At 41.5% G+C, this 266,177-nt stretch overlaps 4 protein-coding genes and 4 long non-coding RNA genes across 12 annotated transcripts; 6 read left to right on the top strand and 2 right to left on the bottom strand.

Annotated features, from left to right (window-relative positions):
• Positions 1-14,268: 14,268 nt before the first annotated feature.
• LOC121071081 lies at positions 14,269-18,014 on the top strand. Its single transcript, XR_005820373.1, has 3 exons — positions 14,269-14,306; positions 14,814-14,892; positions 17,634-18,014. It is a non-coding gene; the product is annotated as an uncharacterized LOC121071081 (long non-coding RNA).
• A 6,938-nt stretch (positions 18,015-24,952) lies between these two features.
• On the top strand, positions 24,953-38,069 carry LIN7C (lin-7 homolog C, crumbs cell polarity complex component). Of its 2 annotated transcripts, none has more exons than XM_040558706.1 (5): positions 24,953-25,080; positions 30,009-30,127; positions 31,222-31,293; positions 31,636-31,845; positions 34,506-38,069. In XM_040558706.1, the coding sequence occupies exons 1-5, from the start codon at positions 25,071-25,073 to the stop codon at positions 34,659-34,661; spliced, it is 567 nt and encodes a 188-aa protein (XP_040414640.1). In that variant the 5' UTR covers positions 24,953-25,070; the 3' UTR covers positions 34,662-38,069. The 2 variants fall into 2 exon arrangements, with proteins under 2 accessions (XP_040414640.1, XP_040414639.1); XM_040558705.1 differs by lacking the exon at positions 24,953-25,080 and adding an exon at positions 25,388-25,498.
• A 7,161-nt stretch (positions 38,070-45,230) lies between these two features.
• On the top strand, positions 45,231-120,042 carry LGR4 (leucine rich repeat containing G protein-coupled receptor 4). 2 transcript variants are annotated; one of them, XM_040557392.1, is made up of 18 exons: positions 45,231-45,444; positions 75,977-76,048; positions 91,052-91,123; positions 92,598-92,669; positions 103,242-103,457; positions 103,985-104,056; positions 105,777-105,845; positions 106,439-106,510; positions 106,597-106,668; positions 107,357-107,425; positions 107,673-107,744; positions 108,872-108,937; positions 110,183-110,254; positions 111,162-111,233; positions 111,548-111,673; positions 113,101-113,198; positions 113,861-113,935; positions 117,069-120,042. In XM_040557392.1, the coding sequence occupies exons 1-18, from the start codon at positions 45,254-45,256 to the stop codon at positions 118,343-118,345; spliced, it is 2,835 nt and encodes a 944-aa protein (XP_040413326.1). In that variant the 5' UTR covers positions 45,231-45,253; the 3' UTR covers positions 118,346-120,042. The 2 variants fall into 2 exon arrangements, with proteins under 2 accessions (XP_040413326.1, XP_040413325.1); XM_040557391.1 differs by having other exon boundaries at positions 45,232-45,444; positions 113,101-113,222.
• LOC121070359 lies at positions 120,036-125,315 on the bottom strand. 2 transcript variants are annotated; one of them, XR_005820024.1, is made up of 3 exons: positions 123,822-125,315; positions 121,274-121,416; positions 120,036-120,954 (listed from the first exon to the last, which is right to left on the bottom strand). It is a non-coding gene; the product is annotated as an uncharacterized LOC121070359 (long non-coding RNA). The 2 variants fall into 2 exon arrangements; XR_005820023.1 differs by having other exon boundaries at positions 120,036-121,416; positions 123,822-123,884; positions 124,118-125,315.
• Positions 125,316-125,323: 8 nt separating this feature from the next.
• On the top strand, positions 125,324-147,440 carry CCDC34 (coiled-coil domain containing 34). Its single transcript, XM_040557395.1, has 6 exons — positions 125,324-125,519; positions 128,798-128,933; positions 130,198-130,305; positions 144,199-144,357; positions 145,198-145,339; positions 146,983-147,440. The coding sequence occupies exons 1-6, from the start codon at positions 125,383-125,385 to the stop codon at positions 147,195-147,197; spliced, it is 897 nt and encodes a 298-aa protein (XP_040413329.1). The 5' UTR covers positions 125,324-125,382; the 3' UTR covers positions 147,198-147,440.
• A 6,323-nt stretch (positions 147,441-153,763) lies between these two features.
• LOC121070358 lies at positions 153,764-242,492 on the top strand. The gene is made up of 14 exons (XR_005820022.1): positions 153,764-154,590; positions 155,030-155,083; positions 169,757-169,909; positions 171,286-171,413; positions 172,956-173,180; positions 174,196-174,354; positions 180,483-180,582; positions 181,036-181,160; positions 199,617-199,756; positions 204,620-204,741; positions 235,099-235,212; positions 237,818-237,919; positions 240,170-240,314; positions 241,631-242,492. It is a non-coding gene; the product is annotated as an uncharacterized LOC121070358 (long non-coding RNA).
• On the top strand, positions 208,105-218,786 carry LOC121070360. Its single transcript, XR_005820025.1, has 3 exons — positions 208,105-209,719; positions 210,250-210,325; positions 217,987-218,786. It is a non-coding gene; the product is annotated as an uncharacterized LOC121070360 (long non-coding RNA).
• BBOX1 (gamma-butyrobetaine hydroxylase 1) lies at positions 225,486-265,757 on the bottom strand. Of its 2 annotated transcripts, none has more exons than XM_040557393.1 (8): positions 265,561-265,757; positions 259,235-259,625; positions 257,455-257,569; positions 239,618-239,816; positions 232,314-232,419; positions 230,412-230,608; positions 229,463-229,629; positions 225,486-227,605 (listed from the first exon to the last, which is right to left on the bottom strand). In XM_040557393.1, the coding sequence occupies exons 2-8, from the start codon at positions 259,589-259,591 to the stop codon at positions 227,445-227,447; spliced, it is 1,302 nt and encodes a 433-aa protein (XP_040413327.1). In that variant the 5' UTR covers positions 259,592-259,625; positions 265,561-265,757; the 3' UTR covers positions 225,486-227,444. The 2 variants fall into 2 exon arrangements, with proteins under 2 accessions (XP_040413327.1, XP_040413328.1); XM_040557394.1 differs by having other exon boundaries at positions 265,600-265,695.
• Positions 265,758-266,177: the final 420 nt, after the last annotated feature.

The raw sequence follows: 266,177 nt of genomic DNA, 5'->3' as shown, positions 1-266,177 counted from the left end.
GCACACTTCAAGTTTGAAGTGAAGGAAAATATGGGCTCCAGACGTCGTTTCTGGCCTGGCAAGCAAATGCTGCAGCATCTCACAGTGAGGCCCCTTGGTCCTCCTCTGCATGGGGCTGGGCACATCCTGCAAATGCAGTCTTGCGCTCTGGTGCTTGGACGGGACCCCTCAGCCAGAGCCCGGCACTTTGTGCCTTCCCTTCCTGCAGATATTGGGGCCTACTTCCCAGGGGAAGCAGTCTGAATTGGGTTGGGGGCAGGCCACGCCGGAGGCCCCAGAGCAGTCAGACACCGTGGCCATGATCCTGATGTGGGGATTTAGATGTGAGCGGCCTCCGCTCGGGGCTTGTTCGTGCTTGCGTGCTGCCGGCGCCTGAAATGGAGGCGCCGCAGTGAGGAGCAGATGTTTTCACTGCGTAGCTGTTACGACATCCTTTGGGGCTCCCAGGCCGTGCGTGCAAGCTGCCATCCCCACCCACGCCCCCATGCTGAATGCCGTCCCTAACGCGCGGTTGTGCAACGGCATTCACTTCGCACCGCTCCTCAAAGTCTGAGATATCTATAGAAACCGGAGCTAAAAAAAAAAAAGAAAAAAAAAAAACTGCTGCTGCTATAAAAGAATTGACATTTCTGGTTCTTTGGGCGCTCAGCAATCTGTTACTCAAAAGCCCAAATCTGGGATTCCCAATGTGCTGGCTACCTGTCTGGCGGTCTCCTCCAGCCTGGGTGTGGAGCTGCCGTGTAAGCCCCCCCAGGCTGTGCCCAGGCACACATCGCCATCCGTTTCCCCCAGCTTTCAGCATGGCAGCTGGCTCAGCGACCGGCTGCTTGGGGGCAAGAGGCGTTGGGGTAGCAGAGAGCGACGCAGGGAAAATCATTCTTGTAAACCATGAGCACACGTTGCTTTTGTGAGTGCTATGACCAGTTATGAAAATCCTTTTGGAGACCCCACCGCCATATGCGTGCACGCAATCGATGCAGCAATCAATTAAAACCGATGGTGGAGGCGTTGTACAAAGGACATTATTTATGCCGCATCCACCTGTAAAGCAAAAAACCATCCCTGTGGGTTTTAGATGGTGCGTGCTGTAATGGATGGCTTAATTAGACAGTACCTGAGGCATAGGGCTGATCTTTTCCATTTTTCTGGAAAAGTCTGTCTCAGTTTCTCATTTATCACCTGAGAATTAATGTCTCGCACAAGCACTGCGGAACGTGGCAGAGCATCGCTTCAGTGCTAACAACATTTTCAGGAAAATGGAGAAAATAATAAGTGCGTGTTTGCTTTTCCTAATGGATTGGTTGGCCTTTTAAGAGATTACTTTTCTCTACTAATCTTTTCTTATTTAGCTATGCGGTTGTGTGGGAACTGCTGCAGTTTCTCATACTTTGCTTTCAGCTTTTGAGTAGTGTTTCTGGCCCATCCTAATTACTGCTACGGTTTGTGCCTGGGCAGGGATGAGCAAGGCAGGAGGAAAGCCCTTCCCTGGCGGAGCAGATGTTTGCATATTGCCTAGGTTACCATCTGTGTGGAGGGGAAGAGCTTGCAACTGCAGCATCCTGGGTCTTTCCCAGCTGAATGATGGGCTGTGGAACACATGAGATGTGGAAGAGAGCATCAATAAGTAATAATGCTCTTCCCTGTTGGAGCAGCTCATCCTCCACACTCCTCAATTACAGTTGTCTGTGGAACACTGCTGTGGGGTGTGTGGGCGTTTTATGGTCAGGCGAGCTTGGCACGGAGTGTTTAAGAGACTTGCTCAAGTCTTGCTGTAAGGTACTGGTGTGGTTGGCCGTGTTGTCTTTATTTGGTGTGTCATCTTTCATTTAAAACAACTGAGAGTCCTCGCATCCCCCTTTCCAGCATTGCAATGAGGAATTGTAGCATTGCAGGAGGATCTGAATAGGCTGGACTGATGGGCTGAGGCCAACTGTATGAGGTTCAACAAGGCCAAGTGCCGGGTCCTGTACCTGGGGCACAACAACCCCAAGCAGCGCTACAGGCTGGGAGATGAGTGGTTGGAAAGCTGCCTGGCTGAGAAGGACCTGGGAGTATTGGTTGGTAGTCGGCTGAATATGAGCCAGCAGTGTGCTCAGGTGGCCAAGAAGGCCAACAGCTTCCTGGCTTGCATAAGAAGCAGTGTGGCCAGCAGGTCTTGGGAGGTGATTGTCCCCCTGTACTCGGCTCTGGTGAGGCCGCACCTCGAGTACTGTGTTCAGTTTTGGGCCCCTCGCTACAAGAAGGACATGGAGGTGCTCGAGAGAGTCCAGAGAAGGGCAACGAAGCTGGTGAGGGGTCTGGAGAACAAGTCTTACGAGGAGCGGCTGAGGGAGCTGGGGTTGTTCAGTTTGGAGAAGAGGAGGCTCGGGGCGACCTTATCACGCCCTATAGGTACCTTAAAGGAGGCTGTAGCGAGGTGGGGGTTGGTCTGTTCTCCCACATGCCTGGTGACAGGACAAGGGGGAATGGGCTAAAGTTGTGCCAGGGGAGGTTTAGGTTGGATATTAGGAAGAACTTCTTTACTGAAAGGGTTGTTAGGCATTGGAATGGACTGCCCAGGGAAGTGGTTGAGTTGCCATCCCTGGAGGTCTTTAAAAGATGTTCAGATGTAGAGCTTAGTGATATGGTTGAGTGGAGGACTTGTTAGTGTTAGGTCAGAGGTTGGACTAGGTGGTCTTGGAGGTCTCTTCCAACCTAGATGATTCTGTGATTTACAAGGGAAGTGCTTGCTTTTGGGTGACATAGGCACTCAGCGTCGCGATTGGGAGGAGGTGAAAGCAATGTGGGTGGCCCAGCCAGAGATGCTGAAGCAACCTTAACCTTCTGAGGCTTGCAGGATCCACTACCACTTTGGGGACATCTGAAGTCCCGGCATGGGAGCAGGCAGCCTGGTGGTGCTGGCTGCAGAGCCAGGGAGAGCAGGAGGCCCGGCACATAGCAGTGGGCATGGTGCCGTGGAGGCTCTGCTCCGTGGAGGAACCTCTGCACCATGGAGGGATGTGTGTTTTAGCTCTCGACTGCGAGTGGTGCCTGATGTGTACTCGCTTTGCAGTCTACGAGGCTCTTGTAGTCATCTCTCCTGATGCTGAATTAAGGTTCCCACGCAACGCGTTCAATAAAGATGATCTTTTATGCAAAGCAACAGCATCCTGTTTGCAAGGCTTGCCGCTGCAGTGATTGCTTGTGACATTATCCTTCAAGCAGCTAAAGTTCAAACGAGAAACAAAGCGTCTGGGGAATCAGGCGGGGGAGGCCTGGAGCTCAGCGTGGTGGAGATGAACAGAGCTGATGAGGGCGAGGAAGGAAGCCAACTTATCATAGCAAGGTGACAGCCTTGCCTGAGTTGTTGGGGTTAAAAGGTTATCGGGTGCACAAATAACACCGCTGCGGTTAAATTAATCCTAGCTCAGTAGAATTGAATGCCTTCCAGAGACTTCACTGGCATTACTGAGCAGGGCTGAAGCCCCAGGTTCATGGCAATGCCTGGGAACACCCTCCTCCAGCTTGGGGCAGGGGCCCCATGGGCTAGCTAGTCAGGAAGAGGGGGCGACTGGGCCATTTGCCCCCTCGGCACGTAGCAGTGTGTCTTCCCACACAGCCACACCACCTGTAATGTCCATAGTTATGGGTGCCTAAAGCACAGAGCTGAAGCTCCTCTATCTCTTTTCTCTAGCAGTCAATGTTTAGGTACCTCTCATTTTCTGCAGGAGCCTCTGGAATTGCTATTTTCTCTGTAGCCATCGGAGCTGGAAACCTTTATTCCCTGAGTAAAAGCTGAGATATTCACATAATAACACAGTTCTGGTAACTAGAGCTTTAAGAAAAAGGTCAGATAATGTGACACTTGCAATAAAAGCTCAAGATTTGACAAAGCTGTATTTAGTGCAGTTCCCAGCTGAATGTGGATTTGCCATTAGGTGTTCAGTTTAAAGTACACTTACATTTATTCCAGGAAAGCTCTAATGCAACCTGTTCCTATTAGCTAAATAAAAGATTAACTTAATGCTGCCACTTATTTTAAAATTTACTGAAAGTATCAGTGGGAGAAAAAAAAAAAGTGGCAAAGACTTCTGTAGACGAGTCGCTATAGAAATACTCAGTGTTGGCAAAACTCTGCTGCTCAGCGTTATTCATTAATATTCACAGTAGACTTGGCTAATTATAGTCTGAAGCTACACATCCTCATTTTCTTTTTTCCTTTTTGCTAATTTCACGGAATTTCTGTTGCTTTATCGGTCGGCATGCGTCTGTCCCTCTTCCTGAAAGCCTCTCAGCTGACGTGCAACAGGAGTGTCGGCTCCCAGCTGGGGCTCAGGAGGGGATGTGCTGCTCAAAGCACGGCCATCATGCCTGAGGGTACCGGCTTTTGGGACAAGTCCCTGGGCAGCAGGGACCCCCCAGCATCTCTCAGCGTGCACGCCTTGTGGAGGGCGAGAGCTTTGAACAGGGACATCTGCCTGTGGGTGCTGTTGGTCTCTGTCCCGCCAGGGGTTTGATATCAGTGCAAGGCTCTCGTGGAAATTCAATGTCCTCACTCTTGTCACAGGGAGCAGTGCCCTAGACTGGCTGTATGTGGGACACCTGCTGCCAGGCTTTGTTGTCCAAGTGCTTCCAGCACAAGTGTGCAAAATGCATGGTGACAAATAACACGAACACAAATTCTGCCAAGGAATTTACCTTGGCCCAGCTTGGATTAGGAGATTTTCTGTGCTTTGTAATGGATGGCAGGCCTTGGTGCCCATGGCACAGAGCACTAATGAACACATGGATTGAAAAAGCTTAGAAACAATCTTTTTTTTTTTTTTTTTTTTTTTTTAAAGCTAAACCGTATCTTTCGCCTCAAAAGACTTTACAAAGGCACCTATAACCCTTTCTGTGATGGAAAGGATTCTGCCACATGCTGCTCTTGAGAAAAGCAGAGAAATATGTCAAAATCGGTCAAAAAGAAGCTGTGTAAATAATGTTAGCTATTGTAAACAGGAACATGAAACCATTTGTGGCCAAATTTCTGTGTATACTATATTCATAAAGACTCCTCTCAAAGGATGTTTTATTCCATTTTCCCTTATTTCACTACTGAACAAGGTCTTATTGCTTCTCATATACGCATTCTTGCTTTTTACCAGCACTGCTGATGCATAATGTGATTTCACATATTCTTGCATTTGTTTACCAAAATGTGTTTAAATTATTGAATCTAGTCCTGTATTAGCCTTTCAGCATGGGCTTCATTAAGCAGGAATATCACAGGATCTGACTCCTACCCCTGCTCCTTCCTTTTCTCTTGCTAATTAATCATTTTCATACCATTGATCAAATTTTGATGGTGAAAGACTGTTTTCCTGTATTCTGAAAATGCTCAGAGAAGCATTGCTGTAAAGGTCTGGTGTTCAGGGAAGGAGTGATTACTGGCTATGGCTAGCATCTAGAGTAGAGTAGCATCTACTGGAAATTAAATGAAATGACAGCTCAGAAATGCGAATTGCAATCAAATCTTGGAAATACAAAGGTGTCCACATCTACTCCTCAAATGCGAGCTTTCTGCAGCCTGCAGGACAACGCGATTGGCAGAAAAACAAGCTGGATCAGTTCACGTAGCAAGTCTCTCTGGCATAGTCGTCAGCCATGTTGTTGAGGCACCCAAATGGAGGAGAAGCCCTCCTGTGGGCCAAGTCCGTGCCTGGTCCCCATGGCCAGTGGCACTCCCTTTCCCACTTTTACCAAGCCCCACAGTGAGAAAGGAGGAGGGGGTGGCCAGAGCTCCTGTATGGGACGCACCCCAACAAGTGAGGTGCAGCCCAGATCTTTTGGCGTCGTTTCACAAAGGGAGCTTGTACCACGTGTCTGAAGCAAAGGAGGGAAGGTACTTTCACTAAGTGGGCTGCCATTGATTTTCATATGTTCATAGGTATTAGAGAAGGAAAAGACCTATTCAATCATCTAGTCAGTATAATCAGGGCAGAACTATTCCCTACTGGACATTTACTGGTGGTTTGTCAACTCTAGTTCAGGAAATTGAGTTGTAGTGTTCAATATAATGGATTCTAAATTTCCATTTAATATCAGTTTTCTTTGGTTTCTGCTTTTACATTAATGCATTGATGTGCTCTATATTGATTGACTTTTCTTAGTGTAATGAGAACAAAATGCCACTTATCATTTAAGTCATTTAACTCAAACTAGCAAGCTATCAAGCTAGCTCCTCCCAGGGGAAAATCATAATGGCTATAGCAGAGAGCCATGTCGATACAGAAGTGTTGGTAAGATGGATAATTCTACAAATGTTTTAATTTATTTCAAAACAAGGGTAGAGTTATACAGCTGAATACAACATCAAAAACTATTCAAACAATTACTTAAATCCTCAGCACTAATCTTGCCAGTCCTACTTGCCTTCCAGCTTCTTAATAATTTTATACATCTTATTTGCTCAACTGCCTTTTCAAAAACAGAGAAACTCTTCAAAATCATGTGAAACAATGCAAGCATAGTGCTAACCTTTGAGCCAAATCCCAACTGGGTTATAACCGCTGCACCATGGAGATCTGCTAGAGAAGGGCAGAATGAAGAAGAGTATAGTATGCCCATTGCCGTCCCTCAGTTCATCCAGTAAAATGGATGCTGCTTGTAGTGGATTATTCAGAGATGTCAATGTAGCAGCAGACACAGTGTGAGAATAGGTGACAGAAGTAGGTTTTGGTCTTCACAAATGGGTTGTTGAAAAGATGCTGTGATTACTGCCATGTTACATTCACAAAAATATAGGTTGTTATTTAACGTGAGAAATATTACACCCCTGTAGCACCAGGCTGTTATAAATGTGTTCTGGATTTTGCGCGCGCGCACACACCCCAGCTGTTCCACAACTGTTAGCCACTGGAAGAAAGCTCTGCACTTACACATCTGTAGAGCACAGATGTGGTGCAGCGTGAAGTGTAATCCAAAACTGCCAGAAGGCAATTAAAATGTTCCTGTTTTTACTAAGACATCACTGGAATTATTTATAGCATTAATTTTGTATATTGGGTAACAGCTTTCCCTTTATGTTGAGTAAAAAATGATCAAACTGGAAATACTGTATATCCTGTGATACATTCTTTGTGCTAAATTTTTATGAACTTTTAATAAGTTTGGGGTAACAAACTACAGCAGATGATACAGTGTTTCTCTTTGCAGTATGATGCAATCTTTTTTAATTATGAATTCGTGGGGAGGTATGAGGAGGAGAAAACATCCAGATCCTCTTGTATTGTCTGCCATCACACTTACTGTATTGCAGTGGTCTACATCTAGCCTAGAGCATGCAATTATTGGCAAGAGCTTAGTTCTTATGTGGTGTTTCTCTGAGGTGTTCTAATCCAGGCTGAAAACATAAAAGCCTTAAGACCAGTTCTGAATGTTAACAGATCTGTTCTCATTCTGTGCCAAAAAAAAAAAAAAGTTCGTTACAGATTAGACTGTTGCAAGAGAATCTGAAGTGCAGTTAGACAAAACAGACTGCTGTCAGTGATTCTCTGCAGAAGGTGGAGAATCAGAAAATTTCCCATGGCTTCAGGCTATTTCCCTGGAAAGGTGTCAAAGACTGAACTGAGGAGAAGGTGGTTGGGAGCACAGCTAAGTCACGCTCCTCATTTCCAGAACTAATTATACTATTTACATATGGCTGCTCTCCAAGGAAAACAAATCTAGCCATGCTTTCTCCAGCCATCTTTCTTCCTTTCAGAAGCTGCTTTTGAATCATCCCCCACAGTCTTATAAACAAAATTGGAAGGAAAAAATCAGAGCAGCCAGGCTGAAGGTCCCTGCAGCCCAATAGCCTCTTTCCAGCAGCGGCATGAGCAGGCTATGGAGAAATAAGAACAGCAAGTAAATATTGTACTTTCCCTGACAATGGCTTTTTCAGATTAGGGAACTTCTTGAGCTGGTGCTGGCTGAACCTCCTGTTGGCCCAGAGATGCTGATGCTAGTAGTGTCCTTGGACAGGCAGTGCCAGGGGCTTTCTGTGGAGGACCATATGTTAGTGCATTTTTTGTTTCTGAATCCTTTGCATGCTTTCAGTGGAAGACGCGTGGCAAACACTTGACCCTGCTCTGGTTCCTGCTTCAATCATCTGGGACCTCTGGCTTACCTCCTTAGCTAACCCATTTCCAGAAGGTAGAGTCTTAGCCTACCACATTGTTTGTTTGTTTTTCTACGTGTGATCATGCTCGTTGCCATATTTTGACTTTTTTTCCCCATTTCTGCCATAGCTGTTTGAGACCAGAAGTGCATACATAACAAGAACATCTTGTCCATTTGTCCATGCTAAGAGAGTAAGCTGATAGCAGCAACATTGACCTCAGGACTAAGATTTAAAAAAATAAAAAAATAAAAAATAATCACTTTTTGTTCTTTGTTAAGTGGAGACAACAGACATAAAATTAGAAGACTAGAAGCAGCACCTGCGCTGTGTAGCAGTCACCAGTGCTGAGAAACCATCTTCATGTGTAGACCATCCATTGCTGGTCTCCTTAAAATAAAAAGGATCTTCTGCTCCCATTCTTCATCCCCATTCCTGTCAAGAATCTTTCTCACAACTTTGTTATTTTGGGGTTAGAAACCTTTTTTCTTCATTTTTGGTCGAACTTCATTTGTACTCAGCTTATATCACTTGTTCTTGTTACCTTTAATCAGACTGGTATATTGAACTCAGCTCTGGTTTTTGTTCTCCTGGCTGGTCAAATCTTTAGAAAGAGTGTCTGCAGTTATAAAAATGCTTCCAAATTTGTATACAATTGGCAAACTGCTATATCTTTGTTTCTGAAAAAAAAAAAAAAAAAAACCTTTCCTGCTTGACATGTCAAGGGCCATTTTTTCCAATGGCACAGGACAATCGGTTTCAGCTATGGTGATCTTCTCAAAAGATGATGTAAAAACTTCTTATACCCATGAGCAAAATCTGAAGTTGCCTCCTCAGAATATGAGTACATTTGGGATTTTTTTAGTACACAAAATCTGTCGCCCTGTGGTTTAGCTGCTACTGTTGTTATTCTAGTAGTACTCTTGAGTCTGTCTATGAGGAGTCTGAGTTCAACCTCTGATCAGAGATGGCCAGAGCACTTCGAGAATGGGGGCTGTTCAGTTAGTTTAATAGAAAATAATTCACTTTAATACAAAGATTTTCATCACATGAGAAATAGATGCTTTTCCCTGTTGTCTCTGGTTTGTCGGCAGTAGGCCCACACTCACAAGGAAGTTTGGGGCAAGCCCTGTACCACTGCCACCTACTCAGCCCCCTCAGCGTTGCTCCAGGCCAGCCGACCCCAAGCAGACATTTTGGGGACTCGCTGTTTACCATGACCCTGCACACAGAAGACGGAGCCCACCCGTGTGGCACGTCCCCCAGTGCGCTGGGCCCTGTCGGGGCTGTGACTGCAACGCCGCTGGCTGGGCCCATGCCAAAGGTGGGTGGCTGCTGGCGGGCTGATCCTCGGGGGTGATCCTCCTGCTCTTGAGGCGGCTCACTGCTTTGTCAGATGCCTGGTGATGTGGCATTTATGGTGCTACTGCACCGACATTCTCCATGAAGGACAAACCCCAAGTTTGCGCCTGGCACAAAACACAGGTAAAGCCTCTGACTGGTGGCGGGACGTAACAGGAGAAACAGAGACAACTTTCCAACTAGAAACACTTAACCGCCCTAGAAACCTCCAATGAGTGTTTACACTCTCTCCTTTTAGGCAACTTGATCTGCTTATTTTAACCTCAGAGTTAGTACAGACAAGCCCCGGAGAGCCATCAATCAGAGCGCTCTGCCTGCCTGCCAGCACAAGATGGATGCCTGCTCGGCCTGAACCACTGCTCAGACTGTGCCCGGGCCCTGAGGGGCAGCACGGTGTGAGGGTGCGTCGCCTGCCTCCCCTCGCCCCGCGGAGCGCCAGCAGCTCGGCTGCCAGGCCCTGGGGGAGCTCCAGGAGGCTCTGCCACTTGTCCCATGCCTTGCTGCTCACCCGGCAGCCTCTCCTCACCACGATCCCCCCGTTGTCTTGGTATGCTGAGCGTCTCCTCAGGCTGTTCCCCGATAAGATCGAGCATGTGCTGGGTAATGATGTGGGGCAGGCTCGTTCATCACCTTTCCGAAAGAGATGAAGCTAGTGGAGGTTTTGCAATGTGGTATATAACGCAAAAAATATGCCAGTGGGTGGCAGAGAGCAGTGCTTAGTCACTCGATATTAAGCAATGCAGGGCAAGACAAGCGATGATGACCAAGTTTCTGGGGATGCCAGGTTAGGTAACCACGTGGAGGCAGGGACATGCTGTGGCATGGGAGCCCTCAGCTGAAACACACGGGCACATGTGCTTGTGTCCACAGGGACACTCTGGCCCTGGTCAGAGGCAAGAAAGATAAGCTCTTCACACTGACAATGGGTAAATGCACCTCAGCGGTCTGGTTACTCACCTAGAAAACATAAGTAACAAGACAAGACTGTGAAAGTTTATCTTAAAACAGAGAGAGAAACGTAGCTGGCTATTCCAACAAACCCAATTTATTTTTCCTGTACTTTCTTAAATAAGGATATGTCTTTTATTAAGTAAACGTTAATTATCATTCCGATTTCCATCAGCGTTGAAACTTTGTTTGTTTTCTTTTAAGACTAGTAACAGATACTACATTGCTAAATTTCAGCTCAGGTATTTAAAAGCAATCTTTTGTATACCTTCAGCTACATATTTCTTTTTCCATATTCCCTTCCAAAATAGTACTGTATTCAGGCATGGACAGAGGATTTCCTCAGATGTCCTTATCAGAATACACTAAAAGCAGAAGGTAGGCAGTAATTCATTCATGCTTAGAGAATTTCCTATAAAGCTGTTGCATAAAACCAAAATTATAGCAGTTGGAATTACTTGAGAGTTGATTTGATTATATAAAAATGCATCAATGGTTTCAGATTTTCTATTCCCGGGGACAGAAATAGTCAGAGTTTTAGCTAATCTTTCTTACCTGTGATTTTGGAATAGCCTAGTGTTACAGATACTAGAATCAAAACTAAGGTTGTGGTTAGCACCGAAGCCAGGTAGCAGAGTCTTGGGGGCGGGGGGGGGGGAGCATATTGTGACAGGGAAAAAAACATATTGTGAGAAACTGTGAGAGGGTCAGATGTGTGAACTGTCAGTCTTAGGTGGAAAAATACACCAAGAAAGCTTCTGGAAGTAAGTTAGAGATGGTTTTAGTGCTCCCTGGGATTGTGCATGTGGGGTCCCATCCTGTGTCACCTGAGCTTGCGAGTAGTTCAATTCCAGGCACCTGGCCGCCAGAGATTTAGGAAAGCATGGTCTTTAAAGAAATGTTAACAGTTATTGGGAACACAGAGTAGAACTGTTGACTTCTTTCTCTACTTCTGCCTAGCTTTTTTGGTTTTGCACCTTCACACTGAGCTTGTCTGCTTTAGCTTACTGACTTTACCTTTCCTTTTAAAGGGAAATAGTTTGGAGAACATTTTGGTAGGCATGATTCTTGGGTCTCAGCAGAAATGGTAGATTAATCTTTGCATGTAAATGAGAAAAAAAAAATAATGCTTTATTGAACAAATGTTGAGTAGACACCTCAGAAATGTGTTTACCACTAGGCTGCTGGGCTCAAACGAGAATTTCTAGTCAAAATGAGGTATGAGAAAGAGGAGAAATGATCGAGCTGTTCCAGACCAGGCAATATCCTGGTTACGTTATTCACCTGGAACTAGGTCATTTAGGATCCTAATTTGGAACTAGAACTGGTTGGGGGCTATAGATATTTATGATTTACGTAATAATGCTATAGTTACTTTTTTCTTTGAATGGAGCTGTTTAATTTTGCATAGATGCATCAATATTCATTGAGCCAGAGACTGCAAATTACTCTATTCCAGTTAGTTATTTTTGCCAAAAAATGAAGACAGAAAACTGCAATTCTCATAGTTGGTTTCACTCTGCACTGAAACAGAAGCAAGCATTTTAAGGGACAGTGAAAATTACATAAAAGACAGTAGAAGAGCCTTAGAATAAACTCTGTCCTGGGGGTGAGTAGTGTGCTGCCCTCAGACACCATAGATTCCCTCCCTGCTTTCCACCGCCTGTGCAGAGACTTGAGCGTGCGTCTCCTGGGGACTTCCCTAGCCACAAAACTCCTGGGTATCCTGGTGTCTCTCTGTTTCATTCTGGCTTACCATTAAAAAATTTAGATGTCTTGGTTTCACCTTGCTTCAAGTAAAACCAACTGCCAAGCTTTGTGTTTCTTTTTTTGTTGTTCTTAATGAAGTTCCATCTATTTATTTATTTTAATGAAGCCTGCTTCTTTGCATTTGCTTCTAAATGCACCAGGATCTTGCTGGAGTGACAGAGACGGGTTCTGGTTTTTCTGGTTTTTCCCCTTCTAGAAAATCCTTCACACTTAAGCACGAAAAAAACCTGTAATCTCTCTTTTGGCATTTGAAACATCTTATGTAACCTTTAATAAAAGTACAGCTATAGAAATCTGCACAATCCTGCTGGACTTGAGGGTGATAGATTGGGCTAGGGCTTCTTGTGGTTCTCCTCCACAGCGATTCATGTACTGGTGCATGTGCGTGTGGCATGGCATTTCCACCATCACAGAAGAAAATAATTCCGTTTTGAAGGGGAAACTGCTAACTGAGCAGACTTAATGGTGAGTTCAGGAGAAAAAGCTACAAGAAAAAGACCAGGAGGTGAGCTTGCTAGAGGACAGGAAGCATCATTCCTCGTTGTCATCAAGATGCTTGCACAAAGGGGAGAAGTTGAGCCTCAAGCAGCTGGCGCAGCTAGGCTCCAGCACGTGTTATCACTGAGGAGGAGCAGCTCAGGCTTTGTGCTCCGGGAAAGTGTCCCTCAGCAGGAGGGACTTGCCCTTGATTGTCTTAAGAACGAAATCACAGAAACAAGGTGAAGTATGTCGCTGAGTATTTTGGACTCTGTCCTGCCTTCCTGTGAAGCAGAGGGTTGGTGCATCCAGCTACTGATAGACTCATCTTGCTCTGCTTTGTGCATCACCCACTCCATAAAAAACGTGTTGTTAATGCATAAGAATACTCTTTCACCTGAAAGACATCATAGAATGTTTTACAGCCATCTGTTTAGAATGATGATTTTGAGGATTATTACACCTTCAGAATATGGGATGTTTCACTATGTGTTAGAGCATTCTGTATGTGTTAATATATGGTGAGATTTAATGTTTGAAGTATGTCTTGACTTTAAAAAGAGTCAATTCTCAGAATGAGAACAAAGATAAAACAATAAATCTCACCATTATGGTTATGCTTAATATTAATTTTTCTTTTTTATTCCAGCTAACTCACCTTTTCCTTTTTTTAAGCTAGAATCTCTGTAGCAGTAGATATCTAAGCATGCTGCTAATGAATATAATTGAAATGTCCTTAATTAAACTTTCTGAGGAGTTCCCTTCTTCTCAGGAGATAAGCTTTAGAGAGAGGTCTCTAGGCACAGCAAGTAACCTGCAGAAAAGTAGGACTTTTCGCATCCACTCCACTCAAGTCCCTGTGAGTTTTCTAAGACAAGCATAGCATAAGTAGAAAGCAGCCTTTTGCCTTTGTGAGATTCCCACCTGGAAAACAAAGGAAAATTCAATGGATAAATATGATGTTTGACTGCTGCTGGTACATTCATCATTGACCCAGGTCAACCTCAGTGAACAGGTTGTACTACAAAACAAGGCAAACTGAGTGAGTTTAGAGAGACACTGTCTCCAGTTGAATGTTGCCAAAACAAAACAAAAAAGAAACAACAAAAACTTGCGTTCTAAAATTGATGCTGTTCTTTAATAGCATGCGTTAGCTTTAATGATGCAGTTCTCTCAGCTGTGGAGGAAAAAAGCAGCAGTTGGACAACCTTAGCTGGCCCTTCTTCAAGTTTAATATTCTTTCCTAGTTTTCTTGTGTGGCTCATTGCAAAATCCCTATTTATTTCTCACTAAACAGAAATGGCAGGGCGCGGAGGAGAGGCAGTGTGTTTGCACTCCAGAGGACAGGAGCTGGCTGTACTCTTTTTGAACTACCATAAATTATAGCAGCACAGGAATGAGATGAAAGTTACTCGTAGCCCTCCCTGCATAGTTAAGAGAGAGGTTTTTATTTTCCCTATTTTATTTTATTACGATACCAGTCCCCCATATTTGTTGTCACAACACCTGAGTAAAGGGGATAAAGCCTGGATCTCATCAGGGTTTCTCTATGTAAATCCATCCTGTGTGTTTGCCAAAACAATTCTAGAGAGGGGATATCTTTGGGTCCCAGATTTATTCAAGATTCCAGGTCTGCTCGTCTGCTTATTGTTTTTTCATTTTTATCATTTTTATTTTCCTTTGTGTTCTTAAAAAAGCATTTTACTATAATTTGCTTCCTTACTTTTTGAGTATATTTACTTGGTATACAAAGAATTTCTAGATGTTTTCATAAAGTTCACTTTCTAACTGTGTAAGCCAAAACCAGACAACATGACAAATTTGAAATGTAAGTTCACATAGGTCTTTCTGAAGAATAAAATATATTATTAATTTCAGTGGACTCTTGTATTTCAAGGTCGTTTTAAAAAGAAGAGAGATGAAAGACTACTTTTTGCAAGAGTATTTATATCGTATGGATGAGACTATATGGAGAAATATTTTCAAACTAAATAGTTACATAATTTGACAGAGACAGTTGCATTGTACCCTGTAGAGTGTTGTAGCTAGGATTAGGTAAATGTACAAGTACATGTAAATTCTTTCCTATTTGATGAAAAGGATAAAACTAATTGGCCTTGTGTCTGCTCCCTTGTAGAGGTCTTTGCCTTGCTGGGCGTACCCACTCCTGCTCTGCCATCGTTCATGTAGTAAAGCTCAACTACTTGTGGATGAAGGTAAGGCTTGGTGTTGGAAAGCTTCTAGAGCAGCTTCCCAGAGGAAGTGTTGGAAATTTGTTTGAAAATACTGGAACTGAATGTTGACAAGGCAGGACAGATGAGAAGCTCTGACGTCACAAAAAGTAGAATTAAAACACAGGTACCAGTCTTGAGGTTCTATCTGTTGGAGACTTATGTAGCTTAAAAAACAGGTGTATCCAATTGAAAGCCAAAATCTCCAAGGCAGAAGATAGACTTAGATTTTCTGAGGTGAACAATTAACTATTTTAACTCCTGTCCTGCAAGGAGAAAGGGAAACTATGAGTGAAAGTGAGGCTGATGTTTATGAGCCTTGGAAGTATTAGCTCTGAGGCTTTTTGTCAGGAGAGGAAGATGCCAAAGAGAGAGCCTGCAACACGCTTTCTTTCAGAAGTACAACGGGGCTATGGGAAGAGCTTGTACTGAGCTGCAAGCACTCCTGCTTTACCGTGGGAAAGGTTTTTCTCCCAGGTCACTTCTAGCAGCTGCAGAAATACAGGCACAAAGTAATTCATCCTAGAGAAAAACGGATAGTGTGGTAAATCAAATTTGATTTGCCAGAACTGAGGTTATGATGAAGAAGGAAGGAAAGCATGTGATTACCATTACTGATGCTTTCTGCTCTGCAGAGGGCAAGGGAAGCATTACTGCTTGGTAGTGACAGTGGTATTGGGATTGCTGCTTTTGAGAGCCCACCTGTCACGCTGTGCTACATGAAGTGGCTAAAGACAGACAAAAATGATGCATGATGCAGCTGTCTCCAAAGCCACGGTGGTCTTGCATGTGGATCAGGAAATCCAGTCTCTTGCTATTTCAGGAACCATGTCCTAACCCCTTTCATAAATGAGATGATCTTCCTTGTAAAGGCCTGTTTCTGTGGGTTTTTTTTTTGTTTGTTTGTTTTTTCCCCTCTCCTGTTTCAACTTCAAAGCTTATTCAGAATCAGATTTTGGTAAGGACAGAGAACTTGTTCCTAATTCTTAACTTTAGTACTGGTACTAATTTGCATCTATTTGTTGTCACAGTAAGATTTCCGTCCCTTGACCCCCAGTATACACTCAAAGAAAGTAATTCTCTTTTCCGTGCTCCTTAAGTTAGGCTTTTCCTTCCCCTAATCATCCAAGCAGTCTTTGTTTCCATCTGTTACAAATCATTGATTTTAATATTTGATGGAGCAAGAGACACTGGAATTAGGTGAGTTTTTTTCTTTGTTGGTGTGGTTTGTTTTTACATAGGTTGAAGGAATGTAGTTTCCTTGCTATTAAAGGAACTCATCTCTCAGTTTCTGGTATTAGAATCTGACTTTCAGCTTGTTATTGCTGATACTTTTTATGTGGGTGCTCCTCAGAAGGCCAATTTCATACAGAAATATTTTCACTGAATTGCAAGGCTAAAACCTATGAGGCAAGCATCACTGAAACCACAGAACAAATAGGACTTAGGGAACACAATCCCAGTCTGTAAACACTAGCACACCACTCTGGTTAAAGTATTTCAGTTCAAAGGTGCAGAAAAACATTAAAATGTTTCAAAAGTGCCTAAGTCTCCAAATCTTGCTGTCTTGCAGCTGTACTCTAGGTTCCTTCATCATTCGTTTTTGGTTTTAACTGAAGTTCTAAATTTCATGAATTTACAAGCTGTCATGGAAATTCACTTTGTCATAGGCTGAAAAAAAGTAGCAGTTGAATGTATTCATAAACCCCTTTTATTGGCTTCCTACACAAATTCAATTTCAGTCCTTCAGCTGAAATGTAAAACATAAGGAAGTACACTTTAAGAAAACTAAAATCCCCTGTTACTACAATGTACACATGCAAAAAAATGAATGTTTCAAATTTCATTCTGTACTTACTACTAAAATACAGCTTCACAAATCATATTACGAATTGAATCGCTTCTTCCGCTGTTTAACCGAAACCATAAAAAATAAAATGTCAAATCAGTTGTAATCCTTTATTCCTTGAGCATGAAGAGCACTTTTATCACCAAATTGCGAAATATTTTCCCATGTGCATAACGCTCTCCCCATATGTGTAACTACAAAGCAGATCAGGAGGAAACAGGAAAAGATAAAATTGGACAAATAAGACGTATTTCTCCATTCAAAATGCATTACTAAGCACAGAATCTGGAATAATTAGCAGGTTTTTACACTCAGAAACAATTTTAATATAAATTATATTGTAAGCTGGGGCCCAAGCATGAAAACATTAAAGAATATGAGGTTATTTTATGCATGTGAGTAATTCCTCTTGAGAATATTTGCAAGATTAGAAAACAGAATAACATGATAAAATAATACGGGAGGAGATCATATCATTTCTGTTCAGGCTTATACCAGTTAGCTACTACTAATGTAGTCTAGTTAACATTAGTCAAATTCACTGGCTTCATAAAGATGATAATAGATACTTTACGAAAACAAAATTAATCTACCTGTAGTACTATCAGATTGGCACTTTTGATGGGGAGAGGAAAGACTGGCTAAAGACTCCACTTTAGGACATGATCAATATATATTCTTCAAAATATAGAAAGTAATTCTGAAATTCTCTATTGATAGGGAGATAATATACTGATGGTATATAGCACTGTCCATGCAAAGAGGCAGCATACCTACCTGATACCTGGTCAGAGTGGTCCAGTCCTATTGCTACTGCAATTAACAGCAAAACTCCTGGGACCACAGGAACTAAACCCTGTTTATGTTGCTCCTGCAGTGATAGATACCAATGAGCCAGACCCTTGGAGAAAGGAAGACTATGTAGAGCTTCATCAACAAGTCCTCTGGCCCTATGCAAGTCTACAGAAAGATAATGTTTTAACATCTGAATGTTTTAAAAGGAAGTTACACATTTACACATTAAATGCTTATCTCTGAGCTTTAAAAGTGCAGTGATGTGTGTTAGCACACTTCTTGGAGCTCATTACATTTCAGTGATATTACTAAAAACACAGTCAACATCTTTGAGACTTGCATTTCTTTCTGTACAAAAGGACCTCATTATGTGGAGCTAGACAATCTGCTGGAGATCCGAAATGGTGTATGCGTTTTTGCAAGCATAAACAGTTTGACAGTAATTTCACTTCAATGCTATGTTTGTAGTAAAATGGATACAAACTGCTATCAGACCTTTGAGAAATGGTATTTACAAATCATTTTTTGGTCAAAAGCATTTGGTGAAAAAAGTCTCTTTACAAAGCCAGAAATTTATTACGTAGCACACAGGCAAATCCATCTGCTCTTCAGTTCCAAACGTATATCTTAATTGTATTCAAATTTTCTCATTTGCACACAAGGAGAGCAAGAACCACCTTAAGGAACTTGAACGATCTGCTGGGGTTTAGTCCAACTCCCACTTAGGTCAATGGGACGCATTTAATGACTTACGCAGAGTTGTACTCCATGTTTAGTACACAGGATGTAACAGAACACTTTCAGATCTTAGGATTCAAACCAGTGTTTTCTAGAGACTTTTCTCATCCAAGAGAGGTTTGTTCTGAGATGGTTCATCTAAAGGTACTCAGAGGAATGGTGCGTGGCAGAAGAACTAGCTGAAGAGCACCAGAGTCACCAAAAGCCTCAGATGTAGCCTGAGACAGCAGAGAAATTACCACAATGCAGGGAAAAGAGCCAAAAGGTGAAATTAAATTCCAGTTTGGATGCTTACAAGGTCCTGAACTGCACAGATGCTTATTCTGTACTGTGACCCTTTGCTGATCATAACAGTTCATCTGCTCAGGATAGCTATTCTCAAAAGATGTGAAATAGCAAACTTTGTATTTCCTGATGAAGATGTACAATGTAAGATTTCATATAACTCTAGTGAGCTGAGGTTCCTGCTCAGTTGTTTTCTTCTGTAAAGAAGAAAATCTTTTATACGTACTGTAGAAAAAATATATTAAGTCTTGATAACTTAGAAGTCTACTCTGTTTTATAAAACATTGAAAGCATTGCATATTACCAGTGATTGTCTAATATGTCATAAAAATATTTTTGCCATGATTATTTTGCAGGTATGATTATATATTTATTGTGGTAATTGGGATCTGGAAAGTTTTCCTTAAGTCTCTTTGTAGACGTTTTTATTACATTTTAGGGGGAAACTATGACCTACTCCCTTACAGCACAGTCTAAATTCAATAAAAGCTGATCCCTGGAATTCACTGTTAACTCACGCCTGTATTTGTGCAGGACACACAGTGAATTTGCAGCTTTCACCCCTTTCCTATTCAGAAAGCTCTGCCAAGCTGAAGTGAGAAGAAGAGCATACTGCAGAGGCAGAGTTTCTTCTTTTGACCACCCTTCCCACAGGCTGAGGGCATGCGTTGCTGCCAGTGATGAAAGCAGAGGGAGCCTCAGCATGTTTATTTTCTTGTTTCAAAAGGCTGTTCTGCCAAGTCTATTTTGGGTAGTTTTAGTTCAACGCTCGTTCTTTTTTAAAGTACACTCAAATCTTTAAGGGTTCAAGTAACTTTTTATAAAGTGAAATGAGACATTTCTAATGTTGCCGTCTGTTTGCCCATCACTTTTTCTTGTACGGTACTTTAAAAGGACACTAAGCAAAGCTCTTGAAAGGCAGGCATATGTTGCTGGCGCAATCTTAACTCTATGACTGCAAAGAACAACACAACCTGATAGCAGTCTTCCTAAAAACCTCCCTGTCCCATCCAAGCTGAAGTTAAACAGCTTGTGTTTCAGCTGAAATTTGCTGATTAGCACAATTTCATTCCCTGGACAATTTCAATTGCGTACCACTGAAAACGTACTTGTAGGTGTGCCAGCTTAATTACTGCCCCATCACCACTTGCATATGGGAAGTGGTAAATTATGTCATGTTAGTGCTTGAAAGGAGTTTTTGGTTTGTATAGAATACTAAATAAAAAGACAAAAAAGATAAGGTTTTGTTTTGCTGTCACAGATGAATTTAGTAGACAGAAGTCTGCTGTCCTTAAGAAGTGATGGTGAAGGGGTTCCTGTGAAGCGGTACGGTGCAATGTATGCTTACTAATGCTTACTACATCATACAACAGGGTGAGTCTGTCTTATCTATATGAGGCCTTTCCCAGCCACTTTACATTTTACTAAGAAGGAACATCTGCAAGATCAAGTACTCTCCTGTGGAGGAAAAAAAAAACACTATTTGTTTTGGAGTATTAATGTTAATTAGCATCTAGACACATTATTGACTTTCCAGTTTGACTCTGCTTCCTCTGTCAACGTTGTCATCAGTAAATAACATTTTCATCTAAAGACAGGGCCAGGAGAGCAGGAGGGAATGAAAAAGACAAATTTTCCAAAAAGCAGAATAACAGACAGGGCTTTCTTATATGTCTTGTATATGCTCCCACATTTTCCAGGAGTGACTAGCAAAATTCTGAGACAACTCACGTAGTCAAGTTTTATGTGGAAAAAATAAACGGCATTGAGATTAGGTGGCACTTGCCAAAATGCTGGGCTCTGTCTACATGCTAATCAACCAGTGTGTGAGGGAATAATCAAAATGCATACTTTGTAATAGGTAACAAAGCAAAAATCTGTTCTGTCGTGTGAAGACCGAAAAAATTGCAAGCATGTGCATGACCGAAAAGGTACCAGGTTCTTCAATATGTATAAACCACTGAATTTTGACAGGGACAGCAGCAATCAATCACAGTGTGTGGCAGACCATGAAACTCACTGTGGACTAGGCCAATGAATCAAAGTACTGCTGAAATTGCAAATACTAATGCAACTGTCAAGGACTTAAAGTAATTAAATTCAGTGGTATTAAAGCAATAAAATTCTACCAACATGGTAGTCCTGAGGCAAAGGAATGTCTTAATAATCTAAAAATTGAATTTGCACTCTCTTCACTGCCCTGAATCATAAATAAATGTCGTGGTTAATTCTGCCTGTCAGGTTTCCAAGGCAGACATTGTTTTTTTGTGGACGACAGATTTCTCTGCAATTTTCCTAAGCATATGCTGTGTCTTGATACCCATTTCTAGCCAATTTTTTTTCACTCCACATCAGTGTACTGTGTTACATGATTGCCATTTCCCCTTTAAAGGCAACTGGACACATATGTACTTTCTATAGCGATTAAGTAGGTAGCTATTGGAGAAAATACGCTTTCAGTTTGGATTTAACATTTGCTTAATAATGCTAGTACTTTGAGATCATCCTTGGCCATGTGCATTTGAAATACGTGCATAAAAGCTGTAGGTATGTGATTTGTATCATCTGTTCATTAAAACAATGCACTAATTAGACCTGTTGCATTTCTAAAGTTGTTATTGGGACTACAAGATTTTAGAAAACTGTGCTCTAATGTTTTCTGTGGCATCTAAACAATCTTTGAGTCCCTCCTTGTGACCCAGTTCATATCAGCAGGATGAGAAGGAGAATAATACCTAGCTACAAGACCACTACGGACTGGTCCTGTTAACACAGGTATACCTATACACGTGCATAAGTCTATACACGTGAAAAGTAACTTTCCAATATAACTAAGGCATAAGTTTACTCACTGGTAGAATTGTAATAAGACAAAGCTATCTTTAATCCATGTGCATTTTCTTATTTTTATGATGGCTTTTTTGGTTTAGTGTGTATAAGCTAAAGGTAAATGAAGCTAAACCAAGTGAAGCTGCTCTTGAATAAAAAAAGTTCACATAAGAGATGTTCATGAGAATGACCTCTTGCACAGTTGTAAATAGCCTCTTTCTCTTGAGACTCTTCAGCCTGAACCTTGCAGCTGAGCAGAAGCCTAAAAGAAAGTGAACAAAGTTTCTTGAACCACTCATATTCCTGCATTTTCCCTAGATAGTCACAGAGCATATTCCATCATATTTGCATTCCCTATCCACCTGCGTCTAATGCCTTGAATAGAATAGAAGGACTGTCTGTTAGACACTATTATAAAAATATTATGACCTTACTAATTAATTTATAAAGAAGGCTTATCTTCTTACTCAGTTATGGATTAACTTCTTACACACTAAAACCTCTCACCTAAAATAAGCTGCGCATTCATTCCAGGTTAGCTTACACTGGAGACTGATTTCCATTTTCTTTCGGACTGCTAATGCAACCGTTTTCCAATGAGGATTTGGGCTATATTGCTTGATTATTGATAGTCCTTCAACAGTAGTGTTACTGCATACATAAAAGACCTGCAGGATGTGCTTGCTCCCAGGAGGCCTGCTGACATATGCTAACACCTAGGCTAATTCATCAATGACAACAGAAGTAAAGTAACTCTGGTACAAGATTTCACAAGCTTGACTGACACAGACAATGGGGTCTAAACTAATAATTTCATTACCGTTAGCAAAATACATCAATTGAAGTTTAATGCTTAGGTTTTCCATGTTCCTCAGCCACTACTGTGCAAATGCATTTTCCTAGTTATTCAGGTGGACCAGACCCTTGCTGTTTGAGAATCACTTCTGGGACCTGTTTTTCTTCCGGAAGCTTACCAGAATAAGGATTTCCTAGGATGGCATGAATAGTTTGTCTTGTTAATGCAGAATCTGCCAGCATCCACCTATGCTTTTAATTTCTCTTGAGAAAAATATAGCTTGCTAAAGACTCAGCAGTTCGCTCCCTTCCCCCCCTCCCTCCTTTTTTTTTTTTTTTTTGGGGTGGGGGGAGGCAGGGGGATGGTCAGGAGTAGAATTCTGACTTATGTAGTGGGTATTTCTTTGATTCAAATACATCTTGTTATTTTCGAAGACAAACATGCACTAAAATACTTCTGTCATACTAATGCCTAGCTTTGTAACTTAGGCCTCACTGCCAAAATACAGCACTGTGCTAAAATGTTGCCTCAGAAAGGAAAAAGCAAGCAAGTGGGTATGCATCCTTTTATTTTCCTGTATAATCTGATAATCTGAAGCTTTATTTTCCTCCCCTCTTTGTGGTCCTCCACTGGCATTCCATTTCTTCTTCCACCAGAATATCAAGCCTGCCATTCTTTGGCTCTACTGAAAAACACAGAAAAGGTGCACATGCCAGCTTTTAGCTTGCTGCTTTTTTTTTTTTTTCTTCAGAAAGGACAGCAATGTCAAATTTTATACAAGTTTTCTCTCTCGGATATTTTTCATTTGGTTGAGTTCTGTAGGTGCTATGAAAAAGCAAACACTAAAAAGACTAAGACACCACCTCAACTGCTTCTTTTCCATTCTTGTGTAAGATTATAACCCAACTCATTTTCCCACTAAACACAGGAATTTTGTGGAGAAGCGACCTAGCTTTCTCAAGGAAAAGACAATCAGAGAAAGTAGTTTCCCTTTTGGGAACAAAGAACAAACAGAAATAAGTAACTAGTACATCATTGGCACTCTTTATTGGATTACAAAATAAAAACTAAAACTTCTGTTCTTTTGCTTGTTTTTCCCACATGTATTAAATCAGTGCAAGGTCCTAGAGCAATATGATTTAAGCTTGACGGTGTTATGAAGAAGACAGCGGAAGCACTGCGTAAAATTTGCTTTTTCACAGAATCACAGAATCGTCTAGGTTGGAAGGGACCTCCAAGATCATCTAGTCCAACCTCTGTCCTAACACTAACAAAACCTCCACTAAACCATATCACTAAGGACTACATCTAAACGTCTTTTAAAGACCTCCAGGGATGGCGACTCAACCACTTCCCTGGGCAGTCCATTCCAATGCCTGACAACCCTTTCGGTAAAGAAGTTCTTCCTAATATCCAACCTAAACCTCCCCTGGCGCAACTTGAGCCCATTCCCCCTTGTCCTGTCACCAGGCACATGGGAGAATAGACCAACCCCCACCTCGCTACAGCCTCCTTTAAGGTACCTGTAGAGAGCGATGAGGTCTCCCCTGAGCCTCCTCTTCTCCAGGCTAAACAACCCCAGCTCCCTCAGCCGCTCCTCGTAGGACTTGTTCTCCAGACCCCTCACCAGCTTCGTTGCCCTTCTCTGGACTCCCTCGAGCACCTCGACGTCCTTCTTGTAGCGAGGGGCCCAAAACTGAACACAGTACTCGAGGTGCGGCCTCACCAGAGCCGAGTACAGGGGGACAATCACCTCCCAAGACCTGCTGGCCACACTGCTTCTTATGCAAGCCAGGATGCTGTTGGCCTTCTTGGCCACCTGAGCACACTGCTGGCTCATATTCAGCCGACTACCAACCAATACTCCCAGGTCCTTCTCAGCCAGGCAGCTTTCCAACCACTCATCTCCCAGCCTGTAGCGCTGCTTGGGGTTGTTGTGCCCCAGGTGCAGGACCCGGCACTTGGCCTTGTTGAACCTCATACAGTTGGCCTCAGCCCATCGGTCCAGCCTATCCAGATCCTCCTGCAGAGCCTTCCTACCCTCGAGCAGATCGACACACGCACCTAACTTGGTGTCATCTGCAAACTTACTGAGGGTGCACTCGATCCCCTCGTCCAGGTCATCGATAGAGATATTAAAGAGGACCGGCCCCAGCACTGAGCCCTGGGGGACTTTTTGTATTTTCTTATTCTCATAATGTCTTATTTTAGACCACAGAGGTCTGAATCCATTGTCACTCACTAGGCCTAGAGGAAAGTTAAAGCAACTGCCCTAATTTCTGAATCTTTAGTCTTTACTAAAGTCAAAGTAATGCCAAATTAAATATGCATTCAAATATGTATTCTTACCAGCCATCTTTTGGAAAAATGCTATGTTTTTGAAATATTGCTTAACACTCAATTTTCTCCATGGGTTTATCTGTCCGAAGTCAGAGCAAGCTATTTAAAGTTTCAATCACTTGTAACTGAGTGGTAGTTTCTGCACCACTGTGATAGAAACATCTGGGTTTTATTCCAGAAATATTCTACAGTTCCAGCTGCTAAAACACTTCTTGCTGGAAACAAGTCTGTGAGGATTTAATTTTGTTCACCTGCAGAATTCCATTCGCGTGACCTTTTCATTGAAACACGCACACAGCATCCTTCAAACTGAGAGGACCTGCCATTAAAATGAGTTACAGAGCGGAGGGAGCACATCACTGCCACATCCGCTGACACTGAGAGACCCGTGGGAGCTATCTGCTTTCAGAGCAGAGCGCACAAACCGCAGCCGACATCGAAGCCAGGCAGCAGGCAGGGTTAGACCCTTGGAAGTGGTGGAGTCACCGTCCCTGCGGGTGTTCAAGGAAGGGTTGGACGCGGTGCTTAGGGATGTGGTTTGGTGGGTGACATTGGTGGTAGGGGGTGGTTGGACCAGATGAGGTTGGAGGGCTTTTCCAACCCTAATGGTTCTGTGATTCTGTGTCTGTAGGCAAGCCACTTTCATGGGGAGCTCCATGCCCGTCGCGGGTGTTGCGGGGCTTTGTACACGTTCCCCACAGGCTGACTCGGGGCGCACATACGGATACGCTCCGTGCTCGGTGTTTTTGCGCTCAAACGCGCCCCGGCTGAGGTTGGCGGAGGGGAACACAGGCGGGGGCGCTGCAGCCCAGGCGGCCCCACGGAGCCACCGCCCCCCACGCCTCGACCCCGCCACCTCCCTTAGCAACGGCCGCGCTTCCGGCAGGCGCGTCACTTCCTGCGGGGCCGCGGCGAGGACAAGATGGCGGCGCTGGGCGAGCCGGTGCGGCTGGAGCGAGGTGAGCGCGGCCCCGGCAGCCCTGAGGCAGCGGCGAGCCGCGGGGCGGCTCGGCCCGGCTCGGCTCGGGGTGCTCCCCTGGCTCTCCCTCCGTGGTGCAGCCCGCGAGGGTTTTTCTCGGGGTTCAGTTTGGTTCCGCTCAATGCAGGTCTCCCGTAGGTGTGCCTGCTTCGCCAGTGCCCGAATGCTGCCGGCTCCTCGCTTCTGTCACGTGAAGAGTTAAAGTTAAACGCACAGCCTCAGTTTGGGCTCGTTAGGTTGTGTCTGGTAGCAGCGATCGGCCTGTCTCTGCGGGAGGCAGCTGACACACGTAGGAGCCGTCAGCGCTCGTTCGTGAGTTCTTCTATCGCAGCCTGACGCTTCTGTTTACATCCCGATTTTCCACTTAGTAGCTTTGATTTGTGTTGTTCATGCTGTGTAGTGCCTAGCTAGAGCTAGCAAGGAGAAAGATAAAGTCCATTTGTGTCATCTATCCGGTGCTTTTAAGAGCATGAGGTAAGTCTCCGCCAGTGTGGTTCTTCCTGCCTTTGAAAAGGAAGGCGATTACGTGGAGGGCAGGTGACCGAACGAACCGTTCCCCTGTTGCCATTCCCTCTGGGTCCACTGGCTTCGCTCAGAGCGCTAGGTGCCTCTCTGTAGGCGCATAATGCGCTGTATGTACCCACTTTATTGTGCTAGCTGTCGTCACATGTTACCTTACACAGAATTCAGGTCTGTTTGCCCAGCCCTCCTTCCCGCTCCACGAGTAAATCACTTGTAATGTGTGAGGGAAAGCCTGTGAATAGTGACTTATGTAAGAACTTTACTTCCCACACCACAGCTCCAAAGCTTCTTAATTAGGGCAGCTGCTTTGGCAGTGGATTAGTTGCTCTTGGTAGGTCTGCTGAGTTAAACCTCAGGCAGCATCCTCCTCCACCTCATTACCCTGCCACTATGCTCTATCCATGAAAACAAACAAATCTGCGGAGTTACTTGGGGATCGGTGGAACAAAGGAGCTATTCATTCTTCTGGCAGATTGGTCTTTTTAAGGAAAAGAAGAAAAAGGGAACACAGTGTAATGGACCTACAAAAGCAAGCGCTCTATTTACAGAAATAAACAACCTCTGTTAATCGTGTAGGGTTGACTGCAGATAACCTTGTGATGAATCATCGTCGGCTTGAAAATGAACATCACTGATGTTGTTAGCATATAGCATAAGAGAAGAGAGAATAGTATAGAAAATGTGCTGATTTAAAATGGTTACCATATGCTTACCATGAGGGCAATTGAAAATTCTCCCCATCTGTTCTTTCTTCCAAGCTACATTGCAAAAGACACCACCCAAATTTACTGGAGTGCAGGGATCCAACAACGTTTATCACTTAGAAATTTTTCTTACGTTTTGGTGGTGATGTGTGGCGAATCTGCATATTCCTTAGGCGTCCGTGCTGTTTGAACATAAGCAGCTAAAGTGGTTAATCAGGAGTGTCTATGAGGACACAGCATTTTCCCTCTTTGTTTGATTCACACATGCATGGAGTGGTGGCATCGCACTGTAGGTTTGTTTTTGTTTTTCCCAATGTTATTTTAGTTTAAATGCATTTTCCTTTCAGGTTTCCAGTCTGGTAACCTGTGATCAGAAAAATAATTCCTGAAGAATGGGCAATTAATCTAAAGAGGCTGAAGAGGTTAAAAGAAAATAAAATTTAAAATTATTTATGAATTCTGTTTTGCAGTGAGTTTTATGGGGGTTGTTTGTTTGTTTGTGTTTTATCACATCTGGAGTTACTTCTACATTGTTCCTTCTTGAAATCCTTCACGGAAGCAGAATTCTCTAGTGTTCATTTCTGTCTAATTCTGAACGGTTGGCTAAACTATAGTGTCAGTACTATGAGGAAGACAGCTTTCAGACAGCTTTTTTTTTTTTTTAGTAGTTAAAGTGCATTTTTGCTTTAGTTTTGTCTAAAATAAAACCTCCTCATGTGCAACCTGTGTGTATCACAGTAACTTTTTGACAAGCTGAATCTGTGCTCTTAGTTTGCTTTTTGAATGACCCAGCTGATTCCCAAGCTAGCTGATTTTGCCTTAAGGTATAAAACGCTATATAGTTAAAGTCTGAGCTCTTAGGAGATGCAGGTAGGAACTGTATCGAGTTTATTGACGAAAGATCCATGTTATAAAAGAGAAATTAGCAAGTGGAGTTCTGGAGTCCTGATTACTGCAGCTACTCATCGGATCAGTAGACTGCTGTCACTTTTTAAATTGATTGTAGTATCCTAATCAAACTGTTAGGTAAAAACTTCACACACTTACAGCATAACACGATTCAGGGACCACAGGCGTGAGAACTGCTGCACGGAACGGTGATCTTCATATGCACAAACCATGCATTTGTCTGCAAACATCTGCACGTATTTGATAGTTGTATTGTAATTTACATAATTACCAGACTTCTGTCATGAATATATGGAGTGTTGCGGGATTGCAACTGCTGCTGTTGCCAAGGGAGGTGAACAGCTTCTTCCTTCCATTTGTTGATCGTTCCACTTCAAGCTGTTCGGTGCGAGACTTCGTGAAACAAAGAGAATTTGTGCTGCTGATGCTGAACATAGAGATTCCTGAGAATTTTAGTCAATTTGCATCAGTAAGATAAAGAGATTAATAAACAATCGCACCTAGAGTATCTTCAATTTCATTATATATTTTTTAGTTAAAAACAAATCCAAGTGTGTATTAGGAAATTAAAAGTTTTAGGAGCATTTTCTTCATTTGTAATTTTTGTACAAATAGCAACTATGCAGTGCCTCTGTGACACTAGTTCCCTGCAGACTTGCAGTTAGTAATAGCTAGAATGTAGGTTTTGACATTTATTTGTGTTAGGCACCTGATCCTCTTAAAGCTTGAAAGAGCCAAAAAATGCGTAGTTGTCTTGGCATGTGGAAACTTCAACTCTCATGTGAAATAATGTGTCTCGTGGCTGTGGCTGTGATACTTGGGTGCTCTTCTGTGAATGAATTTTTTTTTTCCAGTCCATGGCACAAACACAGCTTTAGCTGTGCTAAGGGATGACCAGTCTGTTAAGTTGGACTTTGTTTAATTGACTGTACCACCTGATAATCATTGTGGCAGTCTGTAAGACCTCTGACCGATACCTTACAGAACTGGACAGTGTTAGCTGTGGGTTGTCTTTTGTCAGTGCATTTCACCTTAATTTCAGAACATAACTATCAATGTCTTTCCATCCTGTTGTGCCTCCTCACTTCTTACACTCCTGTGCTCTTGCAGACAAGTTTGTGGCTGTTGAATGTCTTCTGTGCTGGTACAATGCCATCGAGTGGACGTGCATTCACGTGAAAAATGATTGCCTAAAGGTTAATTACTGAAAAAAGAAACTAATACATTTGGGACGTAGCCGTGTCCCAGATTTCAGCCTTTTCTAAAATGATCAATGCTTTATTTGTATAGTAGATTAATCACCGCTTCTTTGTGCCTTTGTGGTAATGAAGGCAATCCTTTCTATCTGCTTTTCTGAGAGATTGTTCTACTTCTGTTCAAGGACTTACGTGATTCAGAATCGTCGCTAATGTAGCACTCTGGAAATACAAGTGAGGAATGTTAATCCTTTCTACTCTTGAAGAGCTGCCTGCAGCATATCACGTAGCATTTGATGTCATGTTTGATGCCCATCTTAATTGGTACTGGTCTGAAATCAAATCCTTCAGAGGGGAGTTTGGTTTCACCAAACAGCATGTGCATTTATTAGAATATCAACAGGGTGATCTTTAGGGACAAACGTCTAGGATCTGGGAAAAAGGTTTGGGATTCAGGATTCTGGGCTACAGAATGCTCAGCTGAGATTATTGAGGAGTTTAGGTCGTTTTTCTAAACGCTTTGATAAATTAGATACATCAGAGGTAGAGGAAATAAGAAAGCATTTCAAACTGGTAAAAGACCTAGCCAAGCTTTTATGATTCCAGACTGCTGTCTGGAATCCCGTTAATGTAATTGCAGGCTAGCGGTGCCCGAATAGGCCAGATATTACTCAGCCCTGTTGTGGGGAAAGCATTGGGTGTATGCTTGTTGAAGTAGGTTTTGAATGTAAGAGGAACATCAGCATGCCTGACAGCACTCTAGGTGGTCATAACAAAGTGATATCCACGCGTTAGATAGATTGTGACATTCTGCATGTGAAATGTTGGTAGTATATATTATCAAAGAAATATTTCAGCCTGATCTCAGCTTCAAGGAAAAATCAAATTCTTTAAAATATGGACATGGTAGTGTTATCTCCAGATTGTTTACAGGCTTGTATTGCTGTGCTTGACCTACATAGTCTGCAAATAAGGTGCTTTATGGTAACATTTTTAGATACGTAGAGGTATGGAAGAAATGAAACTATAACATAGTCTTAAGATGTATGCAAGCACACACAGACTGCTCTATTAACTCAATTTAAAAACAAACAAAAGAAAAGCCACCACTAGAATCTCCTCAGGCATTCCTCTTTACCAGTGCTTTGTTTTTCTGTAGACATCTGCAGAGCAATTGAGTTGCTGGAAAAATTACAGAGAAGCGGAGAAGTGCCACCACAGAAACTACAGGCTTTGCAAAGGGTCCTTCAGAGTGAATTCTGTAATGCTGTAAGGGAGGTAAGTTAGCTGCGCACTGTTACCTTGCATTAAGAATGGTACTTTTCTTTTTATGTTCAGTTCAGTAACCTATTGTTTTTCTTTCTAAAACTGAATTTGACTTATGGATCTTTTTGGAACAAGACTCGTTTTTAAAAGTTCAAGAGAAAATAATTTGGGATCATATAGGTGTGCTAAGTAATGGCTCAGAAACAAATTACTTACTAGAGGTTATTTTGAGGGTCTGCCCTTACCGACAGCTAGCAGTCTGTTATTCTGTTGGCAGGTAAGAATGGGTGAAGTACAAATGGCCTCTGTTTCTTTTAAGCCAAATCAGCATCGTAGCCTTGCACCACCTCTTCCTCATTCCAGATACTCTTTCAGAGATTTGAAGTGATTGAATGCGCCCTATAATTGCTGTTGGTGATGGTGCTACCACTGGTGTTAACACCTGCAGTGATTTAAAAGATCTCTGTAGGCACGGAAGTTGTCAAGGACCGTGTGTTTATTGCTTAGCAAATCCAGATGATTGGCAGGTCAATGTGAAGATGTGGTTAGCTCTAGGTGTGAGCACCTCCCTGGCATTAGTGTTCTTATTGCCTCCGTGTTTTCAATACCCTTTCTTTTCTTAAGATACTCAGTCTGTTGCATCAGTTGAAGGAACATAAGGATTTGGGGGGAGGGGCAGGGGCTGGATGTTCGGGAGGGCTTTGAAGAGCAGTCCTTAAATTAATTTTTCATGCATCGTTATGGAAGAGTTCCAACTCGAATCAAACGTGAGAAGGTAATCACCCATATCTCCAGTCAGGTGTGTAACGCTAGCAATAAGCATTTCTAAATTGACGATGAGGTCTGCATGCCACAGATGGAGGGAGTATTTGGGTTAAGACCTAGAAGATCCATGGTTTAACCAAGAAATAAAGATGCTGAGAGAGTTATTTTCTCATAGTATGGGAGATTCTCACTTGGCACCTTGCAGTGAATTGGAGAGCAACTTACTAGAGGTGTAGGTTTTTTTCATCTACACAGTTTTAGTTGTAACTGGTATTTTGTTATATTGTTTAAGCGCAAAAATAACTGTTTTCACCATACTTAAGCTGTTTTTTTCCCTAAAGGTGTATGAACACGTATATGAGACCGTGGATATCAGCAGTAGCCCAGAAGTCAGAGCTAATGCAACAGCAAAGGTAAAAGCCAAACTGTAGATTAAGTAAAATTCAGTAGTTTGTTGCTTTAGAAGCAGAAGATGGGTATTTAAAATTCAGAAGGGTATTATCACGATGTCTGATAAAATGGATAAGCATAATGGGTCATTAAAAAGTATAATAAAAGACTTGTTATTTTTAATTTTTTTACATTGGATTTTATTCTTAGGGTTCTAAATTTTTCACACTAGTGTTGGTATCTAGGAAATTAATCTCATTTGTCTTGTGCTTCGGGATAAAAATAATTTTTCAACCTGCTCACTGTGTCTAGCTAAGGGGTCTATATTTAATTTCTTATAAATAGGAAAATCTTATTTCTTACAGGCCACCGTAGCTGCATTTGCTGCTAGTGAAGGTCATTCCCATCCCAGAGTGGTTGAACTACCAAAAACTGAAGAAGGTCTTGGATTCAATATCATGGGAGGCAAAGAACAAAATTCTCCGATCTATATCTCTCGAATTATCCCTGGTGGTATCGCTGATAGACATGGAGGCCTGAAACGTGGAGACCAGCTTCTTTCTGTAAACGGAGTGGTAGGAATTGGTTTTCACTTTACGTAGCAGTAACTACTTGTTTCCACTTGGGGGCATACAAAGAATATACATGGCACGAGCTCAACGTCCTCTTCTGATCTTGGCCTAATTGGTTCTTTTTGTCCTTGCAAGAACATCTTGCTTAGGTTTCTGAACTTAAGTGTGTGCGGTGAGAGGCCTTAGAGTATGCTTTTGTTATCATTCTCTACTGGGAACTGTACTATTTATGTCAACATTTCAGATTTTAGAGGTGGTGTAAGTCTAGTCAAGGTGTGGTTTTCTGAAATAACAGTGAATTGCCATTGTGGCTTCCTGGTTGATCCAAATTTGATGACGCAGATTTTGATTAATAGAGTTTTCTGTAGCTTCTAAGGTAAGTAGTAAATTAGGTTACATTGCTCTGGACTGAGGAGAGGTTCCTTGACATCATTATCCCAATAAATATGCTAGTGCATAATGAAAGCTGTATTAAGATGGAAGAACAAGGTGGTGTTACCTTTGGTTGTGTGATTTATTGTCTTCGCTTAAGTGTACTGAGCTCCAAAAAGAGCCTTTCTATCATTTGAAGGAGTATATGTCTGATGTGCTCTGTAGCTATTTATTTTTAATAAGTATCTTCTTCTGATGAGTTACAGTACAAAAAGAAAAACACAGGTTGACTGGAAAGAGGAGGCTGCGGACAGGATTTGATTTAAGACAGCTGCTTGTCAAATGCGTCTAAATCTCTCAAACTTTTGGTTTTATTTACAGAAGCTTTTATCATATGGTAGCTTGACATCAATGTTCTCGTAACTACATCTGCCAACTCAATTTAGCTCGACTCTCAGTCTTGAAATAAATTTCTGTATAGCCTGAGTGTTTTTTGGACTCACAGAAGGAATGGAGACTTACTGGCTGTCTACTGTGGGAAATTCCTGCTAGCAAGGACCTGACGTGCTTGTCTCCTGACTGTTACCTGGGAGTCCAACTGTTCTTTTCAGGAAACACACCTGAAATCATGGCCAAAGTGCTGCAACTATCCCTGTCCTAGCTTTCCTAGTACTTCAAAGTATCAAGGGACAAGTCTACTGTCCCTAAAGTATCAGCTGTCCTCAGATGAGGCCTTCCCCACCCACAGACCCTCCTAAAGAAAAAGCAATCACTCCACCCCAACCTGATCCTGATCATCAGACAGTTGTCACATCCAGCAGTGCCTGAATCTGTGTGCATACATGTATATAAGTATATAGAGACGTCGTAAGAATACAGTAAGTGCATAAAATACTGTGAGAGTGCAAAACCCGACTCAGAGGGAGAACCTTCTGATGTTTACAGATGGATTACTGTCATCTTAATACATGACAGACATTATTGTAATTGTCATTGCTAATTTAATACTTGAAAAGTAATTTGCCGCAGCCAAGACTACAATGAATGTGCCTTAAAACAAGTTGTGGGGTGTTTTTTTTTCCTTTCCCACTGGGAGATTTTAAGTGTACTTCAGAATTTTAGGTGTTTGGATATAATTAAGAATAAAACTTTGCCAGCTTTTTGTTACCAGTTTTAATTGGAACAACCTACACATCCACTTGAATAACAAACACGAAAGCATTCAACTGTATGTGTTTGAGTCTGAGAGGAGAAATATCTTGGGTTTTTTTAACTGTTGTCTTTCTTTCTGTAAGTAACTTTATAGTAACGGGGAAAGCCTCCAATCAACAGGTACATCACCTGCCTTCTAGCTTCTAATAGCACCAGTGGGAGGTAGGCTTGGGGTAGTCCCATCATTGTGTTTGATAAGTTTGGAAGAAATAAGTTGTGCTGATAGAATGTATACTATCCAGGAATGTATATTTGGATGCAGTTGTTGAGAATTGTTGCTTAAATTTTATAATAGGATGAATCTAGTATAACCTTAATAAATTGTGAGAGTTGTTTTAGGAAGGGTTTTTGTTGTTTTTGCTTTGATTTGTGTTTTTTCGTGTGTGTTTTTTTTTTTTAATCTGTTCTTGTTTATTTGGGCTATGTTGTTCTTGATCAGTCTAGAGGAAGTTAATCCCAATACCTTGCAGTTACGATTAGACGTATATGGAGTGCTAAGACAAGCAACGTGCAGTGTGTTAGCTGTCCCATTGCACCTGCCCAGTAGATGCCATTTTGCCCAACATAGGATAGCATCCAGAAGGCAGCTACCTTGCAGGGTTTTTTTTTGTGGGGGGAGAGGGGGGGGGATTGCTTGTCCTTAGCTAAATGCAAGATAATTTGAAGTAGCTTATTAGGTAAATTGAGGTACACTACTAAATTTAAAATGCATGACAAAAGAAGAAACAAATTACAAGTGTCCTCCTGAAGTTGTCGATTTTTAAATATAATTTCATAATTGCCTAATACTCTCCTTATTTCACTTACCGTATGTAGATGAGTAAATGTATATAAAGGCTCAGCATAAGCCTAACCAGAAGTTTTGCACTACTCTTACTAATATTGATCAGTATATTTATTATCACTTCTTAGTGATATCCTGGAGAAAAAATCCCAAGCTTGGGTGACGTTGTTCTTGTGAAGTCTTCGAACTAGAATATTTTAATATTTCATTATATAGAAGTTGTAAAAAAAAAAAAAAGTCTTTTTTTCTGTGTTTGTCCTTACTAATATGATACTTAATGCTTTATGCTTTGCAGAGTGTCGAAGGTGAACACCATGAAAAAGCTGTAGAACTGCTGAAGGCAGCCCAAGGAAAGGTTAAATTAGTTGTACGATACACACCAAAGGTCCTGGAAGAAATGGAGTCAAGATTTGAAAAAATGAGGTCGGCAAAACGCAGGCAGCAAAACTAACGTTTGTATGCAATAACTTAAAGAGAAAATATATTCCATTTACATTGTATAGTTTGCTTTGTGACTCAGTCGATGCAATTCCTGGGCTGCAAAAGATACTGTCATTTTCATAGAATCGCAGAATGATTGAGGTTGGAAAGGGCTCCTGGAGATCATCTCGTCCAACCCCCCAGCTAGAGCAGGTTGCTTAGGGCTGTGAGAAATTGAATTCTGAGCATCTCCAAGGATGGAGACTCTACAAGATCTCTGGGCAACCTGTTCTAGTGTTCTGATCTCTCTCACACTAAAAATGTCCATTTTTATGTGTAAATGGAGTTCCTTATATTACAATTAGGGGCTGTTGCCTCATGTCCTATCACTGTATGCTACTGAGAAGAGTCTGGCTCCTGTTTTTTTTTTGTTTCTTTTTAACTCTCCACGTCAGGCATTTACAGATATTGGTAAGAAAACCCCCGAGCCTTCTCTTCTCCAAGTTAGACAATCTCAATTGTCTCAGTCTCTCTCCTTGTCTGTCAGATGCTCCAATCACTTAATCATCTTTGTGGCCCTTCACTATATGCCCATGTCTGTCTTCTACTGGGGAGCCCAAAACTGGACCCATCACTCCAGCTGTGTCTCGTGGGGGCTGAGCAGAGGGGAAGGATCACCTCCCTCGCCTTGCTGGCAGTGCTTTTCCTAACGCAGACCAGGAGGCTGTCACCTGTCTTTGGTGCAAGGGCGCATCGGTGGCTTGTGACCATTTTGGTGTCTTTCTCTGCAAGCTGGTCAGCCCCCAGCCTGTACTGGTGCATGGGATTGTTCTTCCCCAGGTTCGCACTTTCCTTTGCTCAGCATTCAGATTCTTGATTGCTCATTTCTCCAGCCTGCCAGGGTTCCTCAGAATGGCTTGCTGGGAGCGTACTCAGTCCCATCACTCGTGTTATTAACCAAGATGTTAAACAGTATGGATCCCAGTAGTGACCCCCTGGGGTACATCGGTAGTGACTGGCTTCCAGCAGGACTTGGTGCCACTGATGACAGCCCTTGGCAGTTCAGCCATTTTTAGAATGTTTTCAGTTTCCATGCATTTTTCACATTTTAAGAAGAATGTGTACTTTTAAAATAGCCTAGGAGACCCTGAAAAAGCATGTATATTGATTTTTATAAATCTTTTTCATGTCAGACCTTTACGCATGAAAGTGAATTTACAGATTTTTGAAAGGCATTTAATAAGACCTATTTCTACAATTGACATCACTTTTTTTTCCGTATTTTATTTTGGCATTATTTAACATTAAATCTGAAGGTTTTTTGCTGAATTATTTTGGAAAAAAGATTCTTATGTAGCAGTATTTTGGCACTTTTCTTAAGAGCATGTTATATATCAACTACAAAATGTAATCATGATCTACTATGTAACTGATAACAATACCAGATTTTGTAATGCTTTGGTGAGTACATTATTTTTACACTTCTGCTAAATCGTAATTCGTTATTCTGAAAATTTTATTACCTCACCTGTAAATAATCTACAGTTGGTGTTCTCATATAATGACTTTGTAATAGCTGACATTAACAAATTTGCAGCAATCAGTCTTTCCTGTAACTTATTTTGTACTAATTTTAAAGCAGTTAGGGGGAAAAGATGTAATTGTTTGCAGTTCTGGATTAAGTCTCTATATGTATTTTTATATTCAAAAACAGAAGATATGTTAATGCAGTGAAAAAGAATTCCAGAAGTTTCCATGACTTTCTGCTGTTTAAAAAAAAAAAAAAAAAAAAAGCTGAATTTAACTGTCATACCTCTTTTGTGTTCTTAGTATGTCCTATTGTAAAATCTTACATACAGAGTGACTGTACAGAACTTGGAGTTGTTAGTATCTAAATTACTGATTTACTGATTGTTACATTTGTTAGGGTAAAAAGTTCCGAGGCTTACATGTTGAGTAACCCTAACGTGAACTTGTCTGGGGTTAATTGCTGACTACTTCTGATTTGGAGGGTTCACGTTTGTACTGCAGAAGGAGTAGCATCAACATCGCTGTAAAACCTTATATGGAATGGTGCTGTGGTGGCAATAAGGAAATCTCCAGGTATAAACAATGTCTTTTTCCAAGTGTGGTTGATGATGGCTCATTTTTTGTGTGCCATTCTAAAGAACCTTTTTCTGGACAAAAGTACACTTCTGTGAATCTACCAGGTTTGAGGCTGTACTTGTGTAGCTTAGTTTATTTTAAAAGCTTCAATTTTGGGTATATATCTATAACTAACTTGATTGTCTACTGGGTGTCTGTTAACTTGTATGGCAGCTATGAGTGCATCCTAATTGACTCTTGGTAATAAAATTCTTAGAGACTTAAAAGTGTAGTTCTGACCGTGTGGCTACTCCCTAATTTTTCCACATGGAACAGTACGATCGATTGTGAAATAATTCAGTATGTGAAAGAAAGTAAGAGGTTAAAGATCTAAAAATGACAGCATGAAGTTTGTACTTCTTCAGCTAATCTATGGGAAAAGAAAAAAATGGGATTGCTACAGGCCAGTGAGAAATGTGATTGCTTTCTGCATGTTTGCAAGCATGGTCAGCCTGCAAAGAGAAATTGAGATTTTAAAGATACTGATAGTTTGAAAACGCAGTATAAATATTTATCAGTTAGATGACATTGAGCACTGAAATGCATGGTTGATTATCTGTCATAGGTCTCTATCTAAAGGCCTCATGTCACTGATAGGACCATGTTGTTGAATTGTATATTTTTATGGAACAACTAATGTTTAAAGTATTGAGACCAAAATCACTAGTCAGATCAATCGTGGATGTGTTTTAATTTAATTGTAAAATAGTAGATATTTGCTTTAGAGCTATATATAAATATATATATATATTAAAGAAAAGTATGGATACAAGATAGAAATGTGCATTTTAAAACATGTATCCCTTGGTGTTACTGAACAAAGCAGTGGTTTTTGTTACTCTAAGGAAATAACTTTAGTGTAGCTAGAGCTGCTAAATGCCAGTAGCGTTGTCATTCTGAGTGGAAGCATTTGGATACAGTTTGTCATCCACTACAAAATGTGGGGGAGTGTACCCGGGCATATAAATTGTACGTGTAGAATTTAATACCAAGTTTTTTTTAATTGCAACAACAAAAAACATCCAATAAGCAGATAACTTGTTAATGGTCATCTTTTATTACTATGAAACCCTAGTATATTGAGGAAAGGGTGGATTAAAATATGCTGAGAAACTTGATTTCTTTTACTACTGAGCAGTGCCTGTACTGTGTTAATATGCAGTCCCTACACAGTTGACATACTTGGGTATGCAAACAGATTAAGAAGAGATAACAGTTCTGCAGGTAACTTCTGCATCTATTGCTGCTGTGAGGGATCTCTGGGTTTTATCAACAGAAAAATAAAAGGTGAATTTCATGTGCATTGTGTTTGTGTGGTTTTTTTCTGACTTTCCATTTTTGGTACTGTTTTCAGGCAGCTGTAGTTGGGTGTTTATAATCTCTGGGGCATAACATAAACAGTGCATGTGTGTGGGCGTGCAAAGAAAACTTTAAATCCTGGGTTTTAGTTTGTTTTCCTGGTTGCTTATGAATCTTGCCTTTTCTGCCCTATGTTTTGTGATGTGTTGGAGAGACGAGGAGAAAATTAGAATGCTATAAAGGGCATGTAATATTGTGGACCTCCTGCATTTTAGAGGCCTCCTTAGTTTCAGCTGCATGAACTTACATGATGCGTATTATTCTGAGTCTGATATTATCTTCTAATTGTTTGAAGCAAGTATCTCCAGTAATGAGATGTTAAATATCTGTAATTCCTAGCTTAAAGACCTTGTAAGGTCTTTTAAGAAAAATGTGCCTGAAGTTATGAACTGAGATAAAGGCAGGAGAAATGCTTCAGTTCTGAATGCAAAAAGATTTTTTTCATATAGGTAGGCTGGAGTGGGAATTGAAAATATATGCAAAAATATTTTTATATTTTTTTTATTTGATACAGAAGACTGGTATCACATGAATTGGAAGTATGAGTTTTCAATTTAATTTTAAAAAAATCAAATAATTTCCATGATCTGGCTGTGTTCTTCTGAATGTAATCCAGATTCATAGAGAAAAGCTCTGAATTGCATTTTAAGACTAAAAGTGAATCGAAGACTGAATAAAGGTAATGATGTTTCGTATCTTAAAAAACATGAGCTTATCTACCTCGTGTTTTTTATTGAAATTACAGGCATAACTACTTTGACTTTAAAACAACTGGGGAAAAAATGGTAAAACACCTATTTCTACTTGACTTCTGATGTCAACCATGACCTAGCAGTCAGTATCCAAACGAGCTGGAAAAGTACTTTGTCAAAGTACATATGCCTTCTTAAAAGTGCATCCACTGAGCAGAACCAAACTTTTACACATAATAGACAGAGCAGCTGTTTCACTGAAATTATTTTCCCCTCCCGATAATTTCTCATGGAGGTTCGTGCTGGGTTTGGTGCTACTGTGTATTTTCATCTAAGTTTAAAACAATGCTAATTGGAAAAGGCAAAACTTGTATGTATCTGAGACTGGCTACATATTAACCCGATGAACCCTGCCTGCTGCACTCCTAACAGCTTGTCGTCCTGAGTTTGCTTGCTGGTGCTGGCACTCGCTGGTTTCTGCCCACGTACTGCGCCGGTTCAGTTCAGTAAGCTAGCAGAGGCCGGTGAACTGTGTCTTAGTTCTTTGAGTTTTTCCGTTGCCTTAAGCGAACTCAAAAAGTGCAGCGTATGGTCGAGGGAACTGTGTTGGTGCACGGGAGGGTGTGACCACAGTGGATAGACAAATGGGGTGAAGTGACATGGAAGCCCAAGAGTTGGAGTCAGCTGGGCTTCTGATTAATCCTGATTAGAAGCTAATTTGAGAGCTATGTTCCTATGCAAGATGTGTGTGAGTTACTTAGAACCAATTGTGTGGCCTGATGAATGTAGGTATCAGGAGACAAAGTTGTTTTAATAGGGTTAGCAAAAAATGGTTTTGCCCAGCCATCTATCTATCTATATATATAGAAGGCATTTGTGTAACGTCTTCTGTCTGTAGGGCTGTTGGTTATTAGCAATGCTGTGTTAATGACCAAGCAAAAATACTGTAACCTACTTCGGGCATGATAATTGTCCATAGTCCATAGTTTGCCTCTTCTTGAAAAACACTTCTGCTTTCCCCCTTTAAAAGTGAAGGAGAAAAGCCTACAAAACTGAGTTGTATTCTAATACATGCTTGCCAAAAAAGCCTTCAGATTAGACACATGCTAATCATTTCTTCCCGCTCTTCAAAGAAGAAAGGCGTATTGTTGCACTTTGCAAGACTTGGGGAAACTTCCTCTACTAATTTCAAAATGAGCTGTCCTCAGATACCTATTATGATCTTAGTATCTGTTTAGTTCTGCCGCTTGATGTATTGACAAATCTTTCATATGTAGAAGCGTTTCTGTTAATACAAAAAACAGAGTAAAATCAATACATTCTGATATTGCTGGGTGATCATCTTCAGTTTTAGAAAATACTGCTTTGAAATGTGTCTTGTTGAGAAATTGTGATGTTTAAATAGTAATTTCCTCCCTCTTACAATTAAGTTCCCTCCCCTTCTTCCATCATTTTAATAGTATTTTATTTTCCTGGCTTGTTAATGTGATTTGATAGCACAGAAGGCAAATATGATTATCCAAGTTAGCCAATTTGTGTGAAGTTACTGGACTTTTGTCCGTCATGTGTCTGATGATCTAAAACAGATGATAAGTTCTTCCAAGTTTCTTTCTGATTTCTCCTTTGCTATCTAGAAAATAGATCTGTGGAGTGCAAGGGAAAAAGAATAATAAAAATAAAATAAAATATTAATAATAAAAAATAAAATTAAAAAATAAAAAATAAATAAAATGTCTTCCTGAGCAGTGTTGGGCTTTGTCCTGTGTACTTCAAAAGGTGAGTAAAACCACCTGCACGTGGTTCTTATATAATCACAGCTCGGCTTCTCTGCCCGAGCAGCACAGTAGTATTGTCTGAATAAAATCTAATCTGTGTTGAAGACAGGCTGGCTAGCAGCAGAGCAGTCCTCACAGCTCTCATCTACTCCAAGTGGCAGTAAGTAAAATGCAAAGGTTAGTGATTTATTTTATTACTTGCATTTCGGTAGCACCTCGGAGTCCCGGTTTTGAATCAGGATCCTATTGTATTTTGCAATGTAAACACGGTACAAATAGTTTGGCTCCAAGGAGCCTCAATCTATTGCTAAGAAATCATAGGTTTAGTGACTGAAGAGAACCAAAGTGAAAACACAGTAGGCAATTACAAAAACTTTTTTTTCCCCAGTTTCTTCTGTAATTTAATTTTGAGCTTTTATTTATTTATTAATATCTCCGAAGGATACAAAAGTGAGTCTGGCTATCAGCACAGACAGGCAGCTTGAGATGCAAATACCCATGTCACCTGTGGTAGCCTTTTGTTTGTTTGTTTGTTTGTTTTTGTGGTCCCAGGCACACTCCATAGTTAATGTGGTGTTGCTGATGCTTTGTGAAAGTATGAGATGTGTACAATGTGTCTGAGTGGCTCCCGGCAGTAAGTGTGTCACATTGCAGTTCCGTAACTGTGTGCAGGAACAGCTTTAGGTGAAGGTGAAGGCATAGTCAAAAGAAAAGTCCAAAGTAACTCTCATTAGACAAGGAGAATGCTACTAGTTAAGTAATTTAAAAATAAAAAATAAAAAAGGAAGATCAGGATAACACGTGACAATTACTTCTGGGAAGTGATACTTGTCTTTGAAGATTGTGATACCTGAAGCACTGACGAATAATGTCACTTGGTGCCTAGTGTCCCCAAAAATTTGCACATTAATTTCCGTGTCCCGTCTGGCATTTTTGGCATAAATGCCATGCTTTTGGGTCATTCTTGCAATGATGGCTGGTGGGTATATATTCTGAGTGGCAATTCATCAGTGACCGGTCCATTTGCTCTCCTTCACCAGAACTATATTTGCAATGTGTCCAGACCCCTTGGAAAGCATCAGCATTAATGAGTGTCAGATCCTGAATCTGTACCAGACCCTCTCCAGTGCAAGTATCCTCTGACTTTTAGGCCTGGTGGTGATTTTAAAACTTAAAGATGTTTTTCCAGTTTTTATATAACCTCCTCACTATTTAACAACAGAGGCAACATCATAAAAAATGTTTCCAAAAATTTGACTGCTGGCAAACAAAGCTGATCTCCGAGGTGGAGAAATGCTCGTGGCCCCTAAGGGGCTTACTTGTCTGGATTTTGCCCTGCAAATGCTGAAGGGAGGCCTTGGATAAAGCTCTGCTGAGCTAGGGCTACTGGTTGGCAGGAGAAACGTCGCAACCTGTCTGCTGTGACCAAAAAGCCAGTATGTTCTCTTGAGGAACAATAGTTCTGTGACGTTTTCAGCTTTCTGGTTTGCTTTGCAGGTGCAGTTGTTTTTGCATTAAGCTTATGCTACAGAACACAGCTTGAATTTCCCTGCATTGCAAGCCAGAAGGAAATTATAGGAAGTAAATTGTTAGTGGGGGAAAAAAAAAATAGAGAAGGATAAAAAATTAGCAGAGAGAAGAAAATAGTCCCAAAATAACTAGTGTACGCTTATGCCCAAATTTTTGAAGATATTTTAATAGCTGATAACTCAATTTGATTATAAAACTTAATTACTGAACAGTTACTTTCCATTCCTCCATACAAAAATACAAACTACTTGAAATAAAGCTCACATTTAGCCCTTACACCTGGTTATAGGAAATCTGAAGCCTGTCGGGTTGGGCACCTTCTCAAGAGCTTTTCAGGATACCAACTTAAAGTTAGTCCTAGAGAAACTAAAACACCTTCAGATGAATAAATTCTTTATACTGCTTCAAAATATGAATCAACTCAGATCTGCTGTTTCACTGCAGCGTTTGAGGGAGTCAAGAGCAGCACGGGTCCTGCCTTGTTAGATAACGATGAGGAATTACTTGCTGTAACAAAACAGAAATAACACTTGTGTAGATTTTCAAGGCTCCAGGTACAGGAAGAAATCAGGCTTATGGCAGTTACCTAGTCATTTCTGAGAACACACCAAAATAAGATATTTGGCATGTACACAACCTGACTTGGATCAATAGAGGGCATCTGGGAATGTTATTGGGTTAATTTATACTAATAGAAAATCCAACTCAAAATCTATGGGGTGCATATCCCCTGCAACTTCACTGGGTATGTTCTGTTACCTATGGCCTGAAAATAAATAATTTGCCTTGCTAGTGCAGCCGAATGCTTTGGTAATGAAAAGAGCAGAGCATGTAATTGCTCCCTTACAAGATTCAATGTGTGATTTTTTTTTTTTTTTTCTTCCCAGAGCATTAGGGTTATTCTGTGATGATGACGGGAAGTTTATCAAGGGAGGTTTGTTCAATAAAGACCTTAATCAAAAGGATTCTATTCCTTTAGCAAAATATTATTACAGCTCCCACGTTAAACAGCTTAGGATCCACATGCATGTTCTGAGACTAACTTTGGTGCAAAGGCTTTATCATTGAAGTTAGGTTTGCTCTTTCTCGTTACTTAGGCCACATTATAATTCTTCAAAATAGGGCTAAGGTGGGATTTAATGCTACGCAGTCCTTAAGCTGGCCCTCTGCAAAGCCAGATTTCACCATCAAAATGCTTTTCTGGTTTGGTTTAATTCCTAGCGTAACATCTTGCCTTAAATATTGTGGAACCAGCCAGCCCTTAATAACGACGTCTGTGCCTTCACCGGGTTGCATGTACTTGTTTTGCAGCCCCTTGGGAAAGCCCATAGGGCCTAAGGACTTCAAAGCTGTGCCCAGAGGAGGGCAAATGAGGAGTTGCTGCTGAAGGGATGAAGGGTTAGGGGAGGGCCAGGCGAATGATGGTCAGGTACCAGCTGCCAGCAGGTACAGCGCTGTCTCTGGCATGTGTCTGAGCAGTGGGACACCTGATGAAGGCATAAAATGAGTCAAAAAAACCCAAACCAGTGGTGATGGGAGGTGACTGAACCTCTCCATCAGCAGTGAAAAAACATAAGCGCATGCTTGGTGAGCAGAAGTTTTTCACCTGTGGTTTTTCACTGATGGACCGCTTTGGTAGGGGGGCTCTGGCTGTAAAAGGCCCAGTTAGCACCAACCTTATGCATGGGGTATTTTTGTGGGGAATCACAAGGCCGGGTAAGGGCCAATTAGCCCGGTACAGCTCAGGAACCTATTGACTTACTGCCAAGTACATAAAAAGCCAGGTGACGCTCGGATCCAAACCGTGGTATCGGGCAGGGAGGGAGGGTCGGTGGCAGGAGAGCTGCCTGCTGATCTTGTATTTACGGTACACTACCCTCTTCCTACGCACAGCCCAGCTCACGGGTCCAAGGGTAGCTCTGGGGATACCCCAACAAGAACCAGGTCACAGGGCCAGGCTGCAAAGTGCTCGCGCTCTGTGCAGGCAGTCCTTGCTGCAGGGGGTGCCACAGGCCCTGTGCCTTTGGAAGTTGAAATACCATTTACACATACAGGTAACATTTAATTATGAGCATTTTTTTAAAATAAAATTCCTTTTATTCAATATATGAGTAGTGTATCTCTTTCCTTCGCTCTCCATGTGCTGTTTTTAAACTGTGAACCTCGGGGGCCTTGCTTGTCTGCATCAGCTTCTCTTGTGAGATAGACGAAGGTGTCATTAGGGTCGCTTTCTGGGCAAGCCTTTGGCCTTACCAAAGCAAATCTCTTTTATTTATTTATTTATTTATATATTCAGTGTAACCATTCTTCTGAAGTCTCAAATTGTCCTTGTGTTTCTGAGCCGTGTCGAGGTTTGGGTTGTCGCCTGCGTTATCTCAGTAAACTCGGTTTAGCCTCTCTCAAACCTGAGGCGTTATTCTGACGAGACGTAGGGGTTTCCTTGCACCACCTCCCGACCGCACCTCCAGGACGGTGCAGTGCGGCCGGGCCGGGCCGGGCCGGGCCGGGGTCGCTCCGCGGCGCTGCGCGGTCGCGTCCAGGCCGCGGGGGCACGGCGCGGAGCCAGCGCCCGCCCCCCCTGCGCCCCGCCCCCCGCCGCCCATTGGCCGCGCCGGGGCTGCGCTTTGCATATTCACGAGCTGCGGGCCAATGGGGGCGCCGGGGCGGCCGCCTCATTAGCATATGCACCTCGGCGCAGGGCGCACAGCAGCAGCAGCAGCCGCCGCCGCGGCTCGCAGCGACCCAGGGCCGGGAGGGGCGGGCGGCGCCCCGCAGCCCCGCCGCAGCCCCGCGCCGCTCGGCGGCCGCGCTCCCTGGGGACCGCCCCGCGGCAGCCGGCGATGGCCGCCCCCGCGCCCTACCTGCGGGGCTGAGCCGGGCCGGGCAGGGCAGGGCAGGGCACGGCGCTGCATGGGGCGGGCGCGCCGCTGAGACAGCCCCAGGGCCGCGCCGCGCCGGCCAGCACCGGGCTGGCGGCCGGAGAGGGCTTTTTTTAATTATTTATCGTTGGTCGTTTCCGTGCTTTTAATTTTTTTTAGCTATTGTTTTCATTATTCTCGCGTTTTTGCGGGGGGCCGAGCCGTGCCGTGCCGTGCCGCGGCGGGCGGGCGGGGGGGCCGGCGATGCGGTGCCTCCTCGCTCTGCTCGGCCTCGTCGCATGGGGCCCGGGGAGCTCGGCCGGAGGGCCCGGCGGCGGGGCCTCCCCCCCGCCCTGCCCGGCCGCCTGCAGCTGCGACGGGGACCGAGGAGTGGACTGCTCCGGCAGGGGGCTGGCCGCCGTGCCCCCGGGACTCAGCGCCTTCACGCACGCCCTGTGAGTGGGGCCGGGGGGCGGGGGGCTGGCGGGGGGGGGCTACGGCCCCTCCGCCTTTAAACCCCGGGTAGGGGGCGGCGGCAGGTGGAGGCGGCCGGGGACGGGGGGGGAGCGCGGCCGCGGACCCCCGGTGGCGGCGGTGTGCTGCGGGCCGGCCGGCGGAGGCCCCGGCTTCCCCCGCGGGCCGGCCCCGGGAGGGCAGGGCGGGGGGCTCCCTGCCGGTCCTGCGGCACAGCCTCGCGGCAGGGCCGGGCGGCGGCCCCCGGACCCGCGGGGTTGCTCGCGAGGAGCCGTGGGTCCGGCCCCGCTCCCCGCGCCGTGCCAACACGAGAAGCGCGTCTGCCCTCGGACGCGGCGCCTCGCTCCCTTTGTTTGGCAGCGCCTGGATCTGCCTGCGGGTCACCGGAGGCTCCGGCCGCTGAGCGGGGTCCCGGTTTCCCCACCCTGCTTGGGCAAGCACCAGGCCCTGCTCCTGTCCGCGGGCACCGGGAGCCCTCCTGCGAGCCGCCCCCGTGGGGTGCCCGGCTGGGGGACAGGGAGGGAGCCCGGGGCTGGGAGGCCTCAGGCTGGCCGGTAACGTGCCTTCTGTGGCCCCCCAGGCGAAGCGGGGCTGCTGCCCCGTGTCAGAAGCTACTTGGAGAGTATTTGGCGGAAGCCACGTTTGAGCGCTGGGTTTTATGGCTCCTGCGTCGTCTGGCTGCCTTGTGAAATGGGATCGGTACATCCCTGCGTGCCTGCAACATGGCATTTGCCGGCTAATGGGTGCGAGTTGTCATAGCCAACACCCATTGCAGATAAGGCTGCCAAAGAGTTTCAGGTGTAGCTTCCTACTTTCCGAGCAGGTAGGTTCCCAGAAGGCTTGTGCTCCAGCTTATGGCCAAATCGAGAGGGGACACACACACACACGCACACGTGGAGGGAGGGGTGTTTGTGTCTGCCTTGGTTGGCCCAGTTTGAAAGCGAGCAGCAGCTTCGTGGCCATCTCCTGCTGCGGCTGTGGAGGATTCCCATTTGTGTCTTGGCTCTTGTTTCCTCATTTACAACATGAAAAAATGGGTGCCTTCGTGGCACTTCTGCACTTGAATAAGCCTCTGTTGCAGCACGGCTGCTGGAAGTGTAGGGTATGCACAAAACAGTTTTGTAGGGCATAGAAAACTCACCTCTGAACCTGCTCAGGCTGTGTAGCGTGTAGCTTTGCCAGAGAAGCTGAATTAGCTTGTGTGGAGCAAAAAAAAAAAAAAAAAAAAGTAATAAATAAATCACACCCCCTAGCTGACACGTTGGTGTCACGGCCAAGCGTCTTAGCGACACGAAGAGAAGAAAGCTTCCCCATGCTCCGTGCCTGGCAGCACAGCTATGCCAGGAAATCCCCTTTGCATTGCTACGGGGCTTTTTTTGATTATAGCCGTAGCAGCAGAGAGTCCGTGGCGTGGAGATGGCTGAAGGAGGGCTGCAGGGAATGGGCTGCAATACCAAGGGCCAAGTCATGCCTACATTTTTGGCTTTGGCCGGGAGAGAGAGTGGGAGCTGTTGCTGACAATTAACCCGAGCTGGCAGCCAAGGACTTCCAAGGCAGCGGAGAAGCGTGGAAGGGAGCTGGCATTTCTGTTTTACTACTCGTGTTTTAATTTCCCTGTGTTCATTTTAATAACTTAACGTAACCTCCACTCGCGTTGTTAAGGCAGCGCCGTGTTCCTGGGGCCGCAGCGAAGGGCCAGGCGGTGACTCCTTCGGGGCCTTGGGAGCGCGTCCCTCGGGACTCCCGGTCTCGCCCTGCGTTTCCTTCAGCCTCTGACCATGGCATTGCACGTTCCTGCCCTTCGGTGGCTTGTGGAAGGTCCAGCAGACCTCTGGGGGGATGCGTGCTGAGCAGGGAAGCCTGTGGGGATGGCCATGGGGATAGCCATGTCAGGCCCCACAGCGCTGAGGGACGGGCTGACCCGCTGACAGGGCCTGAGGAAAGGAAGGCAAAAGTGTGCCCCCAGCTGCCGGCACCTCGTCTCGGTGGTGGTGCTGGGAGGTAGGAGAGCCCTGGGGAGCTGGGGGGTGGCAGGGGGGTGGTGGTGGTGGGAGGGGAGGGATGGGGAGGGAGCCGGGAGGACACCGCCGGGGTAATTGCCTGGTGCTTGTGCTGGAGGTGGCCATTGGCTTTGTGTAATTTAGGTGGGTGTTTATGTAACGCTTAATTACCAGCTGCCTGGCTCTCTGTTTGTGAAGGTTGTGATTTTACTTTGTTGCAAAATAACTGCCGTCTGACAAGTTGATATGCCTATGCAATAATGTCCAAGTGTTTGTTTGGCTTTGCTAATCAGTGCCATACGTTTCCCATCTTTGCTGTGACATTTCACGTCCTGTGTGCTAGAAAACTTCCACGTTAATGGAAGGAAGTTAGAGCAGGGCATGCTCATGGTGCTTCTGCTTCCCATGGGTGCCTGTCTGGGAACTGAAATCCCTGTTTTGGGAGGCTGATGCTTGCGTGAGTGCTCTGCAGGAGACAAAAAGCAGATAATCCTAGATAATGGCTTCAGGGATGTCTTAAATGGGCCTGGCTGTTTCAGGGGCTTGCCTGACAGCCGTCGGTGATGCAGTCCCTTCGCAGGGCCTGCAATTATATTTTGGGCACTTTAAATATGAAAACTTTGCAGATAACTTTCTTTTTAGTGCCTCTGATGAACTTGTCCAGGATTTCCCTCCCCCCACTGCTACTCTCATATTTTCCTAGTGGCAAGGTCCATGGCTTTAATTTTTCTTCCCTTGAGTTGCGAAGGGAGTGCTTTCAAGCCCCTGGTGGCCCTGAAGTCTTAACGCTTCTACACAACGCTGGGCACAAATGCTAGAAACGGCACACTTGTTTATACTCTCTGCTACCCTCCCTTTGTGAAGCAAGCCCACAATCGCTGCTTGCTTTTGTTTTAAAAGCACTCCAGTTTTGCTGGCCGTGTTCTAGTGTTCCCTCCTTCCAAATCCATTGCCTCTCAAAAACCTCAAATCTCCTTTATCCACTTCTCCCATAAAGGATAGTCCTCTGCGGGATGGAACAGTCCTCTCGCCTTTTGTTTTTCCTAACCCATCTAGCTTACTTCTGGCAGCCTTTCTGTGTGCTGTGTTATGCAAGAGCTCCGTACGATTGAGGTGTCCATGTTCAGAAGGATCCTGTTTTAGTCATTTTGTAACATAGGCTGGTTCAGCAACTGTAGAGAGCTGATTGCCTTTTCAGTATACAGACTATGTAGAAATACCCCCGCTGTTTCACGTTTGAGTTAATTTCCTGCTGTGTTTATGTATAAATGGCAAAATTATATGGTTCTGTTTGGAATCAGCAAAGCTTGAGTGTTTTTGTGTCTTCCTTTCTGGCACTTTTATTTTTTGTAGAATGGTGATGCAACGCGGTGGGTGGATGTGAGATGTGGCCTCCTCATATACCAGGCACCAACACGTGGGCATTGAGCATCCCGCTGTTGTCAGATAAGCATGGTCAAGACCTGGCTGATGTTCTGCGAATGCTGTCTCGCAGAGTGGTTATGGTGAAAAGCAGGGATGTCCAGACCTGGCCTTGAGTCTGGAAAATGTAGCATAATTGCTGCCCTCCTGAGATAGAGAAGCCTTATCTAATTAGAAGGTTTCACAGTTGCACTTTCTAGGTCTTTGCTTGCATTCGCTGTATACTGGTGTTAGGATGGCAAGTAATAAAACACTCATTCTGTCTTATGAGAAACATGCTTTCCATAATTCTTCAGGAAAGGTACAATCATGCCATTTTAATGCCCGTATTTTTGTTAATCAGCAGAAACGTTGTTACCCTGCTTTACTAACCCCTGGTGCTGGTGCAGCCCCACTTCCCTGGCTGGTGCAAACGGACAGAACCCGGCCCTAAAACTGGCAGGGGCTTTACCTGTCCCTCATCTCGGGGATGCTGGAGGTGTGCACCTTTCAGCCATGGCACCTCTCCGGTCCTGGTGCTGCTGCCGTGGCGTGGTGACGTGCAGCTGGCACGAGGGGACTGGCTCCATCTGCGCGACGTTGGGCTGCTCCGGGGCGTGCGAAGTGGTGCACAGAGAAGTGAGGTTGTTGTTTCAAAGCCCGTTGCATATTTTTGCCCTTTTTATGTTCTCTGTTGGCAGCAGACTTCGTGTTTGGCCACTACCCCTCTTTTCCTTTTCTTCCTCCCTGAAAAAACCCAATGCCCCACCGTAACACACAATTTGTCAGGTATTTGGCGTGTGTTTGATATGTTGAGCTCATTTATATCAGCAATATGTCATTTCTTGTTTGGTGCTTACTGGCAGAGGCTCATAAATGTGACTTGGGGGAGCAAATACTAAGATAAGTCTGCAGTGTGGAGAAAAAAAAAGGTTGGACTTTAGTGTAAGCAGGTTTATGCCAGTAAATAATTAGCTAGTTCTCGAGAGGAATTTACTAGTAACTATCTGCTTGAGATGGAAAATATGGAAGCTGTAATATAAGGACTCAAAAACAAAACAAAACCCAAAGAAACCTCCTCCGCAAGGATCTTTATTTGTTTTGTATTCTACATCTAAGCCAGCAATTTTTGCAGAACACAAGCTCTTATTTACCCAGAGAAAATTACTGGCCTAGATTTCGGAAGGGCTGAGCACCCATATCTCGTTTTAGAGAGGGTGGGAGCTGCTGGGCTCAGGGAGGGTCTCTGAGCGTCAGTCGTGCTCTTCCCTTCCCTCTTCTCCGCCACCTTTGTGCTTGTTCCTAAAGATCTCCCTTGTGTTGGGAATGGATACGAGCTGATGTGTTTATGTGCTGGGGAATTTGCAAACAACTGGGATTTGCCTGCTTAGTGTTTTGCAAACAAGCAACGGAGTGAAATGGATGAGGCTCTTTAGCTTCGGTGCTGTGTGTGGGACTTCATGGCCAGCAGCTATCCCACCGGGATCCCAGTGGGGTTCAGGCTGCGCTCTGTGCTGTCGGGCCCTGACTTTGGGTCTCTTCAAGGAGGAAGTCCAAAGTCAAACGCAGCCTGGGGGAGAAATCTGCACGATCCTAGAAACAGGAGACAAAGGTCGGAGAAGACACACAAGAGGATAAGTCAGGAGAAGAAGCCATCCCGACATGATCAAAATGATGAAAAGAAACCTGTAAACAGAGGCTGAGGATTTAAATGTTAGGAAGCCTGTGTTAGCAGAGGTTTCGAGAGCATTTCCAAACGTTAGAGGTCCCTGGCCACCCTCCCTACCTGGAAGACTGCTGCGGTGGTGACCCAGGGTTTTGCTACAGGGAAATTCTCTTCTGTAGTTTTTCATACCTGCCTTTCAAGTACTACTGCAGTTTTCTGATAAGATATTCTGAAACTGTGGTCAGAAAAGAGATTTCTGCTCATGTGATATTGGTTCTTAATTATTTCCCACTGCGCAGTTGCCCTACAGAGCCCTTTTGGGAACGTGGGCGCAGCTGTGAACACTTCCTCTGCTAACACAGAAGCAAACAGCTCAGGGGGTGTGGGACAGTGGCTTAGACACAGGAGAGGAGGACGTCGACATCACTGTGTAAGCACCGTCCTCACTAGGAAATTGTGCGAAAGCCTTTCTATCAGAATAGGGTCCAGATTCATTTGAGTTTGGGAACCAAATAAAGCTGTGAAGTCCAAACGGAGAGCATCTAGCGTTGTATGTGTTGGTGCTTGGAAAGTGTAATTAAATGATGCAGAAACGGCATGTGATCTACCTGGCAGAAGAGTGGACTTTATTTTTAAAAGTGCTGAGTTACTGCAGCTGTCAGCGAGTTTCACTGAAGTAGAAAGTTTCTAATATTTTCAAATCTTATGTCATGTATTTTAAAATACATAACTGAAATAGTTGACTGCATTTCGTTTTACTGTTGAATAATTTAACTGTTCCAGGACTGTAGCAAGGCCAGAACTTGCAGAAATGTACTATAGTGGCTGAGAGATGGGGGGGGGGAACCAAACTGGGTTTCAGCTTTATCCTGAATTTGACAGCACATTCTGCATAGTCAATAAAATGACATTGTTACTGATATACATCTCAGAGAGAACAACGGAGCACTGTATTGGTCTCAAAATGAGCACTTGAGTTTGGGTGTGTTCAAAAAAAAAAAAGAATTAGAATACATAACAGATAACTGATAGCTTTGTGCATAGTGTCAATCGATGTGATAACATGTTTGGGGAAAAAAGCAGATAGCTACTCTTGAGCAGGTGATATCTGCGTGTGTGCCCTGGTGGAGCGGGGTCTGACAGCTGTGCAAGATGTTTGGCTTTGGAAATGAAGAACATCACCCGATGAACTGTTGCCTGCCTCGTTTTCCAGGTGCTTTTTATATTTACTCTGCATACTCACTGAATTACAGGGGGGTCATATTTTTCTTAGGTGGGCCGTTCACTCATACGATGTGCCTAGAAATTAGTAAAATTCTCTTAGGGAAGAGAATTTCAACTGTAATTTTTTTGTAAACATGTTAAAAAACATGTCTGGATGATTTCATTTGGTATCTTGTCAGATGAAAAATGATCTTCGCTGCATGGCAGAAATAAAATGACTTCCTTACAGGCTTTCATTGTTTGTATTTTGCATTCCCAAGTAACGAGTACAATTGGCTAAGGACACCTGAAAAGCAATGAGCATGTGGAACATAAGGGCAGTGCGTTTTGCACTGTTGAAAAATGTTTCTCTTGTTTGTCAAGCGATGCCACTCTTAAGCATAGCCAGATGTTTGGTACTATAACACAGGGTAACTCCTGAAACTTAGAAGGTCTGTTGCTGAAACGTGATGCACAGTATGACAGTAGATTTTGTTGTTGGCCAACTGTTACCGATAACTCCACATTTAATTAAAAGTTCTGCTCTATAACTTTGCCTGTAAGTCCTTCAGACAATGATCTGTGATTTTTGACAACTCCGCCTCAAGGTTTTGATACAGGGAAGATGAGTATTAAGCAATTTTTCAGTCTGACTTTTTTATCACCTGAAGTTGAGGAAATATTGAAGATAATTGTGTTCAGGAGTAAGAAAACTAATGAAAATGGAGGAACTCTTTAAAATACAGAAATCAATTCCTGTGAGTCTTACATTAACGGTGCAGGAGGAACCTCAGACCGTCTCTGTGGTCTGGAGGGAGGGAACAGGAGTGATACAGACGGTGGTGTGATTGGGGAAGGAAGAAAGACACTCGCCATGAGAGCAAGTGCTATTTCTTAATCTTGAGGAAGAAATCAGGAGAAATCCCAAAGGGAGGTTAAGTTGTTGAGAGCGTTGTGAGGAGTGCCCTGAGAAATCGGGCCTCCGGAGAGCAAACAGCTGTCTTTGCAGCTCTCAGTTGAGCGCTTTATTATTTAAGTATGATTATTTAAGTGCTGTACTTCCTTCTTTCCTCTCCCCCCGCCAGTGCTGGGGGAATGCTAGGTCTCACAAGGGCTTTTCTTCACCCTGAAATCTTTGAGAAAGTGTGTTGGGGCTTTCGAATGGTGCACAATTAGCAATGAATCATAAATGGATGTGCAATTTCTGAGGTATGCAGGGGAGGCCTAAACCTGTTTAATTTAGCTTAATGATGCTGCAAGCACAGTTGTGTATTTTATAACCTTGTCCTGTGAAAATGTGTTGTTGTTTGGGAGTTCTCCCATTACCTTCTGACATCTGCATAGCTGCACATGAATAGCCTGACCCGGTGTCTCAGCGGGGAGACCCGTGTGGCTGTGCTTTCAATAGGCGTGTTACTGACAAAGAAAACATATGGGATGTTTCATTGCTGTCTTTGCAAGCAGCACATGGGGCTGTGAGGGCACAGGCCTGGAGGCTTCGGCCTCGTAAGCTGGCCGCGAGCTTTGTAGGGAGCTCACAAAACACTCCTGCCAAGGCCGTCGTGCCTCGCGTGGCCACGTGTGGCTGAGGGAAGGGAATCCCAGGTGGACAACAAACCATGTCGGCAGCCAACGTCAGTAACGTGGCCGTGTCTCTGAAAGCAGAGATCTGGGTGTGCAGGGCCAGGTCTCAAGAGCAGCTGATCTCTCTGCACAGAGACCTGCCTGTGCTTCTCGGCTTGGCAGGGCTGGTGGATCCAGCTTGGCTCAGCTCCAGCATGCGCAAGCTTTGAGAGAGCCATCTTCTTTTTCAGGAGGCACGGTTGAAGGCGAGAGGAACGTATTGGTTTTGAACCAGAGGAGACCTCCTTTGGACCAGGAGTTGTGCCTGCAGCTCTAAGAGAACTTCACAAAGCTGCAGTCAGCAATGATCTACAGGCTCCTTGTTCATCTCTCCTGGTTGCGGTTCTGCTCACGTGGCTGCCCATCTGGAGCACTGACTGCGCACCCAGCTGTGGCCTCGCTGGGCGTCTCCTTGGAGTCCCCAGTGGTCTTCATGGAGGTTGCAGTGGGGAAGGAAAGGATAAGATCCTGAACAACTTCACATGCTATGGGGCTGTGCTTTGAAAATGTAGCTGCTGCTGGTTTGGACCTGGACAGGCTTCTGCCTTCTGATAGTTGTTACTGCTGGTGGTTTTAACACTTGGATTTGGGAAGGGGAAAAAAAAAAGAGAGAAAATGCATGTGCTAATATTGACCAAACTGTTAATATTTTACAGAACTAGTGTGAGTCTTGTTAGGTGTAGAAAATCCATGTCTCTTCCAAGGGCAAATGTGCTAGCACTATGAGTGTTTAGTGGAGACATTACATCTCTTGAATATCTAGGTCAATTATTTATTTAGAATTGACGTGCTCTTCCTTGAAATCTCATTTTCAAAATCTCCAACTAATTTCTTTACATGTTTTTTGTTACTGTTTTTTACCGTGTTTCCAACAAAAACAGCTCTCTGGTTTCCAGGTCAGAAAACGTGCAGTATCCTGATATTTATTTTTTTATGCAGGTTTTTGATCTCTTGTGAGGATAATAAATAGCAGTTGCTCACTGCTTCAGCAGAGACCTCTGCAATGGTGCAGCAGAGCCAATTCTTCCTTTAAAAAAATACTCCTGAGTAATTGTACCAGTAAAAAAAAAAAAAAAAAAAGGCTTTAATTTAAGCAACAACATATCAAAAATCCTGCTCAAGAGTAGGACTGCTTGTACTGTTGTCTCTTCGTTTACATAAGACAAATTTTTGTGTCCTGATATCATCATCGGGGGAGATTCCATCGCACATGGGGTTGACATGTATATCCAAATACCCTGGGTATTTGTTGGACTTATCTAACCAAGCACATTCCCCAGTTCCTTCAGGCAAAGTGCATCACTGGGTCTCAGTTCATTCAGTGCCGTCATGAACAGAAAATAGGGAAATAACAATATTGAACATCAAAAATATCTTTCCCAATGCCATTTTTTCATCAAGTTGAGTTCAGTAATGGGTTTCCCGTCTTGCTAGAAAAGGACCAGTTGGATTACATAGGCCATGCTGCTGTGCAGGTTGCTCTACACCCAGCTTGTCCTTCGCCATCGTCTCTTGGATTCGACAGCTGCTGTTTCAGCTCCCTGCCACCCAAGCCCCTGGCAGGGGACAACACTCAGGGCTTGCTTCTCGCTCGGGTCTGTCTGGCAGCACCGAGGCCCTTGGGCTGTGCGATGTGGGGCTGGCAGGGAGCTCTGTACAGTTTGAGCCCCTGCGATCTGTTGTCTTAGCAAGTGTGCCAGCAAGTTGCTCTTTGTATGTGTAAGCTCAGTTGGTATAATAAATGTAACAGAAACAAATGCTTCCAACCATGAGGCATGTAATGTGCATGTAGCTTAGTAATCACAAAGTTAAGAAATTCTGCCTTAGCAGGGCAATATGAAATCATCTTCCTCCATGAGCTTCACTTGTGCTAGTGCAGAATAGGTGGTCATACGTGCCTCATGCTACCGAAACAAAATGTTTAGCTCCCTTGCTTTGCTCCCTGATGACCACAAGATGTGTACTTGAAAGCCTGGGACTTGAGCATCATACCCATCCTGTCTGACAGTCTGATACCCAAAGCACACGTACTGCCATACGTTCCCATTGCTTTTCTGGTTTGGGGCTGTTTTATAGAACATCACATTAATTGGCAAACATCTGTGGATGTATTAATTTTGCTATGTCCTCTAAAGCCACCTTGCTCTCCCTGGAGTGGAGTCCCCTCACTTGTTGACAGTACAGCTCAAAGAAGTCTGAGCTTTTTTCTACAACTTTAGAGCAGTAAATATTAGTCATGACAAAAATGATTATGCGTTTGCCTGCATGGAGCTGGACCTGTTGAATGGCCAAGTACTCAATGTGTGCTTTACTAAACTCTAGATGACTTTTTAAAATGACTTTTTTCACTGTCCTGTTTGTGTGTTGCAGCATTGAGGACTGATGGCATTGCTGGGTTATCCCTGTTCTCCAGCCTACTTCTTTTCAACAGGTGCTAGTTGAACATGACTTCCACCTGTAGCTCCTGCACAGTCAGTCCCTGCTGGCTTCTCACACTTTTGAGGTACTGGCGAAACCAAGGATTCTCCATGGTATTTATCGCAGAATCATCTAGGTTGGAAGAGACCTCCAAGATCACACACATGTTGTAAAAAACAAACAAAAACAGAAACAGAAGCAAAAAAAATCCAAAGATGGTAAATCAGAATTCATTTTGCTCTTATGGAGAAAAAGGACAACAAATCTGTGGTGCCTACAATTGCTCATCTCATTTTAATTAAGTACATTTTTAATTGTGGGTGCCCTTCTTGAACTACTGTGCCAGGTTGAAAAGTGGCTTCTGATTTTAAGACAACAGGTGAATCACGGCATGAATCACCAGCAAAGATGCAGAGTATTTTGTATGTGACCATCTTCAATATTACAAAAGTCCCTGCACCTCCGATTTAAAAAAGAAACCCTGGAGTAGCAACACGTTGCTTCAGGGTTGGAGTCCTTCCTGTGTGTTTGTAGTACAGAGCAAGGTGTACGTGTGGTGGTGGGGATCGCTGTGCAGACGCTGTTTGGGTTAGCTCTGTACCTCCACAGAAACGTATTGGTACGTAGAGGTACAGTTTGGAAAGTTAATCTAAGGGATTTGCTGAAGAGGTTAAGAGGCAAGCAATTATGAAGTTGTTAAAAGTTTTGTAAAGGAAGCAGAACAGTTCTTGCAGCACAACAGTGTTAGCAGACACTTCTTTTGAGGCCGATGGCAGATCTCTTAACAATGCATATCTCCAAAAATAGTGGGAAAGCCTTAAGGTTTGTCTACTGTAAACATTTTGCTTCTCTTTTGGAGCTCAGACTCGCAAGCATGGGTTTATATGGGATTTTCTTCTTAACCTTTCATTACTGAATAGTCTCTTTTAGATTTCCCTGAACTGTATAAGAGCGCAGACTCTGTATGTGCTTTATATTTTTAAAAGCAGTTAGGGCATAGTTTATTTCCAGAGAATATATGCAGATCATCCGAGAAGCTTCAGTGAATAATAACCAAGTGTTTGTGTAATTAAAAATGCAAGCAAAGCCTACTCTGATGCTGTCTTGCCAGCAATAAGGCATTGCTAATGCCTTAGAAAGGCTCTTTGCCCCAGATAACGCAACTCGCATAGAAGGAGGAGATTCTGTTGCAGCTTTTCTTCACAAATCTTTTTGGGTTGTTCAAATGACTTTCATTAGGTTTTTGCACAATAGCCCGAGGCTTTTGAGGAACTGCTAGACTAGAAGCTCGTCACACTTGTTCCCATATGTTGCAGTCATTTGAAGAAGGCAGTTTCCAAAACACAATGGTGGTTGAAGCACAACAAGCATCTTAAACGTTGAAAATCTCGGTCACATTTTAAGTATTTTTAACTGTTGAAAAGATGCTATCTGGGGAGAGATTAATGAGCAATAAGTAAACTATGTTGGATCCGGGCTTGCAGAATGCAGTTTAACTGCTTTAGGTTTCAGCACACTCGTTTAATTACTGGGTTACTGCATGTTTTCTCCAGGGGGTGGAGGGACATATATATGTGTGTGTGTTGGGGAAGTGTATACATTTATACAAAGAACACGAATTAACTTTGGGGATACTGTGTTTGTGTTGCCTAAACAATCACACTTTAGATTACCACTGCCTTAATTTCCTTTCAAGAAAATTGTAGATAGGTCTTGCTATCGCTTACACTTGATTACTTCAGTATTAAATTCCCCTGTGTGATTTAACATGCATGAGCTTAATTATTCTTTTCTGGCCTAGGGAGAGATTTCCTTCCAATAATTACCTTCACTGCCCTTTACCCTTCTGCACAGGAGTTTGTTTGGAGAGCCGTAGTTGCTCGGTAAGCAATTCCAAACACGGCAGTGCCTGAAGCTGTCTTGAAAACATAATTTATACCTTTTACATTGCGTGTTAAGCTTCGTTTCGCCGAAGCACAACTACTAGGTGGAGAGAATTAGTGAGTTTTAAATGTTTCTCTCTTCACTGAAGGCAGTACGTGTTCACCAGAAAAACACTAGTTTGCACCTCCCTTTTATACTGTGGTGGGGTGATTCAGGTAAAAAGGAAAGGAAATATAAATTAGTGACTAACATCTATTAATTCAGCCATTTCTTTTTACTAGCAACTGCTGTTTAGTCATATACTATTTAAATGTCAAAAGAGAATGACTCCTTATGAGCTGGATGTGATGCAATGTTGCCAGACTGATTGCTCCTGCGATAGCAAAGAAATACATATTTAATCTGGTGGAAATTCTCAGGTTTATATCTTTCTGATTGCTCATCATACTGCCCTTCCTGGTACGTAGTGTGGAGGAAAAAAAAATACAAGTGGTAAAGATGGGCAAAAACAAAGCAGAGAAGTTCTTTGTTAAAATCTTTTTATCTTAAGTCAGTGGTAGTTGGAGGAGGCACGACTTCTTGATTGTTTCTTGGAGTGGGTGGTACAGAATTAGTTCTAAGAGCTTTGTCCTCTGCAACTTGTATTAGTCTGTACACTATACAAGATACAGCCTGATCTGTCCAAGGGATGTGGATGCTGCCTTCTCTGCCATGGTTACTGTTGTAGTCCGTACGTAACTGTTTTGTGGTAAATAGAGTAAAAAGCAGCAGAAATACCTTTCAGATTTGGTGGTGACTCTGAGATGTGTTGGTGTTTATTGTGGGATCTGACACCGTAAGTGCAGAGTGCTAGTTCAGATCTGGTTTCCAACTTTTATAACACTTAACAAATTAAAAGAGAATAGGGCTTACCAGTCCCAATAAAACCCTTTCACCCTCTTAACTTTTGGGGGGGGTTAATTTTTTAGTAGTATCTTTTCGCAGTTTTGCTGGCTGTAGATTGGAAAAGCTGATGGTAGTAAGGGATGAAATTGGTAATGAGGGAGACGGTGCGTTGCTAGCCCTTAGGTGTCCGTACCTGGGGCAGGTTTTGAGCTGCACGACAAGTTTTGCTGGTCCCAGCTTACTGATTCAGTAAAACAGTCTTTAAAGGGAGAAGAAACCAGACTGGATTGAAATAAGTGAGAGCAAGGAAAACCAGATGTCTTTATTAATGGAGCTTGGGGTATGTGCTTTGTCCAGCTCGCATCATCCTTTAGCATTCTGTCTTAACAATAACATTGTTTTTTCATCAAAACATAATTTATGTTGATCAGTGGCCTTGAGGTAAGAACTGGGGTGTGTTTCCCTGCCCATGTGATAGTTATCATGGAGCAGGAACACGGCCGTGTTCTTTGTGTGGAGAAAGCTGAGGAGACACAGGTTTGCAAGTCCAATTTTCTTGTTTGGATTCATCTGCCAAATGCATGCTGCCAGGAAGATGCACATGCAACTTCTGTCTACAGGCAGGCTGGAAATACAGACAGATTACTTGATTGCCTTTTGTGGGTCTCTTGCTTTTCCATCACACGTGCATTAGATGTGTTTATATTATAAAAAAAATAAAATTGATCCTATGTACATGATTAAACTTGACAAGCCTTAATCTCTGTTGCAAAGTGTGGGCTAGATAGTTCATGTGGTAGGTCTTTGTTTCTCAGGTAAATACTTGTGATGTTGTATTTGCATTAAGTATGCTGTTTTTCTCTTGACAGTTTAGTGATAAAAATCTACTCAGTTTTAAATATAAGTGTAGTCATGTAAGTACTAAGAACAGTGTTAAACTGAAGAGAGAAATTGACCTTTTCAAGAAAATAACTAGTAATAAGTGCTTCTTTGACCTCATTTATTCATGACAGGGACAGGCAGTGGCTGTCAGTTTTTGTCTGAGAGTTTCTGAGAAAGATTTCATTTGCTTTTATGATTTTCTTTTAAAGAAATAGAAAATACGCTAACAGTTCTTACTTCTTTAGATTCTTGTGTCAGCAGTAGTAAGTGTTATTATCTTTTGTTGATATTAGGGGAGAATCCAGAAGTGCAGAGCTCTACTACTGAATTTGGTTAGCACAGCTATTCAGTTTGGGCTGCGATTCCTGACCAACCAAGTCCTGCTGGCAGTTTCCCCCGATGTGCGGACAGCTGTAGCAGCAAACCCTGCTCGTGCTGATGCAGCTCATTCTGCTTGGGTGACGAGACACCGAGCAGGGACGGAGGGATCCTGTCCTGATACGAGGGCAGCTTTGCCAGTGTGAGCAAAGGGACAGTCTGCCAACCTGTGCTACTGCTGCCACAATTCCACTAGCAAAGTGTGCCTTTTTATTTATTCTATTTGTTCTTTTCAGGCCGTAGCTGTGTGTAGGTAGTGAGATCTATCTGTGTTGGATGCTAAGCCATGCACTAGCAAGAGGCAGGTCTTCCCCTTTGTGCTCTACCTGTAGAAAAATGCTCCGAGTCTGGGGCTTTTTTGGGGGGCCAGGCAAGAGGGAGGGGGGGGTAAGTCTTGGTTGTCTTTTTTACACTATATTGCAGTGGCATGTGTTACTTCCAGTGAGAATCTGTGTGCCTCGCTATGCTGTATGACGTGTAGGGGATTACTTGGGGTGGTTTGGGAGTTGGTTTTGAAATGTGTTATATCAGAGGCTCTCATTGAGATATTTTTTGTAGCTGATGCATTGGATGCACTCGGGATGACACTTGATGTGCATTGTTGGAATTTAAATTGCTGTCCTTTCTGTTTGCTGCTGCTCTTGAACTCCTCTGGTAAATAATGACTGGAATTGCCAATAACACAACAACGTGAGAGCAAACTTCTGCTTGACCGATGTTGAAATTCTGTCAAGGCCAGTGCTATAACAAGTTGTGATAAAGGTTTGTGGGCAGGCTTCCTAAAAATGTATGCTTGGAGTTAGGCCTTAAACCAAATCATGCATATATTCTTTCTTTTTTTTCTTTCTTATCTTTTGGTAGAGCTATGTCCTATTTTCCTGCAGTAGAAGGAAGCAAGAACGCTGTGGGGAACAGGTGATAGTTGTGTATTATTTGTTGGGCCTTAAATCAGCCATCTAAGGCTGATTTAGATGCCACCTAAGGGCTGAGCAGCTCACAGGACAAGCTTTGTTAGCTTGTTGGGTCTACCTTCTGCGCCTGCTGTCCCTTCCCATCATCGCCTCGCCACTTGGTGACCTGCCAAGCAAGCTCCCATGTTAGCTTGTCACTCGGGCTGGTTTTGGGTGGAAATAGGCTGGTTTGGGTGGAAAAGGGCTGGATGTCCTGCGCAGCCTACACCCACGAGGAGGATATTTTATAGGGGTTTTCTTAAAGCTTTTATGTTTGCTGTTTGGGGGAGAAGTCCTTTAGGAAATGAGCTGCTGTTTGGTCTCACACAGTAAGTTTCTGTAGCTGTAAAGAGTTAAAGGGGCTGTTTAGCAGAGACTGCCTACGTTGCTGCAAAGCAGCTGCGATGTGCTGTTTCACATAGAAATGCTGATACTCCATCGGTTCGGTTGTAAGTAATGGAATACAGATGACCTTCATCTGTATTATATACAAGCCCGCACTGAATCGGCTGCGAGGCCACCAAAACCAGCAGGGTGTACCCAAGTGTGGACAAGTGCTGGTTTTTGGGCAATGCCAGTGCTTGGCGTTGCGGTCGCCACGAGTCAGCATCCATATCGCAGCAGCTTCCTCATCTGCCCGGGCCCAGGGATGCTTCAGCCGCATCCCCGCCGGTTGCCTGCCTTCTGGGAGCTGCTGTCTTGTGGTGGATGTGGGCGAGCTGCTGTAGCTATGTCACGTTTATGACCGGCTGTATTTTTTTTCCCCCTTAAAATAGCAAGGAACATAGAGCCAAGAGGGGACGCAGTAAACTTGAACTTCTTTTTATTGCCGATAATATTTAAAAGCTGAAATGTAACAGTATTTCGGTTGTGAATACATGGAAATTGTGTATACTGCTTAATGTGTTTCAGAAATCCCTGTTACTTTTCTTCCTTAAATACAAGAAAACAGGCGTGTAATGCCTCATTGAAAGGAGCCTGTAGGGGTGCTTTGTGAGGGTCTTAATTAAGGGCTTTGAAAGACTAAACAAAAGGAAAAAGAAAATGCTACAGGGTTATTGTTATTCCAGCCCATTGGCTCAGCTAGCTGCCCATCCATTGGTGCCTTCTGTCCATTTGGAAGCTGAATGACACTTTTGTTCGTGGTTAACAGAGGTGAAAGAAGCCAATTATTGGCTGTCTTTTCCACAGGGCAGCTGCAGACGGATTAAACTGCAGGCAAATATGGACTTTTCTGCCACAAGGATGGTTGTGATGACAGTTAGTTTTGTGGAATTGTATGAAAGAAAACAGATTTTTTTTTTCCCCTCCAGTGACTTGTGTAGATGTTTATTGAAAACTACTGTGAATATGCTGGCTTGGAGTGGGATTGTGTAAATGGATGGATTCCCTCTGCTAACAGTGTACTCAGCTTTTTCTCTGTGTGTGAGAGAGTGGGATTTTTTGTGCTTCTTTTCTTTTTTTTTTTTATTTTAACTGTAGTTTTTTTCTTTTCCTTTTTTTTTTTTATTTTTTAATTGCTATGCAGTATGCATTAACCCTCTTATAGCTGCTAGCTCAGAAGCCGCAGAAGGACACTTGCAGGTTAGCAGGAAGTCGTAGGGCTGCAGAATAACTTGGTGTATGCAACTAGGGACCTCAGAAAGTATCTGTGTGCCAGAAACTTGCCACCCCTGCTCCCATATCTCTTATCAGTTGATCCAAAATATTATCATATCTTTTCCTACAGCCCTTGTTTTTATAAAAAGCGTACTCCTTTCCCCCAGATCTCTCTGTTTAAACCTATGGTCGTAGTCTACATGTGTGCAAAAGGCTCAGTTGAGAATAAATCAGGTTCACTAACTGTGTTGGTTCTGGAAAAGTCTTTTCCAGTTGGGGACTAATTTTGATAAAGGACCCTTGTTGCCTTCAGAGTTTATCTATCTTAGTTTATTATGCTGAACACCGTCTCAGCACATTAGCTGCTCAGAAGACCTGTTGGTGATTATAGTAGGTTGCTTGTGGCCTCTTTGCATAGGCACCCAAATCTGCCTTATGGCTTAGAATAACAGTATGAAAAAAAAAAAAAAGCTGTGGTGATCTCCTGTGGCTTTCTGCTGGTGGTGAGAGGAGTTGTCTGTTGTCCTCTGGCTGTGGGAGGTGGCAGTTGTGGGAGGTGACTGGTGGTTCATCCTGGGGTGCATAAAGCAGAGGTTTTGTGCTTTCAGTTGTTTTTATTTTCAGCCTGGCTGGTTACTTTCTGTTACAGACCTTGTCACCGGCTGACTGTTTACCTGTAGCTGTGACTGCCTGATGGCCAGCACAGGCCAATGGCAATCAGCCGTGTCCCCTTGGCAGGGCGCAGGCAGCCTCCTCTCAGGCCTCTGGCCTGTCTGAGGATGCAGCTCGCCGGCCATTTGTCATCTGCTGGCTGGCGTCAGCGTAGAGCCCGAACTCTGCCAAGTTCCTGAAAACACACAAGATGTGTATGTGAGCAGTGCCCTGAAGTCGTTTGTGCAGCCTTGGCAGCAATGGCTGAATGCACAGATGCGCTGGCAGTAACAAGGGTGACCAGCCTGGAGGCCTGGCTAACCCTTCCAAGGGGGCGAGGGAGCAGCACATATCCTGTGAAGCAGCTTTTTTCTTAGCCTGAGGTGCCAGCAAACGGAGGTCCCCAGGTGGGGGCTGAAGGTCCCCAGGTGTGGGCCGCCCGCTGGGGGGCAAGTGCTGGTGCTGACCGCCCCCAGGCTGTGCTCTTGAAGTCCAGGCCTTACTTGCACGAGAAGTAGAACTAGTCTGCCTGTCATTTGGAAAAGAAGAACAGTTTGTGGCCAAGTTTGGAAAGCACTAATGACTTGCCGTTTTTTCCAAGTGTTTGTAACGCTAGCTAATTTTTTATTGCAGGCTTTATGGGAGGGAACCCACCATTATGTATACAAAGTACACGGACACGAGTACTGCTGTCACTGTAGGTCCTGGACTTTGGTGCATGTCATATTCAAATGGAGTTTGGGGGAGGAAAAAAAATAGTTTAAAAGCTACACAGCTTTCACCACCGACGAGTTATGCTTTTCAAAAGAAGGCAAAGCATACCTGAGGTTTTATTTCTTGAAATGTGAGTTCTGTGTTTAGTCTGATAGGAATGAGATAATTCTTGACACTTTCATTATACAAGAAAAAATAAAGCTGAATTGAAATACTTGTTTGACGACCCTTGGTTACTAAAGTAATGACGAAGTAGAAGCTGAACCTGTAACTTGTTCCTAAGAGTGTCCTGGCAGGCGCTTTGTGCAGTTTTCATTTTGATTAGTATCTAAGGTTCATTGGAAGGTAAGAGTGGATGTTCAGCCTGCATTTTCATGTGTATTAGGGACTAGGCAATACATCTCAAATGCAAAAGAGGAATGTGGCTGAAACCAGTATAGCTCAAAAGGGATAGGAAGCTTTTTCCTTAAACTGAAAATTAACTTGTCTGTTAAAGTGTGGTAACTGATGACTAAGAATTACCCAAACCTAAGTTTTACATCTTATCAAAACTGGCTAGCTCATGCTTCATCAGCTAGTTTAAGATGCCTTGCAAATTGCTATGTAAGAGCACATTTAGTGCTATAAAGGCAATTCCAGGTGCTGCCATGAAATCTATTTTGACACTAGAAAGCGGTACTGTGTGCTTTTCGTTTTCCCACAGTATATAGATAATTATAGTGCTGTAGTGCAGAAAAGGCTTTTTTTGCCAGAAATAATTTTTAGTTACATCCAAGTTATGTGTTATATGCAAGTGAAAAAATGGTAAATGTTGGCACCGTTATGTACAGGTTTGGCCTGATTGGAATGTTTATATTTTGTGTTCTTGCTTAATCCTATCAGTGACCGTGTTCATACACTAATTTTGTTTTGCTTTTTTGCTTTAATCTTCTAAAAATGTAGGGCTTACCCAGACTTTTGAGGCTCAGGTTGCTTTCTAAACATTGGGTGGGACAGACTAGCAGACCAAAATAAACCAGAAGAAAATGAATAAAATTCAAAATACTCAGAGTTACTCAAGTTGGCTTTTTTATGAAATTGGATTTGTAGCTGTTTGTGTTCTCTCTCTCTCTCTTTTTTTTTTTTTTTTTTACAGAACAAAAATACCAAGTGAAAATGCAACAGAAGACTTTTATAGGAATATAAGCGTATAACAATAGTACTGCTTTTCTATTGGTGTAAACAGATTTAAGTGCCGGGCTCTGTCTTGACAGCTCAAAAACATCAGTAGTTTTATCCCCCCCCCTGCTTCTGAGATGCAGAAAAGATTTTTCTTCTTTGAGTAGGGTAGCAGGGGCTTGGAGAGAGGGGAAGCAACCTGCCCAGCCCCACGGCGTGAGTCCGGGTGGGGGTAAGGTGCTGAACCTCCATGGATGCCTGCCTTTAGCTCGGGAGGCTGCCATGCTCTCAGAGGAGCGTTCAGCTGGAAGTGTTTGTTGTAGTAAGTGCACTGTTGCTAGGTGGAGCGAGACGTGGTGTCCTTGGAGTCCAAAGGGTGAACGTGGCTCCGTACGCTCCTGTTGGGCGGTTTAAATTTTATGGAATTGCCCTTGGAACTGTAAGATGGAATGAAACATTCACTGGACGTGTTTATGGCTGTGAAATAGGGACCTGAGAGTGGAGGTGGGAAGGGGAAAAAAAAAAAGACTTTACTAAGCCGGTTAGATGCATAGTTTGGAGATGTTCTTAATATTTCAGCACTGGTTGTTCACAGAAGCTTTTGGTAACGAAAAAATACTTAGAAATTTGCTCCACAATAGTGTGCAAAACATTGACTTTTTCACATTTGAAGTGTCTGGGTTAGCAATATGTGCTTTAAGTGAAAACTCCAATATGTCTCTAACCTGGGACTAATGTAACTCATTGATGAAAATACCAAGTTCTAGAGTTGTTGTGTGGTCACCTTGCTGGCTGATGGTATGATGTGACTGAGAGATGGCAAGGACAATTGTCCCTACTGCCTGTACTGTCCTGTTTGAAGGTGGTTGCAAACATAGTGTTAAACTTAATTTATTTAAAACATGACAAATATCTTTCTGTCAAACTCCTTTAGGGAATTTGGTGTTCATTTCACTGGAGATGTAGCTGCTATGTGTCATGTTTTCTTTTGGTGGAATGTGTATTGAAGCCTTAAGCCTGTAACCTGTTGCCGTTCTCTTTCCCCTTGTGACAAGACTGGTGTCGCATTTGTGTGTGGAGACCTGTGGATTAACAATGCCTTCCAGTTGGCTTTACGGGCTTTTACAAATAATCTCAAGTCTTGCCAGCAAACGCTGGTTGTTGTGAATGGTTTGGACATGTGTCTGAGCTAAGGGGATCCCAGGTGCCAGCCCCTGATGTGTGGAGAGTTGTTAATCCAGCCAGTTTGATGGCATTATTGTTAACTGAGATGAAGGCATTAAAATATTCCTCATAGTTCCTTATATCTAGAAGATACCTTAGTAAAATATGAAAATATTGGTAGCACGAGAATAGCATTTTGAATGTTTGTACCCCAAAATTCTGTCGTCAGGTTTACAACTTCTCTTAGCTCCGTGCTTAGACTGAGCTGTGGTGGCTGGAGGCAGGACCCTAGCCAGAAGGAAACGAAGTGGATAAAGCACAGAAGATGCACAGCAGGCATCAAACAATTACATGGCTTAGATTTGACCCCCCTCGCGAACAGCCTGGGTGGTGGCGGGATGCAGGGAGCCTGCCTGGCGAAGGTACTTGGCGGCAGTGCTTGGGAAGATGTCGGTCCTCACAGGCACTAGATGCTGCATGGTTCTCCCGAAATCCCTGTGCTGCCCGGCACAGCACGACCCTCAGCGTGAGGGGATTATCTGCCTGGCATTCTGAACCACGGGTGGTCTCGGAGCCCTGGATAGCAGTGGTACTTTTTATACAGAGTTTTTTAAAAACAGTGAAGTCAGAGAGTAGCTGTGGTAAAACCGTGCTGAGAGCCCCTCTGCTAGGAGTGGGGTGGCAGCAGGACGTGCCAGATCCCACACTGACCTGGGACACAACACGCATGACCCCAGGTCCCGCTCTCTTCCATCCATCCACGGACTTCTCCACAGTCAGCACGGACCAGTTGTTCCTGCTTTGTGACGGGTCCCGGTGGGTGTACGAGGAGCGTCGCGGGCTGCTCGCCCTGCACAGCTGAAGCCTCCCTGCTCGGTCCCCAAGTCAGAGCGTAAATGGTTACAGACACCTGAGGAACGCATCATTTTACTCCCTGCTGTAAATAACCGCCACTTATGTGAGGGAAATGCTCGTACCCACCAGCCCGTAATCTGCACCAAACGTGTGGCTCTTCTTAAGTGAATGGAGGGACGTAGGAACTCGTGCTATATTTCTATTCCAGGCCACCATCCCTTTCCTAATAATGCAGTGGAATTTTTTCGTGGTTAATTCCCCACCATGTGTCAACAAAGACCATTAACGGTACGTGCGATTGCTTAATGGCTGGCCTGCAGTGACTCAAATACCAGTCCAAAATAGGTCTTTGCATACAAGTATTGTTCTCTCCAGGATCTTGATGATGGCTTGATTGGCACATGAATAGGGTACATTAGAGCTAGTTACTGTGTCTGAAAGAAAGCTAAGACATCATGTTGGAGGAAAAAAACAGGTTGATGTGACATGGGAAGGAGAAGGAAGGAGAAATAACTTACAAATATGGTGGGGGAAGAGAGGGACGTTGCTTCTGTTGCAGGAACAGACCTGTCTGGCATTTTTTAGCCTTTCTGTGGCTGTCAGTGAAAATGTTGTAGGTCCTGCTTCAGCAAAATGCTCAAGGCTCACTGGCATCAACAGAATGTGTATGCGTTTTTGGTATTTTCACTGAAAAGAGCTCTGTGTACCCAGTTTATTAAAGCTTCTCAATGTCTAAGGCGCCTCTGGTAGCCAGGATTTGTGGCTGTTTTGAAGGGTGATTGCTCCCTGAAAAAACATGTTAAGTGCTTCATCCACAAGTGAGTGTCACACAAATGTTCCAGTTAGATCCACAGAGAAGTGGATGGAAATCCTGCCCAAATAGCTGAACGTGTCGTTAATTTCCATCTCTACGAAATGGACAGAACCTACACATCTAGCAAACGAGAAACCGTCAGAGCACCCTCCCATCCTGGTTCCTTGCTTCAAAAAGAAATAGAAGGAAAGGAATTTAGTCTCTATGTCTGCTCTCTTTTTGTTTTATCATTTGGATATCTTTACTTCTGCAGGTGTTTTGAAAAGGCCATTGTAGGCAGTAGCTGGGTGCAGTGGATGAGAAGGGCGTCGTGGGAGCTGGAGGGGCATCCAGGCTCCTCCTGGCTTTGACAAGTTGCTTCGCCCCGGTGCTCCTGGCTTCCGTCGTCCCGTGCTGTTTGTCTTGTCCACTTAGGCAGCAAACCCTTCCAGGCGAGGAGTGTCTCCAGCTGAGTATTTGTCCAGTGCCAGTCACACTGACACGTTGAGCCGGGGCTCTTAGCTTCTTGTTGCAGTACAAACAATGGTGATAAGGCGTTGTGCTCATTAGGGAGATAGCGTGGGTACTTGGGAGACGACCAGGGCATTTGCTGGGTGGGAGGGCAGCAGTGCATTAATACCTGTGGCTTGTTGAGCCAATCGCAGCAGAAGTTGACTAAGGCTTTGAGTATTTGGATATTTCCTTTCTTACAAGAACAGTACCTTAGAAGAAGTGGAAAAGGAAACATACACATAAGTGGCATGACTGATGTGCTTATTGTGAATGCAAAATGGGCTGTGCATAAAGAAAGGTTTCTGCACTTTTTAAGTGCTGGAGGTCTCTGATCGTTTCAGAGGCAGTGGGACCATATTTAAAATTAATGAGGAGGGATGGAATCACGAGCAGAAACATCTGTAATAATGCAAAAATGGTTTCAAATCTTCTGCTTCATTTTATCATTAATAAACTTGTCAGTGTGAAAAGGAATAGTAAATTAAGTCTGCGAGGAGAAAAATGTGCTGGGGCACGGTGGTGGGGACTTGGGGATATGGGACAGCTAACGCTGGAGCAGCCAAGGGTGCCCTTGCCTCCTGCTGGTGCTTGTGCAGACCTTGACAGAACACGGAGAACTTAAATTGTAAATGCAATGCCAGTCAAACGTATTGGGGCATCAGTATGCTATTACTTTATAAACGTTAAATAATAGTATAGGCTGAGGTAGCCAAACCTTGCAGTAGTGAAAGTACGTAGTATGTAAAAGGTAAGAAATTAATTAGTCGGCCTATTACTTTATCATTTTTGAAATTCAGGCACTGTTGCAAGCTCACTTTTCAAGCGTAGGCTTCTCTGTAAGCGTCATCTTTCCTTTGCCTGATACTTGTTTTCATCATGTTCGTGATTTTTAGCTGATGGGCTTGGCATGTCTGCATGTAATATACCCTTGAGATGTAGCTGCATTAATTGGATTCACAGTCCAGGCAATTACTGTTCAAAGTAGTAGTTGTGAAGTGATGGTTCTGGGAGATAATTGTTTGCTTCTTGTTATCAGGAAGATGCAGTAAAACAAACAAAAACCCCTAGTTTTTTCTTTTTAATTGAATGAATTTAATCAGAATTTCCTTGCTGATTCTTGAGGTTTTCTGCACTTTCATTACATACCAAATACGACTAAGACGCGGGACAGTGTTAATGCAAGCTCATTTGCTCTGTTCCTTGAGAGTTTTTATTTCCATCCTGAAGGAGCTGGCTAAGGGGGAAAACAGTTCTGAAATGGGGATGGAGTTGAGCTCTCGGTCTCCCCTGAGACTGTCTGCTGGTATGTGATGTGGTTGAAAATGACATTGGTTTTCATCCTGTGAGCATGTTCCTGCAAGGCATTCAACGCTGCATGTGCTTTTTCAGGACCGTAGCACCACAGTGCAGCTTAGAGCAGCCGAAGGTCAAGTTCCTGCCAATCTCCCTCCCTGCTCACCCTCCGCTCCAGCTCCTGTGCCTCTCTGTGCAGCTTTCTGAGCCCGTTCACCGTGGGTTGAACAAGCACCGATGCTGGCACAGCAGTGGAGAGGAAGGAACCCAGGATGAAGTGTGCACAGAGCTCCTGTGAAACCTTTAGTAGGCAGGAGTGGATTTTTCTTTGTATTATTTTTGCATTTTGCTATTATTTAATTGCCGTTCTGTGTAGGATGTAAATGACTAGCAGTAACAAAACCTGAAGTATCCTTCGGACTTGCACTGACTTATGTCCTCAGAAAGGCAGTGCCATTTTTAGCAGTTCTGTTAGCTAATGTGGGTTTAGCCTGGACTCTATTCAAAGCAATGACCACTGCTGTACAGCTATGTATTTTTCTTAGTATACCAGTATATGAACAATTCTGTGTCTGATTGCCAAAAAAATAGGAGGGAGCAGAGGGTACAGAAAAAAATTGTTGCTTTGTGTTGGTGATCTTCACCTAAGTTAACATAACTGGACCATTACCCAGGTATTAATGTCCCAGTCATAACGGACAGCTCCTTGTTGTCGAGTGTTTCCCAGCATCACGTTGACTTACATTTTCAATAATCTGGTTTATTTAATGGGCTTTTAAGAAATATTAACAGCTCCGGCTTTGCCTAGTACTACTAAACTGGGTCAGGGTTACTACCTGGGGAATTTTACATAAGACGAAGACCTTTTACCTAATTGTTTTTGTACAAGTAGGTGGGAGGGCTTTATTCAAATATAGATAACTCTGCCTAAATCATTTTGTAAGTGTTATAATTAAATTGTTCAGTGGCAGAGGGCCCAGACCTTGGAAAAGACTGAATGGAGCCTACAGTATTACATGCTATTATCTATCAGCAAACAGGTTAAGCTTGCTCAGAGGGAGTATTTTATAGGATTTTAAAGGTGCCTTGTTGAAACATGATCTTTCCTTCAACAAACACTCCTCTCTCTCTGCTTCCCTCTCGCCTGTCCCTTCTTAGCTTCACAAAAGATAGAGGTGAGGTGGAGGGACAAAAAGTTGGCTGTTAATGAAGTGTAGGGGGAGCGCAGGAGTATTTTAACTTTATTTTTTAAGCAACCCGTCTTGACTGGCTTTGACCGAGATTTTCTGTAGCTAGCTCTTGCATGTCTTTTCAGGCTTAAGGTCTTTTTATTTTTCTAACCAAGCAGAGTGTTTCAGGCCATCAGCATGTGCTCAGATGCAGCGCACAAGCGTGGTGGGAAGGAGTGTGTGCAGGCTCAAGGGGTGATAGCCGAGCCTACGGTGCAGGGTAGGAACCAACACCAGCATCTCCTGGGAGTTTGAGGAGACATACCTGCACACCAGGGCTCGGGGGGAGGAACGTTGCTCTGTCTAACATAGGAACACCTTTCAGCTGGGAAGATGCAGTGAAGAATGGTACATTTAGCCAGAAAAAAAAGAAATAAAGAAAAGTTGTTGCAGGTAGATGGCCCTCAGTTCAGACAGACTGGCGTTGTTTTCTTTTTCTCTGCCCATTAATTACTGTGGCTCTTTAGCTTTCATTCCCTGCCTCTGTCTTGGGCCAATTTTTTGATCGCTTTTGTGTGTCCTTTCTGTAGTACTCTGCTGGAAGCCTTTGCTTTCCCATGTTGCGTTCCCTCTTTGTTACAGCTTTTCTTGCCATGCAGGAATTATTTGTTGTTCCCCCTCCTCTGTTCGGTCACCTTCACTCAGCCATCCTGGCTAGACAGAATCCCCCTGTAGCTGTCAGCAAGGGGGACATTTAGGACAAGTCATCTCACAAGGGTCGGGCTATTTCACGGTACAGGCAGTAATTTAAAGTAAGAGAGAAGGCTCTCTGTGCCCTGCCTGAGACTGAAAATGCTGGGTGTGCATTTTTATCTAATTCTTCTTCGCGTGATCTCACCGATGAAAGCCTTGACTTAAGCCACGCTCTAAGATAGATAAATGCAGTGTTTTTATTTTTAATGCGAGAGAATTAGTTAGGTGCCGTTCAAGATACAAGAAGTGGTGCAGAGTTCGGTGCAGCAGAGGTGGCCAGACTGGGGGGAGGGTGGTTAAGGGACTCAGGAGAGGCACAGGATGCGTGAGGGCTGCTGTGGGGCTGGCAGGCCGCAGCAAGCTGGGAGCGCTGGGTCCTGAGAGGAACGGGAGCTGTTGGGGGATTGGGTGGGATGCGAGTGCTTCCAGCTAACCGCCACGCTCAGGTGTGGTGTTCCTGCTCATCTCGGAGCCTGGGGGAGTTCGCCCAGCGATCGATCGAGCAGCAACCAGAACAAGCCGGGGGGGCCTGCTGGAGTGGGCTGCAGGCCGAGGACAGCGAGTAGCCGCTGGGGTGCTGCTGCTTGGCTTTCTTTCACCTTTGGCCAGGAAAAGTTAGACTGCCGTACCCGGGAGAGTGAGATAACATTTCCAGCAGTTTCTGCGAGCTACCTGTTTGACTTGTTAGTTTGTTTGCTTTCTTCCTTGGTGCATTCCTGGAAGAAGGATGAAACCCGTGTGTTACTGGGGTGGGCGGCCACTGCTGCGGCTCCTCGGTCCGGGCACGTGAGCCTCGGTGACCCTGTGGGCGTCCGGCCCAGGCAGCAGCACTGTTGCCAGAGCAAGCACCGCGCTGCCTCCATGCTGCTGCCACGGCTCCTCTGCCTCAAGTGGCGAAACTCACGGCGGCGATAGGGCCGTGATTCACCTTATCCCCTCGATGCGGCTTACTCTCGCTGAAGCGGTTGCCACCTTGGGCTGCTCATCCCCGCGGTTTCGGTGCCAGCTCCTTGCCTGCTCACGCCCCAGCCTGTCTCGCTTTGAGGCGGTGAGGGAGCCGCGGTGCGCTGCAGCTCCCCGGCGCAGATAAGCCGAGTTAATGGCTAACTGCTGAAAGGCACAGCTCTGCCCCGCGCCGTGCCTGCGGGACGGGGCGCTTGGCTCGCTGAGAACAAGTCATTTAAGCCTTTCAGATATTTAGTCTGAACTTGAGCGTACCAGGAAAATGTAGGGCAAGGTTTTTTTCATAATGGTGGCCACATTCTTTAAGTGTTGCCTTGTGTTGCCTTGCTGTCACATGCAGATGTGAGTCCCAGAAGGGATGCTTTGGCATGCTCCTGCTGAAGTGTGCTGCACCTGACCCTGCTTGCTGCTCTTCCAGCTTTGTGGCAAAGCATCAGGACACACTCTCCCCAGGTACAGAAAGAAAATAGAGGGTGTCTATTTCAGTAGAGCTCATGGATAGCGTTGATGCTTCTCAAATCTTCACTTTTAAGGTGTTCTGATTAGTGCTTACATCCAAAGAGTCTACTCCCCATATTAAAATTATAGATGCTAACGCTCAGAGCTACAGGCAAAACATTCTTTGCTAATTTCAGATCCCAGAGAAAGCTGAAATTATGTCGAGTTTGGATGTCAGCCATGCGAGATGTGTACATGATTTCCACTGACTCCGTGGACAATTTCATGTGAAGTTTCTGAGGATCAGGCATTTCTGGCTCTAGAAACTTCAAGGCTACTGCTTTCAGATGGGCGGGATAACGTATGTGTGTCCTGAAGAGCAACAAATGCGGTTGCACGCAAAATCCTTGACGAGGTGATATTGATTTGTTTGGGAAGTGCTTTCTGAGGATGTGTCCTGCTGCCCTGTTTTCACTGCCACCGTTTCATACAGTATACGACAATAAGGATTTTATACCACCTGTACGGGCTTCTGAGAGGCTTTCCAGGAAAAAAGAGAGTTGTGCTTTCCATGCACACCTTACTATTTCTTATGATTCACTTAGGGGGTCTACTCTCTTCTCAGGCTCTTGCCCTACTCATAAATGCTTCCAAATGGATAGTGGAAAGGCTTGTGTGGTCGTCTGGAAGGGAAAGGACTAGCCTGGTTGTGAGAAACGCGTGTGTTGGTGACAATTTGAAAAATGTACGTGTGTGTCAGGGCAGGGGGGCAGAGAGAATGAATGTTGCAGTCTCCTGTGGAGCAGACAGCTGACGATTCATGCATCTGATACTTTTATTTGCTTTTCTGCACAAGAAGAAAAATGTCCCCCCACAGCAACTGCAGCATCTTGCGGTACCCAAGCTGCTGGTGAGATACAAAGCGCCTTTTAAAACAGGCAGACGGCAGAACTCAGAAATAAATCATCTCTGATTCAGCTCCTCCTGGAGCGGAGTGAAGGCGCCTCTATTGTGCTGCAGTGAATTTTATTTTGGTCATCTCTCACAACTGGACTTATTTTCAGTGTGCTAAACCTTATTTTGATCTCCATTGATACTGGTTTACATCAGTTTACCAGCTGCTGAGGAGTAAGTCTCTTGGCTTACATTGGTGTATGTGTAAATGAAGATTTGGTCTACGTAATGAACAGCTAGTTTAAGGAAATAACTGCATCCAGATTTCATGTAGCAGGGTAATGTTAGTGCCAGCGGCAGGAGGGCTCAGTGCTGCTCCAGAGGGAGAGCAGGGAGCAGCATACCAGATAGATGCCAATTATTTACCGATTTCAATAAATTCACTGGCATCAGTTGACTTTGTCAATTGCTGTAGAGAAAAAATATTTTTCCCAGTAACTGTGCTTTTTTTTTCTTTGTATGGTACATTCTGTTGTCAGTATAAATACAGAAACTTTTTTAATGAGCTAGGTTAGACATTATGGTCTGGCAATTGGAGGAATAATGTGGGCATTCTTCTCAAAAGGCGGTTTAATTAGCTACTGCAACGACTTTGATTGTAGATTATATGGTACTGACATGGCTTTTGGTTCGTCACAGCACGAAAGGAGGCACAGATACCCTGAGATACCATTTCCTTAGAAGCAGCACCAAGCCCTTTGCACGTTCCTTGCTCTCCTTTCAAGCCAATTCTGCCCTGTCCAGCACCGAGTCCTCTCCTGGGTGGGAACCATGGAAGAGTGTATCCTAATGATGAGCCTGTTCAGTTTCGTGACTTTTTTTTTTTGCTGATACAAAATGGTTCTTCATGGATCTGTGCAGTTAGTGCGCAGCAGGGAGAGTCTAAACTGATCTTCCTCTGCCTCACTAGAAGAAGCAGATGTTTGAAACACGGTGGAGGCTATGGCCAGGCTAGGAACATCCATACCTTGTGGTAGTTTAGGGCTGGCACTTAATTGTGAGGCTGAGCCTTTGAGGTGACAATCAGTCTGCTGGCTCGCATGCAGTCCTTAGGCCTGTGGCTCTTCATGCGAGAGCTTCAGGGTACTTGCTGAATATGGGTGAGAAGGAAGGGGTTGTTTGGTTTGGTTTGGTTGCTTTTTACCCAAAATGCATGGGGAGGTGACACAGATGCTAGAGGACAACAATAGTGTTCGTTTGGAGAACAGCAAACAGAAGGAGGTTGGGAAGGCTGTGCTAATGAGCATCACTGGATCTGTCTTTAAACTACATTAAAAAAAAAGAAAGTAATAAAGTAGAAAGTAAGAACTTGGGTTATGTCATGAATTGTTAGGCAGTTATTAGTTTAATTATCAAACTGAATTGGTTTTGTGCTACTGTTACTTATATTGAGTAATGGCTTGCTTTAGGACGAGATTATCCGTGGTGCTTACGTAGATGTGAACTGAGGTGATGGCACCAAGTTTGCCACTTACTGCTTATGTGGAAAGAAAAAAGCTGAACAAGTCTGCATACCTATCATGTAAGCACTTGCTGCTGGCCTGTCTCTGCTCATGGACTGAAAATGAAATCTGCTTAAAACTATTACCTTGAGGACGTCTATAGGTTTTGTAAAAAAAAAAAAAAAAAAAAAAGACTGTGGTAGAGCTGGGACATGTTTCTGCTCTTCTTGTCAGTTGCTCCAGAAGCTGTTTGCCAGAAGCTCTTTATTAAGTCCCAATATATATTTTTTGTTGGTGGTGGTTTTTTTTAAAGACATTGTGGGGTGAAAATTTGCATGGTGGGTGGTCACAAGCTTTTTTTTTTTCTGTAATTTTTTCATATGCTGTGGTTTTCGAGCAGCCTTAATTGTGTGTTCAAATTGTATACACGTGCAAGTTGGGAAAAACTAGTGCTGGGGATAACAGTACCATAGAGACTGTTCTATACATGTGTACCGTGCAGTTTACAGTCATTGTTTTGCTTATAGTTGTCAGAAAACATTTTTATCAACATTGCATTACATAGGCCTTTGCTGCGACCAGAGTCTCAAATTGCTGTGCTTTGAAAGTTTAGCATGCAAATTTCTAGAAACAGATATTACTGTTTGATGATAGATTTTTTTTTTCTCCTACTGTCTGGTTAGGCTTACTTTTTTCTCCTCCTTTTTCTAGAGTGGAAAAATCCCTTACTGTTTATTGACAAATCTGTGTTTCTTCTTCCACAGAGATGTGAGCATGAATAACATCACAAGGCTACCAGAGGATGCATTCAAGAACTTCCCCTACTTGGAAGAGCTGTAAGTATTTCACACAAGTTAGTTTTGCTACAACATCAGATGGCTGTGTAAAGTGGAAGGTGGGTGGGGAAATAATATTGAGTTGAGCTGTGAACAGAGAAAGCAATTATACCTTAAAAATCCTCTACATGTTTGGAAACCGGAACAGTAAAAGCTACCTACAAGGGACTTTTTACAGTAATTATTTTAATCATGACTAGAGTGATGACACATCTTAATTACAGCGTTATCCAAAGATAACACAAGAGGTGTGTAATTACCATTGTTTTCGATGGAGCTGCAGTGTATCTGTTGCATAACTTCCATAAAATATATGTTGTTTCAGTTACTGAGCAGCTTGCTCCCTTTGCCCTTGTAGGCTGCAGAGACAGTGTTCACAAGCCCAGCCTGACCCTGCTTCAGAAACTGAAGTTACGTGGTACAGGACTTGCTCTTAGTTTCTCTGGCAGAAGCTCTCTCTCTAGCTCCCGCTTACCTCCTGTCCCACTTGCTTTTTAGCTTTAGGTTTTGCTTAGGTGGTACTTGCACTTCTGAACTCTAGTCCCTAGTTTGTGCTTGATTCGTGTGCCCAGTATTTTGCTGAACCCAAGTCTTCACTGGGATGCCTTTGCAAAGGTGAAACCCTTAACAACACAGCACTAAATGAGATTGGGTTTGAGAGCTGTCTGTTTTCAGAGTCAATAAACAGGGAGGAGGCTTTGACTTTGAATTACTACTTTCATAAGTACTATTATGTGACAAGTAACTTCTGTGTGCCTTAGTTTCCTTATCTTTAAAAGAGGGCAGTGGTTCAACCTTTCCCCGAGAATGTTGAGAACTTGGAATCATTGAATATCCCGAGTTGGAAGGGACCCATAGGGATTGTCGAGTCCAGCTCCTGGCACCACACAGGTCTACCCAAAATTTCAGACCATGTGACTAAGTGCACAGTCCAAACGCTTCTTAAACTCTGACAGGCTTGGTGCAGTGACTACTTCACTGGGGAGCCTGTTCCAGTGTGCGACCACCCTCTCGGTAAAGAACCTCTTCCTGATGTCTAGCCTAAACCTCTCCTGCCTCAGCTGGACACCATTCCTGCGGGTCCTATCACTGGTGACTAAGAATAGATCGGCACTTGCCCCTCCACTCCCTCTCATGAGGAAGCTGTAGGCCGCGATGAGGTCCCCCCTCAGCCTCCTCTTCTCCAGGCTCAACAGGCCCAGTGACCTCAGCTGCTCCTCATACGTCTTTCCCTCTAGGCCCTTCACCATCTTCGTCGCCCTTCTCTGGACACTCTCCAACAGTTTCACGTCTTTTTTATACTGTGGTGCCCAGAACTGCACACAGTACTCGAGGTGAGGCCGCACCAGCGCAGAGTAGAGCGGGATAGTCCCTTCCCTCGACTGACTAGCAATGCCGTGCTTGATGCACCCCAGGATACGGTTGGCCCTCCTGGCTGCCAGGGCACACTGCTGGCTCATATTCAACTTGCTGTCAACCACAACTCCCACAACTTCCAGTAGTAAGCAGTAGAGAAGCAAAAAGCACTGCAATTTTCTTTTCTTTTGCATTTTCACAGTATCAAAGGAACATTTCTCATAGCAAAGAACATTTAAAATACAAAGTGAGGCTGTCCCTATTTGTGACTTCATATAGCCTGAAAATACTAATTCTGTGTTAAGAGATTTCTTTCCCCAAGGTGCTTTTATTGAAGAAAGAGTTCAGTTTCCAAAAAGAGATGGGTCCTTACGAAGTAGGGAAGCATTGTTCCAAGTGTTAAAGAAAAGGAAACTGAAGCAAAAAAAGGAAAGGCATTTGTAGAGGGCAACCCGATAAATTAACCCCATAGCAAAACTACAGATAAAACCTGAAACCTTTTAATTCTAGTTATCTGCTATAACTGCACCTCCTTGGAACAAAGGTGCTGAGAAACTGATAGAGATGGCTCAATTGCTCCTGAAGAAAGGCTTGTGTTTCTGAAAGCTTCTCTGTGTTTGTCCCTTGTGCCGCAGCTACACTGATGGGTCTAATAAGGTGTTCTGTCTCTACTTAGAATTTTGGTCTCTCCTATGTCCTGATAATATAGCAGCTACCATTCCTGATACACTTACATGTCTGATTTCACTGTGCTTTAAGAGACTCTGGTTCAGGTCATTACAGTTGTGAAGTGTAGATGAATGTCAGATGAACTGTGTGTGAGATTCCTCATTTCATGCTTAACAGGTTCTGTTTCCTTGCATATTACTTTAAGCATTGCTTACTTTTACAATATAGTCTAGAAAACCTGGCAGAAAACAGTTTTACCAGAATTTCAGATGGTTCATATGCACAATTGACGTGATTTGAGAAAGGCTGCGGTATGGCATGAGTAACCAATTCAAAAAAAGGAAAGGAAAAAAAAAAAAGAGAGGCCTGGGGGAAACTTGCTTGGCTCAGAATTTGTATTGGCCAGCACTCCCTATGTGCTTTATAATATGTGCTACTGTGTGGCTGTATCTTATTTTGTTAGCCTATATTTGTAGGCCATTTGTTTTCCAAATTCTTTAGCGGTATTTCACACCAAAAGTAGAAAGAAACAATTCTGTTTTCTGAACTCCACCCCCAACTTCAGATGACTGTGGGAGCCTTTATTTTTTCACTATAAGTAATTAAGCAATAAAACCTAACTGGTGGGTGTGCATATTGTGTAACTTCCATAAACCCAGGGGCGTGTCAGGAGGTAAAGAGAAAAGGCAGAGCCTTCAGCCACCATCTATTGTGCTTATTGCCCAAGAGTCGTTTGCTACATGCACCTCATTGTCCCCTTAAATTTCAGCATTTCATTTTGTAAAAAAATAGACCGGCATTAAGAATTAGATGTGAACACCCAAAAGCTTTAAATCATTCCTAGCGTGCTGACTTCAGGGTTAAATCAACTTCTGAAAACAACAACAACTTTACAGTAAAAATTAGACTTGCCAAAGGTTCAGACATACTTGAAGCAATCATAGATCCTTAGTACAAAAGAAAAAAAAAACACCCGATATTATTTTATGCTTGAGTTACCTCTTACAAAAGGTACCTGTTTGAAGCTGATGTTCTTACTTTGGAAGATTTGGGGAAGTAATCATGTATATCAGAGTACGTGAGTCAATCTGTTGCTTTACCCGTAGTCTCTTCTCCCCTCAGAAAAACCAGCCAGTAGAATTATGCTGCAGAGGTAGGAGAATCTCCAGAAAGAAAAGTTTTTGTTTTTGTTTTTGTTTTTAAAGAAAAACTCTCCAATTGACAACCTGTCACGTGTAGGAAGACAGGAAGGTTGACCAAGAGAGCAGAAGATAAATACGCTATATCTACATACTCTTCAAATTTTCTCACTTGAAAACGATGAAGTGAGACTTGTGAGTTGTTAATGTTTCGCAGCAGCAGCCTGCTTACAATTGGAAGCCTGCCTGCAGAGCCTCTGGACCTCTCCACTGGCAGTGGGAAGGTTTCTTCTTGTTGCATAAGGATCTGGTTATGGTCATAAGGATCTGGTTATGGTCATCTGTACACAAGTCAGCTCCAGGTTCCCTCGCTTCATTTCGTGGTCTTCGTAGAGAGACTATAACAGCCTAAAGTAGACACAGGGAAGTTTACCTCCCTATCAGAAATAACTAGTACCAGACATGGCACGTTTTGGCTTCATTCTGCTGATTCCCTTTTCTCTATGGGAACAGGGTAAAGAAGCTTCTAGCCTTTACTTTTCCTGGTTGTTACTAGAACAAACTGTCGTACTTCCCAGTGTACAACCACAATTTTCCCTCTCCACTCAAAGATGATTTTCAAACTTTCTTCCTGGATTTTGTTTACAGTTGAACAGATCCAAGTTCTGACTGCCAGGCGCTAGCAAATTTGCTTTTTCAGCACACAAACCTGGGTGTGAGTCTCCATGCCAAATAAAGAGAGATGGAGTTAAAGCAAAGTGGTGTTGAAATCTGTGCTGGAAGCAACTTTTCCATCTAGACCTTTTCCCAAGAATTACATGCCTAAAGCAAATGAGAATCCCACAAACTAATGTGAATGCAGTAAGTACCACACCGCCGTGGACACTAGTAACTGTCTTCATCCAGGAGCTGAGCCCCACACACCTTTTTCTTTATACCATGGGAGAGCATGGTTCTCTCTAAAGCGTGACTTTAGCCCTGCTGTTTGTCAAATCCTCCAGGAGATTAGCCCCTTGAAAGAGTTAGTTAATATTGCAAAATAGTATCACAGAATTTAATTGAATGTAAATGGGAGGCAATTAAATGTATTATGTAGGGAACTGAGTCTTACACAGTACACATGTGGAGAGGATGGGATTAAAAAATGCATTAGGAGTTCTTTAATATGGAGCTTGTCATCTCCTTAATGCAATTTGGTAGTCTCCAGAGATTTCAGAGGATCGTTTTCCAAATCCTAAAAGGAATGATCGCAAACAAAAATGAAAGAAGTAGCATAACAGATTTGTAAAAGCTGGCTGCTCCATTAAAAAGTGTCTTCCACATCGCTAAAAGGTGGTTGATTTGGGTGCCTAAACACCTTCATCCAGTGCTGTTCTTAGGTGTGCTAGGTTTTCTGACCTAGATGCAGATGGGAGACTGGTGGCCTCCTGGAATGGCAGTGGGAGGCCGGCTGGAAGAGGACATCTAACGTGACACTAAATGGCCATGTTTAGGGAGCCGACTGCCTGGTGAAATATCATATTTGCAGGTATAATCTGAGGTTTTGTGCTGCAGAGGTACTGTCGTACGTGAGTCTTACTAGGAGGTACAAAGAAAGGCATTCCAGCTGTCTGCAAGCCAAATCTGCCTGGTGGGTTATGTGCTCTGTGTGCCCCTGCTCACAAGCTCGTGCATGTTGCTGCACAGTGTACTTACCACGTGTCTGTAGGATTCTTGCACTATTTATAAATGTTATAAAAATTCTCCATTTCTGTGTAACTGATACCCATCTGGAAGTAATTTGCAAATGATTGAAACAGCAATGGTCAGAGTCAGCGAGGAGCAGACCACCAAGGGTTTTGCCACAGCAGTTAAAGAAGTGTATTCTCCAGAAAATGTTAACATAAATATGCTACAGCCCTGAACTTGATATGGAAACTAAAAATCCTTGAAGAATTCGGCCACAGTTTTCTAACCACACCTCAAAGTATTTATAGAAAGCTAGAAGGGGAAAATATAGCTAGCTAATGCAGTGTTTTTAGAAAGCAGGACCCATTTTCCAGTGTGAATTTTTAACTAGAAGAGCAAGGCTGTGCCATGTTTTGATGCTTTTCTAAACTGTTTTAGTTCCTTCTAATATTTAAAGTTATCTGAAGGAGTCTGAAGGGTTTTGACTACACAGTTTCTATTCACTGCATCGGTGGAAGATCTGCTGGATTAATTAAAAGGTGCTCTCTCATCAGGGAAGGCAAATTGAAATGGTTTTTATTCTTGGCAAGTTTTCCAGTTTGACTTCAGAAACGTGAACCACTCAAAGAAAGCAAATGTCTCCTTGACTTCATGACCTTTTTACCATGGCTTGATTTCTGCTCTTAACCTTTTAAAGCAGTGTCTTCTTATCTGCCCTGCACTGTTGAATAAAGTTTTGCCTCGCTGCCTTCTGGTCAGCGTGAGCTGGTGGGGGAGGCAGAGCAAAGTGTGCTGCTCATCTTCAGGCTGCCGGTGGCACAAGCGTGTGGCTGGCAGAACAAGACCATCGCTCACCCCAAGCCAGCCAGCCATGGGCAGGGCTCTGCACTTCCACAGAGGTCAGGGAGGATGCTCACTGCTCTCCGACTGCAAGTTTCAAAGAGCGTATCATGCCCAGTGTTATTGAGAGGAAAATCATTGCTCCTGAAGGCACCAAGAGACAGCAGTGCTTGGTTATCTTGCAGGTGTGTGCTGATGCCAAGGTCTGTTTTGTTTCTGGTTTTTGTTTAGACTGTTTCACATGACATCTCTCTTCTGCGACACTGTCCTCAGATAGTTTTTATTGGTCACGGGCAAATTTGATTGAGATTTTTGTTTAATAGCTGGTGAAAGTGGTTAGGGAATGAAAGTGACAAAAAGAAAATTCTGATCTAGAAAAGGTTTCTCTTTTCTGAAAGACAACACGTGTCTGCTTTTGGAGAGGTGAATAAACAGCGAGTGAGAGAGCATGCAACTGTAGTTTTTCAGGAAAAGAAATTGGAGGACTGAGAATGGCTTGACTATTTAATTATATCTATGCTGATTACAGCACTAAAAGGTCTTACTGAAACATCTCACACACCCCTCCCCCCAAGCCAGAGCTTCTGATCGTGGCTTCTAATTGACAAAATACATTTTGAGAACGTAAGGATTAATTAAAACGCATACAGGCAGTGGAAAATGAGGTGTTTTGGCCATGAGGTTGTAATCAGGAAGTATCTGCAAGGGAAATGTCTCGAGTTATTTTTCCTCTTGACTGCAGCTGAAGATGACCACCTGGCTGAAATGGCACAGCTGCTTGCTTTTGTAGTATCTGCTTCAGCGTGTAATTGCGATGGTCCCTTCCTTCTAATTTCTGCATCGGTACCAAGCTGTGTTATCCTTGAGGAGGGAGGGGGAGCGTCGGTCTGTTTTATTACTTGGGTTATATGAATAAGACACGTCGTGGAGTTGTGCCAAGGCCACCGAGGCTGAGCTGGTAGCTCGGCATGCAGCGGCTTTCCTCACCTGGCTGCGGAAGCATTTGGTGGAAGGAGGTCTTCGTCCTTCGGTGCTCGGGCTGTTCATACAGTGCTCGCAGGGTAGCCTGGGGATGTTGATAAGGTGGTGTCATTCCTCTCCCTTCCATAAATACAGCTAGCCCCGGGACTGGTAATGGGAAGCTGGAGACAAAGGGCTCATTCTGAGTAGAAAAGGAAGGATGAATCTCCATGAGAGAAGTCGTTCTGCTGACATGTGCTAACTGAGGCTGTGGTTGAGCATCCTCTTGTGAAACTAGCTGGTGCGACTGGAGACGTCACTGCCCCGCACCTCTCCGTTCAGCTCCCACAGCAGAGACGGTGGAGCAAACCAAGAGTTCTCGTCAGCTGCTTTATTGTCAAGGCAGCCTGTTGAGCCATCCTGGGTCGGTGTTTCAGAAATAGCCGGCTGACAGTGGGTTGGAAGCCGATGCGCGCCCTTGGTCCGTCTGCCAGCCCTGAATATTTGAACAGCTGGAGGAGGCAATTTCTTCACTCTCTCCCTCCAGCTTGAATTCCGAGAGGTGAAGTTCTAATGAAGAAAATGTGAGGTGTAGGTTTCACGTGTGTTAGCAAGTTAAAAGCCTAAGCTTCAACTTGACCAGCTAGCATACATTAGAAACTTTTGCTGCCTTGTGTGTGCTGGAGCTTCAGACAGTGCGCTGGCGTGTCACAACTTGCACCTTCGCATTCTCGTCAAGACAAACCTCTAGGCGAAGACTCCCAAGTAGAATTAACCACAGTCAGCTAAGATATTTTTAAACATCACCTACTTGGTCTGCACTAGATGCTAAATGATGTTTAAAAACATGTTGGCCAACCTGCGTTTAATTAATGTTTTCTTATCTGTGTGAGTCCTAAATCAGTTTGATTCTGGATGAGTTTCAGTCCTGCTGATACAAGAACAATGCTTCAGTGGCTTAGAAAGTTCTCACTGTGCTTCACAATCGCGTATTGTTTTCTGTCTGAGGGCTGAACCTTACAGTGTCAGACTTGGAGACCTGTCTCGCAAGCCAGAATTGATTATGCTGCCTCAGCTGCCAGGCTGGGGCTGCCTGAAAGTATAAACTAGGTAAGAAACTTCTGGAGGCTGAGTGGCAGCCTCAGAACCTCTCGGGCTAGGCCTCCACAGTTGCAGAGGTGTCTGCATAAACTAGGTATTGTATTTACCCAGTATGTTAGAAAAATGGTAACAGATTTAGTTGCCAAATATATGTTGATTGAATCCACTTCGACATTTTGCAGTGTCACTTGCTAGATGCATGGTCATTCAAATGATCCCATGCCTGGAAAATCAATAAATGTCAGGGCATGAGACAGGCTGTATGGACAGAATAAAGCAGCTTTGAGGATTTACTGTCTCAACTGACTTCTTGTTTTCACCTTCTCATGTCTAACTGTCAAAGAGTTTTGTGATCTTGGAAACCCGAGCATCCGAATAGCAGTATCTGCCAGTAGTTGTTTCAAGAGCTGCATCCTAGCTAATGAAAACATATCTTGGTTGCCTTGATCTCTGCATTTCTGCTTTACAGACTTGGTAAGTGAAATGGATCTATAGCTAGGAAGGAGTGTGTTGGTGCTGGAAGAGCTTCCGTCAGCTCAGTGTAGCAGACCACGTGCTGACCCACACAGGCAGCAGAGGGTCTGTGTCCATCTCGTGGCCTGTGATGAGGTTGGTTTCAAATCCACACATCCAGCTTGGAAAGTCCAAGTCCTGTGAATTGGAGCTGTCAACCACAAGTCCTCTGAGAACATCAGAGACCCTGCTCAGCAGCTGGCCCACCACTGTGGAAGTCATTCCCGTAGCACAGCGAGGTGCTCCCTATCTCTCAGTATCCACAGTGAAAAGGAGAAGTTAGTGCTCAGACATGGCTTTTGGAATCAACAACAAGAAAAAAGAAAATCCCCCCAAAAAGTCATCTCTCTCCTCTCCAGCACTGCCTTATTTAAGTTTGGCTGTCATGGCGAGGAATGTGGGATGTTTGTCTCAGGTAGCTCCTTCTCCTATAAACATGATGGCATCTGTAATAGTGCCTGTTTGTGCTCAAAGAAACATAGAAATCCAGAGTGGCAGAACCTAGATCAGCATGTACAGACCCACCCTAGTGCTTTGGGGCAGCTATCCAGGGAAAGGTGTAGCTGGGAAGGAAGCTACTGCAACTTCCCAGCTTACAGCTACTTCCTACTGCAAAGGAGGGTTAGTTGCCATGACACAGTGCAAGACATGCAAAGGCAAATAGGGAGAAGATGTATTTTATAAAATAAGTTCTGCTTTCAAGGTAGGAGAAATTGAAGTTGTTTACTGCAACAACTTGTCATTATGACTGCAGAATAGTTGTTACCAATTCTCAACGCAGCACGTTTTTACCGATTTTTAGAAAATTTCTGCAAATTTCTGTTTTTTTTTTTCTGGTGAATACTAATTGGGAGTACTGTGACAGCAACTCATATTGTGTAATAACTGTTTTAGGTTATATGTATTTCTTTAAGTGCACATGGTGGTCCCTGATGGTCACCACTTCAAGGAGGTCTTGCCCAAATATTAGGCATCATTCAATTTGCAGGCAGTATCTCACAAATTAATGACGACTCATATTTTGCACAGAGGGAAGTGCTCGCTTTTTTCGATATCAATTATTTTCCCCTTAACAAGAAAAGAATATCACTATAAATATTCTGTGATAGTCCTTGAAAAGGAGTATCATACAACCACATTTTGTTTTGCAGTAGGTGCTAGTGACTCTTGCCGAATATTTAGCATTAGAACTTATGGAGAGGCTGTAGACTTTCTTTTGATCAATTTAGTTTACTTTGTCATTTTAAATTTCAGATCAGGAATGCATTTGGAAAACAAACTATTACCTTGGAGTTCACTATAGTTTATAGACAACTGGAGATGTGAACAAGTCTCGGGATGGGAAGTGCCTACTCAGCCTGATGGAGCTGGTGCAGTTTCAGTGCTGGTTGTAGTTGTAGACCTCCTTTTTTGGTTCCTGATGTGTCTTGGCGTATGTAATCAGAGTTTTATAAGTAATGGTTGAGATTGTAGAATACAGAAACCAGTGCAAGAAAAGGAGATGAGGATGAATGCATTTTCCATTACCAGAAGCAGAATAAAGTATCCATTTAGTTACGCTAAACTGCCACGGAAGAATTGGAGTAATCTGTAGGTTATTGATTTGCTTCACAGCAGTACAGCAGGCTGTAGCTGACAGAAGTCCCAAAGGGGCCGTTTGCTTCTCACAGATAAGCAAAGTGAAGTTTAGTCCAGCAATACTGCTTCCACTTAAAAGTGTCCCCCCTTCTGCAGCTGCCGAGGATGGGCAGGAGCTGCCTGCACAGGCGTGTGCCCTCTCAAGGGATCGCTGCACGGGAGAAGCAGTGAGCCTTTGATACTTTCCTGCAAGCGTCTGTACCTCTTTTGTAAAACTTCAAACCTTTAGGAATAAATTGCAGCATGTAACTATGGATCTCCAGCGCTTTTCACTTGTTGAAGTTAGAAGGTGGGTGTAAAATTGTCATCTTCTGCCTTTTCTGTATGGCTTAAAAAAAGCAGATAATCATACATTTTATCGATTCTTTGCACTTAAGGAAACAGAATTCCATTCCAAAGTGGATACTTTGCAGGAATAAGTGGAGCATGAAACTCTTTTTCCTAGGTCTGAGAATTTAATCCATATTCTCCATTAGGAGTATCTGTAAGGCATTTTCAAAGGTTACTCCTGTAGCGGGAGAACTTGAAGCAAAATTCAAATTTGTGCGTGAAGCACAAAGAACCCCAGAAAAGCTGATGGTAGGGGTATGGACACGTATGTAAGGATGACAGAATAGTCTGGTGGAAGACAACAAAAATGTAAAGAAATTGCTAAAGTGTAAGTGGGGAAGCAACCAAATGTTTTCCTTTAAGATGAAAGTATGTAGATAAAAGTTGGAGAATTAAAAGGGGACGGGGAGCGGGCAGAGAACCAGTGACAGACGGTCTGAAAGGAACTGTGAAAGGTTGACTCGATCTTGAATAGGAGTCTTGGGTCTCACTAGAAAGCAGCTAAGAAATAAAAATAATAAAGCTTGTGATTTCTTATGACATGTAAAGCTTTTATTCTGTGTCAACATATGAATTTTCAGTTGAGAAAGGCAGATTACAGTTGATCCATAGAAAAAGTAGCCTATGTATTATTATGGGAGACAAAGACTGCCAGGTAGAGTTAGGAACACACAAAGGTGGAAAAAAAACAACAACCTTAACTAAATTAAAAAAAAAAAAAAAGGCAAAACCTCTCTCTCTCCTAGTGTGTGTGTGTGTGAGAGAGAGAGAGAGGTTTTCAGAAGGACAGGAGGAGATCTATTCTTTGCTCAAGTAACTCGGGTTCACCACCATCTGGGATGAAAGACAAGCAGAGAGGTTTCCAAGATGTTTGTGTTGCATCCTGTCAAGATGAGAGTGATGGTTTTAATTGTTATGGCCAAAGATGCATCCGTGGGACATCCTCCCTGATTTTGGAGTGACATGAGTGATTAACTTGGCTCGGTTACCATGCAGCAGGGTTGCCAGACTCATCATTGCAGAACTCTTAATTTCCCAAAAGACAGCAGTCTTTGCTGCCTTCAGAACAGTTTCACTGCAAGAAGTGATGCTTGCTGTGTACTCTGGGAATTAGATACCATGGAAGATTATTCCCCAGCCAGATTGTATCCCGATTTCTGTAATAACAACGAGGTGTTGTCTACATCTGGAGATCATTTACTGTGCCACTTAAAATAATGATTAGAGTGTATCGGTCTCCTACCAGAAACGACAGGATAGCAGTATTTTGTCCTCCGTATGTCCTACTTACTTTATTATGCTAATACACTGAAATCAGTTTTGTCCTTTTGGATGTGTCCAAAATTGCAAAAATTTTATCCCAACAGTAGTCTATTAAATTACATTTTTACTGTTTGTCTCTGTAGACGGATCTATTTTATAGTCCTAGGCCTTTTGGAGAAAGATCTCTCTTGAATGTTGATGTGACTTGGCCAGCCTAACTATGGACTGACTTTCAGCCTAGCTCTCTTAGTCTGTTTCCATTCAAAAGGAAGAAAAGGATGGGTTCTCAGTTCCTGACAGCGTAGATGTAGGGCTGCCTTCAGGTGTCACTTCGGAGCAGCTTGGAGTTGTCCCACCGTGGTGAGGAAGTTTCCAGGACTGGGCCCGAGCAGACCAGGCAGGCTGCTGGGAAGAGGTTAAGCTTGCTTCTGTTCTGCTGGGGTTCTGAGCCTTGGTAATGCTGGGATTTTCCTCAACCCACTTACCCCGTGTGTTTGTGAGAGAGAAACGGAGGTGCGTTATTTTTGTGTGTGTGTGTATATATATAAAAATTATACTTTAAACTCTGAATGTGTCTATTTTTCAGACATGCTGTAAGGAGGTATGTGGAAAACCCAACTGCACTATTTCAGTGACATTTCAATGCATGTGCTGTATATGCGCTACGTTGTGTGCCATTATTTGCTCTTTTCTCTCTTTAAAATGAAGCTGATTATGCAAAGAGAAATCCCTCCATCCGCCCAGCTGCTGCGTGCTGCAGCAGAGGGAAGTAAGCGTGCTGAGAGCGGCGTCCAACACATTCGTCCTTGCCTACTGGAGAGCTGCAGCTCCAACCTCCTAATGAGTAGCTATGCTCCCCAAGGCTAGGACACGAATGATAAATGTATATTTGGCAAACTGATTAGTAAAGCCTTTGCACACTTGGCTAGTTGTATCCTGTTTCATGGAAGGCTGCCAGACGGAGGAGAAACGGAAATGTATTGGATTGCAGTTTTTTTCTGCTGGTTGGTTGCAAAAGGCTGAATAAACAGGAGTTGCCTTGAGGTAGGCTGAGTCTTGCTATTTGAAGTCACGCAAGCCTTGCTTTGGCTAAGTTGTATTTTGTTTCCAGTGCTCTGTAAATTGTGCTAGGGACACTCGGTGAGGCTGGGGGAAGGTTGTTCAACTGGCTTTAGTTTAGCTTTCTAAAACAAATCATAATGCTGAGTCTCTCTGGGAGGAAGAAATTACAGCAGATGCCTGATATGTCACACACCAGCCCATTTAACTGGAAACCTCAGCAGAGCTGGAACCAGAGCTGCTTGACAAACATTCATCAGGACTGCTGCGCTCTGAAGCACGCGTTAGGTAATCAGCATCCACTATTGTTTCAGTGCCAAAATAATTCAGTGCTGAAGTCTCAGTTAAATTTCTCTTGATTTAAGGATTTCTATTTTGATGTTTTGAATGCTTTTTAAAACAAACGTGTTCTGCAGATCACTGCCAAAATTACTGGTGTAGAGACCCAGCATGTTTAATCTATTTCTTTCAGTTTACAATGACCTTCTTAGGAAAATGTTAAAACGAAAGCCATGAAATACTGGAGAACTTCTCTCCCCACCCCCCCCTTTAAGGTGTAAAAAAAATGATTTGGGGCAGCTACTGGCAACAAAATGAATTTGGGGAGGCAGATATTTAGTTGCCATTTGGAATTTTTCATTCCTGTTAAAAATTCAAAGTATTTGAAAAATCATATCACAACTCCCAAGTCCTGAGGTTCTTTGCAGATGGGGGATTTCAAGAATAAGTGTATGTTGTTTCTCCTTTTCTTCTGGTTCAAGGCCACCCAGTTATATACAAGCCACACGAGCTTTTCACAGCAGTCAGCTCTCTATTTTTTTATTATTATTATGATGATTTGTAAACAGCAGGTGATGAACTTTAAGCATGCTTGAGATGATGTTGGAGCCGAAGCTATGGCGACTGGGGTGTGCATGGGAATGAAGGAAACTAAAAGCAAGTTCTCTAAAAGCAAGTAGGATCTGCAGCTACCATCCTGTTCACTGTGAGCAATCCTCTTCTCCCTTTGCTCACAAATGAAATCGTCTGCCTTTGATGAATGGATTTAATAAACATAACTGTTATGCTCTCTATTAGGCAGCATTCGATTAAGCCATTAATTCTGCTATGAGCAGACTGCTATTGGAATCAAATGCTCTGGGTGATCGCTGCTATGTAGTTAGAGGTAGAGAGCAAGATAAAATGTAATTGTGTTGTTTTGTTAAGCTGATACTTTAGATGATGCCACTTTATTTCCTTATTTTCCTGTTAGAAATAATATTTTCTCCTAGTGTGGCTGTCTCACTTCAGCTCCCGGTAGCAGTGGTGTGTTGTGATGTTCTCTGAAGCACATATACTGCTTCCCACTTATGAACGCTGTGTTGTACGTGGTACTTCCACCAGATAATTTCATTACACGACCTCTTCCAACATTGATTTTGCTTAGCTTGGATATGAAACCAAGTCTGAAAGCAAAGACTTGGCCTGAAATGATGGCGTCTTTTGGCAGCTATGGATCACCAGGTGTTCTGCGTTGTTGTCCTTACCCCTAAAACATACACCTCGTGTCACAGCTATCCGCAGCTCAGCAAAGGTTGGACCACACAGGGTCTGCTGGTCGGGATGCGGGCAAAAAGGTCGTCGAAAAAAGGAGAGGGGGATGGGAGGAGCTGCTGGAAAGCAGCTGTTGGGGCTGGTGTTTCTGCTTTGTCTTCTGCGGTGCCTCCTGTATGTATTGCTGCTGGTCTCACAGTTGTTTTCCCAGTTGGGTTGTGTTAGCATCTAGCAGTCCAAGGCTGAAAGCAGCCTCGGTTGGAGGCAGTGGGATTACTGCTGAGGATGCTGTTCCCTTCCTTCTTTCTCGCTTCCCAAAACAGTTTTCTTTCTGAAAAAAATATCCAAAGAGCTGACAACAAAGTGAAAGATGACCAAGACAATTGTCTTGGTGATGTTGGCAGGCTTTCTGCCAGCTGTCAACGCTGTAAATGTACAGCCTGCTTGCGAGTACCGTTCACGTTTGAGACTCCAGTACAAGCTTTTCCCTCCCTCTCCTTAGCATCTAGCTATTTTTACTTCACTGCAGTTTCTTTAGAAACTGCTGCATAGATTAAAACCACATGTATATCAGAGCATGTGTTTCACTGAAGCAACGCTGAAAGCCTGAGGAATTGCACTGATAGCGGGAAATGAACTTTTCTCAAACCTAGTACCATAAGGAGATTCCTTATTGTTCTGTAGTGCTTTTTTTTTTTTTTTTTTCCTAGCATGTGTTCACAAGTATATCTGTGAGGCTGAGTGTATCCCGGTTGTGAAAAGCGTGTAATGACTGAAGTAACTGATACAAACTTGGAAGATCATAAATATAGCATAAGTGGATGCAAAATACCTCGTTGCTTGTAAGATTTCTTGTGTTGGTGATTTGTCTTGTTAGATGATTGTAGAAGTACTGTATTTTATGACTGAAATTATTATTACAATTTTTTTCCAGGCGACTGGCTGGCAATGACCTTTCTTTTATCCATCCGAAGGCCTTGTCTGGGTTGAAAGAACTCAAAGTTCTGTAAGTAATCGGGTTTTAGAGCTTCGTAGCTAGATGTATGCTTTCTTATTGCATAGTCAGCCTATTTACTGATGGGCTGCCTTGAGATTTTTTTTCCTGCCTTTCTCTGCTAAAACAGTATTGTGTCCCCCCCCCCCCCAAATTTACAGAGCTCCTACATTTTATATAAAGCCTAAACAGAAATTACTGCATCCAGTTAGAACACTGAGTTTTTTTTTTCCAGACGTATAGCTTGTAGCAGAGGAATCCTAAGAAGGAAAAATCCTGAAAAGGGCATATAAAGCTTTTTTGTTGTTCTCCACCCCCACATCTTATTGCATCAGGTAGTGCTAGTGCTTACAGAGATTTATGATACCGGTTGAACTTTGCACCATAACCTACCGGAGATAGAAGTCATTCTGAGAGTTTCGTGCTGCTTTAGGTGGAAATGACTTACTGTTAGAAAAAAAAGTTCAACTACTTTTCCATAGCTAAGGATAAAAACAGCTTTTTGCTCTTTGGGGTTTTAAAAGCCTCTTCCCAGAAATTGTTGCATTTATGCAGATGTAAATATTTCCAATTGCTGGTAGGGTAATAGATAGTTAATTAAACAGGTATTTAAATTACCTAATGACAAAGGACTTTGAGGTTTTAAAGAAAGAAGCATAAACACACAGCATAAGCAGGATGCAGATTAGGAAACTGCTGATCTGCAAAGATGTTTTGTGAATTGAATGCACAATATGAAGGCCCTTGAAGGTATCTCTGTTGGGATACTCAACTCTGGAGAAGCCTGAAATTCTCGCAGTTCCTGAAAAAATTGATGTTTAGATATTAATTAACAGGTAACCTTACATGTCCAATTACAGTTACCCTAATATGAACCAAAACCTAATAATATTTTATAATGTTTGAGAATCTTAATTATTTAAATTCTCTTTATATGAAAATACTCATCATGCCATGCTATGGTGTCCCATAAAAGAAATTCTAAAAATACAGCATAACTTAATTCCGCTTGGCTCTAGTTTTGTTCTGTATCTTTTTAATGTTGTGCCCAGAGGTGCTTTGTTGTGAATAAACTTTGTAAATTAGATCGCTAACACATTGTGTATTGATGCGGCTTTAAGAAAAATTAGAGGTTTGTGTATTTTGTAGCACGTATAGGAAGATTTCACAAGAAAATAATAAAATGTCATTCGTTTTAGCAAATTTGTACTAGCATTAAACTGTTTGGCCTCTTCAGTGAGTTCTCAGGAATTTCAGTGTATTATGTCAGAACCTTGTTCTCTGCAAGTTAATACCATTAATGAGTTGCAAATGCAGCTCAAATAGACCATTTTCTTGTTTCATCGTCTTTTGGTATGTTGTCTTGATAATCGCACGTGCTCTTATGTGCATTAGAAGTGAACCGTGGGCTCTTCTGTCCGCTCTGCTGTTTGTATAAAGATGATTGTCAAAGTCTACTACACTAACACACTGGAAATTTTTACAGAACCCTACAGAACAATCAGCTGAAGACTGTACCTAATGAGGCCATCAGAGGATTAAGTGGTTTACAGTCCTTGTAAGTTTTCTTACTTGGCTTTTCTTCTTGCATTGTTCTCCAAGTTCCACTTTCGGTCACTTCGTACAAGTTTGCTTCATTCTGTAAATTTCTGAGGTATAATCGTTTGTGTAATAATGTACCCGGACTTTCTGATATTGCTGTTTCAGTTGAGGCAAAGTTTTCCAAGTTCACAAGGTATTGTATTCATTGTCCTTGGGGTGTTCCAGACCCAAACTCTTTCAAAACCCAAACCCAGGTACATGATTGCTGTATAAATGTAGAGGTGGTGGAGTTAAGTATTTATCATTCTTATGCATGTCCTAAGGTGTTTAAGCAATTTTAAAACATTGTGCAAAAATGAATCATGCCCGAGTCTTTTGTATCTGGAGGAGGAAAAGGGGTTTCTGGGAAGGAGCATTGCTTGAGACATGCATAGTATTGGTTTTACTGGAAGGTGTTGAAATCACATAGACAGTTACGAACGCCTCAGCCATTATTGCTAGTTGCTCATAAGGTATTTCGTATGTGCTTATGCTATCTCATGGCTTATTATGTTTTATAAAGCATCTTAATCAGACCTTAATAGTTAGCTACAGCTCTCTAGGTGGTAGATACTTATCACTGATGAGGAGGCGGAGGGGGGGAAGGGTTTCAAAATTTTTCCTCCTTTCTGCTTACCTACAGAGAGAGGGCAGATTATCTATTCCTTCTGTGCCAAAACTCAGGTTTCTGGCTAAGATCCTGTTTCTTTGTGTTGCATCAGATTACGGAGTAGTTGTGCAACTCTTGCAAAGGTGCTTTCTGCATTCCCTGAGCTTGGATCTTGGCCACTACATTCTCATGGTTGCTCCTGTATTCCCGCCTTTTCCATCTCGAGAAACCCCAACAAGCTGCACGGGGCACTGTGAGACTGGCTGCAGGTTATCCCACGGCGGAGCAGGAGTGGGACAATGTGTAGTGCATGCCATGGGGGGCTGCTGCTGCTCATCTCAGGACTGCAGTCTGCTTGGTGCAGAGGTTGTGCATCGTTATATAACCCCTCCAGATGACATGATATGAATAACCCTGTAGTAAGATTTCTAAAGAAGAACCGAAATGCCTCCCTCCTTGCTTCCAGCACTTCTGAGGTGCCAAAGAAGAAACTGCTTCAGTAAATACTTGTTGTCTAAAAATAATCCATTTCATTTTCGATGAATATGCTTTTGTCTCTGCTTATTTACAGTAACGTTTGTTCTGTATTTGAAGTTCAAAATATTTAATCTCCAATTGTTGGTTTGGTAATTTTATGGGCAGGAGAAAAAGGTCAAAGTTAAGGGGAAAATGATAAAGCCATAATTTCTCTCTCTCTTTTGAAATTAATATACTTGGATATGATTAGAAACAAGTTGTTCAAAAAAGCGGATATTTTAGGTTTAAAAAAAAACACACTGATTATGCAATACCAAATAATATAAATGATATAATCGTGTGATACAGTGTCATTGATACTGAAACATAAAGCCACAATTCCAAGCGTGGTGATGTTTGCTGTTCTGGGAGCTTCGGTGTTCGTAGACAAATGATAAACCATCAATTTTAGGAAGGTCCAAAAGGAGGAAATTGGATTAATAAGTAGCTAGATGTTTGTTTTTCTTTTTCTGAGGAAAACCAGATTGTGTTTTCAAGAATTACTGTGAGAAATACAGTGGACAAATCCAGTCTGGAAGTCACTGAATATCAGTGTCAGAAAGTCAAAGAGTTTTCTTCTCTTTTTAGAAAAGCGTAGTGAGAAATGTGAAGCATTTTTCCTGTGTGATCAGTATACTTCACCAGAATGCATTTCTGTCATTTTCACATTTCAGGAAAACTTCCAATTTCTTGTATCACTTGTAAAAATTGCAAAATAGTTAGGAAGATCCCCTGCTAATATAGACAGCACCTTCTGGCAAAAGAATATTGGACTGGTCCTCTGAATTTTGTGTGAGCATGGAAACCTGAATGCCAGCATGCTGCTTTATTTAGTAAAAAAAAAAAAAAAAAAAAGGCAAACAAAAAATTTTCGAAAGAATGTGTCAAAAATGGATTTAAAGCTCCTGAGCTGCTCTGACCTTCTAGAACAAATAACTTGTTGCAGAATATATGCTTCTACCTATTTATATATAATCTCAATCCAAAAACTGCAAGTTTAAACATCGCTTAACTGAATGTCTTTTGGCAGTTGCCCAGTTTGCTCTAAAGGTGGCTTTAGGGGGATTTTTTTTCTTGGTGAAGACACAATTTGCTTGTTCATAAAACTTTATACTATATTGATAATCTGAGCTTGGTTTGCAGCTCCCATAGAACCCTGTCTCGTTTCAGTCTTAATGTGCTCCAAGTCCCGGCTGCGTAGGAAGGCAGTTGCCACATTGTGTGCATTAATGAGCCCAGTAAACATACCTGGGTTGAAATAAATGAGATGGTTACAGGAGCTTCATGATTCCTAGTGTTTATACTATAGCTGGAGAGTAGCCAGTGTGGTTCAGAATACTAAATGACAGCTCTTTATTTTCTGTTTATATTGGATATTTTCCCAGCTCTGGCCTCCTAAAGAGAGTTAGAAAAGAGTTATTATTTATGAAAGTGAAATTTTACCAAAAGGAAGAGTTCTGGTGAGTGGAAACTCACTTTTTAGCACCTCAGAATAACTTATCTGGCAAGATATGCTCTCACATTGCGCGATGCAGCGATACCTGTGGGCAGAAACTGGGACCGTGGGACTGTGCTGCTGGGATGGGAGCCGCCAGCTGCTTCTGCCTGCAGCTTTTGGGAGCAGAGAAAGCTGATGAGTAAGGAGCTACACACGGAAGCAATACTGCCAAGCACTGACAGTGTATTTTTGTTACTACAGGGTAATGAAGTGGCATCTTACATTGTTTAAGTCTGGGAATGGTGTTGGTGAGGTTTTCCGGCAGTCCAAGGGTCACACGGAGAGGGGCAGCAAGGTGGTGTGCCACTGTGAAGGTGTGTGCAGATACTGAAAGGACTGGGAAATAACTTCAGAGGGTCACTTGTTTCAGTGTTTTAGTGTAAGGTGTGTATTTGACTGCAATAACTTTTTTTTGGTAATACTGTTTATTCTGGGATTTAACCCAGAAATGGTTCTTTAAGCTACAGCAATTTCCACGATTCCTCTAACTCACCCCCAGAAACCCAGATAAATTGAATTCTTTGTCATAACACAGAATTTTCTAGTACAAACCAGAGCATGATGAATACTGAAACTACTGCATTAAAAAATATATTAAAAAAAAATCAGGTGCTTTGGAAAAGAGAACTGTATTCCATCTGAACTCAGAAAACGGATTGCTGCTGCTGTTGTCGGGCATTTGCCATCAAACCCGTGAGTCATTTCTGAAAGCTGGTCAATGGCCACCGACCCGTCAGAGACCACGTCTTGTAATTGCAGCCAGGGAAGCGCGGAGCTGTTGGCCCTGCACATGTGCACACACGCCCGCGCGCAGGGAATGTTCGAGCGTTCTCCAGTACCAGTTCAAAGCACCGCAGCCTCGGTGTTGTTCCAGATTCCCAAACGGTGGTGTTGGGACAGAGCCAGTGCCGCACTCGGCTGTGGTAGCTCCTGCCTTGCTCCGTGTGTGGGCGTTCACCCGAGCTGCAGGTATGTGTCCGCATGCGCCGGGCCAGCCGTGAGCATCCGTGGTACCCAGCCAGCTCCGAGCAGCGTGGCCCCACCAGGGAGGAGCTGAGAGCTGAAGGCTGGGGTCCTGCTGCGGGACGGAAGGAAACGAGAGCGGCACCTTGCTTTGCAGGGCAAAGGTGTACAGTAAAAGGGTGGGAACAGGGGATGGAGGCGTATTTCGGCCACATTTTAGATGTGCTGTAGCACATACCTGCTCTAACCTCGCATCTCTAACATCCAGTCCATCTGTGTCTGTCTGGCTGTTCTTGGAAGGATCCCTTATCTTCCTGTATATACAACAAACAACAACAAAACCCACAAATCACTTCTAGAAACATTCTGCTAGTACCGTAATTAAAACACACAGCTTCAAGTGGTAGTTCGCAATGATGACAAAAATTTTAGTAATGTAACACATACAAACTGAAGCACGTTGACAGGTGTCACAAGGGAAGATCCCTGAATTTGGAGAGGACCACACAAACTCTGCTTTATATTAAAAAAAAATTAAAATGCAAGTTTCAGCTTGTTCCTTTAAAAAAAAAAAAAAAGTCTTAGAGCTTCTGTTGATAATTTTGTGTTTGTGGATTACCAAATTTTGAAGGACCAGGGGTATCTGTAAGGATAATCTTCAGTGGGAGACTGTAGAAGATGTTGATTAACAGCAATAACTAGATGAAGTTAGCAACCATCCTGTCTCGGATGATGCACGCTCCTTCAACAGTTGTAGATTTTTTTTTTTTTTTGAATGAATTGACTTTGAATGGGTTTTCTCTAGAGGTTTTTCATTTTCCTTCTTTGCTGTTACTAAAACGATAAAAGGAACCAGTCTTCAAGTGTGTCTGTTGTCAGCTGAAGAGTTAAGCTCTCAGCGTCAGAATGGGAAAGGGAGAAATCTGCGCACACTTTACATTGTTTTTGCAGGTTAAAAACAAATTTAAATGTTCTGAATGTGCTTTTCCCTTCAAGAGCTCTCCTCAGCATGTTTGGTTGTGCTGAAAAATCTTTAAATATGCAGAAGTTAAAATATACTGCTTTGGAAACTTTGCATACTTGCTGTAGGACAAAATAATAATAATAAAAAACATTTTTCTGTGCTATGTGCACCTTTGGGAGCTCCTCTGATTTTCTTGTACGTGAGACATGGGTATTTCATGTGAACCTCAGGATTCTCTGGGCATTTTGTATCTTATTTTTTCAATGTCTAGGCTTGTTTAAGGCACTGCTAATGTTTAAATAACAATCAATAAATGATTTAGAAACAGAACGCATCGGAAACTTACCTGGAGTGGTGGAAATTATCACTCTTCTGCTTATCGGTTGTTTTTCTTTTCCTTTACACAGCATATAGGTAAAGATCAGCTGAATCTTCTATGGGCAATTGGCAGCAAACTCGGTGTAATCTCTGATTAGTACCATTTGAAGCATTTCAGTGGGAGAAATATACGTGTTGTCAGATCAATACTGGTGATTGAAATACCTTTGGCATGTATCATTTGTTTCTGAGAGCTGCCGTAAATTTGTCTTCAAATAAAGCAAATCCTTGTACTGATGTTCACAATACGCAAGGTGCAGAGAGCAACTGTTTGATACAGTGAGCAAATGAACTAAGTATGTTAAAGTACCTCTGTTAACCTCTGTTAACGGCAGGTTTACTGCCTTACATTGTAGCGGAGTTTCCGATGTATTAGTCTTATCAGTACTCAACTTCAAAACCTAAAAGTCAACTCCAGTGTTATTTGAGTGATTTCTTTGTGGTTTTTGAAGGAGCACTTTAAAGAGCAAAGTTCTTTAACGATTGTCATTGAGCAGAAGTGGTTTTACACAAGAGTCGGGAGTGATTTTCCTTTTATTAACATCAATGTTCAACTCTTGCTATTAGTACAAGGCTGTTACAGTTTCTCCATCACTGAAACCTGGACTGCTGCGTGTGGTTGCAGGTGAGAGCTAGCGTGGCGACCGGCGAGGCTGTGACGGAAGCCAGAAATAAATCTGACAGTCTCCTCTTCCCTGGCAAATATCGATAAAAGGCATGGCAGGGTTACGAGATGCAGTGCAAGTACATTTGTAACGAGTATTGCTAAAACTGCATGCATGAGGTGTCGTCTTCTGCTGTAGTGTATTCAAAAAGCTGGATGGCATGCCATTGTGCCTCCCAAGTATCTGCCCCAAAATTGTCTGTGCTCTGCACACACCAACATGTTCCTGGGAGGCCTGGTCTGAGGCTTTCAGTACAGAGTTTTAAGAAAATTTAAGATATACTGGACTCAGAATGGTAATGTTACTTGTGCTTATATAATTCATGTACACACACACACTTAGGTGTTAGTTAGACTTTGGAACTCTTATTCATTTGAATGAAGGTAGGAGTTCTTATTAGTTTTACGGTTTCCTTTATGTGAAGTTAATTGTTTGTAGATCTTTCATTTGCTTTGTTCTTTACCTGTTCTAACAATACATTAAAAACTCGCGTGAGAGCTGTTGAATGTATAGGCTTTTGTTGTGCTCCTGCTCTTTCTTCTTGTGCACTTGTTGGAGTTTGTATGAGGAGAGAACCCGATAGGAAATACCAATGAAGATGGCAGCTCAGAAGGTAAACTCTGAATTTAGAGACTAAAATTTGAAGGCCTCTCACAAGTCAGTGCTTATAGGGCAGCTGGAACTGGAGTAGCTTTTGAAAGATGAAGGAGTGTAAGTATATGCTGCAAGCTCTAATGTCAAGACCGTAGAACATCCTTAAAACCAATGGAAAAGGACAGACTTCATTAAAGGTCAGTCTAAACAGCAAAGAAGAGTTCCTGTACTTCGTTAGCTATTAGTGCTAGTGAATACTCTCATTCCATCAGAAAGAAAAGGTGTGGTGCTGAATTGCACTATTTTATGGAAGCTGTCAAATATTCTAGTTTTGCTTTTCAGTTGTTTCATGAAGTACACTGTTGTGTGCATGCTGTGTTATACAGAAGCATCACAGCTGTGATTTCCACAGTGGAAGTAATGTAGATAAGCTTAAATTTTACCGAGGGGTGTGTGGGGTTGGGGAAGTAGGAATAACTGTGGCATATCAGGTTTACACTACGAGGAATGAAGGAACACAAACTGTGAATGAGACAAAAATGGCTGAATTACTTAAAAATAAATCTTGACGTCTGATAACTAATAACAGAAATTGAGCTCCAATAAATTATTTTTTTCTGTAACCCTAGTAATACCCAGTTGGGTTCTTTTTAATGTTATACTTGCTCCTGTTACACTTGTAAATCACAGGTTTTCCCTTTAAAGCTGTAAATGCAGCTCAACAAGAGCGCTATGCAAACCTTCGGTTTTCAGCTATTTTGTTGAGATGTGCGATGGCCTTTGGGGAAAGCTAGGGCCAACACACTGCTTTTCAGACTCGCAAAGCAGGCAGCTGCTATGTAACTGGGGAATTGAAGGGATGCAACCCATCACAGCATGCTGTCCCGTCTGCCTGCTTAACTTGGGCTTTATGATTTGGCATCAGTAATTACTTCCAGCTCGGTTCAGACATTGCTCTTGGTTAGATGATGCCAAGAAGCCACAGAGAGCAAGAAAAATCCCCTTTCTGTCTTCCACCCGCTCTCCCGCTCCATGGGAATGGTGGCTGTTTTGCCTCTCCCCCCTCAGTTTTACTGCTTGGGGCAGAAGATGAAAATTAGAGATTGAAGGGCTGTGGAGAGCCATCGGGGTATGACCCCGATGCGGAGTTACGTGGGTTCTGAATGGGGCTAAGAGCAGGGCCAAGGTTCTGACCAGGGGAGCACCTCGGTGACCTGCCTGGCTCCCTGGCCCTGTGCATCCATCCTTCTGCCACCCGTCTGCCGGTGAGCGGCCGGAGGGACAGACCCAGGCCTGGGATTTCTGTGGGTTTTGTTGTTGTTGTCTGTTTGCTTGTGTGGTTGTTTTGTGTGTTTTTGCCCAAATCTTCTTGGATAAGTGGAATTTAGTAAGGAGCACAATGAAAGTACAAGCATAGGCGGAAGACAGGTAGTCACAGGGACTAAGTGCTGCCTGCCTCTCAGGGTGTGTTGCTTCTCTTACAAAAGTAATAATAGAAAAATCAGTTGAAGAGAAGACTCGGATATATTTATTCCACTGGAAAATAATTCTTTTGATCTTCAGGGAGGTGTGTAAATTCAGGAGGGAGAAGAAAGACAGGTAATTTCTATTTTTTTTTTCTGCAGCAGAGCCCCAGGCTTTTTTTCTCTACCTGCTACCCCTCCCCCCCCCTTTTTTTAATTATCACCAGACATTTAATTTCTCTGAAATGTTCCAGTCTTGAAGCACACTGAAAGCATTCAAACAGAATGGTGTACACACCTGTCAGACCATGGGGCAACTGATAAGGGGATGCCAATATATGAACCATAGGAATTAGCTCTTTGATATATAGCTTTAGAGCTAATGGCACCTCCCTCGTCTTAGGAAAGAGCCTTTTGGCTGCGGTTTTTGTAAATTCCTGCTTATATCAGTGTATTTGTTGCTTAATTTTGTGCATTTCTTGACTTGTTATTATATGGAAATTCAGCTGCTGACATGTTTTTTCTGAATAACTGGGAATATTCAAACCACGTACAGCACAACAGCAAGACCCTCTTTCACAGAAGTAGACAAAGGGCATTAATGCCTTATGGATATTATGTGGAGATTTCTTAAGATGGTGTGATCAAGCTTTTCTTCTTTCTTTGAATTTACCATATATTTTACATTTCGGAGAGAAAATAGTTAGGCTAATGCTGACCACTTTGGTAAACCCAACATTTTAACATCTTAATTGTTCAAGGTTGATTTAGATGCAATAAAATGTATCCTCACAGGTATGCACAGTGCTGTAAGCTAGGCTGAAACAAGATGTTTCCAGCTGACTGCAGGTGGAGCAATGTGCAGAAACACCTCCCCTTCTCTTGGCCCTTTCTGCCTTCCCAGTATGGTCCAGTGAGCTGGGCTGGCTGCTCTTCATCTGCTCTTGTACATGGTGAAAGAGGAGAGAGCCCAGAAGCCCCCTCGTGATTACTGGAGCCATGGTGACCGTGCACAGGGACAAATGTGGAGCAGTCACCTGGGCCATCCTGCGCCTGCTGAGAGGGCCAGGATGAATGGCTGCAGGCAATGACTTCTTAAACTGATCCGGCTAGATTTTCAAGAGCATGTCTGATCATGGCTTCAGAAATGCAGTGCGTGCTTAATATAACTCCCAACCCGTGCTGTGCTGGTTTGTATCATAATAAGCATCAGCGTTAATGGAGTGCATATGTGTTTTGTCTCCCCAGACAGCAGCATACATAACACAACTGGTACGCCAGTCATCTCAAGCTAGTTATGCAAGGTGTTTTCTTCCACGTTTGCAGTGAAGTCACCAGGTTTCAGCTCTGTGTTGACCTGCAGAAGACTGAATGCCAGTCACTCTCAGCCCTACGCAGACTCAATTTGTTACAGTTCTCTTTGTGTTTTGTTTTTTTTATAATTATTTGGTTTTGTTTTCTTTTTTTCTTTTTCCATCTTGTGGGCTATCATTGCTTGCCTTTCATCTCTTCCACTTAGGAAGAATAGTGCTTTATTAATGTTTTTTGCTTCTTTCTGGGTCATCCCTTGCAGCTGCCTGTTCTTGGGGCTTCTGTCAGTGTAGACCCAAACTTAAGCCTTTACTCTGGATGTTTTTCCATTTTTGTCCCTGACACAGCTGGTTATGTAGCAAAACATGGGCAAACCCAAACCAGGCCCTGTCTGTACCTTCTGCCTGCTGTGGCTGCCAGTGATGCTATCCAAGTCACCACGCTGCTGGATTAGGAAGATGAAAAAGCAAGTTGATTCAGAGCATGTTGCACAAGGGAAAAGCACACGTAGTTTTGCATAAGAGTTTCTGTTGTCACTGCCAAAGCCAGGCATCAGACAGGGAGCACACAGTACCACGTGGATGAGGATTTGTGGTTGGGCTGTGAGTAGCACCTGCACCTCTGTTGTGAGGGTTCACAGCTGAAGCCCAGGCTGAGGACCTACCTTTGGCCTCCGAGGTGGAGGAGCATGGAGTTCTTCCAGGTGTGGAGTTCTTTTTTGGTTTTTTTTTTTGATGCTTTGAAACATGAAGAAGCTGTGAAACCAAGAGCATACGTGAGCGAGTAGTTGTAACAGGACTAACTGTAACACATGTGCTGCAATTCTTTTTGAAAGGCAGCAAAGCCATTTTCTACATGTGTTGCTTCTGCTAGTACTTGCAATCAGAGTTAATGTAGGGAAAAAACCTGGAGGCAATAATGTCCAACACTTACCAGTGCTAGTGTTCTGGTTTGCATTTTTTGTGGAGCGTGACAGGAGAGATCAGCTGTCAGACTGAAAGATATTTCTCCATTTTGGCTGATGGTGTAATGTTTTATTTGCCAACACGGTTCATAACTGACTTTGTTCAAGAACTGCATTTAATAGTTGCGTTTCCTTAAAGTAGTTGCTTAAGGTGTGTAGCAGTACCACAAGACAATACGTATGACAGTATACGGCGCTATTGACAATGGAGGTACAGGGATAATCATTCAAAGGAGTAATGCTCTCTGCAATCTGTGAGACAATATCAAGCCACCTTTCAAGGTCGTGTTCCAGTAAGGTACCTACAGGAGCTGGAGGGTTTGTGGGGAGGAGACTTCTGTAGTTACCAATTGACGTGGGTAAGCTGATTGTAAGCATATGAATTTGTTAAAATGCTTTATTAAAAACATCTAAGAAGATTTTTATGAAGCTTTCTTTTATGGGTTCATGTGACTTGAAAGAGTGTTCACATGTCGCTTCAGTAAACTCTCAAACTTATCAGTATTAAAATATTTCAGTAAAACACATTTAAAAAATGTTCGGGGTGATAGGACTTGAATCTACTTTTTTACTGCTTTGCAGTTTGTGGATTTACCATGGAAATTCTTTCTGTTTCAATCTAGGCGTTTAGATGCGAACCACATCACAGCCGTACCAAAGGACAGTTTTGAGGGCCTGGTGCAGTTGCGTCACCTCTGGCTGGATGACAACAGTTTGACAGAAGTCCCCATCCATCCGCTCAGCAACCTCCCCTCTCTGCAGGCGTTGACGCTGGCCCTTAACAAAATAACGCACATTCCTGACTATGCATTTACAAACCTGTCAAGTCTTGTTGTTCTGTGAGTATTTGTTACTTTGCTTCACGGGTCACTTGGATTGTCCCTGGTTAGAGCTTCAGTTTATCTAGGATGACACTGAAAATAGCATTTGGCTGTATTTTAGCTCAATTGTCTAGTAACGGCCTATACCACCAGTGCAAGTTGTTATCATGTATACTCGACAGCCCACTGCAGGTTTGCTGAAGACTTTCTACTATACAGAAAGTCAAAAGTGCTATGGGTAGTGAGGTTCCCGGATATCTTGATGCCATATTTTGATTTATACGTTTAAATCATGTTTAATTGCACTTCTGGATAGTGAGTAAAGGTTTAAAATAGGTTGTTTTGACTGCAGGCAATGTATTCTGTTCCCGTATGAGGATGAGATATTTCTGTCTGGAAGTGCAAGACATTTTGCTGCATTATCCATCCCATGAAATGTTTTTTCTAAACCAATTAACTGTCTTGATTTCATAGAACAATCTGCTAATTTGTTAATTTACATGAAGTTATTCACTCATCTTCATTCTTGTTTTGTTCTTTTTCAGACATCTTCATAATAATAAAATAAAAACTATAGGAAAACACTGTTTTGATGGATTAGACAACCTTGAAACCTTGTAAGTATGTTTCTTAAAGTAATTCTTTGTTCAGTGTCATTTGTCTCATTCACAGCTTAATTGAGCTTTATGGTGAAGATTTTGCGAACAATGCATGTGTGCAGCACAACACATACCTCCAACACTTATGTCCAGCTCAGGTTTCGGAAGTGAAGGCTAATACCAGTGCAGTGCTCCACCAAAACTAATTAACTATGTTGAGAAGCGGGTAAATATTAGCCTGGGTGAAATGTCGTGCAGGATGATGTGGCTCTAATGTTCCTGGTCCTGATCTAGCTGGTGTATCTTTGCATAACACTCCTCTGAGTCAGCTGGATATATCAGAAGTGTTTGAGTGGCCCTGTTATGTGATAAGGGACAAATATTTGTTTCTCAGATTTACTGTGGGATTAAACATATTTAAAATACGCTGTCAAAACTGTTGTGTGTCAATAGGAGGTTTCTCAGAGGGCCCTAGTGGGCTGTTTCTCCACTGCTCCTCCTCTCTTACTGGATGGGCACCACTGCCTGCCAAGGAAACTCTCTATCTCAAGTGTCCAAGCAGCTTCTAAAGTGATCCTCAGCTCCTGGGTTCCCAGCCTCTCGAGACTGACATGAGTTCACTTCAAATACTGGCAAATATTAAACTGATAGGCTGCTTTATCTGAAACATTGAGCGTTGCATTCCTTCTGACAGAAATAGGAGATGCAGGTGCACCCGCACCACTTTCCCCTTGCCTCAAGTCTGTTGTCCTTGCTGACAATTCATACTTATCCCAGTACCACTTTTCTATAGTGGCCTGTCAAGACAGGGTCTGGGCTCTTTTCAACCTCCAGAGCACCTCCTAGGAGAGGAATGGCCTTCAGCTGCTTGAGTTGCATTCCCTGTTTCCCTTCAACTTGCTCAATGAATGTCTAGTAAGCAGTGTTTCCTTCAGCGGTGCCTTTAGTTATGCTTAAGAGAATGCTAAATAATTAAAACTGATGAAGGAGGGCAAGGGCACGCTACAGCCACTGACAACCTCTGTTAACATCAGGAGTTTGGAGGAGTCCAGGAACATTGCTTACTCCAACTACCTTGTCATTCTCTTGGAGCCTTCAGTTATTAAATTAAGTAATAACCAGGTACTATGTAAATGCATGCAGCTGCTGTGAGACTCTAAAAATGGTTTTGTTTCTCTTAAGCAATCCTTTTTGCAGAAGTTCATAGCAGGTTCTGACATAACTGCTAGAATGGTGACAGGTTAACAGTCCACGTCCGTATCATTGACGTGCACTGATTCAGTGTGATGTGATGGGCTTTACCTATGCTTCTCTTTAATATTTAGAATTGGTTTTGCTACAAGGTCTGCTATTGCCTAATGGCTTATTTACTATTTATTTTATAAAACCAGAGAGAAAAGTTGTCAGAGTAAGCTAACAAAGAGTAATCATATGTGTCTACTTTTTTTTTTGTCGTCGTTACTTTGAAATCTTAGTTCATTGTCATGTAAATTCATTTGAAGAAAAATCTGTGAGGTGTTGAAAAATACTGAGCTTTGCTGTAAAGAAATGTCATAAGTTATTAGCTGGTTATAAAAAACATCAGAATACTGAATCTAAGTTAAAAATCAAGTTATTCTGTAGTCTAGTTAAAGATGTTCTGAAAGTTTTTACTTTCACTGAATTGTCTTAAATAGAAAAGATTTTGTTTCATAACCATGATAAGTATTTTCTAACTTTTCTGTTTTGTTTCTTCTAGGGATTTAAATTATAACAACATGGTAGAGTTCCCTGAAGCCATAAAAGCCCTCCCAAGTCTAAAAGAGTTGTGAGTATTACCTATTATCCCTTTTTAACTCTTTTCTTTATCCTTTCTGTAAATAAAAAGAGAAAAGAAATTCCCAGATTTAAGAATGCTCATCTGATTATGCAGCAGCCTAGATCAGATCAAGTTATGCTAAGTGATGCTGTAATTAAAGGAAAATATAATCAACAGCTACAGAGGGAACCTATTGAAAATGATTTTGGAGTTATATAACCAAGGAATTTATTCAGGAGTACCATTAGCATAGATCTTAATCATGAGCTGGTTTTGGCCTCCCATAGCAGAATTATATATTCACTGATTGTGCATGTTTTCCTTGTTCCCTCCTTAAAAAGGGAAAAGGAGAGAAAGCATAAGATCATGTTTTGGACAGAATATTTTCTTCCTACTGAAATATTTTCAGTATAGCTAGAATGGAGTAGACAAAAATCACGCCTTCAAACTTGCTCCTACATACTCCAATTTAACTACAACCTAACTTTTGGCAGGATTAGGAGTTGAATAGGTGTAGTGTATCCGCACAAAGATGACGACTGTTGGTTGAATCTACTGGCAGTATATTTCTAAATGTGGGTTTTCTTTGCTAATATCTTTAGGGCATTTCACAGTAACTACATTTCCATAATTCCTGATGGTGCATTTGCAGGAAACCCCCTTCTAAGAACGATGTAAGTAATTTTCATGCTTCTATTTTTAGTCTGTAGCAGACTGCGACTGTAAGAACAGTGATTGAAACATGTTTTTCATTTCCCAGACATTTGTATGATAATCCTTTGTCTTTTGTGGGAAACTCGGCATTTCAGAATCTGTCAGATTTGCATTCCCTGTAAGTATCACCTCAACTAAATAGTACAATAATTTGATATGAAATGTTGTGGCTAAAAACTCAAAATAACTGAATTTCCCAACTGCTTCTACCTCTTAATGTGTAATTTTTTTAATCAGTTAGCTTTAACAAGCATTGTTATGGTTGGGAACGTCCAGTTTCATAAGAAGTTCTGCTAAATATGCTTTACAACGTTGTTTTTTTTTAATCTTCATCACCTTGCGTAAGACATAATCTCTGGCTGAATGCTCAGGTTCTTACCTAAACAAACTCCAATATGTCCTGGGTGTTTTTTGAACAGGGGTGTACATTGTGAGGATACTTTGCAGGTTAGTGCGTGCATGCTCTCAAACAATATCAGTTCTGGGGGTGAGGAGTAAGCAAAATGGAGTTCCAGCTTTGAGCTACGGACTACCAAAGAGTTTAGGCCCTTTTCCTATGTGTTTTGATATGACGCTTTCCAATTTGATTAGTTCCAGTTAATTGCTAACAGAGGTAATTTATTAAACAAATTATTAGTGTAAGAAGCACTTAGAAGAATATCTTCATGTGTAAAATTTAAATAAAGCAGAAATAATAAGGATGTTAGAGTGTCTGCTTAGTGAAAATATCTACCTGATAGCAAGACTGCATGTCACAATTCATTTGCATAATAATTTACAGCTAATTTTTGTGGGGATTTTTTTAGGGTCATTCGGGGTGCCAGTATGGTGCAGTGGTTTCCTAATTTGACAGGAACCATTAATCTGGAGAGCCTGTAAGTATATTATGCAGAAATAATTTCCAATGATTTCTTGGGTTTGCCCCATGTGAAATGATTGAAATGTGATTTAGTGGATCTGGAGACCATCTTGGATATATGTTCTCTTCCTCTCACTAAATGTCTTTGTTGGTGAATCTAGCACCTAACAGCTAAGACACCATCTTCCATCTGTTCCTATGTATGCTAGTTTTGTTATACCATCAACAATACAAATATTTATATGTGTGTTTTTTTTTCCTAGAACTCTAACAGGGACCAAGATAAATAGTATTCCTGTTAATTTGTGCCAAGAGCAAAAGATGCTACGAACTTTGTAAGTGTACACATTGTGCTCCTATTTTCATCTGGATCAAAATGTTTTGATGTAGAGCTAATTTAAAGAAAAGGTTTTGCTCAGTTAGTAATGCAAAGGAAAAATAGAAAAAGAAGAAGCAAGGTGTGCTGAAAATAAATGCAAAAGAACAAACTGGAAAACATAACCTTTAGGGGGCCAAAGCCATGTTTACAAAGGACGCATATGAAAAAATGAAACAAAAGCACTTTGTGAGAAATGGAGGAGAAAAATACCTTTTGTTTTACAGGAGATAAATTGGGATGAAGGAGGATGATGATGTATGATTTATTTTCAAATACCCGTTTATCTTTTGAACAGAACTTGAAGGGTTGTTTGCAAGTTTCTAGTCTCCCTTTTTTGCTGCATAGTTTCACAGAAAATTCTGGGAGGTACCAGTACCCCAAATCAAAATTTGCAACAAATTCCTGTATCACATACTAGCCATCCAGTTCATCCTAAAAATCCAGCTTATCAATAAACCTTTTTAGATTACAGTTCTAAGAATTCAGGAAATTTGTACAGTATGATTTTTGGGTATGCATGTATCCAGACATAGAGCTAAAAGCAGCGCCTATAGGATCAGAATTGTTGTTTGGGAGGGATTGCATGAGCTGTTGAAGCCACTACAGAGGTACAGCCTATTTCTCCCTTACATTTCAATTGCAGAACACTAATTTCAGTTGTTAATGTTTGCCAAATAGAGTTTTCAGTTGATTGTTTTTTCTATGCTTGCTCACTTTACATGACTTGTTGAATATTTCAGGAAAGTCAATGATAATTTTGTTCACCTAATTCAGAGAATTGACTGGGGAGACAGAAAAGTACCTTTTAACAAGGTTACAAGAATGAAGTGTTGTAAGGCAATAAATCAGTGTTTTACAGAGTTTAAAATAGCCTTATTTCTGTTACTTGTTGATGTATGTATGTAACACGTATAACTGAAGTGCACAACGGGACTAGTCAGGGCAGCTGTCTTCACAGATGATGCTTGTAATTCCCTCTTTAAAAAGTTTTTTTCCTGCCAATCCACTTGGTTACAAGCAATGAGATGTTTCAAGTAGAACAGAATTAAACTGAGCATCCTCCTCCCATTTTCTGTTTTGAAGGGACTTGTCTTATAACAATATAAAGGACCTCCCAAGTTTTAAGGGCTGCCACTCCTTGGAAGAAATGTAAGTAGAAATATATGTTGGTTATTTTATTACTTCTTTAGTTAGTACATTGAGTCCTGCTCTCCAGAGTTGTTTTTGCTTCATGTTTGAGCATAAGTACAATTTGAAGATTAAGGCCAGAGTGAAGTAATATGACCCTGTCATGATGGACAGAAAGTTCAGCCAGTTGTGTTTTCCTCAATCAGCTATGGTTTAATTGTTCTTTTATCAAAAAAAAAAAAAAAAAAAAAAGAAGGACGCATGAATCCTACATTTCATAGAAGTATTGCTATATGCATAAATGGAATGAGCACTTAGGTGTTTTCTTTCATGCCTCTTATTTCTTCCACTCTTCTTCAGTTGCCTTCAACTATCAGCCTATGCTTGGATAAAGTACTTGCTTTTTTCCTGTAGTCCCTATCAGACACATTCTTTCTCAAAACCCATCTGTGTTTTTCCTTATTTCATTGTTTTAAAACTTCCTAAGCTTTATTTCTAGGTCCCATGGGATTTTTCCATGTGCTTATGTTCCTACTTCTCCTTAAACCTCTCTGCTCCTAATCTTCTTGACTTTTAATGAGATTGGAGATAACAGACTTCTCACAGATCTTTGCTGTTACACTGACATCTTTGGGCTCATTGTGCACGCTTTTTCCATAGAACATCGAGCAAAGCATCTTCAGAGCTTGTTGTGTGTGAAGGAAGCCTGTTAGTCTCCAACAAAGGCACCGATGTGGTGTTTGTTAGAACATGCTGTTACTGTATACACGGGGGAGCCTAAGGGAGTTTGTCTGGAAGGGACATGAGGAGCAAACTTACTGGAGTATAATTTAATTTGCCCATTAGCTCTTGAAGCATTTATCAGCATTGTCCTTTCAAAAAATCTGTATTTTGAGAAAAAGAAAGCACACCTGAATGTCCTAAAGATTCCTTGCAGAATTAGGTGGGCTTGCGTTAAATCTCTGTGACTCCTGAAAATTCATAAAGTGTTACTTTTCACTTGGAAGTAATACAGTCCACCCATGACATTCTCTTCTAAATAATAAGAGTTGTGAAGTGGGATTGGGCAAAGGTGCTAAAAACAGAGCTTCATAATTGTACTAACATAGCTAATGTGAAATGTAGAGCAGATACCTACACAGTTTGCCTTCAAGGGGAAACTAAATCTTGCCATTGGTAAGGCTAAATCTACGTAGTAGCAGCCACCAAGCTATTCCGTGGTTTGAAGTCAGCCCGGTTCGCCAACAAAGTTTTGTTTCTTTGCAGTTCCTTACAGCATAATCAAATCCATGAAATCACAGATGATACCTTTCAAGGACTGTCCTCCCTTCGTATCCTGTAAGTGTACACAGTTGCATACTGAGTAAAACAAGATAATGTTTCTGATTCATTCCTAAAATGATGGCAGGGCTTGGTGTTACGAATCTGGTTTACGTCCAGTGGCCAGGTATGCTGGATCCTAAGGTGAAGCAAACAATGTGCAAGAAATACTAGCAGCAGCCAGTTTCAGTCCTGTTCTTTTTATTCTTTGTTTTGCTCTTGTAGACTCTCACACGTATGTGTATCTGAAGTGATTTTTCTTGGGTAGTCTACTATTCAGTATTATATGCTTTGCATTGGAGCATCCTATCTGTTTTCTTCAAGAGAAGCAAACCACTAAAAAAAAAATAACCCCTACCTTCACATTAGCTGTATGAAGATTATATAGAAACACTGCAATTATCAGTTAAAAAAAAATACAGAATTTCACAGGCCATTTAAAAGGAATGTCTTAAAAAGTCATAATGGTCCAGCAGGAGCTGGATCTGGAATTAGAAATCCAACCAAGCAAATGCCCTTCTCCTTATTCTTCTGTTCTCTTCCTCCACCCCTTCTGACTTGCCCTACTGCAGGTGTGGTTGTCACCAAAGTGATCTAGCTGGCACCTTCACCCTGGGAATGGGTGATGCCAGAGCCTGCCTCTGCCTTGCTGAGTTGCCAGGGTCAAGGAAGGAAGGGAAGGGGAGCACTAATGGGATACAGCTGCTACCTTGGTAATGGGATGAAGCCAAATGCGGCTGACTGGCCAACAGATTCAGCTGCTACTGCACTTGTCCAGCTGGGGAGAGAGGGGAGGTGGGAGGGTCATTCAGCTTTTCTGCCAAAGATACAATGGGTGTGTCACCTTAGCTTTTTTCTCAGAATAGTGGCCATTGCAATGTTTTGGTGAAACTGCTAAAATAATGTTATTTGGCATTTATTGCAGTGACCTCAGTAGAAATCAGATCCATAAGATCCACAAGGAAGCTTTCATCACCCTTGGAGCTATTGTTAACCTGTAAGTAGGCTATTCTGTATGGGAACCTCCTTTCTCTACCATTAAATTGCTGAGATAGTAAATGCTTTTAGCTTAAAACTGGTATATCTCCATCATTTTTTTCATCTGTGTGGATCACAAAACCTCTCGTGAACTGAATGCATGCAGGACACAATAAAATGAGGCATGCTTCTTTAAAGTGCCTGCTGCAGCGACAGTCATTTTCCAGACCACAGCCTTGGTGCGGGACTTTAAAGACTTCCTACTCCTAAAAGTATGCTATAGGATCTTCAAACTTGCTTTGTTGTAACGCTGTCTTAATATTCATATTTCAGAGACCTAAGTTTCAATGAACTCACTTCAATTCCAACTGAAGGATTAAGTGGACTGAACCAGCTTAAACTTGCAGGCAATTCCGAGTTGAAAGAAGCTTTGGCAGCGAAGAACTTTGCGAAGCTCCGGTACGTTGGTAAACAACACTACAGAGTGCCTCGCTTTTCCTTTGCCTGTAACAAGCAACGTGACAATAAATGAAGCCGGTTTATTAGATAGTACTGATGACAGATGATCAGGCCCTTCACTGAGTCCTGCAGTGCCTCAACATTGGTGTATATGACGGTGTATCCTGACTATTCTGATGGGAAAAAAAAAACATTTGTAGACAATTTTCTTGGAACCTGTTAAATTTTTCCTCCACTGCTTTTCAGGCAGATATAATCAGCTGACTTCAGATTAGTGGTTTGGATGGATTCCATTTGTTATTGAACTGAGCACATCTGTCTTTCAGTGCGTGGAAAATGGGAACAAACTCACAGGTGCCTGATTCCATAATCACCACACTTCATACATATGCTGTTTATTCACGGAGGCAAATTATATAAGAGTAACAGTGATCATTTAAATTGGAACCTGTTACTGATTTCAATACACGGTGGATCAGACAGTGATGAACTGTTTTGCATTTCCAAGATCTTTGTACGCATTAATATTTCAATCCTGAAGAAGTAGTTAAAAATTGTTTTCCATACTGTCCAGTGGAAAAATGGGCATGGAGATACTGTTAATTTGTGTAAGGCTATTAGAGGGTTCTTTGTCAGTCTTAGAAACAAGCCTTGGCAATCCCGTGGAAACAACACACTTTTATGTTGTTGTTGTTTTTGATCTGTGCTTGAGAACTAATGCACTGTGGGATCCTTCAGACCAACGTTCCTCCTAAATATTTACATGAACATAATTCAGGAACAATACTGCAGATAGTTGATATTGTAGCCTTGAGTCAGAAAAAATAGCTTTTGGTCTGCTATTACTGAGTTGTTTATATGCACTTTTAAAAACTCTGTATGCAGCTATACTTCTTTTCTACACAGATTAGTAGCATGTACCATTTCCAGAAAACACACAGAAAGACAATAGCAAAATATATATGTAATTTTTTTTTTTCTGGCCAACAAAATGAACTGAAAAGGAAACATGGGTTTTTAATGCTGTGGTCATTTGGGAATTAACTTTCTTACAAAACAGTTATGCTGTAATTAAGTTGCTTGGTGAATTTTTGATTTAATTTGTACAGTAACACCACAAATATTGGTCAGAACTTGTTTTGTATAAGGAGGAAAAGTAAAAGCAAAGAGATAAATGTCACAAAATATTTTTGGTACTCCTTGCTGTAGACGACACTTGGATGCATCACCTGTCCTTTATCTCAGTGAAAAAGTTAATCAGAAGTGGTTACAACTGATGCAATTTAAAATTTATTTTTTTTCTTAGTGACCAGACAAAATACTTCTGTTTTAGCACTGAAGTGTGCCGCTTAATGTTTTTTAATAGGTGGTAACCTTGGTTAAAGTTACAGCAGGTAACAGTCTTCATTGTTCTGCCTGTATTTCAGGTCGCTCTCTGTGCCATACGCTTACCAGTGCTGTGCGTTTTGGGGTTGTGACTCTTACTTAAACTCGGATGCTGAAGATTCCAGTCACCAAGATCAAGGTACCTTGGTGGATCGTGAGAAGGGTAAGGGTACTTATCCTAGTGAGGAATATGCGTTAGGACAGCAATAGTTTTTTTGGGCCAGACTAGACCAAATAAAATGTCTATTGTCTTTGAGTAAGAAAATATGGAAAATATCATCTTCATAGGAATACAGAAACCATCTGTGAAAGTGATTAGCAGTTCCTGGCCAGGTGGGCAATGCCACGTTCTTTCTAAATGTGTGAGAACTGACTGTTGTTTAAAACTATTTCCCACTGCCAGATTGTTTCTGTTATTTTCTGCCAGAGCAGAAGATGTTTTATTGATCTCAGTATTTCAGCCTTCCTGTACAGAAAGCTTGTCCTTACGCTATTAGTTCAAGGCCTTGTAGATCTTTTCCCTGTTGATTAAAAATGTTGCTGCTGTGTTGCAAAACGCTGTGAGTAGTTACCCAGGGCAGTAGTAACTTACCCTGCTGCAGCAGTTTCTGCGCTGAGTGTTGGACCATTTGTGACAAACTGGAACAGCTCCGCTTGTTATAGGCTAGAAAGCTGGTGAAGTGTTGGGTCTTTGATCTTCCCAAAGCTGTACTTCCATCCTAGGCAGCTTTGTTGCATTTCGTTCTTTTTTTTTTTTTTTCTTTCTGCAACTAACCTGATTTTCATTTTATTTGGGTACAGCTGATGCAGATGTTCTGAGAAATGATGAAAATGCAGAACTGGGACAGACTATTATTCACTGTACACCAGCAACAGGTAAATCTCATAAAGTGCTTTAGCCACATGGCGAACTTTAGGCATGGTGTTATGCAAATAGCTGTCTGCAGAATTGTGTTGTATTCCTCTGTTCCTCTGTACAGAGGAGGTTAAGCTGCAGTGCTTGGGTGAAACTTCATTTGATGCCGTTGTTGTTTTGGACAAGCAGTCACAAAGAATTGGCTCAGCTTTAGACATAGTACTGTATAGGAGAAATATGTTACAAAAAAAACTGAAGTTGGTTTCCATACGCAGAGCATGCTAGACTGTGATACTTACATTTGGGGCTTGCTGTGTTTGCACTGCCCCCTAATTCTGCATTACTCTTGCCAAGGAAATATCTGTGGAGCAGACTGTATGAATGCTCATCTGCTTCAGTGAGAAGTTAGCCTGCGCTTTAAAAAGCTTCTATCAAACTGCTGTCATTCGTGGTTTAAGCTAAGCCTGATGTCTTTTCAGGAGAGAGGATGAGGAATGCTCACGTGATCTGTTCTCTCAGCCCTGCCTTAGCAGCATTAATTGACAGCAGAGGACTGTTACAAGTAGCTGGAGTAGCATCTTAAACTGCTACAGATATTTGTGCTATGGTACTCATACTGGCATACCAGAACTACTTCGATTTGGGCTTGAACAGTCCAGGAGTGTTGAAAGCCTTTGATCTCGCAGATGAATATATTCATTCTAGGCAGTTTCATTGCTCCCCTTCTGCTTATCTTCCTTCTTCTGCACATTTCCACACACGGTTCCGCTCAGCTCCTAAAGCGGAGGCTGTGCTGCCTCTTACTTCCTCACCTTTGCCATGGGCTCACAAGAAGAGAGAAGCTTTTATACATCTTGTATCCTTCTGTTTGCATAAACAGGAATACGTAGATAAGGGGGAGAGTATGCTTTGAAGAAAGCTGATTCTGGATGAACGCGGGTTTTCCAAGCCTGGTTTCATTCTTTTCTCCTTAACTGGTATTTTACATCCATTATGAAACTTCGTCTGTTTGCTCTTCATCTTTTGGGATAGCTCTGGCTGTAGTGTACAGAATACTGCAAGGATTTCTAGGTCACAGCAAAAGAAAATTTGTGGTGGTACTAATGTAACTGTATGATCTGAGAGGGAATTGAACCAATGTTGCTTATTTGCTTTTGATCTCCTGTTCACAGAATGAGAGTTCAGATAGTATGTTATATGGGTTAAATCTCTAAAGCCTTTAGCTCTCTTTTTGCCCATGCCAGAGATGCTGTAACTCTAAAAGGAACGAAGAGCTTGTTTTACAAGTTCACAATTTGCCTTGTTTTTCACCAGTCCCTCCCATACTAACAACTTATTTTCCCTGCCGTGCTGTCGTCTGGTCATAAGTAGGACACTCCACCCACCACCCGAAGTTCTGAATCATTGCTCATCCCATAGAGGCACTTTCCACCTTGCCTAATGGCAGGAATGGATTGCTGAACAGTGGCACTCAAGTAGCATAGCGCTGAAAGCAGCAAAACTCATCCTTCCTAGCATGAATTTCCCTAGTGGGTTGGGAATGTTAGTGGGAGAGGAGGCTAACTTCGTACTATGATAGTTAGAGAGAATGGGAGTTGGGAGAATGACAGGAAGGTGTGGTGGACTTTGTTGGTTGTGTAAAGATGACCCATGATACAGCTGCTAGATAGAAAAAAGACTTCAGATTGATTTTCAAAACACAGAATTTGCATTTTAAAATTTCCTAAGTAGGAAGTTGTTTTTATTTTTAAGTATTTTCAGGTTAGAAGATTTTGCTAAATAGAATGGTCTGGGTGGGAAGAAAAGAAAGACCGTCTAGCTGCAACCCCTTGCAACGGGCAGGGACGCCTCACACTAGATCAGGATGAATGTCTGTGGTGAATGTACTTCAAAAATAATTCCCTGAGTAAGAGATGCTCATTGGAGCATACCTGCAAAAAAGGGGATTGTACTGCTGTTTTTACTGGTCTGATAATCCAATTAACAGCATTATTTCTTACTCAGAAATGAAGCTTACTAGTTTAAACAAACAAAAAGATTCTTTCAGGACTTGTCAGTTGAGTTATTTCTGGAAGTTGCTTTAGGCCTTGGGAGTTTCTCGTCCTGATGTTTAATCTCTCTGTGCAGTCAGCGTTAGGAATGGGTTGTGCTTACCTTTCACCTGCCTCAAAGGAGGGGATGAGGCATGTGGGGCTGAGGGCTGCCTGGCCGCGGCTCAGAAGCTGCTTTGCCAGTGCGGTTTGGCGTTCCTCTGCTTCTCCTTCAGCTCGCAGGGGGCCAGACTACATGAGAGATCCCTCGGTATTGTGTTTGGGACAATTAGCAGTGCTTAATGGAGATGAAGGAGAGGTTAAACTCTTCTAATCGTTACATAAAATCAGTGGGATTTCCCTATGGAATAAATAGCAATTAGAAGGATTAGAAGGGTAAGCAGAAACAGTGACCTTTTTTTTCCCTTGTCTTGCCTTATATCATTAGACATTTTATTTATCTTTATTTTATCACTTAGTTTTTTACCTCAGTGGCAAAAGAAGAAGAAAATCCTGTTTTTCCTATGACTTTGCAAACTCTCAATGCCTTCCAGTGATGGGGGTGGGAGAGAGGGTTTGTGGTGAATTCCTGTCCCTATTAAAGCTGATAAATTAAATTTGTTGGCTGTTTTACAGATGTTTCCTTGTGACCAAAAGCTACTCTGGAAGGCATGTTTGTGAATCATTTTTTTGAGAGAAACGTTACTTATATGGGAAAAGGATTTTTTTTTTACAAGTGGGTTTTGAACTTTTGGTTTTATTTAGTTATCAATTTTTTTTTATCAAGTATGAAATATTAAAAAAAAAAAAAGTATTTAGGGGGCACTAATAAAAGCTATTTTGAGTAGCTGAGAGGTAATTAGGTTTGTTTATCTAGTTTGTTTATAGAAAGTATTCCCAAGTGACCATGCATTGCAGTAATTATTATTTCAGGCATAATTAATTAGTAAATAGCTTCAGCAGAGCAGTTTACTTTCAACTGACCTATTTAGCAGTTCAGCTGGGTACTCTATTCATGAATTAATGAATGAGGAGTGCTCTTGTAATACCTTTGAAAATCTTGCTTATTAAGGCACAAGTTTTCTCCCTAAATTGGTTGTCCTTCTGTTTTTTTTTCTTCTAGGTGCTTTTAAGCCTTGTGAATATTTACTGGGAAGCTGGATGATTCGACTGACTGTCTGGTTTATTTTTTTGGTTGCTTTGTTCTTCAACCTGCTTGTCATGTTAACAATATTTGCATCTTGTACTCCATTGCCATCTTCCAAACTGTTTATAGGCCTGATTTCTGTCTCTAACTTATTCATGGGAGTCTATACTGGTATTTTAACTTTCTTGGATGCTGTCTCTTGGGGAAGATTTGCTGAATTTGGCATATGGTGGGAGACTGGCAGTGGTTGCAGAGTTGCTGGGTTTCTTGCAGTATTTTCATCAGAAAGTGCCATTTTTTTCCTGATGTTGGCAGCTGTTGAACGGAGCTTCTCTGCAAAGGAGATCATTAAAAAGGGGAAAAGCAATCGGCAAAAACAATTTCAAATTGCGGCATTCCTTGCTTTCCTGTGTGCTATGGTAGCAGGATGCTTACCACTTTTCCATAAAGTAGAGTATTCGGCATCACCCCTTTGCTTGCCCTTCCCCACTGGAGAGACACCTTCACTAGGCTTCACAGTAACTTTAGTGCTCCTGAATTCGTTAGCATTTTTGCTAATGGCTATTATCTACACTAAACTTTACTGCAACTTGGAAAAAGAGGACCTCTCCGAAAACTCACAGTCCAGCATGATTAAGCATGTCGCTTGGCTAATCTTCACGAACTGCATCTTCTTCTGCCCTGTTGCATTTTTCTCGTTTGCACCGTTGATCACTGCAATTTCTATCAGCCCTGAAATAATGAAGTCTGTTACTCTGATATTTTTCCCGTTACCTGCTTGCCTGAACCCAGTTCTGTACGTATTCTTCAATCCAAAGTTCAAGGAAGACTGGAAGTTGCTCAGACGCCACATGACCAGGAAGAACGGAGCAGTAGCAATTTCCGTCAACACTCAAGGGGGCTGCGTGACGCAGGACTTTTACTATGACTGTGGCATGTACACCCATCTGCAGGGGAACATTGCCGTCTGCGAGTGTTGCGAATCGCTCCTCTTGTCCAAGCCCGTGCCATGTAAACACTTAATCAAATCACACAGCTGCCCCACGCTGGCAGTGGTGCCTTGCCAAAGGCCAGATGGCTACTGGTCGGACTGTGGCACCCAGTCCGCCCACTCTGACTATGCGGACGAGGATGACTCTTTCGTGTCGGACAGCTCAGACCAAGTGCAAGCCTGCGGCCGCGCGTGCTTCTACCAAAGCCGAGGATTCCCTTTGGTTCGCTATGCCTACAACATACCAAGAATTAAAGACTGAAAGGCTTTGCCGTCAGCTCCTCTAACGAAGGGGTATAACGCTTCATAGACAGTTACCTGTTTTGACCTTTTCAAGCAGGAAGCACTTTTGTAATCGTTGTTTAGCGTTGTTTGTAAAGAAGGGAAGTGGGCAGTAATTTCTTGAGCCATACGTTTAAAAATAATGAAACAAATAAATAAATTGCCCTGACTGTAAATAATTGGTAAACCAAATTTGTTACCCAATATTTTTACTCTTTCCAAGCAATAGTGGTTCCTTTTATACGGTTTTTACATGCCTAATGGTCTGTTTCCATGTTGTGCTCCAGTTGTATTTACTTCTGCTGGTGGTGAGGTAAGTTCTGATGATTTTTTTCCTGCCAAAGCACAATATAAAGGACAGCTGTTAATATTAAAGAAATTATTTTTAAATGTGACTTTTCTATAATTAAGCAAACAGCTCTCTTGCTAGCTTTGTATAGTGTATTCAGCATTGAATCTCAGGATGAATTTTACTGCAGGGCCAAAAAAGGGATTAATTCTCCCATAATAACTGTGAGAGCAATATAGGAATACCGTGTTTGTTTTGTATTTCAAGCCAATGTTCAATCTTTTTTAGACAAAGAAAAGATTGCTATAGTAAAAGCATTTGTAATCCACAATATCTGCAGACTATGAAACAACAATATTAACAGCTGTCAGGCACAATAGGGCTGAACGCGTTTTTCAGCGACGATGCATTACTTCAGGTGAAGCACAGCAACTTTCTTCAGTATTATGCAGTAGGGTCACACTGTTAGGAGGAATATCGATGCATCAGGTGGCGTATTAGCAGTGCTGTCAATGTATACAGCTCATGTGCTTGTAGAAAAAGACTGGCTAATACTGTGCAGCCTGTTGAATGTTGGTGCACCCCAATAATATCTATGAATAGACTGAGATTTTAGCAAATGGAGAGAAAAAGGAATTTTACAATTGAAAAAAAGCATTTTTGCCAATTATTTTACTGAGTGTGATGTACACTGTGCAAAGTCACTGATTTTCATGTAAATCAGTGCTTTATTTTAAAACCATTTAAGTCTTGAGGCCCAAATGATTTAAGTACAATCAGTGATTCGTTCATTTAGTTTGAAATCTGATCAATATAAAGTTATGAATGCTCGATTAAGTAATTATGTTCCTCAAATATGATAAATCAAGAGCAAATTCACTGCCATCCCAGTTACTCTGGAGACATTCTTCTTAAGATTTAAAGCTAGATTGCTGTTTTGAGAATTAACCTGTATATACTGTTCATACAATGAATTTTTATCTTTGTATTGTAAATTATTTGATAGAACACATGATGGGAAATGTGGCTTCAGTTCATTTTGTTAATTAAAGCTACCTCCTAAACAATAGTGGCTGCCAGTAGCAGAATGTTTAAAACATGGTTTATATACTTTTGCATTGTAAATAGACATGGTTGTATATTGTCACTGTAATAAAAACAGAATCCTTCTATATCAAAAACATGTAGTTTGTATAAAATACGGGAGGATTATTTACTGTAATGCTGTTAATTTTGTAAGCCAAAATATTCACATGTAAAAACAAAGGAGAAGAAAACCAACCACCCAGAGTTGTTAATTCTTATATTTACACTCATGAATATTACAGCCATCTGCAATTAGCATGGAATGTTACACTGAAAACAAATAAAGGGTACATGAATATTGATTGTTATTTATCTCTGTTTTTCAGAAGTTTAGGGTAAAAATGGTGGTTAGAGTGTTAATGTGGTTAGAGTGTTGGGAAGGAATAGCCAGCAAAATAGGCAAGTTGCCAGTTTACATGTGGATCTGTGATCTCTGACTAATGCTGTCTCAGGGCGTGCAAATGATTAAAACATTCAGGGGAGTGCTTGCCCTCTTTCAAAGCAATCGCTTTGAAAAAAGACATTATGTACTGTATTTAACCTCAAATGTGTGATACATCTTGGAAAGTCATACAGAGGATGATTTTATGTTTTCGGTATCATTTCCCTGCTAGGTGTTACTTTTTTTTTAAGCCATAGTTTTGTAAGAGTCACAGTTTGTTCCATGCTCCCTCTGTTGGCCAACTAGTCACAGGTAACAAGAATACTTCTAACAAGAATACTCCACAAAAAGGAAAACAAATTTCAGATGGAATTTTATAATCAGCAGGAAGGAAATCCAACTATCAAGCTTCCAACTGCATTTTCCAACAATATTCTTGAGCATGGATATATGTCGCTTGTTGTTTACAAATGAGTCCTCACTGAAATGCTATGAAAGTGGCCAAATGTAGTTCATTTAGAACTCTAGTATTTCATTACACTGCGATATGTTGTTTTTTTTTGCAGTTAACTTCTAATTCAGTCAGTCCAGTGTCTTCCAACATGTGCAGGTTTTACTGATAGAGGTGAAGGAACACTGGCAGTAGCTAGTAAAATCAACCCGTTGAGAAGTAGTGCTGTGAAACTCGCCTGGCTCAGCATCACCGCATGCCCAACACGACCACGTAAGAACGCAGAGAAGCGCAGCCACCAGGTACCAAATAAATCCCTTGTCACATCTTCGCTGGGCAAGCTGATCTCTGTAGCTGTGCCTAATGTTTAAATGTTCACAGCTGCAACAGAAAAGATCTGCTGAGAATTCACTCCCTCTCTTCCCGGCTCCAAAAGTGGTATCAGGTATGTGGGGACAGCTTGCCTCGAAGCTGCGCCGTGTTGGTAACACATGGGGGGGATTGCTTAGCTCTGTATGAGTGATGTCCAGAGTACTCTCCTCCCTTGCTAGGCAAAGCTTCCTAATCTCCATTTTGATATCCAGGCAAGTGAAACCTCATAAGTTACATCCTTCTTGGGTGTCCACAGGAAAAAAAATCCTCTGATTTCCTACAGTCTAGAGTTATCTGAAACTATTTTTACAGTGACAATGTCACTTACCTTATCTCTAAACCCTGCCGAGCAACTGTTGTACTGAGCTTCGGTACCAATTTCAGCAGACACAAGGAATTTGCTGTTCACTTTAAACAAATGAAATCTTTTGAGCAAGACGGGGATTTCTGCTGTTGTGAGGAAGCAGCTTTCTGCAAGGGGACAGAGGAGAAAAATAGAAAATGCCAAAAGTTGTTGCTAAGATATTCCACACCTGCCCCCCATTAAGTTTACGGACAGCTGTTAACCTGCTCTATGGAAGTATTCTGGTGAGATCTCTTAATCTGGAAGGGAGCCTTATTACTCTCTTACAGAAATAATGCATCTACTCGGCAACTGTTTGGTCTAAATCCCTTTTGACTTGTTTCATTTCTCTCCATTAGAACTTCCTGAGTTTAATCACACATTTACTCAGAAAATTCCAAGTTGCACAAGGATACTTTTGACTTCGATTACAATTTTTAATCCTTTGGTTTTAATTTATAGGGTAATGTTTTTAATTAAAAGCACAATGCACTGTTTGTTTCATATGTACTCTCAATTTAATAACTTTTAATTACATAGATGCTTTTGATCTTTTACTGCTAGTATAATAAGTTTATTTTTAGGTAGAGATTTTTAATATTGCCTTTCATATACTGTACAGTAGAATCTGAGCAATTTACTCTGGAGCTAGAGTTCAGTTGAGTGTGATTCCCAAAATAAGGAAATGAATGAAAGGTGGAGCAGGATAAAGCATCACAAATTACTGTGTTTTGTTTACCGCTGTATGGTGTAAGAACTTGGAGGATGAATGGACACATTCTCTGTTGTTCCACGAATGCAACTACACTAGTATAAAATACCATCATTTAGGCCTTACTGAAGAAGTACTAGTTAATGGGAATTGTGGCCTTTATTATAAGGAAATTGGTTTAGATTTGAGAGCAACGACATGTGAGGTATATCAATGGTTTCCAGTAACAAAAGCATAACCTACGAGTGTCTTTTGAAAACTTTAGCCCAAAAGCGAGTGAATAAATCTGTTAATAACTGATGCTTTAAAAGAGTATAAGGACTGAAGTAAAGACTTTGCATGAAGTAGCCAAGCAGGTGAAGGTTGTTCAGAAGCAGGCTGTGATCTCCAACTAATACAAAAACTGGGTGCATTTTGCTTGAATATAAGGTGAAATCCAGCCCACTGAGTTGAGCACGAATCATGCTATTGATTCGAAAAGATGTGATTTTACTTTTAAGTTTGTTTCATAGAATTCTTGCATGTTCCCCTAAAAAGAGAAACACGTCTTCTCAAGGCTGTGGTCCTTGAAAATAGCTGGCTCCGTATGTGCAACCTACAGAAAATCTGGACTGGGACCAGTAGTGGGGTATGGCTTATTGCAAGGATGGGAACCCATCAGAAAGTGAAGGAAAACTGAAGCTATCCAAGACCCCTCATGATTCATAGCATCTAATTAAGCAGAATTACAAATGCAGGTGCAAAAATAGCTCATAGACTAGCATAAACATTGATCGGTCAGCTCCAATGGTGAGCGTGGAGCCAAGTAGCTTTCTTCCTTGCAGAGGCACCTGCTGCACCACTTACTTTTGCCCACACCAGAAAAATCTGAAGACTCAGGGAGACTTTTTAAATTCATCTACATACATATGGCTTAAATTTTGTATTTTTTTTTCTGTTTGAGTAAAACGTAGACAAACATTCTCAAAATGTGTGCTTTGTTGATGCCAAGAAGCTTAAGGCATGTTGTCTGTGCCTTAGTTTGTGCCTCAGTTTAGTCTTTTTCTTTTCAGTAGGATTATTTTATGCTTTTTCTGTGTTCCTGAATGTAGGTATGGAACTAGAGACAATGCATCTGAGAACAATGTCATTTGATTCTTTTCATTAAATCTGACTAGTATTAAGTTCAACCGAGAGGTTTCCTCCTGACAGCCCTTACATTCTCTGAGGGTGAGCTGATCAGAATATAGTTGAATTTCTAAAATTTAAATATTTTATAAGAAAGAATTGGCAAATTCACTTATTGCATAGAGTTGTCAAAACAGGGTTGTTAATAATTGAGGGTAGTTGATTTACGTCTAGGATTGAATTCATTTCTATGTTTCAGTTAGGTGTAAAATTGCTTTCTCAGCACCATTTTCTACATAAAATCTTTTTTCAAGTACAGTGGATGACAATTAGGAATTACAGCAATCTGTCAGAATCATTTAGAAGTTCAGACACGTCGATTGACTTTGAACTGACATAAAGTATAGGTCTGTGAATATGCACCTGTGGTTTTACTCCGAAATTAACTCCTGTTGCTAGATAGCTTAAAGTACTTCCTCCATAGTCTGGGATGGTGTGAGTTCAGTTAGCACTGAAAGACTGAATGTAGGTTTTGTCACTTCTATGGTGGGACCTTTGGCTGTTTTTTCACAACGGTATCAACTGTAGGGGTTGTTACCCCTACATGTACGCCCACCCACGCACATATATATATTGCACACATATATTCATTCACCGCATGCAGTTGTTTGTGGCAAATTTTGTGCCTCATCGGGTCAGCTTGGTTTTACTCACGGGCTTCAGTAGTATCAGTGCTTGATTCCTGCCATAGCAGATGCTTTTCGGAGGCAGTCTTTCCTAGGAAGAGTTCACAGAGTTAAAGTTTTGCCATGAAGCATGTCCTTGCAATGTGCCATTTTTCTATTTGCCAGTCCTTCTGTGGCCATAGAAGCTGTGTATGAACCTGCAGGATTCCTGTTTCAGTCATTATTTTACAAAATCTCATTGTCTGGGATCTTGCCAGTATTAATTTGGGCAGAGTGACTGGACAGAACAAAAAGAAAAGGGGCAACAACGATGTTACATTATACCTTTACATCTTCAAAGCTGGATGTTTCTGCCATTCCAGTAACGATGCTTTAATTCCTCAGAAGGTGAGCAGGCTTTTGCTGCCCTCTGCGTAAGTAATCTGGAGGCATGAACTCTGGTGCCTTGTCACAGCAGTAGGGTTTGCACTGCTTGTTAATACCAGCTGCTGGCCCAACACGGTCTTCAGGAAGTGAGGCTGAAGTGAGGAGTGGGATATAAGCAATCGTTTGTAAGGATAAATGATATTTCTGTTCTGGAATCCTCAAGGAATTATTCTGTACAATACTATGCTGCTTTCTTAGGGAAGAAGAGAACGACTCAAATGTGTTGTGTTATCTGGCTGCTGCCTTTCCTTGAGGCGTCCTGTTTCATAGTCGGTGCTCGGGAGCAGCAGCAGGGTCCATGCTAACTCTGGCTGTCCTGGACGAACAGTGCGGGGCTTCACTGGCAGAGTGAGATTGCTGGTGCAGTGAGCTCCTGAAACAATCAATTCAGTGAGGACCCGTTATTTTTTCCCCCCTCTTATTTAAGACTGTTGCCTGTGTTCACTATGAAGTGGGCTTTAAGGTCACAGGAGGCTTTCAGGCTTTCAGAGGATATCTTCCAATTATGTTGGTCTGCAGCTTGTTGAAATTGCTGACATTTTCATGCCCACCATGATGTGAAGCTTTGCTCTTGCTGCTTCCTAAGTCATTGACTAAAAAACGTAGTTTCTAGTGCTATCCTGTTGCTTCCAGTGCTGGACTCATCAGCTTAGGTTATTTTAATTACTGTAATTTGCTGTCCATTACAGACTGTAGCTCGTACTGCTTGAATCTCTGTGGACGACCAGCTCAGCAGCCTCCTGTGGAGTTGTCTTAACATCACGAGTATCAGTTGCTGCACGGAGAGGCAGTCAGTGTTGTGAGTTAGGAGTCTGACCGGGTTTGTCTTTCTGACTCCGGCCTTTTGTGGTGCTTCTGAGCCTGGCCGAGGGCAGTTTCAGACCAACACCAGCAGCCAGCCCCGGCTGGGGGCTAACGCCGGGGCTCTCCCTGCGGGAACCATCACGGCATTTGTCCCAGCTGCGGCTCCTGTGGGGAGCTGCCACGGGGAAGGGCAGACCCCTCACACGGGGCAAGGGGGACCGATATCGCGAGCAAGTCGCGACAGGCGCGCGAGGACGCGGGCCGGGGCCGGGGCCGGGCCCGCCGCGCCGCGTCGCGGTCGCCATGGCGGCGCCGCGGGGGCCGCCGGGAGCTGGGCGGGGGGAAGTTGGTGGCCGTTAATGGCAGTTAACCGCTGCCACCTCCCTCAGGTGCTTGCCGGCGGCATGAGCAGCGGCGGCGAGGAGGAGGAGGAGGAGGAAGAGGAAGGGGCAGGGGCGGCGGCGGCCCCGTCCCCCTGCGGCCGGGCGGGCCATAGGTAACCGCGCGTCTGGGCCCCGGCCCGGCGGGGAGGAGGCTGCGGGGTGCGGGCTTTATTTTCCCGTGGCTTTATTACACCCCCTTCTGCAGACCTCACATGTCTGCTTGCCCTCGGGACCTCCTGTGCTCCGCAGGGGGATAAATAGGCACAAAGGCACGTGCTGTCTTTAAAAGAAGCGTGAGGAGCTGGCAGTGCCTGGGTCGTTCTGAGATGTGACCTTCCCGGTGGGAAACGGGTAGCTCTGCCTGCACCTCTTGGGGCAACTGAGCTAAAAGTGCCGGTGGGGCAAGGGAAGGACCACACTGAACCTTTCTGGCAAGCATTTCCCGAAAGAAGTGCTCAAAGTCCAAGAAAAATGTTCAAATGTACTCACAAGTCTCAGAGTAGAAAGGCTATTAGCCTGGTCATGGTCCCTCCTGTCTTTCTGCCCCTTCCCAGTCACTAATGTTGTGCACGTACCTCGAAGCTCTGTAGCACTTGGGTCAAACTGCTTGAGATCTTTGAGGTCTTTGCAGCTTGAGATGCTAGTTGAAACAGCTCTCGGTTTTGGGGCCTGTTGCTACACTATTCACTGGCAGCTGTAAAATGCAACTGAGGAAGACCTCTGTTAGGGCTTGAGTTGGAACAGCCTCATTAAATTCTGTGGGCACAATATAAATTTCACTCATACATACCCCGCATCTGAATAATGCTGCTGTATTGTAATAAGTGTCTACCAAACATTCACGTAGTAGTTTCCGTGTGTAACTGCCAAGATCTCAAAGGTATAATAATAAAAAACACTTCTTACACAGACTCTACCGCCCCCCCCGAACGCACTTTCTCAGAGTCTTCTTGCTGTTGTTGTCTTCTTAATTTGCCAGAGGCAGAGGTTTAATGTGGGAAATTTAATATTCGTAGAAGCTGAAAACAAGGCCTTGTGAAAGGATGTTAGGCATTTTTGTGCTTTCAGTATAGATCAGTATTGTGTCTGATGGTGGGACTTCAGTGAATGTATGGTAAATAATAATCACAGTGTTTTGTTAATCAGGCTTCCGTTTTAACACCAAACACATTTGATTTAGGATACTTATTTAAATACATACGCACACTTGAGAATGTGGTACTTCAAGAAGTCTCATTTTAATTACTCTGATGAAGGTCATAGCTGTGAATATGCTAGCATTTCAGAAAGGAGTCCCATGAAATTTAAGTTTTGTGTGGCTCAAAACACAACCAGTGTGCCACAGAGAGTGGGACTGGTGGCCAGGATGTGCATTGGGAAGGATGGGGTTCCAGTCCTTGCTGTGGTGCAACCTGAGAGCTTTGGGCAGAGAACTGCAGGAGAGGGAACACACTTCTCCTACCAATTCTACATCTTTGGCATGTGTTTTCCTCTGTTTAAACTCCATTTTCTGTTATTTCTGACTTGCACTTAACAAGGGTCTTGTTCATTACTCTGAATATTTTTTTTGAAAAGTTAACAATCTGGACTTTTTAATTATTGATCTAAGAAAACACATAGTGAATAATGTTTTTCTGAATTGATTCCTTCCGTCAGTGCTTTTTCCCAGGTTAGCCTAGTATGTCAGCGTTATTTTGGTACAAAGTACCACAATGCAAATTGTGCTGAGCAAAGGAATGTGTTCAGGAAGTATCCCTGCCCAAAACATCAAGTCTGGACAGAGTTGCATCGGTTTGCTGAATTTGAATGCATAATACCTTTATCCTTATCTTTAATAAACTCTCAGAGAGTTATTTTCTAACGAAATGCATTATTATGCATTCTTAAGTTGTATCCCTTATATCTGCCTGTTTAAAAACTGCCTCTGTTAAATTTTTGGTCTTCCTGCTTTTGCATCCAAGACCTAGGGTGCAGCAGGTGTTGGACAATGCCGTGCTTGGGGGTGCTTGGTCTGTGCTGCTTTTCTCCACTTGGTGTCTGCGTGTGGCCTGTCATTTCCATCGCGCTACTATGCCTCTGTGGCAACACAGTATAAAGAGGGTTGCAGGCTGATTCTGTGCAGGGAACATGACCCTCTTTAAGGGTTAGTTTCAACAAGAAGCAGTTTCCCTGGAATTCCACAACATGACCAGTGAGCGGTCATGTAGGCACATGCATGTGGATAACAAAAACGGAGAACAGTAGGACAAAACTCCTTCACATTGCCCCCACGTGATTGCTATCACAGAAATATATTCTAAAGATTACTGGGACAAAATATTTTGCATTATTGCTGCTTCTTGTGAATATGTATTACTTCCCTGTTAATAAAAATATGTTATGCTTAAAAGATCCATTTCAGGAGCATTAACATAATATGCTTGTTTGGATGGCTCTTTCAGAGCTTGCATTAAGCAAGCAGAATTACTCACTGTAGTAAAGTGTGTAGGTAGGTGTTTTCAGAGTACATGCGTTCCTATAAAATACTAATGTGAAGTCTAATTTCATTGTTTTGTTGTTATGAAAAAAAAATTCTGTAGGATAGAGGAAAGCTTATAAAGAAATCTACTGGCATGTTATCAGTTTTTGTTGACTTAGAGCCCAATATAATTTCTTTCTTAGGAGGGAGTACACGTACAGAATATTATAAAAGATATTTCTGGCCCAAGGCTAGGATGGCTGCATTATTCATGAGTAAAGAAGTTATGAGTGAGTTATGCAAGGTGTCCTACTAAAAGTCTAACTTTGTATAATATCATCAAGTATTATGTGCAAGCCATAGTTCTTGTGTATCTTTCCTATGAATGTGTTTTAAGAAGGAAAATTGTAACCGTTAGAATGATTGGATTCTCAATGCTGAGGTTGCTTAATAACATTAATCCAATTCCATAGGACTTGAAAGAAGAAAAAATAATCTTGATTATCCTTTCCTTGTGCTAAAGGCCCCTTGATACTTTGAGCCTCTCAGTGACCAAAGATTGGATGTTAATGTAAAATCTCTGATTTCCTTTGGTCTCTGTATGTGAGAAGGAAGGTGACACTTTAATGTTTCTGGTGTTAGTTTTTCTTTAGCTTATAAAAGGTAATGCTTGAATCTGTTTCACAGTTTGGAACAGGAACTAAAAAAATCACTAGCAAGTTATAATTTAGTAAGTAGAATGTAATTGGGATGGTCAGAAATACAAAATAAATGCTGTTTATCCATTCTGGAGATTACTAGACAAGTAGAAAAAATAATTTTGTTGTCACGATACAAAGAAATGTCATTTTGGGGGGGGCAGCAGCACTGGTTAACTTTTCAATGAAACATATTACAGATAATATTCTTTTACATTTCTTATTTTTAACTCAGGAAGGCTGCTGAAGACTCAGAAATAACAGAAGGAAAAAAACAGTCTCCTTTGAAAGACAGTCTTTCACCGTGGGAAGAATGGTTCATTGGGAAAGAGAAGGAACTACGTGCCCGCTTACAGGCGAGAGCTGCAGAGGTGAATACATCTGATTAGCTTGACATCAAGTCTAATAGAAAATAGCAAGCACCAAATACAGGAATTCTTTTACTTTTGGTTGTGGAAAAACAAGTCAATTTTGTCCATTATTTTAGGGTTGTTATCTCTCCATAATGTTTGGCAATGCTTACGTGATTCATGCACTGCATATTCTCGTTTGCTAAACATTGCACATCATTGGTGGTGCTCTATAATGTTTTTCTTATTCTACTGTCAGGTAATGGTTCAAGTTTAAAAGAGTAAAACATTTCTGTAATTGGTACCTTCATTTTCATCACGGGTATATACGCATGCATGTAGGTAGTAAAACACGACAGGGTGTGTGCTGGGCGTAAGCATGCCAAAATGCTTGGTTAGATATGAGGCACAGTGTTATTACGTGCTTGGTGTGTAATTACACAACTGTTTGGTGTCATTTTCCAGGTTGTGCTTCTCTGTTTTTCCTGCCTGCCTTCCATTTTTTGCCTCCTTGCAAACAAACAGTTCCTGAATACTGGGGTTAGGGCAGAATTAAGTGAGCGCACTATATCTTTTCTTGATTAATGTATGGGTAGTTGCAGTTGATTAAATGATACTATTGTTTACAATCAAGTTGGAAATATTGGGTAGCGGTTAGAATAATTACATCAAAGTTCGATCATTTTTCACTTTAGTTACTGATTTGCCATTTGACCTTGAGCAATATCCTAACCTTTCTATGATTTCCTTTATGTGTAAAGTGAAAGTAACATAAATATATTTTTATGTGGGTTACCTTGTGCTGTTATTAAACACCTACCACTGGAAGGTTATAGAACAGTGTTTTAGAGGTCAGCATAACACCAAAATAATTTGTTAATCTTGAGGAATATTTTCTTATCTGTTAGTGTTCACCACACATTTCATGCTTTCCCGTTTAGATTCCAGTTCGGTAGTTGTCTCTCTTTGTAGTACTACATATTGAGATCCCATTAACTGAATGGATGTTTAAAAGAAGGGGTGATTTACTATGTTGAATTGTTTCCAAAGCCCAGCTAAAAATACATATTTCCAGTTCATTTTCTAAAATATTATATATTTCCATTGGTTGTATTTCATAATGTTTCGGTGTTGGCTGTCATCCATCTTTTCCAAAATCTTAGTGAAGGAAAATTTTCTAAATCTAATACTTACATTGTTTTAACCGCAGCACTATTGACGGTACTGAGCGCGTTTGTATAGGTGGCCGTGACATATTAAAGTTGTCTACTTTTTCTTTAATTAGCAAATGAATATACAGCTTGAGAAGATGAAGCAAAAACAAGAATGTGAAAGAAGGAAAAGGCTAGCTGAAGAGAAGCACAAGGAATGGATGCAAAAAAAAAGAGAAGAGGTAAAATACTCTTTGTCTGCAAGAGTTCCAGCATATGCCATGCTTAAGTAAACCTATGTAAAATTTACTTAGACTGTTTGGACAGCCATGTTTTTAGTTTGCTGAAAGAATGACTGTTTTAATTGAAAATTGCAAAACCACACGAACACAGTTAAACGTTCTCCCAAGACTGATTTCTTTTTTTTCCCATGAGGTATAAAGAGATTTGTTTTCTGAGTAGTCAGATAACTGACAATTGGCTTGCATCTTGTGCAGTAGACTTCTGCTAATGATAGCTGGGATTCTGGTCTAGGGTATACCCTAGTCTTTCTGACTTCCTAGGTTCAATGTCCAAGCATATTGGGTGAAGCGTACAACTTAACTGCAATGTTTTGTACACCAAGTGGAGCCAGAAAAGGGGTTTAGTTAAGTACCATTGTGGACAGGCAAATAGTACAGTAGAGTTTAGAGGGATAATTGAGGTGTGGGGCCAGATTCAGGAAATTCTCAGTAGACCACAGCTAGCAGTTGGGAGTTCCTTCATGCAAAAAGTCATTTCTGAGTGGGATCAAGAAATCTTTTTCAGTTCTCTAGAGAGGATGCCCACATCCAGTGTCAGAAGCAGACAGAATCCCGATCTCTACAGGGCAATATACAGCTCTGTGTGCCACAAACAGTGTGTGCACTGAGTGGCAACAATGGAAAAGCTTGAGAGATTTGGTCTTGTTCAGCCCCTGGTAATTCATGGACATATTTGTTCACTGTCTTATGGTCTGTAGCAATACCAGTTACTTACTGTTTCGTACTTCTGTTTCTCAATAAAATCAGATGAAAATTGATTAAAAATAACACAATAGCACTACATGGGCTAGATATCCAGGCCTAATACATTTGTCTCTCCACCTTCAGGTTCAGTCTAGAGCCACTAAAATAACCTGTGTTCGGATCTAACCTATTTTCTTGTAGCCTCATTGCTGACTGGCTGACTAGCATAAATCTGCACCAGAACAATCCTGCTTCAGATGTTTAATATAATGTAGAAATGATCTGTCCTTATTGAAGTACACAGCAAAAAGTAAAGGATGTATTATTCAGCAAGAACAATGCAATTTTCCTCTTCTAAAACACAAATTACAGCTGTCTGTAACTATTCATTGGCTTGAACAAGTTTGGGTTGCCTGTTAAAATTTTTCACTTCAGAGTTCAAAACAGTCAAAATTCTCTCTGAGTCTGTCTATCTTAGTCAACTCCTGTAAATCTCTAGCTATTTGGGTCCTCCTTGAAATTTTGTGGGTTTACTGATGAACTTCTTCCTTTCTGTTGTCCATGGGAGTAGGAGATCTTTTTGATGGCACATCAGCCCAGGGGACAGTGGGGAAAAAAAAACAAAAAAAAAACATATTTGTGTCTGGACTTGTACATGTTATGTTTTGGAAGAATAAGGTCATCCTTAGGCCATGTCCCAAGCACTTACCAAAAGTAATCTGATTTTCATTTAAATCAGATGATTCATTGGCTAGTCTTTTCTGTAAACTGCACTCAAATCAAGAACAAACTGAACTTAAAGGCTTAGCTGTCTTGAGAATATTAACATGTGTGTTACATAGTCCTCACCACTTCAGGTTTCCGCAAGATTACGTGGGGATCTGAACACAGACTGAAGGATAAGCATGTCAATTCAGTGGCTAAGAATGCGTTTAAAATTGCATGAAGATTTCATGTGAAGTTTAAGGTTGGATTCATGAATACTTGCTATGATTTTCTTGAGGAATGCATGTGTGTATTGTATTTGGGAAAGCTCTCTTTATTTCCTTCTACAGGCATGAAAAAGTGCTCCTTCCTGAGGGCAAAATTCACAGTATTCTTCACTGAGTTAAGCATTAAGCACTCATCCTTTTCATATCTTCCTGATTCTCATCCTTGTGTGTAAATTGCAGAAAACGCTTTATTCTACAGGAGGCAGTCCTTTCAGGGATGTTACCTTTATGATCTCTGCAAACCTATAATCCTTCCCCATTGCTGAATACTATACAGAGGAAGGAAGTACAGGATGGTTGAACATACATGAAACTTTTTCCTTCATGTTGAGCACAAAATCTTTGGGCAGCTGCAGGATACTGCTGGAAAAGTCTGTGTACTGTGAATGTGAGGGATGTTTATGCCAGAATTAGAATAACTGTATTTGCATAGAAGCATTCTGTTCTTTTTCTGTCTATCAAGTCGGATTTCTTGCATTTTGTTTTGTGGCGAAGTAAGTTGTGATCTGACAGACTTTTCAGGTCGTGTCAGGCTAGGAAGCAACACTCGAGGATCAATTTCATCTACTGGTAGTTGCTGTTTTTTTTTTTGTTGTTTTGTTTAGTTTGTTTAATATCTATTTAAAAACTTGTGATGTGAAGTTTTCATACGCTTCCAGTCATTTTGCATAAATTATTTTTGAAAATAAAGTGTCATCAGCATTTAATAAACTTCTATGTAAATAGCTTTTGTGATTTTAAAGGATGAAAGTGAACTAGAACTGATATTTTGAAATATGAACTATCAAAGAACATCTTAAGCTGTGAAATATGTATGCAAATATAACAAAATTTTGCAATTTACCAGGAAGTAAAAGCTTAATAAAATAAGCTGTCAGGTGCTATCCTGGTTCTACTAATGCCTTTTCAGTTTTCATTAAGATACTACATCTCTGGTGGACAAAAATAGTCTTACATTCTCTGTCTCCTAAGGTTGAGTCATTTGTGGGCAGACAGTAAATTGTCTGTCTGACTTGTTCTGTTTTAGCTGTAATAGAGCTCTATCTTGTAACAAGTCAGAGGAATACTGGTCAAAATATTTTAACTCTAAAAGTATCTCCAGACATAGTTTTGAATCCAGAAGAAAATTTGAATGAAACCAACAGGATTTTGTACGTATTACTAAAACTTCTTTCTCTGTTACTGTTAGATTTATGGATAAAAATGAGGTGTGCATGATTATAAATGCTGGGCAAGTGAAGTTGTTCAATGTCATTTTTTCATTATTAAAGAAGCCTTATTTTGACAGGGATTTGAGTGGTATTCAGAACTAAACTTAGATCAGCAAAGCCGTTAGAGTCTGTCTTAATGTTTCTGGCATGTTAAAATGATTGCTTGATTGCTAATTGCTGTATTTAGGCTCCAGTTTGTAAGGAGCTCTGTGTAGGCAACTCATAGTTGAACTGTGAAGCTTAAAAAGAAAGAAATTGACATCCTTGATTCCCCCATCTCATCACTGATCTAAATCTTGAATAGGTATTGAAAGCTGCCTACTGTCTCATTTCTTCGGGTTAGAATTAGTGCTTGTGAAAGCTTATTTTCTCCATGTCTGTTCATTCTGGCACTTTTCGTTGTTGTATTTTTTATTGCTATTTTTGTTCTACATTCAGTAACCACACTTGGGTAAATCTGTTAACATTATGTGGAATAAAGTTGTTAAGAGGTAAAATTGACCTATATATGCATAGTTTATTTTGGATTGAAACAGTGCAGCCATGCTTACAGAGCTTGTAATTCCTTGTGCCATACATAAATTTTACTAGGTTTTGAGTACAAAGATGTATTTTTGTGAAGTAATTTAAAACTTCAGCTCATTTTAAGCTGCGATGTGGTAGGTATATATTTATGTAATTGTATTAGCTCCTAAAGCAGTTCAAATCTGTGATGATTGTACCAACAACTTGCTTATGGTCCTACTTTAAAGTCAGTCACTGCTTTTGTTGTTATATACTCCCTAGATGTGTATAAGTCTAGAACCGTAGAGAACTCACTCACCCACTTTTTACAACAATAGGAAAGCTGTTTTTCCTCTGTCATTTTCAATTTTATCAGTACAATCTTGAAAGCCTGTAAATGTCCTTCTAATCGTTCTTTATTATCTCACAGTCCTTGAAGGAAATTACCTCATTTCACTGATTGATCACATTCTTCCAGTTTCTTTGAAAATATGCGATTCTTCTGTTTAAATTCAAGAATTTTAAAAGTGGAAGTAATCAGGACTGAAGTTGTACTTTTAAAATATATAAAAGTAAACCTTTGAAAATCTCTACAACAGCAGACTCGGTATTGGACAGATTTTGAAGATCCATTTATATGTCGCTCTTTCTTGTCTGTGTTGTCTACGTTGCTTTTTGTAGCTAAATGTTTTTGCAAAAGCTGGGTGTATTTCATGTTACTATGTCATTTAATGTGCTGATATGATGTGTAAGCACTAAATCCAAGCAGCTTGTGGAAACATTCTGAGCTAATACTCAGCACTCTGTTTTCCTGTACTAGTGACAAACAGAAAGATAAAAGTTCTCAGAGGGCCCTTTCCTAGTGGAATGAAGCTAACGGCTTTTTTTTTTTTTAAGAGGTAAAGAATTGCTAGAACTTGTAATTAAAAAAATAAAAATTGAGACCCTTGAAGTCTGTCAGTTCATGTTTATATGCTGACTGACTCCCTGTAGACAATGAACAGATCAGTTAACTTCAATCATTGTTTACCACCACTGAGTAAGGTTAAAAAAGCAAGCCTGTATCTTTGAATCATTGGGACTGGGAGACCCACACATGTGATACATTTTTAAAATCTCCTCTCCGTAACAGCATCTTTGTAACTTGTATCTTGTCAAATGCGTTCTTGCTTGACAAATAAGAGCTATAGTTTTGTGACTGTAGGTGATGCTTAAATGATTTGCAGACTTGGGTAAATAACAGTTTAAGGAGGAAGATAAAAAGTACTGCTTTAATGTCTTCAAAATATTTGGGATTTCCATCTGTGATTCCTTCCAAGGGTTTTTTCTTTCTTATCTGAATTTTGATGGATGAACATGTAATTACAAAACTGACTTAGTATAAAATGAGCAACAAAAATGTCATGAGTGAGGTCATAGGTGTTCAGACCTGATCACTCATTCATGCTTTCTTTTGTAGTGTTTCCTTTGAAGATCACCACTATTCAGAATTTGTCCAAAATGGTTCAATTCCAAGTTCCTTCACAGTGTGACCAGACACTGGTTCTACTGCCTCATTACTCCCTATGTTCTACTCAGTGGAAGTTTGGAGATGCTAGTGAAAAGCTTCTCTTCTATTTTGGAAAATACGTAAGCTGCTGTCTGAAGCCAGTTTAGTGGTTTTTGTTTGTTTGTATGTTTTGTTTTGTTTCCTCTTTTCCCTTATCTGCCCTGGAATTTCTGAATTCAAAACGTATGTAGCCTTTTTCCCACAACCTCATCTTGCATGAACGAGGAGCAGTACACAGAACTCTTGAGTTTAAAAAACCTTTGTCTTCCAGACTCCCTTTCTTCCTTACTCCGTGTCCTCTTCCTGGTATTTCTGGAAAGACCTGAGGATGGTTTTAATTATAGATGTCTCACACGATGTGTTGTTATGTTATCTTCATGTAAACAGTGACACAGCCCCTGCCTCTCTGGTTTTTGATAATCTGGGTTTAAGACTTGTCCACTTGTCAAGAGTGCTGTGTTTACAAGACTATGTCAGAAGAACCCCAGTTTTATCCATGAGCTACTCTCTATTGTTTTGCTATAGAATAGAAAGCTTGTTGTTGACAGTAGGAAGGGGTTTTTTTTTTATTTCTTTTTTCTGTTTTACATAACTGTTGATCCACAGATGTGGTTCTTTGGTTCCTCTCAACAACTGTGGGATTGAACGCTTAAATTAGGTACATAATTAGCTACATTTAATTGCTGATTTACTGATTAATTGCCATCAACTCAAAGTACCAGAGGCTTTGAGAAATGCATTATGGATGCTTGAACTGTGAAACGTTTATGAAATGATATAACCATTTAGTTTTCTAGAACATTCTCATAAAAGAACCTCTAATGAATTAATGCTGATTAAAATATCAGGATTAAAAGTAAGGGATTATGACAACAGTTTTTTGATTAAGCATTTAAAAAATTAACATTGATGCAGTGCACTTCACCCTCTACATTCTATTTAATATTTTCATGTCCTGTTAAATCCACCTTTATTAACTGCAAAGTGACTTCACTCTTAGAATACCAATAGAATATAAACCTAGAAATATCTAGAGGATTTGATTAATGTATATACATAGTGTACATATAAATACTCACATTATATGTTGTTGTTGGTTAGCTCTGGTAAGTGGCTAAGCACCATGCAGCTGTTCTCTAACTTAATTCTTCTTCCCTCCACCCACTCACCCACCCTCCTAATGGCAGGATGTGGAAGAGAGTCCCCATTGTGCCGAGAGGGTGAAACTGAGAAAACTTGTGAACTGAGGTAAAGACAATTTAACAGGTAAAGCAAAAGACGCATATGCAAGCAAAACAAAATAAGGAGTTGATTCACTACTTCCCACTGTCAGGCAGACATTTAGCCATGTCCCAGAAAGCAGGGCTTCATCATGCCTAATAGGTACTTCAGAAGACAAATGCTCTAACTCCAAATGTTCTCCCCTTCCTCTTTCTTTCCCTCAGCTTTTGTTGCTGAGTATAACATCATATGGTATGGGATATCCCTTTGGTCAGCTTGGGTGAGCTGTCCTAGCTTTGTCTGCTCCCAGCTTCTTGTGGACCACCAGCCTACTTGCAGCATGAGAAACAAGAAGGCCTTAACATTGCTCAGCAATAGCTAAAACATTGGTGTGTTATCAACACTGTTTTGGTCACAAATCTAAAACGTAGGGCCATATAACCTACTATGAAGAAAATTTACTCTGTCCCAGACAAAACCAGTGCGTTTATCTAGTACACATTTGTAACGATAACAGAAATCTCAAAAGCAGAATGCTTGCATCCCAAAACAGCTGTAATTCTGAAACTCGTATTGTTAGCATCTTTGTCTTCATTCTTTAACTTACGTAAAATACGTTATGCTATACTAATGTGATATCCAGAAAAGTTGTGAGAGCACAAGGAGTAAAACTGCACACTTCGCATTGGAAAAAAAGTCTATATATACTAATACCCACATTAATTTGACTGTAGCATCTCAAATGCTTTGTGTCACTGAATAGAGAATACGGCATTGCTTTTTATTTTTTTCTTAAAACTAAATATGAGCAAAGCAGATGTTACCCTTAGAATTCTGCTGCTCAATTTTTTGTTCCTTTTTCATTTCTTTCAGTAAGCCCCCATTGCTTGCTGAGAAACAGCATTTTAAAGGAAAGAAAGGTACAGGGTGGGAAAACTCTCTGCTGTTGCTTTTTCAATGAAAAATACATGTTTTTATAACTTACTTTTCTATTGGCTGACAGTCTTTATAAGAAGGATGAAGCAGTAAGAAATATGAAAGCTAGAACCGTCATGCTATGAAATAATGAATGACAATGTTCTTAGAGCAGAATTCCCTTTCTTGGGGTACTGCATGATTTCTCCCAGAAGAGAGACTTAGATTCCAACTCTTACTCCAAAGACTTCTTGTTTAATGCATACTTTATCTCACTATTGCTAATATAGAATACAGGTTGTTCAGCAGCTTGAGCATTACTTTAGAACTGAAAAGTAATTCTCACTCCTTCTCTCTTGCTTCCATTCAATGAATATGTAATTTTTTCATTTTTTTTTTAAAGCATCAGGTCAATGTTTCTTTACACAGATCTTTTCTGTGAGCCTGTGCCAGGCCAATGCCATTGATATAATTTTAGGTTGTACCTAGATCTTATTTGTGTCAGACTTACTTTTAGATTTCTGTAGTAGAATGAACTAATTTCTCATGTTTAGTGTTAAAATGAGTTTGCGGTAGACTTGTGGAGAATAAATTGAGGGTGGCAGATGATTAAAGTAAGAGTGCTCATGTTTTGCAGCAGTTTTCACGGAGTCTGCATTATTCCGAAGACCCTTTGAGTGTTCATGGACCAAAGACAAAAAGAATTATAGAGCATTTTGGGTGAGAAGGGACCTTAAAGCCCGTCTAATTCCAATCCTCTGCCACGGCCAGGGACACTTCCCACCAGACCAGGTTGCTCAAAGCCCCATCCAACCTGGCCTTGAACACCTCCAGGGATGGGACATCCGCAGCTTCTCTGGGCAGCCTCTTCCAGTGCCTCATCACCCTCTGAGTGAAGAATTTCCTCCTTATTATCTAATCTAAATTTTCCCTCTTTCAGTTGAAAACCATTAGTCCTTGTCTGTTTGATACATTCCTTAATAAAGAGTTCTTCTCCAGCTTTCTTGTAGCCATGCCCCACCCCTCCCTCCCCCCCATTTTGGTACTGGAAGACTTCTGTTTGGTCTCCCCAGTGCCATTTCTTCTCCAGGCTGAAAAAGCCCAACTCCCTCTGCCTGTCTTCATAGGAGATGTGCTCCATCCCTTTGATCATCCTCGTGGCCTTCCTCTGGACTTGCTGTAATAGGTCCATGTCCTTGTACTGGGGTCTCCAGAGCTGAACGCAGTACTCCTGGAGGAGAACCACCTCCCTCTACCTGTTCGTCATGCTTCTTTTGATGGAGCCCAGGATATGGTTGGCTTTCTGGGGTGCAGGTGCACATTGCCAAGTCATGTTGAGCTTCTCGTCAACCAACACCCCCAAGTCCTTTTCGTCAGAGCTGCTCTCAGTCCATTGTCTGCCCAGCCTGTATTTGTGCTTGGGATTGCCCCAGTCCAGGTGCAGGACCTTACACTTGATCTTGTTGAACTTCACGAGTTTCGCACAGGCCCACCTCTCAGGGCTGTCCCTCTGGATGGCAGCCCTTCCCTTCAGCGTGTCGACTGCGGCACACAGCGTGGTGTCATCGGTAGCCTTGCTGAGGGTGCGCTCAGTCCTGCTGTCCGTGTCGCCAACAAAGTTGTTAAACAAGTGTTGGTCCCAATACTGACCCCTGTGGAACACCACTCATCACTGGTCTCCACCTGGACATTGAGCTGTAGAACTCGTGGAACTCTTTGAGTGCAACCATCCAGGCAATCCCTTACCCATGGAGTGGTCCATCCATCCAATCCAATTTAGAGACAAGGATATCATTTGGGACAGTGTCAAATGCTTTGCGCATGTCCAGGTAGATTACACCAGTTGTTCTTCCCTATCACCACAATGCTGTAACCCCATCACAGAAGGCCACCAAATTATAGAGGTTATAGAGGCATTTTTATGAGCCAGGGTTGGTGATTGAGCTGTGGAAAATTTAGCTGTGTTAAATTAAAAAGATAACAACAGTTGGCTGAATGACCCATGTTTCCGAGATTGTTAAATGTGCCTGACATTCTGGATTGCTGTGAGGATAAATGAGGAAATTTGGATGTATGTTCTGTTGTTGGTTCCTATATTCCTCTGTCAGTATAAAATTATGGTAGAATATGGAAGCTAAGATGTCAGAGCAAACAGCTCTGAAATAGAAAAATGTCCAAAAAGAAAAACGTTGTTACATTCTGCAGCGTGGGAAGTAGGAAACGATTGCTGTGAGAAGTATCTTGGACGTACAAAACAAAACACTAATTTCTGGAAATATTTCTGTTTGTAGAATCACAGAATAGTTTGGGTTGGAAGGGACCTTGAAAGATCATCTAGTTCCAACTCTCCTGTCATGACACTGCATAGAAAATGCGGAACACATAGCAGCTCTGCACTTGTCCCTCTCTTCAGCCTCTCATTTAATTGTTAATACAAAAGTACAGGAATGTATGTTTTATTGATTGTCTTCCAGTTGGATATGTTGTCTCTGTTGCAGTGCTAATTGGGGTATTTTCTGCCTGGGAAATTCTTCCTGACAGAAGGCAGATATAGTAAATAAAGTGTGATGCTTCTTCAAATTTTAAATTCCTTTGACAGTTCTCAGCATATATGTAGATGTGATTTTTCTTAGGAGGTTGATAGTTCTGCCGATGAGACATTGGTTTGGTACTGACTTGGTGAGACACGTGCTGCCCACTGAGTCACCCATCCTGCTTTGTGTGATGGCTGGATTTGTTTTGGGTGGCAGATTTCCAGGTACTGACCTAGCCCAGTCTTTATTACGTTCGTAGGCTCGATAGGATCACAGCCCAGAGCAGTGAACCTGCAGGCCAGATTTGTATCCTTTCTCCTTAATAATGTGCCTGGGTGGGGTGGTGGGAGAACAAGCCTTTCTTGCAATGAGTAATTGGATGTTTTACAATCAATACCTTAATTTATGTAATATGTGTAATCATATTTTAAAGTGCATGTAAATTTCCTAGTGGTTTAGCGAACAGATCATGTCTGTTTGCAACAAAGGATCAAAGAGAATTTTTAAAATCTGATCTGACAATACCAAGCGTAAACAAATGAAATCCATCTCCCACCCCCCCAATTGTGGAAGGGGAGTGAAGGGAGGATTGAAGAACATATACATTAATATGCACATTCCTAGCATTTTTGATAGGCTTGTATAAGGGAAAGTAATGAGGCTGGAGGGAAGCTGGCAGGGCTGGGGTGACAGGAGTTTGACATGAAGCAGGTTATTAAAGCAGCTGAGAATGTGGTGTACACTAACTGTATGAAGGAGAAGCTGTTCTGTGCTGGAGAGAAAAAGGAAGTGTTTCTAGTTTGTCTGCAGAACAATTTCTAGGCAGCTGCAACATCTGCAATTCTACAGGGAGTCTCCCAATCTTCAGGGTGTCTCATTGGAAGGAAAACTTAGCAATAGCTGTGGCTTTCATGGTAGTATGCAAGTATGCATGGCATATCATTGTTTACATAGGGCTTTATTTAACTTTGGGACAGCCTAGATTATTGCTAACCTGCTGAACTCATTTGAAGTATTGTGATTAAAGATTTGTTATCTAAGAAACTCCCCTTCCCCCGCCCTCCCCTTTTAATTACAACCTTTGGAAAGATTTTTAGCCTATTTTCTGCTTAAATATTGTCGATAGTGTATAAATCCCTTAAGTATGGAAGGGCCTCATTTTTTTAGTTTCTCCTATATTTATTTTTTTGCTTGTTATATAAGAGTCTTAGCTAAAAGCTGTTGCTTTGAAAGATCCTTACTTTTGTAATTTAATGTTACAGTATATTAAGTCCTCAAATTTTGTGTAGAGTGCTGATAAACAAAAGCTAGCAAACAACAAAAGACTTGAAATCCTTGTAAGCCTTTTTTTTTGCAAATGATTTTAACTCACTGTTTTAGCATGTATCTCTTATCTACATAATGCTTGCTGTGTGTCAGACTGTCATTGTCTCAAAATAGGAGTTGTTGAGAGATGCATGTGGGGAATATTTGGTAATGAAGGGACAGAGGAACAGCTCTCAATAAAAGAGAATAAGATGCATTATAGAAGAAGGGGGAAAAGCTTGGTTATTTGTTTTTCATGCAGATGTTACTTAGGATCTACATAACTTGCCGAAACCAGGTGATTTTTTTCTTTTTTACATATTTAAACAAAAAAGACTTTTCTTCATATTAGGAAAAATCATTTCCATTCTTTACTAGTACAGAAATGTTTCAGAATCTCCAATTTTTTTCTTTCTTTCTTTTTTTTTTTTCCCAAAATGAAGTTCTTCTTTTATTGCTCTTAGTTGTAATCAGTAATTTTATCACATGTACAGGCCTTTTCTATAAACCCCGTTGTGCAGTCATGTTATTAAGTCTTTGATTATTTTGTAGTTCTGTGGAGTTTTATGTTTCAGAGTATGCATTGAAATTGTCATGTATTCATATCTGACTGTTTTCCCTGTGCTGCAGAACACATTCAGCTGATGTTCACCAGAATTTATTAGAAGTGAAATGGAAAAAAAAAATACAAGGAGAAAATGTAGTTATGTAGCCAGGTGTTTTTTGAAATTGAGTGCAGTGTGTGCACAAGTAACTGTTTCTTGTCAGATAAGAACATACGACAAGAGTATACCATACAGGGCTCCTGTATGTACCATCGTAATGAAGAAATGTACCCCAGAGGTTACGGCAAGTACAGTCAGTAAGGCATATCTTGTAAAGGTAAAAAAAAAAAAAAAAAAACCAAAAAAAAACAACCAGTTGATGCATACTTTAGCTGCTGATGTGAACATTGTACTATTGCTTCTAGTAGTGCCAAACACAGATAGGGACACGCTAATGCAAGTAATTCTGTAATCTGGCTCCTTTAGATAAGAAGAGTGCAGTTTAACATTATGACACTTTACAAGGAAATGAATGGCAAGAGTAAGCTAAGGTTATGCTTAAAATGACTTCTTTATCAAGACAATTTCATGTAGTGTGGGTGAAGCTTCAAATATGAAAATATTATTATCCAGTACATTCTTAAAATAAAAATAGCAAACATTTTAGAGAGAAAATATATTGCTTTCATGTTATTGGCCTTGTTTTTGCACCTCATCCAGTAAGTGGCAGAAATGAGTTAGTGTTTTGCGGGGCATTATAAGCTTAACTTTTCTTCTGTATGGTGCTGCTCTATTGGATTACCGACGAGTTTTGTTGCTAAGGACAAGGACTGACCCAGCAAATGTCCACTTTAGACCAGACCAAGAGAATTGTGCTGGTCCTCAGCTCCAGTTTTATGCTTATTGTTTCTTTATGCATAACTGCATTTTCCAGAAGAAAACAGAATTTTCTGGAAGAAAAGCAGGGGAAGAAGGGAGATCTAGCTTTCTATCTTTTTGTGCTTATAAGTGAGACAGGAAGGGAAGTATATATGCCTGTTTGTTTTTTGCTTTTTTTCTTTTTTTGGTAAATGTTTTTCCTCTTTTCACTGAAGAAGATATCCAGTTTGTTTTACTTTGCAGTTGTATTTCTAGGCATTAGACATCCATACTGCCAACTGTAGTAATTCTGAGAAGGTGTAATTTCCAGCTATACTGCATGTCCTTTATATAGTCAAAATTTGTTGTAGTATGTCAAAATAGTTCAGATTCTCCTCCTTATTGGCTAGGAAGGCTTACATGAAAAAGATTTCTTGAGAAAAATATCTTTATTTGGCAGTTCTTTTCTATAGAATGGATAATGTTTTATCTTGAGTCTTCTTGCCTCTCCTCCAAGTCATGTGTACAGCTTGTCTAGTAAAGATTTTTGCCCCTATGTGTGTATCACAGGTTCTTCAGAGCTAGGTAAGCTAGGCAGCAGTAGTAGTACTGAACCAGCAGAATCCCAGGCATTTCAAAAAGGTTGCAGGAAAGGGAAGTGAGAGGTACAGTTAGTCTTCAGATGAAAATGCCTTTCTCTCCAGATCAAGAAGAGCCCTTCAGTATGGGCTTGTTAGCTTAGAGAATGGTTCCCAAAACATCGCGTGCCATTAGATTCACACACTTGAAAAGATGCAGAAGTAATGACACTTCTGTGTTTTGTATTTTAAAAATTATAAGGATAGCCATTTCATTTCACACTGTTACTTTTCACCAGCCCTAGAACGTGTTTTCTCATTTTCCATTTCAGCATATAAAAAAGAGGGTCATGTAGATGAACAGGTGAATTTCATATGCAAATAAATGAAAAAGTAGCACAAATGTAGAAAATATAATACATGAACTGGATTCTCATTTGGACTTCTTATTTTCCATATCCATTTATGCTTAAGTGTGCTGAAAATCTGAGTATCTCGGTTATTCTTAGAAGGGGATAGTTTGACTTCCACTTGGTACTGGAGTTTGCTCTAGGTTCACTGAAAAGTGGATTTCTTCATCTAAAACTAAAACATGTTTGTCAAGAATTACAACATATATTTCTTTCCCAGAAATACTGAGAAGTGTTTGAAATTTTTTAAAAGATGTTTGAAGAAACAAAACAGAATAGTAAACATAACAGCATAGGGAGTCCAGAAAGTCAATTTTTATCATGTTTTATGACAAGTTTATATGTTTAAAACTATTTTATCTGCAGCTAGTGATGAATAGGTTCTGTTTTCATAGATTGCAATAAGATTTTTTTCAAGGTTTATGATAATTTTATTTGTAATTATATAATAAACTATTCATCAAAATAATTACCCATTGAAATATATTGAAATTTTTTATTCTGTTTCTTTTATCTGTTTCATGTAGGAAAGAAGGGAAAGAGAACGAAAGCAGAGCAAAGAAATGGCAGAAAAAGCCACAAGGGAACTAGAAAAAATGCAGCTACAAGAAAAGGCTGAAGTAAAGTATAAAGAATGGTTAAAGAAGAAGAGAGCTGAAGAGTCAGAAAAGAAGAAGAGAGAGAAGGTATTTTTTATTTATTTATTTGGGTGGGTTTACCTAACACGTTAAATATATTGGTTGATTAAATTGATTGGAATTTATCGGATGGAGTGTTGTATGTTAAGAACAGTTTCAAAAGTTATATTTTTAGTGCAGTGAAGACATTGAGGTATGGCCAGCAAAGCATGATGCATATTAAACACATTTGTTAATAGTCTTTGTTGCAAAGCCAAACAAATTCACTGCAGTCATGATGTGTGATATAGGAAATGGAAATACAAACCACAGAGTATGTCTTCATTACTCAGCCGAGGCAGAAAATAAGCAGCATTTTGGGCATTTTTATTCCAGTACCGCTATTATCTTGGTCATTATACTTGCACGTATTTCAAACTAAAAAAATGTTCCCTTCTATCTGTCTGTACCAATCTGATGCTAGGAGCCCTAATTTTAGTGTTACTTCATATTTAATAATCAGCTATTTATTTTTATAGGAGCTTCATAAGACCTTTTACTTGTTGTAAGCGTCTTCGAGGTCCTAGACCAAATTATAAGAAAGCTGCATTTTCAGAAATCATGCAAAATTGTATTGGTCTTCCAAAAGAGTTTTGCAAGCTTCCCCCTGCCCCCAAATTAATATAGAGGGGGTGGTGGTGGTGAGGATGTGATTGTGTGTTTTTTCAGACTTAAAGGAAAAAAATGTGACTTTTCTATTTTCAGGAAAATGTCTTCATATATGAAAACATAATTGAAATATATTCAGCAGTCTGGGAATCTGCAAAGATTTTATTTGCCATTTTTTGTATATTGTACAGGGCTTTGTCAGTAGGCATCTTAGTTGTTTTTTTTTTATTTCACTTTCAGGAAAAAGAAAAAGAAAGGGAAGCTGAGCTGCAGGAGAAGAGAGAGAGATCAGAAAAGATCTTTCAGGAATGGCTACATAATGCTAGAAATAAACCACGCCCTGTTTTAAATGGTTATGGCTTACCACATAGGAAATCTACAGGTTTGTATTCCTGCTACACATATGTAGTGGCTTAGGTTTGTGGTTCCTTCCCTCTAATCTTTCAATGTAAAATGAAGCCTGTTTAAGAATTTCATCTAATACATAGTTTTGACACATAGGAATGAATATTCCATATGGTGTAAGTTAGAGAAGCTTTTACAGTCAGACATTAGTACGTTTTTCATAGCCATTTATTGGAGGAAAAGAATGTTACTTGAGAAGACAATAATGTTGTATACCAAATTATAATCGATTTTGATCTCATTGTGTTCCTTATCAGGCATAAGAATCACCAAAGCCAATTACTGGTTCCTGTGAAGCGTATCAGCTATGTTAGCATCCTTGTAAAGTCAATGTTTGTGTTAGAGGAGCTGTGTGCCTTCTTATTGCACCACAGTCTGTGTTTGAAACGAGGAGATTTTTGAGATGCAAAAATTAACAGAAGCCTGGCAGAAGTCCTGTCTGAAAAAGAAGACACTGAATCATCCTCTGTTCTTAGCTACTGTTTGCTTTCCATTTAGCGTTGCAATTGTATCACACCTTCTTGGGTCTGTGGTCCTATTCTTGTTTTACTTTTAAAGGGAAGTGTTAAAGAGAATACTGCTGATAGTTGGTATGGAGTTTTGAGAGCCTCACTTGATTTTTGTCTTTTCTTTTTGCAATCCCATGTGGTACAAAGGCTGAAGAGCAGTAAGAAATACTATTGCACATTACATTTGAGTGCTTAATTAAATTTCCTTTAAAAACAAACACAAGAAAAATCTATGCTTTCATCTTTCTTTTTGTGTAGAATTAAAATCATTGTTATTTGAATTTATAACAGAAAATATTCCAGGACCTAAATCCCAGACTTTGAATGCTTAAGGAAATGTATGTAGCAGATGAACAACCAGTTGCTCTTGTGCTCACATCTTTTTATAGGTGGTGATACGCTTTGCTTTCATGGTTTGTTTTGGAACCTCATTAGTTCCTGACAGCTGCAATCATTTGTTAAATTGATGAAAAAAAAAGTAAAATCCATACTCAATTGTGTTCACACAACACAATACATTATAGACTTTGTTTTACCCAACAACCTAATAGTGCACTGGAATTTCACTACAGACAAGCGTGACTGATAGAGCAATATGTTCTGTCTGTTACATTTTAGGCTTTCTGATACTGCTTTACAGGCCCCTAGGTTAATAACTGCAGGTAATTAATGTAATTATGGAAAACCAACATATTTTTCTCCTCAGTAAAATGAAAAATAGTAGTTCAGCAAACATGGAAAAATATGTGAATTTTACATACCTGGTGACAGGAAGTAATATTTATAACTGCTTTGAAATAATACAAAGTAGCCAATTTTTTTACATTCACATCTTTTAAGTATACAAAAGACTGAGCATTCTGAATGTTGCATAGAATTTGACCTGTGGGTTTGTTGTTGTTTTTTTTTTTTTTTTTAAACACAGATGAGAAATATGCCAGTAAAAGAAAGGTGGAAGATTTATCTCTTTGAATCATTTGAATTACGTGATGTACCTTTTAAGATGCGGTTGTGTCTTTGTTAGTCAAGATAATTTTTATAACTGCTGGCATTATAAAGCTTGTAGTGTAAATATTCCTTTTTAGTTATATATATTTTCTAAATGTTTTAGGGCGCCCTGATGGAAATTCATATCCAACTCCAGCATATTGCAACCCCATTCCGTGGAAACCAGTACATGTACCTCCTCCAAAGGAAGACAATGTTCTTACCATGAAGAATAGTAAGAGACCTGTATCTTGTCAATCACATAAGTCTTCATCTGTAGTAATTTATAAGCCCAAGAACAACCTTCATGTTGGCTCCTTGCATAGAAAGCAGTTATAGTATGGAAAGCAAAATCATTCTTACGAGCTTGAGTAAACTGGGGCATAAATATCAAGTTACATGTACAAATGTGTTCATGTTTTTTTGAGAACCTGTTTTGTATTTATAGGTAACTGACCAATAACCTTGTTATTCAGTGGCTCTTACATGTTGATTTTTTTTAAGAAGTCATATTTAGCTAATTATAATGGGATTGTACCTCAATACCAATAAAATATACAGGATTGTTGGTTGCTTTCTTCATTTTTTGTTGTTGAAAGAGTTCTTCTGTGCATATGGTTGTGTTTCCAGTATTATTGGATTATTTTAAAGATGGTGGTTATAACAGACTTTAAAACAATTCTTGGCTTAATGGGGGAGAAACTCGAGGCCTGTCTGCAGCTGCAGGGCTATGATGGCTTTGGGATTACAGAGACGTAGTCGGATGTCTTACATCGATGGAACACTGCAGTGGATGGATACAGGCTCTTTAGGAAGGAAAGTCTGGAACAGTACAAGGAGGAGAGCACAGCAGCAATGCATGAAGTTTTACCTGAGGACTGATGATTAGCCAGATGAGACCTTATGAGTTTGCATTAAAGGGCGACCAAGGTGAGCAATGCTGCAATGGGCATCTCCTGCAGACCACCTGATCAGGAAGAAGGTCTGTGAGACACTTCTCAAGACAGCTGGAAGAAGCCTTATACTTGCAGGCCCTTGTCTTACAGGGAGACTTGAATGACCCTGAAATCTGCTGGAAGGGCGAGAAAGCAGAGTACAGCAGTCAAGGGAGTTTCTGGAGTGCATTGATAACTTCTTGACCTTCCTGACACAGCTGGTAGAGGACCTGACAAGCGGAGGTGCTTCTAGAAGAGTCTAGGTTGCAAGGGATCACCTGAGATCATCTGATCAAGCCCTCTGTTGAAACCAGACCTTTCAAATGCATTATCAAGGGTCCTGTCAATCTGAATCTTGAACATTTTTAGTGAGGAAGATGTTCTCATGATGAAGATTTTTCTTCTTATATACAGGTGCAATTTCTTCTGGAGCAACTCATGCCCATCGTCTCTCTCTGTCACCATGCAATCTAACGAAGAGGCTACCTGTCTTCTCCATAGCTAACTTTTAGATGGTCAAAGACTGTGTTTAAATCCCCACTGAGCCTTCTCTTATCTAGGCTGAATAAATGCGGTCTCTTCAGCTGTTCTTCATGTTACTATCCATATCTCTAATTATCATACCTGAAACAATTGGGAAGGACAAAAGTGCAGGAATTACTGTAGTGTTTGTGTTGATGCTGTAGGTTTTTCTATATGGCAGAAGGATTTGAACACTTTATTGTTTTTTAACCCTGTCTTTCTGATGTGTTTAGCTTTGTGTCAGAGGTGACAGGAGTTTATGAAAACAGCTGTCCAGAGTCAACATGTTCTATTGATGCATCGAGTCTTTTAATCCCTTGGTTGCTTTCATGCATAAGCTCAGAACAGCTGTGCATTAATTGCATTTTTTCAGACTACCTGAAAGAAACATCAAAAGCACCAAAAACTTTTGTCTTTTTTACTTATAGCATCCACTTTGGAGAACTGGTTAGTAAAATTTAGCAGGGAAGTAAAAGATCAATTTAGAAAGGAAAAACATTGTTTGGGTTTTGCAAACCTTTCAGCCCAGATATGATAGGGATAAGGATAGGGATAGAATATCCTATATCATTGAAGTCACTATTGATGGTGTGTAATATGTCTTCTGCCTCCTGTGAGCAACCTTATATGAAATAGAAGAAAACTGCTTTTAAATGTGGTCATTAGTAGAGATATTTATGTGGTGTAGATACATGGCCCTGTACTTAGACTTAAAGATATAATAAAGCTACCATTCAACAAGGAGACAATGAAGTATGGGGACTGATGAACCTACTACAGTTTCAGCCATTAAGTTGTTTTTACCCTTATCATTCCTTATCATTGGGAGAAAAAAAAAAAAGAACAACAAAACACCACCAAACATCTTGTACTTAAGTGTTAACATTTTGTCCTTATCTTTTTTTATAAAATATAAGTGCTTTTTTTATTTGGTCTTGCCTAGTTTTACTTTACTGGTTAAGCATTCAGTAACTGTCACTGTCCTGGAAAAGGATGCACGTACTTAAAAGCACATGGGGCATGACATACCCATGTTAATAACTGCATATCTAAATAGGCAATGAGAGCCTCTGTACTTCTAAAAAGTGTTTCTTACTGGGTCTCTGAACTTGGCCTCTGCCTTAAGTCATCTGTATTACCAAGAAGAATAATCTGTTAGTGTGTAGCATAACTAAGTGATGCAATTCTGCGAGATGGCTTATCAAGGTGCAGGCAAGCTTCAAGCAGAGATGTGGCTTAGAGTGCAATTCTCCTTGCTTAGAAAAAGCTGTTATTTACCATGAAGGAGATGGAGGTTTTCCTGCCAGCAGCCCTAGTTCTTAGTGACAGTAGTACAGAAATAGGAACTAAGTCTGACTCACCACTAGTAAAACTCAGGCTATGCTCAATAGACCTGTGTCAGAGAGCTGTAACCACTTCCATGTGGACCTACATATTTTTAATACTATCCTGTGTACATACACATACATACATATGAATATATACACCAGTTTATCACATACTGGGAGTGCGCAGGCTGATCTGATGCATTTCACTTCTACTGTCTTGTAAGATAAGCTCAACAGTGTCCATGATGGGACCGTTCACTTTCTGCTGTAACAGTGTGCAAATAAAGTGTAAAACATTTATGAATATGTAATGTATAACATGAATGATCATTATATTAGTTAATGAATGTCTGCTAAGAGTACATGAATTTCTGCAGTCTAGTATTTGTCATAGGGCATGTAGAGTAAAAGAAAAAAAGTCTTTTTATGCTGTACTTATTTAGTAATTTAACCTATTTATTCTAATACGTAAGTGAATTAGAGATGCCTAATGCAGCTCTCGTGAAAAGCAATAACAACTAGCAAGGTCACTGCCACGACTTAATATAGTGTTCTCTTAATGTTGTTTATAGGTTATTTTGATGTTCTGAAGTATGTAAAGCTTTTGTTTCACTGCAAGTTACTTTTTTTTTTTAAAGGGCAGAAAATATGTTTAATTGTTCATGTACTATTCTGTGTATTTATTTGTTATTAATTTGACTATAAACAGGAGAAATTTGGAATCCACAAAATGTGTGGAGTGTCAAACTCTGTTTCTGTTTAATAGGAGTATATGGGCTTCACAGAAGAAGTCTGCACATTATCATCAAAACGTAGAACTCTGTGTCCACCTTCTGTTGTAAGGAGTCCATGATGAATTGGTTTTGAAACCAGTGGATTAGCATATTAGTTGTCAATCTCTCCTGCTGACATTCCCATGTGGAGATACCTTATGTGAGTAAGAAGTTTGACAATTGCGTAAGCTACCAGACGCTCATCAGCATTTAGATGAAAGCACAGCATTTTACCATAATATGAATGATGAATTTTGGCTTAACCTACGTTGATTTTTTAGGACCCTGCTGTCATTGAAGAGGAGCCCTATGCTATCATGTTAATATTTTCTGGGATAGTTTTTCTGAAATAGCAGGTGGCCACCAGTAAGGTGTGTTGACTTAGTTACATGAGTGTATATTTATGACTTTGAATTTATACTGTGTAAATGCTCTAACAAATAAGCATTAGGGTGTTTATTTGAGGTAAAATGATCTATCATATAAAGATAGGTATTGACAGCATTTATATTAGCAGAGTATGAAAGAATCCATGGCTCAATTCTGCTGTAACACATAGTTGACAAGATTTCTCTTGGCTTGAATAGTGACAAATGGCAACTTAACAGACATTCCTACACTGAAATAGATAGAGTGGTCCTTCATGATTTCATGTCTGTACCCAGGCAGAAGGGCTAAATAAATCTGAAGTGCATATTTGGTTCAGGAATAGGGATACATCAGTAAGTGTTGAAGTCTAGTAGATTTTTTTCAGATGCCCCAGCCAGAATAATTTGGCCGAGTACTTTCTGGAATTCTGATTTAGAGATTTTAGAAAATACTAATAAACGTTGAAAGCTATTATTCCTTTTCTCTTCCAACCATAGATGGTATTGTTTTTCCTCCACCAAATTTTCTGTGGAAAGGTTTATCCTGTCTTCAGAATCAAAACAACGTGTTTCATTTGGAGAGAGACAGCTTTAAGTGGACTTAAATAGGAAGTTTAAAATGAGGCCCTTGCTGTATCTTATCTATAGCATCATACATACAGTTCTGTCCTAACAAGTTTACAAATAAGGTTGAGGCAAGATAGCTCATGAATGTACATGTTGGCTCTGATTCAATCAACATAGTGTTTTTGCTGAGCAAAGAAGAGAAGAACTGTTTGGAATTTTTCCAACAGGATATCAACCACAAAATAAAAATTTCCTGGCATCATAGCGTAATTTAAGATTATATGCTACAGAAAGCTGTAAGTTCATATTGTTGTGGCAGATAATTAATTTACACCATTCTTTCTCAAATGTTAGAAGGATAAAATGTTAACGCTTTGTAAGGTTAAACAGCATTCTATACTTTCAAGTTCTGTCCTGGATTTCTCTACTCATGAAATTTCACAGTAGATCGAGTTATGGAATCTAGAATTACTCAGAAACAATCCAAGATCTTGCATCTTGATGCCTATGCTACTAAAATAATACACGACTGAAGCTCAGCTTATTTTCATCCCCTTGTTTTTGTGGGACTTCTGGTTCTAAGAATTCACAGACCATTTCCAAATCCTGGCCGCGGCATCCTTCTAGTATGCAGAGCCTTTCCTCCTCTCCGTCTGTCAGTCATAAATAGACTGCCACATTCAATCTCACTGTGAAGGATTGCATCTTCTATGAGCCTTTGCTGTTTTTCAAAGTTTTACTGTGTAGGTGCTCCATAAAACAACATGACTTTCCAATAATTGTCAGTAGATCCACACTGATATTTCAGGGTTGAAAGTCTACAAGCAGTAAGTGGATCAAAAGAAATCAGAGAAGAAAATATGATTAGTAAGAGGTCGCTATTATTGTAGGCAGCGTTGCATTCTTAGAAAGTAGTCCTATTAATGTAACATAATACAGCTTCACTGATGGAAGTTTTGTTACTGATTCTGGTGTGGAGCCAAAGTCTCATCTGAACCAAGTAATGCATCAGATTTGAATAATGTCTTTGCCAGTGTAATGGTTAATTGTAAAATTAATTTCTTGACTTGCTGTCAGTAGTCCAGATGTCGTTTTCACTGTGAGATTTTTGTGAGTAAATATGGAAGATTCCGTCCTTTATTGTTGTGGTCAAAAGGTAAGTGTTCCAGCCTGCTGTCCTCTGGGCAACATGATGAACCTAGTTTCAACTCAGTAATGAAAAGGAAATCTGAGCACCCTGATCTAGTAAAGCTTATAAACACTTGATTAGCTTGAAATGTGCTAGAGAGATCATTGATAAAGCAGGGCTAAAGCTGTCATGCTTTCCTGGATTTGAGGCAAGGAGCTTAAGACCTGTTCAGTTAGCATAGCCTCCATTTCACATATAAAGTTATGTTCATGTTTTTACACAAGTAAATCATTTTACAATGACCTATTAGGCAATCTTCTGTAACTGTAGTTAAGTACATAAAATTTTGCAAAAGAGTTTTTCTTAGTATCTGGACTTAATTGTTTGCTTGGTCTAACTTAGTGAATCAAGCAGGGATTGTAAATAATTCAAAGGCGAATTTGCATTTATGGAAAATTGGCAGGATGGGTGATTCAAAAACTGAGATACTTGTAGCTACTGATGTCAAAATCTACTGAACTATGTGGTGGTTAACTTTGCTGGTGGGTTTGATTATGTTAGTGATATTGTTACAAAAAACTCAGAGTTTGATTTCTTTTACTGAAGTCACAAGTGCAGTGGTTTCAATATTGCTAGCACTAAACATGGTAAGTGGTTAACACAGAAAAGAATATTTTAATAGGTGCTTTTGTGCACAGGTTCAGTGGAAGATGCATCTTTGCCTTTCATGTGTTACCTAAACAATGCAGGGTTATGTGTTTGGGGATTAAGGCAACAAGTTGTAAATAAGTAAAGCAGCAAAGTCAAAATGTTAAAAGATGCTAGAATGTTTTCTCTATCGCTTCAGTCTGACTCTGCACTTTTCTGCCTGTACTGCTGCTGAGGCACAGTGTTCTCAGTACATTGTTGTACCTTAGCAATGGCTCCCAACCCTCGGCGCTCCCTTAAAAGAAAACAGGAAGGAGATCTTAGTCTGGCATCCCTTCCTGTAAGTTTGTGAAAGTAAGTTGCAGAGTTTTGAGTGGGCTGGTAGAGAAGGTACTTGGTTTTGGACTTGACTGTGAGATTTGGACTTAACCTGTAGGTTATATATCCAAGTTGGCAGGAGAACATTTATTTTGGCTGAGCAGGGTTGGCTTTGTTTTCATAGCTGTTCCTGCTTTGCTTGACACTATTGACCTCTGCATTCAGTACTAATATTAGTATGGCACATTAACATGCTAAGAAAAAAGAAAATAGAACTTCTATTATGCAGTGCCGCCTTGTATCATTGTGCAGATCTGAAATTCATAAGTCTTAGTTAAGAAGATGGTCAGGGTGTGAAGAAACCTCTTCAGTTTCCTCTTTATGTTGACACGTGCATCCATCTTTAAATAAGTTACTGAAAACTATGTAGCGTATTGATCGGTACCCAGAAAGAAAGCAAGATGGCTGTGGTTCCTGAGTTCCAAGAGCCCTATCACAGCTGACATAGACTGTACGAAACTTCCTAGTTTTCTTGTGTGTACTTCAACCTCAAATGGCTTTCCAAATCTTAGCATTGTTTCTTGCTCTCCTCAGGCCTGAAGATGGTAGGGCAAGTCTGTTTAACAGTATTAACATGCTTGGTGTAGTGGAAGGGAGCAATATAACCCCAACAAATTTAGCAAGGGAAGAATTATCATACTGGTTTAATCTGCTAGTAATACAAAAGATACAGGAACCAGAGTTTGGAGAAACTCTAGGATCCAGGTGCCTCTGATTCCCCTCTCTTCCCTTCCCCTCCCTTCCCTTCTTTTTCTTCAGGCTGAAGTTGTTATTGAACTACTAATCAAGGCCATGCTTAAACACTGACCACGATCTCTTTGTTTTTGTTTTTGTATTGGTTAAGTTGAATGGCTTTGATAATTGGTAAGGTTTTATGTGATCTCCTGAATGCAGTGGATGTGCTGGTAGTGTTTCGAGAGATTCTGAAACAAACAAATCATTTGAAAAAAACCTTCACACTTTTTTTTTTTTGTTTTGTTATTTCAGGTGGCCTGGGTGTGTTGCTCATAGAATTGTTAGGGTTCTTCTAAGACTGCTTCAGAGGTATAAGGTTTCAGGATTGAACCGTTTACATGGGAGTAAGGTGACTAAACTTCAACATTATGCCTTTTAAAACTATTGAAAAGTGGACTTATACCTTTAAACTTACCCATAAACCTGTGATACTTTTAAAGCATAATTGCGTATAACAGTTATTTGATCTAGTCAGTTAAAACGTTGATCTATTTCATGTCTAGTTCTATATATGAAAGATGATTTATTGTTAATTTACTTTCCTTACTAATAAATTTACAGTATTTGATCTCCCTCAGGCCTTGCTGTCGAAATCTGTATTTTTCATTTTTAGTTTTTATAAGATAACTTACAAGTAGTAATGATTCTAGAGCCACTGGCCTAGAAGATAAGATATAGGAGTTTCAAGTCTTTGATCCATGAACTTTTACTTATATATGCAAACTGAAGTACTTCCAGCAGAAGGGATTAAATATCTCCAGGTAATCTATTGTCATTTGCTCCACTAGGTCACTCACCTGAATATACAGGGAAGAAAGAAACAGAAATCACTGATACTCATGGTAAGTGCTGACTATTGGGAAATAATGTGCTTTGATTTTTTTTTTCAGAAGTTTAGTGAAAAATCTTTTAATTATCTTATATTCTGTTTATAGTAACCGACACAAACTGTTTTATGTCGCAAGTTTGATGTTGAGCGAACAATCTTTTTGGCTTTTTACCTTGGTAAGGACAGTTTTAGTTTGGGTTTGGACACAGTTTGAATGGTATCTTGGGGAGAGGGAAAATGTAGTTCCTTAACTGATGCTAAAAGCCTAATTATTCTTACAGTTCTGTTCTTTAGCATCTATGTTACTGTTAAGGTTTTGCTGCATACAGTTGTTTGGCAGAGTAGACATGCATGGATGGTGACTGATGTTTGTGCACTGCAAATTTTATTTCCCAGTGTGATCAACCTAGAGGCTAGCTGGGAAGAGTACTAGATTTACTTAGCATTTTGACTTTATTTGTAATACAAGTATTGCAATAGTGTGCTACTTTTTCCTTTTAATTTTGCGTATATTCAATGGTAAGTTATATCTAAGTTCTATATAAAAAGGATTTGCTGTCTAGACTTTCTAGTCAAAATCACTGGTAAATAAAAGACACGCCTCACAAGTTCATGATATGATCTACAAAGTGTATCCAGGGGTTTGTTTTCCTCTTTCTTCTAGTGCTATGAAGCACTTTTGTTCTGTTTTATCTTGGGACTTGTTTTAAGAGTAGAAACATGTATGAAATTATATTTTTATTTGCATAAGGATTTCAAATGCACTTCTTCGGAGTCTTATTATATATAATATGTGTATTTTTATATCTATGAAAAACATTTGGCTAAGTTTTAGTGTCACTTCAGTTTCTTAACTCAAAAGGGAAGCAAAATGAATAATCATAAGCTTTTGAATCATGATCTCAAAAAATAATTCTTGTCTACCTCAGTATAGCTTGTGGAGTTCCAAAGAATACTCTTTAATTAACACTGAGACAGTATAGTGGCTAAAGAATGCTGTCTTGAGATGAAATTAAAGAACTTGATTTAAACCTCCTGAGTTATATATCTAACTGCCTCTGACTATTTGTTAGATCTAGGACAAGCTAAGTAACTTCTCTCTGCCAATGTTAGAGCATGTCTGAAAGCTAGTAGCTTTCATAAATAAACGCTTTTGATTGCCATGTAAAAACACACATGAAACAGGATGTAGCAGGCTCAGTTACACTGAATAGCTGAGTGATAAGGGAGGACTGCCATTGTCTGGCTTTTCTTGTAATGGCTAGCATAGACAGTATTGCTTTTACTACACTGATGATCCACTGCTATAAGAGGCAGTGTCTCAAACACATGCAATTAAATATTATCTGGAAACAAGATCACTATGTTTTCCACCACTTTGTTTTAATTTTGTTTCTATCTTTGCTGCCACGTTGTTGTTCTTGATTATGAGTTTGAAAGACATGCTCTGCCAGGCAGCTAAATGTACTTTGGCAATATGAACTTTTAAAAAGCTAAAAACTATAAGAAAAGATTACTGTAGAGCATAAACCAAACACAAACAATGTTTGGAACTAACATTGTACACCAAAAAGTTCTTGCCAAAAAAAAAAAAAAAGTTTTGGCAATAGAGGAACCTATAACCAATTGTAAATCCAATACTGCTCTCATACGTAGTATGTACAGAGCAGCTATTGCTTCATAAACATTTTCCTCTCTCTTAGTTAGCAGTTAAGGAACAGGTTAACTTTTCTACACTGTAAGTCCACCCCAAGCCCCTTTGGTAGTTTTTTAGGGGAAGAAAAAATAAAAACCACAAGGCAAAAAAGAAACAACCATTCAACCAATCCCATATGAAAGCTTGACTCACTGCAGCCTGAGGCATAGTGCAGAATCCAGCTTTTTGGAAAGACAAGTTCTTCCAGTTGCTGGAGAAGGGAGTGGAGGGATGAGAGCCTGTGTCATGGATTTCAAATGCAACATGATTTGCAATGTGAAGAATTGGTTGCTGTGTACTTTCAAGACTGGTTTTAAGTGTTGTGTTTTTTTTTCTTAAGTGAACAACTTTTGATATGCCCGAAAGAAGGTGAATTTTGAGAAGCTGCTGATCTGTTTAAATCAAAATCTTTCCTCAAATTTGTCTCAAATAATTTGAGGCAAAATTAAAACAAAAGTCAAGTGCCTTGGGTTTCATCTCACCTAACTTTAGACACCTACCTTGTAAACTATTCCCACTATGTTCCTTTATATCAATGAACATATATTGGCATGCTCAGGGTGCAGTTACATATCTTTTAGAAAGACAACTTGTGCGCTAGAATTTCATGCTTCTTTCCATTGTATATACTGACTGTCTGTGATGACAATATCTACAGTGCAGGTCTCTGTTAGGTCGGGTTTACCATATGCCATTTGTTCACAACTTCTGCAGCATTTGCTGTGTCTTGAAATAAACTGTATCTACCATTATTGTTACTGTCACAACATTATTTTGAGACTTATATTGGATATTTTTCATTACAATCCTAGTTTGAATTATAATTTCACTTTCATTAAAAAATACCTCCAAGTACTATGAAAACAGAGGAATCATGCTTTTTGCACTTCTTAAGTGCACAGCCATGCCAGTCAGTCCAAATTAAATTTCTGTTTGCTTGGCTTCCAGTTCCTCCCAAACATCAGGTGAGAACAGCATACTAATTTTTCAGTGCAGACCTTCATATCTATGTTGCACCTCTCTATCGGATATTACCTGTTACTGTGTCTCATCACTAACTCCATCTGTACCGCAATATGGAGAAAGGCAAGAAGCAGAAATGTATATTATATCTATGTATTTGGAAATATAAAGATATATTTTGTATATATTCTTGTGCAGGTTTCTGGTAGGACAGTCACTAGCAGCCTGTATATCCTCAATCCAGCATCACTTTGAGCAGGACACAAATGTATCACAAATAAATTAATAGTATGGGCTGTGCATCTGGTGCCTAGCAGCGTTATACATTGTAAGAAAAGCAAAAATAATAGTTATATTTTATTTAATCTGTAAAAGTGAGCACCCTGCAAATTGTAAGATGAGTTTGGAAGATGATTTTTGTGAAGAAATCTGTATGAGACTTATAAAGCTAATAAGTGGTTACAAAGATGAGGTAGTTAGCTGATGATATGCCTAGATACTCAGTATACCGTTTAGTAATGATATTGAAAATTGTGATGTGTGGAAAAAAAAACCTAAGAGGTTCTATCAAGCCTGATTAACCTTCATTTTAACAAATTTTATTTGACAGAAGCCATAAAATATCCAGTATATAATGTCTTTATGATCACTGGGAATGTAATTCACAAGTTTGCCTTGCTACCCATTTCCTAGTGCTTTCCCGCAGCTGTGCAAACACTACATGTGAGTTGAAATGAAACCCTTAAAATTACAACCGTGCTGTATCTAGTGAAATGATGAGAAATTTCTGTGAAACACTGGTTTAGTACTCGGTGGCCAGATTGTGATACAAGATATATGCCAAAAGTAATTTGATCTCTAGCCATGACTGATGATGGAATCATACTCAGTTGTGAAAAAGGAACTCTCATAGATAAGTTCCTCACAACATCACAAAAAGCAAAGTTCGTGTACCAAAAAATCTGAAAATACTAGGTCAAACCTCAGCAATTAAAAGTCCTTGTCCTGTGTGCTAAAGGATACTGGTTCCCCCATTTTAGTAGGCCAACAATGTCTGACCCAGCAAAAAGGATAGCCAATAGGTAGTACAAGACCTATCTATTTCCATCGCAGCAGACCACTGCATAATATGTATGTGTAAAGACTGGGGGGTCTGATTTCAAGGAGTTTTGACAAAAAGAAGTTCCCATTAAGCCTTTCCTGCCCTACTAACATAGCCGGTCTCAAATATAACAGGAATGGTAGTAGTGTGGTTGGAATTTTTTTTTTTTCAAGTCCTTGAGGGAAAAAAAATCTTAAAAAATCCTGTGGTGCTGCTGCTTTTTTCAAGATTTTTTTTCTCTCTGAGAGATACAGAGAGATTTAAATATAGATGCAGTGTCAATCCAGCATGTGCTATTTATTGATCATAAAAGTGGATAGGAATTTGCTTATATTTAATAATAATTATTATTATGTAAAGGAGAGAATATGACCTAATGTCCAATTTCAAGGGACCCGAAAGTTTCTCATCATTATCAACTCTTGCAAATTGTAGTGAACCTGTTGCAATACATTGATTTTTAAACCCCTGCTTTTGATTATGGTTGTTTGAAAATTTTAACTTAAATTTGAAAGAGTACATTTCTTTTTTCTCGAATATGGTTCATGTGTAATCTTACAACTAAGAAACTGAAATGAAAATATATTATCCATCATTAAAATGACCACTGCAACACCATCATTGAACAGTTCACCTTGGCAGGATACGTCTCTCAGTATTACATCTTTTTTAAGTACTTCTCCACACATGGTTCCTGGCAGAATGTCAGGGGTTCTGTTCTCTGAACTGATTTGCTTGCTCATCATTTTAAGAGCCCCAAGAAGCAGTTCTGATGTGTTTGAGGATGATGAATGTGATTGTTTGAACTGTATTTGGCAGGCCCATAAGGCAAATAATTAGATGAATCTTTTCATTGATTGAGGAACAAAGTTATGGCAGGTTTTGTTTATACTTATTGATGATAATCCAGTTGTGGAAAACTTGTCTTTCCTTTGAAAAGAAAGGAGGGTCCATGTCTTGTGTGATGTGCTTCATCACGATTTCTGAATTTTAAGTAAACGTGGTCTGTAGTGATAAATATGCCAGGTATCGGTTTAATGTTTAGCACTTAATGCCAGACTTGCACTATTAGCAAAAACACTAAACATTATTGCTCTGAGTTTGAAAGACTTTAAGTGTCAGCCAGAGGCACAGATCAAGGGATTTGTCAAAGCCATTTTAGGGAAAGTTGGAAATGTCAGTTGCAAAAATACCAGCTGAGATAGGCCTTTCCTAGTGGAACTCGAGTTTTTCCATTCGTTATTGAGAGTGGAATTCAGAATTTGAATGTGCTTGGGTGTCAGAGTTCTTACACAGGTGTATTTTGATAGAGTATCTTTGCACTCATGTTTTCTTTTCCTGGGAACTTCAGGAAGTGTAAGGTGTACTGTGAAAAAATCATGTAGAAATCAAACTCCCCTAGCAATGAGCCCATGCACTTCTTATATCTAATAAGTAAAAAAAAATAATACTGTTTTATTTATATAATTCCAAGTTGTTTTACTTGCAATATACTCTTCACTCATTAGAAGTTTTGGTGCTCTCTAAGCTTCCACACATGGTTTGATTCTTAGTAAACTGCATCTTCAAAAAAACCTAAGGCATTACTTACTGAATTCTTGAATTTGTCAGAGCCGTATTTGTTCGCACAAAAATGTCCCTACACATTTTAGAATCTTTTCTGGATTTTAGTAACTAGAATGTAATTTCTATATTGCCTGCTATGTAATAAGAATATGATGTCACAATATGACTTATAACTAATTTTGCTTTTTAGGAAGGAATGGTTACTTTTTGAATCTGAAAACAGTTCTGTCAAACCGAACAATCCTCATATCCATGAGAGGTTTGCAACATTTGTCCAGTTATTAACCCACATGAAAATCAATATTACTGTTCCCATGAGCTTTAGTTTTTTATATGGAATCTTTCAGCTTGATTTAAATAATAAAAAGATTGCAAACAAATAATTCAAAGAAAGTATAATTTAATCAGTGCAGTAGGCAAATGGCAAGGAGTTCACCTCTAAAGCAATTTTCAATATATTCTGTTTAGATGGAAGTGTTGATAGAAATCAGTGGGATTTTTCTTTCATCTCATTGAATTCTAGGTCCTAATGAATCTCTAGATTCTCTTCCGTTGTTGGAAGCTTATCCTCAACTGCTTTGAAGAACAAATATTTCATCTTCAGGACGCAGCACATTGCATGCCTTGCAGGCATTCTCTTGTGTAGTTGACTTCTTAACCCCTTAATCATTTTCTTTATCTCTAACTTCTCCTCTTCTGAGTTAGTCGTGGTATCACAAGTAGGTTACAGGAAGGCGAGGGGATACAAAGACTTAACTTCTAGACCAGTATAAGGGAGGGGGACAGCAATTAATGTACAGTTGAACATGAGATACAAACTAGTTTGTTGTGGTCTTAACCTACCTGCATAACTAATACAGTCGTGGATTTCATTTTCATTTATTCAGAAAGGTAGTTTGTTTCTCAGAGACATTACATACAAAGTTTTATGTCGTTTTATGTGCTTTCAACAAAACTTTTTCCAAATTTCTTCAGACTAAGGAGGCAGTTCAACATTGCATGAGTTTCCTTTCATTGCTTGCATAAATCTCAGTCTGAGTGTTTTAGTGTTATACTAAAAAGCAGACAAAGAGGTGTTACTTAATTTGATTGTCAGATGCTTGATTATCACAAAATATTTCTTAACATGCTATAGAAAGAGTAAACTTATGGAAAGCAAGTATTTCATGTTGCCGTTCTTTATAATGCTGAGTATTTGTGACTGGCTAAAGTATTTACAAAACAGCTAGTCTTTTCATTTTTAAGAAGTTCCAGAAATTAAAAACAGCTGAGGAGGGTAGTTCGATATCTGGCAGAGGAGCTGGCTGTATCTGCCAAAGTGTATCTCACATATATGGTATACATGTGAAATATACAAACTTGTTATTGTGTGTATTAGATCTATGTGATGAAGATAAAACATCAAATTCCATGTCTAAATTTTTACATTTGCTATCAGGTTACAAATATTCAGGCTCCAGCTTGTCAAACCTCAACCACATAAACACAGGCTTTATATGTTCATCCTGTTTTTAAAGATCTAAATCCTCATCTCACAATGGCATCACTTGGAAGAATACTAACTGTCTCTCAGAATGAACATCATTCGGTGGAGTTAGGTGTTGAACCTCTGGCACACGGAGGTAACAGAGGACAGGAGACTGTTACTCCACTCAGCATTTTAGGATTAGCCAACACTCTGCAGCATTTTCTGCTAGTGTAGCTATACATTGTAGCTTCCCAGAAGAGCTCAACAGTTGTGAAGCTCAAGACCAGAAACCTCAGGTTAATAGAAGCTTTTGAAAATATTCTCAGGTCTTTGTTGTTGTTGTTTTTGTTCTTCATGGGACACTGATATAGTCAAAATTATTATGAAGTGTCACTATTGCTTGTGGCCCTCTAGCACTCATGAAAGTATCAGATGAATTGAGGAAAAAGCTTGAAAATCGTCCTGCTTTCTGTGACTGAAGAAAGACAGATGTATCAGACAGGAAATTAACATTATTTTTAAAAGAGGGCACAGTATATAAAAGGTCTGAGATACTTTGCTGAAATCAGAAATCAAAACTTTTCAAATCTTGCATAGATAACGTTTCAAAGTTCTGCAGTAAGACCTCTGCTTATGCTACTTTGAATGAAGCTATAAATTAAGACCTAATGTTAAGAATTAAAATTGTTACGAATTAAGTAGGGTTTCTGTACATTGTTATGTTTTGTACCTCATTAGGATTCAAAAAGGAGCAAATGATACAACACAAGGGAGCTACCTCATTTTTGAGGATTAGGATGTTAGTATCCGTTGAGTTTCCTCTTCCTGTTTGTACAAGTGTTTGAGAATAGCTCAGTGGTTTGGCGCGATGGGAGAGGAGACAGATGAAGGGATGTTTTTGTGAAGATCAGGATCATCCTTCATGTCATAGGACTGGGCAGATGTCAGAGCTGAAGGATTTCTGTCTTGATCATATTAAATATTTGGACTTTTAATCATAATTACTGACTTTAGAAGAAAGACATTGCAGCCTTTAACTGTTCCTTTTTTTTTTTTTCCCCTGCAAAGTCATGTCTCTATTTGTGGTGTTACCCTGAAGGTGTTATGAATGCTGTCAGCAGATGATACAGTACAAGAACATGGTGGAACAATATGTTGGTACTATCTGTCCTTGTCCAGAGTCAGACTTCTGTAAGTCCTAGCCCTTCTTGTCAGAGCCCCGATTAGCTCTGGGTATTCGTCTTCTCTTGAGGCTGTAACCAACAGAGAAGAAAGAAATGATTGTTCTTGTCTGAAGATACCAAAACCCAAAAAAAGGGCCTAAGTATCCCTGTTAATGATTAGAAGCATCCTATTTACTGAGTTCCATGGATTTTAAATAAGGTCCTATAATGAAGGTTTAACTCTAAGGTGATCTTGTTCTTTGAGGACTATAGGAAGTGGTTGTTTATACTTTTTACCCCTTCTCTAGCAGTTCAGTTTGTAGGGTCTCAGTGCTTGTCTCTGGCCAGAGGACAGGTTGGTTTCTGTCCAGCAATACTTCAGTTCAGCAGGACTTCACCTGAAGGAATAGTACAGCTAAGTATGATCCTGTGCCAAAATCAACTGTTGTAACAGTGCATTCCTTGGCCGCGCTACCCTATCTGTTTGCGTATGATGAATGATTCTATTTCTATTCTTTAGTTCTTCGTGCATTAAGAAACATTTTACTGCTCTTTTTTCCATCTGTGGTCTGGCTGCCACATCTCACCAGTTCAGATAACTGAACTTCTCATTTTCATTCAATTGCCTATGAAGTAGAGCATGGCAAATTGCATAGTTTCACTGTCTTTTACCTATTGACTCGCCCACCTCTGCCAGGATTTTTGGTAGCTTCTGCTGCAAGAGATCTGTAGGCATGGTTTTGCAGATATGTATGTACTCAAGACCTAGAAGGAGGGGTAGTTAAAACTATCTTATAGAGCTCTTTAGCACTCTTCTCTTTATTTGTTTGAAGGTTTGTTAATGAAGAAAAAATATGCATAAAAAGAAAGTCTTGTCTGTGTTCCTGCGAGCAGCAGCAGGACTTTCAACTAGAGTGGGATCAGGATTTCATTATATGTCTGTAACATAAGGGCTGTGGGTAGTACCAGTGGTTTGTCCACAACATGGTTTACCGTTCTGACTGGATGGCTGTCTGGAAGGCCATGAATGCTACAAGTTTTTCCAGCAGGGAAGAAAGCATGGCTGTGGACTGAGGAGCCTCTATACTGATCCTGTTCATCTACAAAGAAAGTAGGATAAACATTTTCCCTGAAAACAGGATATAAGAATAATTAGGAAAAGTTTCATTGCTTTCAGCTGGAAGCCTCATTCAGCTAGCACCAGACCCTGCAACTTTTTCAAAGTTTTTTCCCTTTTATTTACACTGCCAAGGCTTCAGCAACTGTCTAGATGTAATCATTGATGCATCTGTCCTTTTTCTCCTCACTTTTTCTTTCCTGCTGTCAAAGTTGCACATCTTCTGTTTAAAAACATTACCTAGGAAACACATTTGTTTGTTCCTGAGCAAACCTGTATATGCTTTCTTTGTGTGTCAGTGATGTGTCTGTGGTTTGGTTTTGAGTTTCTGGCCATCTTGCACATTGAAGCTGGATAGAGGGTAGATTTCCCACTCATAGTTTGTAGGGAGATTTAACTCATAATAATACCATTTACTCAACATCTTGACTGATTATATGTGTAAACTGGATAGCAGCGGCCATTATTCTGACACTGTCATAGTTTCGTTGTCTGAAGTTAGTGTTCACTGAAGTATCATTGTTTCTTTATCTTAGCCAAGGTTACTGTTCCTTGTCAGAAAGTATCCTGATGGCACTATGGTCTGAACACTTTAGATATATACAAAGGGCTCAGTTATCTTTCTCAGCAACAACACAATCTGCATTTTAGATGACTGGGATCACACACACACAGGTTCTGTGGGACTGATCCAAGTGTAACTGATAGACGTATCACTTGAGTTAAGGGCTGGTTGCATGTCTGAACAGGCTGGTAACATCCTTATAAGAAAATTGTAGTTGCAGTTGTGTTGCCTGTAAACTTTTATTCAAAGTTTTAGAAATGCTAGATTCAGGCCCACTGAGTAACCCTGTATTTAGAGCAGAAAATGTGGGAGAGCACCTGCCTTTTTTGAGGTGGAAACGTGGTAGAAGAAAGAGGGAATGTCCACAGTTATTGAAACTGCCCGAACTGTTTTTGACCATATAAGCTAATAAAGTTCAACTGTGACCTTGTTTAAGCTTATTCCAAAAGTGAAGTCATTTCTGGCATCTAAAGCAAGTCCTTGAAGCTTTAAAATCATGGCTCTATAAACTGTGTTCCTCTGCATTACAAATAAACTATTAGTATGCACCATTTAAGACGTGAATATGGGCTGTTTTGCTTCAACCCATATGCACAGTTCAGAAGGTCAGGCATTACCACAGTATCTCTCCTGTTATTTTAGGGCTCTCATGTGTTATGGTTGGCCCTGATCACATGGCATTTGGTTTCAGTTATTTTTCCATGGGTTTGGCTTTTAAGAATAGACACATTTCAAGAAAAATCCAACAAGTTGTAAAGTTCACAAAGACTGAGGACTGTGATCACTTTTAGACTTCAGCAGCTGAAAGAAGATAAGCATCTTATTTTAAGGACTGTGACTTTTTAACCTAAATATAGCAAGTCTAAGTTATGGGTAATGGAGAAAGCAAAATTTGTTGAGGGTTATGGGATGGGGAGATGAAAATAGAAGCAGTTAGTATTGTAATAGCTGTGAATTTCTTTTTAATTCACACTGATTATTGCTAATTTCTCCAAATTTAGAGGCAAATGGATGCAAAAGTAAAGAAAGAGTGCTCTTTGTTGCAGTTGAATAATTAGTTTGATAAATAATACAAGGAGGCGAAAAGGGATTCCCTTCTGGTCAAAATGTGACCCTTTGATCTCCAGCTGTGGCTCATCATTAAACTGGTGTTTTTCTCGTTCCTGTGGTTTTTACTGTAAGATGTTGTTTTTAACCTCTGTGTAAAGACCCATACAGCAAATGTGGGCACCCTTTGTTTAAAGAGTGCCTTGGAGGTAGAGTCAAAATTCCAAGGACTACATTTCAAAATGTACGTGGCTGTTTAAATGATCAAATTCTAGTGGTATTAAAAGGAGTGTGTCTCTCCTCTTTTGTCTCAATACTGAAAACTTGCCTCAGGACTTATAGACTCACCATCTAAATGATGTGGTAAGATTTTCAAAACCAGGAGCTGCTTAATACTTTAGAAAATGTTTCCTCGGATTCATTCCTAAGAATGCTTCTGAATGTTGAATGAAATAAATTAATGCCAGCATGAAAGAAGTGTATTTTCCGTATCTGTGGATTGGTAGAGACTAGCTGCTTATGTAGAAATGCAAGAAGGCAAGGGAGACCTGAAGGAATGTGTATTTAGGTCTTTTCAATCATAAAGAAGAGTATTATATACACATAAATCCAGAGAACACACAACTTTATAAGGAACTTGTGGATGTGGAATTCTAAATAAACCTTGCCATGTTCACTAGTCTTTCAGTCTTTTCAGGCTCTGCAAACAATCCGCTGTCAATGGAAATGTGATGCTGTAGCCCTAACAGGAGATCAATGAAATGCCAGAAAACCGTGATAGGAGCTACAGATTAAGACGATAGGAAGGACCTCTCTCTCCCACTGTTCTCTACATCTGTGAGAGTATATATGGCTCATGTTGACACTAAGTGTGCATTCTTAACTTATTTTGACTGTTTCAGTATAATTAACTTTGCTTAAATACATGCAACAGTATCAAGACATGAGGTTTAGGTTTGTTTTGGATTTCAGCTCTTTTGTCGCTGTCATTCTAATCCAAATCAAAACTTGATTCAAGACTGCACTCTTTTGGTAATGAAGATTTATCATAGAGGAATTTGAGTGTGTGAAGACTGAGGTTTACAATACTAATAATGCAACTTTTTCTTGAAGACCTCTTATGTCTTCCATCTTTTTTCCAGGCACTTGTCTTCAAATAGGTGTAAATAGCCATATAGTTAAACATAATATAACTTCTGTTCCAGAGAAGAGCACAATAGCAATAAAACAATATGTCTACTAAAACATTTCTGGCTCCTCTCATGGCACTATCAGACTGAAATAACAGATTTAGAAGTTCATGTTCTGGTGAAACACAGAGACATATTCTTCCTTTCTGCTGAAATTAAAAACAACTTCGATGTGTTTCCTATCAATTTAATGAAAACATACATTAGATTAGGTTTATATAAAAAACGCAAATGTTTAAGACCACTGCCTACTTTTGTTTACCGGTGAAAGTTCACATATGTCATGGATAGAAGACATGCTCAGTAACACCGGTGTAAAGTTCACTATAATTTGAATAAAGGATCCTGTTAAAATCAAAATTTCTGCTTTTTAAAATCCTCATGGATATTTTCCAGTTAACTTTGTGCATCTCATATGCTTGTTCTTACTTGGTATACTTCTCAGCCCTGCTATCTTGGACATGTTTACCCTTTTACTGGTATCATTGGAGAGAGAATAAACCACGAATGTGTTTGGAGATCATATAGATCCTTAGCAGTTTCCTGGTATTAATTGTCAAATCAGCATAAGGTACATATGTGTAAGTACCCATTTACAGTATGCTATCACAATATAAAAAAATATTTAAGTAAATTATTTCAAGTAACGACCATGTCTCATCACTGCGTGGGTAAGTTCCTGTAATCTGGAAGATGCTGCTCGATTTTAAGCCATTTCTGAGTGAAAATGAACTTCTGATGTTTATCATGTGCATTACAAGTTTTTCTCCATCTTCTGCTGATATTCTTTAATGTTGTGAAATATGCTCTTGAGCAGTTTGAAGTACGTTTTGAATGAAAAATGTTGTCCCAAGGCACTGTTTTATTATGCATGTCCAAGGAGCATGACAAGAGACCTAGATAATCTCTCAGTTCTACTCACAGCTCACTGGACTTGTGTCACCAGCAGAATAAATTATTCAGTGAAAATCACAATTGTGTCGGACAGTTTAGTAGGCTAACAGGACCTAATATGCTATGGCATTGAAGGAGAACTTCCATAAACTAAATGCACCACAATTTAATGAACTGTAGCTGTACTATTTAAATAATGCTGGTTAATTCTGCAGTGAAGTGAGAATTAAAACTGGGAACATAAGTATTTCTTTCCCTCTAAGGAAAGTAAAGTAAAAATCAAGACTTCAAAAAGAAACTAGAATGTATTTTTTAAAATTATTTTTTATTTCTGAATAGTGTTGGCTAGTTCAACAAGGGCTCAGTTGACTAATTTAACTGAGGCCCCATTAAAATGGATTTTACTCTGGGTCACCTAGAGTTTAAGAAGTTCAGGAAGAGAGCAGAAGAAATATTTTTGTGCGCTTTCAACAGGCCTCTGCAGGGCCTCAGCAGTAAGGGAGCTATTGTTTGTGAAGGACCAGATCTGTTGGACAGAACCCGTTAACCTGGGAGGGGAGAGGCGAACGTTGTAGTTAATGGCAGGAAATCTATTATTTATTATCAGTCAAAACTAAAAAGCATGTGTAAGTCTTCAGAGAGAGCAAGGGTGTAAATGTAGCATCACGTTGATGAAAAAGTATATGTCCCCTGCTTCTTTCCTGCTTAAAGTATGAAAATATTGAGTTCCCCTCTTGTGTTTTTTTTGCCTGCTGTTTTTTGCTAACCAGCATGGCTTCCTGGCTTGCAAATAATTTTTCCTCGTGGTTCTTTTTCACCTTAATAAATCCCCACCAAAATTTGAACAAAAAAAGACAAAAGGGGAAAAGAAATACCACAGCCTTCAACTTCTGGAAAAATATCTATATAGATTAAACTGAAGGGAGCTTTTATTTATTTAGTGCATATTTGTAGCTGATTTTGTGACTATTGGTCTCCAGAATGAAACATGAGGACTAAAAGCTACTTGTATTCATAGAAGAAGTTATGAGTTTTAGACTTTGTTCATGACCAAGAACTACTTAGGCTCAGAATTTGTCCCTTTTTCAATATGGTTGAGGTGCAAGTGTATTTTGTCTGGAGCTTTTACCTAAGCCTTGGTAAGGTAGTGAGCATCCAGGATGAAATAAACATCTGTCACAAGTGCAGAGGACCAGCTCTTACAAAGCGATAAGGTAAATCTTGGAAAATCTGGAATTTGAATAACTAATAGATATTCTCAGCTGTGGTCTCCTTCAAGATGGTGGTGCTAGATATTGCTGTAGTGACAGAATGTTTGAAATACTTGAATGCTAGGGATTTTAAAGGTCAGTTTTGCCGTAGGTATTGAATATCCATCTAAACATTCGGGTTTTGTAGTATTTAAGATTGTAGCTATTTTAAGATTTAGCATGAGCAGAAGTGCTCTGCAGACACAATCATCTTTTGATGTGTCCCAGAAATGGGAAGAGAATTTTCACTTTGTACAGGAGGGAAAACATTATGGCTAGATATAATTGGCCAGATAACCAATTAGGTCTAAGCTTCTGGAGTCTTGGAATTTGTTTAGGCCTGTTATGGTGTAGAGCGTAGAAATATCACCAGCGTATGGTCCCTGCCACTCCAGGCCTGAACAGAGCTCTCTGTACTAGAAGTAGAGTTATGTGAATTCTTTTGTCTTTTATGTACCACTGACTACTGCTGGGCAGAAATCTTCTGACTAAATGAGTCTGTTTGCTGAACTGGAATCGTTGCCAAGAAAGATTGAACTAGCTGAATCTCCTGTTTAGAGTTTTGGGGGGTTTAAAATAATAATAATAATAAAAAAGCCCTTTGATATTCCCATTCTGATGTTTTCTCTCTCTCTCTTTTTTTTTTTTTTCCTTCCCAAATTCAGTGTTGAAATGCAGCTTTCACTCACGGGAAGGAGGTCAAAATCTGAAGGAAATACTTCAAAAGTGTGGAAAGCAAAACTGTTCTCTCAAGCCCATCTGCTGGATATGATTAGTCTGTGGACATTTTTCCCTCCAAATTTTCAGCTCCTTATGTGGTAAGGAAAAATGTTTGAGTTCTTAAATGCTGACAGGTTAGGAAAACTGTTTCCTTTGCTGCACCCCCTATAACTGTGCAGCCCTTGTTTGTGGACTGATAGCAGTGGGCCGGCAGCCAGGACCGACACAATTCAGTGGGGCTCTGGCTGGCAGCAGTGCTAACAAGGGAGCTGGTCTGAGATGCTTTTGTTTTACTGTAATCAATATCTTATTGTTTGCTGGAATAATTGCCCAGTTAATCCTAACTGGTAGGATAATTGTATAAAGCTCATGCCCAGTGTAAAGAGGAGGCAATATTCTTTCCTTATCTTTGCCAGGCATTAAGTTCCCTCAACCTCTAACAGCCTCTCAGGATTGGCCCTTAATTGTTTACTGGCAGGCAATATAGGTTGACAAATTAACATTAGGGACATGGGATCAAATCCTAATCTCCTTTATTATTCAGGTGAAGTGCCAGATTTTTTAGGGCCTAATTTTACTAGATCTAAGGATTAGGCTTAATTAGATTGTGTCCTATATTTATAGGCACCCAGCTAGTATTTTTGACTTTGAAACAAATAGTTCTAGAAGTTCATGCTTTAACAGGCTTTTTCTCAGCTCTAATAGTAGTTCTGGTACTTTTATATTCACAATAAAGAGGACAATTACTGAGTAGTAATACAGCCTGCTCTATAAAAATCTGATTATTACTACGACAAATGTTTCGGACAGTTACAAACTTTACTTGACTTAATAATGATTTTATGCCAATCAGCTAACTCATTATAATTATGAGGACAGGTTCTAAAATCAGTGTTTTGTAGTAATGGAAAAATCTTGTTTAGTTTTTCTCCCATTTTAACCCCTGAAATTTAACAACAGGTTTTGCTTTGCCTTCTCACATTGAGTATTGGTGCCTTACTGCACAAGTAGGGCTATTTGCTTCACTGGGACTGATTGTACTGGTGAGCATATCAAAATGTGTATCATAGTAATAACTGATTCAACAGTGACTATGTGTGTAAAATATTGGTGGAAAATTGGATGGGGAAGATAAAAATTCCCACTTTTGATTTCAGAGTCATGAGTGGCACAGAATTGAATGAGTAGGTGTTGTACAGTCAGGTATTGACCTAAATTTTATGAGGTAAAAGGGGATGTAGTGAATGCTGCCTGTGTACCTTTCCTGCTGCCAATTCCTTAACTCGATAAAATCTCTTGTATTTCTTAGGCTTGCTTACTTCTAGGTTACCATGCTGGAAGTAGTAGTGGTAAATTGCTTTCTAATAGTAACGTTTCACTACTGGGCTCTCCAACCTTGGGCAGCAGACCTCTACGTACTTTGATTAAGGTGCTTTTCACGTGCACAAGATCATTGATGCTTTCTTTACTCCAGTTCTCCCACTATAGTTTTTGTTGTGGGTGGAGTTAAGCCAGCGGTGGAAGTGAAGAGAACATTCCTTACTATAGCCTAAGGGGTCTGTTTTAATATGCCTGCTTTTCCAGCTTCAGTTAACGAGTATGGTAAGTCAAAAATAGCTGAAGGAAAGACATTTTAAAAGGGTATCTGAAAGTTCCTAAATGATTCAGTATTTTAGGAAAAACTTTCAAGTAGTACAGGAATGTATCTGTCTGTGCTCAAACACCCTCTGCTGTCACTTCCTGATAACACCTGGTGGGTCCACCAACTCAAGTACTATTACATTTATAAATTTTGATTTTGGTTAACTATATTGTTCCCCTGTTTTATATGAATTTCTAGCTGGTAGGTCTACATAGTGTGTCATATAATTCAGTTTGTTTGTTCCAGTAAACCTTTCTGCCATCTTTTAACCATTTGATTTCTTGAGTCACCTTACAAAATTCCAGGAGACTGTTCAGAAAATCAGTGAATCCACTGACTTTCTCACATATCTTTTTCAGCATTTGGCCTTACGTAACAGCTTTTGAAATTTGTGGTACTGGGCAGGCCACCAAAACAGATCAACAACATCTTTTATCGTTTGTCTTATTTACAATCTCTGTTGAGAAAACAAGAGTGTGGACTGCTATGTGCTTGGTGACTTTCTGTAGTAAGATAGGCTTTGGAAGAAATTAAGTTTGTTTATTTGTTTGTTTGAAGTAGGCTAATTTCCTTAGAACAAATTGTTTCTTTCAAAGTCTCTTAAAGTGTATCCTTCTGTTTGTAGTCCTAGTTTTCTCCTAGAACCCATACTTATATTTAAAGCAACTCTTCCACAATAAAAGACTTCGGCAAGTTAATGTCAAAGCAGCTACACAACTCCAATGAAACTCTGCCTGTCAGGCAGGTTTCTAATGGACTCTGGCTTGGTTCCCTTTGTATGTCTGGCTTCTCCAGTACCAGGTCACTCTGAATGGTGCCCTTCTCCAAGCTGTAGAAGCTGCATCTCCAGGGTTGTCTGAAAGACACGAGCGTGGAATTCCAAGGCCTGGGCTGGGCCAAGTGTTTGAGCTGAAGCAGAAAAGGAACAGGGGGTTTGGAAACCTCTAAAAGTCACTGAGCAGCTCTGAAATCCCATTTTATTAAAGCATCCATTTTTCTAGGCCTGCAGGCAAAAAAGCTGCATGTACAGTAATGATTTTGCTTCAGAAAATAAATTCTCCTTCACAATATGTAAGTACTTCACCAGATTTCTGGGAAGTTTCAAAGAAAAAGAAAAAACGGTTTGGGCTCAATCCAGAAGTAGGTAATTTTTTCCTGAAATAGAATTTTTCTGTAAATTGAAAGTCTTGAATTTTAGAGATAGGCAGCAATAACTAAGTAGGGGAAAAAAGTGTGAGATGCACTTAAATTTCTGAAGTAGAATTTGCTATGCTATTTCATGGTTAGTACTAGGATTTGTGCTATCAATCAGCCAGCACACTACACCTCACTGAAATCTGTGAACAAATGAAGTAAGAGGGACTCTTATTGTTGTGTTCTGTTACCATAACTTCTGAGAGGTGAATTAAGGCTATTGATTTCACGGTATCTGATGCTATCATTTTTCTTGCTTTTCCCCTTCTGCTCTTTGTCTTTTCTGTCACTGTGCTTGTTCTGTGAAGTGCAACCTGCTCTGTACAGGCTCAACATCAGCCTGAAGACATGAGCTCTGACAGTGCTACATCTGCAAACCTTCCGCCAAAGGAATGCAATTGTCATGGCATTCTGGGAAGAAGAAACACGTTCTGATTAGTCGGGTCCTAAGCCCTTATTTAGGGATCTGTCACAAAAACAGAGATAGCAGCAGCAAGCAATGAACCAGCAGAGATGCTGAACAATATGCTAAGGTATGTCCAGCTCTTCCGGCTGGTACGGCAGGTCTGGATTTGCATCTCCTGGCACTGTTCACACCTCCACAGCAGGAAAACAAGCTTTGCCATTTTGTCCATGGATGGCTTCCAAACTTGGCTCAGAAAGTTGCCACCTAGAATATGTAATGAGGAGCCTTATAAATAGAGCTAGGTGGTGTTTGACTGCAATTGCCAGTGGAACAACTGCTCTGTCCTGATCTGTGGGCCTGGTTGAAATTTTTGTCTGCTGACTGTTGATGGAGTTGTTTTCTCCATGCAACTGCGTAAAGCTTGTTTTCCATGCTGATTTTCTTTGGTTCAAGCCTTCAGCTAGAAGTCAGACAGCAAATGTTTGAGAGGAAGGAAGGACCTGTTGGGCCAGTGCTGTAATTACATGCAGAAGATGTAGGTTCAAATTCTGGCTTTGCTGCAGGTTTCCTATGTGACCCTGCATAAACATCCCAGTGCATCAGCTGCTATAGCAAAACAAAGATATCATTTCCTTTCTTCCACTGCCTGTCTCACATACAGGCATTCGAGAACAAACGTTATTACTTACAGTTTCACTGAACCGTGCTCGACAACGCAGTACGGTCCTGCCTTCTGGCTGGGGCGATTAGCTGCCTCCTTGTTACCAATAATAAATAAAAGCAAAGCAGGCAGTCTTGTTCTGCAACAGTGACAGCCCTGGACTGCTATCAAGGGCAGCCTGATCAGAAGCACATGCACTGTCTAAAAAGTATTTTATCTCTTATTACCAGTTCCCTAGTTCATCCAGTCTTCCAGTTATTCTCATGTAAAGAAACAGCCAGTGCCAAAAGCCGAGTAAAGCTGTAGCTTCCTCCCTTTGCTTCTTTAATGTGGCATGTAGAGAAGTAGCAGCCACTCTGCTCGTTCTGGTATCATGTGTATGCATAAGTCCCCCAGTGAGCATGGTCCCTGCAGGGTGGAAACAGCAAACGTGACTGACACCCAGACACAGACTGTCTCTTCCTTATGTGCGTGTTGACAGATGTGACAGGATGTGTCCATCCTGGCCTGCGTCTCTGGTGGAGGGTGCACAACATCAGCCACATGCAGGGAGTGGTCTGCGAGGCTCGGGCTAGGAATGGGATCGTCTCCCTGTGATATTGCTGCTTTGAGCTTCAGTTGAACATGTGTGTCCCATGAGGTAGGTGTCAGAGTCTGTAATGTGAAGTCCTCAATAAAGCAGCCTTAAAAATACCATCACATATTTATCCAGAAAGAACCTTAAAAATAAGGTGTTCTGGATACGTCTTCTCAGTCACTGCTCCTTGAGGGTGGAAAATGGCAACTGACCCACTAGTCCACGTAAGCAACTGTGGACTGGAAGTGAATGCAAATACCCTGCACTCCAAGGAAACTACGTAGGAAGAATTCAACTTAAGAAAAGATGTTAGCAATGTCTATCCTGGGAGCTGGGCAAGGACACTATGAGCTGCTTGCCTCTCTGAAAGATTGCCAGAGTCTCTGAAGCTTTTTTGGTGCATTATGCAAATCTTTGAGAGATTTATAGTAGTTAGAGAGTAGAAAGGGAGTTATGTTGGTGTGGTGATGCCTTAGCAAATACACTACGTCATAAACAAGCTCTAGGTTAGCTACCACTGGTATCAGACTTGTGTCTCCTAATGGCATGGTGGGACACAAGCAGAGCAGTAATTCACAGGGAGGAGTGCTGTCTACAAAATTACAATGTCTCCCTTTTAAGCTTCTGGTATGTTTCTGGAGGTTTTCGTCAGCCAAACATTGGCACAACATTGTTTATCCTAGTTGAAGAGACCACAGCTTGAAGTGATTGTAGGCCATTAGGGTTATAGCAAAAGGGCATGTTTCAGGCACATTTGGGAACTTTAAGAAATATATTGACTAAGGAGGCAACACTTTGATCAGGTTCCAAGAAGAGCATATAAAAAGCCGTTTTGATTAAAATGAGTTCCAGTTCTGCAGTAAGGTGAGAGGTGGGTGAAATGCTTAGTGAAGTCATTTCTCTGTCAGATATTGCTGGTACCTTTTCGATCTGCCCATTTTCCTGTGGTTTCCAATGAGTAAAAAAAACCTCTGCCCCCCCCATCTGCCTGTGAACTCGTCACATCAGTGACATCCATGCTCAACTGTCATCTGTTTTCCTCCATTCTCAGCCCTTTTTTTTCCCCCTCCTCTGTTTCTTGTCCTTTCTCATGTCACTCTCTGTATTCATCATCACTTTGTTCGTTTTTGATTCTTTCTTCCTGAGTGCAGGGGAATTCTGTCCACATTGGCTGTTTTGAACCTACCTATGAATGGGAATGCCCACATAAAGAAGTGGCATTCTGAAGTGTTGGGTGTGCTGTCACTATTCCTGTTAATTGTTTTTTTTTAAAAAAAAGATTGTTGAAGGTCACATCTGTGCCTGAACATTTGTGACTTATGTGCAGTTTTCAATTGGTCAAGTTCATATAACACTGTGAGGTCATTTTGTTAGAGCGTTTTCTTGGATCCATGTGGGCTCCATGCCAAGCAAACTTGCCACAGTCAAATTCTTTAGATCTTAGAGCTGTGGTTGTCAAAAGTGCCAAAAAACAAGTGCTCAAGGCCAGATTTTTGAAAGTTCATTTAGTCATTTAACCATCCCTGAAGTGGGGGTTGACCCTCAGTACTTGTTGCAGTGCAGTTGAGTTTGGACAACTAGCTTTTCCAAGCTCTTTGAGAAGCTCTGGTTCTGCATGTGTTGCAGAATCCGAGCTTCATTATGCAGTAATGGGGAGGTCAGTAACTAAGAAAACCAGATAAGAATCAGGAAAGCAAAGCAGGAAGTCAGTGTGTGCCATTTGGTTCTTAGATAATCTTGACAGTCAGCCAGCAATATATGTTTTTTGGGGCTATTTTTTCATCTTTCACAAGAAGAAGCTAGGTTTGTGTTTGAATTTTGGATAAATATTTTCAGGGGAATATGTGTATTTGTTGTTCATCACAAATACTAACCAGCATTCTGAGGAAGAGCTCTTACTCCCAAACAGGCACCAAGAACAACTTCCCTTACTGCCCAAAAAGAGGTTTGACAGTAAATTAATATTTACAAGATGGGAATCACTCCAAAGTGAGAGAATTAAATTTTTCACCCATCCATGGGAGGATACTTTTCAGCTCTGAATGTATTTTGCTGTAAGATGAAATGTATGGCTTTTTTATAAGTAAAGTTATCAGTTAACACTGGATCAAGTGGTAATTTTATTAGCTTCAGAACCATTCAGACTTATTTGGAAGATTCTGCTTCATTTTCTATCTGCACATCTGTGTAGCAGCTGCAGGCACATAGTTCCCAGGGGCTCAGTCTAATTTGTAGAATTACAGGGGTTGTGCCTGGCTACAGAAAAGGTCTATTAGTGTTGCTCATGTTGAAAATTTAAGCTTGATGCCTTCCACATGTTTGTTTTGTTTTGTTAGTCTTTTTCTGGGTCCACAATTAACCCTTTGGAGAAATTTCCTTTAAAGCAAGGTAACTATTGTGTTGTCTAATTCCTGATAAACTGTTTTCAGGAGGCCATGGTTTCATATCGTGTATTCTTTGAGTTTCTAACAACAGTGTCAGACGAATCGTAAACTCAGTTGTTTTTAAGTGCATTCAGAAATCTATTTCTCCATTCCTGGAAAGTATCTGCTCTCGCAGAAATAGCAGCTGACAGAAGAGGTGTGCATGAAGCATGCAGCAAAGAGTACTTCATCCAAATTAAACACTGAAGATAATTTTGGTTAAGTAGAGTGAAGTTGACCAGATCTGAATTTGGTCAAAACACTCAGCACAAGGCCTCACTACGATGTTTGTTGGATTCCAGCACCAGCCTGTACCTTAGGGTGAAGAGAGGCACAGGGCCTCTTTTTCTTTGACAGCAGCAAATCGGCAGCAACTGGGTCAATCGTGCAGGCAGCTCCATGCAGATGGCCTACTTGCTTCTCTATTTTTGTCCAACTGAACTCGACCATATGTTTATGTTCCGCAAGTGAAGAGCATCAGAAAAATAACACTTTTCCATTTTTGAACCTTTGGACAATATATCTGTTGGCTGGGGTCTGACTGATCGGGGCTTCTTGCCAGACTGGAACCTCAGAGAGCAAAGTGCCACCTAGTGAATAACCACTGCCACATCCTGCCTTGTTCCTTTTCAGCTTTCTGTCTAAACACCGTGACAGCTCAGCTCATCAACTCAAACAAATGCTGACAGCTTTATGTCAGACACTTTCTGTGCTGGGAGGAACCCTCAAGCTGAATTTCCAAGTGGGAACAACTTTGCTGTTTGGAGTGAGCTGGGGGCTATTGCTTTTCTCATGGAAAATGAAATGGGACTGGAGGGGAGGTGTTAAAAAATTATTTAGGTGAAATTTTGGATTTGCTACTGGAAAGAGATTGCAGCACTTACTTTCTGTTAGGCTAGCTCTATAAGCTCTAGTTTGTCAGACTAAGCCAGTTCTTTCCTTTTAGATCTGCTTCTCATTAATCTGTGTTCGTCTCAGTTATGACACCTTCACAGTGCCTTATTTCACTCCTGCTGCAGGGACTGGGGTCACTGGAAGAAGCACATCTTTCATGTCACATTTTAGTCACACAACATGCAGTTTGCATCACAGAAATCCTATCAGAATATAAAGTGTAGGCTGTGGAGACATATGGCACAGAGTACAGAAATGGGATTCAGGCAGACTTCAGGAGGTGCTGTGAGAGCTCAATGGAAAGTAGTCCAAAGAAAAGATTTGAACATGTACAAGTATTCTGTCTGGTAAATTTCTCTTCAGAAAAAATCTCAATATTTTAATTGTTCTTCCTTTACATGAAAAACTAGAATAATATATCTTCTTTATCCCAGAGATGAAGTTTATAGCTTCTGAATGGCTGTCTTTGGATAGGTTTTTGAATTGAGCATTATAAGGAAGACATATAAAGAAGTTGTTTACTGTCCATATGTGTTCTGCAGTTGAAGGGGAAGGTGTTAAGACATTATCTGTGTGACCAGCGACTATGCATGATTAAACTTAGCATTATGCCCAGACCTTCTGTGACCATTATATGTATACAGTTATTCCCTGTAAACAATATAGAGAATTCTGGTATTTTTTAGTTAAAAAGAGCTTCATAGTCTTTATACCTAACTAACCTGACTCTTTCTCTGTATTCTTAGACCCTCTGTATTACTGTATCTTTCATTCTTGAACCATACAGACATACGTATAAAAGAATTAACCATTTTATTGTAATTTCATTGATATTGTGGAAATCATTTGAAGAGCTAACTGATCACAGCAATTTGTTTCTGGAATGGTCATCTAAACTTTTAATGAAGGAAGGAGTAATTTCTTTTGTTTTTACCACAATAGCTCATTATTTCCTTCAGCTGTATACCACCTTTTGTGTGCTATAACTAGTGAATTGTTCAAGAGATTAAGATCATGATTTACCTGCTTTTTTATGGGAATAGGCCTTATAATTCAATAATCTGTGCAATTTGATAATGACGTTCAAGTACAAAGGAAATTTCACGAAAATACTGCTCATTAGTATTATGTGAAGTAATAGTATGTGTATATGAATTCATTCATGTGAGATTCATTACACAAGATCCAAGTGCACTTTAGCCAAAATTACCTTACCAGTCCTCCTGAAATAATTGATTAAACTCCTGTATTCTTCAGTGGAGACAAGAATTCATCCTCACTTAAGGTCTTTAAGCCCTCTTGCTCTTTTTGTCCTTCACATATGCCCTCTCCCTTTCTCTCTCACCCCAGATTCCCCAATCTATGCTTATAGGCTTACTACATCCATCACTGAAATGCAGCTATTCCTGTTCAGCAACTTGCAGCTGTGTTACATAAACAAATGGAGAGAAATGAAGAATGGGGTATCAAATATCATAGGTGGCCATAAAACTTTGTTTTTGACCATATAAAATATTATTAAAACATATTTTGACATTAAAATTACAACACACTGTCTTTGCATGTGCTCTTTCTTCAAACCCATGGTTTTATTTCAGAAAAACTGAGATAGCACTATAAGAATTGCTCAAGTGCTTGAAAACATGTGTTGGGAGGTGGAGCTAAAAGCTTACCACAACAAAAGCAGGCACACACAGTGGATTCAAGTGTCTCTTGCCTACAGTTAAGAGTATTTTTTGTCATCAATTTAGGTAACAAAAATATTGGAGCAAGTGAAATAAATTAAAGATGACTAATCCCATTTTCCTGTTCATTGTTTACCTTTCATTCGTTATCTGTTCTTTAACTCTGAGCTCATTATTTTATGTTCCTTCAGCTGAATTTTTGCAAAAGAAATATATTTTCACATGCTGTGTAACCATCTGTTTGCTCTGGCAAGTTATATGGTTTGCCTTTCAGAGGGGCTGACATGATATTATGCAAACATGTCTTTTCATTTGCTGCACCATCTTGGTTACCATTTCGGCCATGTTTTCTGTTCCAGCTTTCACATCTGTATTTCTAACTGTGTAATGTCCAGATTTAAGCCAACTCCATAGCTATGTGGAGAACTTCAAAATGAAAGGAAAAGATAAATGGTCATTTAATAACCTGTGAGCAAGACTTTGCTTTGGTTGTCTTCATTGTTTAACATTAGTTGATATATGTGCAACAGAAAAAATGAAGTAATGGGAACAAACTCAACTAAGTCAGGAGATGTTTGGAAATTCAGATGTGTTTTTGGTTTAGTGAAAGCCTGAAAAAGCATCAGATCTATGGGAAACATGAAAATATGTGTGTTAGAGCAAAAGGAGCCTCCACTGGTTAGTTTTACTGAAATACATTGGTAGATCATGGAGTACTACTTTTGTGGTCTGAAAAACAAATAAACATTGGGTCACATTCTTAGTACATGTAAGCATAGGTTCTTGAAGTCAGTGAGGTTACGCCATTATATTTTAGCTCCATTCTGTCCATGCATACAATTAAAAATGGTGACAATGGGCCACTTTATGAACAGAGTGACTGGGAATGTCAAATTCAGCTTTCTGAAAAGCTGTGCAGTCAGTAGTTTATTATTCATATTTATTATTTATATTTATACAAATTTGTATAAATAATACATTTATATAAATATATTATTTATATTATTTTTATTTATTATTTTTATTTATTTTTATATTGCCATTCAATAGAATGAATACAGTTTGCATATGCTGTAATGCTATGGATATTTTTTTTCTATTATTGTACTGGTAGTAGTAACATTAACATTGCCTGGCTTTTACTCCCCCTCACCTTTTTTTTTTTTTTTTTTTTTTTTCCTGCTAACAGCAAACTAAATAAATGGAAGGCTTCTGCTAAGCTTGGACTCTCACAAAACTCAGCTCCTCGCCTCCGACGAATCAACTGCCACAAACCCCACGCAGGCTGGGTGAGTCCTCTTTCTAGAGAGCCACTTTGCTCCAGCTCTCCAGTGATGGGCGCCTGTGAAATTGTTGGTTATGAAAAGTAACATTGCTCTTAGGCATACAACCTAAATAGAAGGAAAGGTTGCTGCTTGACTTTGTGCCAAGCCAGCACTAAGTGCTGTAGTGCTTCCAGACATTTTTAAGGAAGTATCTATTCAAGCTGATTTTGAAAACAAAGTTCAAAGGCTCTTCAGGATTGTTGGGGCTAATTTTGGTATTCGCCTCATGGCACCCCATAAATCGAGAATAGCTCAACTGAGGAAAATAATGCTGTAGTAGTGGGTACCTCACATTCTGTTTTTGGGGTATTTTTTTTGTTAGTGTAAAACACATACTTAAAGTTTATTTCCATTATGAAGTACTAGAACCTGATTTATTTCATATTTTATTTTATTTTATTTTATTTTATTTTAGAGTATGTCACGGTGGGACAATCCATAAAATTTCCGTGCATGAAGAAGTGCTCAGGGAAGTCTAACACACTCCATTGGATCACTACATCAGTGTGCTAAGGAACGAGTAAGGAGCATTTGCATTTAAGGTAAGCATTTATGACATCAGGAAATATTAGTTGAAAATTTAGTCAAATTATTTAAGCTGCATGGCCTCTTGAACAAAATGTAGTTGAAGAAATGAGAATGTTAGTACCAAATAGAAGAATATAGCATTCTGGGTAAAATACTGACATGCATTTAATTTGTTTTAATACTGGATCAAGAGAGATTCCCCCGTTTTTTTTTTTTTTTTTTTTTTTTTTTTTTGTGACTGCTGAGTCCAGTTCTGGAATGCTGCTTTCACATAACTGGGCTTCAGAAAAAAAGCTAGTAGTTTGAAGGAAGTACAATCAGAAGCAACACTTGTTGTTTAGAGGCGAGGAAGAGTCACCCTTTCATAAATGCAAGGGAGAGTCGGAATGAATAGTTTGGCTAAAACACAGTTAATATTTTCCAGGTATGTGCACACACAAATGTATACTATGCAGAGTGACTGTTTTTTTTTTGTCTTTTCATAATTATGTCCCCTAACACTCCCCCAGACAGAGGACAATTTATATTGAAAACTACCAGGAAACTGGTATTAATGTTTCTTTCTTAGAATGGTGTCCCTCTTCAAGGAGTTTGCTCTAGTTAGTTTTGTGCTCCTTGCAGTTGTACTGACAAAATCACTAGGCAAATGTTGCCCTCCACTGGGAAAGGAAAGGATGATCCGCCATTTCTCTACTGTGTATGGCCTAAAACAGTTCCTGTTGTATAAGGAATCTGGGGAAGCAGAGGGCCCTTGACACCTCTCAGAGGGCGTCTCCAGGTTGTCCCTGGGAGATTTTGTCCTCACCAGGTTTGTAAAGGGACCATGGGTCTGCTCCTAAAAACAGAGCAGGCTCTCAATTGGTGCATGTAACACGTTGGTAAATTGTTATGAAACCAATACCAATTTGATGGAATCAGTGTGCAAATGTCCATGGCAAATCTCCAGATTTGCTGAAACTTTCCTTCTTGTGTAATTCAAAGCAATTCTTGAAAGCTTCCCAAATTTTTCTGTGTTGCTATTCTTATTTTGAATGGGAAAGGGAGAAAGTGCATATGAACAGTACCAGATGTAGACACCTTTTATGTAAAATTATACTTTGCTCTTCTAATAGCACACAGAGATGAATTCATGCTATGCATTGGCATCAATGTATGGTCTGCATTCACAAGCATGTTGTGAAATTGATTCCAAACCAAACACTGGTATTTCATGTGGGAGAAAATGTCTTGGTTAGCTGCTAATGTACAGACTGCATTTTTAGAATAATGATGGCAATGCCATGCCAGCCATGTTCACTTCCAAAAAACCAAGATGAGTTCCAATTTTTCCTAAGACTATTTTGGGAAACAGTGGTTCTTGGCTCCTCAAGAATTAGCACTAGCAAGGAATTTAATTGCCTCATTAGAAAGACTACTTTGGCAAATCAAATCAAAATGTTGTATCTGAGCTTTACAGTTTAATTTAATTTTGAGTAATTTTCAAGACACTTGGGAAGGCAGCGTTAACCACGGATGTTGTGAATGGCAACTCCAGATGGGCTGGGGAGCTGGCTGCATCACAAGCAGGGTTTTTTTGGGGGGGGTTCTTCCCCAGCTTGTGTGGAATGGTAAGTGGGATCCAGAGCATAATCCCCAGTCCTCTCCAGCGGTTGGTGGCTAAGTCTTTCTCTAGAGAAAGACCAGTCAACGGTAAAAAGCATATGACAACTCCTTAGTGATACCTGGATATAAGGGCTCTCAAAATGAGCAATAAGCTGATCAGAAAAAGCAATAACGTCTGAAACAAAGGCAGGCAATAGCTTGATTGTTTGTCTATTGAAACAAATGCACTTACTTCTTTTTGACAGCTCTCCCTGAGTTGGGACCAGATGTTTTGTAGTCTAAATTGCAGGTATTTACTGACTGTAACCATACCGTTGAGGACTGTACAAAAACCCAGTTATTTCAGACATTGACAACTATCGTTTTTTAAACCACTTAAAATCAGTCGATTGAGACTTAAGTATTTCTGATGGACAATGAATTTGGATTTAATGAATATGCCTGGTTTGAGTGGTTCCCAAATATGCCATTTAGCTTATATACTACTGTAGTCATCGCTTATCATCACTTCCTTAATTTGTAGCTACCTTTGTATATCTACTACATTTACTCGTATACAGACACGCACACACTGTGTGAGCAATTCTCTGGAGGGGATATTGTTGTGTAAGTCAAGAATGTGCATATTTCTATTTGAGACTAATGAGACTAATGCACTTTTTAGTTTAAAGATAGATTAGAAATCCTTGGCTTTCAGTAACTGTCTCTTTCATTCTCCCTCTCTTTTCTGGGGAGAATATTTCTACATTACCTCTCACGTTGACTCGTGAGTGCTCCAGTGATTTAAAATCTATTTCAAGGTAAATCTAGTACAGTATAGTTAATGGTGTGACTATGACCCTGTTACATTGTTAAAACCAGCCAGGAGCATTGGCTGTTTATTACCACTGTTATATTACCACTGATTGAACAAGGGAGCTCAGCATACAAAAACATCATTCAGCATTGAGGGGTGTAATCAGACCAGGGAAACAGAGCAGGCTGTTTAGTACCTGGCTGTTGTAATGCATCTAATTTCTGGTGGCACAAACTGTACAACGTGATGTACTTGCTCTAATCAGCATAGGATTTTGTGGGAGTATAGATCTACACACACTCAAAGAATTTGGCATTCCTCTGTAAGCCAGATAACATCTCTGACATGGAGGGCAGCAGGCTGCAGTAAAAGGGGCTATTTAAGATGCAGGATCACTTGGACAGAGGGAGATGGACTGCAGGCGCTACGGAGCTCTGGACAGGTTTCATCAATCAGGAAGTTTTGCATCAACATACAGAAGGGAGACTTTCACTCCTGAAGTTCTTTTTTCCCAAAGGGTATTTTTCCCGAGCATGGCAAGTTTGCGGCTTGATACAGGTTCCTGCCTAAGGACAATATTTAATCAGATGAATCCAACATTTGTGCAAATGCAGCTCCCTGGGCATCCCAAATGACACTGAAGTAAAGTACTGGGAAAAGATACTGAAAGGACTTACACTTATTCAGTGATATGAGCCATTTCAATAACAAGCTTTCCATCTACAGTTGCCATGTAGAATTGAGCTCAAGACTAAGTGAGGCTTTCTGTGCCTATAAAGGTTTATGGTTTTATTTCTTTCTTATTTTAACCAAATTTTATACAATAGATAGTGTGTGCACTGTGTATATGGGGAAATGAAAGCAATTACTGCTTTAATAAACATTCAGCAGAAAGTGATTACTTCAGCCCACCTGCAGGTGGGTTTTAATCCATAATGCAAGCAGCTACAAAGATACTCTAATCACCTGCAGGAAAAGCAAAACAAACAAAAACATGGCAGGAAATGCCTATTTCTGATTAATCCCACAGAACTGAGATTAGCCAAAGCAAGCTGTGTGACATAACAGGAACAGAAAGGCCTGAGGTTAGCCTCAGGAAAGTTAGTGGAGTTTTTAAGTTAATTTGGATCCAATACATTCTTTGTTAACAACCCGTTCCAGGATTCTCAGAGGTATGAGAAGTAACCTCCTAATTACAGATGTGATTAGATACTGTACCATCTCTTTTATTAACACTGATTTCAGTGGAGTCAGTATTTTAGCCTTTCAACAATATCTGCCTCCCAGAAATTTAGCTATTTTGTTCTCACCAGTCTTTTCTGTCTTCCATTTTTCTTTCAATAGTGTTGGAACTTTGAAAGCTCTTAAGTGAGTATCTAAGATAATAGCTTGCGCAGCATCCTCTAAAATAAGTGACTGTGTGGTCTCATATAAATTGAGAAATGCTGCAGTTTATCTGTTCTGTAGCATTTCCTGGGTTAAAGAAGGAACACAACACTGTCTGCGAAGGTTATCTGTATTGTTTTGCTAACCTACACGTTTATTGAGAATTTACATTGGCATGGCACTAAATAGATCTGCAGTGGTATCCACCATACTGCTAATGATGGCATTCACATTTGGGATATGTGATTAACTTCGCTTGTGTCGTAAAATAGTATTGCTAGGACAGTCTGAGCCGTATTCGTAGCCAACAAAAGCCTTATTTTATTCTTCCTCTGTGATTTTGTTTCTTGTTTAAATCATATGTTGCAATTTCCTTATCTTTTCACTGAAATGTTGTTCAAGTTTAGAACAGGTATTTATGCATTGATTTAGTCTGTTCTTACAAGAGGTTTGCAATTAATTTTGATCCAGCTTTTTTTCAAATTTAATGCATGCTGTTGTATAAACGTTCCCAAAATTCTACCTTGAAGTTACATCATTTCAAACTAAAAATAGATGGTACAGAACATGCACAGTTTACAAAATGGAAACTAGATATGATCCACCCTTTCTTATTCAAAAATATATAATTTGAATATGATTTTAAGGCATAAAGAGGAAAACAAGAGGAGCTGGAAGCCATCGTGCAGCAGGAAGGCTATGACTTGGTTGCCATCACGGAAACGTGGTGGGACCACTCTCATGACTGGAGCGCTCCAATGCCTGGCTATAGGCTCTTCAGAAGGGACAGGCAGCACAGAAGGGGTGGTGGTGTGGCTCTCTATATTAGAGAGTGTTTTGATGTTGAGGAACTTGAGGCTGGGAATGATAAGGTTGAGGCTCTATGGGTTAGGATCAGAGGGAAGGCCGACAAGGCAAGCATCCTGGTGGGGGTCTGTTATAGACCACCGAACCAGGATGAGGAGACAGATGAGGAGTTCTACAGGCAGCTTGCAGAAGCCGCGAAATCGTCAGCGCTTGTTCTTGTGGGGAACTTCAACTTCCCAGACATATCCTGGAAGCACAACACAGCCCAGAGAAAGCAGTCTAAGAGGTTTCTGGAGAGCGTGGAAGATAGCTTCCTGATGCAGCTGGTTAGTGAGCCTACCAGGGGAGGTGCCCCGCTAGACCTTCTGTTCACAAACAGTGACGGACTGGTGGGAGATGTGGTGGTCGAGAGCTGTCTTGGGCAGAGTGACCACGAAATGGTTCAGTTCTCTATTCTTGGCGAAGTCAGGAAGGGGACCAGTAAAACCGCTGTCTTGGACTTCCGGAGGGCTGACTTTGAGCTGTTCAGGACACTGGTTGGCAGAGTGCCTTGGGAGGAGGTTCTGAAGGGCAAAGGAGTCCAGGAAGGCTGGGCACTCTTCAGGAAAGAAATCTTAATGGCTCAGGAGCAGTCTGTCCCCACGTGCCCAAAGACAAGCCGGCGTGGAACTAGACCAGCCTGGCGGAACAGAGAGCTGTGGCTTGAGCTTAGGAGAAAAAGGAGGGTTTATAATCTTTGGAAAAGAGGGCGGGCTACTCAAGAGGACTATAAGGATGTTGCGAGGCTGTGCAGGGACAAAATTAGAAAGGCCAAAGCTCATCTGGAGCTCAATCTGGCTACTGCCGTTAAAGATAACAAAAAACGTTTTTACAAATACATCAACACAAAAAGGAGGACTAAGGAGAATCTCCATCCTTTACTGGAGGCGGGGGGAAACTTAGTTACAAAAGATGAGGAAAAGGCTGAGGTACTCAATGCCTTCTTTGCCTCAGTTTTTAGCGGCAAAACCAGTTGTTCTCTGGATACCCGGTACCCTGAGCTGGTGGAAGGGGATGGGGAACAGGATGTGGCCCTCACTGTCCACGAGGAAATGGTTGGTGACCTGCTACAGCACTTGGATGTACGCAAGTCGATGGGGCTGGATGGGATCCACCCGAGGGTACTGAGAGAACTGGCGGAGGAGCTGGCCAAGCCACTTTCCATCATTTATTGGCAGTCCTGGCTATCAGGAGAGGTCCCAGTCGACTGACGGCTAGCAAATGTGACGCCCATCTACAAGAAGGGCCGGAGGGTAGACCCGGGGAACTATAGGCCTGTTAGTTTGACATCAGTGCCAGGGAAGCTCATGGAGCAGATTATCTTGAATGTCATCACGCGGCACTTGCAGGGCAACCAGGCGATCAGGCCCAGTCAGCATGGGTTTATGAAAGGTAGGTCCTGCTTGACGAACCTGATCTCCTTCTATGACCAAGTGACACGCTTGGTGGATGAGGGGAAGGCTGTGGATGTGGTCTACCTTGACTTCAGTAAGGCTTTTGAGACCGTTTCCCACAACATTCTCCTCAAGAAACTGGCTGCTCGTGGCTTGGACTGGCGTACGCTTTGTTGGGTTAGAAACGGGCTGGGTAGCCGGGCCCAAAGAGTTGTGGTGAATGGAGCTAAATGCAGTTGGAGGCCGGTTACTAGTGGAGTCCCCCAGGGCTCAGTGCTGGGGCCAGTCCTCTTTAATGTCTTTATCGATGACCTGGACGAGGGGATCGAGTGCACCCTCAGTAAGTTTGCAGACGACACCAAGTTAGGTGCGTGTGTCGATCTGCTCGAGGGTAGGAAGGCTCTGCAGGAGGATCTGGATAGGCTGGACCGATGGGCTAAGGCCAACTGTATGAAGTTCAACAAGGCCAAGTGCCGGGTCCTGCATCTGGGGCACAAGAACCCCAAGCAGCGCTTCAGGCTGGGAGATGAGTGGTTGGAAAGCTGCCTGGCTGAGAAGGACCTGGGAATACTGGTTGATAGGCAGCTGAATATGAGCCAGCAGTGTGCTCAGGTGGCCAAGAAGGCCAACAGCATCCTGGCTTGTATAAGAAGCAGTGTGGCCAGCAGGTCTAGGGAAGCGGTTGTCCCCCTGTACTCGGCTCTGGTGAGGCCGCACCTCGAGTACTGTGTTCAGTTTTGGGCCCCTCGCTACAAGAAGGACATGGAGGTGCTCGAGAGAGTCCAGAGAAGGGCAACGAAGCTGGTGAGGGGTCTGGAGAACAAGTCTTACGAGGAGCGGCTGAGGGAGCTGGGGTTGTTTAGCCTGGAGAAGAGGAGGCTCAGGGGAGACCTCATCGCTCTCTATAGGTACCTTAAAGGAGGCTGTAGAGAGGTGGGGGTTGGTCTATTCTCCCACGTGCCTGGTGACAGGACGAGGGGGAATGGGCTAAAGTTGTGCCAGGGGAGGTTTAGGTTGGATATTAGGAAGAACTTCTTTACTGAAAGGGTTGTTAGGCATTGGAATGGACTGCCCAGGGAAGTGGTTGAGTTGCCATCCCTGGAGGTCTTTAAAAGACGTTTAGATGTAGCCCTTAGTGATATAGTTGAGTGGAGGTCTTGTTAGTGTTAGGACAGAGGTTGGACTAGATGATCTTGGAGGTCCCTTCCAACCTAGACGATTCTGTGATTCTGTAGTAGCCTCTTACATGGCAATATAGGTTGCTGTCTGCTCACAAAGCTTATAGAGAGAGCACCTCCTCAAGCTTCGTGACCTATCATTGTTGCCATATTTTTCTTAGTTTGTCTGCCGTTTTGTTGTTTTGTTAAACGTGTGGGAAGTTACAGTCTCCAAATGTAACGCTTCTTCCCTTTCAGACTACCCAGACATGCTGCATGCAACCTGGCTTGCTACAGCAGCAGCTCAGAAATTTGGAAAGCCTATTAGTTTAGAAGACCTCTGTATTTACATATTTCTACACTGTTATTGATATGTGTTCCTATCTTAGGAACAATACTGCTTCTACAATGTATTCACAGATTTTAAGAGCGAAAAAGGAAGCTCTTTTCTTATGTGGTCAAAGGTGCATTAATTCATGCTGCCTTTACTTCTAGTAGCTCTTGCAGCCTTCAGTTCAACTGGAGGCCTTCTTTGTATATATACATGCAGGGAGAGACGCCTCCCTGCTTACAAGTAGATAAAACAGCCGGTGTTGGAGTGCAGTGCTGCTCAGGCATTAAGCCAGGAACAAAACCAAGCTTTCCTGAATCACAGGAGGCCCAAAAACAGTCTCAAAACGTCTGGGGAGGCAGTCTGTTTTTCCTGTTTTCTCTCACAAGACGTGCTAAAGTCAATGCACCAGCACATCTCATTCAGAAACCAAAGTGCTAAGCCGGTGCACTCTAAGTGGCAACATCTCTTAGTACACGTGTTCTCGCACAGGCGTAAAATACAGATTTGTGGTAGATCCCGGTACCTTATCATCAGAATCTGTGAACCACTGAACATCATATAACATATATATAATCTAATCTGACACAGCAGAAAACAGACTTGGAAAAAATGTAAAATACATGCATCATAGAAGCTGGTGAGTATTCCTTACAGAACAGAGTTTGTTCTTTGCAAGACTTTTTATGCATCTATGTATTTATTCCTCTTTCATATACCCTGAACGCTCCTGACTTGTGAACAGGAATTTTAGCTGTTGTAGACACACACAATTCCCTTAATTTGCTACATGCCTAAAAAATGATTCTGTAATACACAGATGTTCTGTCAAATATGCAGAGCAAAGCAACAGCAAGTGTTGACTCTTCCTGCAACTTTCCATAATGTCTAAGTTGGCTTTCTGTTTTGTACCTGCTGTTGTCAAGTTTTCTGTTCCAGGATTCTTCTATAAGCAATGTTTCTGCAATCAAAATGCTTGCCCAAAGCAGCTGACTTAAAAAGAGAGATTTCTCTAGTATTCTGATATATAGCAATTAATCAACATATACTAAAAGAATTCAGATTTTTTTTTCCTCTAGGAATTTATGGACTTGTTTTTCTTTTAAGGGATTAGTTAGAGAAGCCTACATATCTTCTCTGCTTAGCAGATAGATGACTTCATAATGACTAGATAGTAGCAATATATTCTCCAGAAACGTCCATAGAAGTGGTAGATGGGGACTTGCAGCAAGATCCTATTAGTAAAATGAACCATCCCAGGGGAGCCCTGTGACTCAGTGACTCTAAAACTCAGGCTTTCCCTTCCTTGGCTGGCCAGAGCAGTCATTGATTACGGGCTTATGCCAGCAGTGGCCGACAATGCGATTCCAGACCTGGTCACAGAGGGAGACTGACAGCTGTGCCCACCCCATCTTCGATCCCGTTGTGGTAGCCTGTTCTGGGGGAAGGCAGGGGAGGAGAGGCTTCTCCTGCTGTCACAAGTCCTGCATGGTGCTTGGGGCTGCAGGATCCTGTTGGTCCGAGGCAAAACCTAGTCCTGCAGCACCTGTCAAGCACTGTGCTAAGGGCAAGTAATGGATCGATTGCACAGCTGGGCAATGGCAGAGCTATTCATGTATCAAGTCCTCTTAGCTTTCATTCCCATCTTTTCTTCAGTTATATTGTAGCTTCTTAACTGTGCTGTCATTTGGCTCACAGATAGAGCGTGAATAATTCAGAAAAATGCAAATGTCAGTGAATATTATAGGTTATTAACCAAAAGTGGGAAGACTTTTTAGTCTTAAGTTAATAATAAGTTAGTAATAAGTTTATCATTCTGAATTTCGATAAAGAACAGGTCACCTTTTTCCTTTATTTTTTTATTTTTTTTAAATAAAAATATTGTCAGGACAAAGGAAAATGTTCTCTGATTTAGAAATGAGAAGGTGATTTCTCATAAGTTTAAACAGTAGAAATGCAAGGCTGGAGAGGATCAATTCGACACCAGCTCCAAAATACCATGATTATAGGCAGTGCCAAAATGCATGTCCAATTTCAAAGGCTCCATCAAACATTTGTCCATGCCTCCCAGTGCCCCAACACAACACAGAAGACTTGCTGGTCACTTTATTGCTGAAGCAAGGCTTATAGTAAAAGGCAGGAAGCCACAACTGCAGCATGCCACAAGAAGAGTGAAGCAGAGACAAAACCATGGGTTTTCTTAGTCTGCAAGCATCTTAGGTCTTAGGTGGATATTTGTCAGGCAGGTCTGATGGTGGGAGTTAGAGCTTGCCTCTTTCTGCATCTCTGTTCCTCCTTTGCCTCTTCCATCAGTCCTGTCTGATATGGAGGAAGAATTTGGTGCTGAGCAAAGCTTTGTACTGGTCAGTAAAACCCACTAACTGTTTCAATACTTCAGGATGACATCAGTTGTACGTTTTAAGTAAAGGAAAATTAGTGAGCTTAGTTAACAAGCAGTAAAGGGTTAAAACTTAGTAGCACATATTCTTTGGAAAAAAAATGTAGGGAGGAGGGTTGTGGTACCTGATTTGTTTATTTTTGTAGCTGAGGTTTTTTCCTCTTGTGACGCCAGCTTGCCGGAGCAGTGCTCCATACACAGAAGGTTCATTTACAGTGGCAGGCAGGCAGCTGTGCTCTCAGCTCTATTTAGTTTGTGTTGTGATTGATGACTTGAGTGGGAGATGTGAAGAGTGAATTAACAGCTTTAGTAAAAACACATTGTTTGTCTTCCTATTGACTTTCCACTTCTTGCTACCTTGCTGCCTTACCTCTCTCGGGTCGCCATTTTCATCTGTCTTGCTCTCTCACTGTGTCTCCTGGCTTTGAGGACTGCCTTCCCTCCTTGATTTTTTTTTTTTTTCCTCTTCACTGCATGCGCACTAGTTCTCTGAACAAATTAGAAATCATTGCTTCTGCTGCCTGGGATTTGGGTGGAGGCCTGCTTCCTGTCCCGGGCACTGTTCTGAGGTGTGAAAGCCTCAGGAATTCAGTAATGCCCCTCGGTGAATAATTCATATCTGGAAGGAAAGAAGCCTTCAAACACCTTTTCCAGCTGTGTTTGTCCTAAAAGGTGACTGAAGGAGATTGCCAATACCTCCCCCTTGCTTCCCAAGTGATAACAGGTTTAGCTTATCTCTCACAGAAGTGGTGTAGGGTCCCCCCTTAGGAAGCCCCACTCCAGCCTACAGCCACCTACCAAAATACAGGGATGGAGTCGCGGCCAGCCAGACCTGGTTCTGTAGAAGATAGTTCTGGAAAAGAATCAAAGTAGGGCATGTTCGAAGGGTAGTCAAGTTGTTAGGCTACTAGCCAGGAATTCGGGAGACTGATGCGGAGGTTTTCTGTCCTGTAGGCTTTTTTGCGCTGCCTTACCACTGTAACAGAGGCAGTGTCACTTTCCCACACAAAAAATGTCCTAATGGTATTTGTTTCTTCCCTTTTGTTTCTTCCTAGTGCCTGAACGTACGCTATATAACATTACTAACTCTGAGTGTAGAAAAGTGAATTGTATCATCCCCAGCTTGAGATATATGTGTGTGGAGTTCTTGCTCTTCTCTTTTTATTGTTTAAACATTTTAAATGCCACAGAAGCAGGGCTAAATAAGATCTCAACAGATCGTGTAATTTCTACCCTGATGCAAGGCCAGACAACTCATATTTATGAGTCCTCACAGATGTCTTCCTGCTCATTCTTATTCATCCACAATGATGAACTCCCTCCAGGCCAGGCATTCTTGACTTCTACCATCCCAACCATGGCTTTTTTTCCTTATTTCCTTAATTCTGGAATATTCTATGATGAAATTTAATCTGCATTAATTTTATTTATAAAATATCTTGACACTAGACTGCCTTTCCTCTCTGCAATATCTTTTTATTTACTATTCTGTTTGCCTTCTGTATTCTTATCTACAGGCTATGCAGTCCATGTCATGCCTGGGTTTTCATCCAGTTGCAATAACTCCTCTTCTTTCTTGAAAAGCAGCACACCAAAATTTGGCATTCTGCTCCATCCGTGTTGGCTGAAAATGAAACTTCCAGCCTGTGCCCAATGGACTACAGGCTGACTATCTGTCCCAGTCTGACATTCATCTTTTTCAGAGGATGACCTGCTGACTGTGGCTGACCTTACTGCATCCCTTTATGCAAACCTGCCATCCAACCAATAGCTCCCTGGCTGGTGTTTGCTAGGCTGATTATTCCTGTGTACTTGTAGCAACTTGCACTTGTCCTTATGGAGCAGCATCCTCTTCTTTACAGACCAGTTATCTTATTTGGGTGGAATCAAGTCTGTCCACCAACGTATTGCTTGTCCCCTTTATCTTCATGTCATTCATCAATTAATAACCTCATTCTCTCGCTCTCCTGACTACTGCCTGCCTACTCCTGATCATATAGCCATAATAAAATACTCATAGCATCCCTGGCAGTATCCTAGCTTCTATTTGCAATGAACATTGATAAGTAATCTCTTTTCTTACCAGTTTCATACCCGAACTCTTAAATTTTAATCTAGGACTTGGTCAGTATGATTGTAAGAAAATATCAAAAGCTTTATGAGGGTAAAGTTATGGGATATATTCTCCTTTGCATACCTACAAAGCCTGATACCATATCACAGGGGGAAATTAGAGTAGTTTGATATTATTAGCTCTTAACAGGGGTTCACACTGACTGCCACTACTGGACTTATTTTCTTTTCAGTGCTTACAAATAGATTATTTAATTATATGTGCCAGTGTTTTTTGATAAACGAAGTATGTTGTCAGGCCTGCAGATTCCCAGCTGCTCTGGTTTTGCTCCTTTGTAAGAATAATCACCGTTTTCTCCCTTCTGCAGCTTTCTGATATGTTGTCGGTCCTCCAGAGATTTCCAGAGATAGGCAGTTGCCAGGGGCTCTGGGATCTTAGCAGTCTTCCTCAGGTTTTTGTATGTCTTAGCATGAGTTGAACGTATTTAACCTACCTAAGTACTACCTAACCTGTCCTTTCCTTGTTCTTTCCTTATTATTGACTAAGATTGCTATTTGTGATTTACCTTCTGAATTTTGGCATATAAAAAGCTTTAAGTACTTTAGTCTTAATACTACCTGTCAATAGATCCTTATTGGCTTAATGGACAAGTCTTTTCTTTACAATTTCTCAAGATACTACTTCACTTAATATGACATCAGAGTCTGCTTTAGGGATTCCTTTGCATCCTTTAGGGTAGGAAAAATGTTACTCTTCCTTAATGAAAGCTGAAATAATCATGCATTTAAGAGCAAAGCCTTAAGATATCTAATATCTCAGTAGTTACAAAAAAACACCACCACTTGTAACATTTCGTACATTATGTAGGAGTATAGCAAAATACATATAGACCAGCATAATATCTGAGAAACCAGTGTACAACTGGCACACTATTAGCATATTGTTCTTCATCCAGGCCCCTTTATAAGCTGATGGTGGACCACTGTGTCAAATTGCATTACTTCAAAAGTCTGTGTGTTGTGTCTATTTTGAAATCTGATGGGATTCGATTCCCCAAAGGCAGATTTACACTGAAGCAGAGATGGGCTCTGGTTCTTTTTACTTCACTGGGTAGACATCCAGATGCAGTACAGAATCCTAAAAAATGAGAACTGAATTGAACCACATCCTTTGCTGCCAGGCATAAGGGTGTATCTGAGACTACAACAAATGAAACATTGAAATTTATCATTGCCTAGTGGGGTTTTGGTGTCAATTTAATAACAAAGCACTGAATTAAATAGAAACAACCAGCAATATCTCTGAGAGGAAAATAACATGGCCATTGAATTTTCCCGTTAGCGACATGAGTACTCTTCTGTTTTATTGCATCATTTTTGTTCCAGTTAGGGGGTTTGCCTCTACATGCACATGAAATAAGGCTGGAAAGAGAGCAAATACGGCATTAACAAACTTGAACAGAGATGATAACATTTGGCAGTGACTGGTGAAGTGATCAATTACGATGACAGCTTCACCTGCATATAAGAGTCTAAATAGTAGTTGAAATATACATATTAAGAAAGGAGTGGTTTTCTTTTAATTTTTTGATGATAAATCTCACATGAAACAACACCCAGATTAATTAATTAGTTACATTAATTCAGAGTTACAGTCTTGTCATTTTCATATTAACTGAGGTAAGGCAAAAAGATATTCAAAGATGAAGTTGTGAATCTTACTATTTTTAGTTTTTAAGAAGCAGAATAGATATTTTAGGAAGTTTTATATTTACTTTTTACTTTTTCTTTTTCCAGCACAGTAGAGCATGTGAAAATGAGAAAGACTATATGCAACGCAGTAGTGATCTTTCTTCCTACTGTCAGATAAAGCCGTGTGAATTGATTTTGCAGATATGGCATTGAAAAATAAACAATTATTCTTAACATAGTGTAGCTCAGTAGGGAAATGGGAGAACATATTTTTTTTTGTTTAAAGTGAAGCTATAGTTTGTGTAAGTTGCATAAAACTATGGTTTGAAATATAATGATTATAAAGCTAATTGGTAATTACTGTTTGTCTTTCAGGAAGAAAGAAAAGGGCTAGGTACTGTACAAACACAGGACAGCTGCACAGATATTATCACAGAATAACAGGCTGAATGGATTTTGAAAGATCAGAGTTTATCATGCTGCCCCAAGGCAAGATTAACTATCCCTGTGTTATTCCTAAAAGATGTTTGTATAAGTTGTTCTTAAAGGCCTCCAAAGATGGACACTCCACAGCTTCCCAGGGCAATTTATTCTGGTGCTTTACCACCCTTCCTGTCACAGAATTTTTTTCCATCATGTTTAACATAAATTTCTCTTACTGCAGTCGAAGCTCTTTATTTCTTTTCCTAACCACCAAAGATACTAGAAAGGAGATTTGCTCTGTCTTGCAACAACCTGGAGCGCTGTTATTTTAGTCCTCCTTTCCTCAGCTTGCTTTTTCTTTTTGGCTAGATGACAGCAATTAATTCAGGCTGTTATAGGTCAGCTGTTCTGGGCCTCTGGTCTCCCTCTCTCGTCTTGCTTAAAAGTCTTTCTACTGGTTCATCTTCCCTAAAATGCATCCAAAATGGGAAGACAGATCTTCAGCTGGGATATACTGGCAGATGAAGGATTCCTGCATGATCTGTATGCTCTGCTCCAGTTTGTGTCCCAGTGAGGTGTTTTTTTTTTTCAGAACAGATTACATGGTTGATTCATGCTCAGCTGGTGATCCATTGCAACCTCCAAGACCTGTTACGAAAAATAACAGGTCTAACCCTAGCTAATCACTCTGTATTTTGAATTTGTGCAGTTGATTAATCCTACCTAAGCTCTCTACTTTTGTTTTGCCAAGAGAGACTTAGGGTGCATTTTACAGCTACACAGAAGGTTGAGGTATGGAAGAATAAACTAGCTTAGACAAGATCACACAGGGAGTTTGGGGAAGAGCCAGGAATAATTTCTGAGTGGCCTCCAGAGGCCTCATCTGCAGAGTCTTCTCCCTGGCGTAAGTGGAAAATCATTGAATTGAGCACTGAAAATATGGCAGGCTCTAATACATTTTCATTCTGACTCGTTTTCACTTGTTGCTGTTTTTATGGCCTTCGCTAATGAGACCCAACAAGATGAGTCTGTGCCAGCCATCGATCGGAATCTCCCATGCATTCATTCTGCACTTGACTATCTATAGCTGCATCCTAAAGCAAATTGCATGCCAACTGCATACTAAAAGCAAAAGTCGCTAATGTTGCATCATGCACACGTTGCATGAATTAGTAGCTTTGTAGGCAGAGAGGCTATCAGCCTGTCAGACAGCAGCAACTTTGTATTTCGTGTTCTCCAGTCTGCTTCTTTCCTTAAGGAGAAAAAGAGGCAGGCACGATACAGCCAGCAACTGGTATTCATCATGATCCTCTCTAGCTTTGTATTACAAAAAGAGTAGGGGAGTGGGAATGCCACCAAATACTAAACTGCCTCTTTAGGAAAGCCAGCTGGGTACAAAGTTTTCAAATTGAATTTCCCCAGTGATGCTTCAGTGATGCTTGTTAGTGTTAAACACTCTAAAATAACTGGTTATTTCACTAAGTTCTCAAAAGAGAACAAAGTTTCTTAGGAAATCTGAACGGTTAGCTAAATACGAGTTGCCGGGTGATTTTAAAAATAAGGTATTTCAAAGAAAAATTGCAAACAAGCAAAAGAAGCTGGTAACAAGTAAGAAAGCTGGCATGACAGCAGATGAGGTGGGCATACAGCAATACAGTCTGCTGCACATCATCATGTACAGTTTTATTCTCTTTGGTGTCATGGTTTGAAATATTTAGCTTGACTTTGTTGCTGATGATTGGAAACATGCTGTTTGTTGTGAAAAGAGCCAAATGCTCTCTATTGTGTTCTATTCTGTTTTTTGAAATTCAGCTATCGTTATGGTCACCACCTTCTTTAAACATTTATTTATTTCCAGAGCAATATTTAAAAATATATATATTTTCTAACTTCATCTGAAAAGTTACAACTGGTTCAAGGTATACCTTGCTGCTGTCTTATCCCAGAACACACGGGTGTCATGTTCCCAAGGTTTTGTTTGGTTTCTGGTTCTGGAGAAGAGCTTCCCTTGCAGGTAAACCAGTATTTTAAATGCTGCCAGGGTTACATACGGCCTTTGGGGTAGGTGTGCTTGCTCAGCTCAGCTGCCAGCACAGGTCCATCTTAGGGTTAGAGTGTAGGTGAAAAGGACCCAACAGGCACCTTCAGGTTGATTTCTTCTGGGCTGAGGTGAGGCTTAGCCTTGGCTCATGTTATGAGTGCATGTTTCTTTTTGTGATGCTTAGAAAGTCTTTGGGTATGACATGGAGCTGGGCAATTCAGTAAGTCTATCCCAGAATTAAAAAGCTGAAGCTTGATATTGTTTCATTCTTCCAATATATAAAAATTGTACATTTGTGCTGTATTTATCCTAACTGACCATCAAAATTCTTGCTAGAGATAATTCTCTATAATTACTCCTGATATTCCTGTAATCCAAACATAGATCTGGAAACTTATGATCAGGAGCATTTAGCTCACTGTTGAGACACTATTACACTAATGCAAAAGGATGAGTACTCGTAAGCGATGCATTCTCGGACAGACGTCTGGCCAGGTAGAAATTAATCACCTCTGTTTTAACTGTAGCACTTCCATTACTATGGCTGGTCTAGCTGTGGGTCAGCCAGGGGTGTGTGTTTTGGTCACCTTCCAAGCCTCTTTAACCAAGGAAGGAGCAAAGGGATATCAATTTAAATGATTTGGTTACCACTTAGTGATGCTCGTGTTGTTTCTGTGTTGTGCACCTCATGTATATTTATTAAATACTCCAACGTGTTTATGTGATTTACCGTTGGAGTCAATGAGAAAGATCCCTTTGACTTGAGAGATCTCGGAATATGGCTCAGTGGATAGTGAAAGATATTCCACAAATAATTTCTCAGCAGTTCTTGATGTTTCTGATTCACAGTATGGCTGTAAAACGGATAAAAAGGAACCAGAACTGCTAACCGCAGCATGCCCTTCTAATTAACTATTTTTCAGATCCTATTTAATTCCTTCCCAGCTGAGCACTAGACAATAATCTCAGCACTAGAAAATAATCTTTTTTTTTTTTTTTAAATTAGAGGTCACATTTAGAAAAAAATGTACCCTGCAATTTTGTACTTACAATCTGCTGGAAGGTGCAAATAAGTGAATTTAGATTCCTTTATGCTCAATGATGCTGTCATAGTTTTCTTTTGATAACTCAAGATTTACTGTTAAAATAACTGGAGCTAATGAGCGGCATGCTTTGGTGTCAGTGCTTCTGCTTGCTAATGAGGAGGGAATTAAGCTTTTTGTCAATGTGCAATTTTCTTGTTTGTCCTTGGCATTGGCAATTGGCATACGCGAAGCAAATAAACCCTCAGCATTCCCTCTGCTGCCATGCCTGTGGGCTGTGCATGCCACGCACCCTTGGAGCCCCTCAATCCCTTTTTTCTCCTCACTTGTCCCCCCTACAGTGATCCTGTCTGCTGCAGTCCAGAGAGACTGAGTGACTTTTTAATTTTCTTCTCTCCTATTCTATCTTTGTTTTCCTTTCTTCTTTCTCCTTCTGAATGCCAAACTGTGATCCTTCGTTTTCCACCTCATTTTGACTTCACCTCCCTCTTCTCCACAATCAGTATCTCAGGTCCCTTTACCCACGTTTAGGGCCTGCCGTAGCCTTCTCTAAAATGCAGCAGTATGAGCCTACTCCTCCCTTCCTTGGCCATTTGGGTATTTCTTGCTGTCTGGGAAAGAAGCCCTTCAGCATGTCAGCAGATTACCCTTAGAATAAAGTGGGGAGCATGCATGGTAGTTGAGATGAAAGTCATCAGGAGCTGTTCGGTGTACAGCTAGTTGAAAGTATTAGAGATACCCTTGCTTAGATACACTGGACTCATTTTCTCCTTAGTGTTTTCTGAATTTCCTCTGAATCCATACTTTCTTGTTGATTATGCCCTGAAGTCTTGATATGGAGCATATGCCAAGTTAAAAACTGGAGAACAGATAGCTAACTACAGGGCTATACATGTTGCTGTTCGTAGGGACCAGGCTCGTAGGTGCACAGCCATTAGTGGACTACTGAGTTGCTGTGGAAATATCCCTTTAATAATGCTGTTTTAACCCAAACAAAGTTTTCTGTACATTGGGACTGAGAACCTTTTCTGAATTTTTCATTTTGGTATTTTCGAGATAGACAAAGAAAGAGAGAAATTTCAAATATTGCTCCACTTGGCCAATTCCTAAGTGGTAGAGAAAACATGCATAACACTTTCATGATATAAAAAATAAAATATTAAAACAGTACTGCAAAGTACTGCTGTTCTTTTGATGCAAACTAATCCTGACCATGTTCTCTATAGACTTACCTATAAGCTTCTGACTTCTCTCATCTTTTTTCCTCTCTCTCTTCTCTTGCTAACAGAGCACTGGTCTCATGGGGAAGCCAGGACGTGACCCTGGAGGCTGCAGCATGTGGTATGTGACACCCTGAGATCTTGGCTCTCCTGCTGGTGCCCCTTTTTTAGGGAGCATGGGCACAGCAGCTCTGCCAGGGAGAATAAGGTATGGTGCTCTCTGCTGCATAGGGAGACAATGGAGTGTGACCTACTTCTAACTCTCTGCTACTTAACTCCTAAGGCAGAGAGAATATCCAGGTAACCCTGCCCACTTCTGTGGGGAAAATAGGTGGAGGAGGTTGGAGGTCAGGTTGCTCAGGTGGGATGGGACACGTATGAGCACTGCACATACTGTATCTCCCAACAGTGCTGGAACTGGCTATTTTAGTGGTGTTGAGTGCCCTGCACACTTGGTCTTGCAGTCATACTGGATCACCATCCATGTGTAAAGGATAAAGAGAAAATTATTTGGAAACAAGTCAGTGTTAGGGAGTTTCTGTGATTCAGATCTGAGCTGCTGCTGTGACATTCCATAGTTAGAAATGTGGAAACTAGCTAAATCGACTAAAAATTCTGCAATCTCCACTGGAAGTCCAGTGAGACCACCTCATCTTGAGAGCCTGTCCTTACCCTGTGATTATATCTTACATACTTGGCTGCTCCTACATGGAAGAAATGCCTTCTCTTAGCTTTGGGTTCGGTTCAGATGCCAGTTCTCACAAGGGCTAAATTTAAATATGGGTTTGAACATACGTGCAGTTGGGACAGAAAACCCACCCATCCTTACTGTTTCACGTCTGCATGGGGTGAGAAGGACAGGGCTTTCTTTCCCTTTTTGCCTGCCGATAATTTTGAGGCTGTGACCAGCTCTGGCTGCAGACGCATTAGAGAAGTGGATCCCAGGCATTTGGTGGGTCCTTGGCTTTCACTGTGTGGCTTGCAGTCAGCTCTTGCCAAGACTGATTGTACAGCTCAGTCGCACTGTTTAAAGGGAGATAACAAATCACCCGTAGAAATGATCTGTTTTAACTGCCGTGGTGTGATATATGCACTTTTCCAACGTGTAAGTACTACCAGATATTTCTGCTAGCAACAACAGCAATGCAGAGCTGACTCCCAGAGAGATCTCAATCCAAAACAGGCTAGGAAATCACATTTGGTAAGCGCTCTGAAAGCCTTCATGGCCCGCAAGTAGGAAGGGGTGAAAGGATAGCAATAAGGAAAAAAAATCCTGTGAAAGAATAGAGAAAGCTGTTTCTACCTCGAATATAGCTGGTAATTGCAATGAACACCAAAGTGGTGCAGCTGGGAAGATCATTTGCACCTCCTGGTGGTAAATTGAAAAATCCTGAAAAGTGTCAAGATCAGATGTGCAAACATTTACTATGCTTGGAATAACCTGTAATAAGACAGCAGCAGCTTCCTGAAATCTGTCTTAGAGGAAAGAGAAATATATATATAAAAAAAAAAAAAGCAACATACTGAAGACTTAGAGCTCTTCATTTCTGAATCAAAAAGAGATCCACAAGGAGTATTGTTTTTAAAAGCCGAATCCCCAATTAAACCATCTTAATACTCAAATTTTCAATGTGTATCTTGCAAGGGAACACAGCAATGCAAAATAAAACCAGGAAAAATGTTCCTAGTTTTGTGCCACACAACAGGGACTGCACGTGCTCTGCTGTTTCACCCACACTTATGCAATATACCTGCAAATACAAGACAGCTGGAAAATGCTGGTTTCATTAGAAAATAATAGTGCCCAGTAGCCTTAACATCTTGACTCCAAGGGTGTTGTTTAGCTCGCTGATTAACTGCAGGCTTCCTGTGTGTCTCCAGCTCCTGTTACTCAGTTTGTCATTTGTAAGATGCCATTGTAATAAGTATCAAATAAGGTAATATGCACCTATGGACCCCAAATATCTCTAAGGACTCATAGGAGTGTCTATTCTTATTTGTCTTGCTATGAGTGGCCTAAAAACTCACACAAAAGGACTTCTCTAATTTTGAAGTACGTAATCAGGTACAAATCAAGTATGGGATTTTCCATTTCTTCAGACATTATAATAGCTGGACTATTGAAAACCACCTAATGACAGTTCTATTGAAAAAAAAAAAGTATTTTGAAATTTTAAAAATTTTATGGGTCTCAAGGGGCTGGTAACTCTAATTTGGAAGTGTGAGTTGGAAAATGTTCAGTGTTCAGTCCTAATTGTATATGGTTAGGGCAGAGTAGAAAGGAGTAGGGCTTAGTTTTTCAGTTGGTCTGCAACACAAATGAGCACTGACCTTGCTGGTAGGTAAGAATCTCTCCTATAGGGCTGAAGCCTCTGTTAATGTAAATAAAATGAACGATTGTGTAGATTTTTCCTGTGTTTTTACAGCTTGGGTGCGCAGTTGACCTGAACTACACTGAAATGCTTGCTGTGTTATGCTGGTCATAGGACACAATTCTTGGGATGTTGTAACTGTCCTTGTAAGCATGATTACATTGGGAAAAAGAGAAAAAGGTTTTCCTGTTATAACTTCATTTTGGGCTCTGGTCTAAGCTCAATCCCATGTGTACTGTTGTTTTACAGGTATATCTTTCAAGTAGAGACAAAGTTTTAAAGTCACTAACAAAGAAACAGGGTGAGGTGGTTGATTCATGCAGGCAAAATCTTGCATCTTATCTAATCCTGCCTGGAGTGTGTTGCTAAGGTCTCCAGTGGCGCTGCACACATCCTGCTGGGCAGGGGCCTGGGAGGGTCTGTGAGTGCTCAGTAAATCCTGCTTCACTTTTGAGTATTGGATGGACAGCTGAACTGAAATTCCAGTTCATTGTGAGGTCAGTTGGACTTTATTGAAAAATGTAGTAGGCAAACAAATGTGCTTGGTGACTTAGAACAGACTTGAACGTACTTTTTGCTTTAAGCCTGATAACAAGCCTTGGTCTCTGCAAGTTAATAACAGCTTCTGCAGCCAGAGATTCAGATACTTGGAGGATATTCTCATAGGGAGGGAACATGCACACTTGAGAAACAAACAAAAAAACATTCACGAGCCTCTATTCTGTTGCTGAAGTCTAGCAAGGTGAATGGCAACTAGAATGGTGAGATCATTTGCTAGAATGATTTCCAATGAATGACGCAACGTTCAGCAGTATCATTTCTTACTCATCTGTGTAGTTATTGAATCTTTTCCAGGGTAGCGAGTGGCACCATCCTCCCAGGGGTATATGATGGCTAGCGTGGTACCAGGAGCTTGGAAAGAGCTGAGGTGTCTCTAGCAAGCTGTGTTCAAAGCCTTTGTGCCCAATTCCCCTGGGCCTCAGTGCAGCTGCCCTGACCACCACCAGCCACGCTGCCATCCCGTGGATCATATGTGTACCAGTGTATAGTGACAAGTGGAGCTGAGCTTTCTTCAGTGTAATTCAGGAAGTCCGTGCTAGTCCAACTCCATCCCAGTTAGCTCTAGTCATGATCATTTTTATTTGCAAGCTCCAAATGCACAATAAAAGGACCTGCAGTGCAGATTTGGAGTCTCCCTGGTCCTTTGCTCAGTGCTTTGTGTACTCAGCACAGCCCCTGCCCAGGGGCAGCAGTTGGCATCAGCAGGAGCTGGACAGTAGCACCGTGTACCCAAAGCTGCAGGGATGCCTATGGCCCAGCTCCTCTAGGTTTCCTGGTGCACTTGGTGTCTGACTGCCTTAAAAATGTCGGTCTGTGATCTTGTGGTGAACGCATGCTGGAAATACCCATGAGGAAATCAATAACGTATTTCAGACATGATTTGTAATTAGTGTAGTGTAAAAACCGAAGAAAAAAAAAAATTAGTCTGTATTAAATAGCTCCAGAAATGTCCACCATGAAAGGGACAGAGGTTCTGCAGGCATACACAGTGACTGTTTTTATTGTGAACACACAAAAGGACACCCTCTCCAGTCTTCTCAGACAAACTTGTCATACTTTATAGTTTCTGAGAGCATGATTTTATAACAACTATATTCTTTTAGAGTAGGTTTTGGGAATGCAGTATATTTAGAAATTAAAATGTATATATGGCTGTCTATACTGGGAAATAGAAACTGAGATGTTGTGTTCTGGTAACTGAAGCTATTAAATATGTAACAGCACCCATTACAGTCACAACAGGTTATCCAGTTTTGATTTGGCCAGGCTATTGGTGCTAACCTGCAGCCCACACATCCCAGGCTCACAGCCCTGAGAAGGGTGGCTCTGTCTGCACCATGCAATTAACAGAGAACTGTAAATATAAGATTTGCATACATTGTACCATCCACTGCAATGCAAGATTAATGATAATGTGAACAGCAGTCTTAAACATAGCATATGCTGAAAACATCTCTCTTTGCAGACTATCTAGCAGGGGAATTTCATTGCATGGTTTCTTCAGCTTAAAATCAGGTTGTCTTTACAGCTGATAATCAAACTTGCCAATTAAGAATAATAAATACATATGTTTAACATCATGCTAATTTCCTGAATAGCTGACATGACCTTCTCTGAAACCTTACAAGCCGGTTATGATTATAATGAACAACTGAGACTGGCTGATGTTGTATAGTCTATTTAGGGTTATTGTTATGTTCTAGTATTTTTTTTTAAACAAATTGTAGAGGCTGGAAGGAAACAGAGGGGTTCCTTTCTGTAATTGCTAACTGTTCTGTTCACAGTGCACCACGTTGGCAGTTGAGCAAGCTCCATAGGAACTAGATCTATTTTAAATAATAAGTCAACTGGAATTTGTTACTTAGGATTTGAAGTAAGAGATCCTATAAAAGAAAAATTGCTTAATGAGGTGGACAGCTGGGATAAGCAGCATGTAAGAAGGAGGGAGGGAACTGTAAATTGGGAAAGGTTTTCTTCTGTGACTTGAATGAGTCAAAAAAAAGTCATACTGTTGAGGAGAAAAAAGATGGAGTGCAATACTGAATACCAAAACGCACAAAGAACAATGTAGCCTGCTTAATATACACATATATATTGAGATATACCTGATATATATGCCATCTTTCTGCTGTTCTCAGCATTGGAAAAACCTTGGCTGAACTTCTCTGGTGTTGCAGTTTGAGAGGACGTGGACCAGTTGGAAAAATTCAACGGAGAAGTGTTGAGTATAATTATGGAGGTCTCAAATATGACCAAGGAGGTAAGAGCTAATCAAGTTGCATGGCTCAGCTTTTACAAGAGAAGCCTTTGGATAACACAGAGATAATCCTCAAGTATGCAGAAGGTAGAATCAAACTGTGTAAAGGACAGAAATAGTCTTTCCTAAAAGCCCATGGTTTATGTGATAGAAAGTTGTGATCTTACGCTACAGGAAGAAAGATGCAGGTTAAACAATGGGGAAAAGCTTTCTAACAGGATAATAAAATATTGGAGTTTCCGTCTTTGGAGGTCTTTAAAAACACGTTAGACAAACATCTGTCATGAATGATATAGGTATAGATAATCCTGCCTGGGGCAGGGGGATAAACCAGATGACTTCATGAGGTATTTTCTTTCCCTGTTTTTCGTGATTCCACATTGAGGCTACCCTCACTTATGCATGTTTGGATCTGATCCATTAGTCTAGCCTGATATTCACATTCCAGGATGGGATTTTAAAAAGAGCTTTGAAAAAATCTGGTGGGATTTGGATGCGTACTTCCCTTTGACTACTTTTAAGAGTCCTAGCCTGTAAAAGTATTCTTCATCCAGACAAAGACAGATAATTTTCTGTATGTTGATATTTAAATCCTCTGACTAAATCTGTGTTTCCCTGAAATGTTTCTGCCTGCTCCAACATGCCCTTCTACATTAAATTGCTATTTTTCCAGATGAATCATACTGAGAACATCCAGCATATCAAGCTGGATATAAAAATGTGCAGTCAGAAATGTGAGCTAATCAACACCAGCTTTTGTATTTCTTCGTTAAATACAAAAGGGACCATTTCCAGATCTCGCCACTGGCTCTGGGTAACCCAAATATCTCAGTGAACAATAAACTGACCCAACCAGCAGACAGCCCCATGGGAAGCAGAGGTTTGGCAAAGACTGATCTTGCATGGAAATGGAGCAGAACATACTTAAAACGAATAAAGTAAACAACATTGTGAAATTCTGTTGATTCTTTCTTAGAAGCTGTGTATAGTGTCTGTCCTTTCTGCTTCCTCTGTGTTTTCTATTCGCTACACCTTTAGACTTCAGTGTTGGCTACCTCAGCTGGTTTTCTGGTGCTGTTTTATGTCCAGCAGTACTTGTCTTCCACTCCGTTTTTCCACTGATGTCTCTGCAGAGTCTTTCATGAATCTTTCCTTTCATTTTACATCCTGAACAAGGAGCAAGGTACATTGCAGATAGGAAGTCAAGCAACTACACTTGTGTGTGAGCCAAAAAACTCCAGAATTGAAAGGTACCTGCCCTCTGACCGTTGAGGGAATAGGGCATTAACCCAGGAGCCAGTGCTGCTTCTTGCTCTAAGAGGTTTAAAGTCACGTTACTTAGAAGTGTACTTGCTACTCAAGGCACAGGGAAGGAGTAGACTTGCTGCTGAAATCTTCTGAAACTGGGTTGCCCTTTACAGAGGGCATGCCTGGAGCAGGAGAGGAAGGTGGTACAAGCACAGTCTGCTGCCCTGCAAGGGAAGGATTTCAAGGGAGGAGGGTACTTGCTTGCAACAGAACCATTGAAGTACCCTCTGGGGAGAACAGCTGAATCCTTTCAGGCCACAGAGGGCCAATAATGTTGGTTTTCCACAACCTAAAGGACTGTGAGAGTTATTAGCCCATTTTATGAAAGCAACATTTAAAAAAAAAAAATTAGTCTCATACAGTTGATAGGATCTTCAGTGCAGAAAGCTGTTCCATGTTTGTGATGATCTGGGTCTCACAGCTGCATGGTTTACAACTCTCAGCCTGGGAAAGATTATTTCAGGGACATTGGCATTTCCTGCTTGCTAGTTGAGTGCCCTCCACATGCCCCCTTGCCCTGTTTCATGGGCTAGCTGTCAGGAATTTAATTGCAGCTTGCTCTCCCTGGATTGACTGGATAAACGAACTTTGGAGAATGCCTTAAGACTGCGTAGCCCTAAGAAGTAGGTGAGCTTTGCTAAGATCTGCCCTACAGATGTCCCTCTGTGAATTTGTGCCCAAATTGTCACTTTCAGGGCTGTTTGCAAATCTGTAAGGCTGGTTTGCTTGCTTTTATCCTGAGCTTTCCAGACCTCTCTCTGTTGTAAATGCTTCCCTTTCCTCTTTTATCATGCTATATTCCTTGCAACAGCTTCCCTCTTCCTTATCAGTTATTATTCCAGCCTGTTAAAGTCCCCTTTTTCCTGTTAGTGATTTTTTATATATTCCCCTGTGGGCTGTGCTGGGAACACACAATTTCAAGCTCAGAGATTCACTCCTCAGCACCCATACAGCATTTAGGGACCCCATGTCTTGTCCTCTCCACACGGGACACATGGGCAGTGAGTGCCTCTATCACTTTTCCAGGGCTCAGGACAAGGCAGTCCTCCATCCCTTGCCTGTGGATTCCTTCAGACCAGGTGGCCGGGGACATCTGTGCTTGCTGTTTGCTCGCTTGGTTTTTCCTCAAGCCTCAGCATGGGCTCGGCAGCACAGGCGGCTCCTGTGGAGGTGTGTAGGCGTGTTGGTGTCTGTGACTAAGTGTCAGGCCCTGTTAGACTGCAGTGGGGCAGGCAGATATAACTGCCTGACCACACCTGGTCTCCTTAAACACAAGGATTGCCCTGTGAGCCTGGCCTGCTGCCCATCAACTACATATGAAAACCCCACTGGCTGTTTTGGGCTATTGAGTGATGCTTTGAACCGTGACCACGGAGGACTTGCCTCGGTCCTACTTCCTGACAGTTCTTGCTCCAGCTTGTCCTACACCTATAGCACAAGATCCCTCGTTTCAGACAGCACTCCTGTCTTCCATCACCCTCCTGCCCTTCCTTCAGCCCTAGCCTGGTCTAATCTTAACACAGTCAGATGCTGTACAGGGCACCCAGATGCCTACGGCATGGCTAAGCTCTCCTGATGTTCTGTAAGGAGACCATCAATTTGAGGAGTGAACTTGTATGCCAGAAAATCCTTTGGTGTGTGCTCCTTCTGTGCCAGCTCTGTAGAGACAGAGCCCGCTGGGGGCTGTGTACCATCCTCGTCCTTGAAGCACACAGTATTGACATCAGTGGCATGACCTAAGATAAAGTTGGTATGAAAAATATTTGTCTGTCTTTTCAAATTCAGCGTGTTTGGCCTGTTTTTCATTACAGCTGCAGTGCATGGCATTGGCACAGCCAGTCCTGCCTATCTGGGAGAGGGAGGAGCCTCTGCCAGCACCCCAAAAGCAGCTGCCATGCCACCAGTGCTCCTGCCTGCAAGCAGGAGACCCAGGTCTCATCCCTTAGCCTCAGGTCTCGTGAATGAAATGTCTGTTTAAACTGATACTAAAAATTTTATTGTCTTTTCAGGATTTTTTTTTTACCTCTTTAAATAAGTCTCTTTCTTTTTTTTTTTTTTTTTTTTTTTTAATTTAAATTCATTCAAAACAACATTTTCAAAATGAAATGTCCTGACTTTTCAGGACAGAATGTTCTGGTTTCCCTGGTGAAATTATTTCTCAAATATTATCATATTTATGAAGGATCTTGCTCATTCAAAACCTGCTGTTAAATATCCTTCTTTCTGAACACTTCTGTGTGCCCCTTCTGAACACTTCAGCAATATAGAGGGAAAACAGACGGGGCAGACGAGGTCAAGATTTGAGTTTGGGTGGATTTTGGTATATTGACTTATGTGGACGTTTGCCTGAATCAGTCTGTAAGCAATTCAAGACTGCATTTGTCTTTGTGAAGTATAGCGTGTCTTCATCTGCTTCTTGACCCACAGTCTGTCAGAATATAGCTCCATTTTTCTTTGTGTGTCTTCAGCCCTACTGTATTTTCCATTTCATCTCCTTTAGTAGTGTGACTAAGCACCTCTTGAGGGTTACTCTGTGACACGGTCAGTTCATTTGAGTTGATAATTTCTGGAAGTTATATAGCTGGACTTGTGTTTTTAAATTTCCCTTTACCCCATAATTTTTTTTCCCTTGGAATGGCTCGAGGAAATGCACACAAACTAAAATCTGCATGTGGTTTTACTTGGAAGGCTTAACGAGAGATGTTGACCTATGTGTTTCTAGCCTGTTTCTACAACAAGAAAGTTATTTTGAATTCTGTACAAAGCTTCCCTTATATATGCAAAAATTAAGATATTGGGCAATTACTTTTTTCAGCTAGAAAACAATATGTTCTGAGCAGTTCCAGAACATCACACTTAAAACTTTTTTTCTTTCTGCTATGCAGATCCTCTTTTTATGAAAGAATGACCTTGGTGATCATTTTTCATGTTCCTGAGGTGTCTTCGCTCCCAGAAGCTGTCCACTTATTTCCTTCTGGGCTTTCAAGGCACATTAAAAAACATCTGTTATTGCACCAACTGATGCAGCCTTTATTATTTTTGCTACAATTGAACTTTGCAAAATTGCCATGCTGGATTTTATGGGCAGTTTCTGGGTTAAAGTGCAAGCCAGACTACAAGGAAAAAGAAAAAGCCCCAACTGCAGGCAGGCAACTGCTGTAAGTAGGCCTCTGTTGCCTCAACGTGGGCTGGGCAGTTCAGGCTGGGCTTAACTTTCATCTTGGGCTCTCGTGGTTGCTTGACTTTACTCATATGCTGATCTCAATGGGATTACATGTGAGTTTAAACAGGATGAGTGTTTGCTGTGTTGCAGCTTTGGACTATACCCAGTGCTGGAGAGCACACAGACAATATTGTGGTGGGCAGCTGGAGTCACCACTCTGAGGCACGGTACTCAATGGACCCGGAGGAGCATCTGTTAACAGTAAATAGTTTAGCTGGGAATAAAATAAAGTTAAGCACAAAAGTCTAGTGTCTCATCTCTTCTGTGTATGTAGGACCACTTGCTTCCAATTAAACCTGTGCTCTCTACACAGCTGCAGTTTCTAATGAAAATTCACTGGGGCACCTGGTGCTAATGCCCTCATGTGCATGTCTGGCTCGGGCAGCGGCCTGCCTGTAGCTGTTGGTGCTGTTGCTGCTGGGGAGGTCACAGCCTTCCTTTCATCAGAAAGTAAGTCCAGTTTCCTTATCTGTATCTGTAAGGGTGGGAGTTTTAAATAATTGCTCTATGTGTTTCCTAATTGATCAGGTTTGTGGTATACTGTGGATGTGAACAAAAACTTGCTGACTGGTTTTGGTTTGGGGCCTGCAAACAGATGCAGTGAATGACGCTTGAGAACTTGGCTGTTCCTGATCAAGTTACTGGAGAAAGACCCTGGCTGTTTAAAGTCAGCATTAAATGCTTGTTGTCCTCAGTGAATTGAGAAAGTTTGTGCATGAAAGGGTTTTCCAGGTGGTTTGGAGCCTCCAGGAGTGTTTTTAGTTAGCGTAAAGCAGAGCTGGATTTTAACATAGGCTGCTGTGAGGTAAAGAAGGAGATTAGATTGAGCAACGTGTGAAATGTGGTTTATTTATTCTCTCAGAAATGACTCAAAACAGTGGTTTGTGGTTTGGATGTGAGATGTGAGGAGGTTATCTGGCTGACCTGAGATCACGCAGGCTATCTGCAGTAGGACTAGAAAGCAATTCTCTATCTTCCAGTGCAGTGCTGCAGCCGCTGACGTATGAAACAACAGTGAACCCTTAAGTGACCTTCATTACAAAACCAAACTCTTAGGTACGTTTCTTCTTTTTCTGAGTTGTTGTAGGCCACTGTCAATCACCACATTCAGGCAGTATTCAATGTCTCTTAAACCATGATTTGTTAAGGTGGTATTAATTAATCCAATAGCTACAACAAACTTCTGCTGAAACTAGTAAATGCTTTCCTTCCTTTTCAAATGAAAGCTAATGCAGGTCATGAGACTGTGGTAACAATCTGAGGGGCTGTGCCTTAACCATGAAAGTGTTGCATCTGTACTACCTCCTCCTTGTTCTGGTTATTCCTTTTTGCATGAGTCACTGGTAGGCAGGTGAGCTTCCAAAATGAACTGAGATTGCAGGACCGGTTTGTGGGCATGCGCAGACCTGAATGTAGTAGGCAATGTCATGCTGGAATTGCTGAGGAGGTACGCAGCAAGGCTGGTGGAAAGGAAACTAACACAAGTGAGAGAGAGTGGGAAATACTCAGCTGAGCCAAAGAACTGCATGTCTGATGCAAAATCAGATTTCTTCCATCTTTCAAGTGAATTTTTGGGGTAACAATCAGAAATTCGGCTAAACACTGTGATGTACTGTGTTGGTGATTTCACCTTTGTACTGTATTTTTTATTTATTTATTTTTAACTGGGAGATGCAGCACCCTGAAATATGATTTCCAATTTTTTTTACCCCATAGGAGTTCATACAGTCAAAAAAAATCATTTAATTTTGAATGCTTATTAATGCCAAAGCAGACCTTTAAATCTCAAGTACAAATGGTATCAAAGTAAGCATATTCAACAAGAACTTTACCAGATTTTTTCCTAAGTGTTCCTAAAAGCCTAAAGCCAAAAGAGAGGCCCCTGTAACTTCACTATAGCAGCCTGACAAGGATGCAACCACGTCAGGAGCCAACTGAGGTGTGAGCCCTGATACGGTCTGTAATTTATTTATCAGATTCTGCTTTCCTTCATTAACTTCTGACCTCTGAATGTGTGGGTTGCAAGTCCTGCTGAGACATGGCAGCATTGTTTGATGACAGAAGAAAGCACAAGGGATGTTAAAAACCAAACTCTCAGTTGTCACCACCTTATTTTCCAAAGGTGTGTGATGATGGTCAAGGGGCAGGTGTTGAAAACACCGTAAGGAATTTTTTCCAAAGAAAAGCTAAGCATGAAAATAAGGGGGATGTGTCTGAAGATCAGTTTTGCTTGGCACACATTAGCACTGTGTTCTTAGGATGGAAATTGGAAATGATACTCCATTGGTCTATGTATCTGAGGAAATAAAAGGTTCACTACTTTCTGACCTATGCTTTTGGTAAGAAGTGGTTTTTTGTGTCTGCGAATTCAGATTTTTTTTTGTTAGTGAATGCTGTGTTAAAATACACATAAAATTGCTGTTATGGCAAACCTGGAAAGTAGTAATATTTTGCTCACAATTCTTGGTTGTTCCACAGGCATATCTTTGTAGGTTTGTAGCTTTCTCTCACCTTGTTGTCAAGGTTTGTAAATAGTTTACAGCAAACACAAAAGCAGAGAAAATTGGAAGAGCAGATTAAACCCCAGAAGCTGCATTTAAAACTCAAGAAAGTTAAGAGGAGGGTTGTCTGTGTCTGGCCCAGTATATGTGAGGGTTTTGATCTTCCAGTATGGTGCTTACCCTATGTCAGGAACGAATAGCATGCAGTCTTCACTATGCATTTAGCCTCTTCCATGCACAGGAATAAGAGTCCAAGTACCTTGTACCTTCTTATCTTCTGTATTTGTCCCTTCACTTGTCACTGTGTCAGTTGTCAGCACTGCTGGTCTGGCTTATGTTTTAGATGAACTCTTGACCTTTGACTTACTTGATGTATCTACAAATAGGATGCTTTTGTAGGGTTTCAAATATTTGGGAACTGAAACAAGAAACATTTAGGGACCAAATTTCTTTAATGCTATATGAAATTGAATAGAAATATGTATTTAAGCTTTAGCGCTTGGACAAACATGCCCAAGAAACTTGGGATGAAGATTTCATGGGAATTAACTGGTGAAATTGTGTAGATCTTTCTCTAGCACTGAGTTTCAACTGGGTTTTTGTCTGCGTATGGATTGTTAGCTCCCTTGATTCAGAGGCGAGCGTGTATCATTCATTGCCTTTCAGGCGTAACAGACCAGATGGGCAGCTCTAAGGTACCGCATTCTCCTTCAGCTCAGAACAAATCTGGTTCTTCAGTTCCTAACTAGTACATTTTAGGTGAAGATTTTCGTATTTTTGTTCCAGATTGCTCAGCCAAATTCTTGTATTAGGTCCAGTTCCTGTTTTTAAGTGGATTGTGTTCCATTCAGCATGCCAGTTTCTAGGACTGCTTTTGTAAAGAAATGCTTAGAAAGATATTTCTAACTATTTTAAGGGTACAGCATTCAGGTTATACAGCGTTCAGGTCAGCTTAGGCTATTGTAGCATTGATAGTTGTCATTCAGGGCTGTAAAACATATTTTAAACATTTTTATGTGGTACAATGTACAGTAAGTAATGTGCATTTAGAAGACAGAGGAAATAAGCTTGCTATGCTTGTATCAGGGACAGGCACACTGCAAGCGTTTGTTCCTCCTTGGATGCACTGAAGCATTTAGGGGTAAAATGATCTAGGTAACTGCTAGAGAAACTTTTTCTTCCACCATGTCTCACCACTGTACGTATATATGAGCGAAAATAAAAATAATAAAGTATTACTAATAGGTAGTCTCTTAAAAATACTTTCTGATACTGATTAAAAGGGAAATATTTATTATTGACATACCCGGGTCTCCCCATCATCACATCTAACTCTTTTGAAATGATGGAGCATTAGTGCTGCTGCATGATGAGAAAGGAAATAGTTGTGTTTTGGAAGGATACAGGCTGGATGGGAGAACAGCAAAATTTATTTGTTATAAGATGCTTTAAAAACCAAATTCTCAGTGATACCAGTAGGTGACGTCTTCCTTTCTGGGTATGGCAAAATGAAATGTGCCAATTTTTTTTTTCTGCTTTGCTTGTGTGAAAGCGAACATTAAAAAGCGCAGTACGTTTGCATTTCTCTTCGTTCTGTGCAGTGAATCATGGCAAGGGTACTGTTAACTAAGTTCAATTGTCTGAAAATGCATTTCACATGTTTTTTAATAATTACTTCTAAAATCAAATGAAAGAAAGTAGTGCCAGGCATTTCAGACAGAAATCTGCATGCTGACTGCACTTGAATACTTCTGAGCATATCCTTTGACACTTTTTCATTTATCCAAATACTAAGACATTAGTATTTGATCACACCATTATTGCGCCAAACACATGAAAAGTAACATATCTGCCAGCAAAGAACTTCAGTATATACAATCTCCTTTTGAAAGCAATGCTGAAACTAAAGGTTTTTTAGATTCTATGTTTTTTGCATGTTGCAATTATTTAGATCTAAAAAATCAAACTCAGAAAATAAACAAACTTAAACCAAGTCTTTCAATGAACCAAGGTTTATCAATGTTGAGAAAACTTGAGATACTTCATCTTGTTCAAAACCAAGGAAGAAAAACACGTTTGAATCTAGAGATTTATTTTTTTTATTTATTTAGCCAAAGCATTTATTTGAATGCCCCAAGTATTCCCCCAAAACACTTCAGGGGAGAGCCAGTAAAATATTACTGCATCAGGGAAATTGGAGCTAAAACACTGAGGCTGTTTTAGTGAACTTATTGCTGAAGATATATGGTTCTATTGTCCGTATGTTGCAGGCTAATTCCCAAGAAAGTTTTGATGGATTGTGAAGAAAGAACAAGTTATTGCAACTAAGTTCATTGGAATTCTGCTATATTACAACATTTGTTTGAAACTGTGTTTAGCTGACCAGGAACCATCATAAATTTTAATAACGTTTAATTTAACTCGGTTATGTTTGTTGCTTCTTGGTCTATTTAATTTTCCAGGAGATAAGATAGATAGATAGAAAAATAATGTGTATGTGCTGTGCATCTATATATAGATATGTAGATAAGTCTATATATACATACACACAATTTAACTTTGAGTTAGAGTTATGAGAAGAGTTTTCATAAGAAGTAATTAACATGTGAAAGCTACCATACATAATTACTACCGCCCGGGTAGTAATAAATGGTATTGAAAGTTACTGGATGAGTCACTCGATGCTGTAGTAACCTCCCAGGTCAAGTTTTGTGCTGTGGTGACAGGCAGGTACCATGTATGCCATAAATACCTGTACGGTGCATGCCGGTGCCCATACTGCAGGCTGCTCTCTCTTCTTCTAATGGCAAAGTTAAAGACAGAAGTGGTTGTAGACATCGAGACTGTGCCCCAGATGTAGGCTCCGAGTTGTCTTTCTGAGTGGACAATTTAGCTGCAATCTGTGATAGGATTGACCCGATATAACTGTATTTTCCTTCTCATACTTTTCTGCCTGCAAACAAGATAAAAGCTGAATAAAATCTTGCTGGTAAATAAGTACCGTGGTGAACTTGCGTACAGTTCGCAGTGCATTTGTGGAGTGAGCACAGGCAGGGGAAGGGAATGCAAAAGCACACAGGATAAAGCATAAGCCACAGTTTCTTTGCGCTAGCTCTTGTGCTTCATGCCTTCCACTTCAGCACGGTGTTTTGCAAGCTGGAGCCCTTAGTTTTTAGGAAGACTGGAACTGAGCTAACGCCCCATGGAGAGTTTTATATTCCCGAGCCTCCTCACCTGCACCCCAAACCTGAGGGTACCACAAATCATTCGTTGTCCCTCAGCCTGACTTGATTAAATGTTCCCCTCTACGCTTTCATGTGTTATTCTGCAGTGAAGGGATAAAAAGAGGGTTTGTGCTGGAATCCAAGTACAGTTTTTAAATTTTTTTCAGCAGTTGAAAGAATGAATGATTACAGCTTGTGAGCCCATTTGAGCCTTGATTAACTTTAAAAGCAACAACAGCAACAAAAACATGTCAATACAACGTGTCAACAATACAACATGTCAAGCAGGAAAGTTTTTTAAAAAAAAAAAAAAAACTTGCACACAATAATAATAATAATAATAAACCCTCCTGGGGGAATGGATGCTGTTACAGAGGGCTGTCATTTGGTGCCAGCACGATTTGCCAGGGATGTTGGAAACAAAGAGCTGGGGAATGTGGAGCAGCAGACTGTCTCAACAAGTGCTCATGAAATATGTTGTTGTTTTTTTTTTCCTCTCCTACCCCTTTCCTCCCCAGTCGAAAGCTCGTATTATTCACGCACCCTTAGGGCAATTACTTGAAAGGATATTTAGCTCTGCACGTAATCCTCACCAGCGTGAGCTTCCGGAGCTGGGGCGCTTGTTGACAGGGCTCTGCAAAGCTGAGGGTAAACGAGTCGCTTCTCCTGCAGGTTTTCTGGCTGCTCGGGGTGGCAAGAGGCTCCTCGGTGAGGGGCATGGCAGCCAGCGGGTGCTGTCATCACTGCCTTTGGGTGGCTGTGAGCTGCCTGCCTCCTCGGAGCCTTGAGCGGGGTGGCCCTGGGGAGCGCGGCCGCACGGTCCTGTGGAGCCGTACCAATTGTTTCCTCTCTTATGCTTAGCTACAGAGACTCCGAAGTGCTAACACGCTGGTTTTATATCTTGGACTGATACACAAGTGTCTTCCTTCTGTGTACGCACTGGGTGAATACAGCTAGGTTTATTTATAGCTGGTTCCCTTTCTTCCCCCGTCTTGTGTCATTGCCAAACTTTCACCCCGGAAACCAAAAGCCTTTCCTGAATCTTGGGATGCAGGGGACCAGCTGAGCTGATGTACAGCTACCGATGAGTGCCGACTGATGGGAGCGGTCTGTGGGGTGAAACACTTGGTGCTGAGCATCCACCATCCATGCTGTTACCTGTCTTAGATTTTTGTTTAATTTTTCTTTTACTCCAAAATGTTTCCAGTCTGTCCCACGAACCGGCTGCTTGCCTGCACCTCGAGATGCACATCTTCCCATTGACTTTTTTCTGACACACGGAGCACGACACCAGAAGTAGGGTCGGTCAGTGGGTTTGCTTCAAAAGCACGCTGCCAGCCCGATCCCCAACACAAAGCGCCCAGGCACCCGTGGCACTCCTGCCGTGGATGCTGGCCAGCGGGACTTGCCTCAGCACCGGCACCATGCTCCTTTGGGCAGCACCTGGCCGTAAGCTGCTGCTGAAACCCACACTCGAATCCCCCGGTGCTCGAGAGCCTGATTTCCTCGGGAGCTCTCACGGTGGAGATGCTGGGGAGCATGTGGGTGTGAAGGCACCGCAGGGAGAAGATAAAACAACTCACCCAGGGCATTTCTGCAGCACCTCTGCTGCCCGCAGACTGCGCTAAGGAAGTTTTGTAAGGGAAATGAATGCCCTCCAGTGGCAGAAAATAGCAAAATAGATCAGCTCAATTTGTTTTCAGTAACTGCCGCAGAATTGGTGTAAATACACTTCAGTCCATAGATGTGCCCAGCTACAGGGCACCGTGCAGTACTAGCGGGGACCTTGCCTCAGTTCTTGCACTTGGCAGCATCGCAGAGTGAGGAGCTGAACGTTGGTCAAACTCTTTCAACAAGATATGGCAGTGGGCCTCGGGATGCTCAAGTAGCATGCACAGCCAGGTTGTGTCAATGCAGGTCATGTTATCGGTCTGCTTGGCTTCGTCAGCTGCCTGTAGGTCCCGCAGAGTGCGCTGGAGCATGTGACATGGGGGGGGAACCAGCAAAACAGCATGCTGTGACTACCAGATAGAGGTGGGGAGAATGGGAAATACAGGGTCCGAAAGTGTGAATCTATTGCACGTTGAGGTTTTATTCAAGAGAGTGTTTTAGCTTGACTGATTGTTTCATTTTTTTAAAAACAACGCTGTCCTAAGGTGTCCAGGCATATTTGTGGGGCAGAGAGATTAAGGTACTGTCTTTCTTGCTGGTTTATAATGGAAAATTTTCCTGTAGAGAAATACGCTGTAGCATATTTCCATGTTTGTTACAGAATATTCCTCTCGTAACAAAGAGCTGATATGAGATGGAAATGTGCCTGATCACCCTACTTTCCAAATTCAGAACAGATTCATGAACAAATGAGAAGTTTTTATAACCAAAAGCAAAAACCCAAAGAAAGATTTGACATGCAGGGGGCTGTGGGCAGACTGGGAGGAGATGACAAGCACGAGGCACCGTGGTCGCTCTGCCCTTCAACACGAGTGGCTCCCACCTCCCAGCCCTGATGCAAATACCTCTATTTCTTCTTCCTCTTGGGGTGTCCACGTCTCCTGCAGGTTAGTGCCTGAAATGGCGCTTGGTGCTGGAAGCACAGCTCCTGGCAGTGCAGAAGTTCCGAGCTGCTCAATGCTCAATTTGGAGATTCCTGACTCTGAGACTCGGAGTGCCCCAAAGTGACTGACGTCCTCTTCTGGGAATCAGCTAGCATGTTATTGGGCTAGGGGGTAAAGCTGGGTGCTTCTTTTAGCTTTTGATATTTATCTCACTCCCTAAACACCAGGAGGAGGTCTGTGTAGGAATTTAGTGAGTTTTAAGAAGTTGACAAAAATTTTTATGAACTTGTCCAGTTGTTTTTTTTTTTTTTTTTAAGATCTGAATGGACAACTTAATTCCAGAGCACCACAAAGCCCATGTCTGATCTAGCCCTAGCAAGGCCTTACCTAAAATGATTATGTTAAATAAAGACTTTTCTGTCTTTGTTGTATATTAGATCTGAGAAACAACCGCAGAGATCCGTGTTCATCTCAGAAAGCCCCTGCCACGGCAGTACAGTCACAGGCCAGGCATGTCTGTGGGTGCACAGAGAGTGCAGACCCCGCAGCTGTCAGCTCTGTTGTTCCTGCGTGCTGCGTTTATGCACAACATTACCTTGTTATTTGCAATGCTCGCAGTATGTCTTCCTTCAAAACAAAAGAATGATGTCCCAGTCTCTAAAACACTTTTTTTGGGTGATACAAAGGAGGCCCTTTTGGAAAAAAAGAGACCAAGTTGCATGTACTATGTGAATATCAGCACAAGTAGAAGGAATTTTTAAATGCATTTTAAATGACCCTGAATGTTGTCTGTGGAAATGCTGTTTTTCCAGAAACAATTTTCTAAGTTCGTCATTTGGTGATGGCCCAGGAAAGAGTGAGATCAGAAGCTGGTGCAAGCATTAGTGCAAGACATGAATCTGTTGTAAACTCTGTCTGCTTCTCTGTATTTAGCATTCCCCACATCTCCTTGGCTGCCTCTGTATAACCAGCTATACAGGGGTTTAATATTTAAACATGCATCATTCAAGGGGATTACACTTAATATATCTGTAGGAAAGAGGCTAATAGTGCTCATATTATTTGCATCAGTTCTCAAGTGTGCTGAGGTCTACTTTGCTTCCTGATTTTGGCAGATCACACTTCTTTTATTTTGTTCTGTTCAGCAAGGAAATACAGAAAGACACTTTAATTTTGCTTTTGGAAATATAGTAATTTATAAGGTTAAATAAAAGAATGACCAGTCATATTCATTTAACAGAACCAGTTATCCTTCTTTTGATTTGTAAGACTCAGCAAAATTGGTCAAGATACTAAAAGCTGTATTGACCTAATTGGAGGGAAAAAAAAAAGTTGAAAATCATTGATTAGTTCTTTCTCTTTTTTTTTTTTTTTCTTCAAGGCTACTATTATGAACGCAAATAGCACATGCACACACATGTAAATATATATGAATACACATTGTGTTGTTGGTAATTCAGTAGCAAAGAAGATTCGTGGTTAAAGAAAAGCATTTTTCTGCTTCCTTCAGACTGATCTCCAAAGGCAGTCTGCGCCTTGATCCAAACGATGTTTGTCTGCTGTTGAAGGCTCTCACATTAGAAGCCCAAAGCAAAACCGTTCTTCATGGGCTGCTCTGACAGAGCTGGTGCCACGTTCACAGACTGCAGCTGAGTGTTCAGTTCTCAGGTGTTCAAAGCACGTTATGCCCAGCCTCCTGGGGGGACGTGCTGTGCCGCCGGGCTGGGCTGGGTGAAGCAGTAAAATAGGAATTGTGCTGTACTGGGTCCCGATAACGCTGTTATTACCTTCGTCGGTGGTAGTAACAACACAAAGCTTTTAGCCAGTGGTGTCTCTGGAGATTGCTTTGTTTTTCCTGGGGAGCTTTGTTGAAATGATCTGGTTCAGTTTACACTGCTGCCTTATTTACAGCCAGCAAATGACCTTCTGGTCATTGTCCCCGAGTGCTGCTGCTTTTCCTCTGGAAGGACAGGCGTGCCTGCTGCTCGGACAGCAACGCGGTGTCGCTGCAGCTCCCCTGTCCTCAAACACGCTGCACACTTGAGTTGCCTGAGAGGTGGTGTGGGGAGTTCGTGAAGTCTGAACGCATCTTAGTGAGCACTTATCTGTGTATCTAGCCAGCTTCAAGACCGTGCTGGTACCCTGATGCCAAAGGTTTTGTTGACCCAGAAAGGAACTGGAATTTGTTCCAGCTCCTCCACATTCAGCTTGCTGATGTTTTCAAAGTAATACTGGAAAGCTGAGTTTTGAGCACAGGATCTTTCGTTCCCGGTTTAATCCCTGTTCCTAACACCATGTTAGCCATCTCTCGTGGATTTTGTGAAGTGTGATGTTTTCCTTGTCCTTTCCTGCACAATGTTACAGCCCTTGTATGAGTCCTTGGGTCAGCATCTGTGTGCGAGATCATGATGCGATGTCAGGCAGCGAGAGGAGGCCTGTTTCAGATCTTTCTCATCCTTAGTTTCTTTTCTTAGTTTTATTTATTTATTATTTAAATTGGTATTATGAAACATTGCCCATGAAGGAAGGGAATCCATGACCTCATAGCACTTCTATGTTCAACAGCCATTTCTGAGCGAGTCCTTTCCCCCCTGCAGGAGGAGCAGTGAGGAATGTGTTTATGAGCAAGGACAGTCATGCATGGCGGCAGAAAATCTGAGGTCATTCTGTCTCTGCTCTCCTAAACAAGAGCCTAAAAATAGTGCCAAATTTGCTCACTGAAAAATAGAGTACAGTGCTCCTTGGCCACATAAAAGATGACTGGAGCTCTGCCTTTGTTCAAAACGCTTTCAAATTTATAGGCTGTATGGACTAAATGAAAATACTTGGAAGGAAAAAGCAGGCTTTCAGGGACTGTTGATTCATCACCTTATTCTGGAAAAATAAACCCATGGGTAAAAAGATAATAAAAATATGTTTACTCAGATGAGACATTTGATCTGATGGGGAGTATCAGTTACAGAGCCAGACTTGCCCTACGTGCTGTTTCATCTCTAGATCTGGCTGCGGATCAGATCCATCAGTCACTCTGCAGCCCTGGCCAAGCCCCCTGCAGAAAATTTAAAAAAAAAAAAAAAAGAAAAAAAGTTCAGGAAGATTATGATGGTGCTTACTAATGCTTAACCCAGCACTAGGGTGATTTCTCAAGCTGGGTCTGTGTTTTGGAAACCCCACTTCCAACCTGCATCAGCCAGTGCGTGCACACGCTGGGTCACCAGCACCCTCAGCAGCTCTGGGCTTTGTGTGCCCTTCGGGGGAGCTTTGCTCGCCCAGAGGGCACTGAGAGCTGAGGAACGCCGGGACAGATGCCCGAGCTGGGTGCTGGCCATGGGCCCCTTCTCTCTGCTGAGAGAGATGCCCCGTGTCTGCTGGGACAAGAAGCCTGCACAGGTATCTCGTGCACGTGTGGGGGCAGGTGCCTCGGGTGTTTTGGCATCGGGTGGTGGGGATGGGGCAGTTGTTAGCTACAGCTGGAGCCAGGTGCTGCAGGGCTCCCATGCCTCTTGGCGGTCTGTCCTCCAGGGGTGTTTTCTGTCTGTCTGTCAGCTCAGCTCCCGGCTGGGCTGGGGCAGGGTCCCACGCTGCCGCACGTAATGCTCCACATACACAGCCACGTCTCTAACTGCTGGGCCCGGGCTGCTGGGTTAGCTCCTGGCCTGGCTTCACACCTCGTTTTCCAGGATTGAGTAATGTTGAAAGTGAAGAGTCGGAGGAAGAGCATGTATGTCCATCATTATCGTTATAAATTTACAGGATTATCCCCAAGGTAGCCATCATTGGGTTTCAGGGAGAGTATTTCAAGCGTGAGGGAAGATGACACTTTCTGCTGGCACTGGCACCGTACCTGGCTTCCCCAGGTGAGCGAGCATCACCGTGCCCAGCCACCACCTTCCCGCCCAGAGCAGAGAGTAAATTGCAGATAAGCTCCAGGAAATCAAGGACTATGAAATGAAGCATCAAGGCTGAGAGCACGGTGCCACCATCCATGGACCCAACCTCCCTGTACTTCATGCTCAAGTTATCTTAAGGGGAAACCCTTATTTCTGCCTATTCTCAGATGGACAGGAAAATCAAATGGGGGAAATGCAGCAAAATGGCCATTCAGATCTTGGCACCTGACCCAAACGCCGTGTCACGTTCAGGGGAGTCCTTGTCGCTGGCACCAGTGGCTTTGGGATTGACCCCATGCAGAGGAGGTCCAAGAAGGGTTGGTTGTTCCTCTTTTTTTCTTAATGTGCCTGGTCCTGGGAGGCTTACACCCGCAACACAGGAACAAAAATACCTGCAGCGTTCTGGGCAGTCCTTCCCACCAGCCAGAACAGGCCTCTCTGCTGTGCTTTTCAGGGAAGAAAGCTCAGAACTGCTGAAAACATATCTATTTCTAAATGGCTACAGCCTTGCTATTATTTTCAGCCAATTTTAAGCATTTCCTGTGATGCCACCAAGGGGTGCTCGCCGAGGGTCTGCGCAGCCGGGGCGGGAGGCTGGTGCTGGGCTGGGTGCCCTGCGGCAAGGAGTCCCACTGGGAGCTGTTGGTGAGGGTTTTTGCTCAAAAACTGGTGTTCTATGATTAGATCGATCCGTATCCTTTCCTAACTTTGGCCTCTGCCATTAGTTTCCAGGCTCCTTCCATGGCTGCAGCATGCAGCAATGATAGAAGAGGACACAGAAAAAGCCAGGGAGGATCACCAAGCTGGGAGCGTTAGTATTAAGTGGAAAACTTTCAGGTAGCTTTTCAGTTCTTTGGCACAGCAACGTGATAAATCATCCTTCAAGTGCTTTTCCAGCAAATGTGGCTGTAAAATGTGCAATGCATCATGGAGCAGAGCTCCTGAGCCTCTGCGCTTGGGGTAGTGACTCCGACAGCAGACATCTGGCTGGGCTGCCAGCAGGAAGGCGCTATGCTTTTCCTATCGTATTGCTTTACTTTATTCATCTGATGGAGACAACACTCTAAGAACCTTGTCTTCCCCTTGGCTGTCGTGCTTGGCAGCGGAGCGTGCCCCATCGCGTTCCCCATGGCGCAGCATCCCCTGCGCCACAGCGGAGACGTGCGCATCACATCGCTGCTGCTGTGAGCTTGCAAACAAGTGAGGTTAGGGAAACAAATGCCAACAGTGGAGTGGAAGCATGCTAGGCTGCCTGAATCCTGAGGGTGGAAAAGGAGCTCTCCTCCAACAGGTATAGCCACAACTGCGCTTGGAAATACTTGGGGGTACTCTCTGCTGCCTCTTCTCCCACAAAAATAATTCGTCAGAGTGCAAAAACAGCAGTAAGTGAATCATTAGCTCTGGAGATGAGTGAAGTGCACTTGGGGAGAGGATTTTTTGTCCTCTGACACTAATAGCTCTTTGAGCTTTGATAGCTACTCATTATGGAAAACAAACAAACAGTTAAAATAGGCTTATTTATTGACTAAAGTCAATAACAATAGAAATAGTGGCAATGGGTAAAAGTTATACATAAAGCATATTATTTATCTACAAATGTACAGTTAAAGCATCTAGTGGATGGCATGCTGCTGGGCAAAGGGATGGCGTCAGGAGCGAGCAGGGGGGCGATGAAGTCAACAAAAAGCCACAAACACAACACACACAACTGGGGTGTGATGCTAAGGGAAGCACTGCCATGGGGTGTTGGGAAAACCTGAAAAGATGAAGGCAGGCTCTTTCTAAACCTTCACAGTTGCCAAAAAATCACGTGTTCTAGCTGTGCAGTGTTTGTTTTCCTTGGCAATCTTGTCGAGGAGCCAAGAAAATGAATGGGTAGGGCTTCCTCCTACCTGCGGTTGTCTGCTGCATGTACTTGTCAAAGTGAAAACAAAACTGCAAAGGAGCAGTGTGGGAAAACTTGCTTGTGACACAGTACTGAAGACAGCAAGGGACTGGAGACAGCTATGGACTTGATGGTTTGAAGTGAGAGGGTTGTGTCCTGCTGACTGCCAGACGTGCTCTGGGGAGCTCACCAGATCCCTTGTACTGAGCAGCATTTCAGAGATATGCTACTGCAGAGCTCACTGCGGCTCTGCTCCTCGCCCGCTTCCTTTCAAGGGCATTGTATGGCCCACAGCACATTTTCATAACAACATTCCTGTTTGATTAAAGTCAAAAAGCAGGCCAAGTTTTCAGAAATTGAGTACGACATACTCTAATATTGCTCTATCTTCTCTGTGTCTGCTGTTCTGTGATCTTTGCTGCTTTGAATGCTTCCAAAAATAACTTGAAAGAGGTGCATGGCTTGGTTATTGCCAACACAAGTAGTTATTGATCTAAGTGATGGCTTGGAAAGGAAGGACAGTAGAGAAACCACCCTCTGCTGTCCACATGTTTAGACCTCCTGCCTCATTTTGGTCGAGCTAATGAGGAAAGAGATGTATTGTGGCACGGCAACAAAGAAATCCTCTGCCTGCTTAAAAGTTGTTGGGTACTTTAACATGTTAAAAAAATGAAGTCATTAAACTACGCAAAATGTTTCACTTAAAATATATTTTGCTAACTAAAACAGCCCATACCCTACAAGAGAGTTCATGTAGTTAGTCTCCTGCTTTCGACAATTTCCTTTTCTACAGCTTAATCGGAGGTTATTTGGAAGTGGGATTTCTTATGAGCAGTTGCCAATTATTTTCCTTTTTGGAAAGTGTGAAAAGGGAGGTACGTGTCTGTGCTCTTTCTGCATCTTGATCTTTACCATCTTGTTGTGCTACTGGAGTGGCATTACAAGGTGGGGGATCTTCTGTAAGTTTAAAATGTACGTATAAAATGTATTTATTAATTCAGAGCTTTTACCAAAAGCAATTCCAAGTTTTCAGCTTGTAACTTGAAGATATGGGCTTGCCCTAAGCTGACAGTTAGCTTTGGGAACACGTAGAATCGAATGAAAACTCATTTGCCACGGGGAGAAATTGAGACAAGATCACCAAGTGCTTTCCCTGACTTTTGTCAGAGAAAAACACAGTACAGAATAAACAATGATTTTCCAAGAGTAACAAATTGCATTTGTGATGAAACACTGGACTTAATTTGCAGCGAATTTACAGAAATGTGAAGTCTGAGAAGCAGTGTGTGCTGTATACTCTGTGAAATCGTACAAGTGCCTTAGAAGCTGAACGTGTTTTAGAGCAAGGAAGAATCAGGCACAAAGTGATCAGTATTTTAACGAGGACAAGTCCTTCCCCAGCTTACAGTAAGAATGGATACAACAAACCAACCTGAAATTACCAGTGGAGTTCGAACTTCTCAGCAGCGATTAAGCTGGAGCAACATGCGAACGTGTTTTGGTTAAAATTGGTGATATAAGCAGTGAAGTCCTAGAGGTTAACCAGAGGGTTTGCAGTGAAAAACATGAATTTTGGTTCTGCATCAGACTTCTGTGGATAGTCTGACGCTTACCCAGTTAAAAGGGATGTCTCGTGTAACTCACACAGGCGCTGCTGGGGTCGGATTTTGTCTGTGCAGTACTTCACATTTCCACCGAGGAACAGTTTTTATTATTATTTGTACTTCATGATGTACTTTCTGCATGAAACATTTTGTTATATATATAATAGCTAGAATTAAGTTCATAGACAATACTGCAGGATTTATACACAGCAAATTGCGTACAAGCACAGTGACTGGGCTGTTGGGGAGCCTAGGGCCAGCAGCACTCCTACAGCCATCATCCTGCCTGGGTACATGGTGTATGCCTGTGATCAGCAACACTGTCTTTTTTATATTTACCTTGTAAAATTAGCACTGATCCTATGCGTTTTGGGGGAAAACAGTTTGAGGAAGTGTGGGTGTGTAAAGGACAATATAGCCCAGGCACGAAGTATGAACTCAAGGGATCTCGTGTGAGTTTGTAATTGGACATACCTCCCTGAAAAAATATCCCAGCAGTGCAAAATTAGATCCATGGAGAGCCTTGATTCTTTCTTTCTTTTTTCTTTTTTTTTTTCCCCACAGCTGTTCAAAGCTATGTGTTTAGTTGTATTGTAGCTGTGTGTTAAGTGTATGGAAACCTGAATGGGTCCAGGTCTAATCACATTTACAGGCGTTTGTGAATGGTAATGACTCGACGTGTGTGAGATTACGTATGAGCCCAAAAGAATAATTGGTTCCGTAACAGATTTTAATAAACAGACATATGACTAAAAGAAGTTTTAGAAAATTACTGAATAAAAGCAGAAAATCTCCTTGCTATTCATCATCTTTATAGATTCCAAATGTTACAAACGGCAATCCTCGCTAAATTGTTACATGCAAAATATCCCAGCTAAAGCACAGTATTGCTGGTGTTTTACAGAAAATAGGTATAAGCCGTTCCCCATCTTTTGCCCTTTCTATAGCAAAGGCAAAAAAATACTTTGCTCTTCTTTCCAAAGTTGACTATTAAAGGAGGCACTGAGAAAACCACTAAAAGCCATTTTTGTTGTGCTACATATTAATGTCAGTTTAAAACTTTGACAAAAATATTTCACTGTTTACTGAAGAGGCTCTGAAACACACTGCCCGTTCACACCCAAATTCCAATTCAGTTTTATTTGCTTACTGAGCGACATCTGTTGACTGTAAATTATGAGTAAAAGTCATGACAGTGTTTGCAAGCTTATATTAGGATCTCGCTTAGGGTTTTGTGTGCTCTCTTGTCGTTGTTGTTAACATAGTTAATTCTACAGTTATTTAATTTCACAGTTACAGTTCTATTGTTTTAGCCTGCCAGGAAGTGGCATGGGTTTATTTATTTATTTAAAGCAATAGCTTGGAAATCAGCAGTTGAATGGAGCAAACCGAGGAGCAGAAGGGTGGTTATTTTGTCAGGCCCTCAGCATGGGTGAGAGGGCATCCTCTTAACTCCACACCTATAAGGAATAGACTCAAGGGGAGTCTATTTCACACCTATTTTGAGTGTGAAAACCTGCATTTTAAACCTCTGTCCTTCAATTTGTCTTTCAATTTCCTTATATTTAATCCAAACCTACCCTTTTTTAGTAGAGCCGTTCCCCTTTGTCCCATCAGTACATTCCCTGGGGAGTCCCTCCCCAGCTCTCCTGCAGCCCCCTTTAGGCACTGGCAGGCCGCTGTAAGGTCTTCCCGGCGCCTTCTCTTCTCCAGGCTGAACAACCCCAACTCCCTCAGGCTGTCTCTGTAGGAGATCTGAAGATCTGGATTATATCTGTGCACAGCATCTGATGTCATTTCTGGCCCTATCAGTGACCTCTACACTGAGAATTTTCTATTCCTAATGCAGAGGAAAATTAACGCAATGCATTCTCTGTTAGCTCTATGGTTTCCAAGCTTATGAACTTAGAAACGTAGAAGTTGTTGTTTGTGGCTGTGACAGTCATCACATGTACATTGGAATATACAGAGCACAGCATCTGTTGAATGAGGGCTTATGGTAAAGTGTGGTTCTACTTAGAAAGGTCTCTACGTAAAAACAACTCCAAAGCAGCGGTTGCTTATTTTGCTAATGAATTGGGTTATGATTTATGCAGTAAAGGATGCCTTTCTGAAAGTAGTGGAAGATGCTGTTCATAACGAACCTTTAGTTACTAATAAACTCCTTCTTGATGATCCCTTCAAGCTTTCTAGGGAGGGCGGGTATATCTGTGAGGGCAAATCAGGGCATCGGGATACCCCTGTAAAGTGATAACCTTTAAAGCCATTTGCATGCTGCTTTTAAAAAGAAAATAAATTGACTGAGATAGCAATTCACTTGTAGATTCCAAGCCTAGGGCACAGACAAATCTTTAATTGCTATGAGCAGCAAGTGTCTTAGCACCTACTGGAATTCAGAAATACATTCAGATATTCATAATGTTAGTTTCTGAAATTAGTTTTATTTTTATTAATTTTATTTTTACTTTTTTTGAGGTTAGACAATCTAGTTTTGCTTGTTCTAGTCAGAAGAAAGCTCAGTCCCTATTCAGGACCCTCTTTCGGAGGAGCCGGAGCCTTGACATGACCACATCCCAGTCGGCGTAGGCACCCTCCAGGTGGCGAGTCACTTCTAATCCTGACTGGAAGCTCTGGCGACCATGAAGCACGCGCCAGTTATCGAACGTTACTACGTCTCCTGTGAAGAGATTGCACAAAGTTTAACATTTGGTATATTTTATTCCTTCAGACAGATGATGTTGAGATAGATCTATGTCAGCAGTTAGGGAGCAATAATATCAGATAGCTCGTCCGAAGGTTTTGGTGATGTGGTAGCTTTAGTTGAGCTGGTGATTCTCAACCAGAGAGGCCAGGAAACTCCAACTCTGTTTCTTTTCATGTATAACCAAGGGTTTGGACAATCCCATGGACAGATAGAAAAGAAACCAGTTGGGATATCTTAGAGAAAATGATTAGATGAGTTTCTTTATAAGAATGTACTTGTTTAAAAAAGAACTTCTGCCCCTAAAAGAGATCAAATCTTTCTTCCCAGATGCTGGGAAGCATGGACAGATTGAGCCTGCCAAAGATGGACCTAAACAGCATACAACACATACAAATTATCTTTCATTTTAACCTTCTACCTCGTTTATCCACATATTTCTTTTGTCTGGAAAAAGCTGTGCTGAACCTCTGAGGAGATACTGGAGACAGAGCTCAGTGAAAGCCTCTAACTGGGGACTAGCCCAGCACGTTGAGTCACCCCAGGGGTTAAGTAGGCTTGCCACAGTTCAGAGGCATGATTAGAAAGCAGAGTGGTAGGGGAATCTGCGGAAGGATCAAAGGATTTTCACTTGATGGGTCTGTAACTACTTGTACAATACACATCCTGCATTACTATCCCTGTTAAAAGAATTCTAAAAGTACAAAGCTAAACCACTGAAAGTTAGGAAATGCCTTAATTAAGGCCAGCTTGTCATTTAAATTTTTCTCCTTTGTGTGCCACCATTGTGATAAATCTCTGACTAAATAACGTTATGCTCTTTCTTTCCTTCTTACCCTTCCCTCTACCGCCATTTTGGTGCATTTAATGATAGGAAGATGGTACTTATGTAATGGAAAGTACTTTTTTTATCATTTATTATGTGATCTTATAAATTATTTTATTGCATGTTCCCAATAGGTAGTGATTCGTTTCCTCATAGACATTTTAAAGGCAGTAGCAACATAATGGGTGATGTGGTCACGTACACTAATAAGTTTACTTTTGTAACACCTCGTGAGAGCTGAGGGACTATTTGTATGTTTATTTTATAGTTGGAGAATGAAGGAACTGAGATTAAGGCCAAAGTAGTTAAATATATGTATAGACTGACTTTTAAAGAGCATTTGTGTGGCGTGTTTTATGCTCAAAACACAGCCCTGTACAACTCTAGCTGAAGTTTACAGCACTTAGTGCCTCTGCAAATCTGCCTCCAGCTGTCTTGCACAGGCCACCCAGAAAAAGCAGCACAACAGCACAGGTTTCCAAAATTCATCCTGCGTTACTCAGGCATTTGGTGCCTAAGGAAAGGAGGTGACTGAATTCCCTGCAGCAGTGGTGAGGTGCCCCGGGAACAAACAGGAGTAGCACAAACAACACAGGCGTATCGTCTGATATAATGTTCCTACCCTGCATGAACGAGGGTGTGATCACGTACTGTGTAATGAACTGGGTGGCCCAGCAATCTTGCAAGTGATGTTTCCCAGTTGTGGTGCTGTTGCTTTGACAAGTTAAAATTTCCTACTTGGTGTGAGTTTTTATGTCATAAACAGACAGGTTGGACTAATCAATAGATTCTATTCCCCACCCACCCACTTTTTTTTTTTTCTTTATAGTGAAACAATGGCAGAAGAAATCTATGAAATGAATGTAAAGATATGATGTGAAATAACATAGGTGACAAACAGGGCTAAAATTTCCTCTCGGTGCCAGGACAGTGCTAACAATGCTTGAGTGTTTTGACATGTCAGGAAAAACATGAAAAATCATTGCAAGGAGAAACAACTTCCTGACCTGGTTTCAGCTTGTAAGTAAACTTGTGTTCTCTGCTGTTTAATAAATCATCAAATTCCTTTAGAGCTGCATAAAATGGCCGCACTTTTTCAGCTGGTATGTCAAACACTGTGTCTCTTGTTGCATTATTATAATTGATGCGAACTACTTGGCCTCTGTAATCCACACTGTGAAACAGAGAAGGGAAGGAAAAGAAATGTATTACGTTGTTACTGAAACATTTTAGCACAGTTAACAAACAATTGAACTCTTCTGCTGAAACTTAGAATCATGGAATCATTTAGGTTGGCAAAGACCTTCAAGATCATCAAATCCCACCATTGACCTGACTTACTTTTCTAAACAAAATTCAAGTGTATGACAAAGGACGATTTCACAAGGTTAGTTCCTTCATTCCAAATGGTTACTGGATTGGAATTTGGTAATTAATCCTAACTAGGGAAAGGGATCAGAAGGAAAAAGTGTAGACACTTAATTTCCTCAAATTACTATATTCTATACACCTCAGTCATAGAGTCAAAGTTTTTAAATTCAGAAGAGATTAAAAACATTTGATTGATCTTTTTATAGTATATCGATCTTAATCTAAATGCTCCAAAATAGGACCTCTCTTTGGCACAGAACAGAGGGACAGCTACACAGCACAGACTGGAATTGAGCAACCAGCCCAGCTGCCGTGCCTGCACCTAGAAGCTATCCTAAAGACCGCGAGTTCTCCCTAGAATTGGGCAAGACCGAATAAGGAAAACTATGCTGTAGTGTGACAAAGTAAAGAACAAGTAATAAATACACTGGCTTCCAAAAAAAAAAAAAAAAAGGCAACTCCAGACCCAGTTAAGGCACAGTTTCCCCACAAGGTGGCAGGAGCAGACCTCTTCCTACCAACACGCAATCCCCTGACATGGAGAATTTTAGTTTTCAGTGTAGTTGTGTTGCTGAAGCTACTCACTCTATAATCCTTTGCTTACACTGCACGGCAAAATCACAGTAGTCGACCCCGACATCCGTATAGTCTACAGCAGTAGAGGACAGGATCTGATATGCTTGAGGATTTTGTTGCTTCAGCTTGTTGGATACGTGAAATCCATCTACAACTTCACTCTCACCTCCTGCAGCTGTTTGCTTTATACAGTGGAGAAACTGAACCTGTAGCGAATTAAGATCTCATTATAACAAGAATTAGCCTGTGTACTTCATTAGCATCAGTTTTCTCATATCTTTTTTTTTTCCGCCAGCAAAAGACTGACTTCCCATTGCTGCAGCTTCACAGTACTCTGACGCCATTATCCCACAGGCAGAAAATTCAAATTTAACAATAATAAATCCATCCCATTTGGGACATCTTCTAACACTTGCAGCCTTTTATTATTTCCTGCAAGTCAAGTGCAAAGCTCTGCTGTAACTTCTTTCTTCCAAGGCGCTGTTTGCTGCAGTCATACAATTTTAAACGCACCACAGTCTCCCTCCTTATTTCAACAAAGAGGATTATTTTTCTCTTGCAGAAACAAAACCTGTTGTGAATTATCTGGTCACAAAGAGGAAAAGGTGGCTCATGGAAGGCAATGGGCCCAGTGTCTGTAATAAAATCGGATTAAGGAAGTTTCACTTCACAGTGAAGTTGCCAAGGCATAGGATGGGACAGAAAGAGCAAACTCTGCACTGGTGTAATTATGTAGATCTAATTATTAATGATTTGGTTTTTAGTTTTGCTGCTGTTGTTGGTTTTAAATCAGGATATATCCTGGATAATAGTTGCAAGATCAAAATGTAGGAAATCCTAAAGCTATTTTTACAGGATTCCTATAAACTCATCATCCATTTAAAAAGGTTTCTTCAATTATTCATATTAAATATATCTTCAGAGTTCAAATAGTGTGTAATCACTAAATAAATAAAACTACATTCAGGATGATGCTTGAAAATAATTCAGTGTGCTTCAGTACTTCAATTTCTTGCAAGCGTGTCTGAATGGAAAAGGTTTTGCTCTTTTAATAATGTTTCATAGCAGTGAGAGCTTCGGTACAGGTGAGGCAGTGAGCTAACTCACGGCTGTGCTCTGTTAATGAAGTTCTCCTCCATTTTTATTCCACATTAATGATTAGCATCTGGTGATGTTAATTTGATGCTTATTTGTGGATAAATTATATTGGCTTTTTATTTATAGAAAAAAATGACAAAGTGTGGTAAAGTAATAGAAAGGGAAGTTGTAGGTATGGATGTGAACTTTTGCAGTATTTTCCTTGTTCCTTCACATATGTTCCTGATGCTTTTCAGTTCTCTGGTGAATTCTGTGGATTAGGCTTTGAAGTGACATGGGCTGGGTGAAGAGCTATGTCCCGTGGAGGTGGTTCGGCTCTAGAGAATGTGCCATTTGTCTGTTGTCACCGAAAGGGCGAGTAAGCGGCTAACTTCAGCCAATTTGTAGAAGACAGGATATGACGTCTTAATCACGTTTCTTCTAATTTGTTCTCCTCCCGAAGTGAACAGCCTTGTCCTAACTTGACTGCAGCATTCAGACACCCAACTTCAATGTAAGGAAAGCAGTATCAAAAGCACATACGGGACACTCACGCTTTCTCATATGGTAATATTCTCAATACTTTGAGAGTTTCCATTTAAAAATTATGGGATACATAACGGGCTTGCTATGCAGAATTGACATCATAATGTATATACTGCTTATCTATGTATATTTATATTGTTACGTACAGATTCATCTACCATTATTTTTATATTGCTCTTTTAAATCAAAATTTAGAGTCACCAAATGCTGACGTCATTTTAATTCATGTTTTGTGCGATGGGAACAATTCCCTTTTGCACTGTGGAAAAGTCAGTAGGTTTGTCTTACCCCAGGTGGATGCTGCAGAACAGGGTAATCGGTGTGAAAGCACAGCTTCCCGGTCGTGTAAGCCACGTTGTTAGCATCTGCTTTGTCTTGCACTTGCCAAGTCGGTCTTTACAATGAAAGGGAAAAGAGAAAACATGTGAGAACAGTCAGCCAGCGTGCCAGGCAGTGCGCATGGAGACCGTGGAATCACAATAGAAGAGAGTTACTCCATCTTTGAACATGAACGTTTTGTAAATTACAAGGAAATGATCGAGCAGTGTCCCCTGCAGCTTATTTCTGCAACGCTGGTGATTTTAAGCATTACCGGATTCAGGCTAGAAACTGAGTGTGGAGAAGGACATCTGGCCCCAGGCAGTATCTAGAGGAATGATGGTTTCCAGCACTGGTGTTTTGCTGAATGCAAGGATCAGATGAGGACAAGAACCAAGCCATATCTTCTGGGCTAAATCAACGCCTATTTCCGAAACTTCAGAAATAAGAGAATGGCATTTGGACCACTTTTTATCGGCTTTACTTTTTCCCCTGCCAGATGGAGTACACAAGTGAAATATAAAATTATTTAAAGCTATATAATTTTGCCCCAAAGTTAATTTTAAAGTTTCACGATCTTGGAAAATACAGAGTATCCTTAGCAGTGGGATTTTTCCTGGTACTTGCAGACTCGCCGTTAAAGGGAAATCATCTTGATTTAAAACTTTGTAACTTCTTTCTCTTCTCTGATGCTCTCTCTGAGAATTACCCCTTCACCCTTATCTAATCACATAGTTTCTGTGTTGAAATTAGACAAAATTATGTACGAAAGTTTACTGACAACTGCAAAAAAATAGTCTTAGTTATATAATAAAGACATGAATACATCACGTTGCAGCACATCCAAACCACGTTTCACATGGCAGGCTGTGTGGGAGAGATGAAGACCAAGACCCACATGTTTGGGGCTGAAGCCAGTCTTCAGCGAGGGCATGATGGAGAGGCAGACATGCATCTGGGGAAGTCTAAGTCGCCATATGCAAGCCATGGAAGCGAGGAACGTGAGTGACTTAAAAGAAAAATGTGAAACTCATTTTCCCTTTTGAATTACTGTAGACCAAATCTATTATGCGTTTCAGGTGGTGTGCTTGTATTACTTGTTAATAACAGTTAAATAAGAAAAGAGGATAAAGCACATGCAGACCAAAATCAATTCTATGTAGTACACAAACACTTCTGTTCCAGGAGTAGTAGTTGGTATAGGAACTATGCAAAATACTAAAGCTGGATTTCTGAAATTGCTAAGGGAAAAAAACCTTGAATATTTGCAAGTGTGTTTCAACGCCTGGGAAAAATCACTTTTATTATATGGTACAGCACATACTCATCAGTACATGACTTCAGTACTGAAGTATGATAACTTGAACCACATTTCCATAGCTCCCACTTGTACAGCCAAAAACTAGCTTGTTATATCACCCTTGTCACTGGTGTTGGTGGTAGCTATGTTCACTCCATATTTAATTACAAAGGCTCCAGTGTCACTTACTGTTTCTAAAACAAATTAATGCATTTTAATTATCTCATTTATATACAATAGATACAATTGCTGGAATGGTAATACTTTCTAAAGTCGTGACAGCTTGCAAAAGACGTCAGAGCTTTCCTGCTGCTACGCTTTCCAGGGGACCTGTCCCTGGGGGCTCCCCTTTTACGCGTGGAGCTTCTGTCACAGCTCGTTACTGCCTTGCAGTCAGCAAAAATTAAACAGACAAAGCTATTCTAATGGGGAGCCAAGTGCTGGCCCTGGAAAAAAGACTGTCAAAGTATCAACAGAGCTCAAGTATGAACTCAGTCACAGGGAGAGCTGTTAGACCAAGTGCAGGAGAGGCAAGGAAGAAAGAAAGAAAAGATGCTTTTTGACAGAAGAAAACACAGGTAATGTCAGAGGACTTCCATCCCTTAGAAAGAACAGAGCAGTTAGAATGGCTTATGGTGTACTAATTAGGGTCAGATTTCAGCATTAATTGCTCACGCTGTTTGACATAGCTAGAAATTTGGCACCAAACGGGTGTAGCACTTCTTGTTTTGGCATTAAGGGGCAATGTGAACTCAGTGTCTCTGAGCAGAAAACTACTCTGCCTGGCCTGTATTAGCTTTGGAAAATGGCTGCGGTAGGAACTGAAGCCACACTTAAATCACCTGGCCTTGCACTTCATTAAAAACCGAGGTCTTGTTTGTGAGAAATTTGGGACCCGTGTCCTTCTCTTGCAGCTGCAGCCCTCTGGGAGGTGCAGGTGGGCCCCAGGGAAGCCCTGGCTTCACCCCAAGCACTGAGTGAGGTTTCTGAAGGGGAAGGAGCACAGGGTCCGGCACAGGAGGGTTTGGTGAAATAAACTGCAGGAAGAGGGGAGAACCTGCTGGTGGAGTTGTACCTCTGTAGCTTAACAAAGGAAAATGGTCACAGGAAGGCGTGGACCCCTTGGATGCTCTTGTAGGGCTGATGCAGAGAATGTTTCCACAGAAGTGACCTTTTAAGATAGCATGTACCAAACAGACATCCAGGCAAGAATAAAAGACTTTCATTTTTCCACGTACGTGTTATATTCATTTCTGTTACATTTCAGTGAAAATGCATGGCCCTGGGGAGGAATGTTTTATTCAACAAACTTATCCATTTTATTTACAATATTGGTAGGTCTTGTATTTGGACACTGGTGAAATAGCAAGGGGATTACCAACAATTATGATTTTATTACAGTTGTAAAAAACACTTCAAAATTGAATGCCAATAATAAATGAAATTCTCTTTTAGGGGTAAAGACATGGACCATAAACAGCTGTTGTGAGTCTGTTGTTCAGTTTGAAACCTCAATAGAATTTCTGCTACTGTGAGAACTATGTAAGAGTACCGAGACCAGGTGCTACAGTAAGTATATATGAAAAGGAAACAGGTTAAATCAGGAGAAAAGATACTATAGGGAAAGAGGTCTTTTCTCCTCTGTAGTAGTTTTAGACAGTGTTCCAGCTACTCATGCCTAAAGATAAGAAACCTCTTTCTTTTAAAAGATTTGAAAACAAACAAATCACCACCACAAAAAAAAAAATTAAAATTATTAAAGTCTTCACAATTTCATGCGATGGATTCACATTTAACAAAAGCTGGGTTATTAAGCTATTTGAATACAGCTCCCCGGCTATCTGTTGTATCTGTTGGGTACATTTAGCATGTTACCACTTCATACATAGCTGTATTAGAACATTTGACATTAGGTTTGTGACTTAAGAATAGTTAATGGATAATTTTTAAATCACTACACCCAACAGGAAGTTTACATGCGATCCTAACTGTATTTTTTAGTACTTGAGGAATTCCCTCCCCACCCCTCTTTTTAAAAACAGTGCTCTTGAGGGGGGGGTGGGAATGTCCCAAGAGTCATTTTAAAAAACATTTCACATGCAACTTGTGTGCCTGCACATGTGCAAGCGTGCTGGGACGAAGGAGCCGTGGCTGATAGTTGTGCAGCAGAACGATACTTCTTCTGAGAAGGATTAATATCTTGCAACCCAACTTTCTATTTAGTCTTTTTGATTAACAAAACAAAACAAAGGTTTAATTGACACCAAAAGGAAATCTGATTTAAATAGTAAAAGCAGGTCTAAATATTATTTGCCCAAATGTTGTGGATTTAGGTCAAATTTCAGCCTTGGTCCTGAACGTGAACGGGCATGGACATGAATGGTCAGGAAGTTTGATGTAGAATGTATTAAAATACTTAAATATATGTCAGAGACTCAGAACTCATCCATACAAATTAAAGATGGTTTCAATCAAACTAAACACAATAAATACATTTATTCAAGCTGACCTTAAACAAGGGGAAGCATTTAATAAACATTACTCTTTATAACCATATTAGGCAAGAATCAGTGAGGTACAAGACCAATTTATTTTAACAGAAAAATTCTGATGACACAACTGAATCTGAATCTCTTGTTTGCTCAAACAGTCAGGTAAAGTATGTCCTAATAGTTAATGCACAGTTATGCATTAAGTGACTCTCTGGAATCTCTTAAACAGAGCAGAAAGTTATCGAAAGGTGGACAGTGAAGACAATTTTGAGTGGACAAAGGGCAGTAATTTTGAACAGCAAGGATGCCAAGAGCTGAGGCAGACGGCCAAGCAGAATGGCAGATTTTTCATCTTACAGTGCTGCTGAGCGCTGTAAGCATCAAAACGTAAGTATCAAAACCTTTTGGATGCCTTGGTGAAAAACATGTTGTGGTGCTCAGCAGATGGACAGTGGGTGAGATGTGGTGGGCTGACATGGCTCTAGGAGATGTAAAGATAATTTCCAGTTTTAGGGCCTAGGAACTTCTAGATCCAGTTCCTCATCCCTTAAACATAGGGAAGCTCCTACAAGTACTGTTGTAACCCAAGCGCACACCTCTGGGGTATTTTGAAGGGTTGCTTTTTCCCCCCCGTCTCCACCCAAGCTATTGTGCAGATACTATGTACTTCGTTGTAGTGATACGCTTTCACAAGGAACCAATTTGTTGTTCTCTGGAGCTCTGTTCATTGCTAACTGAACTAAGATACCCCTACAGCTTTCATCCCTCAGGTACCCAGGAGAGCAGCAAAACACCCTCAAGAAAGGATTGGGTATGCCTGAGAGCCACTGCATAGCTGTTATGAGGAGCACATCAAAACAGAAAAAGAAAGCAGTGCTACTTGCGTAACGATGCAAGTATTTAAGTGAGACCTGTAGCAGACTGCCAGACGTAGAAGCGCTTGACATTAGGAATGCTTTTAACAGCAGAAAATATTTACTAGCACTGGATGAGGTTTCCAAGTGGAGCAGGGAGTTCTGTTCCCATTAGCTTTAGTAGGATGGACATGACCGAATCCCAGTTAACGCTGAAAACCACTTTTCCTTCTGGCACAGTGAGCAGAAAGGGGAAAAAAAACATCCTAATGAAAGTACATCATCTTAACCAACCTAGTACATTATACATGTTTCTTTTTCAAGCCTTACAAATATTTAACATGGCTTCTGGAACTGACAGAAAAGACTCATAATATTCACGGTAATTTAAAGCAGTTGTTCCCTCTACCCCCCTCTTTTTGGAGGCCAACAGAAAAAAAAAAATAAAGCCATTCTCACAAGTGTCGTACCTGAAGTTCATTGAAGTGAACTCAGAATTTTGGCTGATTTTGAAGGTTTTTCCTGAGCCAGCTTCCCAGGTTTGAAGCACAGGAAAAAAAAAAAATCACAGAATCAGGTTGATTTTCAACATAAGTACTATGAAGAATTCCATTTTTTCTGTGTGACCAAGGGAAGGGATGCCGTGACCACAGCCATTTCTTGCAGGGGTTGTGGTGTTTAGTTTTCAAGTCAACTGACATGTTCCTAACACAGGCTAATCCACTCAACTTTCGCTTCTGTTTTATCCAAGCACAATATTCTTTGGTGAACCTTGCAGAAGCAAATCCATAACTATCCTTTAAAAACTATGTTTTTGTTCTCCATTAGGGGTGCTGGTGTTTGGACTGCTGTCTGGCGTATAGCCATACATTGCAGCCCAGATGACAAGGACACTGCTCTGAGGCAACCCCACATGGAACCAATATGCCAGTGAGTGACTTCTGCCAGAGGGATGCTTGGGCTGCCAGAGATTTGAATCAAGCCTTTGTTTCAGAAATAAAGAAATATAACAAGTGAGAAAGAAAAAGATAGCAGGTTTTATTCATAGAGTTAAGCTCTTTCCCTCTACATTCATGCAATTTAATGTCAGGGCTCATACGTGAGCATGTCTGAGGGCAGCAGCTGACCTGGGAGCAGGGTCCTCTGGGTGCATGGGCAGAAAGCAACACAAAAGTGGAGAGAATGGATCAGAAGCAACTCCCACCCTGCTAGAAGTTGCTGTTATATCACAGTAGCTGTTCCCCTGCCTTTTAGAAGTTCAGTAAATTTAAGAGCCAGTAGTATTATCAGTGATATCTTTTTCCATATCTAATGATGGAACTTCATTGGTAAAATGAAGATGTAACAATAAACAGTAAGTCTTAATTAGCATTGTAGCCTGAAAAAAGGACTTTTCCTTCACCCTCCTCCCTCTTGATTTAATAAATTTCTCCCAGTATCACAGTGCTGCTCATGCCAACCTCACCCACATGGCATATTCTAACAGGACTCATGTGCCTTCATACAAGACTATTAAGGGGAAGAAAATCTTCCCTTCTGAGTTAAAGTCTGGTGGGAACATCATCTTTCTGGCAAAGGTTGACTATTTTCCTGCTTTTTATTTTAAATAATTTTAGACAAAGGAGATGCTTTGGTTGTTGCCCACATGGTTTATTTGGTTATCTTCTGAACTAGGTAGATTCAAGTGAAGAAGTCTTGCCGTAATATTTATCTTTTAATTAATTATGGAGGAGAAGGGAACTTCTCAAATGGGAAGCCCTGAATGTTCATGTTTTGGTGTGTATTCAGGCACAAAGAAATAAGTATGGTTAAATGTTACTATCTATTTTAGTCTTCCTTAAAAGAAAAAAGGAGCAGCTGTGAAATACCAGCACACAGGGTTGGGACCTGCACCAGCAGGGCATGGGACATGTTGTGGAGCTAGGGTTTGGGGGCTGGAATTCAATAGCAAACTGAATTTTGCCTCTTCCCCCAGTGAGTTATCAATTCCTGGGACTGAAATAAGATGTGAACATGCTCTAGACATCTTCCCAAGGAAGAGGTAATCCAGGCCAACCTACAGAGTCCTAGTGTTCTGGTAATTAAAGGAAAACAAAGTGAAACAAAACATCCCTCCCCCACACACACTTAATTGTTCATAGGTACAGCAATTTGGAAGAGGTCTTTTACGTAGTCTCATGGGATACTGCACTGTGAGGTTGGTTGTGGCTTTTCAGGTTGGACTTAGCTAACAGTAGGGAAAAGTGGATTTTCGCACATCTCAGCATGCTCTTACCTATTTCCGTAACTCAGCAGGCTAAGAAAATGTTTCAGTACAGCCACCTCGTCCTCTGTGCAGAAGGGAACTGGATTAGGGATTTTTGATTTTGCTCAATGATACAGATATATACGGCTCTCTTGGGGTTGTCATGTATTTGACATCTATTACACATTTTCCTTATACAGATTAACAATTGTCTCCACATTTTCATAATAGGTAGGCAAGAAAAAAAATCCTCTTGCTTTCATAAATGAATCCACAAGAGAGGTCCAGTAAGCTGAAGTGAAATACGTGATTACATAGTTGGCAAAGCAAGGATATTAAAAAGAAAACAGAAAAATAACAACTGGAAAACAACAGCAACTTACCCATAAAAAGTGAGACGCAGGAAACCAATCCTGTGGCCAAGCTTAACCAACTCCCCCTGCCTAGCAGCAGCTCCTGTTAGTAGCACAATTCCCACTTTCTTTAGGGTGCACAGCCACTGGTATGCACTTCGATCATTGTACAAGATTTCTTCAAAAGGTATTTCGGGAAGCTGCAGGTCTGAGCCCCAGTACTGACGTTCTGGAAGGGAAAAAATAGAGAAGGAAGCTCTCAAAACCTCAAAGGACATAGTCAAAGTGTGAAGTTAATGGGATTTCCATGCATTTGTGAATATGCCCTTAATCCTGTAGCCAACAACCTGAATCCTGGTCCCAGATTATGCCTGGATAAAAAAGGATCTTTATGACAAAATTTAACAAAGCATTGCAGTAAAGAAGCAAGTTTCAATCAGAAATGGAATAAAAGCCCATTTGAAAGGGATATTTTGTTAACAATACACCAGAAATGTGCATAATACTTTTTCTGTCCGTACTGGTGAACCACAAAGGTAAGACTTTCTGAAACTAAGACTGCTTTCAAAATTTCTCCTATAGGGTACAATTGCACAGAGCACCTTGAGATGCCCCTCGGAAGCACTGCATGGATACATATTAATGAAAGGATTACGTTCCCAGTGCAGGACAGCAGAAGACAGACAGCAGTGTTATGCCTTAGAAGCTGAGTAACTACATCAGTTGCGTAAGTGACCAACTGACTTTCTTTTGTAGACCTGTCTTCATCAAGTCACATGCAGCCATGCTAAGTTCTGCAGGATAGTGGCATTGCTTGTCTCATTCTTTTTTGTGAGCATTAGTGTTATTTTGGATGACTGCAAATAAGAGCCTGAGATGTTAGTGAACCCAAACACTGCCAGAAGGTAAGGATAACAATAGAAAGATTGAGCAATGAGCAAGAAGTTTTGTCCTGCCCATTGTCAAACAGCGTTAATTGTCAGAGGATTTGACAATAGAAGAGTAAGAATTAGAGTTCCCAAGCAGGTAAAACACCTAATAGAGAAGAAATAAAACTAAAATACTGGGTTGTAAGTAGAAGAAAGAATGATTTTATCTTAACTGTATTATTTTCTGAGGAAGAATGTATTCTGGTGTCAGTCAACATGGCCTTATATCCATTTGTAAAGATAATCTATGGAAAAGGCAAAGCATTAACACACAGTGGCAGGATGCAGTAATAATTAGATATGAGCGTGGGGCTTGGGCGGATATTTCATGTTATGAAGGGCTACACAATGCAAAATTCTTCCTTCAACATGGCTAAGTTCTAAGAATTATGCCTAAATTACACTATATTAAATTAAACCGTATGACACACAACTTAAATCTGGATTGTTGTGCTTGAAACTGCCTCTGGAAAAGGAAAGTCTTGTTGGGTGTCCGGCCTGGCAGAGGGGCACTGGCCTCCCAGGCACACTAAGGGAAGGCACGGACACAGTGGCAGCTCACAACACAAGTCCATGCCTGCTCCTGGTGCCAGGACACTCCCCTCACATGCCTGGTATGGGAGGGACAAGGCTTCCCCACAGTGATCACACAGCTAGCAATGACTGCAGCTAGGGAGTTTTTCATCATTTACTTGTATCTTCTTTCCTGTACATTTCCTTCCTTCTCCTCTGCAAAACAACCCTACAGTTTTGTGACCATGACTCAAGGGGAGATGCCAAGACCACGGTTTTCTCTCTCTCATAAAAAGGGAGTAAGAAATTCCTGCCAGTGGCTCTAATGAAGAACCTTCTTGCATGGGGCGGGCTGTTGCAGCCTGTTTAAGCACTGGAGATACCCAGCTCCAGGGAGCACCACAGGAAAGCCCCAAATGTTTTCAGTCACTTCACACACAGACCTGGAATTAGCTCTTCCTTTCCTGCCTCTGTTCTGTCCCAGGACAATAGCCCTTTCCTTCCTTGGGCACTCTCAACCTCAGACAACAACCATTTCTCTCCAGGTAGGATGCAGACACACAGAGATTAGGAATTCAGTGATTTTTCTCTTAATTTTCAGGAATTTGTATGGCTCCCAGCCCACAGCCAGAGAACACACCTGTGCTCACCCAGAGGATGATAAGAGCTCCTACGAGAACAGCCCTTCTGCAGAAGCTCCCCTGCCAGCTCTCTGCTCCTGGTGACCCTTAACAGGAGATGGCCTCTGCCAGGGAATGCCTCTGGAATCACTCACACGGGAGGATGGGTCTGAAGTAAAGCTTGGAAGCCTTTCCAAGATGATGGTGATAATTATTATTAGTATCTACTTTCTCCCTTACATAAAAGCAGAGTCCCTCAGGAGGACCCCAGCATGGGTGCACACTGCTGTGGGGGATGGAGCCATGCCCTGCTGCACCTAAGAGGTGGAGGTAAATTCAACAAGTGTAAGCAGCAAAAGTGGATATGCAAGTTGAAGGCCTATAACAAGCCCATCAGCAAAAGGCACTCAATAAAATAACAAAGTACCACTGGGCAGAGGATAGGTAGGCGCAAAGGAACAGCTGGCTACATGTGTGACATATGGGAAGCAAGTACAAGAAGTCAACTCTGTCAGGAGCAGGGGAGGTGCCCCCATGCCTTTCAGAAGGAGAAAGGAAGAAAACACCAATAAGGAAGGATGACAATGAAGTGGAAAAGAAGGTGCCCAATAGCATCGCTGGCTGCCTGCATCAAATAGCCCACAAAGTCACTTACCTTGGAAGTGGATCAAACCCCAGCAAAGCTCCTCTCTGCCATTTTATATTCACAGCTAATTTGGGATGTGCTTGTTAAGGACTAATTGTTTGCCTGTGTGGGGAGGGTGGTTAAGAAGTGAGCTGTGGTGATGATTTTTGTTAACGAATGCCAGCTCTGTAAAGTAATGTCTTGCTTTGAAGCTTAAACCTGTGCTGCTGTCTCTCAACCTATGGCTGAATCTGGAAGGGCCAATGCAGAGGAAGGGGGGAACCCTGAAAGTGGGGGGCATCGAGTCCCCAGCAACGGCTACAGCAGTGGAGAAACCCCAACAAAGTGGGGAGGGGGAAGCAGGGCGGGGGGGGCAACATCAGAGCAGGGGGGAGCCACCAGAACGAGAGATGGAGAGCACAGAGCATCAGCAAAGGGCTCAGGGAAACGGGGAGAGGGACAAGACGAAAAAAATGAACAAATTCATGTAAGAACACAGGTCACAGGCTCTGGGGAGGCACAGGGTTCGTCTGAGGTCAATCAATAAGCCCCCAGGGTTACTCGGGGTCAAATGTCCAGGTTTTTGGGAGCCCTGGGGTCATCTGAGGTCAACCAATTAGCCCCCAAGGTCATCTGAGGTCAACCAATTAGCCCCCGGGTTTACTCCAGATCAAACGCCCAGATTTTTGAATGCCCTGGGGTCATCTGAGGTCAAACAATTAGCCCTCGGGGTCATCTGAGGTCAACCAAAAAGGCCCCCGAGGTTACTCCAGGTCAAATGTCCAGATTTTTGGTAGCCCTAAGGTCATCCAAGGTCAACCAATTAGCCCCTGGGGTCAACTGAGGTCAACCAATTAGCCCCCGGGGTTACTCCAGGTCAAACGTCCAGATTTTTGGGAGCCCCGGGGTCATCTGAGGTCAACCAATTAGACCCCGGGGTTACTCCAGGTCAAACGTCCAGATTTTTGGGAGCCCCGGGGTCATCCAAGGTCAACCAATTAGTCCCTGGGGTCATCTGAGGTCAACCAATTAGCCCCCGGGGTTACTCCAGGTCAAATGTCCAGATTTTTGGGAGACCCAGGGTAATCCGAGGTCAACCAATCAGCCCCGGGGGTCATCTGAGGTCAACCAATTAGCCTCCGGGGTCATCTGAGGTCAACCAATTAGCCCCCAAGGTCATCTGAGGTCAACCAATTAGACCCCGGTATTACTCCAGGTCAAATGTCCAGATTTTGGGAGCCCTGGGGTCATCTGAGGTCAACCAATTAGCCCTCGGGGGTCATCTGAGGTCAACCAATTAGCCCCCGGGGGTTACTCCAGGTCAAACATCCAGATTTTTGGGAGCCCCGGGGTCATCCAAGGTCAACCAATTACCCCCTAGGGTTACTCCAGGTCAACCAATTAGCGCCCGGGGTTACTCCAGGTCAAACGTCCAGATTTTTGAAAGCCCCGGGGGTCATCTAAGGTCAACCAATTAGCCCCCGGGGGTTACTCCAGGTCAAATGTCCAGATTTTTGCGAGCCCCGGGGGTCATCCAAGGTCAACCAATTACCCCCTAGGGTTACTTCAGGTCAACCAATTAGCCCCCGGGGGTTACTCCAGGTCAAACATCCAGATTTTTGGGAGCCCCGGGGTCATCCAAGGTCAACCAATTACCCCCTAGGGTTACTCCAGGTCAACCAATTAGCGCCCGGGGTTACTCCAGGTCAAACGTCCAGATTTTTGAAAGCCCCAGGGGTCATCTAAGGTCAACCAATTAGCCCCCGGGGGTTACTCCAGGTCAAATGTCCAGATTTTTGCGAGCCCCGGGGGTCATCCAAGGTCAACCAATTACCCCCTAGGGTTACTCCAGGTCAACCAATTAGCGCCCGGGGTTACTCCAGGTCAAACGTCCAGATTTTTGAAAGCCCCGGGGTCATCTGAGGTCAACCAATTAGCCCCCTGGGGTTACTCCAGGTCAAACATCCAGATTTTTGCGAGCCCCGGGGTGAATGATGGCAGCCCCCGAGCCCAGCATTTTGGGGCTGTGACAGTCATTCTCTGACTCTGTGTCTCCACCACCCCCGCAGCGCTCCCCATTCCCTGCTCTGGCTGCCCCATTGCGCTCAGGGCACCCCAGCAGCTCCAGGGGCTGTCAGTCTGCCTCCCTTGGTCTGGGTTCTTTTGGGATCTGTGCCGCTGCTGTGCAGTTTGTAGAGCACATGTAGTCAAAATACAGTCAGAAAAACATTTAGTTTTTTTCTCATGTAAAATATTATTCATTCCCAGGTTAAGCTTGAGAAAATCATTCAGCCCTTCTGCAACTCAGCACGTGTGTCTGTTCCCAAGAACAGCCAATTTTGACGAGCTTATATTTGAAATTCAACAAATTTTCTACTCTTTTACTTGCAAAATTCCCAGTGGCTGATGGGTATAAAAACAGGTTTTTAAAACATGAGTAGGGAATAATTATTCAAATTATTCATAACCTTATGCTGGAGTTGTATTTCTGTTGTGCTTTTTCCCTGCTGACTTCACTGGGAATGGGATTTTCTAACAAATAAAATAATGAGGTATATAATTTCAATTATTTTCTCCAGAACATCCCAATGCTGATAATGCCTCCTTCTCTATTTTGTTTTCTGATGCCTTCTCCCTAGGAATGCTGCTACTGCTCGTACTGATTCATCATTTAATATTTTCTTGCTGCTTAATACAAGGAACTAAGTCTGCTTCACTGCATGGCGCTCACCACCAGACCTGAAAACTGGCAGCTGCACTGCAGGAAGGAGCAGGACTTGCAGCCTGTGTGACCAAAGCACACATCCCCGGCTCTCCAGGGAGAAGCTGCTGTCCCGTGGCCACCACAGAGCTCCAGTCCTTCCCCCGTCTGAATGTTTCACAAGCTCTCTGCACCCAAGACTCACACGGCCACCCTTCTGATCACTGCAGGAGCCCTCTCGTTTACTCTGAAGAAAACTATCTGCAGCTTCTTAACTAGAAAAATGTGAGGTGATCATAAGCAGAAACACCAGGGTGGTGTTTGACTTGTTGGACTTCCACCCGCAGATCACAGAGCAGCGTTGCTGAACACGACCAGCATCAGCCAAGGTTTTCTTTACAGAAAATAACACCATCCGTTCTGATGGAAAGAAGACCACGAATGTTCAAAAATTCTGTGTATACCAGGATAAAGAATACTAGAGCCACGTTTGCAATAATTTTTACTAAGAGCTGTGCATTGTGCAAAGGAGGAACTAACTGTTTTCTGTGCTGGATCTGATTTTTAACTCTTAGCACAAGGTTGCCCTTTGTGAAACCACGGCCATTTTATTTTAATGGACAAAGAAATGCATACAGAACAGAATGGTAGCTCTCCGTGCACGGACAAGTGCCAAACTGCCGTCTGCCGGTGCAGTTGGAGATATCTGCGCCTCCCTCTGGGGAACAATGGATTTTTTTCCTTCATCTTTTCATAGTAAGATCCCAAGTCATGCCTACACAGCTCAAAACCAGGCTTCAGGCATACAGAATACATTAGGCTGAGATGCTTTCCAATCAGAAGCTCTGGAAGAGCCCCGAGGAAGCTGGTAGAATGACCAGGGGCGGTGTTTTCAGTTTCCCTTACTTGTGCCCCTGAAACATTCCCCACCCAGAGCACAGCTGGTGGAGGGCTCTGTCTCTGCAGCCACCTCACGCTTCTCTCGGAGTGTTTCACTTGCTGTAACTTTGGTAAACTGCAGCCATTTCAGCTGAGGGCTTCCATGGCAATACCTGCCTGAAATACTTTGGGAGAGCTTCAACAGCAACAACAAAAATGGTCCAAAACCCAATGGACCAGTGAAAAATAAGCAGTGTGGCCATGCCAAAATTCCTACATTGGCTTAGCTGAGAAGTTTTAATGTTTTCATTCTTTCAAGTGTCAAATTTGGAAAGTCGTTCACTTCTTAGGACATTTGCCATTCTGTTGAAACCAGTCAAATTTGGCTAGCCAAGTATATTTTAAGATTTTTCATAGACATCTGCAAAATCAAATTCATTTTCTTCAACAGCAGGCAGTGCTGTAGCAGCTCATTAGTGCACACAAAAACACACAAGAACCACTAAACTCTATGACTATCTTGACTTGCCCTCAATATTCTTACGCCAAGACCACTTTGTTAAAATAATTAAAAAAAAATGTTTTTTTTTTTTTTTTTTTTTCCTCAGACTATTCCTGCCAGGACCAATTTTGCTAGACAAAACTGAAATAGATATCACCTAAATTTTAATGGCTCCAGTGCATTTAGCCAAGAACTCAAGGGAATGGCAACGTCGACAGAAAGTGAAAAGGCAGGAAATGAATCACGGAGCCCAAAGCGCAGCTTCTCACCAGGACACTTTCTGGAGCCTGGCTGTCGTTAATGCAGTTAACTTTAATTTAATTTGTCTGTGCTACTGGCACAGGGCACTGAGCTCCACAACTGTGCGTCACATTTCCTACTTTACAGCTACTGGTGATTTTCTTCCATGGTTGGAATGACTGCAGAGAATAATGTGCTACTGCACGGCTCGGTGTGGGCTGCTGAACCCATCCTGGTCTTTTGTTTGCTTATTTATTTAGAGTTTAAAACAGGACAGGATCAAAGCCACTTGAAATGGTTGCCTGCACACCTTAAAGCAAGCTGCCACGGTCTTGGTTATATTGACATAAATCGAGTTTGTAAACATTGTTAGATTAAACCTGAAATGACTACAGGTTTGCTAGAGTAACTAAATCTTAGGTCAAGATGTAACTCCTACCAAATAGCCTTGCTAGAAAGCATCATAGGCAACTGTTTTCTCCCGTGTATTTACCCATCTATGCATATTCATGATAACCTACAGACACACCATACATATCCACAGCTACAACACTGAAAGACAGGTTAATAGTAAGGGGTACTGAGATTTCCTCAGAAATCTGCTTTTCTGCTGTAAACTGTTTTTAATTGCTTACAATTTCAGCAAAATGCAACGTTTTGGGCAGATTTCTTTTTATGCTGAAGTTTTTCTTATATTGAGTTTATAGGGAGAACAATCAATCAAAAGGGTCAGCCGTTTCAGAGAACAAAATTGAGCAAAGAAGCATATTTTCTGCCTGTTTTTGAGAAAAAAAAATCCAGCAAAGGAACTAATTCTTCTGATTTTGGTGACAGGCAATGTCAGAAATATGTTTGGGTGAATTCTCCACTACAGGCTCTCTCCCAGGCAGCAGAGGAGGAAACATGCAACATGAACAATGGGAGCACCTGTCAGGGAGGAGGAAGATGTGCACTACCTGGGAAAAACTGAGGGATGTGACGTGGGAAGCGGGTGGTGCGGGGCCTGGAGACCGAGCAAAATCTGCTGCGGACTGCAGAGGAAGCGTAAGCCAAGCAGGGGGACTGGGGTACCTCCCTGGCAGCAGCTGTTCATAGTTCGGTGGCAGCACCCTGGAGCTGGGAGCTGAGAACAAAGGGACACAGCCCCTGAAGACACCGAGGTGCTTCTAACTGCATAACCAGACTGCAAACTCTTCTCCCTTTCTCCTCTCTGAGCAGCAGCCGTCTGCGCTCGTCTTGTGCTGAGACGTGAGCAGTGAAATCTTGCATCTCTGTGTATCTCCGGGGTGAAAGCACTCTGCCCAGGGACCAGTGCCAGTCACCCGAGCTACCTGGCTTAGCGTGGGCAGGGCAGAAGGTGCTGAACCCGAGAGCCCCCGGTGCAGAGCTCCCTGTGCTGCACCGCCTTCCCTCCTGCGCGCCGCTAGATGGACCTCTGGGCTGCTCCGTGCTGCTGCCGCCTCTGCGCTGCCCGACGTGGCCACACGCTGCATTCACTTCTCATGCAAGAGGAAAAAACTCATTTTATCACTGGGCAGCAAGCATACATGGCACTGGAACCGCTGCACGCCCCCCCGACCGGCACGCTGCTCTCTGCTCTGATTTCAGCCGGCCGGCCTGGCTCTGCTGGCACCGGGAGCTATTTGTTTAACAACAACCTCGTCTTCTTTAAATCACCCCCAATTCACTTGGTATTTTAGCTAATGTTCAGTTAAGTTGTCCAATCATCGACTGTAAAGATTACACGCCAGAGATGAGACCAAGAGCATTTGAAAAAAGGAGACTGCATCACTTGCATCCCTCCTTACTCCAGGGCTGCCAGCACCCACCGTGCCCTCCTAGCGGCAGCTTTCCGCCTGGTGCTGAGGGACACACTGCACTTCAAAGAAATGTAAAAGGCAATTTCTTTTTTTTTTTTCCTTTTTTTTTTTTTTTAAATTCTCTCTCTGTAGATACAGGTAGCAAGCACAAAACGCCACGTGCTCATAAAAAAAGTGAACCCCGACACTACAGAGTTACATTTTCAGCAGCTGCAAAGTCTGCAAATTTCCAGCCACGAGTGTTCCTTACTCCTCTGGCTCAGCTAGTTAGAGGCTGTCCAAGAAACACAACACACATACCCAAATATAAGCCACTCGCATAGACCATCTTTTATACCCTATCCCGTGTTTCAAAGAAGCTGTGGTATGATTGACAAGCTGTTGAATTTCACAACATGTTCACAAAATGAAGAAAGCGCAATCCTTGAGGAGACACAGAATCTCACCTCATTAAATTCCTTAGTGAGACCACTCCGTGGCTGTCTACTCACTGCTCCAGTGTGTTTAAGTCAATATACATCCTTTCACACATTTGAAAGATTGGGAAAAAATAAAATATAAATGTTTTCCTTTTTCTCTATTAAAGGTTATAAAATTAAAATAGCTGTAGCTATGCTGTGTGAACCACCAAGAATACCCTTTGAAAGACAGATTTCAGTTTCAGTGTTTGTGCAGGTAAAACAACCATGTGCAAACTAACGGAGTATTTAACTTGCAACTTTTCCTTCCTGGTCTCGCTAATAAATATTTCCCTAATCTTCTCTACATAAAATAAAAGGGATATTACTATTTCACAGAATATACCAATAGATTTTTTCCCACTCTGGAAAACACATATGGAGCCTGGAATTTAACTGCAGCTCCAAGTGCTCCAGGCTTCTCTGAGAACACGAACTGTAGAGTTCTCCTGCTCAAATTCTCAGCTGTCACCGTGCTTGCTAGAAGTTCCACCTCAAATGGGATGCTCCTTTTGCAGTCAATGGACATGGGCTGTAGTGTTGGGTTTTGGGGTCTTTCTGTTGTTTGCTGCAACCACCTGCTTTTCCTGAAGCTGAGCACCTGGAATAATAGTTCCCATATTCAAGCAGACAAATCAAAGCCAGTCAACAGCTCAGCAGCAACAAAGTGAGACTTTGTTGGTACTGTGGATTTAATGCACAACCCAAGGCATGGTGTGGCAGCGCAAGACGGTACTTACTCAGTATACCTGTCCAGCACCGCCCTTGATTTCAGTATAACACGCCTGCCAAGCCTTACAGCTAAACTGCAGGCAACATTCAAGGAGCAACAACTCATCTGGTCTTCCTCCCCACCAGACCCCTGCAGTGGAGGCGCTCGCCTGGCCTCCCATCTCCAACTCTAAGGAGCTGAGGGAGACAAAAGCTAAACACAAAATGCTCCCGTAAATAACCTGCACAGCAAATCAGCCATGTGCATCCCACCAAGGTACTGGGAGTTTACCCTTTCCCAGACTCCGCACTGCATTCAGGACTCAACACTGTCTGCTGAGCAAACAGATGTTTAACCTCCACAGTACTGCTCGGATGTGGAAGTTGCAAAATTTCCCGGAGACAGAACTGTTCACTAATACTCTACAGGCAGCTACCAAAACTGAGAAATGGTTCAAGTAAAATTGCTTCTTAGGCTTTTTTTTTTTTTTTTGGCTACTTTGTATTTTAAAATACATTAAAAAAATAGTTTAAAAAGTGGTAAATTTAGTCAAATCCTGCCTTGGCAAGGCTATCAACTCTGTCCTCCAAGTTCCAGTTCTCTCAAATGAATTCACTTCCAGTGACAAGTGCAGCCAGCATCCTCAGTGGTTTATTGTTTTTCTTTTTAAAAGGTGCAGCCTGGTACATGAATGCTTACACAGTGCATGTTATAAATCCTACCTCATGTTTCAGAAAAGAAAGGCTCCAAGTTCCCAGCCCTTCAGTGGCATATTATTGCAGCCAAGAGCTTAGTCTTTGAGCTACTGCAGCAGTAACCTTTCCCCCTGACATTTCCCACTGTACTGTGTAATGACACTGTGGTAAATATGCCAAAAGCTGAAAACACATTTTGTACAGCTCCAAGTTTTTACTAATCCTTGGGAAATGTATGGAATGCAGCAGCAGCTGGTATCTGGGACAAAAATATATATATAAATCTAGTGCAGCTTGTAAAGTTATTGCTATAAAAAATATGCCCTCACGTAAAATCTTCCATTTCATTTGAAACTGTTAATAGTCTGTCTGAACTCAAATTTTTACCTAGTCTGAAAGTATTTTCTTATATGTACACATGCAGTATATTGACGTACCCACCGTGAACATGGAAAACAAACGGTTCTTTCACTCTCTCTCTCTCTCTCCGCAGTCCTTGATTTCTTAGATGTCTCTAGACCCCCGACCATTTACAGAGCTTTCCAAACGAGCACGCTGTCTTTGCAGCCTTTCTTGATGCCCAGTGCCCTATACTGGTACCTTGCTATGGAAGCCTTGCTCTGTTAAATGGAGCAGAAGGGCTACTTCATCCCTGATGCAGGCTAGGTTTCCCTTTGGGCTGCCCTGATCTCAAGCCCGTCTGCCGACACAGGCAGCACTCGGTCTACGAGCACTACCAACCCCAGACAGGTGGTTATTTCCCTACCTTGCACTCCGACACCCGCCAAGCTGCAGCACCTTACAGCAAACCCTGGCACAAAGACAGCGGATGCTTTAGAAATACGAAGGAAATGGACTGGGGAGGGCAGCTGGGCTCAGGTGCTTTTGTTATATTGCTGCTGGAGACTGAGAAGTAGGCTAAGTGAACTAGTTGCCCAGCACATTAAAGCATTTTTTTAAATGTTTTTACCATTTCTCCTATCTGTGAGGGTCATTTAGAGCTGTAACCCTCATCCTTCAACACTCCTAGAGTTGGCCCCTGGTTGGTGCCATCAGCAAATTCAGCGCAGCTCTTCCGCTCCATCGCAGTCAGTGATGAGAGCAAGGAATAGCACTGCATAAAGCACAGAGCTTCGCGAAATCTACCGTGACATATCATTCTAGCTTGATGGTAAACCATTACAGCTACTCTGATTATCTTTTACATAGGCCACATCTCCTCGGCATACTCATGCAAATTTCATGTGCAAGTATCAAATGCTTTATTCTAAGAACATGAATATGACCACTGCATTTAATACTAAATATCCTAAAGAAAATGATGAAAATCAATCCATGCGAAAACAAACTTGCATATTTAGAGCATACAACAAACCAATGCCTTCACAGCACTGCCCAAACCTTTCAAAATATTAGAAAGGAATAATCTCCATCAACAGAAGCAAGTGGAAAAGGTTTTTAGAGCCACACTAAAATAAAGCGATTCATTTGCAGCGATAAAGCCACAGAAAATAGGGAGAAACTTGCATGATTTAAGTATCAGCTCGAGGCAGTGTGCATAATAAACGCATTTACTATTAGCAAAGGGGAAATTGGCTGACAGTCACATTGGCTTTCTACAGCTGACTGCCAGATGATTGTTTTTATCAGGTACATTTAATGAATTGAAAAGAGTAGGTTATATGGCAACTTTCATTTAATGACTTTTAGCATAGAGTTTTGTACAGTCTTTTTAATATTTACACTTTATATACTACTAATTTTTTTTTTTTTCCCCAGAGATATCATAGGGTTTAACTCAAATATATTGGTGCTAGTTCTAACCCTTCTGGTAGCTGCAACAGATCTTGGATCTTGGGTCTAATTTCTATCATTTATGTCTGACATAGGCATGAACTACTTTTAAATGATGCATATATGCCTGAAAAACAATGAAGGACTTCCTTTCCTGATGGGTCCCAGAGACCATCACAGCGACTTAAGTACAACACTAGTAATTTCAACAGGAGGAGGAGAGAGACAAGTCAACACTAAAAGCAGCAATATTTATGAAGATTTCCTTCTCCTCAGCCCCACGTGAGAAAGTTATACGCTCTCCAATATTTACAATTTGACAAATTAGCAGGTTCACAGTTCTTTGGGAAAGGGACAGGAAAGCATACATAATAAAACTAAAAAAGATCCTGTGATGCTAAGATATTCACGTTCTTCTACTTAAGAATATTAAAAAGAAAGATTGTGTGCTTCACAGAAAATGTTATTCTTCCATACACTGAACACCATGAACATTATTCCCATTTTTATCCACATCCCCCCCTACAGCTTGAGAATCTATCTAAAAGCTGCACTAAGCAAGGATCGAGCTCTTTGCCAGTATTTCTTGGTGGTAAATGATCCCGCTCATGTTCCTTATTATTTTATCATGTCAGTATAGCATGTTTTTTTTCCACGATGTAACCACAGTTAATATAGTTTCCATTGTACTCCGGCAGAAATTTAAGAACGTAAGCTCTAAAACCTGAGAGAGCAAGAAAGATAGCAGCGAGTCATTAGTGTTTGGACAGCCTTAGTTCTCACCCGCACAGCACAGATACAGTTGCCATATTAAAAATCTCTGTGTAGCTGAATGATTCCCAAGGGATAAAAACAAAGGTCTTGTAGAGTTATTTCACATCTTTATTGACCAATTGCATTACAATTAATAAAAACCCAGATCTAGGTGCTTTTCAAAGTGGAAAGAATGACCTGCTTTTGAAAGAAGTAGTCATCACATCTTCCAACTTCAGAATAATAATTTTAGGGAAAAAAAAAAAATATATCATTTCTTGATCATACCAGGTTAGCCACAGAAAGACTCTACATCAGAAGTCTGCACAAAATGAGAAGATGGCCTTTGCCCAATTTCTGCAGACAGCGTGCACTCACCAACAAAGACTTGGAATTAATTATTCAGCGTTTACGTTGTGCTACAGAAAGTATTAATTGGCAAGCTTAGAATCTTTTATTGGGGAATAAATGAAAGAGAATGACATTTTTCATTCATATACTTGTTTTCAGAGTAAAACAAATATATATATATGTATTTTAAGTATTTAGCACTCTAAAAGTGAATGGATTGGAAAATCTGGATTTTTTTCTGATTAAAACTATTGAATTTAGTCAGAGTTATTTTCCCTTCCATTTTAGACCCACAGTAATGGATACTCAATGTAAAAAAAAAATCAAACACTGGTAATTACTTGGAGTTGTGTGGTATAATGCACTCAAAAAATTTTCTCTTTTATATAAATTGGGAAAAAAAAAGCAACCTAGTAGACATCTGTTTCTAACAACCTTTCTCAAAAGACAATAACTTTATATCCCTGTTGAAAATGTGTCTCAGAAATAACTGGTTTGAGAGTTTCCAGGAATGAATGGTTACTTTTAGAAAAAGCTTCATCAGAAAGTTTTGTCTTTTTCCCAGAGAAGAAAGACATGCAAAATAGTTATTGAAACTGATCTGCAGTAAAACTAAATGACAGGGAAAAAAAAAAAAAAAAAAGATTTCACTGGCACAATTGCCACCTTCTGCAAAAAATACAAATCTTTTAGGAACGAAGACATCACCATTTCAGAAAATGTATTTTATACATGTCTGATGAACTCAGGCACCACTGACACATGCATACGAGCTAGAGGACTGTATGGATACGTCTGTATTTAGGTAGCACTGCAGCCACAGGCAGTATGGATGCCCACAGTGCACAAGCTTGCCTGCAAGCTGTTGTATTTGTGCTTCTCAAAGTGCACGACTTAACTCTGCTAGCAATTACAGCTCTGAAATTGCCAAAGCCACAAATCGCTGAAGCAAAGCAACTAATAACCAGCTGAAACACTGAAATTAAAATTCTGGAAGGTTGCACTGTTATGAGCCACATGGCAAAATAAACAAGGACTGAAAAACAAAGCACAGACCTGGAGTCTGCATCCTCTGGTTTTGACTGCCTGTGTCAGTGTGCTGTTCTCTCCAGCAGTTCAGCAGTGACAGCTGTCACACAAATGAGGGAAAAAAAAAGGAGCAGAGGCACTCTGGAAACCACTACTTCAGGAGATGGAAGGTGTTCACCATGAGTGAACAAACTATCGGGAGTTTCTGCCTTTTAAAGCTTTTTACTGCTTTTAAGAAACTTTCCTGATTTGTAACCTATTGCTTTCAGACATTTTGTCTAAATAGGCATTTCAGTGTTTGTTGTGGGACATCCTCATTTCTGCTGTACTGCACCCTTGCCATGTCAACCCAATGCAATTACTTAGCACACGTATACGGCAGCCTAGCTCACAGGGGCAGTTCTCGTTAATTATTACTATAGGATATATTCAAATGAACAAACTCTTTTAGTAACAAACAAACAAACAAACAAACATTTTAACTTCTTTCTCTTAAGAAGTTATCTATCAGGGCCCCATAGAAAAACTGAAAACACCAATGACAGTGTTAATATCCCGATTCAAACTTTAGTGGAATCAGATACATATTCAGTATTATATTACCACATTTTAAAGGACCATTGCTGTCTGAGGCCTTTAACCTAACCTAGGTTTTAACCTAGGCCAGGCTGAAAAAAGCCTCAGTGTACACACACAGCGGACTTTGCATACCACACTGATAAGGTCTGGCACTGTTTCTAAAAGGGTACTCCTGACATACTGCCATGGAGTTATTATAGTCACTTCCATCATGCAGTGAAGGTACAACCTACTCTTTTTTCTGGTTTGACACACGCTTGACATCTAATTTTTTGGAAAAGAAATTACAACAAGAATCACCATAAAAGCAACATGAAATGCAAATAACCACTTAAAATAAAAAAAAAAGAAAAAAAGAAAAAAAAAAAGAAAAAAGCCACAGCTGTGATAATGTCAGCAGTGAAGGTTAACCTCTAACTACAGCAGTCTGGTGAGCTTGCTCTTGTATTTGCTGAACCAGTATGCAGGGCTGGCATTTCATGTCATCTGTAATGCTATGCTGCTGGGATATGATTAGCTACTTAAGAGCATGTAATTTGCAGTGGTGTAACTGCACTGACCAGAAGGAAGCTGATTCTAAACTTATCCTGATACACAATGAGAAACAGGTCTCAAACAGCCAAGAAGCAAATTCACATCCTTTATAACTTCAGCCTTCTTTGCAAACGAAACCTGAGAAACGCTGGAAGAAGCAATCCATTGTAATGCGCCAGATCTTTTCTGGGAATCTGAGAAAGAGCAGAATGACACTACAACACAAAGCCAAAGTTAATGCAGGCCCTTACTTAGTGCAACTTCCATAAACATATTTACTCAGATCTACCATGGAAAATAGAATTTGCAAAGCATTGCACAAAGAACAAAAAGTATCATTAGTGTTTATTTTATCTGGACTGCTCCACTAGAGAACAGCAGCAGCAGAGGGGAGAAGTGGCCTCCAAAACAAGCATCGTATTTAGATCCTGAGAGTAAGCTCAGTGTAAACATGTGCGTGAGAAGCCAAATCATACCCAGTTAAGGCTTCATAATGGAGGGAAAAAAGAAGCATTATATATCTGAATTCCCAAAATTACAGTTATTGATCCCTTTGCTAATAAACTTAGCCAGAGATCTAAACTAATTTGTCTGGACATTAATTAGAGCAACAATTGATTTTCATTGATCCCCCCAAAGGCTATAAAATGTCCGTTAACTTCCACACCATCTTCATTTTTCCAAATACAAGTTCTCACTAGCTGAGAAATCAAATGTAGTTTCCCTATATGAGGTTTGCATCTTCATCATGTTCATTCTGGGAATTATGCCCAAGCCTCCTAAATAGTAAACAGTGTAGTTTGTTCTTGCCAAGGCAAAAGTAGACATATACGTTTATATCAATCACCAGAGGAAAAAAGTTCCACTCTGAACTACTAGACATCTGTTACATGATCCACTGAAATGAATGGAAATACTACTCATAACTGAAGTTTTAAGATAGATGTAAAAGGCTGAATCTAAATAACTGGCTTCTGTTTAGGAAAATGGGTGCTAGGAGCTAAGGAAGATTTGACTGGCAGAAATTGGGAAAGATAATGGGCCCCTTGAGCTGTCCCTAAGTGCCAAACAAAACTCAGAAGTGGGTGATACTTAGGGCCTTATGCTTTCCCATTTATAATCTTTCAGGAAAAAAACAAAACAAAACAAAACCTTTCTCCTTTCTTTGTTAGAAAAAAACACATCAAAAAAAGAAGCATAAACCAACCCCAGACTTTCCTTTTGCTGAGCTCTGCTGGAACCGATAGCTGGATCTGAATTTCACACCATCAGCCTGCCTATACTTTCTTTTACTAAAATAATACCCTATTTTAATGGATACAGTCTTAGCTCTGAATACTGATCCACAGCTTTCTGCAACAGCAGAACTCACAGGAACACTGTCAAGGGCAACTGCAGAAATCTTGCAAGTTTTCACACGTTTCATGCCCACAGTATGAAAGACTGCCGAAGAAAGAAGAAATGATAATGTGCATCATGGCAAACCTGGTGATTTTATAATCATTCCCTCAAAATGGTGAATGATGTGTCGTGGGTCACCATTGCTTGTATGGTCAGTGTTTCACTGCCAGTTGCACAAATTGCTTCTTTTCCAAAGGACGGTCAACTACTGCAGGAAGAATCAGACACAGAGCAAACACAGCCTGAACTTCAGCACAAGACACTGGTATGCTATGTGGTTACTTTTTAACAGAAGGCCATGGAAAGGGAAAAATATTTCAGTTATAACTCCCTTGCAATTCTAAAGATTTCTTCTAAAAATAAAGCTTTAAATAATTTGAAGACCGCCGACATATGCTTTATCACAGATCAATGGTGCTGCACAAGCCTCATTTTAAGACCCCCAAAACTATCTGAAAGGAAGTGTCTTTTAGGAAAGTAAACACAGACCAAGCAGCTGAACGCTGCTCTCCCTGCAATTGACCCAGGACACAGCAGTCACGGGTGGCTGCTCCTGGCCTGTAGTCCACAGGTTAGAAGAGAGGAAAGGGCAAAAAACATGTTCCCAAGAGTGGCTGTGCTTGCTTGAGCTGGGCGGACTTGGTCCTCATGCAAGGACCCTCTAGATGGGGCTGGCAGCGTCAGACCACCTGCATTTGAAACCTGTGTCACAGATGCGGTTTGAACTCCTACCTGGTAAAAACAAATCTTCTCGCATTTCTGCTCTGGCTGCTTCAGAGAAGCATCGTTTTTTCAACCACTCAGCTTCATATTCGCTTGTGTGTTCATCGGGCCACGTAATAGATATCTTATAAAATAAAAAGAAAGGTCATTTTAGAAAAAAAAACAAAACAAAACAAAAAACACACCATGTAGACCAAACAAACAAACAAACAAAAAAAAAACAACTAAAAACTCAAACCTTAGAAATTACAAATATTGCAATATTTCAATCAGTAATATCACAGCTCAGGCTTCCTTGCAGTGTAACTGCAAACAATTAATGAAATCCCAATCTGAACACCACCCAAATTCTGATACCATTTATAGATGGTTATTTTCACATAAGCACATGACCTAATTTGCTATTTTGTGCGGGCTGCTGTCACTGTGTGTGCTTTGCTTAGCAGAGAGTGGGGAATCACAGAACCTGGCACACGCCACTGAGGAGAGCACTTTATCACCAACTCAGAAGAGAGCAAAAATATCTTCCAAAACACTGACAGCTGTCAAAACAGAAAAAGGACAAGACAGACAGATGTAAAAAATGTTAGGAGACAAATAATTTCCCTAGTTTTGACATGTTTTCCCCCTTTCAAATAAATGTATTTTTTTCAATTCCTGAAAAAAAAGGAAAGAAAGTGTAAAGCTTTCCTTGCCATGAACCAAAGAGCTCAGCGCAGCACACACACCCCATGGAATTCTCTCATCTGCTGTGTAGGCTTCGATCCCCATTTCACAAAATTCTGGCCGTTCATGTTATGGTAAAACACCAGCATTAGTTTATGATTAGCGTTGTGCTTCCAGTGTACACAGAAGCAGGCAATCCCTCTACTATCAGTACATTTGCTCATTCAAAGGATGAATTTACACAGCGTTACTTTTGGTAACGAACCATCAACTTGGGATCCTAAATAAACACAGCACCTTGTCTTGCAGATGAGCCACGTCCTGCCCGGGCTGTTACAGGGCTGATTGCCCTGTCTTTAACATGTTTTAAACCTCTTTAACTGCAAAATGAAGGAAGTGAGTTTGCACATCAAGGGAGCTATGTACTGCTTGTAAATAAGCATATAAAATCTAGATAATATACTAGGCATTTACATATGTCAGGAAAGATTAAAATTTACAGCAAGGGCAGTTCCTCTCCCCTCTTGCCCAATAACCTCTCTTTTTCGTGACCAAACATTAACGTAGATGGATAGACACAGATACAGACACTAGGCCAGCACTGAATATTGGGTTCAACTTCAGTTTGAGTGTTTGCTCTAAAATGAAGTCTTTCGCACATTGGAAGGTAAGGTATCAGCTAGTACACTGATATCTTTGTTATGAATTAAGATTATCATCACTTTCCCATTTGTTTTTCTAATTTGCAAGTCACTTATAGAATAAAGAGAAAAAAAACAGATGTTAACGCAAAATTAGAAGCGTGGGGAATGCCTACATTTTCTTTTCAACATCTGATAATGAGGAAACATTTAAAAAAGAACAATTATGTTCTAGAAACTGTTTTTGTGCCCGATGCATCACATTTATAAAGTAGTTTCATATACATTGGGAAGACCCAACTTGCCCAAATTACTCCCATTAGATCCTTGGGTTATTCTTAAAAGCTGTGCAAATCCACGCTATTGATCGTGGATAAAAGAATTACAGTTACAGCATATCCTGGGGTTATCTCCAACTTGCAGATTAACGAGTATCGTTAAACATGTTTCCCTAGAAGCACAATCAGTGCTTCTTCGAGTACCTTTTTTCCGTCTGTCAGAGTGACTTCCTTTGCCACGATGTCAACATCGAGTTCCTCGAAGAGCAGCCTGCGTGCCTTGGCCGAGCGCAGGAAGCAGTCGGGGCACTGGCAGTTGTCTCTCAGCCAGACGCACGGGTAGCGGCTCTCGCTCCCATCCTCCCACTGCACGTGGACGAGGTGCTCCGCGTCCGGAGCCTCCACCTTCTGTATTGCTGTGCTCATGTCGCTGGTGTGGGCCCCTCGCGCTGTCCCCTGCCAGTGGCACGGCAGTAGGGTGGCTGCGGCGAGCACACGCCTGCCCTGGAGCACGGAGTGGACTTTGGTCCCCCGCAGGATGTGAGCTGCCAGCCTCCACATCGTGGCCTCTGTGACACCCCCGGACAGAGAGCTCCTACAACAGGGTGAAGAGCAGTTTGTTACCGAAGGAGTAACTGTAACAGAAAGAGCATGTTAAGATGGCTCTCCCCACCTGCCTTCTACCTCAACATTTAGGAACGTTCATTATCCTGTTTATGTTTTTTTGAGGCACGGAGGGTGCATTCGGACCCGTCTATTCAGAAAGTCCTGGGATCAGCAGAGCTTCACTTTGATTCACCATCTTGTTCATCTTTAGTTCCTGCAGTCAGTTCAATACTTACTGCATAAATTGGCTCTTTATAAAAGACACTTTGAGATGAGCTCCACAAATCAAACGTAGGTGCTGCTACCAATCATGCTGAAAAGCTAAGGCTCTAAAGTGCACATACCTTAATTCCTGCTCTCAACACTATAGAAAAGCGAACTCTGCATCCATTTCCTTGGAGGGAAAAGCTTTGGAAATACGACTCGAGCTACGGCAGAGTTCTGCAAGAGCTCATTTCTCCTTGCACAGGCAGCCTGCTTTCTATAAGTAGACTGGATTATTTAAAGCTAATTGAATATTTAAAGTTAGCTGTATGCTGTACTGAAGAAAGATGACGCATCCAAACCTTAAATTACAAGAGAAGTTCTGATCTAATGTTTTTCTTATTCAGAAAAGCACTTGGCCTCCCCTCAAATCAATAAAACATCACATTTGTTTTTAATAGACTGTTTAATCATTTTGAAGTTTGTGTATTTATTTCCCATGTGTTCAGTGTTTTTTTCTGTTGTTTTTGTTCTTCCACTCAGAGGGCAAAATATTGATGCCCTGTCAGGACCAAAGCCTCCCCACTTGTCTTTGCACAGGGAAAACCTCATTAACATCAGTATTTTGACACACTAAAACCTACAGAAGTTGTCAGAAGGTTTTTGATTTTTTTCCTTTCCTCTCTATAAGTTAGAATTATGCTGTATAGGGCCCCAGGGTCTCCTTTTGTTTTTATTTCATTTGATTGAGTACAGCAAAGCAGAATATTGATTTCTACTTTCTTTTGTCTGGGCATAGCAGTCCCATCAGAACCCATTAATTACCAACTTTCACTTGCAGTTCAGCCTGAGGAACAGCTTTCTGCACACAGACTCTAATCTGTTTTATCCAAAAATGGGTTCATCTCCAGACATATCTTTCCTTTTATACACACACACACATATATGCACACACACATACCTATGTAAATACATACACATATATCTCTACCTTAATTTCAAAGCACAAGTCAAGTACAGCAATTTTCCTGTTGACTGTAAAAATATTTACACCAGGGGACTGGCTGCAGTTTCCTTCTGAAACGTCTTGCACAAAGTTTTATTATGTATGACTGCAAAGCCAGGGTATGTTTTAGGTTTCTTAACGCACAACAATTGGATACTTATCCTAATCTCTTCGAAACAAAAGACAAGTACTGGAACACAATGAATGTTTCCAATGTAGTGAAACTTTAGAAGAGCTGGTTTCCAAGCAAGTAGTAACACCTCTGCTTTAACATATTGTAAACTTCTGCGGCATCTGTACTGGTTACATAGTAGTTCTGTTCAAGGCAGTGGATTATTTGATGACAATGGATGAGAACCAAAAGCACACTTAATTAACCAACATACTGTTTAGGTGGAATCAGGACCATTTAGATGCAGGAGTGCAAGCCACAAAACCACTGCCTACTTGCTTAGGTAACTCCGAGGCTGTCGCTACTTGCCCATCTGCATACTAAGTCACCTGAATCCCCCAAAAGCTACCACTATCCACTTCCAAAGACAGCACAACTTGACAGATCTGGGTATCCTCACAAACACCTCTTATCCAGTTTATCTAAGATGGGTGAAGGGGAAGCTGCCCCTTGCAAGGCACAGTTGTGTAAGCACAATCATCAAACGCCTGACATCACGACTACCGAATTCAGCCCAAAGCATTGCACTCATGGCCACTTCAATTTAAGAACAAGGTTAGAAAGCATACAAGCAACCTAAACGGTAGGATCAATTTATTCCACCTGTCTTCCAGGGTAGAAATTATCCAAGCGCAGAGCACTCTTCCCAGAACCAACCACTCAGCCAGCCCAGCTCCTCATCTCTGAGGATCACAGACGACACATCTCTGTGCACTACATGTACGGAGGCATTCCTTTACGCATCTGGTTAGGACAAGACCGGGAGAACCAGATTTGATTTTCGAAGTTCAAGGCCACCAGGAAGCTCCTCTGGCTTACCAGGGAAAATTCTGAGAACTAGATCTTTTTGGTTATGTAAAACATCCACCTAATTAGATCATTATGTGCTTTGCCTATAATGTATTTCATACATTTGGTATATCAAGCCATCCAGTTGTTCAGATAAACTTTCGTGCACAATTTTCTCATTTTAATTAACGTGGCTTGCCAAATAACTTTATTATTCGCATACTTATTGTTTAACTCCACAACCTGTTAAATCACTTTCATCATTAGAGTCTTAATGAAAAAAGTAATTAAGCCTTTAATTTCTGCATGCCCTTCAGGGAACATTCATCACCAAGTCCGCAGTCCTATTTGAAGTCTGACAGATTCAAAGGCTGTCTAGGCTTCTCGTATTTTACCATTCAGGTAAGAAATCTGAACTTGCTCCTAAGAGGCCCCTTGTAGTACTTCTGGTACTAGAAAACCATGTCAGAATATTTTCTATGACAAGAAATTAAGGTAAGTTTACTGTCTTCCTGTCACAGATGTTGTTCAACTGGTATTTGTTCACACGGTAATGATAACTCAGTCACACAAAACCTATCTCAAGCAGAATTTCGTCTAAGTCAGTGACAGAAAGCTTCGTAAATGCTTTGGAACAAAGGTCAACCTCAAAAATCAGATGCAACCAATCCTGCCAGACACAATTTCTAGATTAAAAACAAATAGATAAATAACCAGATCTTCTGGAAGTTACACATAATTTATGTTACAATGGGGAAGGCTGTAAGCCAAAGGGGAATTTCCAACTTTGCTTAGATGTGAGAAGCATGGCACGGTGGTGTTCATCTTGCCTCACTTCAGACATGTACCAGTCACCTACACTCAAACATCGCAGGAGCCATCTGCAACACCCATAACTAACAGGCACATTTAGGTCACAATTCACCTGACCTTTGCAGAAACCTGCTTCAGGATGAGACAAACTGAACTCTTTTTTCTCTCCACCAGCTACAAGAAGAGCCCCAGCAGTTAGCTCTGACACGGATGTTACACTGTCGGTGTTTACACTCTGCAAGACGTTTCATGGCGGTAATTTTATGATGAACTGGTGCTCCTGTTCCCAGACCACTGTTTCTGTATACAACTCACTATGCACAACACTGCTGGGAGAATCGTGGATGGTAGCAGCCCTAAACTTTACTGCCATGCAGAGCAAGCCTCCACTGCTGTCAGTAGCACCCCCGTTCCAAGCGACGTCAGGTTTTGGCATCGTAGGTCTAACCTATTGTGAACCACAAAGTGCTCTCTTGAAATACTTCCAGTCCTAACAGCCAGACACTGAATAGCCAGCCTCTGCACCCCAGAGAGAGGGGAGGATCTCTTTCACAGACTGCAGCAGAAGCCTTCTATACGCTTCGGGTAGGAAACAATTGCACCGCACGCTTTGCGGGATTAATAAAAATCACAGTATGTGGGTTTTTTAATATACAGATCTATTTTGTCTACTATTACTGTGCCCCAAGACTCCAAGCCTATTCAGATTTTTCGTTTATGATGTCTATTTACTGAAGTGAGTAGACTTGCACCCAAATGACACTACTGTTAATTAGGAGAGAATCAGGCCCTTTGGATCCAGTGTTAGGTTGGTAGGTATGCGAGAGGAAGCCATGCAAACTATTATAGCAGAAGATTTCCCTTGTGGTGAAGTTAAGCGTTCACTTTTAAAATATACAACAGTGTTTGCATTACAACTTCTGTTTCTGTCTTCATTGTAAAGCAAGCGTTCGGGTTAACCACCTACTGAGAGAAACCTTGTAACAATAAAAAGGCTGTTTATTGTTTTCCTCGAGTTAGTCATATCATTGTGTCATTATTAAAATGAAAACCCAGATGACAATGATTAAAAATATCTGCTACAGCCCTCTAGACGTTTTTCTTCTCAGACATACAAATCAAATAGTTCTGGAAGTCTAGTTTTTGTCCCATATGTTGTTTCTCAGAAAAATATTCCCCCCTCAGCAGTTTTTTTTTTTTTTGTTTCTTTTTTTTACTGTTAGCATCAGTGGGGTGCTAGAGCATTCTGGGTCGAGTTGTACACAGCAGCAAGCTGGCATGCCTTCACCAGACCACTCTGGATGTGAAGCAGTTCCCAGCCACCCGGGGTTTGTCACGATGTCACCACTCACCCTGGTGCTCCGTGCCCCCTCGCCCTCACTTGCTCCATGGGTCTGCTTGCTCAGCTGCTGCTCCCAGCCTGCCAGGGCAGGAGGATAGCTCCAGCTCCCAGCTCTGGCCAGAATGACAGCCCAGCCTCCCTCCCGGAGCAATGAGTGACACAGCATGTGAAGCTGGGGCAAAATATTCTTCCAACAGCACCGGCAAGGCTCTAGCTGCCACACGAACAAGAAAGCCCTGCCTGCTGGCTCTTCCTATTTCCAGTGTGCTGCAAGGAGAGGCATCCACGGACTGGGTGGATGCGTCTGCAAACTGTGTGTTGTTCCTAAGTGATTCTTCTTTACACTGAGCACATACAGGACATTAAGGTGAGTTCTCCACAGGACGGTAAAGAGCTCAGAACTGTTCATAGTGATGTCTTCAGAAAATCCCGCTATCGTTCACTTAAAAGTACCACACAAAAGCTACCTGCCGCCTTCCCACTTACTAACACAAAGACAGCGCTGCTTCGCTGATCGGTGTATCTACAAACGGTGTCACTGAGCTGTGAGTTTCCAGCCCTGATCAGTGACTGGCACAGCCGTAACTATGGGGTTACACTCCTGTGTTCCTAATAACTAAGACACAGTCCTAAATGCTAGAGAATTACTACATTAGGTCCTAAAAACCTTGGAGTCCAAGACACGCAGGGAGCTGCTGGTAAAGAAAAACAAATCCAAATGCCTGGTGCCAGGCCACCGCAGAGAAGGGAAAAACACATCTCATATTCTAACAGGCTATTGAACATGCTTCATGGATTCAGTCACATAGCATATGGATTCTGCTAACAAGTTCAGTGTAGTTTTTCGATTTATTGACAACTGTTTAAAGGTTTTTCCTTTTTTTTTTTTTTTTTTCCTCCATCAATAAAAGTAGGATGCTAATCTCAGACTAATGCAGGCTAAATTACAAGCAAGAGTCCCAGGAGTTTTCATCCCCTTTCCCCCTCAAACTTTCCAGGCAGACACTTATCCATGTGGTGCTATTTTACACTTGAAATTGCATTCTGTACTAAATGAGAAGCAGAACTCACTGGTTTGCCTAAAGTTGTTATCAGCATGCTCATAACCACAGTCAAATTGAAAAGCAAATAACTCAGAAAAATGCAAAGCAAGTTCTCTGCACCCCAGCTCTCTGCGTGTCTCGTCTCTGGGCTACTATCTTCATGACCCTCGAAGGCACCATACGTAACTCTGCTCTCAGTTACCATTCATCGGATTTTCATAGCTTAAAACAAATGCTACCAAGAGCTTTTATGAGTCCCACTGTCTCATGCGCGCACACAGTCCCAGGCCCAAGGTTTTCCTGTTCACAGTGCTCGATATTCGCTTGCCCGCCTCAGCACCACGAAGGGGCAGCCTGCTTGCTGCCAGGCGATTAGGACGGGAGGTGAGCACCACCACCTGGAGGCCGCGCTTCCAGCCTTCCCCAGCCCTCCAGCTAATGCTCGCTGCTGTCTTTCCCCCAAATCCCCCTCCTTCACTCTCCTCAAGCCTCCCCCCAGCTGACATCGCCCGCTCGCCTGCCGGCTGGGATCAGCGACACGTTCGTTAGCAGTACCTGCACGATTACGGACGCCGCCAGGAGGGGTCCCCTCACCTCAGAGCGGCCGCCCCCGGCCACGCTGCAGCCCCCGAGCTCCCCCTCGGCGGTACGAACCAGCCCGGGGCACCCCCGGCACCGGCCCCGCAGGCACCCGGCCCGGCCCCGGCCCCCCCGGCTGCGGCGGGGCGCGGAGGGCGCAGGCCCGGCCCCGGGGAGGGCCCCGCGCCTGCCGGCCGGCGCCTGGCGGCGGCTCGGGGAGGCAGGCAGGGGTAGGGGAAGGGGCAGCGGCAGGCCCCAGCGGGCCCAAACGCGGTCTCTGGGTTCCCGGTTTGCGTTTGACGGAGGCGGGATGTTTTTAAAAGGCGTCTGGGCTGGATGCGAGGACAAAGCCGGGGAAAAGCTGTCGTTTCCCGAGCCTTCTTCTCCCGTGGGGTTAACAAACGCTCCCCAGGCATTTCAAACTCAAGTGTCTTGATGGGAAGAGGGATAAACAGTGGGATAGATCAGACTAAGAAACCTCTTTGGACCAGAGGAACAAAGCAAGGACCTGGGAGAAAATACACCTGAGGGTGTCCTTGCTGTCTTCACCAGGTGTGAAGAGCCGTGTGCCCTTAGAAGCAAAAGGAGAAAGA

Source organism: Cygnus olor, chromosome 5 (assembly GCF_009769625.2).
Source record: "Cygnus olor isolate bCygOlo1 chromosome 5, bCygOlo1.pri.v2, whole genome shotgun sequence".
In the NCBI taxonomy this organism is placed as follows: Eukaryota; Metazoa; Chordata; class Aves; order Anseriformes; family Anatidae; genus Cygnus; species Cygnus olor.
Note: the sequence above shows the minus strand (reverse complement) of the source record. Positions and strands in the feature narration are given on the sequence as shown.

What these genes read in the sequence shown, in the direction of transcription:
- LIN7C (XM_040558705.1), top strand. Translation starts at nt 25,462, where the DNA reads ATGGCGGCGCTGGGCGAGCCGGTGCGGCTGGAGCGAG. An exon ending in GCCGGTGCGGCTGGAGCGAG is followed by an intron (nt 25,499 to 30,008) that starts GTGAGCGCGGCC and finishes GTTTTTCTGTAG; the next exon opens with ACATCTGCAGAGCAATTGAG. An exon ending in TTCTTTCTGTAAACGGAGTG is followed by an intron (nt 31,846 to 34,505) that starts GTAGGAATTGGT and finishes TATGCTTTGCAG; the next exon opens with AGTGTCGAAGGTGAACACCA.
- LGR4 (XM_040557391.1), top strand. Translation starts at nt 45,254, where the DNA reads ATGCGGTGCCTCCTCGCTCTGCTCGGCCTCGTCGCATGGGGCCCGGGG. An exon ending in CAAAAGATGCTACGAACTTT is followed by an intron (nt 107,745 to 108,871) that starts GTAAGTGTACAC and finishes TCTGTTTTGAAG; the next exon opens with GGACTTGTCTTATAACAATA. An exon ending in CTGTCCTCCCTTCGTATCCT is followed by an intron (nt 110,255 to 111,161) that starts GTAAGTGTACAC and finishes CATTTATTGCAG; the next exon opens with TGACCTCAGTAGAAATCAGA.
- CCDC34 (XM_040557395.1), top strand. Translation starts at nt 125,383, where the DNA reads ATGGCAGTTAACCGCTGCCACCTCCCTCAGGTGCTTGCCGGCGGCATG. An exon ending in TGCGGCCGGGCGGGCCATAG is followed by an intron (nt 125,520 to 128,797) that starts GTAACCGCGCGT and finishes TTTTTAACTCAG; the next exon opens with GAAGGCTGCTGAAGACTCAG. An exon ending in ACCACATAGGAAATCTACAG is followed by an intron (nt 145,340 to 146,982) that starts GTTTGTATTCCT and finishes TAAATGTTTTAG; the next exon opens with GGCGCCCTGATGGAAATTCA.
- BBOX1 (XM_040557393.1), bottom strand. Translation starts at nt 259,591, where the DNA reads ATGTGGAGGCTGGCAGCTCACATCCTGCGGGGGACCAAAGTCCACTCC. An exon ending in CTCTGACAGACGGAAAAAAG is followed by an intron (nt 257,570 to 259,234) that starts GTACTCGAAGAA and finishes TTATTTTATAAG; the next exon opens with ATATCTATTACGTGGCCCGA. An exon ending in TACTTACAAGCTGAAACCAG is followed by an intron (nt 227,606 to 229,462) that starts GTCAGGAAGTTG and finishes ATCTCTTCACAG; the next exon opens with GAGACGTAGTAACGTTCGAT.